This window comes from Ochotona curzoniae, unplaced genomic scaffold, assembly GCF_017591425.1.
Source record: "Ochotona curzoniae isolate NIBS_2020 unplaced genomic scaffold, NIBS_Ocur_1.0 contig_2599, whole genome shotgun sequence".
In the NCBI taxonomy this organism is placed as follows: Eukaryota; Metazoa; Chordata; class Mammalia; order Lagomorpha; family Ochotonidae; genus Ochotona; species Ochotona curzoniae.
In genome coordinates, this window is record NW_024465520.1 from 10,213,064 (window position 1) to 10,501,421 (window position 288,358).

Here is a 288,358-nt window from a genome sequence, read left to right on the forward strand (position 1 = left end):
CATTTTCTATTAATAATTGAAACCTTGTTTTCCTGGTGTGTGTGGGGGTGTATGTATTGAAATGAAACAACCAGAGTCCCTCACTTTGGCAGTCGTAATAATGAATCTTTGAGGCTCAGGCATGTTTCTGTTGTTGAGGAATTGGAGTGTGAAGCTCTACAAATTGCTTGGCTCGTCTCAGGCTGGAGTGGCTGTTGGCAGGGAGACGCAATTCTATCTGCTTGGAAGACGCCTTGAACTGTTATTGTGCCATAAAACTTCCTTTAAAATAGGAGCTTTTTTCTATCCACTAATTTCATGAAGGATTTATTTCTTTCCTTTCTTCTACTCTGCCACTTCTCCATGTTCTTCCCTTTGTTTCCTGTATTCTCTTTCACTCCTTCTCCGCCCCCTGTCTCTTTCTCTCCTTTCCTGCTTTTTTCTCTCTCTTAGTCAAGTGTTTGGCATTTATTTGATCTAGCCTTAAAGAAGATAGAGAATGTTACAAGTTGCTGCACACACACTGACAATTTTGGCTTTTCAGGGTTTATAAGAATATGCAATAGATTTTAAAAATCAGGGATGCAATAGGCACTTAAAAATAAGACTTGCAAAAACTAAGACTTCTAATTATTTGATATTGTAAATTATATAGCCCTTGACAGTTGATAATACAGAAACAGAAATATTCTAAGCACTTTTTCTGAAAATACATTCCACATTGGCCTTCTTTCTTTCCTTTTTTATTTCAAATGCTGTTGATGACATTAGAACTCCTCCCAAGAGTAGGAAAAGTGCCACCTCCATTCCCTGCTGCCTTCTAAAGTTTATGTTGAAAACTCTGTCGTTACTCTCATGTGTTTTCTATTAAGAATGACTTGACATGTTGCTCTGAAACACTTAAATAGTCTTTGTGCAGTTTTGTTGAGAATTTTACTCTGTCTCATGGTAAGGATATTTTTTTGGCCTTATATTTTTTAAGATTTCTTTTTTGAAAATAGAAAAGGTTTAGTATTTTTATTTGAAAGGCAGAGAGTTTGCACTTGCTATTTCACTCCCTAAATGGACACAATAGCTGGAGTTGAGTGGTTCCGAGGTTGGGAGCCAGGAGCTTCATTTGGGTCTCCTATGTGGTAGTAGGGTCGCATTGGGTTTTCAACACTATTTTATTGAGTAGGTTTTCTGTGTCTCTTTTCCTCTCTCTCAGGAATTCCAGCAATTTGGATATTAGCGTAACAGTATCTCAAAGTCTTTTGCAACTGCCTTTTTTCTTTTTAATTCATTTTGATTTTTCTGCTGGATTGTTTTAAAAGATTGTTCATTTTCAGATATTCTTATGTTTGATCTAGTCTGTTGGTAAGGTTTTTAATATTTAAACATAGTTTATTTTGTTTTATGATAGAGTTCCATAGGCTCTGGGGTTACCTGTTCGCTTCCCCAAAGTCCTCCCACCCCATTGATTTCCCCTCTAGTCTTACAATGGATGTCCTTCACGAACAGTCGCAAGTCTATCATGTTACTACTGACGTCTTTCCTGACAATGTAGGCTTTTGATGGTATTTTTATTTGGCTTGATTTCTCTATTACTGTGATTTCTGTTTTGTTCTTTCTCAAGATCTATGACCATTCTTTTGAATTATTTATTAAGCATTGTCAGTCTTTCTTTAGGGACATATTACAATACTCTGTTGTTCCTTCTTGTAGGTTATATTGCCTTGCTTTTTCATGCTTCTCATATTCCTATATTGTTACTTGCGCTTCTGGTGGACAAACTGTCTGTAATTTTTGGATGTCGGCTTTCACAGATTAAAGGCTTTTTCCTTTTTGAGTGTGTAGTAGTCCACTTTGGTAATTTCCCAATAGACACTGTTTAGTTTCTCTATCTCTTGTTCCACTCCTAACAGTCACAATAGAAGTGGGTCTACAAGGAGCCCATCTCAGTCCCATCAGCAGCATTTGAATTGCCATGATGATGGCCAGGGTCACAGAAAGATTATGCCAAAGTCTGGGGTGTGCATTCACAGCTCCCAGTGTTCACCAAATGAGGATGGGTTTGGGAAGGAAGAGGGCATGTGGCTGGGTTTCAGTGCAATAACCAAGTCCAGAGCAAGCTCAGGAGGGAAGTTACAGGGATATGACTAGTCTAGAGTGGCTATGTAGTGGCCTGGTTGGAGAGTGGTTGTACGGCAGATCTTCAGACACAAGGGAGCAGCTCTTTGCCTTCCTCAGCTGTGCTGAGCTACCTCCCTTCTATAATGCAGGCCAATGCTTGTGCAAAGGTGAGAGTCACTGCTGCTGGTTTAGTTGAATACATGATGCTGAGTCTGTGTTTTGTTACTATGGTGGTGTATCTGTTGAGTACCAAGAATGGAGGCATGCAGGTGTCTGTGTCCCTTAGATAAGTCTGGGTTTCTTCAGTGACTCTTATTTTTTTTTTAAAGATTTATTTTATTTTTATTGCAAAGTCAGATATACAGAGAGGAGGAGAGACAGAGAAGAAGATCTTCCATCTGATGATTCACTTCCCAAGTTATCACAATGGCCAATGCTGTGCCGATCCAAAGCCAGGAGCCAGGAGCCTCCTCCAGGTGCAGGGTCCCAAGGCTCTGGCCCATCCTCTACTGCCTTGCCAGGCCACAGGCAGGGAGCTGGATGGGAAGCAGGGCTGCTAGGATTAGAACCGGTGCCCATATGGGATCCTGGTGGATTCAAGGTCATTGCCCCGGGGGCCCGCCTCCATGACTCTTAAGATGGCATCCCAATGCTGCAGATTGTGAATTCTATCTCTAAATGAAAGTTCATTTAGCTGGAACCCAAGCCTGTGATGACTATGGATCCTTTCTATAGCTAAGGTTGTCAAGATCTAATGTTCCTTATGATGGAGTCTTTCTGGGGTCCCCCTATGAAAGGGGGATTCCTCACGGGCATGAAGCCAAGGTTACAGTTGGTGGTTCACTTAGTTCCTCTCTTGACACTGCTAGTCAATTTCTCTGTGTCTAACGGGGCTCCCTTTTCTCCCTTGCACAGTTCCAGTATTCACCTTAATTTGGAGTATTCACCTTAAAATACAACTGTTTACTTGTTATTTTGTTCCAAATATTTGATGGTAGTGAACAGATATTATTATTTATTTTAAGCTTTTATTACAGATTTTGCTTAGTTTTTTTATCTGTACTTTATTTCACAAAGATGGTACTATTCTTAACATTTCAGTTTCTTCTTTTAAGACAAATATTTAATCTTTCAAAGTATACACCTTTTCAGCCATTTCCAGCTTCAAAAAAATTATAGGCAATTCTTGACTCTAGCTCTGCTGCTTGCTTGCTTTGTTCATTCTCACTCATGATAGATTGTTTTTCTGCTGTGTTTTTAAGGTTTCAATGCTAGCTCATTTTTAAAAGGATTACTTTTGGTTGTCTTGTCATTTTGATTGTGGAAATATTTGTCATGATTGATTTGGCAGTGTTTCTGTTGGGAGTTCCAGAGCTATAACTGGGGTAACTATCATGCTGCTTGTTTGGCCTAATGCTCTCTGAACGTCAGTGTAATGCCAGTCTGTCTCTGAAACCACATAACACACAAAATCGGGACATCGATTTCCGAAGATACTTTTGTCTTCCTGTTTGGAAACCCAGAAGAAATAAATGAATTTTGTTGCATTTTCTCTGCTCTGGGGAGTGGATTTTTATAGAGTCTGTGCTTTTACTGAGTAGCTCATGCTTTGTAGGGGAATTCTCAGTTCCAATTTCCTGTTTTTCAAAGGGTCAGAGTCTTTCTTGTTTGTCTCAGGTGGACATTGAAACTCAGCTCCTAGTTTATAGTTAGTTATAAGAGCTGCAGTTGGAATTCATGTTTAATGTTTTTCAGCTCTCAATTGATTTCTGTCATCTGTGGGTTTGAATTTCTTAATCTTAAGTTCAATGATCCATTAAAATCTTTTAAGTAATTAAGGTTTTACTCACAAGTCCACCTGTTTTTGGTGTAGCAGTACAGAAAGCTTGGACACATGAAGACTCTTAACAGGAAAAATGGTTTTATTCTTATACATCTGCAGACCCAGAGGAGACTTCTTTCTCCAAATTCCAGTACCAATTTGAGCATGGGGTTGCCTTACATTCGCCAGTGCATATTTAAGTTTTACATATGTATACAGTTACACATCCTTTAGTCGAATATTTTGGTGCATTGCCCCTGGCCATGCCTCCGCAAATCTGTGTTCACCCAAACTTTTACAGTTGACCAGGGACTTTGACTTCAGATCAGTGAGTTGCACTTGTTTTGTTTCTTGGTAACCCCTTCCCTGTCTCTTTCCAAAGACCGCTACTTAGAAGCCTCTGTAGTTTTTTCCTTTGGCCAATTTTTCCTACTTTGAGGGGAGGGAGACCTCTGGTCCCCTGCCCCACTGGCAGAACACATTTCCAGGTATTTTAGTTTACCCTCGTGATACAGAGTCTGTTTTCTTTGTTGACTTGGTAGTTTCTTATTTTTAAAGATGATTTTCATTATGTAATATGTTTGAATTTGCCTTTAACCTTGTTGTAGTTTCTTTTGACTTTTCATTACATCTTTATATCTCTTTTTATTCTTCCTTTTTAAGGTCAGTTTATAATTACATACCATATTTAAGAACATGCACTATTTTTGCTTTTCTAACAGAAGAAGAAATTTTAGCTGCCACAGAAATATCCCCCTAAGCATTTGGCTCATTTTGCTCTTTCCTCTCATAGTCAATAGTTATTTATTGCATACTTACTGTTCTGACAGTAGCAAGGTTGTTTGTCAAATCAAACCTTTCACCAAAAGCAATGAAAAAAAAAATGGGCTCGGACATAGAACTTTATTTGAAGACAACAGGGAGCTACCCAAAGACTGGAGATTAAGTGGCTAGGATCCTAGAATGAAAACATACCTCCCCACACACAGATAGATGAGCAAAATGCTAAGTGATGCTTTTGTCTTTAAGAATTTTCAAACTGTAAGTGGATGTTAGGAAGTTAAATTGATCAGGAGTCAGAGACCAGGAGATTGAAAAGCTTGAGAGCTTCTCTTGTTTCCTGTTAACTGCACAGTCACTGAATGCTGAGGTGGGTGGGCAGAGCGGGGAATTCTCACATAACTTCTGCTGTGGATGTAAACCAGTACAGCTGTTGTGGGGGAGAGTATGAAGATTTCTCAAAAAAACATGGATGAATCCACTGTCTGATCAAAAAATTCCACTTCTGGGATCTATCTAAAGGAAATGAAATCAGCATGTCAAAGTGATACTGGCTCTCCTGTATTTTTTGTCCCATTATTCATAAGAGCTAAGATATGCAACTTACCTATTTGTCCACCAACAAATAGGTATATAAACATTATGTATAAATATTTATGTTATATTACTTTTACTATCAATTATTCAGCCACAATAAGCACATTATTCTTTCATTTGCAGCAAGATGGATGGAACTAAAAAATACCATAATTAGTAATGTAAACTAGATTCCGAGAGAGAAATGTCACATTTTCTTTCTCATATGTAAAAGGTAAGAAACCAGTTGATCTCAATACAGAATAATCACTTTTAGAATTAGAGTTGGTAGAAAGGGAAAGGGAGATAGAATAAGGATAAAAATGGGTACCAAAATAGGCTTTAAAGAACTGTTCTTATGTTCTATAGCATAATAGAGTCATTATAATTTGGATTAGCTTATTATATATTTTACAAACAGTTAGAGGAGAGAATCTGAAACAATCCAAGCACAGTGAGAAGACAGAGGGGAATAGTGGTTGCTTCAGTGCACACTCGGTGCATTGTTACAGTATCATGTGGCAATTATTGAGTGCTAATAAAAAGTTTAAAGCAATGTTCAAGGAGATGGAAATAGCAAGCATCCTGGTTTGATCATCACTCATTGAAAAAAAAAATATATAAAATGTTGTTACACTTCACACCGTGAGTGAATACATCTGGAATAATTAAAAACAGAAGTAGATTTAGAATGTATAAAGAGGAATCCTAGTAATATATAAACTTTTCAATTTTGACCTTAAATGAATAGTGTTTTAAAAAGGAGACCAATTTTCACTGTCACTGAAGCTCAATATTTCTAGATTTAGCTATTTTTTAAAGATTTATTTGTTTTCATTGGGAAGTAAGATTTATAGAGAGAAGGAGAGACAGAGAGAATTATCCTCCATTTGTCGGCCAACTCCCCAAGTGACCACAATGGCTGGAGTTGAGCTGATCTGAAATGAGCAGCCTGGAGCTTCTTCCAGGAAACTCATGTGGGTGCAGGGTCCCAAGGCTTTGGGTCATCCTCGACTGCTTTCCCAGGCCACCAGAAGGAAACTGAACAGGAAGAGAAGCAGCCTGGACATGAGATGGTGCCCATATGGGATCCTGGCACACACAAGGTGAGGACTTAGCCAGTAGGCTACCATGCCAGGCCCTATACTTATTTTTTTAAGATAAGAATTAAAGTCTGTATTCATATCATATATCATATAACATATATCATATATCACATATCATATATCATGTTATATAAATATTGGCATATACATATAACAAAAGATATGACCATACAGCAAAAATATATGCACACTTGATTACTTTTTACTAATTAACAGCCACTGAATAAAAGGAAGACAACTGTAAGTGCTCAGTGAGAATATCTTCAACCAAGGAATTTAGATGTCTTTCCTTCAGGCAGTTGGATGGCAGCAGATCACCTTAACACATTATGTTTCTCACAGTTTCAGGGCTGAGCTTCACTCACTGTGAAAGTTGGTCTTCTTTTGTCCATGTACATTTAGTGAATTTTGATCATTTAAGAGAATTATGTCTATAATCTTGTTTTTTTTAACTTATTTTATTCTGTGTTCCATTTTAATTTTTTTCTTTACATTTAAAATTTAATCAAATATATCCCTTCTATTACCTTATCAGCTACGTATGCTTTTCCTTTTAGTTAATAGACTCTGTACCATGCATAGTTGCCTTGTTGTAACCTGACACTCTTTTTTTCTACCTTTTTTTTTCCTGTCTGATAGTACTAAGCAGAACTTCTACTCATTTCTGGATTTGATCTTCTTAGTGTGTGGGAGAAAAGCACAAAATAAAACTGACTCAAAAGTCATAATGCATGCTTCACTGGCACGTAGAGATTTTGTTTAGATGCAGCTCCAGGCACATTTCCATTTTCTAAACTTATATTAAGCAGTTGATTCTCCAGTAGTAAAAATGAGTTTGTGATTTCAAAATCTTAAGTAGCAATAAAATCTTTGCATTTAGTGCTCCAAAACATACACAGTTCCACTATGAAGCTAACTTGACTGTTGAAAAGAAGCTTTGTGCAAGCAACTATGTAAGATTCTGTTCCTTTTTTGAAAAAAAAAAACAATAAATGGATTCTGCCCATGCTTTTATTCTGTTTAAGAATTACTCTAAGGTGGTTGATGATCTAATAAGTAGAATGATATTAAAACCTAGAAAAAGTTGTGGAAAATGAAGTCCATCATTTTTATTATTATTAATCATGAAAGCATAAAGTTAACAGTTTAGGAAGTTATTATGAGGCCTTTAACCATAGTCTATAAAAGCAAGAGTTTTGAAAAAATCATGAGTTTAAAGGTTTAAAAGGTTTTTCTAGTGAAATAAAAATCTATTCATTAATGCAGTGATATATCTTATTAATAGATCATATTAATATAGGATAAAATATAGAAAAAATACTGGCATTACTTAATCTCTGTACTACTGATATATTTTCTTTTGCAAAGTCTTGAAAATACTTCCAAGATGACAAATATGCAAATATTATATGCAAGCTCTTACTCTGGAATCTCTGACAGAGAAGGCACTTCAGAGTCACAGCATCTTATATGTAAAGTATAAAGTTGTATATTCATTTAACATACAGATTTTTAAAAGTTTTTTTTATGTATCAATGCAGAACAGTATTTTGTGAAAATGTAAAGAATTCAGAACATTTCATGTCTTCAATTGTTTTGTGGTTGCCATGGCTCTGAAAGAAGCATGAAGTTTTTCAGAATCTCTCAGTGGGCCATGGCTGTCTGGAAAGCTGGCTTTGCTGCTGTAATAGGACCAGGGCCTTGCAGTGGCTGCGAGCATCTCAGCACTAGCACAGCACAAAGCAACTGAAGGTCATGAATTTATATTCAGAGTCCTATGTGTACTGGCTCAACTATTGAATATTTATATGCAGAAAATGTTGGAGACTTGGATAAGATTTCTCTGGGGATAATTTCAGAATTCATGTTTTCTCCAATTCGCTCAGTGATAAAAATCTCCATGTACCATTGCTTCCTCACTTCTAGGCTAATGGTTCTCTTTCTGTCACTAGACAGTAACCCCTAAAACACCTGCATGCATGCCCGTCACCACCGAGCGGTTTCTGAAGGCAAGGAGCCCTGTTGTAGTTATCGCTGAGTCGTACCCTGCTCAGTTCCTGCCATGTAGTCAGGGGAAAGCATGCCTGCAGAATAAAAGTTCACATTCCAGAAGAATAAAAATATCATGTGAAACAGGAAAAGGTCATCTTTGCAGTAATCAGGTGCATGGTGCCGGTGTCTGTAGGTGTGTCATTTGCTATCTTCCATTTGCTCCTAAAACCGTTTTTGCAAGCCTTCTCCTAAAAACTGGAAATGTTGAACAAAGAACTAAGATTCTTCAGGACTAGAATTTTATTCTGAAGAGATTCATTATCACAGTAGTCCAATTGCTTTGCTTGCACATAATAAATTTCTATTATTCATGTTTCTTATAAAATTACACATAACGTTAAATATACTTAAAAGGTTTCTACATATCTTTAATTATAAATGATCTTTCTACACTTTAATTAAATGACCCATGTATATTCATTGTACTTACTCATAAATCTTTATATATTGTGTAACTTGGTTGAACATGGCACTGTGCTATGTCTCTTCAACAGGGCATTTCTAGGATCAAAAATTACTTTTCACTTGTTCATTTCTTGAATGCATCTATAACAAATTAATAGTGTTAGCCTTTTTTGTTATTCAGTCTTAGGTTTTACCAAAGTTTAATTTTTCTGGAAGTATTAGGTTAAAATACAATAAAATTAGAATACCATTACTTGAAAAATTAATAAGAAAACGCAAACAACTGAAAATTTGCATGCCACATGACCCAGCAATAGCACTTCTAGGAATATATCTAAAACACCTGTTACACAAGAAACCAACATGCACCCCTATGTTCATAGTAGCACAATCAATAATTGCAAAAACATGGAAGCAACTGAGATGTCCGTCAACAGAAGACTGGATAAGGAAACTATGGTTCATCCACTCTATGGAATACTACTCAGCTATTAAAAAACAGAAACAAAAACAAAATGCATTTCTTTGTGGCCAAATGGGCCCAACTGGAAACTATTATGCTAAGTGAAATGAGCCAATCTCAAAAGGTCAGATATTGCATCTTTGCCCTAATATAAGATAACATGATATCAAACCTTAAGAAAATGAAATAACAATTATTAATTAAGTAGATTTAAGCTTCTGTGCTGACAACTGAGGTTTAGAAATAATGTTTCACTTGAAGGACACAGAAATGTTAAAAATATAGCACAGTAAATAGAAAAACAGAACTCTTTCTCTTGACGTTTATGGAATCACTCATTGGTTATTTTTCTCATTGATTCATAAATAATACTACCACCCAAAGATTTTATAATTCACTAGGAAAGACAGGCAACACAGCAGTATATCCCAATGTAAGCTGAGCGTGGGTCAGTGCAGAGGGTCACCACCAATGTGGAGTGGCAGCATGGCGGAGCTCTGTCATGGGGAACGGGGAAGGCCTTGGAGGGAGGGCGATACACGAGCGTACTTCCAAAACCTCAAGGAAAATGGAGTTAAAAGATAAGTTCATTTCGGTTCGAATTGTTTCAAGTTTGTGCATTTCTTTGAGTGGTTTGGCGACCTCTGCTAGGCATGGATTTCAAAATGTTTTGCCACCAAAATAAACTTACCTTTTAATTCATGTTTCACGTACTTTCAAAGTACCTTCATACATGCAGTTGGGGTATGTCAGGAATCTGCTAGTGAAAGTCAGTCGAAGTGGCTTATTCTTGCCTGGGTTGATTCAGTAAGCCTTAAGAATTCTTGATTCTGTGATAAATTCAGGAAGAGACCCATCAGAAAGTTGGCAGATTTAGAAAATGTTTTGTTTCCATGAAAACACAACTTGCACAGCAGCCATCCAATCAAAATAAAGGAGAAAACATAGTAGATTATACTTCAGAAGCAGATGTTTTGGTAAATGACTTTAGTATTATACTGAATGAAATTTACAACTGAAACTTCAGCAAGTGAGTAAAATTAGTCTCAAATATCTACGTGTCAAGATAAATTATGCCAGTGTCTTGGTGATATCCCACTATGACCTTTTTGTTTTTATTCCAAATATTGTAATGTGTTTCACATGTACATGTACATATACACATACCTGTATGCACACGTACACACAAACCTATTTTGATTATCAGTACTAAATATTCTGTCATAGATTTATGATTCTATCAAATTTTGAAAAAAAAATATCCTAACCATTTTATCACAATGACAGACATATGGTCTCCTTGTATTAGTTTTTCAGCTTTGCCTTTGCAGGCTTCAACAGCAAGTGGCTTCAAGGGGAGCAGCTCCAAGGACTGTTGGCAGCTGCATTTTGAATGAGTGTAGCATATTGTTAACTCGGCAGCATTGTGGATTTCAAGGACAACACTTCTGTACATCTCACAGTTCACATGGCAACCATTTGAAGGACAGCTTAGTGCAGAGAAGAAAAGGAAAGAGAGATATACACATATGCTTATATGGTAATTTCAACAGTATTAATTATAACATGTTCGTAAATGAGTTTTCTTCCTAGCTTCTCCTTCTTTTTCTGTGTCTCTCCTTATAGGTGCTGTCATGGAATAATTTGTAATCAGTAATATTGGAGGCTGTGAGGCTGTGGAGATGTAATGAAAATGTAATTAAAAATGATTTATTTACTTTTTGTTTTAAATGTAGATTTACATACAGAAGGAAACCAAGGGGTGGGGTGAGAGACAGAAAGAAAGAGATTAATTCCATCTGTTGATTCACTCCCCAAATGGCCTCAATGACAGGAGCTGAGCAGATGCAAGCAGGAGTCAGGAGCATCTTCTGGCTCTCCCACATGGGTGCAGGTTACTAAGGACTTGAATCATCCTTTGCTGTTTTCCTGGGCTGTAAGTAAGGAGTTGAATAGGAAGTGGAAACAAGATTGGCAACGGTAGGTGCCTATATGGGAACCTGGCTCCACAGGCAGATAATTAACACTTACGCCAGTTACTGATTTCTAGTTTTCTCTTTGAATTCTGGTTTGAACTATTCCTGAAGCTATATTTGAAGAGAATGTAAATATTTCCATAAAGTCACCTATTTGGGGAGCTGGCAATGAGAAAAGCTCACATTTGTAAAATCACATATCTTTGCTTCATTCCTAAGACGTTAGGCTCTCTGGAAGTTCACTTTGCCCGTTGTCTGGTCTGACTTTCATCAGAGTGAGTTCCAGTCCTTTCCTCTCTCCCTCCCCATTGCTGTCCCTCTCCACAGTATCCCCTGAGGACTAAATAAAACCTGGATAATGGAGTCCTCAACCTGAAAGCTTCTTCAGAAATCTTCGCAGTGACTATTATGCTGGCAAATGCATCTGTCTGTTTCTAAAGCACTAAATCCAATTTGGGGGCTTCCAAATGAAAATACTCTACTTGTGACCCAGAAAATGCGCTAGACGAAAGCTTTCTCTGCAGGATGCATCACGTTGCCTGCTACGAACCCCTGCTTTTTACCGTATCAAACCATGTCCCTGGTGCACTCACCCAAATTTTCTCTTAAAAATGAGTATGCCTTGGGCCCTGAGCAATTGCCTAGTGGGTAAATCCTTGCCTTCCATGCGCAGGGATCCCATATGGATGCTGGTTAGTGTCCCAGCTGCTCTACCTGCCATACTAATGTGTTATTTGTTCATGGGCAAAACGAAACAAATTTATTCCTGTAGTTTGTTATGCAGTTTTTTCCATGATGCTAGGATGTGGCCGCAGTCTGAAACAGAAAATGATTCTGAGTGCCATTCAGTTCTCAAAGCCCAGCACCGCCTCCCGTTACATGTGCAGGTTATAGTTATAACTACAGAGGAGGATTTGACATACAGAATGGCCGGAGTGAGGCACAGAGTTAGCCTAAAGGGTTATGACTTTCATCTGTCTTATTTCAACTTAGTGGAACAATTGGCCTTTTGGGATTGACCAAAATTCACCTACTTGTTATGAAAATGTTAAAGCTTATTTGCATATTAGGTTGAGTTATAAAGCATTTGGAGTTTTAGGTTAAATTTAACCCTGAATATAACACACTAATACTTGTACGGCTTACTAAAGGAATAGATGTGGAACCCCAAAAGAGGGAATGCATTTCACAGGTTTGAGACTATATCCCAAAGCATGGTTTTTGTTTCCACAGAACTGACTGGGAGGCATTGAGAAGGACTTCTCAGTTGAGGCTTGAAATAATGCAAAAGCCAAGGGCTTGGAAAGTAACTTGGATGGCTCCACTTCTTCCTTTTCTTACCATTGCTGAATACTCGTCCCTGTGTCAGAAAGCACAGAGATGTTTTGCATGATCATCAAGCATGAACTTTCTAGGACTTTACATATATCACATTCAATTTATATGCAATTACATGCAATTTATACATTTACATATCTAGAAATACATATTTATATTCTCTCCACAAACTGTTTTGAGGGTTATTTCTCTCAGTGTCAGCAGCAAAAGCGATATTCTACCCCAAAGAACAATTTGAAAGCATAAGGAAATCTTCCCAAGCGGTGTCAGTTTTCCAAGTCTGGATGGTGCTGAGGAGCCCATGAGGAAGACGGACAACACCGGGAAGGGATAGCCATGGCAGTTCTTGCATAAGGAGAGACAGCAACTACAGGAATCCGATAAAAGCTGCATCCCCCAGTACAGGGGCCAGGCAACAGCGATGCCTTAGGGAAGGGGCAATGTCTTGCAAATGGTGCATTCAAAGTCAGATCTCAGAAAACAGAAACCTTGACATTTGTGACTCCTGTATTCCTGCCTTCTACTGATGTCTTGATTGACTGAGCTAAACCAGAAATCAGAATGTAATGGAGTCCTAACACACAAGGCAGGAGGACTCTGGTGAGCTGACCTGGACAGGCAGAGTAACCAGCCTATGCCTCATGTGTGCTAAGTAAAGCATGAGATGCAGCACCTTATTTTATATTTTGTTGTTACTGTAACTAACAAGGCTGGTTGATAAGGAGACACTCATAAAGAGAATGGATTTTCATTACAGGAGATGAGAGTAAGCTTTTGACATGTCTTAAATTTTAATTACAAAGGTTGGAGGCTGGAGAGGAAAAGTTGCTAAGTTCTTAGTTATAGACTGAAGCAAAAGATGGTTCCACATTCCTGTGTGTGCTAAAATCTTGATTTAAAGACCCTCACTAGCCCAAGTCGAACTTCCTGCCTATACATATGCCTTTTAGATCAATAATCCTAACAATGACAGAAGGAGCAAGCACTTTTCCTTGTGAACTGTCCTTCTATCTCAAAATCTACCCTGCTTTGTGTTAGCTTACTCCTCTGACCTGAAGCTATTGTAAGTTATATGTAAACAGTACATCCTTACCTCCCCCCAGTTTTCATTATTAAAAACGCTCTTGGCCAAGTACTCTTGGTTATTATATTTACTCAGCATTTTTCCAACAACAGCCTAGCATTAAGGAATAGTTCTAAAGCAGTCTCCTGTGAAATGTTGCTTTATTTCAGAATATCTGTTTCTGTTTTGGACACATCTCAGCCTAACGTGCAGGAGTTACATGGAAAAATGAAGAACATCCAAGAGATTGAACTGTACAGTTGGATCTGGAAAAGTCTGTAAAGTGGAACTGATTTTATCATTGGAAACATGCAAGAGAACAGGCTAGCTGTAGGAAAATACGCCAAAGAAAGAATTCCATGTGTTGTAAATTGTGTGTGTGTGTGTGTGTGTGTGTGTGTGTGTGTGTGTGTGTGTGTGCAGATGTTGTGGTGCAGTGGGCTAAATTGCCAATGACAGTGATGTTTGGAGTTCTGAGTTCCCTGACCGTGGCTCAAGTGTTTGAGTTCCTACCACCCATGTGGGAGACCCAGATGGAGTTCCTGGTCCTGCTTTTGACCCGACTCAGTTCCAGTTGTTGTGGGCATTTGGAGTTGAACTAGCAGATGAAGGATCTTTCTATAAGTCTTTCTTTCTCTTTTTCTTTTTCAGGCTCTGCCTTTTTAAGTTAATATAAATAAATTAAAATATAAAATATTATATATCTATATCTCTCTATATATAGCTGAAAGAGTTGTTTTTTATTTGAAAGGAGAGGTTACAGAGAGAATAAAGGAGAGAGAGAAAGCGAGGTCTTTTTTCCATTGGTTTACTCCCCCAAATGATCCCAGTGGCCAGAATCGGGCCAAGCAGAAGCCAGGATCCTGGAATTCTATCCAGGTCTCTGAGCGGCTGCAGGAGCATTTGAGGCCCACACTCCTGCCTTCTGTGGTGTGCCCTGAACTGAGGCTCTCCCAGGATGCCAGTGTTGGATGAAACAGTGTAATGTGCTGATCCACTACTGGATCTTAAAAAAAAAAAAACAAACATTTTTTAAAACTGATTTTCAGAAACTCATCCAAGTGTTTATGATCTGTATTATTCTTAGAGTCTATGCTTTGGTAAAGCCTCACAGCTCCTTTCAACTTCTGAAATATGGCATCGTGTTAATTTCCAAGTTTTCTTCCTATGTATCAATGCAACAGCTTGCTTTTGTTCCTGCTCTCTGCTAGACTAGTTGTATGGTTTTTTGCTCTTGTGCTTTTCTTACCAAATTTGATATTTGTTTATAGATAACCAGGATGCCTAGTAGCTTGGCACACAGTCTCCAGAGCCAGGTTGTGTTTCTAGCTTGCCTTAGTATCTCACGGGTTTTGTGAGTGCATTTAGACTCCGTGCCTAAGTGCTTTCATCTTTGAAATGTAGCAACAGTGGTTACTGTCCGGGAGTTTGTCATGAATGTTAGATTTGATACTTTGAAGACATTAAGATAGTTGAAACACTGATTTAATATGGGTAATTGTTTACTGTTGCAGCTGCCAATTACTACAACAACAGAACCTGTCATCCTATGTCCTTCAATTATATGCTGTTATTCAATTCTAAATCTCTGTATTCCCTTTCACTTCACGTGATTCTGCCACCTTAGCTAGTTCAATTTAGCTATAGACTACTTCCTATTTAGTAAATTTTTAAATGTTGATTGTTTTGTCATAAGCAATAAGTAATGCTGGTAAGAAAAGTAAAGATAAGTGGTGTGGTTTTAAAAAATATTTAAAAATATTAAAGAACACAACGGCTCAGCTAAACCCTCTCCTTTCACATGCCAGATTCTTGGGGGTTTTTCCTGCCAGCAGGCCCTGAGTGGATGAGGTGATAGCATTCTTCAGCCACAAGAATCACCAGGCACAGACTGATGGATTAAGTTCATTTATTGTAATGTCGGCACAACTTACATAGACTAAGAAAAAGGAAGGTAGAATGGTGGTTCCTGAAAGTACAACCACCTAACAATGATGCTATAACTGCCTAGAAGGCATGTCTATCTCTCTGGATCCTCCAGCCAAGTTGTAAGTCATGAGTTGCGTGCATGGCTGGAATCTCTGCCCCAGGTCATGGGCAGGTAGATGGTGAATCACACCCTCCAGGTATCAGGCAGAGATCCATAGGCGATCTCCCACACCGGAATCTCACATTGGCACTGGTTTGTGTCCTGGCTGCTCCACTTCCCATCCAGCTCCTGGCTAGTTGCCTGGGAAAGCAGTAGAGGATGGCCCAAAGCGTTGGGATCCCTGCACCTGCATGAGAGATTAACAAGATGCTCCTGGCTCCTGCCTCAGATAAGCTCAGCTTCAGCCATTGCAGCCACTTGAGGAGTGAACCATCAGAGGGAAGCTGCTTCTCTCTGTAAATCTGCCTTTCCAACAAAAATAAGTAGATCATTACAAAATAATAAAAAATAAAAAAGTGAAAGCTTCTCATTAGCACGTTACTGTATTGCCATATTTTGCATTATATACATATACATATATAATGTGTATGAATTGCTATAAGAATAGCTATCTGTACCTAAATATAAATGGGGAAAATGTGGTAAGAATAAACTGGTTGATCTTTAACCTACATTTCCACCCAGAAGTATGTCTTTTTTCCCGTGATCATCAAGGAATGAATGAGATTGTGAAATATGTTATAGAACACATGTACATATAAAATATATTTTTATTTTAGTATAAAATGCTGTTGAAAAATGTAGAATAATATGTTGTTGTGCAGTGGTGAATCCATTGTTGGTACTGAGAATGATTTCAGATTTATTTATTTTTATTTATATTTATCTATTTTTATGGGAAAGGCAAATTTACAAAAAAGATGACGGAGAGAAAGATCCTCCAACTGATGGTTTACTTTCCAAGTAGATGCAGTTGCTGGAGCAGAGCTGATCTGAGCCAGGAGCTTCCTCCACATCTCCCATGTGGTGCAGGGTCCCAAGGCTTTGGCCATCCTCGAATATTTGCCCAGACTACACGCAGGGAATGGAGGTGCAGCAGCCAGGACATGAAATGGCAACATATGGGATCCCATTGCATGCAAGGTGAGGATTTAGCCACTGAGCCATCATACAGAACCTTAATTTCAGATTTAATCTCTATAATTGAACATGTTTTCGTATTTTAAACAAAATTTAACCTGCATGAAATCCTAGATGTGGATTTTGGTATTCAAAGTATGTAGCATTTAGGACAATATACGGAAATCAGTTTCTCTTCAGAAAAATATTCACGATTTCTAATAGCACTTTTTATTATTCTGTTCTTTTCTTCATTGAGTTTAAAAGTAATTTTTTACTGATCTGATGCTTTATTTAAATCATGAATTCATTTATTATATTCCATGTCAATCCCATGAACCTTCAATCATTTCTCTGGCTTTTTTATTATCTTTTTTTAGGTTCTTGATTCTTCTCTGATAATTATTTATTGCATCTTGCATTTCTTTTAGCACTTTAGAATGCTTGACATTTCACATTTTCCACTCTTAAGAAATAATTTGATTAAAATTATTTTAGCTATCTATAACACTTGAAAAGGAAGAACTTTAAGTTAATTCTTAGAACTCTGACGATCTCTGTCTCTACAGAAATAGCTTCGAGCTATTCTGTATTTGAAAGAATTTATGTCAATAGCCATTTATCACAGAAGTTTGCTCATAATTACACATTATGCTTGTTTTGGCTATTTGTATCTTATTTGAAACATTAAAATGGTACACAAGGTAACTTATGAGAAAATAGAATCCTCTTTCCTTGGCTTTTCTCATACAGCATGTTCAACTGGAATTGTTCTCGAATCATTGTCATATTTATGCCGTTTTTAGCACAAAACCCTAAAAAATTTGTATCTTTTTAAAAGATATTACATGCTTATTTATGAAGCAGAGAGACAAGGTTCGCATCTGTTGGTTCACTCTCCAAATCCTCGTATCAGCTCAGGGTCAAGTGCTGGAGCTCAGAGCAAGGAGCTCGATCCTGGTCTCCCAAATGGGAGACAGAACTCAATTGCACTGTTGCCTGTTGCCTCCTGCTTATTTCTCAATGTTACTGTAACTATTACTGAGATGCTGTATGGAGATCACAGATAGTCACAACTGCAGGCCTTTTTATTCTTTGATACTTATAGATGATAAACTATAAATTACAAGTGTTGAAATTCAGATACATTCTGTTTCTTTCTGTTTCTGGATGGTTAGAGATTTGCTTTGAAAATCCGTGCTAACCTTTGTAATGAAAAAACCATAAAGTAGTAGCTGGATGGAAAAGTTTTACATTTTTTTCCTACTGTTGCTCTGAGCATACCTTATCTTAGATATTTAATATTTTGAATTCTTATACAACAGGAGATAGTAGTGTATGTCAATCATATGTGTATTTATAATACATATACCTATCTAAAGATTTACTGATTTATTTGTTTGAAAGGCAGAGTGATGGCAGTGAGTGTAGGGGTGGGATATAGACAGAGAGAAATCTCCAGTCTACTGTCTCCAGATTTTTCAAAGCAGGTGTGGCCCAGGATTAAGTCGGGCACCGAGAGATCCACCCTTGCATCCCACGTGGTTGCCAGGAACACTGACTCTTGGGCCAGTCTGTGATCAGAAGGTGGTTAGCTGAACAGGATCAGAACTCTGATACCATGATAGCTTAACTTGCTGTACCACAGAACTGAGGCCAATCAAATATAACTCAACGTATCTTTCTACAAAGTAAATAAAAATGTTCTCAATGGAAATTTGCAATTTTGGTTTATTATAATAGTAGATATTTCTCTGTATTTTTCCTTTAACCTTTTTGTTACTCTTAAGTTGTCATTATGCAACTTCTGAACTCATTTGAATTGGTAACAAAAACTAAGTTTCTTTAAGGCACATTTTCAGATAAAAAGTTACTGAATATATTGACAGACTAAACTTTTTAAGACCTTATGAGTAGTTATAATCAGATATGCACTCAGTCAAGATTTGTTGAGTTCTTATATGTTAAACGTAAAGTAGAGGGGCACATAAACAAAATACATTTCTTCCTTTGAATAATTTGAGAGTTAGGGGAGAAAAAATTTATGATAACTTGTAATGAATCCTCTGCTATAGATATATCTAGGTTATAATTGTAGCACAATAACTGCTCAGAAGTAGACCATGAAAAATGCATGAATACTATTTATGCAAGAAAGGCCGTCCAATAGCTGTTGCTAGAGTAAAGAGCATGCCACAGGGTCGTGAGTAGGTGAGGTACAGGTTGTACTGGAAGTGTGTAGAGTGATAATAATGCAAAAAGATAAGATCACATTTTTGAAAGATTTTGTGTAAGGTGTTTTTCCCTCCTGAAGTTGAAAGATAGCTATAAAATATTTTAAGCAGTGGAATGATGTTTTTCTATCATAGTTTAAGTGTCACTTTGGCAAAAAAAGTGAACTCTCAATGAATAGAAAAATACCCTGCAGAGATGTGTGAGGAAGGAGGGATGGTAGAATTCAATGACACGTTGCTAGAGGGATCAGGGAAGAAGAAAGACAAAAGTGATATCCTGTGTTTTCACTTGGGCAACTGGATAAACCATGAACCGTATTCTAAAAGCAGAATCCAGCAACAGAGAAGATTGATGATGACAAGCTCAAGTTCAACATCTCAAGTCGCAAACACTAGTGATAGATTCAGTAGAGGTGTTTGTGGGAGGTTTGGAGTATCAATTTGGAAGTAAAAGGAAAATTTGTGGTGGGAGAAAAGATTCTGTTTGCTTGGTTAATACTAATGGTGATACAGATAATTTTGGAGGTAGTTGAAACCATAGTTAAAAACAACAAGGGCTATGAAGAGAGAGACCCTAGCAAGAAGAGAGTAAAGGAGCCCTGTTGGAGGAAAGTATTAGAAGTTGGACAAATAAGATGTGGTCTGCGTAGTCAGCGGTAAACAATTGTTAAGCAGATGGGGGGAACACAAGAGAAAGCTATGTCATACAATTAAAAGATAAGAATTGATCTATACTTACCACATCGGTTGTATAAATCTTATGACCATCTGAAAGAGGACAATTTCATTGGGTTGAATATTGGATACGCTAAACTTCAGAGGTACCATAGAAAAATTGACAAGTGATGGTCTATTAATGCAAGATACCTGCAATTTTGAAGTTTCTGTGGGGGATGAAGATCATGAATTTATAATGTTACCACACTGCAGGTTTAAAAGATTCCTAAAAAAAAAAATCCTCATTTTCCAGATTTATGAGTAGATTACTGAGTTAGCTAAGAAAGGGTTTTGTCAAAATAACCCATAACAAGATGACTACAAGGAATTTCAAGATAACAATGCTTTAAATACTAATTAAAACAAAAAAGTAATATCTGAGTTAAGTTTCCCTCTCCCCAGGTTGCAGCAGGCTAATCCCACTTCTGTCCTCACACAGAAAAAGCTGTTCTTTAATTCCGTAGGCAGCTGTTTGCGGGCACACACGCATGCCCGGAAAGTAATGAGGAGGTGTTACTCCGGTGTCAGGACCAAGCAGCCACACTGTGCTTGCTGAATGACTTCGCAGGCTCCCCTGTGCTTTCTGCAGTGACTTGACGTTTTCAGTTTTACTGTTAAACAGGAAGCCCAGGCTGCTAATTGTCAAAGCAAGCATGTCAGATCCATGTATGAAAGAGGAGCCACCATCTATAAATTATAATGTGCTCGGGCTTCTGTCAAAACATGAGTCTGAAACTTAGCAGTAGGCACAGGCTTCAACTTACCGGCATTTCCTTATGAAAGGAAGGACAGGACTTTGATTACATACCAGTAATCGAGCTATGCACTCAGAGTGAAAAAATAACAGGAAAACAGAAGCATCCAACAGATAGTTGAAGAATGGGGAAGTAGCCAAGTAAGTGAAGTGTGTGAAAAATGACTAAAGCTGGGAACATTTCATCAGAACTAAATGGATAGGATAGAAAAGATTCTGTCATGTGAGACAGATCCGGGCAACCCTGAATGTGAGCAACTATCTTCCTCATGTTTGCTTCGCAGTGTTCCTTTCCAGTATGAAGAGAATCGTAAATACCTTTCTTTAATAGTCTGTTACGACAAGCTTTATCCTATCCTATTCCACCCTATCCCACCCTATCCTATCCTGTCCTGTCCCATCCCATCGCATCCCATCCCATCCCATCCCATCCCATCCCATCCCATCCCATCCCATCCCATCCCATCAACTCCAGGGCAAAGGAAAAAGGAATATTTCACATTCTAATAGCTTATGACACCCCTATGTGTATGTGACATATATATATATATATATATTTGTGTATATATGCATCAAGAGAGAAAAATGTATAATAAACTGAAAATCAGGCAATTCGAAAGTACTATAACTGTAATATGTGATAATCCATTTTGGTTACATAAATAATTATAAAAGAAATTGGATGCCAGTAATTCTGTTTTGTTTAGGGTCATAGATTATGGGAAATTTTTCTGTTCTTCTTTGCTGATTAAATTACTAGAAAGGTACATATCTCAAAATAGCAATAGTGATTACTTCCAGTAAATCCTGAATGGTTCAAATGATGAAAATTTTTATAGCAATACTAATATGTAAAAAAGAACTATGTGAAGGCAAATTCTGCAGTTTGTTATATTTCCTGGCCAACACAGACCCGACAGAAATCCTCTCAAGGGGAAACCGAGACCGTCCGTGTCTCATCTCCTTTATGGATCGAAGAGCAGAAGAACAGTACTTGCCATTTCATGCAATGCGCTTTTGCCTTTGAGACAGGAATTTAAAACATTTCATTCGAATCTTTGGCTATGATTGTTTGTTTTGAAGGTCTACCTGGGTGAGTGTAAAAATTGTAGGACCCTAAATGTATGTAAGAAATGAAAGAAAATAACATAGGGAAAAGGAAAGACGCAGAGAAAGATCTTCTATCTGCTGCAGTGACTGAGCTGAGCTGATCCAAGGCCAGGAGCCAGGAGCTTTTTCTGGGTCTCCCACATGGGTGCAGGGTTCCAAGGCTTTGGGCTGACCTTGACTGCTTTTCCAGGCAGAGTACTGGATGAACTAGCATTCAGATGGGATCTTAGCACATTCAGAGTGAGGATTCAGCCACTAGGCTATCACGTTAGACCCAAGAAAAACCTCTTAAGAATGTGGAATAAAACTTAGTAGTTCGTTTGTTGAAACCCATGTATTGATCCAGTTAAAAGTGTTGCTGTCTTGTAAACATGATTGTGTACATTTTACCCAGCTAGCAGAAAGATGTAGTATATGTGAAATGAAAATGCTGAAGAGGAGTCTCTTTGGGAGGAAAAGTAGAGATAACCTCTTAGCTGAATTGGAGAAGGGGTAGAACACAGTAATTCACACAGAATTGGTAACGTTTTTGAGATTAAAAGGGTTAATCCCAGACCTGGTACAGTAGCCTAGTGGCTGAAATCCTTGCTTTGCATGTGCCAGGATCCCATATGGGAGCCAGTTATAATCCCACTGGCACCACTTCCCATCCAGCTCCCTGCTTGTGGCCTGGGAGAGCAGTCGAGGACGGCCCGAAGCCTTAGGACCCTGCACCTGCATGTCGAAGATCCAGAAGAAGCTCCTGGCTCCTGGCTTCGGATTGGCTCATCTCTGGCCATTTGGGGAGTGATCTTTGGGGAAGATCTTCCTCTCTGTCTCTGCTCCTTACTGTATATCTGACTTTCCAATTAAAAAAAGGAGGAAAAGGATTAATCCCCAGATTAGGTTTACTAGGTGTGGAGTCTGAAATATGATATTTTATGAGAGCTGAACTTGATCCTAGGTCTGATCGCTTAGTGGCAGAGTGATTTCATGGGTGATAAGAGATTTATGTGCCTTAAGTTCCTATCTATAAAATATTAGCAATAGTGCATTTCATTGATTCCAAGGAGTCCATTTGTCTGCATTTTAATGTCTAATGGAAATGTGTCTCGCCATTCATGGCATCTCTTTACTGTATCAAATCAGGCAGATTTTGTGACACAAAAAGCTGGGCACAACTGTAGCTTCTGCTCTCAGGATGACACATTCTGGCATGTCACTGATCTAATCAGTCACTGAGGAGCCGTTTCAAGAAGTAACAGGCACCGTCGCTGTTGTCTAAAGCTTTTCATCTGAATGAAGCACCATTGTCAAAACTTGCAAACTGGGTGCTAGTGACTTTGAGGAGGCAGAAATTCTTGAGGAGCTTGAGAGCTTTCCTTCACCAACTGTGGCAATGCCTGGGGTCTCGAAGTTGCAGAGAGAGCCTGCAGTGTGCAAGCAGGCAGTTTTGCAATGCTGAGTTGAAAAGTTTTTCAGAACAGATAGGTCAGTTATGAAGATAATCGAAAAATAATGTTAGTCAATTTTTAAAGATTTATTTTATATTTATTGGAAAGAGATATACAGAGAGGAGGAAAGACAGAGAGGAAGAGCTTCTGTTTGTTGATTCACTCCTCAAGTGGCCACAAAAGCCAGAGCTGAACTGATCTGAAGCCAGGAGCCCGGAGCCTCTTCTGGATCTCCCAAGTTGGTGCGGGGTCTCAAGGCTTTGGGCCTTCCTTGACTACTTTCCCAGGTGATAAGCAGGAAGCTGGATGGGAAGTGGGACTTCCAGAATTAGAACCAGCACCCATATGGGATCCCAGTGGTTGCAAAGAAAGAACTTTAGCTGCTAGGCTACTTTGCTGGGGTTTCTATTATACTTTGCTAATATGCACAAGAGTAACATTATATAGATGAAACAAATTTATGCTAAGTAACTCAAAAGAACACTTTGCATAACAATTGCCAGTAATAAATCATTGTGTCAAATTAGTTGTCAATTTTTTGTTGTTTTTCTTAGTGCTACATGAAATGGTGTTGTATTCAGTCAATGGCATCCACCAATACTTCATGAAAAATTGTGTTTGGGAGAGTCGAACAAAAACTGATTTTCAAGACTGGAAAACAAAAAGTACTTTTGGTAGCTAGAGTTGAAAGGGGTAGCTGAAAGCTATTTGTATGGTTCTGTGCTTATTGTCATGTCCTACGCCATGATTCCATGGTGACCATCATTTATGTTGTCACAATGCCTGGCCAAATACCGCTGATATTAAAAATGGAATGAAAATGTCAGCTAATCAATCATGAAAAGGTCACTTTAACATATTTTTTTCAGAATTTCCACTAGAAAGAGAATACAAATAATGGAAATTTAAAATGTTTATAATATATATTCCAACACGGATATGTACTCAATCACAGATGCAATTGGGCTCAATCAAAAATGCAAAAATAGTTAGATTTTTGTCAAAGAAATGTGCTGGAGACTACGCTATTTAGCAAATCACATTTCAGTATTTACATTTACTTCAGATATAATTTTTAAATTCTAAGTGACATTTATAACAGCCACATTATAAATGTATGCTCTTTATGATCTATTTTCATAACAAATGATGCATTTCAGGTATTGTGCCATATCGGCCTGGATAGGACTGTGTAATGCTTTGAATGGCTACTTTGCATTTGCCATAATTATTTATTTACTATATTATTAATACAAAATGTCTAATTGTTTTGATAAACTATACACAGTGAAAAATTCTTGCAGTTTCATTTTAGCATGTGTTTAATTTTTCCTTAGGATATATTTATTTACATGAATACATTCATCAGATGGTCTTTATGCTCATTATATTTGGAAGAAAGCAAACCCTTTTTACCAGGATACGCATATAAAATTTTATTTGCTTAACCATATATTGTAGCAGTGAAAGAATTTTACGTGTGAATTGAAACATTCTGCAGTAATGGACTTCTTGCTGAAAATGTTGTGGATTTAAATATGCAGTTGAACTTATTATCCTTGGTTAGGCAAGCAGGAGGTGGTTGAGTATTTCCTGTTGAACTGTTGCCAACAATTTGGACAGGACACTTGTGTGATTGTGAGGCTAATTTGTGTTCTTCAAGAATTCATCATCCTTATGCCTGATTATGAAGTGCTCTGTAATGACACTGTGACTAGCAAAGGGAAGAAAGAAAACTTTTATCTTCATCTGCAAAGGTCTTTTGGGATGCTATAACACTGTGAAATGAGAACACAGTTTGTTTCAGGACTAGGCAGGTCGATTTAAATAATACAGTCTCTCCTTTTTTTCTTGCTATGTTTACTGGGCAGATACCTTCTGGGAATCTCAACCTGGAACAGTCTGTGTTAAATTACAAAGTTTTTTTTCAACAATGATAATGTAATTTATATTCCATAGCATGAGAATCCTGTGTTTATAAAATATAGTGATGCTTGAAAATCTTTAGAATATAAAATTTATTGCAGGAAATTAATTTGTTCAATTGCAAAAGAATTTTGTCTGCCATGATACAAATAGTTTTGTTGTTTCCCTTTTCTGTTATTTAGAAAATCTTTAATGTTTACATTTGTAAGTTTTAAGCTACATTTTGTAGCCATGTTTAAATAGTGATTCTGGCTAATTTAAATGCAAACATCATTTAAAACCTTTTTCTGCAACATGAATATTCTTTGTCCATGTTCTCATCAAGCCTGCTGGGTTCATAGTGTAAAATGTGTCTGTGTGATCAGATCATCTCAGTTCTGACATTGTTTGGTTTGTATCACTTTCCATATCTGAAAGGCACAAGGATAATCCTAAAGCCAATTCAAAAGATTGCTATCAAAATTTAGAGTCATGCTGGATATAATCAAAAGCACTCAATGAATGTTTTTAAATAATAATTTTTATTATTATTTGTGCTACATTAGCCAAACCAGAAATAGCACTTCCGTTTATCCTCTTCCTTACAGTGTTGGTTAGGGCTAATCACAGGGAAATGTGCATGTCCATTGGGAGAGGAAATAAAGAAGAAACTCCTGTTGAAGTCACACGTTGCTGGGCTCTGCTGACGCAGCCTGGCCCTCATTGCCTTCAGTGCCTGCTCTTGGAACTCCTAGGGCAGGTGGATGCTAATTGTCCTGGGGAAGTGTGACCCATGCTGCTCTGGGTAAACCCAACACTGAGGTCGGAGGATTGGGAGTGGTGAATGACCTGTGAGGTTCTGGTTTTCCAGCGAGAGCTCATCCTCACAGATTTTACCTTTCTTGGTGAAAACATCTGCCTTCCCTTCTCAATGGATGACAGATCCAGCAGGAGTCAGTAGGAATCCACCCAGATTTTTTAATCAACTTGTGCAATTGCATCAATTCTGTAATTACCCCTGTAATAAATTCCATAGAAGTCTCATCGAAGTTCTCTTCCTGTCATCAAACATGACAAGGCCTGCTTTGGTTTAACTTGTACTTGTTTACTATTGGAAACCCTTTTAAAATGTTCATTGGCCATTTGCAATCCTTCTATACTTTGCCTGTGTCTGTTTATACAGTTTTGTCTTTGTTCCTTTTATGTTGCTGTTTAGGAGTACGTTACAAATTAAAGATTTCAGAATTTTGAAATGGGTGGACACTTCAAAAACTTGCTGAAAGTGGAGTTAAGACATTCATTTTGATGAAAAAAATTTTGTAATCGTATATAGTTTTTCACCACACACATTTTCTAAGAACTTTCTAGAAGTCTGTATTTCTGTCACACATACTGCTTTTATCTCAACTTTATCTTTCCCCACACAAGAAGAGTTTGAGACCAGGAATCATAATTCCAAAGAAGTCATTAGACTGCAGAAATAATCCGTGAATTAGGCTATTACTGAAGGGATTTCTCAATTCATTGTATTCTGATTTTATCAATTCTGTGGTCTGTGCATTTATGCAACATAGTAATGCTTGAGATTGTACCTTTTTTATTGAAATAATTCACACAGGTAGAACAGGAGCTCATTCCCTTTTCTATTAAAAACTATAGTGACCATGATTGCGAAATCTAAAATGCAATATGTCTTCATGAAGGGTATGAATGCTGATCAACTAGGTGAATAATGGGGCAATAATAGTAGAAACAAAAATTCTCCTTCCATCTTTCTACTAGGGTGGCAATTACTTGTTGAATTGCACAGTTTCTCCTTTTTTTTTTTCTTCACTTATGACATTGTAAGTGAGTTTTCAAAATGATTAGTTTGGAATGAGTTAAAATGAGAGGGCCATTGGGTCAGAATTTGGATGCATGCTTCCTGTCCCTGAAGAGAAAAATAGAGGGCAGTTACCTATAAATGGCAGTTCAGCGACTTAGTTAGTAGCTTTTGGTAATAAGACATTCCCTGGGAAACAAATGAAAACCCTCACGATCCGATACAGGTTTATGAAACATTGATGGAAACCTGCTCATCTTTCTATGGAGATGACGTGAAACAGAGTAGTCACTGCTTAGAAGTCCACCAAAGGGCTATTTTTTTTTTTTCATGTCTTGAGCCAGTAATTTCTTTATACTTCTTAAAGAGCAAGAGAAAAAAAATCTTTACTCTAAAAAATCAATAGGCAAAGAATTCTCTCAACTACGTAGTTGTGTAAGTATCTTTGCCACGTATATTATATTTTGGATATTCCTATGGTTTGAATATAGTCTCCAACCAAATTCACTTGAAATATTGATCCAGAGGGAGGTGACCGCATGATTGTTCACGGCTGTCTTGTGAAGGGGTCACTGTTAGTCTCCAGCTTGTGATGGATTTCACAGAGTACCAGTGCCCTTAAGCTGAGGTTGTCACTGCACAAGGCACACTTTCTCAACAAAAGTCTGGATGCTTATTGTTTTCAGAAAGAAGTAGTAGAAGAAGATAGGAAAAGCAGCAGGAGGAGAAAGGTGGAGGAAGAGAGGTAGAGGCAGAGCCAGAAGTAGAAGGACCATGCTTGTCCTGCCGCAACTTCTCCCCTTTCGTCCCACCCCGTGGCTCACATTTGATGCTTTCTGCCGTGTTGTAGACAGAGTGAGGTTCTTGTCAGACGCCGACGCCAAGCTGCTCTGACTCTCTGGCACCAAAATCATTAGTCAAATAAACCTCTCTCTTTTGTACATGATGCAGGAACCCGAGATATGTTATTACAGCAACACACAGTGGATCAAGAAGCTAATCTAAAAACTAATTTATTTTACAGGAAGTAAATTATATGTTCTTCTAATGATAGGTTCAAACTGAAAGCTGCTTTTTAATAATCTTTTAAGCCTGTTTAAAACACAGCAGTGCAATGATCATATTAATGTTCCTTGAGAGCTTTGATATCTAAGCTTAAATCGGGGATGTTTTACAGTAGCTTTTCTTGTAAAACACAGCCATCGTATTTATTTACCAGTAACTTATTGAGCAATCAAATGCATAAAATGCTACTAGGGACTAATGGGATTTTCCAGCTAAGGATAAATATAGCAGGATAGAGAAAGTTGGCTGATTGTGGAAAACAGGGGCAGCAGTTGGGTTGGTTGAGATTGGGAACTTGGGAGTTAAGCAAGTGCTTAATCATAAAGATGAGAAATGAAGAGTTATTATTTTATCCCCGAGGAAGTGGGGAGCTCTTAACTGGTTTGACTGACAGGAATATATTTTAAATACTACCTCTGCTGTTGTGCAGAAAGTGGGTTGCAAGGAAACTGAAATTACAGAAGCTTATTAGGAAGCTACTGAACTAAGTCTCGTGGTGGTGATGGTGTTCATAAGAGGGAAGGAGTCTGTTGATAAGATTTCTCATTTGAGAATATACCTAGGACCTGGAGGGAGAATAATCTGAAATTAAATGGAAAAGCATGATGTCCTGAGGAACAAGGATCCATAAAGAAGACTGGAAGAGGTAGCTGGAGAAGCAAGAGTAAAACCAGGAGTCTGAGAAGCCCACTGTCACTCAGGCACATACAAAGGAAGGCTCTGGAAGTTTGTGCTAGGTGACAACAAAGCAGGGGCTCATTTTAAGAAAGATTTGTTTATTTTTATTAGAAAGGCAGATTCACAGAGAGAAGGAAAGACAGAGAGAAAGGTCTTCATTTGCTGTTTCATTCTCCAAATGGTTGCAATGGCAGGCGCTGATTTGAAGAAAGCCAAGAGACAGGAGCTTTCTTTGTGTCTCCCATGGGGATGCAGCATTCCAAGGAGCTGGGCCATTTTCTGCTGCTGTCCCAGGCAATGACCAAGGAACTGGATGGGAAGCAGAGCAGTCAGGACATGAACCGGTACCCATACTGCACGAAGGTGCATGGAAGTGGGGATTAGCTTGTTGAGCCAGAGCACCGGTTCCCAGTGATTCACTCTTCAAAACCAAACCAAATCAAGCCAAAGCAGACCAATACTATTCCTCCAAATAACTGTCAACAGAATTGGAGCAAGCTTTTTGATGTGAAGTTGTCAGAGATCACTTGCAATTTTGAGTCTCTTTGTATCAATCGTGAGGTTAATAGGTCAGTATCACCCTGCCTTTTCAGGGATGCAAGGACGATACATGAGAAGTATGGGGACAGTGCCAGAGATGTCCTGGCATTAATTATCACCTTACTGTTGTCTTCAGGCATTTGTTAACTATGGCCTCTTTTCCCAAGTCTATCATAATATAACCTGGAAGCTTCTAAATCTAAGAAGTTTTGTTCATTAGCTGACAAGTAAAAGGAAGTGTGGCAGTGCACTCCATGCAAGTTAGAAGAGCTAGTCACGTTTCTGTTTTCCCAGGCGTTACAATGCAAAAGGAAAGGACTGCTTTGCATTCAGATATGTTTCAAGTAGTATTTTAATACTGCCTTTATGCTTTTTTTATTAATGGTGTCTAATTGATATGAATAAATTGTGATTTTTATAGCCACTTCTTAGTTCAGGCTGCTGTAACAGGCTACCATCGACTGGGTGACATTTATTTGTTAATCATTAATTTCTTGCAATTTGGAGGGCTGGAATTCTGACAGAATGGCAGCATGACTGAGCTCTCCATGAAGCCCCTCTTCCTGGTTTGACCTCTCCTAGCTGTGTTTAGCTCTAATCTCTTTTTCTTTTTATGTGGATGCTGAGCCCATCCTAGGGCCTTCATCTTCCTCCCTACTGAGACTTCGTTACATCCCTCAAGCCCTCACACCAGATAACACCGTTGGATTGGGGCTTGGATTTTCAGCAGATGCATTTGAGTGGGATGCAGAAATAGTCCAATGTATCACGAAATTAAGCAATTCTTGTAGCAGTATAACTTCCAGTTATCCAATAAGGAACCAAAGGCCCTAAATAGTTCATTTTCATGTGCTCAAGAACAGATCCTCCAACATAGACTTTGAAAGCTCTAGTTCTTGATGTGCTCATATAAGTTTAAATAAATAAATATATCTGTTCTAGGTGTTTGAAAGGAGAAAGAGTAAGGAGAGAGAAATCTTCCATTGACTGGTTCACTCTCTAAATGCCTACAGTGGTCAGCTCTGGACCAGGGCCAGTGCAGGAGGCCAGATCTGAAGTTCAGGTTAACTAGATGGAGAGCAGGAACTCAACAGTTTGAGCCGTCAACCGCACCCTCCCAGGGGTACGTTAACAGAAGCTGCAGCTGGATGCAGAATGGGAACTTAACCCCGGCACTCTCATAGGAGACTCCTTTGTCCCTTGTGGCAGCTTGAACACTGCACAGATCTTTTCAGTAATTTCAAAATGAATTTGGTATTCAATCTAGCACAACATTATAATCTAGGTAGCAGGTGATAAGTCTAGAAATTGCACCCAGGGTGCAATTCCCGGTGCCAGTTCCTGACTTCGCCTGGCTATGAAGATGCTGGGACACAGTGCTGATAGCTCAAGTAATTGAGTTCTTGACGTCAAAGTGAAAGACCTGGATTGAAATCTGTGGCTTGCCCCTGGATCTCTGCCTGCTTAGCCTGTGTGAGAGGTCATAGGCACACTGTGTCTCCAGGGGAATTGGCTGACAGTAGTTTTGGCAAACCAAGCCCTCAACCTGGCCTGTTCAATAGGCATACAGCGAGAGTGGCGGGCTGCACCCCAGTCTCTCTTCTCTGCCCTTGGATGAGATATGCTGGGACTTCCTTGATAAACAACTCGAAGAGGCCAAATGCAACCTACAACCTATCTGCCAGCCACACATGATGAAAATGATTCGAACCAAAGCTTCCAAATTGCAGAAAGTGAACTTTGACTTAGTTGGGGGTCCAGAGTCACAGGCATGCCTTCCAGCCAGTTATAGCATCATCGTTAGCTGGGAGGATTGTCAGGCCTTTCAACCCTCCCCTTTCTTAGTCTGTATGCTTATTCTCACTTTACAATACACAGACATGCTCTGTCAAACTGTACCTAGTGGTTCTTGTGGCCTCAAGGTCTTGGGGGACTTCTTGCAAGAAAAAGCCCCAAGAGAAATCCCATTGCTGGCAGCAGCCTTGGCCTGGTCAGTGCTATTGCATGCACTTGGGAATTGAGCCAGTAGACAGGAACGTTCTGTTTATGTCTCTAAGCATTTCAATAAATAAGCCAATGATTTGAAGAAATATGGGCTGGAATAGCTTCTCCCCTTCTTCCAGAGGCTCTGATGCAGTGTTTAAGGTTGCTTATGGTGCCTCAAAAATCAAACTTGAAAAGGTATACTTTTTTTGTATCCAGGAATAGCAGTCAAATGAAGTTTCTGATAGTACCTAAATTACTATTTGGGATATGTTACCAATTTTTATTTCCAGCAGCTGGAAAATTCAGAGTAAAATTATAAGGTAATAAATAGGAGGCTGTAGTCCTGAGACTGAAGACATGATTGTCCCTGACTCGGTTACTTCAGAATGAAGGAAAACTGGACGGAGTTTTGCATTTAGTATGCAAGGTTAACTTGTTTAGACTTTAAAACCTTTTACAATTGTGATTAATAACCATGCCAGGCAAGCCTTCTATGACTCAGTATAAACTGTCATGTTCCCTTTAAGTAATGGGTTTAGTCTACAGAGTCTACAGGCAGCCCTGTCCTGACTGAGGGAAAGGAGGCTTCATGTGCTGTTTAAAATTTTCTAGTAGCTACATTTAGAAAGTTAATAGAAAGAGTCAAAATTGATTTTAATAATATATTTTATTTAACATCATATCCAAAGTGTGATTACAACATGAGAAGTAATGTGAAGCTATTTTTGACTTTTTGTTGTATCTTAATAAACCTTTCAAATTTTACGTGTAGCATATATGAAGAACAACTTGAATTCGCCGTATTTCAGGTGTTGCACTGCCAAGGTGGCTGTCAGCACAGAAATTCTTCATGTTGTAAAGAAGCATTTACATTACTTTATTAAGTTTTGTTCTGAATCCATTTTTTTCCCTCCAGGTGATCACAATTGATATATTGGTTGTGTAAGACTCAGAGGCTTACACCATCTGTGAAGTTCCTTTTGTCTATGCATTCAGCTCTTGTGTGACAGAGATAAGAAACAAGTCAGACTTGTGACTCTGGCACGTTAGCACTAATGATCGACAGAATACACTCTGCTTATCCAAGTCATCCAGAATTTCAGATATAATTCCACCCAAATTTACAATGGTATTGTAATTATGAAACTCATTATTAGGCAACAGCTGCAAAAAGGAACAGAATAAAGGTTTTCACTAGCTGAAATTAAAAAGTAAAGGGATTTTGAAAAATAATTTTATGCTATCTCCTGGAACTGAAATAATAATACGTAGATAAAGAAGGCCATTACTTCAGACTCCAGTGTGTGGGCCTAAGGCCTTATCTGGACAGGAATATTTCTAAGGACTAAGCTCTAACAGTGCCCTATTTTAGGGTACCATTTTTCCAAACATAAAAATCCTGAGAGAGGAAAATGGAGACTATGATGGGCCCAGCTCACATTAGGAGTCCACAGCCGGAGCAAGCGTCTAAGGGGGAGATGCAGGTGATGGAGTGAAAACAGCTGCAGAAGGCACGGCCAGAAGGCACGGCCAGAAGGCACGGCCTGCTGTGAAGACGGAAGGCCCACAGAAATAAGCGAGGCTCCGCCCCTAAGAGCCAGAACCACATGAGACATTGACATACATGTAATGTTGATGCTGCTGAATTTGTTTTTTAAATTGTATGGGAGTGTAGACCAGTGAGGCATTATGAGATTAAGTAGGGGGAATGCTGAGGCAATTAAAAACCATTCTGTATCCATGACTGATCAAGCTATTCCACTCTCGGGAATATACCCAAAGGAAGTGAAATCTGCATGTGAAAAAGTGACCTGCAACCCTGTATTTACAGCAGTACAATCCACAGTAGTAAAGAAACAACCCAGATGCCCACTGAAAGAGGAATGGATAGAGACACTATGGAAGGGCCTGGCGCGGTGGCCTAGCAGCTAAAGCCCTTGCCCTGAATGCGCCAGGATCGCATATGGTTGCTGGTCTAATCCCGGCAGCCCTGCTTCCCATCCAGCTCCCTGCTTTTGTCCTTGGAAAGCAGTCAAGGACAGTGCAAAACCTGGGACCCTGCACCTGTGTGGAAGGCCTGGAGGAGGTTCCTGGCTCCTGGCTTCAGATTGGTGCAGCACCAGCTGTTGCGGTCACTTGGGGAGTGAATCATCGGATGGAAGATCTTCCTCTCTGTCTCTCATCCTTTCTGTGTATCTCTGTAATAAAAATAAATGAATCTTAGAAAAACACTATGAAAGTCAGTATGGAGAACACTTAGGCAATTAAAAATCCACATACCATATGTGGATTTTCATTAGCAATATCATTCCTAGGAATATATCCAAAAGCCTTTCTACATGGGAAAGCAACATGCATCTCAATGTTCATTGCAGTATAATCAACATCATTGGGAGACACTCCAACAGCAGCATGACAGAGTTGGCAAAAATTCACGGAAAACATGCATGGCGAACCTGGAGGTGAGAACAGAGGAGAGAGGAGGGAACTTCGGGGAGGAAGAAGGGAGATCCAGTGCCAACTAAACTGTATCAAAAAACAATAATAAAAAACAATAATAAAACAATAATAAACAAAAAACAATAATAAAAAAACCTGTAGCACATCTACATGGAATACTACTTGCCATTAAAAAAGATGATTGAAATTCTACCATTTGCAACAAAATGATCCCAATTAGAGATCATTATGCTCAGTGTAATAAGCCAGTGCCAAGAGAACAAATATCATATTCTCTCTGATAAAAGGTAACATTCAAAATAAATAAGTATAAACAAGTATATAAACAAGTATGTAAATAAATGATCATAGATGAAGTTACATGATGGAGATTAGCATACTGAGAAATGATGGTTCATTGCAGTGCACATCTCTACTCCCAGATAAATGGAGGAGTCTCAATGAATCAAACAAACCATCATCATAATTCTCTTACTCATAAGAATCTTGCAAACCTAACAGAATCACCAATATGATGAATATATAATTATAAAATATTTTATGATGTGGAGGGCAGGATAATACTTTTGATTTGTCCTCAAAGTATCCCTGAACAAAATCTCATGAGTGTGTGTGCAGACTTCCGGGTCCTTGCTGCATTTCATCCCTTTTCACTTTGGCTCTCTACAAGTGATCCTCATTTCCAAATTCCGTTTACTTCCGGTGATACTCGGAATAACCTTGCTTAGTTCTTGGTGTCATACTTTTTCTCCTTTACCAAGAACATTCAGAATAAAACAAGTGCTTTTCAATAAGAGAAATGGAAAGAGATTGAAAACAAGAAAACTTAAGGGAAATAGAACAAAATTTATGGAAAATTTATCCATCGCTAAAAATATCAGACTGTTTCTCTGGAAATCATTTCCTTTCTAAAAATGTCTGAGGAGCTGTAAGTAAATTAGAAGACGGAGGGAGCCGTGGAGACCTTGTAAACACTGGCTAGACAGAACGGAGTATTTATGATCCATGCATGCACACTCACCCCCTGTAACTTGTAAATCTTGACTCAAAATATCTAAGAAATGAATGGTTTTAGGGATCCCAAATGTGAAGGCTGAAGAAAAGTTACTATTTCTCCAGTCTCAGTCTTTATATGCATTGTTATCATTAATTTGTACTGCATTAGACATTTAATCTTTCTGACTAATAGATCTTCCTCCAGAAAAAGAAATTACTGTAGGAAATTGCTATAGAACTGGAAGGACTCAGACTTTGAACAAAATTTACTTGAAACCAATGGGACATTTTCAGAGAATTCACCTCAAGCCGGATAGTGTCTTCAAAGAATGCTGTAGAAAGAAAGGAGTGATTCGAGTAGGACAAAGGCATACATTTTGTCAGTTCAGTTCTGATCATTGTGGTTCTTGAATGTTAAAACCAAACTGCAAATATGTTCTTTTCCTCATTGTTTCAGGCCATAATGCTCCACTACCTTTTGTAAATCAACTCTCACAGTAATGACAGCAAAGCTAATAAAATCAGAGCTAATTTGCCACTTGTTGAGACAGTATTAATGAAATGACAAAAACAGGGCTGAAAATAAAAGATAAAAGTGCTTACAAATTGTAGTAATAGAATCCTTCTCACTGATGCAGGAACAACATTTGATAAATCCAACATCTTCTTTGACTCAAAAATAAAATAAAGTAAGAAATAAAATGTAAATTCCTCTGCATCTGGCCTGGCGGCATGACATAGTGGCTAAAGTCCTCACCTTAACGCGCCTGGATTGCATATGGGCGCTGGTTCTAATCCCAGCAGTCCTGCTTCCCATCCAGTTCCCTGCTCGTGGCCTGGGAAAGCAGTCCAGGATGGCCCAATGCTTTGGGACCCTGCACCTGCATGGGAAACTTGGAGGAAGCTCCAGGTTCCTGGCTTTGGATTGGCACAGCACCGGCCATTGTGCTCACTTGGGAAGTGACTCAACAGATGGAAGATCTTCCTCTCTGTCTCTCCTCCTCTCAGTACATCTGACCTTGTAATAAAAATAAAATAAATCTTTAAAAAAATCCTCTACATGAAAGATAACTTTTTTTTTGAAAAAAATCTGATTATGTATTATATTTGATGCTAAAAACTCAGAATGTCTCACTCTTAGGTTAAGAGCCATGTAGGAATGTGCACAGTTGCCACTTTATTTGGCAGTGTCTTGGAAGCCCTGGGTAGTGCAATAAGAAAGAAAAGGAAATTAATGGCATCTAACCTGGAAAGCAAGAAGTAAAATAATTGCTGTTAATAGAAGCTATGCTATCCCAAAGCAGCCATGAGAAAACCTATGAAACCTAATAAAAGAATTCAGCAAAGTTGCAGGGGGGTAAACATAAACACACAAATCTTGTGTTTCTATTTATCTGGAAGGAAGAAAAACCTAAAAGGGAGTTAAGAAACAATGTCACTTATAAAAATATAGAAAAAATAAAATAATGAAGGGTAAGTTTAATCAACAAAGCTGTCTTAGTCTATTTGGTAGTAACTTTGGTATATAAAAAACAGAAATGTATTCTTGCAGTCCCCAGGGCTAGAAAGTCCACATTGGTGTCCTTTTGAGAATCTCAAGAAATTGCACTGAAAAAATAAAAAGGAATCCAGATGGAAAAAGTCACCTATTGTATGAATCCTTTATATCGGTTATAAAGAGGAGGTATCCACAGAGACAGAGAACAAATTAATTTTTGCCAGGGTGTGGAGTAGTGGTTGGAAGAGAAATTGATTCCCTGAACACTTTAGGGTGTTATTATGGGGTGTATTTCCCACAGAAACAGAACAATTAAGGAGTGTATCCACAAAAAAAGGACACTTATTTTAAAGGCATTGGTTCATGCAACTGTGACATCCAAAAAATAAATTCTGCAGGGTGGCTCAACAGGCTAGAGACTCTGGGAAATCTGAACATCCTGCTCAATTCCGAAGACTCTCTGTGATCGGGAAGAACTCTTGTTTGGGAAAAGTCAGGTTTCATTCCATTTGAAATGTGAGCAGATTGGTTTAGATCCATATACATTGTGAGGGACAGTCTGCTTTACTAAATTTAATGTTAATGTCATCCAAAGCACCGAAAAATATCCAGAATTATTTTTGACCAAAAATCTAGGGATTGTGGTATAATCAATCTGAAACAAATAGGATGTTGAAAACATTTTGAAAATATTATGTAGAAGTTCTCCAATATTACGAACATCCTGAACATTACTGAGTTGTACAATGAGATGATTAAATATAGACTATGTGAATTTAATCTGAACTGGAGAAAGTAAGAAAATGTTCCTGTTTCTGTTATCTAAGATTTTGAAGTTTGCACCAGCTTTGTGTTCCTTGTGATCAGGGAACTCCCCTGTGAGTGCCACTGTGTGCTGAAATTGATGTTCTTCATGGGGGTGGCAACTTCCACAAAGAAGCTGAAATATAAGAAAGAAGTAAAGTCATATGCAGAACAAAAAATGTGTATAGATTACCAATTAAATTTGAACTTCCTTCTGATGGGTTATGCTAAACCACGTAGAAACATCTGAACCAATCACTGTATCCCGAGTGATAGAAAATTCTTATTGATTTACACATAGACAGGAGAGCCACTTGGAGATCTGGGACATGGTGGATTCCTTGTTATTCTGTTTTCTGTGTCTTTTATTTTTGTTTTTCATGACATAGTTCTATATAATTTCGTCGAGGACTATTTGCATTCCAGATTCTCTTTCCACACCTTTGGGAAGGCCTGTAACCCTGATATTTGATTTTCTGAGGTTGTCTCTCATTTCCTGTGGTAAATTCTTAAACAACATATCTTCAAGACCAGGATTCTTATGTTTTATATAATCTGGTATTAATGCTGATTATATCTTAAATTTGTCTTAAGGACATTTCAGTTCAAAGATTTCTGTTTTATCTTTTTAAATTACTTCCATCTACCTGTTAAGTATCCCTGTTAGAGTAATGAATTATTTCTCTTTGTCTCCCAGAGTCTCACTAGGGTTCCGGAAAATCATTTTTTCAAAGGCTGCATCCAAGAATTCACATTTATCATTAGCTCTCTTATTGGTTTGTTACATTTAAGTGTTACTGATTAGTAAGGTTCCCTTCAAATTTGTGATGGTTAAATGTCCGATATTGTGATTTGTACATTGAACGATTCAGAAAATTTTCTGCTCTTCTTTTGGCATTGCTGTTACCTGCCGTGATTGAAACTCTAAGTGGTCTGTTCCTGTTGTTGTTTGCCTGTGGACATTTCTGCCGTTTTAGCACTAGGTGGCGCCCCTAGACAATGTCTGTCCAGAGTCGTATTCATGTGTTTTCACTGCTTGAGCACTAGAGAGTGCCCCGAGTCCGCGTTTGCCATCAACCCACAGTTACTGTGTTCAGAAGCTCTGAAGGCTTTGGGGATACAGACAAGTCTTGGGACTGTGATGGGTCCATCACTAAGCTTCAAGAAAAAGTTCTATAACCACCTTTTCATCCGATTTCCAGTAGCTGGGGAGTTGATTGCTGCTATTGATATAGGACAAGTGCTAATTGCAATTCCTTGGCCACTTGACAGAACAAGGTTGAAACATGCGGTTTCCAGGCAGCCTAGAAGCACAGGCTCTGGGGCCTGCTGGGATTGAGGCTTACACTGGCAGGCCTCGTTGCAGATTTCAGGTGGAAGTGTCAGTTGAATTCTCTCCTTCTGTTTCGGGGTGAAGTACGGCTGTGCTGTTTGGCTGGGGAGAGGGGCAGTGACACAGCAACTCCTATTTCCTGAATTCTTTACCGTGTCTTAATTTTTTTCTAAAAATTTTCTCCTGGTTTCCTTTCCCTTAGGTCTTGTGAAAGTTATTTGTGTGTGAATGGCTGTTCAAATTTATTTTCCTGTGAGCAGATGATCCCTGGAGCATCTTACTTGATGGGACTCTTGATCCATTTCTATGATATTGTTCTTCATAGTAAGTGTGCGCTTTGTCATTCTCTGCTAAACGGAAAATCCAACAGAAGACATACACAGACAGGGAACGGATAGCAAAGTAACCAATCCATCGCTCCTCCCTTCCTGCCTTGAATAAGAGGGAGAATACAGAAGCAACGTTTTAAACTGTAGAATGTGTCGTATGACGCTGTAGTCATGCGTCTTATAGAAAAGTAAAAGCAAACAAAAAGCCCAAGCCCTTAGGTCTTCTTAAATAATACCTGTACAGTAATTACTGAGACTCAATGGCATAATGCTCTCTTCCAAAAGTATTATTTTGTCTATTGAAGAATTATCATAAACTTACGGAAAAAAGAAATAAGAACTAAGGTTCTTAATTAAGCTTGAAATTCACATAAATAATGAACATATTTTTAGTATAAGCATGCTGCTAATACTAAATGGGACATGCTTATATTCAAAAATTGTTTGTGCTTTTGCTGAAATTCAAATGTTTCTCTATAGCCTGTATTTTTAGCTCTTAAACCTGGCAACCTTAAACAGAGTGTAAATTCTCTAATGTAAGATTGTAATGTATTGTACTACCCAATGAAGTTCTTGCAAGTTAATGTATGTTGAGTACATATTCTATGGATTTAAGCTTTTCTTATTATTACATTTTTGTTTATTGAATTGTAGTAGTCATCTAGAAGTTTCTAAGGACAGTTATAATGTTAGAGTGAGCAATAAAGATCATCTGTTTGGCCTTCTTAGTTTATAAGTAAAACACAGACCTAGAATGCCACTGTGACTCTAGACATAAAAATGGAAAAAGATGCTCCTTTCCCGCTTCAGAATCCCTCCCCTCATAATCTTACAATGTATTAGGAGTACAAGCAAGTGTTTTGCACTCCGTGACACCATTTCAGGCCCAATCAGTTTGGAGCAAAAGGCAATCGCAAGTATTAGCAGGATTCACAGTGTCTTATTAAGGCACCACATAAACATTTTGGAAAGCAGAAAATAATTAGAAAAAGCAGTAGACATTTGGCCCAACATTTCAGACACAGACTAAGAAACCTGTGTCTCACGTGGGAGCCGCCAGGTGGATGACGTCCAGGCTCTGGGTCCTCATTTCAGTTTCCTGCCAGTGTAGACTCTGGAAACACCCAGCGGTGACTCGGGTAATTGGGTCCTGCTGGCCATGTGACAACCTGGGTTGAGTTTTGTTGTCGCCCTTAGCTCAAACCCAGCTGGTGAGGGCCTTTTTGGTAGCAAACCAAGGGACAGAATCTGGCTAGGTACCTTTAAAATTGAAAATAAGCAAATAAACAAAAATACTAAGCTGAATGAACAGTGTTTTCTCAGAGTAGATATAATTTATCAATATTACTGGTATTTCCAAATAAATAAGGCCTTTCTAGTTAGTTTTCATCTGTTTGTTAAATAAAAACTCATGTCAGTTTAAGCAAAAATCACTCTTCCCCCACAAAAGACTGAATGTTCATAAGCTTTCTGTAGACCAGGGCATCCACGGTGGCCTGTCTAAACCATGACTATTTGCAGGATCTGTATGTTCTAATTCTGCCTTATGCAACATTTGTTTTTTTTTTTTTCTCAAACATTGTTAAAAGTTCCATTTCCCTGACAAAAAAATATTATCAAAAGGCTTCAGACACACACAGCTCTAAGTGGTACATTTATTTAATGTATCTTAAGGTTATTAAGTCTGCCAAGGTTCAATTTATTAAATATTCCCAAAAAATGCATAGATTGAAAGCTGTATAGATAATTAGAGAAAGGATTAACAATATGCAAAAATAATTGTTTGGTGGAATGTAGAACTGTAAAATAAAAGGAAAGGCAGACACAGGGGACTGGGAGATGATAAAAGAAGCAAAGCTGTAAAGGTCAGATCAGACTGTGTGATGAGGTAATGAGAGGTGACTGAGTGTTTGTGAATCTTCCACACAAAGCTCTTGGCTGTCTGGAGTGGATGGAATGTTTTCTGCATCCATCATTGGAAACAAAGAGCAGTGTTTACATCACCACAGTGCTGGGCTCATTTACATCTGTGTGTGCGCCCTCCTCTGTATATTTCTAGTCTCTATCTATCTATCTATCTATCTATCTATCTATCTATCTATCTACCTCCTTCAGGAAGAAAATAAAATGGCTATGTTCTTTTCATACCTTTCAATTTCTTCTACTTCTCCCTTCTCTTTAAAAGAAGATTTTTTTTTTTTTGGCTTTCCCAGTGCATTTTGGAATGTGTGCTGTCCTTAGAGAGCCCTGAGTAAGAGTAATTTGACTTTGGCAGATTAAGGACAAATGAGACGTTCAGCTATCACACTTCTGTCTCCAGGGAGTGGCCACTGTTTTCAATCCATTTGCTTCTGTCTTTGGTTACTCTTTTTTGAGTAAGGATTTAGGATGTGTGCAGAAATCGCATTGTCATATCACTTCTCTGTCCGCTTATTCCAGAGTTAATGTGAATTCATGGACAAAACCATTGTCTTACTTCATTTTCTTTTGCTATAACAAAAGACTAGAGTTTGGGTAATACAAAAGAAGTTTACGTGGCTTTTGTTTGTGAGAGTGGAAGTGCAAAGTCAGTTGGCCTTCTGAATACATCACAATAATCGCATTCATGTGGGAGCATGAGCAAGAAGGCAGCAATCAGGCAGAAAGGAAGTAAGCAAGAGAAATTCATGGGTTCCCTTCTTAAAAAAATTATTTTTGATGATGTTTACATAGCTGATTAGGGTAGAGAGGTCAAGGATTAGGGGAAAGTGGGTGAGGTCATTGTTTTATCCATCTTCTGGTGCTTTCCTAGGCTATTTATTAGTGGGGAGTTGGAGTGTAAGTGGAGCAGATGGGACATGAATCCGTGTCCCTATGAAGTTCCAGCTGACAGGCAGCAGCTTGATTTAAAAAAATGCAGATTGTAAACACACCTGTTGTGTCACTGTAGTGCTGTGCCCTGTCGTTTGCTTTGTTTTATAACAACCTGTTAGTGAGGGAACCAGTCTGGGTTCTGTAAGAGTCAGTCTCTTCCTGTGGACACCCATTTTCAGCGCATGAAACTTGTGAAGCCCCACGTAAGCCAATCATCTTTCATTTTACTGAAAACTTTCTGTGGCAAGCAAGACATGATTGGAACTTTAGAATTTAACCGTGTCATTGTGTTTTCCATAAAGCCACTGTCAAGGTCAGTGCTGAATGTGATCTAAAGAGAAGAATTGCTATTGTTGCGTCTGACTCTCACTGGCAGGGTTGGTATTCTCACCATGGTTAATTTAAGAATGAAGCTCATAGGAGAAAAGAGCGTTATGCAAGTAAAAGTTGTTTTTCTTTAAAATGAGTTTGCATTTAAAAAGTTTTTAAAGCCAAACCACATTAAGCATAATAGAATAATGGTTTAGCAATAGTAATAACTAGCCTACTTGGTTTTCCAAGGTCTACAACACAATATTAAAAATTAAAGTTATACAGAATTATTAAAAATTATATCTGGAGGCAGAATATTATTACTTTGCAAAGATAGTAAATGCTGAATGGCAGGGATCAAGAATTTCTTGAAATATGTTTACATGCATATATTCACTTTAATTGAAATATTAACTCCCAGATGAAATTATAACTGTCATTAATAAGAAAGTAAATGACTCATTATGTGGCTCACCTGGTACTCGAAACACTTGGACCACTTTTGTTATTCTAGATTCCATTCTTCCTATGTTGTGATAGACATCAAGATAAAGGCAAGGAGTACAAATGAATCATGGGCACAAAGGCCTTCCTATGTTCATCTAACATCGTTACATCTTTCTAAAAGTGTTGCCGCAAGTAGAGACCCTGGACAAAGCCAAATATTTACTGAAATGCTGAAACCTTAAAAAAAAATCACACATACAGTTAATTAGCTTTTAACTTTATTTCTATCACCCATCCGGGGACATGAAGGTCTCAGAGCAAAACAGAAAGAGCTTATCACGTGGCAGGAGCAACCCGTCAAAGTCGCTTGTTTGCTTTTTTTGTTTTCTATGTAGCAATTTAACTCTTATTTCTGAGAGATGTGTTGCCTTTAATAGTCACACATATCTTCAGTACATACGAAATTACTCCAAAAAATTTGTGAGAAACAGAATAAAGATGTTTATTTTAGTCTCAAAGGCTTCTAATTTCCTGCATTTAAAAATACATTTTATAGGAACATTTTGCAGACTTCCCTTATGTGTATTACATATGAACACACACAAGAAATAAATCTAAAATATAAAGACACATTGAACATAATGTCTTTATTCTCTGAGATATTTCTAAAGCATATTATCAACTCAGAAGAACATTTAAGGAAATAGAGTCAATCTTACTATTTGTAGATTGTATGTTTGCTAAGTGTTTTGCTGGCTAAAATTTATTTACGAACTATGATCAATATCCACAACACTTTTATAGTCATTTTTAGACATGCTGGGCAGAAAAAAAAGTGTCACCTGTTGTGCATGTTTAACCGGTGGTGCCGCACCTTGCTTCTGCTCCCAGCTGTCACAAGTGTCCTTTGCATGGTCTACTTAGTATAAAGGTTATTGCATGTTTTCATGGTTTTTTTTTTTCTTGGTGAATTTGCTCTTGAAAATGGCCTCTATATGTGTTGCTGTCTAGAATTCTTAAAGGTAAGAATGTTACAATGTGCCTAATGGAGAAAATCTATGTGTTAACTCTTCAGGCTTGGTGAGTGTGTTGCTAATTAATACAACGATATTAAGCAAGCTGTTTTTAAAGAGGAATACCCACAAAACAAGGGCGTTTCGTTGGCAGGTGACAACTGGTGACCAGAAATTCAGGAACCTGGCTCAATATTTCCCTCAGAGACAATGCTTTGGTATTGGCTAATTCAACATCTCGGAAGGTTTTATAGAAAACAAGTGATTGCAAATGATAAAATGATGTGTCTGTAGTACTGATGTCAGCATATTGAATGCACTGAATATTACATTTATTAGTGTTCATAAAGTTAACCATAAGCTCCATCACCTGCACCATGGACCAGATGATTCCATTCTTTAAGTCACTGAAGTCATTTCTGACTAGAGCTCTTTTTTTTTTTCTTAAGATTTATTTTTTATTGGAAAGGCAGATGTACAGAGAGGAGGAGAGACAAAGAGGAGCATCTTCTGTCTAATGTTTCACTCCCCAGTTGGCCGCAATGGCTGGTGCTGCACCAACCCAAAGCCAGGAGCCAGGAACTTCTTTCCGAGCCTCCCATGCGGGTGCAGGGTCCCAAGACGTTGGGCTGTCCTGGACTGCTTTCCCAGGCCACAAGCAGGGAGCTGGATGGGAAGTGGAGCTGTGGGGATTAGAACTGGCTGCCATATGGGATCTTGACGGGCTCAAGGCAAGGACCCTAACCATTACACTATCACGCGAGGCCCTGACTAGGGCTCTTATTTCTACCCCAGTCGTATGTGCCTACTTTCCCCAGAACAGATTCTAAGTCAGATATATTAATACTATGCTCAAAGCCTATGACAATTTTCCCATTTCATTTACAATGTAACCCAGGCTGAATACCTCATTCCTCCTGTTCCATCACTTTTACTTGTCTGACCTGGTTTCCTATCCTTTCTCCTCTTTTGTCTATACTCCTAAATCTCTGGTTTGGATGCTCTTCCTCTGTCTGGAAGGGTATCTCACTCCATCACACTGTGAATTCCTTGTTAAAATTCTTGTCGTTGAGAACTTTGCTAGCTCCCTACTTGAAACAACAACCATTTCGCTCATCATCCCTATCTTCCTTCCTTGGGGGGGGGGTGTGCAGGTAGTATTTATAACTCCTAATATTTTTGAAACTTTATGAATTTATTCATGCTTTATTCATAAAGTTTCAAAAATATTAGGAGTTATTATCTACAGTTGCAATCTGAAAAGACTATATTTCTGAAAGGAACACAACTTACAGTATTATCTTTATAATTATTGAGTTTTGATGACCTTTCAAACATTGTTTTCTTCAGTGGTCATTAAGTTGTAGCTGTAACAGCAACAGCTATGAACAAAACTAACAGTGGAAGGTCACGATTTGGTGTGGCATCCCTCACTGGAATGCTGGGCGCTCCTGATCCCAACTCTCAGCCATTGAGACCATGGGAAGCAACAGTTGATGTCTCAAGAGACCAAGACTGGACTCTTAGACTGGGTTCCTCGCTCTTGGCTTTGGTGTTAGGAGTAGTTGATCCATGTTGAATAAACAAGTGCTTCTTTCCCACTCAACATCCAACTACACATCAGCTCCAATACACATTTTTTCCACCAGTCCTTTTTCCTCCATCTCTATGGTCCAGGGTGCCATTGATCTTCAAATAATTATTAGTCTTTAGCCATTGTTACCTCCCACCTGTAGAGAGTGTTTGAAATATACCAATATATCTGATAATGTCTCTTTATTCTACAGAGTTTCAGTGGTAGTTTATTCTGCTGGGAATGAACCACAAACTTCATGCAAAGTATTCTTTAGTTTTTTTAGGGGGTGGGCTTTAAGAATTTAATTTTCCTTTCCTCTAATTTCTTTCCATTCTTGCAACAAACTTCTTCCAAATCTTGAATGAGTCATACTTTCTCTTGACTTCAGACCTTTACATATATGCTTGCTTTGCTTAGAATATATTCCAGATATCCCTCAGCACACATTGCTAGCTTTCCTATTGACTCTGCAGGTCTTAGCCCAAAGCAGCCTGATTGTACCGCCTGAGTTAAGTGTTCTCATAGCATTCTGCAGCATCCATCAACCTTCACCAAGCTAATTGTCAAATATAGACTCCCCACAAAGGGCAAGAACTCCATGAACTTATACGTTCTTATGTGCAACATACAGTAGGTATTCAATATATATTTGATAAGCTGAAAACAATAGAAAGAATATTTAATGCTGTGGAAATAAGCTTAGGTAAACAAAAAATATATTAAAAGTAGAGGGGTTATATTAATAGAATTTCAATTTTGTAAAATAAAAAACAAGTACCTTTACATTGAAGAAAGATTAAAAGCATAACAAAAATAGTCATAAAAATGCCTCTTTCACAAAAAGTTTTGTGATTATTTTCATTTATTATCTTTCAATTGTTGAGTGATTATATTTGTCCAGAGAATAAATTTTAAAAAACTCAATATTTTTTCCATATTTTGATAAAATACCTGAGTATTAAAGGTATTATAATAAATTATTTTAATGGGAATTTTGCCATTTCTGGTACTGTTTCTTATTCAGAAAGTACTTTTACAATCAAGTCTAGAAATCTTGTTCAAAAACAGCTTCTCCTTGACTTGAGATACCCCAGGGCACTCATGCAGGAAGACTGTTCTATGTGACCTGAGTCTTAGAAAAACTGGTGTGTACTCAAGGAATTACTTCTGGAAATACTGTCATTTTTTTTCTTACCAATTAAAATTTTAAAGGGCTTGGGATTCATTGTATTCAAATTTAAGAAATGGAAAATTTCTTGTACTGTGGTAGAAAAGATGCACTAATATAACAAAACCAGAGATCATCATTAAATATTAATTATTTTGCAGTGGAATAATACAGAAAACATCTTTTTGTTATGTTGGAGCTCAGTCTTTCTGGTTTGTTTATTAACCTTTCAACCTTCTCTTCTCCTTTACCATTAATTACATAGTAAAAGTTTTTCCGAAATGGAAAGCATAAACATTATTGACAAATTCATTTTTGACTGTGTTACCCTACAGATGTTTAAAGAACACCTTTATATGATTAGCATAGTGTAAGCTCAGTGAATACAAAATGAGGAATACATGGTCTCTATTTTGCAGCTGCTCATTTTCTGTGGAAGGTGAGTTATTTTTTTAAATGATACGTAACAGTATATGTAATTATTGATTTATGCAAATAATGTATGATGCAAATAGTTAGCTAGATCAAAGTTGCCAGTGCTCAAAAGACGTGGAAGAGGGTGTCTCAGAAACTTGCACTTTTAATCTCTTCTTTGGTCCAACCTATCAACCTGGGACAAAATAATAGATATCAACTGGCTACTCTGCCTGTCTCCTTTTAGCCACTAGGTTACCTTGCTGGGCCCAACATATTTTTTCCCACTTTTTTCCCATACATAACAGTTCAAAATGGCTGTGTTGTTTAATTCTGCTGTAGCAGGGAGGTGGTGGTATCTGTCACATTGAGCTGTTGTAGGAATCCATGCAAATTGGAAAGGTTCTCAACAGGGTGGTAGGGAGTCTTTGTGCTTAGTGTTTGTATGGCCCTCTGTCCTGATTGGTTTGAAGCAGAGACTAATGCTTAGACTGAAGGAGCGTATGAGTCAACTGGAAAGGACATTCAATTTATGGAGTCCTTCTTCACTGTCTTCCGTGAGGTTTGTGCTCAGTAGAGCATAAAGGAAGATGTTCACAATAGCATGCTAAAGTACATCCCTTCTTTTCTCAAACTCCATTTCACTGCAACTGAAGACTAGCTGCCTTAAGTCTTTCCTCTTGGGATTGACTTATTTCACTGAGTATAATGGTTTCTGGTTGGGGCCATTTGGTTGCAAATGGTAGAATTTCATCCTGTTTTATGGCTGTAATATTCCAAGGAGTAGATGCACCAAAGTTTCTTTAACCACTCCTCTCCTGATGACAATCTGGGTTGTTTCCATGCCTTTCCTACTGCAGATTGTGCTACTTGTAAATATAGAACTACATATTCCTTTCTTAATTGCAGATTTGATTTCCTTTGTGTGTATTCCCAGAAGTGGGATAGCTGGGTCATACAGCAGGTCAGTTTTCAGTTCTCTTGGCACTCTAGTGGTTGTACTAGCCTGCACTCCACCAGTATTAAGGAGGGTGCCTTGCTCCCCCACATCGCCAGCAGTTGTTGTTTTCAGTTCTGAATGTAGGCCAATCTCACTGGAGTTAGATTGAACCTCAACATGGTCTTCATTTGTATTTCTCTGACAGTTAGGCAGTCTGAACATTTTTTGATGTCTGCCATTTGCATTTGTTCTTCTGAAAAATGTCTGATCCTTTCCTTCATGCATTTCTGCACAAGGTTGTTTTGCTGTTGTTGATTTTCTGAAGATCTTTGTAAATCCTGGGTAAATCTATCCCCAAACAACAAATACGTGTTTTCTCTGATATAAGGCAACCTCCTTGCAAAATGCAAGATAAATGGCCCTTTCAATACTGTTTTGCTCTGAGCATCCTGATACAGTTCACCTGTAGAGAAGGGGGTGGGAAACTGTAGCTACATCTATGGCCCTGGACAAGGTGTGATCAGACTGACTTTTTTCTCAGTGACACTTAAAAAGTATTAACTTTGTTCGGGAAGAGAAGACATGATGACAATAGAGGTCTATGTGTTATTTTAAAAGAACTGGAGCTCCTCCCACTCTTCCCAGGAGGAATTACTGATCTACTAATGTACTATGCAGAGGAGCCTTCCAAACTGCCTACTTTCTAATTAGCTTTATTAAAAATGCACATCAAATTTGTTTTGAGTGGTGGCTTTATTGCAGGGAAATTATGCAAGCAGAATATTGCTGAGTGAAAACAAGTAAAGAAATGCTCAATTTATTGTAAAATGTGTAAGGGTTAGATGAGACCACAATGCTATGTCGGCCTTTTTCTTACATTCTTAAGCGGGTGGGAGGTTTGGATTGATGTCTTTTGTAAGTGCTTGGTTTGAAATGAAGAGAGTATGAGCACCGATCCACCCCCGTTTATTTTATGTTCATCTTAATTTTCAGTTCTCAAAGATATTTCAAAGCGAGATGCTGTTTTTTTTTACCCGTCCTCTCTTAAAATTTCATCATCATTTAATGTTTGACATGTACATGAAATGATAAGCATTAGCTAGCATAATAAGGAAGCAGAAAAGCAATTTGCCTTCTAGAACCATGTGTTTGAAAAATCAATCTGTTCTTATATATTCTTCTCAACCTCCTGTTTTTCCCTAGCAAATAAGTTTGTGATCTAAAATTATGATATTTTAAGAGGAACTGGAGTATAAACTGAAAATGATGAATTGGGTTTGGCTGAGTTGATTCTATTCAGTGTTTGCCCACTTGTTTCCATCATTGTTAATTAAATGAACTCAGACTGGGTTCAGGATGGGAGACTGTACAGCAGTGTCGTGAAATGCTGTCTTTAAAATGCTGCAATGTGGAGAGAGCCTGTGTGGCATAATGCTTTACTGTTGAGTACATAGTTATCCCAGCTTTTTTGTGCAGCCTTTGGTAAATAAAATGCATTTTTGAGCTTTAGTTTCTTCATTGGCACCTAGATATAATATCTCAGGAGATACCGATTGTGGAGTGTCCTTGCTTGGCCCCAGAAAGCTACATCTTCATCTTCGCTTCCTCTTTTACATCTGCCTTTGTGTCCAAATCAACATTGACCTTTTGAAAATGAGACCAACTCGCATGACAGCAACTTACTAGTGTACTTGTCAAATGAAGAGTATAAATACTGATGTCATAATGTGGCACAAGTGTTTATGTCGTTGTATCCTGGAATACTTTATTGTTTTGTGTGTGCGTATATGATTATTATTGTGAAAATCAGAATGTACTCGAGGGAGGTCTTGGATACCAACTAACTAATTTGTGAGTGCAAGGAATTCAAAGCTCAGGCTAATTCTGAAACAAACACTTCCTTCCAACACAGAGTATGGTGGGGCAGATGGCTGACATGTTTGTGTGAATATGAGAAATTTTGGAGCAAGCATTTAAGTCGGACTTAAGTGTCCGTATCCCATACTGGATTCTGTTTCAAACTCCAGCTTCCTGTCAGTGAATGTTCTGGAATGTATCTGTGATGCTACAGATAACTAAATCTTTGTCAACTGTCTGGGAGACTTGGGTGAATTTCCACCTCAGAGTTTCAGTCTTCATGGCAGCTAATGACATTTGGGACAGTGAACTAATGAAGTGGAGACAGAACTAGTGGCACAGTGGGCTAATCCCTCCCTTGGGATGCTTGCATCCTTCTCAGGGTCCTAGTTGTATTACTTGCTGCTTTGCTTCTAACCCTACCTCCCACTGACAGTCCTAAGCAGCAGCAGATGATTCCCCCATACCTCCTGTCTGTGTACAATACCTGGATGGAGTGCTTGGCTCCTGGCTTCTGCTTATCCCAACCCAAGCTGCTGTGGCCATTTGGGAAGTGGACAAGCAGACGAAAGATCTTGTTCTTTCTCTTTGTATCACTCTGCCATTCAGAAAAATCTTTAAAATAAACCCAAAATGTCTTGGAAAAAGAAAAACCTTACATATAAACATGGAAACAATAGGATTGTCATACATATAAATAACGGTTTACATATACAGATGATGTACGTACTGTATTTTACTTTTAAAATTTTAGTCCACCCTAGCTTCATAAAAATGGATCCTCTAAACCAGGAAAAAGAACGAAATCAACAAAACCCTTCCATTCTTGCATATTCAGATGTCCTTCATACAACACCAAAGCAAAGCAGAACAGAAGGTAAGCAGGAGGAATGAACACAGAAGTAATCTCTAAAATCACCCAAACTAACAGAAACACATTATTGAAGCAAGATCATAGTTAACACACATTTTGAAGTAGTTGAGGTCATGTTGAGAGCAGAAAGACGTTATAGTTGATGTATGATCAGGAAATAATTGGGAGAAATATGGAATTGTATACATTCTAAACACTAAAGATTCAAGTTCCAATATGCTTCTGTTATGACTTTGATATGCCACTGAAACCTACATTAGCTCTGGCATTTTTCAACTGAACTTTGTTTTTGTTTAAATATTATTTTAGCCCTTTAATGATGTAAAATATACCATAATCTCGAAGAACATAATTGCTATTCTAATAACAACCCATGGAAAAGTATATTTAATTGACTACTGATTAAGAATTTATCTTTGGAACATTATGGCACAGTGGGTTAGGCAGTTATGTGTTGTGCTGGCATCACACATGGATTCAACTCCCAGATATTGCACATGTAACCCAGGTCCCTGCTACTATACCTGGGAAGAAGGCAGAAGATGGTCAAGTGCTTGGCCACTATTACCTATGTGGGAGACCTGAATGAAATTTCATACTTCTGGTTTCTGTCTGGACCAGACCTCGTCATTTGGTCAGTTAGGGAGGGAATCAGCTCCTTTCTTGTTCTCTCCCCTTCTCTCTGTAACTTCATCTTAAAATCGATCAGTAAATAAGTAAATCTTTCAAAAATATAAATTTTGCTTTAGATAGGTTAGCAACATGTTCAAAGATTGAAAGTAGTAAGCAGTGGGACCAAGTATTAAACTCCAGTTTCAAAACTGGTGCTCATTTCATTCCACCATGTATTTCTTTCAAAAATAGCTAATATAAAATAAAACAGTGGCCTTTAAAAAATGAATCTATTAGCCAGAAGACAAATCTTTGGAAATATTGCAGTCAATCCATAAACAAGAAAAAAATTGAGAAAAATAAAGTAATGATTATGGGGTACCATCAAATGAACAAACATACTGTTTTAGGAGTCCGTGAAGCTTTAGAAAGAGAATGTGTTAGATTACTTATTCAGTGAAAAAATAACTGAATGCCTTCGTAATTTGGAGAAAGAAAGGGGCATCCAATACTTCCCTACTGCTACAAAGTGTCATGCCCAAAGTGGCATGACCAGAACAGATCGTAACCATGGAACATTATAGGAAAATGTGAAGCATATACACAAATATAAAGAAAAGATTCTAAACTGTGCACCTTCAGAGGACCTCCATTTGGACTTACAGTTGATTTCTCAACAGAGACCTTTTAATTACGAGAGAACAGAGACATATTCCAGGTCCTATAAGAAAAAAGTCAATGCAGAGTATTATATCCAAAAAAAACCTCTCATTTATATATACAGGTGGAATAGAAACCTTCCCAAACAAACAGAAATTAAAGGCTTCACATACCACTCATCCATTCCTGCAAATGATGTTTAAGGATGTGATACACACAGGAATCAAAAGTGAAAATCACCATAAGGAACAATTGCAAAGGTAGAGGATCTAGAGAAGGTAGCAAGCAAACAACGAGAATGTGTACAAGAATGGCAGGACAAGATTGTTACCTTGCAACAATAATCCTGACCATGAGTAACCTAAACTCTCTGAGTGGCAGTAGCTGCAAAGACTGAAGCCTGCAGTCGAGAGTCTGCAGTTAGGCAACGGTCCAGGGCCACGGAGACAGTCACCTGACCACTGTGCTTGGGTAATGCGGGATTATTATTATTATTATTATTAGGGATCGGCTGGTTAATGTCGATATGGAGCATAACTATCAAAATCTCTACCACATCAGATCTTGGACTTTGACTTCCCAATCAGCTCCGTGAAAGACTGAAGCAGCAAGCCTTCTGGATTGACTTCCTTAGTGAAGGCCACTTCACTCTGGCAGCCCACTTCCACAGTCTGCGGCTTGTGTTCGTCTTGTCTCTCATCTTCTCAGTTGAATGTTGCCCCCTCTCTGTTCATGTTTCACTGAGCACAGCAAGTATGGCATTTCCTGATACCTGAAAATGGATCTACCGTATGACCTAGCCACCCACTGCTGAAACGTCACCCAAATGAAAGGAAATCAGATTAATCCACAGGTACTCATCGCTACCTCCACGTTGATAGCAGTTCATTTCACAGTAGCTAAGATACTGAATCAATCCAGTTATGCACAAATTGGTGACCGGATAAAAAATGGAATATATACATGATGGAATACTACTGAGTCGTAAAAAAGAATGAAACCTTATCTTTTGTGATTAAATTGATTCAATCAGAAATCATTATTTTTGAAGAAATAAGCCAGTTTCCAAAAGGCAACTATATTATTTCCTTGATCTAAAATAACTAATACATAGAATAAAAACGTGTAATCCTCATGACTGAGATTGACAACCCTGGACCTGATTATTTTTCAGCTTTTGCTGATGTTCCTTGGGAGTAGTAGCTTGTTTTTTTTTTTTCTTCTACTTGCTATATGTTGATATCTTTACCTAACTGAGTGTTAAGCCTGTGGTAGAAAAGTGAATGAGAACATTCCATTTTACCAATTAGGGCATAAAAAAGGGAGATAGGGCACGAAGACATTGTATGGGGAATGTGGGCGGAAGGGAGGGTGGGATGGGAAGTGTCAGTACATCCCTAAATTTTATCATGAAGTAACTGAAATCATGTTACAAATAAAAATTAAAACCAAAACATCAGGAAGCAAGTGATTGAGGCTAAAAGAGAATACAAATCTCTTCCCAATTTAATTTTTGTTGGCTCCACATCCTGGATAGGTAGCTTATATGTGATCAATTTACATATAATCACCTAGAAAAAAATTTAGAAAATGTGTTGGGATCTGGAATCATTATACATTTCTCTTTGCCTCTCCCTATTATTCCCAGTATATATGAACTAGATATTCTAACTATGGTTGTTTAGCTGGGAGACAATGAAAGATTCTAAAGGCTTTTTTATTAGAATTGTATTGAAGATCTTAATTGCAATTATGATTGCTGCTGTACAGTGCTAGACGCTGAAGGAGAGTACCTTTTAGTTGCACTTGTTACTTCGTTTTTCATATTTATCTTCACTAAGAGTCTATTTAGAAATGATCACCCACTCCTTGCTACTTCTTTCAATAAGGATTATTTGCATATTATCTTTTTATAAAATGAGAAGGCTTTTGCAATAGTAGCATTGTGTTTAAAACCAATTAAAGAATATGGGATATTTTATTGTGATGCTGTTAAAATAATTGCTGGAATGCTCTTCATGATTGAATTACGAGCATGCCCCAGAAGAACAAAAAAACTGGAAGAAAACTCCATTTATGTAGTTTAATTCAATGTTTGTTATTTTTTGATTTTCACTGTTTAATTATTTTACAATATAAAGTGTTATCAATAAACCTTCCAGAAGAATTCTATTCAATTTTTCTTGTTTTGTGCACCAAAAGTCCTTGAGATGATTATAATAGCATGACATATTTCTGTCTCCATGGAATCTCAGTTTCAACTTGTCTTTGAAGTTTTCTACACTTCCAGACAAAGTTTGCATTAAATATACATATTTTGGGTAATTACAGGTTTTGTATCATGGATAATTAGTATGTTTGGTCCACGTTTGTTTTTCATTTGTTTATTCATTATAAAATCAGCTCCCAAGTAATTGTTGCTCAACATATAAACGGGAATATTGATAATAAATAACATGAAATTACGCACAACATGCTTTAGCCTTTCCAGATGTCTCAGAGTTCTTGCATGGCCAAGGTACCTGTTATTAACGCTAGTGTCCTTCTCTTTGCTATCCTGGCTTTTCGTTTTCTCCATGATACTCTCACATTTAGCATTCTTAAACCAGTCTTAATGAGTTTCAGCAACATAAATTGATTCTAGTTCATCAGAATTAACTAAAATTAAAGCATTTAATATGGTTCAATGGAACTCCACAAAATTAGCTGGAATTACACTTATATAGTTGATCAGAAAGCGTAGAGTAGTCTAATTATGAGAAAGATCAAGCAACGGAAGAAAGTAAGGACCACGCATGTTGAAGGACATCACCTTGAGCAACTACACCCAAATCAGTTGTTTTTCGGGGTGATATGATTCAATTCCAAAGCTGTTAAGTCTGGCTGGAGTAATGTCTCACCCTTAGCCAAGGAAGAAAGCAGGGCTACAGGGTAGACTATCTTGCTACACTACACTCAATAGAAAAAAGATCTCTCTCGTGGCAAATTTCTGTTGTTTTTCTAAAGAAGAGGAATGATTGGGCTAAAGGCAGTATAATTCCATAGCAGAAACAATTCACTTCGAGTTTGGAGCAAAGTTTTAATCTCCTGTTTGGATTTGATATTATATTCCTTGACCCTTTGTAGTTCATGCCACTTATTCTACTCCTATTAGTACTGAATTAGGTGTGGTTACCAGCATATTTTTGTAATGTTAAAAAGCAAAAACAAAAACAAAAAAACGAAACAAAAACACAATGGGTGCCAGGTTGTGGCTCAATGGCTATAGCCTCATTTTGCAAGTGCCGAGATCCCATATGTATGCCAGTTCAGGTCCCGGCTGCTCCATTTCCTGTACAGATCCCTGATTGTGGCCCAGGAAAGCAGTGAAGAGTGGCCTTGGGACCCTGTACCTGCATGGGCAACTTAGAAGGGCTCCTGGCTCCTGGATGTGGAACAGCTCAGCTCTGCCCCCTGTGGCCGATTGGGGAGTGAACCAGCAGATGGAAGATCTTTCTCTCTCTTCTCTCTTTCCAATAAAAATAAATAAATCTTTTTTAAAAATCCATTGATTTTATTTAAAGAAACAAACAAAAAACCATAAAACTGACAATTTCATGCACTTTAACTAGGATTTAAGATTTTTCTCTTTAAAATTTATAATTTAGAAGCACTCTTAAAGAATTAAATTCAGTTAGATAGTGTGAGCCCGCCTTTTCCTACCTGCATGTTAGGGGCTTTGGAAACATATTAAGACATGATCCCTGTTCACGTTGGAAGCTACCATGAACCATGTGAGACAAAGGTAATTGGGCATGAGTAGTAGCTATACTAAATACAACATGAACTCAGAAAAAAACCTGAGACCATTATCAACATGGCCTGGTCAGGAGTCACAAGGATTTGCCTCAAGCAAGGGAGGCAAAAACGTTTCAGAGATTCTTTTGAGAATAGAACAACTATCACTTCACTTTGACGTAGTAAAAATAGATTTGGTTACATAAGCATCATGATGAGTAATACGTGGCCTGATGTTATTCTCCCCTTCCCACCGACCTCCCAGTCTTGCACTGAAATGATGGCTAAATGATATTGTTCATTTGGGGGACAAAGCAAATTGTTATTGAAGTATCTGGGAGTCGCAGGATTTTTCACTCTCAGCATTTGCTTTTTTGTGTGACATAAAAGTATGCAGCACAAGTTATTCTGAAAATCCTTCATTTAATAACACCTTGTAAATGCACTTTTTTTTCCCTCTGAGTTACTGCTAATATCCTTAATAAAGACTAAGTTCACCATCCAAGCAAGCCACTTTGTACAGAAACTGGAGGGAAGCCAAAAGAACAATCACTCCTAATGGTTTTGAAGTGAAGTTTCACAGCCTTATTCCTCCATGACTGATAATGTATTATTTACCTTTGATTCCCTCAATACCAATACCACTTCTGGAAAATAGTAATGATGCACATGTTCCTAAATAAATTCATTAAAGGAAGCCAGCTCTAAGTGCAGAGGGTACGCTGCCTTTCACGATGCTGGCAGCCCATATCGGAGTGCTGGTTTGAGTCTCACCTACATTGCTCTGGTCCAGCTCTTTGCTGACACATGGGAAAGCAGTGGAGGTTGATTTAAGTATATTCTGTCCTGCCCTCTAGCTGGGAGATCCAGATGAAGTTCCCATCTTCTGGATTCAGCCTGTTGTGGGTCTTTGGGGAAGATGGCCATTTGTGAGTGCAACAACTCTGTCACATCTTCTTGTTGTCATGGCATTTTAATCAGAAAAAGACAGATCTTTACAAAATAAATAATCGCAGTTTTTGGCGCCCAAGCCAGAAAATTTGAACATCTATTCTTTTCCTTATTAAGTAAATAATTTATTGACATTTTTCCCTCATGACTTTGAAACGGAGTTGATGGTTAGTATCAACATTGAATTGCTTCCAGGACCCCTGTAGATATCAAAACCCAGATGTGCTCAATTCCCTTATGTAAGATGTCGTAATGTTTGTACACAACCCAAACACATTATAGTATACACTTCAAATGCTGTGCAGAGCACTTACAATGTTTAGTAAGAGGTAAATTCTACACAAGTCATTGTTATACTCTATGCTTTAAGGAAAATAATGTCTTTCCTTTAGGATCAGTGGCTGTGCTTTGCCACAGGTGTTATGTTTCTCTCACGCAATCCTTTCTGCTTTGAATTTGCCCTTTGCAATTATCTGCAGATAGATGAGAACCAGATACTCGTAATTAGACTTGGTGTTCAATATCTGAAAGCAGGCTTAAATGCAAAATCATAGGGACAGTCAATGAAACATTTACTGAAAATTTAGTATTCTGAATTCTGTGCTCACCAACTCATGATTACTTTTGTTTCTGTTTTTCATGCCTATTATTTAATTTTTTGAAACATAGTATTGAATCATATATTCTTCATATAAAATATTATTTTTTCTGATGGAAAGAAAATCGGGTTTGTTAATCAGTAAGAATGTGGTCCAGCTAAAATCCATTTCTTTTTCTGTAATAACCTATCCTCTCATTGAAGTTTTCTTGCGTCTGAGGCAGGGAAGAATGAGTCATTTTATCAATGTGGAACCAAAGAAGAATCAAGAAAGGAGACAAGGTGACATTCAAGCTGGATCTACAAAACTGAAGTCAAGGCCCTGAGTGGTAGACCTGAGAACCACAGCTGAAACTTTTCTCATTCATTAATTATTATAGGTAGCATTTCTTTCAGCTTTAAAAACAGTATGAAAAGAGAGACCAAGTGAAACCCCAGAAAAATCAGTTTGATACTTTTACTGAATACATACGCATCAAACACAAACATGTCAGCATCAGACACTTAAGCCCAACCATATCAACCTGACACCATCTATCCTGGTTTATTTTCTTATAAGCGGCTTTAAAATGCCTAGAATTATGCTTATGTAAGCATGCAAAAGCTGCTAGTTTGAGTCCTGAAAACACGAACTTTACTTTTTAAAAAAAGATTTATTTATTTTATTTATTTATTTTTTATTTATTTATTTTTTATTGGAAAGACAGGACAGATTTATAGTGAGAAGGGGAGACCGAGAGAAAGCTCTTCCATCTTTTGCTTTACTTCCCAAATTGCTGCAATGGCTGGAGATGAGCCAATCTGAAGCCAGGAGCCAGGAGCTTCTTCTGGTTCATTCGCTACCACCATTCCAGGCCACAGGCAGGGAGCTGGATGGGAAGTGGAGCAGCCAGGATACAAACTAGAGCCCAAATGGAATCCCAGGGACTGCAAGGTAAGGATTTAGCCACTGAGCCATTATGCCAGGCACAAAAACATGAACTTTTAAATGTGAATAGCTTAGGATTCAGCTAGTTACAATTCCTGTAATTCTTTCATGCCTATTATTTAATATTGTCTTTCAGACCTAACTTTAAATTCAGCCACACTCCATGTTTTGAGTTCAGGCTTAACTAATTTTGAAAATGAATGTTAGTGCTGTGTTTCTCAAAAATATTTGCACATTAGAATTATCCAAAAAGCTTTGAAATGTATAATGTTCAGGTCACTTACCAGTTCCATCAAATCAGCTTTTGCGGCTATGGCCCAGGCAGAAGTCATTGCTAAAGCTCCCATGCGATCGACCTTAATATTCAGTGAACCATTGCACAGTAATCAAGTCCGATATGGTTAACCCCATCTAAAGGCCTGACAGGTGCCATTACCAGCGAATATCCCCAACCCCAGCTGAACCATAATGCTTCAGCATGATTTTAACTTGTTCTTAATACCCTTTCACATACCGTGATGTAAATCAGTTCTTACATTTTGTAAATTGTTTTCATTACTTTACTATATTCTTGTTTAGCAAATTTTATCTGACCAGAAGAGACAGGCAGCCATTGCTAAGAAACTTCTCAAATATCTGTACTTCTCTTTGTCACCTGCAGCCCCCAGAGCCACCTTGCTTGACTTGGCTGATCCTCTGCCCTTCTCTCATCTTTCCTATCCAGGACTTTGCTCAGGTCAGCCCCCTTCTCCTGTCTCCTCTGCTGCTGCTTTCCTTGACCCAGGCTTCCTGCCAAACTGCCTTCTTAGCTCTCCCATGCCTCATGTCTAGTCACTGTCTCAACTTCTGCAACAGTGCTGTAATTTGGTTTTCATACACACTACCAATGTCTGCTCAGCTCCCACTCACATTTCATTGGGCAGATCCAACAACCCTGCTGACTCTCCACCCGCTCTGCACTTCCTCTGCAGACACCCTTGACTTCGAATCCTCTAATCCTTAGACAACCGCTGTGTGAGTATTTTATGTCATGACATTTCTTAGACTTTTATATATATGAAATAATACAGTAGGTAGCTTTTTTCTGTCTTTTACTACTGAAAATAATTGAGACTCATCCTTTGGTGCAATTTCAGTGTGAACTGACAAACTATATTGCAATGAACAAATATATGATTATATGTGTATGCATTACACTATAATGGGGCATTTTGGTTATTTGAAGCTTTGGGTGGTCCTGAATAAGGCTGCTGCAAGCATGTCTATACAAACCTTCACATAAATGTGTGCTTTCATTTCCGTGAGGGTGTCATGGCATGGTTATATGTCCCATATAACCCCATATAACTCTAACTTATAACTTATAACTTATAACTGTTTATAAGTGCTTCATGTAGATTTTACATGTTTTAGTTTTGTTTAAAAACACTTTTGAAAGATTATTTACTTATATTGGAAAGACAAAATTAGAGAGAGAGAAGGGGAAAAAGAGAGATCTTGTGTCTGCTGGTTCACTCCTCAAATGGTCATGATGGCCAGAGAAGGCAGGATGAGAAAGGCGACAGAAATTTGGGTGATGTGTCTGTGAGTCAAGGAATGCCAGTAGAGACCAGAAAGAAATGGATTTTCCTCTAGAAAAATTTCAACTTCATTTTAGCCCTATAGAACGGATTTTGGATTACTGGCCTCCAGTACTAGGAGAGAATGTTTCCGTTATGATAATCAGCCAAGTTTGCTCAAATTTGTTTTAATAATAATAGGAAACTACATGCTTATGAATTTTGTGATGTTGTATTTCCATTTTATCAATAAGGAAAAAGGGTCAATTGACTTCCAAAGGACCAAACATCTGCCTGGTCAAAATGGAAGTCACACTTGATCAATTAGTAGTATTGTAGAGGTCTTTTCAATTAGGCAAGCAAGAATTTAGCTCAGTGTTTGAAGGCTGGATGGAAGTCAGTAAATAAAAATATGAAAGAAGGGAGTGTCGATGATGGGAAACATAGCTGCTGTTGGACAGTCATCTTTGTAGGAAAACATTGACGCGGATGACTGGAAATCTTTGCACAGGTTACCAAAGTGGATATTATCTTAGTGCAATGTAGACAGGGAAAAATTAAAGGCTTTCATATAGTGCAATTGTACAAACAAAATTTTATTTCAGTGGCCAGTATAACTTCTATCAGATGATAAAATAATCAAATAAATGTAAGAACAAGATGGAGAATATTTTTCCTGAGTTGTCACAGCACCCCAACAAGGAGGGAGACAGTTTACACTTGCATTGGGATGATCAGCGTGGAGGAGGTAGAACTGAATGTGTATTTGCAGGGAAAAACATGAAGCTATTTTGGATGTGGGAAATGTTTAGAACAACTCCTAGGTTCTTAATTTGAACATTATGTAAATAGAACCGGCAGTTTAAGAGACGGGATTTGTGGAATCAATTTCATGATTAGAGAAAAATCAAGAGCTCAGTTGTGGACCTGCTAGCTTTGGGATGCTTTTGAGGTGAATAGAAATGATACATACGCAGTTGGCTAAGTGGATGTAAAATAAAAGGAAAAATACTACACATCAGAGTCACATACTTGGAAGCTCAAAAATCTAAGGAGAATTTAATTATAGCAGAGGAGTAAAACGATAGATACTTTCATAGGATATTCTACATATGTACTTAGAGAAATCAATAACAATTTAATTTTCTCTATCAAGTTAGATAACACGTTGTCTGCTAGATTAGCCAGTGTGAGCTGCTAGTTTTAAGGAAGTTGTATTTTTTGAAACTGTAATTGTAGACAGTTGGTTGTATTAATGTGCCAAAATTTTCATCCATTCCTGTATGTAATTGTATAGTAATTACAGCAGAGGAGGCAGAAAATATCTCTACTTTTATGGCCAGTACAATGATGTGCCTTTCTGTCAGCTCTGACCTTAGACCCAAAGCACATGGACTACATGCCTTGCCGGTGTCTTGGTGCTTTCCTGCCTTAACAGCACGCCTGGTGCAGCTGTGTGGGACTGTGGCTAAGACCCGAGTGCCTCTTCCAAGTACTAACTCCATTTGTGATCTCGATTTCTGCTATGTCAGTCAGTGTGCAGTCAGTCCCTTAGGTGTTACCTCATTGCCACCCTTGTGGGAGACCTAGCATTGGTCTTAGGCTCTTGGTTTCATCCGGACCACATGGGCATTTGGGAAGTGAACCTGCAGGGGGTTTCTCTCTCTCTCTCTCTCTCTCTCCCTCCCTTTCTGTCTCTTCCTTTCTCCCCTTAATTACCCCCTCATTGTCTCTCTTATTAACCAAGGAAAATATCTTGGAGAGTATGCTGACCCAAGAGAGTAGAGCTAAGTTGTCATACATTGTCTTTTCTGGCTGGAAGTGACCTTTATTCACACGGCATCTAAACAGATCTGTAGACTATTTTCTCTCAGGTACTAATAGCTAACTGATACATTATGGAAACAAACTTTTGAGGGAAACCTAATTCTCTCATTATTTGAATGAAGGCTGAAGATTAATTGGAGATTAATAGCCTTGTTAGTTTGCAGAGTTTATCCTGCAGAATTGAGCTGCTGGGTACAAGTAAGCAGAATGTCAATGAATGACTGACAACTAAAAATGTGATTAGTTCTTAATAAACTCAATGTGATTTGTAGATACAGTTCTAAGAACATAATGCTATTTCCTTCCAATACCTTTCTCCCTCTCTCGTTTCCCCTTTTTTCTTGTATTGTTAAAATATTTCATATTCTTGTCTTCTTTCAGCATTTCGGAAGACCTTGGTTCTACTCTGAGGACTCTAACTTTGAACAACATGTTTCCAATTCATTTTTACATCATGTTTACCTCATTTTTTCTTTCAACATTTTTATTATGTTGAATCGAATAAATGTATGTATTCTTTTTTTTTTTTTTATTATTTTTTATTGGAAAGGCGGATATACAGAGAGGAGAGACAGAGAGGAAGATCTTCCGTCCGATGATTCACTCCCCAAGTGAGCTGCAACGGGCCGATACTATGCCGATCCGAAGCCAGGAGCCTCTTCCGGGTCTCCCACGCGGGTGCAGGGTCCCAAAGCTTTGGGCCGTCCTCGACTGCTTTCCCAGGCCACAGGCAGGGAGCTGGAAGGGAAGCGGGGCTGCCGGGATTAGAACCGGCGCCCATATGGGATCCCGGGCGTGCAAGGCGAGGACTTAACCACTTGCGCCACCGCGCCGGGCCCAATGTATGTATTCTTATAGTGACAAATCTATTCACTGAAAAAGTAATAAAATGAGCAATATTAGAAATGCTTCACATAGAAACAATTGGGCTATAAGAACATAACACCTGGAACCATGTACGCAAATGATTAGGAAGAAAAGTGTGATAACTCTTACATTCTAAGCCTACCCAAATTTATGTATACTAGATTCAAAATATCACATTTATGCATTCTAAATGTGAAATATTTAAAAATAAAACACAGCCATCATCTTTTCTATCCTCTGAATTAGATCTGTCAAAAAAAGTGGACAACTTCCCCCTAATTACATGCAGAGTTGGTTTCTCCTAAACGTAAGCGGTTTTAAGTGATGAGGGATAACAAATAAATGTTACTAAAGTCAATGCCACACACACCAAAAGATCCGGCTGAAACATGTGTTTCCTCCCATTTACACAGAAAGCCTATTAAATTCAGAATAATGGAAGCTTGCATTTCATGGTGCATAATTACTAAACCGATTATGTATCTATTAGAATTTTCCAAATTCCTGCTCTCAAAAATAATTTTAGTATCTCATGTATTCCAGATCATTTACAAAAACCAAACGTACATCCAAACATTTCAGTTATGCAATCTCCATTACATGCTGTTCAGAGACATGTACTGGGTTCAGATGTAAAGTGTGAACTAAAAAGAATTCGTCCAAAGAGAAATTTGGGAATCAAGACTTTATTAAACAAGATTGAGAATATGTGTTCGAGCTTTACAAATTTTTTTTAAAGATTTATTTTTATTATTTTTTCATTGGAAAGGCAGATATACAGAGAGGAGAGACAGAGAGGAAGATCTTCCGTCCGATGATTCACTCCCCAAGTGAGCGCAACGGGCCGATACTATGCCAATCCGAAGCCAGGAGCCTCTTCCGGGTCTCCCACACGGGTGCAGGTTCCCAAAGCTTTGGGCCGTCCTCGACTGTTTTCCTAGGCCACAGGCAGGGAGCTGGAAGGGAAGCGGGGCTGCTGGGATTAGAACCGGCGCCCATATGGGATCCCAGGCGTGCAAGGTGAGGACCTTTAACCACTTGCGCCACTGCGCCGGGCCCGAGCTTTACAAATTTTTACATCTATTCCAAGTAAACATTTTTTCTACCATGAAATGACAATGTAGTTATTTTTCTCAGTGATGTTGTATGTAAGGGTTTAGAGTACAAACACTTAGATGGCAACTCACTTGGGGAAAACGAATTTATTTAAAATACATAGCAGGCCTGGCACAATAGTGTAGTGGTTAAGGTCTTCATCTTCAATGCACCTGGATCCCATATGGGAGCCAGTTCTAACCCCGGCAGCCCTGCTTCCCATCCAGCTCCATGCCTGTGGCCTGGGAAAGCAGTCGAGGATGGCCAAAAGTTTTGGGACTCTGCACCCACGTTGGAGACTCGGAGGAAGCTCCTGGCTCCTGGCTTCAGATTGGCTCAGCTCCAGCCATTGAGGCTGCTTGGGGAGTGAATCATTGGATAGATGGTCTTCCTCTCTGTCACTCCTCTCTATATATTTGCCTTTCCAATAAAAATTTAAAAATTTTGAAAAAAATGTGTATCATAGTATAATGGAACCCATTAAATTACAAACAAGAATGCGTGTGCTTTCTGCATTTCTATGACAAACCCAGGCTTAAGTAAAAATGGCATCAAACATCTAAACTCACCAAATTATTAAGTCACTGCTTTTATCATAAACCAATAGTGCTTTACAAGATGATAATAAGTCAGAAAACAGACACAATATTCATAAGTGGACTTCTCCCATTATGTTCTGGTGGAGGAGCTCTGTGGCCTTGGCAAACTGCAGTATTGAATAGATTGTGTAAGTGAATCTCTCATACACAGACTTATTGTTTTCTCCTTGAAGTGTTATACTCAGAAAGCAAAAAAAAAAAAAAAAAGAAAAAAATCACAGATAGAGTTAAGGATGCCATGCTAGTCACAGAAGCAAATTAACATACCACGCCTGGTAACTGGACAGATACTTCTGAAAAATATGGTGATGGGTGGCTATTTTAATACTTGTAAGTGCTTTAGCCAAGGCTAAAGTACTAACAGGCAAACAAAGTGGCATTAAAAATAATAACAAATTCAGTCATGGGAAGTTATTAACTACCCTGTGCCCCGTATGATGTGTTGATGGACCAACACAGAGCAGATCGGTGAGGGTGTTATAAAGTACGATTGTAAGACAAGGTTGTGAGGAAGAATAACTTCCCATAAGTATGTGGCTTTTCAATTCATGTTACACATGTATACAGCAGGAGTTGACTGTATCAATGCCTGTTTCAACCTGAATGGATAGCTGAAATTAGCTATGGAGTTTGTACTATTAGTAAGTTTAGGAGGATGATTCACTTGAATTTCTGTTTTGCCCTCAACATATCCACAGATGGCAACACCAAGGATTGCAGTAATGCATTAAATGAAGTCAGTAGTCTCCTTGAGGGCATAAAGGTTGATTTGAATGGTGAAGATCTAGGAAAGAAAGAAGTGAATCAGGAGAGTGTGGTAGGGGAGTTGGAGGACAGATACCTTCTCGTTTTTAACTGGAAAATAACTTCTGATTCTACCTCTGTAATTATTTAATAACATTATGATCTATGTGAAAATATTTTGAATTGTGCAAATAGATTCACAGATAGGAAACTAAAGTGTGGTCTAATTAAAATATTTCTCACAAGTTCACTCAATCAGCTGGGCTAGAGTTGAACTTAGCACCAAACTTCTTGAGTGTTTCATTGGAAAACTGTTATTTTGTGTTCAATTGCTGTTGTTCTTCTCTCTTTTTAAAATATTTATTTGTTTTTATTTGAAAGGCATATTTTACAGAAAGATAAGGAGGGAGAGGTCTTCCATTAGCTGGTTCACTTCCCAAATGGTCACAAAAGCTGAAGCAGAGCTGATTGGAAGCCAGGAACCAGAAACTTCTTCGAGATTTCCCCTGGGTGCAGAGGCCCAAGAACTTGAGCCATCCTACGCTACTATCACAGAACAAAGCAGGGAGCTGGATTGTAAATGGAGCAACTGTAACTCTGACCGGTTCCCATATGGGATGCTGGTGCCACAGATAGAAGGTCAGCTTATGCACTACCACATCAGGCTCTGTTGCTCCTCTCTTGATTATCAGGTGCATAAAAAATTATTGCATTGATTTGAAAAGCAAAGGGACAGAGAGGAAGGGAAAGAACCATTGTACATGTGCGTGGTGGTGAGAATGAAAGAGAGAAGGAGAGAGAGAAGGAGAGAAAGAGAGAGATCTTTTTTATTATTGTTAATAACATTGTATTATGTGATACAGTTTTATAGGTACTGGGATTCCCCCCACCTTTCCTACAACCCTCCCACCATAGTAGATTCCTCCACCTTGTTGTATAACCACAGTTCAAGTTCAGTTGAGATTTTTTCATTGCAAGCATATACCAAGCATAGAGTCCAGCATCTTATTGTCCAGATAAGTTCAACGGCTTGTTGGTGAGACCATCTCCTGAGCTTATTAAACTCATTATTTATGTGTTAGAGATCCTTGGAGAAACAGGATGTTCCAGAAAAATTTGTTATGTGCACATAAAGAAAGAGATTTATTTTAGGGAATTGGCTTACCTGATTATGGAGGCTTAGGAAGTCAAAATTTGACAGGTGAGACTGGCAACCTTCAACTCCGAGAAGGAGTTGCCATGGGAGTCCAAAGGTAGGCTCTGCTACCAACTTAAGAAGAGGTGAGACTTTGGATGAAGTCCCAACGTGGGGGCTATGACACACATTCAGCTGGGTGGATAGGTTCACCCACGTTGAGGAGTGCAAGTTGCTTTACTGAAACTTCACAGATTTTTAATTTAAATCACACCTGGAAACACTCTCAGGGAGCACCCAGAGCAATGTCTGACCCAGTATCTTGGAACACAGGCTAAGAGGACACGTACAAATTGACCACCATAGTCAATACTGGCTAACAGATGTGTAGAATGTAATTTGTAGCCTCCTCTCAAACCCCAATTTTATTTTCACCATCAAACCATTTTTCTTACCTAGGAAATATTCTGAATAGATTATTTGTAATGTATTGTGTAGCACTCTATTCTGCAAATCTTGGGACCTAAATTAAGACTAATTAGAGTTTGATTTAGAAACAGTTGTGAAAATGAGATATTCATATGTTTTATTAACTCAGCCAATTTTCATTTACAGATTAAAATAGCATAATTTTCATTTTCTTATGTATATTTTCTGGTGTTATTCCAAAATTAATACAAATTAAACTCTTAATTTTCATTTCTATGAAAGTTGCAAAACAAGGGGTTCTGCCTCTGCTCATTTGCTGCTTTATGTTTTATTTGGTGGACATTAGTATTTCATTTCATCAGTCTTACATAGATGATAGAATTTTCAAATCAACAAAATAATGTATTCACATAGAAGTATATTCGATTCATGTAGCAATCCATTATAAGGTTATTAATGAATCAGCCAATCAACAAATATCTCATTTTGTCCAAAATTTGTCCAAAAATAACTTTAAGTTTTACATGTGCCCCTGCTACAGACCTCTATCTGAGAGAAAAATGAGTCTTCAATTCTCGAAGGGATACTTCTCATTACCTTAGTTCAAACAATCTTTTGCTAAAAAGAAAGGGCAGAAAAATGCCATGGCGCTTAGACAAATAACTCCAAGGGAAACTTTAAAATTTCCAAAAGAGCAAAGCTGTGAAGAGTGATGCATAATAAATGCTCATTTGTATGATGCAATATTAATAAGGCATAAGCATTTCCATGATTGAAAGCAAGCCAAATTCTAGGACAGCTTTGAAAAATGATAAATTTAGTGTTTACTTTTCAGTCAGTTTAATTTTATTCAAAGCCATAATGGAATGGATATAATGGCAATGCTTGGCAATGGACTCATGAACTGCATGACTTCATATTTTAAATTTTATTCTAAATTGGTGATAAATGTGGGGGCAATAGTGATACACTGAATGCTAAGGAATATGTCTTAAAATTGAGGCTGCCTTACCAATCACAGGGACTGATATTCATGCTAACACAGGGCTATTGTAAAGTGTTTCTACAGGAAATGAGAATCCTAACTGCGAATTTGTGTTGAAGAATTGCTTTGAATGCAGCGCTAAAACTCTGCATCAATTAGAAATCCAGCAGTCTCATGGCCATTAGCTTCAAATTTTCACAAATTCAAGTAAAAGGGTTGTTAAGAAAATTAAACTTGGCCTACATAATTTTAATGTTTTTTCAATACATTACTTGCAGAGTCATAAAAGTACTCCATAGCAACACTGAGACATAAAGGAGGACAGAATCAGCTTTTCTAGCTGATTTATACTTTATAAAAAGGTTATTTTTTAGAATGGGCATTCTAGTGCAACAAGTTAAGCTGCATAGTGTGGTGCCAGCATCCTACATGACTGTTATTTCCTGCCCTGGAGGCCTTGCTTCTGATTCAGCTCCCTGTTCATGCACTTGGAAAAGGAGTAAAAGCTGCTCCAAGCACCCACTGAGAGACCTGGGGAAAGTTCCAGGCTCCCGACTTTGATCCCAACAAGGGAGTTCCTACAGAACCCCCTGCCAGGCTCACTCCTCTCCCACCAGGGTCTTATGTGAGGGTGGATGCTGCAGCCCAGTTTGGCATGGCCCACCTCACCTCGGTATTTGACAGTGGGTGCTGCAATCTGGCTCAGCCCAATCTGCCCCAGTTCCAGCTCATGCTAGTGGGTACTGAAGGCCAGCTCAGCCCAGCTCAGCCCAGCCCTAATATGAGCTCAGCCGTGTTGTAGCCTAACCTGACCTATCCTGTCCTGTACTCTGTCCTTGTTCTCGTATTTGCCAGTAGGTGGTGTGAACTGGTCCAGCCTGACCTGCCCCAGACCTGAGTCACCTGTGTGCTGGCAAATATTGTAACCTGCCTTGTCTGGGCTGCTGTCAGAAGACCTGCTCCCCACCACACACCTTGTGTGTGCACATTCTTATTCTTACCCAGCCTGGGATAGCTCATCCCCCAGCTTGGGCTTTGCCACTGGCTGCTGACACCTGCCCTGGCCCAGCTTTCCCCAAGTCCCAACTCTTGCTGGTCTAATAAAGACAGTGCTCCTATAAATGTATTCATAATGATGATGATAAAACATTTCAGAAACAATTTTTTAAAACTTAACTTTTCAGGCCTGGCACAAGGGCTCATTGGCTAAATCCGCTTTTTGCATCCACTAGGATCCCTTATCAGCACTGGTTTGTCTCCTACCTGCTCCACTTCCCATCCAGTCCCTGCTTGTGGCCTGGGAAGGCAGAAGAGGACAGCCCAAAGCCTTGGCACCCTGCACCCACATGGGAGACCCAGAAGAAGCTCCTGGTTCCTGGCTTTGAATTGCCTCAGCTCCAATAGTTGTGGCCACTTGGGAAGTGAATCAGTGGATAGAAGATCTTTCTCTCTGTCTCTCCTTCTCTTTTTAAATCTGATCTGCCTTTTCAGTAAAAATAAATGAACCAAAAAAACCCTAATTTTCAGCTGTGATTAGAGATACTGAGCTGAGGTATTGTTTTTAAATGATCGTTTTTTGAGTAAGTATTGCATACACTAACCTATCCTTGCTTCTTTCTTTTCTATCAAGATGAGTCTAGATCTCTTACAGTTTTTTGACGATTTTCAGGTATCAAGCAACCTGTAGGTGCTCGACTGGGCAGCTTTATTTTTCCTAAAGCAAACTCACTGTGATCGACACTGTACACACAGAGTCAGGCCGGGTGACATTTGGCTAGAGTCAAGGCCCCGCGACTATCTTAGCCAAGGTACAGATTCTGGGTGGAAGTTTCAGGATTATAAGGGGTAGCAGCAAGATCAAGTGTGGAAGTGCAGTCACCGGCTGGGTCAGGGCTGGAGCAGAAGCAGAAGTACAGAGCTGTTGCCAGGCAGATATTTGGAAAGCTACAAACTTAGGCCATCAGAGTGATATGGATTAAATCTTGACATTGTGTAGATCCGTCCATTTGATAGAACTCTTTGAATACCAAGTAGCTGAATCCATCAACGTGGGGAGGATTGTAACCTTTTATAGCTCACTGACGTAGATACAGGTACAACAGCTGTCATTTTAAATTTCATTTTTTTTTTCCTACCAACGCCACTTAGAATCTAAAGCGAATAAAATGATTTCTTGCTGGGGAAATCAGACCCTACTTGAGGGATTCCATCTCCTAGCTCCTTGGCTCTGCCGTCCCATTGTGCATGTGCACAGTCACATCCTCTCCACAAAATGAGAATTCAAAAATGATAGCGCTATTACCTACCAAAATTTGGGGGTAAGTAGGATCCACCATGCTTATTATTTTTAAAGCAGTATTTTCAGTAGATCCATATGACAGTGAAAGCAGCAAAATGCTTATCAAATGGATTTATCAATTTGGCATGAATTTATTGATTTTCCTGTCTTCAGTGGGGGAGAAAATAGGAACTGGAGATTTATGAAGCATCTGCTCCAGAAAACCCAGCATGAGTGAATTAGGATCCTGTCTGTCTAATGGATGTTCTGTGGAGGCTAATTGGAAGTTGAAGGGCAAGAAGAGGCAGAGGCGCTGCTAAATTAGATGGGAAATGGAGAGAGCAGCTTGTGGGATGGGTGATGAATGGGGTGATGCATTTGTCTTTAGGTGTACCAGCTTGTGGTAACACCAGTCTTTCTACGTGAAGATGTTGCACAGGAGCAGGAGCTGGGGAATTCAACGCCAGGAGAGGGATGTAAAGAAAAAGTGGAGGGTTTTAAATACAGGGCTGTTAGTAAGTCATCTTGTTCAGCTCAGGGCATCCCTAACTTGTTTTGATGCTTACCTTCCCTTTCATCATCGTTTAAATAGTGCTTGAAACTCTCGTCATGCTGACAGTGACTATTCCTTGCCTAGACTATCATAGCGCCCTGGGATTTGTCTCCTCATTTTAGTTTCCCTTGCTCCAATATGTCATCTGTGACTCTGCAGCTGGCTTTGCCAAGGACAAAATTTAATTAATAATGCTTTTGACTTCTTGTTGTTTTCGTATATAAACTAGATTTTTCTTAGGCTTTTCACCTTCAATGAATTATTTGAAAATGGCTCGTCATTGCTACCTCCCATGAACAGAGCAAAAATAGGATGGCTGATCATCACACATATGTGCTTCTGCTGACCCAGCCCACACTTTATAAACCAGCTTGCCCCAATTTTAGGCTTAAGCCAAATATTTGTTCCACTATAATCACCCTGATTGAAAACAGATGGTTTCTCAATTTATTTGACATTTCACCAGCATATTATATGCTGCTAATTATATTTTATCTTGGATTACAGTTATTTGATAACATGCCTTAAGTCTGTAAAGCAAACTAGGTTGTTTAAAGATAAAGGCTTTCTGATATAATTTTAAAATTACTTGTCACCCACAGCTATCTTTTGTATGTAGCTATATTTAACAGCTTTTAAGATATATATGTTTTATCTTAATTGTGTTAGATTTCCACTATTTTAGTTAGGGTTTTATGATTATAATCAAGAGAAAACTTAAACAAAAGTAACTTACTAGATGTTTATACTGCAACTCACGATGGTAGAAGTTGAGAAACCAGTTCTGAAAAAGGAGAGGAAGAAGGCCTTGTGTTTTGGTATAGGTTGAACTTCTACCTGTAGTCCGGGCATCCCACATCTCCCCTGCCAATGGCCTGGGAAAGCCAAAGAATGACTCAGGTCCTTGGGACTCTGCACCTATGTGGGAGACCCAGAAAAAGCTGCTCCTGGCTCCTGGCTTCTGATTGACTCAGCTCCTGCTATGGCAGTCATTTGGAGAGTGAACCAGGAAATGGAAGATCCCCGTCACCTCTCCTTCTCTCTGTGTAACTCTGCCTTCCAAATAAAAGTGAAATAAATCTCTCTCTTTTTTATAAAGGAGAGGACAAATGGTGTTTTGAGGCTACAAAGAACAGGAATAACCCGAGGATTTCCATCAGTTTTCCTGCCTCCCCTTCCTTGTAGCGCAGAATGAGATTCTGGGGAGCAAACCTCCAGTGCAATAAGCACTGCAGGAAATAGAGACCAGGTTATCTCCCAAAGCAAAATTGGAGGGAGACAGGCTCGGCTGGTACCAATTCTGATAGATCCACTTATACAAAATCTCTGAGTTCCTTCATTGATTTTTTTTTTAACCAATCAAACTTTATCAAGTACTTATTCTTACCAGGCAATATGTTAAGTGCTGGGGATATAAATATGAAACAATTTAGTCCGTGGCTAAATCCTCACCTTTCAACCATCAGGATCCCATATTGGCACTGTTTTGGTCCCGGCTGTTCCACTTCCCATCCAGCTCCCTGCTTGTGGCCTGGGAAGGCAGTCGAGGATGGCCCAAAGCCTTGGGACCCTGCACCCATGTGAAAGACCTGGGAGAAGCTCCTAGCGCCTGGCTTTGGATCAGCTCATCTCTGGATAGTGCAGCCAATTGGGGAGTGAACACGTGGATGGAAGGTCTTTCTCTCTGTCTTTCCTTCTCTCTTTAAATCTAATATGCCTTTCCAATAAAAGTAAATCAATCTAAAAAAATTAAAGGTTAGCAGTATAGTTCCTTTATATGCTTTCCCAATTCATTTTATAATTTTATTAAAGTGAATAGTAAAGCAGACAAAATCCCAGGTTTGTAGGACCTTTTCATTGCGTTGTCCATCTGGATTATCCCTCCTTGATGTTCTCTGTGTCTTCCACATGGTGTGAATGTCCAAACCAGCAGCCAGTTCTCAGCTCCATTGTCTCCTCTTAGGGGTGAGGATGGTGAAAGAAGGGAAGTCTGGTGCAGATTCCCTAGGATCTAAGAGGCCTGGATAAGAAGTTTACATGTTATCTCTAGTATAATTTGGAAGCGATTGAGCGAGTACTGAATGTAGGGCAGGCCACATTGCTGTCGTTTAGGGAGAACAAGGGAGCACGGGGGAGGAGGGGTGGAAGGGTAGGATAAATAACAGTGCCAAGGTGTTACCAGTGCCTGGTGGGACATTAGACTAGGATGTTAGTGGAATGCCGAAGAAAAGATGGCAGGTTCAGGATACAGTTTAGTTGTGAAGTGGATTTGAGATAAGATTAATCAAGGATGAGGCCCCGATGTACAGAGACAGCATTTTCCAAGGTCCTTATTGTCTATTCGGTTTACTGCCCCGAGCCACTTCTTCTGTGTTATTCTGGCCACTGAGCCAGTGAAGCTTTGGGCATTTTCTTGTCAGTTCCATCTTGCATTTACTTTCTTCTCTCTGAAACCAGAATGAATGAGGTGTTACTTCTATTCTTACTAACCTCAGAGACCTGTCGCCTAAATCTGAGCCCATTGTACCAGTTTAGTGACGCATTCGGTGAATTGCCCACCTTTCCCCATCCTTTGAGTGGACTACTGAAATATCATACATAGAAACGTATCTAGGACAGGCTAAACTCAGCTTCTGGTCTCAGCTCTTAACACAGCCCCCCTTCGTTACCCTGTTCCTTCTCTTTTCCAGTCATTGTATTCTGAATACTCCCACTCTTTCTGCTCTCTATTCCTGTTCTCAGCTCATGAACCAAACACTCCCAGAGAACACAGAAAGTGGATGAGATGATCTTTGCTTCCTGCAAACCCCCCTGCCGTTCAAGCAGATGGCAGGGTGGTGCTCTCATACGCATTCTCACGCCTATGTCCTGGTCTGTCTCCGTATCGACCTGCCCTTGTTAGTTACTCCATCTCCCTTGCTTCCTGTGAACTTCTTTTCCCTGCTTCTACCAGCTTAGATTTAGATACACTCATCTTTATAGACTAAAGTGGAAAATTAAACAACTCACTGCAACTCCCCACCCCTTCCAGCTCTTTCCCTAGGATTCTGTTTTCTTCATAAAGATTTTCAGAGTGACATTGCATCTCTGAACATTTTCAGTCTGAATCTGCTCTAGATACAATGCTCTCTTAAAGGCTGCAAACGGAACAACAGACCGGAGATGGTGACAATCATCAGGCATGCGTCAAGTCTCCTTTCACTTAGCCTTCCCTTGGGACTGCGCGCTTCACCTCGTTTGTGCTTCTACTTCTCTCTGGATTGGTTCCTCCTTCCTTGCTTTCTAGTTTCATTTCTTTTCTGTAAGCATTGTAAGTGTGGCTTTCTTCTTGAAAGTCTCTTTTTCTCTCAGTAATAGACACACACACACAATCACACAAACACACACTTACTGGACTCACGCTGCTGGTCTGGAATTGAATCTTCTAATGATCCTCCAGTGTGTGTGTGTGTGTGTGTGTGTGCGCGCACTCTGGCAATAGTTATCTGCTTATGTACTTGCAACCAAGAAAGGAAGGATGCGTTGAGGAGAGGGAGTGGGGTATGAGGCTTGCTGTTTTGCCTACAACTATTCAATCAAATCTTTGATTTTCCGGTCTGGCTTCTCAAGCATGCCATCCAACCGTCCCGGTATGTATGGATCCACATCCTCTTCAGTTCCATTTGTTCCAGGGATAATTCTTTCAGGAAAGAGGGAAAGGATCTTGGCTGACTGCTTGCTTAGAGTGTGCTCCCTAATAACCTTTAAAAAGAGAGTGCCTGAGTACAATTTCTAAAATGACATCAACTCTACACTCTACATTCATTACAGTGAGAAATTAAATTTTAAAGATTTAAAAAAACAAACGAATCAACTCACGAACCAATTAGTGACCATGTAAAGCAAAGGCTTGGAGTCTGTAATCACTTTACATCTGCAAGTAGTTGCCAAAGACATTGCTATGTGATTGTTAAGCTGTTTTAGATTAGCAGTAGAAGTTTCTCTGACAGCATGTGATATTAAATTTAATGGATTATTTACTAGCCTCAGCAAAATTGACTCTTAAAAACATCCATGATTTCAAACTATGGCTCAAAACACTCTATTTCCACAGTATTTATGTGTATTAACGATCATTTTCTCAAATTCTGCTTTCATTTTTGTATTCTTCACTGAACACCTGCTCTCTCAAACACACGTTACACAACCATATAACCCCTTCCGTAGTCTATGATGAGTTGACTCTTTTGCTATTACCTACAAAAATTCAAATCACATGACAAAATTTCTCTTTTCAGAAGGTTATCCAGTTGGAAAGCATTAGTAATGCCACGTTATAAGATCTTAAGTTTGTTTCTGTATATGTGCTTTGGAGTTGGGGGGGCTCTCCTTGCAAAAGTTGGTTTCTGAGCTTTACACGAAAGGACATTTTCAGTGTGAAAAACACGACTGTGACAATACAAAATAGAAAGGAAAGAGCAGCTTCAACTCCATGAATATGGAGTTTCACTGAGATATTCCATAAATCGGGATTCCATTGATAGGAGAATTGTTGTTGAGATTAAATGTGAATTTTTTTTTCTTGTGAAAGCTGAGGTTTCAGCAAAATGTGAAATGTCTCTGCCATCATTTTATCTTCATTCGCTTTTCTCCTTGTTAAACTTGGCATGAGAGATGGTTGCTGTTTCAGTGTCAGGTGAAAGCCATAGTTTTTTTTTTTTTAGTTTTAATTTTATTTCATTTTTGAGTTATGCTTTGTTTTATTTTATTTTATTTCATTTTAGCTGGAAAATCAGATATACAGAGAGGAAGAAAGACAGAGAGGAAGATCTTCCTTCCACTGGTTCACTCCCCAAGTGGTCTCAACAGCTGGTGCTGTGCCAGTCTGAAGCCAGGAGCCAGGAGCTTCTTCCTGGTCTCCCATGCGGGTGCAGAGTCCCAAGGCTTTGAGCCATCATTGACTGCTTTCTCAGGCTACAAGCAGGGAGCTGGATGGGAACTGGAGGCGCCAGGATTAGAGTCAGTGCTCATTTGGGATCCAGGCGCGTTCAAAGCGAGGACTTTAAACATTACGCTATTGCGCTGGGCCTGGAAACAATAGTCTTTTGAGCAGTGGTGCTTGTGTCAATTCAGTGTCTTAACTTTGTCCTCTGCCTCAGACACATGGTGCCAGGTGTTGTAGTACAGTGAATGGTAGTCAGAGCAAGAACTTGAATGCTGTTAAAAATTTAACCAAGCCAAGAACTGGGAAAGGCAGGAAAATAACAAATGCATGGAGAGGGCAAGAGCTCATAACAGCTAGAAAGAAAAAACAAGTATCTATACAACAGAAATACACAAGCAAGGCAGGAGAGGAGGTGGGATTGGAGAAAAAAAAGGGAGCCACCCTGTAAGAACCCAGAGGCCTTGAGGAGTAAAGGAAAGGGTTTTGGAACTTATTTTAGGAGCAATGGTTATCATTGCCTGCCAACAGTTTAGAGAAAGCTAATATAAACAAAATTCTAGTCTTGAAGCAAAATAGGTAATTAGTATTCACAAATAACAAAATTTGTATTTTTTGAAAGATTGGCAACTATATTCTACCAATAAAGCAGGAGGAAAAGTGGAATACAGTTGTCGAAAGCGCAGGTCTGGAACTCTGTGCTCTCGGGATGAGGTATCTGACTCTAGGGTGTGGGGACTATTAAGAGATCTATTACACTTAAAACAGTTAAAATACACCTGAAGCACAATACGGCCTATATAATTTTAATATTATAAGATTTCCTTGTAAAACCTTGAAACGGATAAGAAACACATTAAAATTTCAAACACGATTGCTAAAATGAAAAGGAAGGAGTTGAGTAAAACAGTGTTCATATCTGACAACTGTATATAGGGGATAATAATCAGACTACTTCAAAAACTTCAAAAAGTTTATTTTGATGCAAAAGTTTGGAACCAGGTACAATTTTCTAAAGTATAGCTTTTTTTTTACATGAATTATTTGAAGGCCTTCTTGCTTGCATAAGTATAAAACATTTTTTTTTTTCATCAAAATGCTCATCTCTGTCTCCAATTGCCATGGACTTCTTGAAATATACTTGTAGAGAAAACTTTCCACATTGTAGAGACAAAACAAAGACTAAAATGTATAAATATGAAGCTATATGACATAAGGGGATTAGCTCAAATGATCCACCATCTGCTTAAAGGAAGTGAAAGCCTGATGGCAAAGTACATGATGCAGTAGTGTTGTAAATTTAAAAAGGAAGGAGAAGAAGTTAGTGTACAGAGAGAAACAGGTCAGCAAGTGTCAGACAAGACGAATGACGGATGCTCAAACATAGGAGGGAATTTTAGAGCATCACGAATAAACAGAAAAAAAAAAGATCCAGGGACAAAATTGAGATTCTTCCTGAAAAGGAATAAATCAGAGGACACCAGGCCTCGACTCTCAATACTCTAATTCAGACTTAATCAAATATGTTGGTAAAGTAATATTCTGGAAAAGCATGATATCATTAATTAATTACACAAGTCTGTATGCCTGGCAAGGCAAACGTTTAAATTGAAATGGTAAAGTAAGCTTAAATAGAATATACTATCCTAAATAAAGTCAACCAAAAATAAAAATTCAGGTTGATAGTATAGAAAATAAAAATTTTATTTTTTCAAAGATTTTATTTATTTTTTATTGGGCATGCAGATCAGATTTATGGATCAAAGGAGAGACAGAGAGAAAGATATTCCTTCTGCTGGCTCACTCCCTTAGTGCCCGCAATGGTCTGAGTTAACTGATCCAAAGCTGGAAGCCAGGAGCTTCTTCAGTGTCTCCCACATGGATGCAGTGTCCCAAGGCTTTGAGTCATCACCTACTATTCCAACGCCATAAGCAGGGAGCTGGAAGCAGTGGAGCAGCTGGAACACAAACCAGTGCACATCTAGGATGCTGGAGCTTGCAAGATGAAGAACTTAGCCCTTGCATTGGGTCCAGAAAATACAAATTTTGAAATGGGTAAAAAGTACATTAAATGGACCACTCCACTCTAAAATACTTGCAAGAGTCACTTTTGTCAGCAAGGGTGCTTGAACATAAGGGAACTGGTTTTTCTTTTATCTGATTCTTATTGCAGTTCTTGTAGAAAAGAGTTTTCCTTAATGCTGTCATCTTATATGGTCAATAAGAAGACATCTGTGATGCCTAAAGATGGAGGGACTATGACTTGGTCTGCTGAGGGACCAGAGCCATGTGGAAGCCACTGAAACAGTAATAGCATTCACTTAAGGAGTTCATCAGTAGTTTAGGATTTCTGTACCCTGGAAGCAGATACAAAAGCCAAGTATGTTTTCTCATATCACAGTTCTTGAGTGAGTGAAGTTATTGTCGCTATAGATCTAAAATACTCTTATATGTGTTTACGATATTAGAACCAAAATGTCAGGAAAATATGGGAGAGTAATTGTTGTGAAACAGAAGCTAAAGATGCTTATCATGTTAAAATAACAAGACAATCAAAATGTCATTTTGGAGGATGAAATAGGAAGGAGGTGGAAATACTACATTTGCAAAAATACTGCATAATGCAAAAACACTACATTTCTCATTTGTCACAGCAAAGAATCAAATGGTATTTGTAAACTTGATAAATTAGTGCTGGGAACGCTAAAGAATACTTAAAGAACAGTCTTATTACAATATCAACCTATTCTGTAAAAAAAAAAAACATATGTGTTGCTATATTTTAGTGATGGAAGTTAGGGTTGGAAATTAAGAAATATCTTTCAATTTAGACATTTGTTTTTATTTAAAATACATGTTTACCATGTAAATCCTAAACATTATTTATTCATTTACTTATTTGACTTCAGAGACAGAGAAATAGAAAACTTGCATCTTCCAGTGTGCTTCCTAAAAGGCCCAAAACAGTTGAGGATAGACCAGGCCGAAACTGAGAACTGGAAGTCCATTTCATGTCTCTCCTGTGGGTAGCAGAGACCCAACAACTGGAGCCATCACCCATTGCCCCACAGGTGTGCACTGCTCTGCCAGGAGGATGGAGCTTGAGACACAGCTGGGACTTGAGGCCAGGTACTCCCCCATAGTCACAGGCCTCCCAATGGGTGGCTTACTTCAGCAGCTGTATCAAACATTCACCCCTATCTGGTTACCATTTTGCAGCTGTTTGTTAAGCATAGTTTTAATTTATGAAACTCTCTTAATACTGAATGTGTGTGGTTATAAACGAAGGATTGAGTGTGTTCTATTCATGAAGAATCCGCACCCATAGGAAAGGAACAGGGGCATTCTCGTGGACATTTAGGGAAGCTTTTCTGGGATATAATTCTGAAAGGAAAAATAAAGACAAAGTAAAAAAGAGCTATATATTGGGCCCAGCAGCGTGGCCTAGCGCTAAAGTCCTCACCTTGAATGCACCGCAATCCTATATGGGCGCCGGTTCTAATCCTGGCAGCTCCACTTCCCATCCAGCGCCCTGCTTGTGGCCTGGGAAAACAGTAGAGGACGGCCCAAAGCCTTGGGACCCTGCACCCACGTGGGAGACTTGGAAGAGGTTCCTGGTTCCTGGCTTTGGATCGGCATAGCATCAGCTGTTGCGTTCACTTGGGGAGTGAGTCATTGGACAGAAGATCATTCTCTGTCTCTCCTCCTCTCTGTATATTTGACTTTCCAATAAATAAATAAATAAATCTTTAAAAAAAAGAGCTGCATACTACAATCCTTTTGGGTATAATTGTTATATACATAAATAAAAATATGTAGTAATGTTCGACAGTAAGAAGGTCTTTAAAAAACCGGGGTATCCACACAAAATGGAAGCTACTTGGTTAAGGAAAAGGGAGTGTCGTCTTGACACATTTGGCAACATGGTGGAAATCAGGAAGCTCAGGCACATAAAGCTTAAGAAAAGGTAAAGCCAATCCATGACATTTGAAGTCAGAGCCGAGATGGTCTCGTGGAGGTTGACCTGTTGGAGTCAACAAGAAGGACTTAGAGGGAGCTTCCTGTATGGTGGGCAGGTTCTGTATCTCCGTTGAGACAAATTGGACACTTGAACTCTGTAAATTTTTTAAAAAATTATATATTTTTATTGAAAAGTCAAATTTTCAAAGAGAAAAGAACTTTCATCTTTTCGTTCACTCCCCTAGTAGACCTAACAGCTGAAACTGAGTCAATCCAAAGCCAAAAGCCAGGCGCTAGGAGCTTCTTCCAGGTCTCCCCCACTGGTGCAGGGTCCCAAGGCTTTGGACTGTCGTTGACTGCTCTCTCAGGCCACAAGCAGGGAGCTGGATGGGAAGTGGAGCAGCCAGGACATGAACTGGTGTTCATATGGGATTCTGGCTGATACAATGCGAGGATATTAGTCACTAAGATGTGCTGGGCCCTGAACTGTGTTGATTTTATTGTATGTAAATGATATCTCAGTTTACAGAGGTAAGGGCTTTTAGATCTCTGGAGATATGTGTACATACGCACATATATACATGCACAGTAAAGGAAAAGACCACGTGAAATAAAATCTTAAGATTTGGAACAGGAAGGCTGGGTAGAATTTGCATTCTGTTTTTCATTCATATGACCACATTATCACAAAATTAGTACATGCATTTCAAATGCAGTTTGAATTCTAAAAGGCAACGGTATAAAATGCTTTATTGAACACAGAGGAGCTCCGCACTCATACTGCCCTTTTGCTTCCCAGCTCCTTAACAAGGATGCCGTTTCCAGGGTGTTTGTCACTTGGCTTTGTTCCCTCCTGGTCCTGAGGATACCGTGAAGGGTAGAACAGCGGCTGGTCTGGCTCCAGACTGTTTGTTCAGAAATTGAACACTCTGGAGAAAAGAAACCTGCAAAGAAGAGGGGGGTGGGTAAAAAGAGCAGGAATGAATTTCAGGAAAATTAAGGAAAGGGTGAAGTACAGAAGGCAAAACACACTCCCGGTTATAGCATTGCACCTATGTCCGCAACAACAAGCTTGCATGCATAACGAGGTCGTTTGGAAAACTGCATATGGCATATTCGTATGCGAGGTCAGCATGAGTCACTGCCTCCACACAAAAATCAAAAGCCTGAGTAACTGTATGCAGCCATGAAGCCTGTTGTCAGGAAAACTTGTGAGCTGCTTTAAAATCAGCTCCAAAGGACTTTTAGCGATTGCTTTGCTCTAAGCCCTCTGGCTGCCATCAGCTTTTAGCTTACTGTTCCCTTGTGTGTGTTTTTTGTTTTGTTTTGTTTTGTTTTGTCTTTTGATCCTTTTTATCCTTTCATGTACTATGGAATATCTGCAGCAATTGCTACTTCATGCTAACAAGCCTTCACTTACCTGTACTGTGTTCTGACCTCTGACACTGACAAATCCCACAAGTTTCTAAATTCAAGCAATTAGTCTTTCGAAAATCTAACACAGATATTTCTTGCAGAGGGCAGAAAATTGGTTTTGGTAGGAGGATTAACTTTTTCAATGACTTCTGCTATTAAATTGTTGTTTTGACAGGAAGTGGGTCTTATTTTCATTGATTGTGTTGTGTGGTTTTTTTTTTTTTTTTGTAATTTAACCACAGAGATTATACCCTTGCTCTCTCAAATTGAAGCTGACCCAAATTGTCTATAACTCCCTGAAGAAGTGTTTATATACATGTACATATTTAAAACTTAACAGGAAAATTACTTTAAAATATAGCATTTATAATTTACTGTTGAAAAACAGTACATTATTTTTTGAGCATATAGTGGATCCTTTTATACATTTGGCAAGCTTTCGGTTGTTTTTGAAAATAGACTAAATATATTTCCAGGGAAGGGAACGACTTTTAAGAATTGAGGTTGTGATGTATATTTACACTAGAGATGAAATAAATCATGCATTATTTATTGATACTTACTAGATATAGGAGTACATAGTCAACCTATTAATAACAGTGACATCTCATACTCTGTCTCCTATGCTATTGGTATAAATTGCTTCTTTTGTATGGAAATCAGTTGGTAGAGTGCTAAGAGAACTGAAAATAAACCTGCCGTACGAGCCAGCCTTCACTTCTGGGAATATATTCAAAGGAAATGGAATCTGCATGCGAGAAAGGGATTGTAATTCTGTATTTACAGCAGCACAAACTATAATAGCAAAGACATGAAACAAGCCAGATGCCCATCAAAATACGAATGGATGAAGAAACATCTACCCCATGTTATACTCTCAGCCATTTAAAAAAATGAAATTCTACTACTTAAAACGAAATGGTCCCAACTAGAGACCTTTATACTCAGTGAAATAGGTCAATCCCATAGGGAAAAAAAATATCATGTTTCTCTGATATAAAGTAATATTCATACAAAATATAAGATCAATAGCTCATTCAATGCTGTTTTGGCTATAACTCATGGATTTTTGGTATTTTTGTTTTTATTTTCATTTATTCAAAATAGTTTCTTTGACTAAATTCTTGATTCATAGGTCATACAGTAGCATCGTTTTCTTCAAGAAGGTTTTTGATATTCTTTTTCATTTCTTCATTGACACATTGGTCATTCAGTAGCAGGTTGTTTAAGTCCATGGTGTTTAAATTGCAGTTTTTTTCAACTTTATTCCTGTTTGATTTTGTTATATGAATTTTCATTTAAGGGAATTTATAGTAATAGTGTAATAGAGACTTTCATATCCAGATGTGCAGATACAGTGCGATATACATCTCTACTTCCAAATCAATATGGATTCCCAATGAAACTGTTTACTATATCTTGACAATAGGATGCTGGACTCTCTGCCATTGTTCATACATACAGTGTCAGGATACACTTAAATGGCAGAATGATGGACTTATGTCTGCTTATGGAGGACTCTAGTATTATAACAATATCAGGGAAATCATTGAGTGGAGGGGAAGGACTTCGGGGAGGCAGTAAGGAAAATCCCAAAGCCTACATAATTGTATTATAAAGTAGGAAAAAAAATGAAATTAAGAAAAAGAATAGATGTTTTCATTTGTGAGGTTTTTAATATTGATTTATATTGCCTGTTAGCTATTTGAATATGAATTTTCAGCTTGTGGCACCAAAAAACCTACATGGCCACCAAACCATTTTCTATTTTTCTTGGGAACACAGGAAGGTACCTACCAGATTGTTCACACTTAAACAGGAGGGCACAGGGTCAGCTCTGGGTAGTGGCATGCCAGTGGAAGAGGTGAACACTGCCCAGTAACTAGGATCTCACTCTCACATCCACGTGATCAGGAGCAGGGGCTCCAAGATGGCTGATGACAGTAGAAAAAGCCTCCACGTTTGTTTCTTCAGTACTGAGTCACAATTAAAGAGAAGGGGAGAGACAGAAGGGTATCTTCCAACTGCTGATTCACTCCCCACAGAGTCACATCAACCATGGCTGAATTCAGGAGCCTGGAGCTCCACCAGAGTTGCTCAATCAGGGTGACAGGAACTCAAGTATTTCCCACTGCTTTCCAGGTGCTTTTGCAGGGAGTTGGACGGGCATGGAGCTGCCAGAACTCAAACCAGTGCACATATGGGTACTGGCATTGAAGGTTGCAGCTTGACTTACTGAGCCACAGACTGGGCTCAAGATGTTGACTCACATGATGCTGTAGGAGAGCAGCAGATAAATGTTTCCATAGAGATAGAAACAAAGGTATAGATATTCTAACCATATGGATATAGATTGTTGTGGACAGAGATAACTGTGTCTGTTTACTGTATCTAGCATTGTGTGATGCAGCTTTCTGCATATATCAATGAGGTCAGCTTTAATTATGCTTTGTCACTTCTTTATTTTTTAAAAGTTCTACATAGTTCTATTCTTTCATAATTCATGTTTTAGAATTATTGCACATGTCCTTGATATAATCACTAACACAAATTAGTAGAGTTTTTGTTGTTGTTGTTTTTGGTAAACATTTATCTACCTGAAAAGCAGAGTAAAAATAGAGAGAGATTTCAAGAGATGTCTTTCATCCACTGGTTCTCTTCCCAAATGGCCACATAGCTGGGTCTGAGTCAAAAAGTTTTTACAGATATTCCATGGAGGAGTGTAGGTATCCTCCACGGCTTTTCCAGGTACATCAGCGTGGAGCTGGATCAGAAGTAGAACAGCCTGGACAAAATTAGTGTTCACATGAGAAAAAAAATGCCCCACAAATTATTATTTCTACCACTTCTACACTAATCCTAGTATCTTAGAAAGTAACCTCATATGCCAATGCCTACTCTTGATCGATCATTGTTAAATTTAATTCTACAGATACTCTAAACTTTCTGGGACATTATTAAGTCTGTTTGTATAACAAACATTCATTTATGTTTTTCTTCATAGTCCTTATTTGATATTTTGAATACTGTTCTGTTTCCATTTTTTTTTCATTTTCCTACTTTCAAAATAACTTACTGTAATACTTCTCTTTAAGTGGGCTTCCTGTGCATTAATTATCATTGTTTCTAATGAAAACATATCTGTCACCCTAAGTTTGAAGGGCATGATTATTGCGTTTGGAACTTCAGCTCTGCAGGTATTTTTCTTCCAACATTCCAAATATGACATTCTATTGTCCTCAGTAAATCTTTTCTTGATAAGTCAGATGAAAGTCTAATTACTCTTCTTTTTAAAATTAATGTGTCATTTCCCTTTGACTTCTTTTTAAAATTTTCTTGTATTTAGGTTTGACAGAATTTGTGATGATGTGCTAGAAAGCATTATGTACTTACACTGAGCTGTGGGTTCCCTTAGCTTTGTAAGTCTGTGGGTTGATAACTTTTCCTGAGAGTAGAGCCATTATATCTTAACAACGTTGGTTATGATGGAAGCTCAGTTCTTTCCTTCTAGGACTCAGAATTCATGAGTATTTTCCTTCTGGAAGTTTAACTGTATAGGTGGCGTGACTTTTACGGTGTTAAACTATGAATGTTTCATGTATGCTGTAGACTTTTCTCATTTATACTCTCAGTAATGCTTGGAGCATTTTCTATTAATTAATGTTACAATTTGCCAAATCTGTTATCTCCTGTGTTTAACCTGTTCATAAATCTAGTTTTTGAATATTCCCCCTGCACATTTTAGTGTTAAATTGTATACTTTCACTTTACCTTTTTGAAGATTTGAACTACGTGCTGTTATTTGCAAGAATTTGCCATATGTGTCTGTATTTGACTGTATTTGCTTGAGCTGATTTCCGTTTGTTGATCCCAGTGTCTATAAAACTTTTACATCTGTATGTATTTTCTGACTTTATTCTCTTATTTAGTTGATTCTGTATGTTAGCATTGCCTCTCTTGTTAGTTATTAGTTCTATGCTTCAACATATCTATTGTATGATTGAATGCCACGTATGAGGAAGAAAAAAGAAGCTATGCACTCATGTACAGCATGAGGACTATTAGAATTTTCAGAGTGGACTTAACTCTTGTAAACATCCTCAGAATACAGCAAACTCTTCAGGAGATTGTATTTGCAATCCCTTTGGTCTCCAGTTTGGTCACTCGCCCACATAACTGCCAAAACGGTGAGTCTTTATTTATGTTCCAACAGCAGCTCTCTGTCTTACCCAGGCTCATATCCTCAGCCTTTAATACAGACACAGGATCAACAAACATCTCCAGAGGAAAAGCAAGCTGCAGATCCTCAGCGTCTTTCTAAACTTGCTTCTGTTTTCTCTGCGATTTCTCATCCTTTTGGCATCAACAGCTCATGGAGCCTCCCACAACTGTTTGTTATCTGTCTGGCTTTTCTAAGTGCTGTGACCATTTTGTCTGTCCTGAAGCCAAAGGGCTGACAGCCATACAGTCTAATCAGCAGACTCCTAAAGGCACATAGTTCAAATTTATATCTTTCCTTCAGCTTTTTCAATTCTATAGAGAACTTTGATTGCATCTTGATGGTGTAACTTGCTGAACGCAAACAACTGAATTTAATATAGGTGTAGTATTATTTTGTTCAAAAATGAACTCATAATTCTCAGCTTGAGATACTGAACGGCAGTCTCCGGCTTCATCTAAACCCTGTGACTATGCATTTTTGCCCACAAAATTTGTTGTTTCAACAAGAAACCATCCTTCTGAAAAACAAGGATAAAGATTGAACAGGTACACACAGATCTCACTGTGCAATTGAAGTTCAGTGCAGCACCCATGATCATGCTCTGTGCTGGAGGAAAGACAGTGCAAATGGCAACTTGGTATTTCTCCACCGTTTGTCCATCTAGAGACTCTTCTCACCAGACCTAATGCTACTATGCCATAAGGAAGTACTTGTGTGAAATCCTCTGGGCCTTTTCCAATCACTATTCATCCTTGATGTTACTGTTGACATTTTTAGAACATATGTGGTCTGATAGGGGAAAATGCTCCTTACTCCATGGTTGAGGCAGCAAAAACCATTACGGATCTCTTTTTCAGAGTGCCTTTAGAAAATACGCATTTTGAATATACAAAACTTGTATATGAACTTGTGTGCCTCCATTCTGTCATCTGTAATGGTTCCATTAGACTCCCTTTGATTGCAGTATGTGGGATTAGGGGATGAAAGCATTTTTAAGAAGGGATATCCTGAGACTTCTAAGCTTACCATGAAGCAAACACTTAGCAGAGAAAAGGAGTGAGCTTTCTCTTCCAATGGCTGCAAGAAGAGTGGCAGCAATATCAAGTTCAAAGGCCTTGATACAGAGATATGCCTGGTTTTGTATAATACCAAGGAGATCAATAGAATTGGTGCTGAATGGGGCCCGGCACGGTGGCGCTGTGGTTAAGGTCCTCGCCTTGCACGCCCGGGATCCCATATGGGCACCGGTTCTATCCCAGCAGCCCCACTTCCCTTCCAGCTCCCTGCCTGTGGCCCGGGAGGGCAGTCGAGGACGGCCCAGAGCTTTGGGACCCTGTGCCCTCGTTGGAGACCTGAAAGAGGCTCCTGGCTTCGGATCGGCATAGCATCCGCCATTGCGCTCACTTGGGGAGTGAATCATCGGATGGAAGATCTTCCTCTCTGTCTCTCCTCTCTGTATATCTGCCTTCCCAATAAAAAAATAATAAAAATAAATCTTAAAAAAAAAAAAGAATTGGTGCTGAATGAACACAGGAAAAACAATGGAAGATGAGTTTAGACCAGTCTAATCTAAGCATTGCTGTTTCTCTTCCATTCTCTTTTAGCATTTCACGGTTTCAAACATACCATGTGTTACAGATTTTGTTAAAGAAATAGTTTGCATATATACACATCATTTATAAGCCACTTTCATTTTATACTGCCAATACATAGCTACAAATCAGAAACTGATTCTTTCAGTCTTCTAAAACCCCACTCCAAATCAGTTTCACATTACTCATAGTCAGGGAAGGGATTTTGCATAGTGATTATGGAACACCCACGTCCCGTAGTAGACAGTATAGTTAAAGTCCCAACCACTGGGCCCAGTGCAGTAGCCTAGTGGCTAAAGTTCTTGCCTTACATTCCCTGGGATCCTGTGTGGGCACTGGTTCTAATCCCAGCAGCCCTGTTTCCCATCCAGCTCCCTGCTTGTGGCCTGTGAAGGCAGTTGAGGACGGCCCAAAGCCCTGGGACCCTGCACCCATGTGGGAGACTTGGAGGAAGCTCCTGACTCCTGACTTTGGATCAATGCAGCTCTGGCTGTTGTGGCCACTGGGCCAGTGAATCAACAGACAGAAGATCCTCTCTGTCTCTCCTCCTCTCTGTATATATGACTTTTGCATAAAAATGAAATAAAATAAGATGTTAAAAAGTCCCAGCCCCTCTAGTCCTTTTTTATTTATATGAGATGAATAAAATTTGTATTTTTCATGGTAAGGATTTAGGGGTAGAGAGCTGCTCCTTGCACTGCCCCGCCTCCTGCCCACGTCCCCAGCCACCCTGTCCCTTTCTTATTTTCCTGTATTTTTTTACAATGACGTGTTTTTCTTTTACTTCTCAGTCACAGGCTTGACTCTCCACTAGGTAAAGTTCTCAAAACGTGAACAAGCAGAAGGAAAAACTGCTATTTTTAGGAGTGTAGGCAAAGGGTGTAAACAATAATCAAATCCCGGGGAATTGATCTTACAAAGATCGCATTTTTTTAAACGATGTGTATTAGTTATCACAGACCAGGGAAAACACGTATTTGTGTTTTGGGGAGTGGTCTATTTTACTAAGCATAATGGTTTCCAGTTGGATCCACCTGCTAACAAAAGTCAAGATTTCATTAATTTTTATGATTTAATAGTGTAGTGCATGGTGTATATACATCACATTTTCTTTATCCATCATCAGTTGATTAGCATGTTGGTAAATTTCATATCTCCACTATTACCAATTGAGTTGCTATAAAATAGAGTACAGGTAATTCTCTCACATGCTGATTTTACTTTGGATAAATTTCTAGACCGAAGATAGCTGGGTCCTATATAGAACTTTTTTCAGATCTCTTGAAAAACTCCATACTGTCTTCCCTAACGGTTGCTATCAACAGTGAGTTTAGGCACCATTTTTTCCCCACATCCTCGCCAGTATTGAGTGTTTTTTGATTTCTGTATGATGATAGCCATTCTAACCAGGCTGAGGTGGAACCCCACTTGTGCACAGTTATGGAAGTCTTACCATCTCTGTGGGAGACTCCCATAGTCACAGCCTATGGAAACTGTTTTTAGTGCTTCGGTGACTGTGGACAGCGGGAGTGTTCCCAGTACTAATGACCTCTGACGGCTCTTAGCAGCTTGTGCTGTTGTGCTACCTCCTGGGCAGGAAGACTTGCCTTAGGGTCGCAGGTGTGTGAGCCAACCCCTGACAGTCCACCAGCCCTGACTCAAAGTCCTATCAACAGAATCACCTAAGCATGTGTGCCCATACACAGCCAGGCATGTGACACAGTCAGTACAGCCAGTATAGCCAGTACAGCCACCATAGCCACAACAGCCATCGCAGTCACAGCTACCATAGCCGCCAGAGCCGCCAGAGCTGGCACAGCCACCACACCATCACGACTGCCACAACCACATTTGCTACAACCACTGCCAGCACAGTCACCACAGCTGCCACAACATGTGACCTTCATTAATCTCATATCAGCTATTGTTCTTGGCAAGCCCTGGCTACCCGCAAAATGGGCTGCTTTGTCATTGCTGCTCCAGGTGCTTTGTAGGAGACCTGAAGAAAGGGAGTGTACTCCCCCACAGCGATCCGCCAAAGCCCTTCCTTTTCTTTGTCTCCTCTCAGGACCCAGAATCAGTGTGGGCTGTGAGATTCTGTGCCGGTGATTGTGGCCACTTGGTCTGCTCCAACCTCTTTCTCTGGATCTGCTGCCTTTCCAAATTCCCAGCGCTGTGTTTACTTGAGAATCTGGTGTGCTGTGGCTCACTGCCAGCCACTGACTGCCCCACGTGGTTGGCTACAAGCATCATTTCTGAGCTCTGTCCTCCATTCAACTGAGCTTCTAGTTTTCTTTCACTTCTTCACCAAAAGTTTCTGTCAGTCAGACATCTGGAAACAGCCCTTCCCTTTATTCTTTTCATATGCCAGAACAGAGTAAGTCGCAGCCTCTGTGGATTAGGAAAGGTTGACCTGCACAGAGAGATGTCTTCCATTCACTGGTTTACTCCGCAGGTGGCAGCAAAGGCACAAGATGGACTGATCTGAAGCCAGGATCCTGGGGCTTCTTCTGGGTTTCCCACACGGAGGCACTTGGGCCGTGTATTACTGCCTCCCGAGGCACATTTGCAGGCAGTTGATTAGTAGTGGAGTGGCCACTTAAACTATGTCTCCTATGGGATACCAGCACTTATAGGCAGAAGCTTAACCTTGTACAACATGGCACCAGCCCAGGGCTCCTCCATCTCTCCAACCTTTTACACACTGTTGGACATCACTTGATGGTCATCCTGTGTGAGGGACCTGAAATGAAGCTTTTGACTTAAGCCTAGTTTGACCATTGCAGGGATTTGAGGAGAGAACTTAAAAATGGAAGATTTCTCTCTGTGTGTGTGTCTGCCTAACAAAAATTATTAATTTTTCTCTTTTTCCAGTAGTGCTATCAATCATAGGACATGACTTTAAAAATTTATAATTCTAGCTTTTTCTGTTATTGTTCATGAAGAGGGCATCTGAGGAAAATAGTTGCCATGTAAAAGATGTTCCTGCATCCAAAGTAATGGCTTATACACAGACGTTCCCTCCGAGGCCAATTCATTTGAATCAGTGGAATTGAATATGGCTGTCTACATAACCTTAAGCAGATGTCAGCCGTGTCATATTTTCATTTCCATGCTAAAAATCACTCTCACTGGTGCCATGACAGTTGATGACCATCATGAGAACAATCAAAAGGCATAACAGGGGAGAAAAATAAAGGCAGTTTCCTGATTCCAAGAATTGCGACATCCTTTCAGAGAATAACCATGTGAATTCTTTTACTTATGATCCTCTTCCTCATTCCCGTTTCACATTTATGGCTCCTTAGCCTGCAGCAGTTTGGCAAGCTGATCTGTATGCTATGCTTCCATTTCTCCATTCTTGGGTCACTGAAGACACCTCATGTCACTGATGCTCAGTTTTGCTTTTGTAATTGGCTTTGCAAAGTTGGATGGACCAAGGACCATGTGTTGGGTTCCACTCCGAGGGAGGAGTCATAGATCCAGTCAGAGGACAAATAGAGTGTGATAGCAAGTAAAGTGGTCAGCTTTCTATTGTTGGGAAAGTTTGAAATAACTACTTTTACAAGCTAATGGGGAAATTTCATGCACATATACTCGTACAACGCACACAATGCTTTGCTCCTTCAACAGTTGCTATGTAGAGAATAATTTGTGCTTTTCATTGTTATCATTTTGCCCAATATATATCATGCTGGCACATAGCATTTTTTTCACAATAATCAAGCATGGTTATTGCTTTTCTCCTCCTTTGGTGAAGAATTGATTTTTAAGACATGCAAGAATATATGTAAAACTGTATATTGTCCATCTAGCTATCAACTTCCTAATTCTTTTCCTAACACATTAAAAATGAGTCCCACAAGCTCTCTCTATATCTTTTGGGAAAACATCTGTTGTTTTCTGCTAAAGGAAGTATCATCAGCATGCCTTCCAAGGCATTCCCTTGAATTATCTGCCTCTAATTTGGCATATTTGAGAATCTTCTTATCCTGTTTCCAAAACAAATTTAGTTTTAAATTACTATTAAATAAGATTAAATTATTCATCACAAACATATCAGAGAAATAGAAAATATGTATGGAAACAATAATGCAAACTTAATCTCTGAAGAAAATTGTAGAAATTGGATTAGAAAGTGCAGGAGAGTGGAGTCCAGAGAATGCTTAAAAACTTCGCTGAACATAAATGGCTCACACCATAATAAACAAGGACCCCCCTAAAAAAAAGGAAAAAAATCTGAAACCCAGAAGACTGTGAAGGCTGAAGTTGATAGCTCATCTAGTGGCAAAACTTAACTTAGTCTGGATTATCATTAAACTACTTACAATTTTTCTGTATCCCATGTGGTGAGACTATCTGTGTGACTGTCTGCAGGTCTCTTAAAGTGTTTTGTTGGAGTCCTGCTCCAAACCCGTATGGAAAGATTGGAAGATGGGATTGGCTTATATGCATATGGAATGTACAGATCAGATTTCAAAAATTTAAAGCAATCATACGCTTGAATCCTAGGGTTTCTTTTAAAGTTTGGGGACCTTTTAGAATCAGTTTCCATCCCCTTCCCCAGGGGGATTGTTTCTTTACATCGCTGCTTTATATTCCCGCTAAATATTTTTTTGTTGAATTCTTTAATTATTTTCCATGATACATTCTTATAGTTACAGGCATTCTGCCCTTGTCCTCCTCTTTCTCCCTCCCTATTTTACCCTCCCGCCAAATTAGCTCAGGAGGATTGCACTTTAGTAATAGTTACAAGTTTTACATTCTGCTATCCAAGTGCATCATGGTATTACAGGTATAGACAAAGATAGAAAATCTACTACTTATTGTCAAGGTATATTTATCTGTTTCACCGGAAGTTCTCCTGTTATTCAGGAATAGAGATTCATACTGCAAACATATATTTTCACTTCTTGCTTGCTGGTCTGCATGATAAAGTTCATCTATGAGAACACACATATATACATATTTAACTATGTATCTATTTGTTTTGGATTTTGCATCAGTGTTGCCTTGGATCAGAGAGAATGTGATTCTTGTCCTTTTGGGAAGGGCTTATTTCATTGAGTTTCTTCTGAATGTTATTGGACCCATTTATGACTTTAAAAGAGACAGTCTACATTTGGTTGGAAAATTGAAATGAGTTTCTGACCAATCTTATTACATGACCGCATTAGTAACCTTTTCATTGCTAGAATTAAAAACCTGACATGCATGGCCTACTGATGAAGGAATGATGTTTATTTCAGTGCATGAATTGAGAATTCACAATCCATTGGTTAGGCTAAATCTGGCGCAGTCTGAGAATGGCAATGGTGGAGTGTGTGGAGGCATGGTCATATAGTCAGCCATAAAACAGAAACAGAAATTGGGTCCAACTCAGTTCTTAGAATCCATCTTCTCATGAGAACTGCCTTTTAGCAGAATATTTCCCAAGACCCAAGAACCTGTCAGTAGACATAATTCTTTAATTCCACCTGTGGATCAGGTGTCCACCCTCCTAGCACCACCAACAGTAGACTCTATGGCTCACATCTTAAGTATCTATATGAGTTTTCGGAATCATATCCTATTCAAGCTATAGCACTTATTTATACATATTTTAAAGACTCTGTCATTCTCCATTTACAGTAAGCAGTCACAATTTGTCCTCAATATCAACTCATATATATGCTTAACATGAAATTAGTGCTTTGAATAGAGGATGTTTTCAATCCAAGTTTGGTAAATTAATCAAGGCTCAATTCATTTTTAAGTCCTGTTTTTGTTCACACAAAGGTAGAGCTACAGAGACAGATCCACTGGTTCACTTCCCAAGCTCATCTGAAGTTTGGATCCAGGAACTTCTTCTGGGTCTCCCACATGGGTTCAGGGCCCAGGCACTTGAGCCATAATGGATTAGAGGTGGAGCAGCCGGGTCTTGAACCAGGACCTATGTGGTATGCCAGCAATGAAGGTTGCGGGTTTGTGTACTATGCCACAGTGCCAGACACCTCATGCAAAAACTATCTTATGTTACTTTTTAAGGTTTTAGTTCAGGACTTCATTGTAACACTGCATTTAAAATTTCTATCTGAGACTTTGGCATACCATATGGTCACTGGTTCATGTCCTGACCATTCCGCCTTTTTATTCAGCTTCCTGTTAGTGAATTTCCTGGGAAAAGTAGCAGATGATAACCCAACTGGGATTCTTGCCGCCCACATGGAAGAGTCTGTTGAATCTCCTAGCTGCTAGCTTCTTGGACCAGTCTGAACTGTTGAAATCATTTAGAGAGTGAAACAGCGATGGAACACTTCTCTCATTTCATGATTCCTCTTTTCTTCGTTCTACTTGTGCAATTTCTTTTGTATTATTATCATTATTCCAAAGTATGGCAAGATAAACAGCCTGGCTAAACTTTGTTTCTGATGACTCTCCTTAATTAAGGTGGTTTTGAATGGTGAGCATAAGTCCAAGGATGATAACAATTGTTGTTAGCTTATGGTCATGTTAAACTACTGTAAGTTTTTAGACACACACACACATTTACTTATCTATTAAAGGGAAATCTAAAAAAAAAAAAAAAGAAGGACAGAGGACAGAAGATACAGATTGGTAAAATTTGAAGTATCCTGAAAAAAGATGCTAACACTGATCACAGTGACAAAAATATGGCAAAAATATTGGATTCTGTACTGGTTTAGCGTACTGCTCTTGAATTCATCGCTTGTTGCTGTAAGACTCTTGACAGACAACAAGCAAGCGTACGGCGTCGCATTCCATTACGCAGACTGTCTAGCATCCTGAGGAGACCAGAGGTGCTCCTTCCCCATTTGTAATCCATAGATGACTGCATCTGTTCATTTTTTGCCTGGATGATGGTGGTAAACTATTCTGACAAACGCAGACTTTCTGAGTTCCAAAAGAAATCACTTAGGCGGTAGCTGGGATGTTGAATAGTCATGCTAAGTGCATCATCCCTTGAAATCAGCATTAGAGTTACAGATTAGGAAGCTGTGCACACAATGCATAAGTTGGCCTTCGCATCATCTTTCCTTGCTTATTCTGTTGGAATGCTGCTAGGTGTAACTTATGTTGAACAACAGAACAATGTGTTTCATAAATAAGATTTAGAACAGTATGTCAGTTGTGGTAAAGATGCACAATACTGTTCTAATGGTTTTATAAGAAGTGATAATTTAGGTATTTTTATCTTATTCAGTGGCTTTAACCAATGTCAAACTGAAATGTTTTTAAATATTTTATATTCAGGTTATGTTTTAAAAGTATCCGCACAGATTTATATAAAATCCCCAGCAATTAAATAGAATGTGTATATTGGGAATTTGTTGTTTCTGTGTTCACTTAAACTTAAATGAGAGGTCTTCTACAAATTCATGGAAAAGGCATATCATAAAAACACCATACATTCAAAATGTATTCAACATCAACTCACATTTGAGGTCATTTCCCTTCAGCTTTTTTGCAATGTCCTTGTATATTTCTGCTGTCTTAAGGTTAGTCAGATTTCCAAGTTTGAAATGAATTTCATGTGAGACTAAGTGGTCGACTACACCTCCAAAGAACTTCAAGAAACCATTTTGATGTTGTCGACTCATACAAAATGTGCGATATTTACGTATATGCATAAATTTGGGCATATAAGTGTGTATGCTGAGAAAACAAATAGTACGCATTGACGCTGGCTAGTTGAACACAGAATTTCAAGTGTAGTATTCACATTACAGCAATGCTTGCCAGAAAATCGCATGAATCTGCTTAGTCCTACAAGATTTCTGATTCTACTTGATAATTTGCAGTGATCAACACTGCTTTACATTTTTTGATATTAAGCATAACACTTCTGGTATAACACTATAGGCAATATCTTTGTTTATGTATTTTCTTGAGGTCTTTTATATTAATGGAATAAATTTCTAGACAGGTAATATTGGATTAAAACAAGTGGAATACTAAGGTTGATAAATAGAACAAAACCCCTTGTGAACAGTTTTTGCCTCTACTGTCTGTGTGTTGTTTTACTATATTTATTTTGATAAATTATTATATAGTTGTCAAAGTTATCTCCATAGTTTAATTATTTTTTTAAAAGATTTATTTTTATTATTATTTTTGTATGGGAAAGGCAGATATACAGAGAGGAGGAGGAGAGAGAGAGAGAGAGAAAGATCTTCCGTCCGATGATTCACTCCCCAAGTGAGTGCAACGGTCGATACTATGCCGATCTGAAGCCAGGAGCCTCTTCCGGGTCTCCCACGTGGGTGCAGGGTCCCAAAGCTTTGGGCCGTCCTCGACTGCCTTCCTGGGCCACAGGCAGGGAGCTGGAAGGGAAGTGGGGCTGCTGGGATAGAACCAGTGCCCATATGGGATTCGGGGCGTGCAAGGCAAGGACCCCAACCACTTGCGCCACCGTGCTGGGCCCCATAGTTTAATTATTAAAAAGGTAAATAACCTTTTATATACACTTAGTGAATTTTTTCTAAGCTATCGTTTGCTCATTTTTTTTTCTATTGGCTTGGCTCTTTTTTCATTAATTTCTCTCTGTATTATTAAAAATACTTGTTTATTGCTAATAATGTAATAGGTGCAGTTGGAGATACTGGAAATAAAATGATCAAGCAATACTTCTCACCATCAAATCCAGGTTCCAGAGGAGGCAGAAATCTATGTGGCCGCCTGGGCAAGATATCACAGGAGTTGATGGGAAAACATATCAGTATTCCAGGGGGGCTAAGCCTGAGCCAGCACAGAAGGAAAGCTTTGCACACAAGTCAGTTTGATTGCAAGTGCTGAAATCTAGGAGAGTGGCTTAGAATGTTGTAGTTTAGCATAAAGAACATCGCTTCACCGCAGTATAAAGCTTTTGTTTTATTTATTTATTTATTTAGCTTTGAGAAGTTATCTATAACTTCGGTTTTCACCAAAATGTTTCCAATTGCTATATTGAAATGCAAGCGGGGAGGAAGGGATAGAAAGGCAGGTAGGCAGACAAGGGAAAGGATTTCTATGCGAAGTCAGGATGGAGACTGCATGCCCTGCACTGGAGTGGCTGGTGTGCAGGTGGTGACACGTGCTTACTTTCTGAAAATAACCACGGACTGAATATGGTGAGAGAGGTGGTAATAAGGAAACATCTAGAATTTATGATGTTTGTGTTTATGAACAAACGAGCTTTTTGTTTTCTGTATTTCAGATAGTTCCCCAATTTTTCAGTTGTGTTTAAGAAATCATCTCAAAATCTGCATACCATATGACCCAGCAATAGCACTCCTAGGAATATATCCAAAACACCTGTTTTACGACAAACCAACATGCATCCCTATGTTCATTGCAGCACAATCAGTAATTGCAAAAACATGGAAGCAACCAAAATGCCCATCAGCAGAAGATTGGATAAGAAAGCTTTGGTTCATCTACTCCATGGAATACTACTCAGCTATTAAAAAAAACAAAATGCAGTTCTTTGTGGCTAAATGGGCACAACTGGAAACTATAATGCTAAGGGAAATGAGGGAATCCCAAAAGATTAGATACCACATGTTTGCCTTGATTTAACCTGTAATTTTTTGTTTGGTTGTTTGTTATTTTTTGAACCTGTCATTGATACTGTCTCAACCCAGATGTTTCGAAGAAGGGAACTTGCATTATTTTTAACATATTGTTTACCCAATACTATGTCAATTAATTCCATAATGTTGTATATTGATACTGAGGCCTTGTTGGGGCTTTTAACTGACCGGATCTTTACTCTGTTAGACCTATCTTCAGACCATAGAAGGTCTCCCCAAGAGGCCACTGAACTTATCTGGACAATAAGACGCTGAACTTTATGCTAGGCAAGTGTTTGCAAGCAATGAATCTCAACTGAACTTGAACTATGGTTATGCAACAAGGTGGAGGAATCCACCATGGGGGGAGGGGTATGGGAGAGGTGGGGGGAATCCCCAGCGCCTATAAAACTGTACTACATAATACAATGTAAGCAACAATAAAAAAAAAAAAGAAAAGAAATCATCCCCAGGAAGAATATTTTGATGTTTAAACCAAACTTTTTTATTTCTTTTTCATTATAATTTCTTGGTTTTGTATTATGCTTAGAGAGACTGTCCTCATTCCTCTAAGTTAAAATTTCATATATGTTTCTAGCATTTTTATAATTTGATTTAAACTCTTCAGACATCTGAAATTACGTTTGGTGCCTTCTTGATATTTAAGTGTTTGTTGCTCTGGCTTCTAGACAGTCTTCATTGCTTTGTTGTTACTCAGTCTAATTTCTTTATTGGCTTATTGGTCTGCCATGACAACATCATGCAGTGGCAGTTACTGTCTCATATCAGTGAAGTTTTCATCCATTTGTTCGCATCTCAGTGCCTTTGTGTTCTCGTCCTCCAGTGACTGCCTACTCATTCCTAAAGTGTTCTAAACTTTCTTTTTGTCTCCATGGCACTGCACCTTTATACAATTTGGGCAATATTTTGTTTTACAAGTCTTTTTTTTAAATCACCCTCTAAATAGGCTAATTATATTGATAACAGTGATGTAGAAATTGTGATACGGTAATAGTCAAAATGCTTTGTTAAATGACTTCCACTTACACTAGAACATTGGTAGTTATTCTTTTTTTCAGTACTAACATTAGCATATTGCTTTCCTCGTCAGGCCTTTGAATTTATTGATGACTAAACATAGATGTCTTAATAACAAATGTTCTAATAGGCACTTTCTGTTGATAAAATCCGATCATTTTGCTGAGGCCGCTGTAACTTGTACACCATACTGTGTGGAATGAAAGAGTGTCTGTGGAGTAGAAAATAAAGCTAATTAAGATGTTTAGACTACTATAGTTTCATCCTTTGACAGATCCAAACAATAATTTACTCTTTGAATGCTTAATGTGCATGCTTCCATACAATATCAATTAAGCAAATCATTTTATTCTTCAGTAAAATATAATTGCTTAGCTATGACATAGTTAATAGATTTTCCAAAAATATGAGTAAAATTGCATGAAAACACTAAAATAAAATATGTAACTGGATGTTTTTGTCATTTAGAATGATCTTATTGTCAGTTAAAATGAGACATCTCAAATGTCACTGACAGTAATTGGGTTTTCTATTTCACATAAAAAGAAGCCATGAGGCGATTTGAGTTTAGTACTTCATTTTTAATCATCAAGGATTCAGGGTTTTTCAGTCTTTCTGCTCTGCCATTTTTGGTCTCTTACCTGCTCCCCTCAGACTTCTGTTTCCATGGTCATAAAGATATGATAGAGCACCAAGCACATATGTCTCCATAGCTATACTATTATTTTCATATAATAGGATGTTAACAGAGAAATTAATTTTATTGTGCCTCTTTCAAAGAGGATGAAAATGTCTACCATAAATTTTAAAAGAAGGGTTTCTTCTGGTTTCTTCAGCTAACTAACTAAGCCTATTCATAAACCAGTGGCTTTAAAGGAATATGATACATGATTATTCTAGGTTAATGGTTCTCAAGCTTTCAGTCTCCAACACTCTTCATTACACTCTTAAAATTTACCAAGGATCTCCAAAAATCTTGGTTAATGTGATCTGTCAATATTTATCATATTAGAACTTGAAAATGGCCAACTATTTAAACTCTCTCTCTGTCTATATATATATATATATATATATATACATATACATATATATATATAAATGTCTGTGTCTTAGATTTATTAATTTTTATTGGAAAGACCAATTTAAAGAGAAAAGGAGATACAGAAAGAAAGATCTTCCATCTGCTGGTTCACTCCCCAAGTTGCCTTAACAGTCAGAGCTCAGCCGATCTGAAGCCAGGAGTCAGGAGTTTCTTCCAAGTCACCCATGTGGGTGCATGGTCCCAAGGTTTTGGGCTGTCCTCAACTGCTTTCTCAGGCAACAAGCAGGAAGCTGGATGGGAAGTAGAGCAGCTGGGATGCAAACTGGTACCCATACGGGATCGTTCTGCATGTAAGGTTAGGATTTAGGCACGAAAGCATTTTGGGCCAGGCCCCAAATACCTAATTCTTTTTAAAAACTATTTTGAAAAAAATACCTAAATGGGTGGCTATCATGATTTAAATAGGAGGTGACTCTAATTTTGGATACAAAAATCTTACTTGGTGGTTAATATTTTAACAATGGGGAGGTAAAGGAAAAGGATGGGGTTCTAAGGTCATTGAGCACATGCTGTCAGAGGATGCTTCTCAAAGAATTGGTTATGTAAGCCATTTTCAATCCACTGTTCCCTCTTCCTGTCTTGGCATGTGAGTCCCCCTTTCATCTTCCAGGCTCACCAGGTGCCTGAACCAATGAGACCACACACTGTCTTTTTAATTTTTAGTTTTGATGATTTTTACAGACATGACTAGGGTGCAAAGGGTCAAGGGCTACAGGAAAGTGGATGAGAGCATTGTTTCCACTTTCTCACTCTTTTTTTTCCCTCCTGCCTCTGGAGGATGGGGGCAGACAAGCAGAGAAGCCACACTGAGCCTCCCAAACACCTCTGTGCCCTGGGATGGAGGACAGCCATCCAGTGTCCTCCCAGAGTCCCCGATGTGGGTGAGCCCCAAGGGTGCTGCCCAAGAGGTTTTAATAGTTCCAAATTCAGAATTATGGCCAATCTTACCACTCTATGCACAATGAAACCTCTCTAGACTCTACTGGTTGACATAGTTCACCTTAGATCTCTGCCCATATATTTACTGGCCACATTTGCTTTGTTGTAGTTGATCAATTTCTGTCCTCTGTCCTCTGTCCTCTGTTATGGTACCAGATATCCTCTGCAGGCTCCAATTTACTGCCATATCCTCTATGTGCACCTGGATATGTTGTCCACTGCTCTACTTAAGCCACTCGAGAGGCCCAGTCTGACACGTGCACTCCATGGTCAGACATGGAACCTGAGATTCTCCCCATGGTTGAGTTCTGAGTCCAGAGATTCAGTTGGGGGTACCTCCACAAAAACTTCCTCTGAGTTGATCTCAGACCTGATTTTTGCATGTGCCTTCCAATACAGGGTCTGGCAGTCTGTTGCACACACTGGTAGTTGCAATTGCTGGGTCACTTCTGTCTCCACACCTGTCTTCTATACACATCAATGAATGTTGGAGCCCATCCCAATCCTGCGCACTGCACACTTGGCACTCATGCAAATCAATGGGAGCTGCAGCCTAGTCAGAGTGACCTATAAAACCTTCCAGCAGGCCTGTACCCTGCCCTGGTTGCCTTACTTATCAGTATGTACAGTAGACTGATCTAGTCTGTGTCATATCCCATTCAGCTCTCACACATGTCAGTAGGCACTTAGGCCCAGTTCAATCCAACCAGCCCCACTATCCAGCACACATACCTGTTGGCTGGTGCCACTTTCTCTCTAGCCATACCTACCCCAGTCCTGGTTCTCATGCTCACTTGTGGCAACCCAAGAGGGAGGCGCCACTATTTCCTTAAAGAGTCCACTCCTACTCCTGGACTTTGCACACTCTGGGTCGTTCTGTAGTTAAATGTGACAGAATTCACCCCCTGTGCCAGCATTGGCCAGCCGATACCGTGACAAAGCCCAACCAACCCACACCCACTCCGGCTTATGTATGCACCAGTAGCAACAGTAATCGAAGCCTGACTTTCCTGTGATCCAGCTCACATGCAGGCCAACAGGTGTTGTGTCCCTGCCCGGTCTTGTCTGCCCTCATTCCAGTTTCCATGCTCTCCAGTAGGAATGGTGGTCCAGCAGGGGAGCCCCATGCAGCCCCCTACCAGGTTCACCCCATCTCCCAGACCACACAATCTTTGATGTAAACTTCTAAAATAGTAATCTCCATATTTTGGTTGAAGAAATAGAAAGCCAAGCAACACACTGACATTGTTTTCTGTATTTCAAAATGTCGTTATCATCTCACTTAATGTTTTTTAACATTGTAATTCTTTTATGTGTTTCTATAGTCATGCTTCATAAAGTGCTGTTTTGTTTGAAAAAAATAAAGAAAATGTAGCCTCTTGGAGATATGTCATTGGAAAGGAACCATTTTGTTAATAGTGTCTTCAGGTAATTTTAACTATTCTTTTATATTGCATATAAACTTTGTAAATTTTAGTTTCGTAGAGGTTGGTTGTAGCATTGCATCTACAATGGAAGTATTGCCTATGTTTTGATTCATCTTCCAAGAACTAGGTCTGGACCAGGCTGAAGTCAGCAGTCCAGAACTTTAGCTAGGTCTCTAAAGTAGGAAGTGCTATCGAGCAACACCCCAATTTGATTGGAGGCGTTGTTATAGAGCCCTCAGACTGAATCTACTTGTCCCATGGGCAGAAAGCCAATAACTGACATTGGGGTGGTTGAAGAAATTAAGTACTTAGTACAAAACGCAGAGGAAGGAGCTGGAGAGGTAGTGCTTGCTTCAGGTTCTTATACCTTGGAATTGGAGCTGAGATGTATATGATCAGCTTGGATCAAAAATTGCTAGCTGATCAGTGGAGCTTGTTGTCTCCCTTCAATTGGTCGGTGACACTGTGTCCTTTAAGGAATTAAAGAGGACCAGGCAGGCTCCAGCTAGTCTGCGGGTTATGTGATTCCTGCCGCTGCAGTTCCCCCACCCAAATAGCTTAGGACAACACTGACCAGTGAAATTCCTATTTCTTGGTAAAGCAATCATAAAATAAATAAAATAAAATAAATAAAATAAAATGGCATCCAGTCCTGTCTGGTGGGTGGCATGCTGCTGTTTGTATCCAGGCATTCTGGCAGGTGGCAAGCTCACAGGGGTCTGGGGCTGCTGGTTTACAGGGGGCCTGGTGCATGGCACTGGTAGAGGCATGTGGGGACTTTTGGGGGCTCATGTCCAGGCAGGTGGAGCAAGCCTGGGGTTTTCCCCACTTGCTTGGTTCAGGTGTGGTGAGGCGTAGGGGAGAGCCCTGGGTTGATGTGCTGGCCTGGTATGATTGTGGACTGAACTTTGGGATCTTTGGGTGGGCTTGGATTTTGGGGGTGTGGAGAAATAGTTCCTGGGTCAGCACACGTGCCAGAAAGTTGGGACACTAGTGGGCGGGCAGAGCTCCAAGTTGGAACACTAGTGGGCGGGCAGAGCTCCAAGTTGGGACACTAGTGGGCCGGCAGAGCTGCAAGCCAACACCTCACCCCACTGAAAGACTGGGCTTTGGAAGGCTGGCCTGGGGACTTCTGGCACAGGGACTTTGAATTTAGTATGTTATAGGTGGGGAATGACTTCTGAGGGACTTCCTTTAACAAGACCACTGTACTTGCAGGTAAGCAAGAGGGTTAGACTGAGCTGGTTGGAGGTGGAAACTGGACAATTTTTCTTGGTGAGACTGATCCACCAGCTCATGTGTGTGACCTGAGCTGGGATAGTTAGCATGGATCACCACTGACCACCACTTACTGGCACACTAAAATTAGGGCTGGGGGTCTACTTGGCAGGGCTAAATCCTGGTATCCACCATGAGAGTCAGAACAGGGGACAGGTAATGTTAGACTAGGACACAATGCTAACCAGCACACAAGAGAACCAAATCTGGTGGCAGATTCTGTGGGGAATATGTGGGTCCACCCTTGTGGAACTGCACTTGCTGCTGGTTTGCTTAAGAGCTGGGGTGGTGACAGGTTGAGCTAGGCATGACCTTGGAACCCTGTGATACTTACGGGTACTGGGGTTGAGAATAGGATGGGCTGGTCCATGCTGCAGCACCTGTAGGGGCACCCAAGAATAAATAGGGTGTGAGGCAGGCCAGGCTGCAACACCCACCAGCTTACACAATAGCTATGACATAATGAGCAGACTTCTGTGTGAGTGCCTAGTACCTGCTGGTGCATGTGAAAACTGGGTCTGGGAGTGGGTCTGGTAGCTAAGGAAAGAGTCAGCCAAATATCACAATTTTATGGTTTTATGTTATATGAATATCCTGAAAGGACCAATCTAAAGAGCCAGGAAATAAACATATCCTGAAGAAATAAATAAAATATCCTTTGAAATTTATCAACATGTATTACACAATCAAATAGTAGATCCATGTATATATTCTTTAGGAAGAATCAAAACTCAAATTTACCATTTCACCCTTTAGCTTTTTCTATTACCAAAATGTTTTTTAAAGCTTAGTAGTATTGTTCTCTGCGTTATTGACAATGATATTTTGCTGTAGCTGTACATGATTTCCTAAAGTACGCCTTTCATTTCATGTTTTCTTTAGTTTTTTTGCTATGAATAATAACACTAACAGATTGCATGCTGCAAGCAACTCACATAAATAATGAATTAAAAGCTGACTTACATGAATACCAAAAAGGGCAGTACGTTATGTACACATCATCCATATGCATGTTAACCCTGTGGGATTTGAGTTAGAACAAAGTGCTTTGAACACACAGTTTTTTTTATCCATTTGACTTGTTCAAGAGTAAGGTCATGTTTGTTATTAAATAGGAAGCTTTCTGAAATAAATGAATAAATAAAAGAAACAATGTTGAAGCACATTTCTTTTTTCTTTTTTTTTAAAAAAAAGATTTATTTGTATTGGAAAAACAGGTCAGACTTACCTAGAGAGGGTCTACAGTAGAAGGACATGAAATTGCCTCATGAAACAGATACTTACATGTTCATGTTCATTGCGTGTGTGTGTGTGTGTATTTAATGAAATGAAATTCTGACCTGTGTAGCTACATGAATGAAATTGGAGATCATTGTGTGACATAAAGTCAGCCAGACAGAGAACATATTTCATTTGTTCTCCCTCTCTCTCTCTCTCTCTCACACACACGTGCACTTATGTGCGCATAAATTTAAAAAAAAATTCTGTTTGAGCTCAGAACAGTGATTACATGATTACAGAGCCTGGACTGGATAGAAGGAGGTTGGATGACAGGTATCCAAGAGCAGCCAGATAGAAGTAACAAGTTCCAATGTTTCAATGGATAGTGGGACACCTATAATGCAGCATAATATATCATATTCTGCTCAAAGAACTGAAATAGAAGGACTGGTTGACTCCACACACAGAGAAGAGGAAATGAAAGGAGTAATTTCCTAGTACAACTGGAATATGTGTGCTGAAACTTCCTAAAAAATTTCTAAGTATCTGATTTGTTGTTTTTCCTGGTTCTTGAGTTGCCTTGACTGCTCCTTTATTTGATGCCTTTCTTTTTATGTAAAATCAAAAGGAATAGAAAACATTTGAGAAGAGACAGTTTTGAACCAACACACTTATGCCAGCATCTGTGCTTGAACACTTTGGCCCACAGCAATCCATATATACATGGAACTAAACCAAGCTTGCTGTGCACACAAAGTTATAACCTGGGGTTACATTCCTGTGAACAAGCAACTGGTTTTCTGTCAACCACAGCACTTAAGTTTAAGCCAATTTCAGATTGCCAACTGGTAGCAACATTCTGATATGAGCAAATGGGAGTGTGACAAATGATATTGTTTTCATATTTCAAGTTCCTTTCTATGGCTGTGAATGCAATCTGTACATTTGATGGGATGGAATATTCTGAGCCATCTTAAGTTTGCAATGCTGTAGTGTTCTAGAACCTTTCTCTTATTCAACCAAAGCTTTCTAATGTAGCTAGATCAGCTTTCCTCTTAGCCGTAAGTTCTGACAGATCAGTGTTTTTTTTTTTCCTTTTATGTACAAAAAAGTCCTTTGAGGCAGGAAGAGGAGAAAGTTGTAAGGGAAAGGGTTTTCTGGCACATATTTGTGTATTGGGGAAGACTAGAGTGCCATTCTCCTCAAAATGGAAAACAACAGAATAAAAAGGGACGCTTGCTCTGCTTGTGTTTTGTTTCCCTTGTTAAAAAAAAAAAAAAAGGAATCTCAGAGAGACTTCCACTGTCCTCTAGGGTCAAAGAACAGACTAGGGTTAGTGGAATCTTTGGGATAGACCTGTGTGCAGCCTCATCCTGCCCAGACCGCTGTACACCTGACTAACCATTACATATATTTGAGATCCCCAGTGGAAGTGAACAGAGTTGCCCAAGGTGACTGATGGGCAGCATGGACTGTGATCTGCGGGCTGGAGGATGCCACCTCCCCATTGAGCACAGAGAGGAGAAGGTTTCGAACTGTGGGAAGTTCTGAAAACCTCTCTGACTCATTATTTGGGACTGAGTCTTACTTTTGAGGAGTGGACCTATAGCTTACCAGATTAATTTTCAATACAAAGCAAAGTCCTACTCCACGGAATAAACACCTGCTCCTTGAAAACAGCGGAACATATCCTGCATGCGGATGCTCATTGTTTTGTGCTTCAGCTTTGCTAAGGAGCTCCCTCTTGTTTTACTGAGAAATGGCAGACACTTTTGTTTTCTGTGATTGCAAAGTTTATACCAGAGACAAGATGGGTGCTGAATATTCTGCACCGAGCCTCTCCAAATGCTGAGAAAACATGAAGTTGTTATAAGAAAGCCAAGTGTTATACAAATTTTCTAATTGACCTTTAGTACCACTTCATATATCTTTAAACATATATATTACTCAACATCAAATGTTTGCTTCACAATTAACTAACCTCAATTCTTCAATTTTTCTAATAACGTGTTTATTAAAAAGCTTAACAACTATATAGCTATATAGCCTAATTTTTCATAAGAAGCTATCTTTTCCTTTTAGAAATCATGTATCATCAATATTATTAATATTATACATGTTTTTGTGATTATTTCATTTTGGAAGAGCACAAGTGAATTGAGAGTCACATTTTATTCTTTGTAAATGACCTTTTACGTGAGCCAGTGTGATGGCTAATCCTGCGCTGCAAACACTAGTGGCCCAAATGGGTGCCGTTCTGTGTTCCAGCCACTCTGCTTCTGATTCAGCTCTCTGCTTTATGGGCTGGGAAGGCAGCTCAAGATTTGGGTCTCTGCACCCACAGGGGAGACCTGGAAGAAACTTTTGGCTCCAAGCTTAGGATCAGCTCAGCTCTGGCTATTGTAACCATATATGGAATGAACCAGTGGATGGCACTTTTCCTTGTGTGTCTCCCCTTCTGTAAATTTGCCTTTCAAATAAAAATAATACATATTTTTTTAAAAAGGAAAAGTAACTTTTTATGAGCAAATATACGTTGAGTTTGGTAAAACAATGTAATGTTTCTAACTGATTTGTGGGGCAGAATTTTTGTTTCTGTTAGTTTCCACAGGTGACTGAAAAGTAGTTGAGTTTCTTTTAACTTTTACTTTATGTTTACAGGAATGATGTGAAGGTTTTATTACATTAATTTTACTCATTTATTCACTGTAAGACTATCTTTATAGAGTGCCCTCCTTAATAGAATATGTAATTTATGGAGTCAATTCAGAGTCTAAAGAGACTCTGAATCATTTATTATTATCTGCATGAAACTGCTAATTGAAAAGGAATTTCTTGTAGAAAATGCTAACAGTAACTTCCCTGTGTGATGAAAATTTGTCCAGAAAGCAACTTACAAAAGGTATCAGAAACCACATCTAAATATAGTATGTGCATTCAGTTTTGTCATCCAAACATTGTGGCCTGTTGATGTCATAATTTAAAAGGGAATTTTTTTTTCTTGCTTTAACTCACATTAAATCCTCATTTGATGACAGAAAGACTTACAGCAAAGAGCAACATCTTCTATCTAGCCCTTGCTTGTTGAAACTACGTAACCACACGCACCACTTGTTTAGTCTGTTCTTAGATGTGCTTCTTTGTCATTTGTCCATCATTTAGAGACATAAATTGCTCATAACAGAACAGAGGAAGAGACCAGCCATGTTAGATCAATTTTTAGCACAAATGAAGGTTATTTATAAAATGGTGCCTCAGGAGGGAGAATAAATAAATGGTCCTTATTAAAATGAAGGAAATTACATGTTTCTCAAAAAATCTGAAATAATTCCAATAATGAAGGAAGTGAAACTTCCCCTTAGGAAATTCTGATATTTTTTGCCTTTGGAGTAGAGTCATTCAGGCTTGTGGCCATCCTTGATCATTAATGAATGTGGATCCAAGGTGATTATAGCACTGTGTTGTGTTACAAAACCAGCCCTAATCACTTGGAATAGAAGCAGCAAATGTGATTAATTTGTAATCAGAACAGATCAGCAAATCATGGCTCACCAGAGGAATGTGTTTAATGTAACCAAATGGCACCAAGACTATAAATTAGCCTTATATGATAAAACATAAAATGCAGGAAATTCACATTTTATTCAGTGGTTCAGCAGTAACAGTTTTCATCTGCCCCAAGAAGTGACCATGGGCTTACTAGCGGGGTATGGGGCAGAGACGCAAGGGAGGGAAGCAGGGCATCAACAGAATGGGAGTGTGAGCTGAGACTCTGGATGTAGGTTGGGCTCCATCATGCTTCTCTCTGTTGCCCTGAGGAATGCTGCCTCTTTTCATAAATGGTTATTGCATAGGGCATATTAAACTGGCCTTGGAGTTTAGACATGGGTTTCTCTCCTCCGATCACCATAAATACTGATATAGTGTGCAATCAACAGAGATATTTCTGTAATCTTGTATCATCTGCAGGGTCTTTGTGCCTGAGGTATGTTCAAATAATTAAAAATAGAGTCGTTGACGTTCATTGTATTTACACGTCTTGGCCAGTAACCTTGTGGGATCTGTGTCACAGATGTGGGTATAGTACAGAAGGGTGGTGTGAAAAAACTGTCAATGTGTACAACAGTCAGTTCATATTAGTGGGCAATATGTTCTTTGGGAAGACACTTAAGGAAAAAGAAAATGTATAGGATTTTAGGAAAATGTAGAATTTAGTTGAAATGCCCCAGTGACAAGTATGGTTGGAGGTTAATAATGGCATGTAATAGAGAAAAACTGGAAAGGGCCTTTGAAAGTTGTTTGACAAATTATCATCATTGAAGTCACTTCCTGTGAGCTTGTCGTGAGGCATTGCATGAGCTTCCATGTCCAAATCTCTAATTGTGAAAGTGTTTTGTGTCTTTTCCAACTTAAATTCTAACTTTATGATATGTCCTTGATAATGAGAATTCTGTAGTATATGGAGTACAACAGTTATTTTATTTGTGACATATTTAAAGGAGCTTGAAGTATATTTGATGTAAAGAGAAAATACAATTTTATTTTTTATGCCTAGGATAAAGTTTTGAAGAAAAATTGTAAATAAATCAAAAAGAAAGCTCTGCCAATGGATTACTGAATTCTGATACATTATAACACAATTGATCTGTACAGTGTTGTATCACATGGTGGTCAAAATATCTGTTAGTCTATTTGTAATATATTTGTGTGGTTTATACCCACGTAATGTTTTAGAAAACATTCTGCTATGTTTTAAATCTTTAGCATGTTGTGGTATTAGTGTATATAAGATCAAACTAACTGGTAAATTTACGTTATCCACTCTTTCATGTTTGAAAAAGAAAAACTTCCAAAAAAGTCAATCAAAAGATTATTATTCTTTAGGATGTAAACCACTTTCAGAAAGCAAGACAAAGAGACTGAAACTGTAGCTTGCAGAGGATGGAGCTGTTCAAATAACAGGGGAATTTAGTGTCGGGAGAGGGTAAGGAAAGAGTCACCGATTAAGAAAATGATGCTGCTGTATGATCTGTGAGTCAGTGAAAAATTTAATGAGAATGTAATTTGAAGAGATGGAATTTAAAAAATCAAAACCCATGAGATAAAGTTTCTGCTGATTTTTGTTGGTGAGATATGTCTCCCATAGGAAACAATTTGATTTTTTAAAAATTTTTTATTTTTCATGATAGTTTCCTAGGCTCAAGATTTCCCCTCTCCACCCTCCCCAGCCCTTATCCCCATCCCCCCACTGTTTTGTTCTATATTATTATAATAGCATTGTCCTTCACCGCCAGTCACAATTCCACTGTTCTGCTATGCATGACCGGTAGGGATAGACAATGGTAGAGTCTAACATCCTATTACCAGAATATATTAGTAGTTTCATTGGGAGTCCATCTTTGATTTTGGAGTGGGGATGCATACTGCCCTCATAGCTTTACATCTAGTATGTTAGTTGCCATTATAACAGTTCTTCTAGATGAATTTATGCATGTACATTTTTACCTATAGATCTGTCGATCTTATAATTTGCGTGAAGGTTGCCTTACATCAGAAAGAACATATGATATTTGTCCTTTTAGGATTGACTTGTTTCTCTAAGTATAGTGGTCTCTCATTGGGAACATTTGATTACAAGTGGTAGAATGTCATTGTTTTTAATTGCTGAGTAGTACTCCATGGAGTAGATGCACCACTATTTGTTTACGATTCCTCTATCAACGGGCATCTAGGTTGTTCCTATGTCTTTGCTATTGTAGATTGTGCTACTGTAAACATAGGATCTTCAGTCACTTTTGCGTGTACAGATTTCATTTCCTTTGTTTATATTCGCAGAATTGGGATCGCTGGGTCTTACGGCAGGTTTATCTGGAGTTCTCTACACTCCCTATACAGACTTCCCCAGTGGTTGTACTACCCTGCACTCCCATCAACAATGGCTAGGGGTCCATCATCCACTCATCCACTCCAGCAGGTGTTATTAGTAGTGTTACGCATGTGGGTCAGTCTCACTGGATTCACTGGAACCACAATGTGGGTTTTGTTAGTATATTCCCGATAGTGAGGACGAGCATGAAAAGTTTTCATATGTCTGTTAGACATTTGAAAAATGTCTGTTCATTTCGTTGACCTATTTCTTCAGAGTTGTTTGTTTTGCTATTGTTCAGCCTCTGAAGCTCTTTGTAAATCCTAGCTATTCGCCCCATATATTATTTGTTTTAATGACATGTGAATAATACTATATGAGGTAATGCTCTTTGTGTCTTCAGTAATTTTTCATATACTAGAATTCACATGTCATTGTAACAAATTATACAACTATGGCATATGTATGTGCACACACCTTTATTCTTGCAGCCATTGTTTGAAAAATCAAATTCCAGCATATAAAAGGGATTTTCGCCTCCCTTCTCCAATCAACTGCTTTTTACCTTTTATTTCCATAGAATAGCTCAATTAATTATCAGGGAAAAAAAGTAAGTTCATTAGGCTAGACTGCAAGGTGTTGTTTTCTTGTATCATGCTAAGAGTACATTTTGCTCTTGTAGACAATCAAAAGGTACTGGATGTTTAAAACAGGAAATCAATATTGTTGCACATGTCTTTTAGAAATATACTTTTTATGTGTTCAGTATTATAATTACTAGTGCATTAAGACTGTGATTGTTAGGTGAACAGAAGTTAACGGTGTTGCAGAAATTACAGGAAAAAGGAAGTAAAGAGGCTTGAGGGAAATGTACAGTTATTTCTTCAGATTTTGTCTATTAAATGTATGAAATATATTCTCTTTGTACTAATAAAAGCTGTTAAAAATGTAAGCATATGTATATAAACACACATACATATATACATAATACCTGTGTCCGTATTTCTATATCTGTTGCTACGTATTTATAAACTAAACATGTAAAAGGCTGGGAGCAGGAAAACCACATGAATGAGAGCCCCAGTCAGGCCCTGCTGTTGTTCACAGAGAAGAGAAACTGTGAGGTTTGTTGGTGACCAGCTGAAAGTAGTTGGAAAGACACAAAGCTAATCATGGGTGACTGACTTCCACTACCAGAGAGATTCAAAGGTTTCTGCAACTTCAGCCTGTCATTTTTGATTAAAAATGATATGTGGGTAAAGGAAAAAATTGTGGACTCATAAAATTTTGTGTGGGATGGAAATGGTTCAAGCAGTGTTATGTAGATTCTTGTTCAAACCAAGATTTCATTAGGCTGAAATCCTTCTTCAAGCATGTAACACAAAACACCATCCTTGTTAGAGTCCCAGATTTCCAGTTAACATCATGGCTGAGTCTGGAACGGTGATGATGTTGCTGATATTAGAGATGGATATTTGGATAATTCTGGTGGAAGCAGAAATAAATGTCCAGAAATACTGCCAAACATCCGAGGTTATGCGAGACTCTCTGAAACAGTGGGAAGTGGAAACTAGACAGGAGGTATGTTTGCAAATCGAGAAGCATAAACCAGAAAGGGCAGATGTGGCAAAACATAACCATTACAAGTTAGAATGCACAAGATGATTCATTTTGGACAGAAGTTTTATGAGTGCTATAACATAATAAATTCAGAGTTAAAACTTTAATAGCTTCAGTCCATACTCAAGGGAAATTGTTGGAATGCAGTATCGCTCCCGAAACTAAAGCAATACCCATGTTTCTGTTTCAATGACTCTTCAATCCAACCATCTCTCTATCAGCGCTAAATCTTCACTGTGGAGATTTCTGTGATGAGCCAACCACGCATGAGATATTCTTATCCAACCAGTCTGCTCTTCTCACACATGATGAGATTTGGTACAAACTATGGTTTATAGCCAAGTTGTTAGCTCAACTTTCTCAGAGCTGAGCATCTGGCTTGCACTAGGGAGGATTCAGGACAGGAGTCACGTGATGTGGGCATGTCTACCTGTGTTGCTCTTTGAATCACAACCTGAACTCATAGTTGCTCTTGTCTGGTTCCTGTGTGTGTGTGTGTGTGTGTGTGTCTGCATTTTGTTAACTTTACTTAACTTTTATTATTATCAATTTATGATACAGTTCCATAGGCCCTGGGATTTCCCTAATCACTGAGTTCCCCTATATTATTACTATAGTAAAATTCTTCATACATAGTCCTACGTTCATCATGCGGGCATGGACAATGGTAGAGAGTTCAGCATCCTATTGTCAACATATAATAAACAGTTTCATTGGGAGTCCATCTTTTTTGACTGGAAGTAGAGATGCATACTGCATTGTATCCTCACACCTGGATATGATAGTCTCCATTACATAGTTACTATACATTCCCTTAAAAAAAAAAAAACCCACACTACAAATTCAACAACAGAAGAAAAGTAGAAATTTACAATGCCGTAAAGTTAAATAACATGTGGCTAGATATGATAGTCTCCGTCACAGAGTTACTATACACTCCCTTAAATGACAAGCCACAGAACAAAATCAACGACAGGTAGAAAAAAACCAAATTAACAACACCATGAAGTTAAATAAGATGCTACTGAATGGCTAATGTGTTGCTGAAGAAATAAAAAAGAAAATCAAGAATCTTCTTGAAGAAAATGATGCTACTGTATGATCTGTGAGTCACTGAAGAATTCAGTGAGAAGAAATTGTTCTAAAGAGGTGACACTAACAAAAAAAGTCAAAATCCATGTGATACGGTTTCCGCTGATCTTTGTTGGTGAAATGTATCTCCAATAGGCAACAAGTAGATGGGTTTTGTTTTCGAATCCAGTGTATTTGATGAGTTTAAGCCATTTACATTCAGTGTTAATATGAATGGGTGTTAATTTGGTCTTGTCATTTTAGCAATGAGTTGTTCATTGCTTTGGTCTTCTGTTATTAATTTACTGGGATGTTCTTTGCATTTGCCTTTGGTTTTGGTGGGTCTGTTCCTTTTCTCTGTAAAGAGAACATCTTTAAGTATCATTTGTAGGGCAGGTTTGGAAGAGGCATATTCTTTTAACTTTGCTTTACTGTGGAAGAATTTTATTTCATTTTCAAAGACAAAGGAAAGTTTTCCTGGGTACGTTATCCTGGGCCGATGATTGTTTGCTTTTAGAATCTGGAGTATGTTGCTCCATTCTCTCCTTGCCTGTAGAGTTTCCTGTGAGAGGTCTCCTGTGAGTTTAATTGGCATTCCTTTATATCTCAGGTTTTTTTTTTCCACATGCACATTTAAGGATCTTTTCCTTATGTTCAATTGAAGAGAGCTTGATGATCATGTGTCATGGTGAAGATTGCCTTTGGTCAAGCCTGTTGGGAGTTCTGTGCCCCTCCTGGGTGTTGTTTCCCAATTCTTTCTCTAGATTAGGAAAAATTTCCCTTATTATTTCATTAAATTCATTTGTAAATACAGCTTCTCTTTCTGCACCTTCTGGGACTCCCATAAGTCTTATATTTGGCCTTGTGTTATTGTCCTTCAATTCTTGAATAAGTTTAACATAAAATACATATATAAAATTTAAATTCGGGCCCGGCGCGGTGGTGCAGTGGTTAAGGTCCTCGCCTTGCATGCCCGGGATCCCATATGGGTGCTGGTTCTATCCCAGCAGCCCCGCTTCCCTTCCAACTCCCTGCCTGTGGCCCGGGAAGGCAGTTGAGGATGGCCCAAAGCTTTGTGACCCTGCACCCGCGTGGGAGACCCGGAAGAGGCTCCTGGCTTCGGATTGGCATAGTATCGTCCCGTTGTGCTCACTTGGGGAGTGAATCATTGGATGGAAGATCTTCCTCTCTGTCTCTCCTCTCTGTATATCTGCCTTTCCAATAAAAAAAATAATAATAATAATAAATCTTTTAAAAAATTTAAATTCATCAAATATATGAATATAAAATCAAATGTATCAATGAAAATGGAGAAGGATAAAGAGAAGGGTGAGGCACTGTTACATGATTTTAAAGAAGTTTAAGCATATTCAGGTAATTCACTCAAGTCCTACCCCATAACTCCAAGCAACAGTGACAGGAACTCTTCAATCCCACCTTTAAATTTTATCCAGGACTCAGTAAGAATGACATACCTGCTCCGGAGCTGTTGGGAACCAGGATAACCTCTTACCAGACGTGTCGCTTGCCTATGATAGGATGAGGGCTGTGGACAGAAGGAGCTTCATGGAAATACACTGGTAAGCTCTTTGATCAATATCATCTTGATTCTGCTTCTTAGGAATAGGTTTCTTTAATCACAATCTGTTTGTACAACTTTGAATGTTGTTTCAACTCCAGCACAATTAAGGATCAGCATGAATTGATGATAAGAATAATGAAGGTTGTGTGAGTCACAAATAAGAAGACAAATACTGAGCCATCAAAATCGACACACATTGGTAACAAGAAGCTAAGTTACAGAGCTTGGATATTTCACTAAATAGATGAGGACAACCTGGGCCCTTGGATTACATGTTGAATTCTCCCATTTTAATGAGCAGATAATTCTATGTGACTAAGCTAGTAATAGCTTGTTCTCTTGGATTAACTCTTATCTAAATGGGAAAAAATGTAATTATCAATGAAGCTGAAACCCCTTTTGCTCCTTTAATATAACTTTTTAATGATACAATGAAGCATGAATATATCATCTGTGCGAAAATAGCATGTTATAGTTAAGGATAAGGTATCATGTGATCATCTGTCATTTTTATCCTACTTTTGAACCTGCAAACTTAGTTCTTTGACGTTAAATATGCATCATCTTCATAGTTACTGTATTATGTATTTGGTATGTTATACAAAATGTTCCTCGAATATCTCTGGAGAATTAAATGCTTCTTTCAGGAAGAATTTAAGATTGCCTAAGGAAACCCACATTTTTATTTGCTTGCTTGTTACTTTGCCAGTTTTTCTGATCATTACTTGCTTGCAGCTCTGCAAGCAAAACGTCAACTTTGCAGAGTGGACAAGACAACACTTATGTTTGTATGCCTAAGGTAATCTATGAAGCTTTCCTCTGTTATGCAGGAATATTTTATTAGTCCGTGCAAATCTGAATCTCACCAGTGTGTTAGTTTCCAAAGGACTGCTGGAACAAGGCACCACCTTCTGAGAGCCTTAAAGGAGGAGTTAGCTCCTCGCATTGCCTGGCACCTGAAAGTTCAGAACTAACACGTTGGCAGGATCATTCTCCCTGTGAAATCTGAAGGAAATATTTCCCCATGTCGTCCTAGCTTTTAATGGTTGCCTGCAACCTTGGCCCTATTAGGTTCATAGATGCAGCGCTTCATTCTTTCGCCTTGACATTTTTATAGGAATTTTCACGTTGTCTTCCTCCTCTGCGTTGAATTGCTGTTTTCATTTTCTCAAGGATGCACATGGTGTCAGAATAGGATTCACTGCAGTGACCTCATCGTGTTGATTTGACCACACCGTTCCATTATCATGAGCCTTTTCTCCAGGACACTCTTTCTACTGAGTCATTCTGAGGTACATGAAGTTAAGACATTGATATATTTTCCAAAATGGATGCACAGTGTTAACACACAGCAATTGGAAAAAAAAAACAGATAACTCATTTAGGCTGTGACAATCAAAATACTCTTTATTGATGTGAAGTTTTGTACTCAATTACATTTCTCTGAGGAATGAAGCTATAGCTTCTCTCAGTATCTCAAAATTCATATAGGAGCTCTACATGGCATCCTTCTAAGTGTTTGCAGTTTAGTGAATTATCATGCCTGACCACACTACTAAGTGTTTTCCAGCGAAAATTGGTGATTGAACAATGATCTTTATAAAACAGATGATTAAATTGGTAGAGAAGCATTATCTCCTTTAGCAGAATCTGGCAGGTCTTGAAGTCACTGTTAGGAAATGTTGGATTCTGAGATGATTTCATGGTTTTGTTAACAAAACAGTAATCATACATTATTCATCTCGTTGAGTCATAAAAGTTAATTGTGATGCGTTAAGTTATTGAAATCATTTGAAATAAATGTGTAATTACAGAGCATCCCTCTTATCAAGCAATCAGAATTACATCTCTGGTTTATTTTTTTTTATTTCAAGGAATGACAAAATTGTTAAATTGAGTCCTGTCCATGTATTATATTCTCACCAATTCAAGAGTTTGATGCCTACAAAGAATACAAAGCAATTTAGTAGAAACATTAAGAGCCGGCTGAAAGAAAACTTTGAAATGTGGAGGGTAATTTGACAAAATTGAAATCTTTTGTAAAGCACTGAAAAGATTAAAGCAATTATAGCACCAGATAGTTATGTCACACTTTGTCATTCTGCTTTTAGCATCTGGAGGCATTATGAGGTAGATTTTATATTCCAGTATAATTTCTATCACAATGTGCTGCTATTTCTTTCGCAAAGCTCGCTGAAGCACATTAAGTCATTCTCATTCTCCTGAGTATGAGTTTTTAAGTTATTTTAGAGTAGGTGATTTAATGGCATTCTAGCACTCTCCTGTGACCAGCTGAGCCTAACACCTGCAAGCGGTACATATCAATTCTTGGAAGTAGACTTAATAACAATAGTTTAAAAGGGAATTTACAGTTCTCCATAATCTATCCTTTTCTTTATTCCTGTTTACATAGGTCTACACACCCTCATCTGACTGAATTATAAGGTGCTTTTAATTAAACACAAAATATTTGCCTTCCAAATGATACTAGAGTGTTGCTGAATTATTGCATTGTTGATCACATTAGCAGTGAGTCTGTAGAGAAACACTGGTATAGATGAAAGAAATATTTCCAAGACATTTAATCAAAATATGTTAAAACATTATTATGAATATTAGTTATTGAATTGGGTGTGTGTATTTACAGAAATCCACTACACTTTTGAGTGGATATGGGATACAGTGACTCATTACCTAAATTCTTAGTGTTAACTGCTCAGCTCCAGATTAAAAGTTAATCAACATTATCAGGTAGTTCATAATACTCAGTGAGCTTATACTGCTGTTGATACCTTCCAAACCTCAATATTTTCTTACTTTTTTATTGAACAGCAGTGCCTTAGATCACTGTGGGAATCAACATTTTGTCTGCTTTCTATGCAGAAAATAAAAGTATAACATAGGAAACACACACATTTGATTTTAAACATTTTCCATTTCTTGTTTTTTCATGTGTGGGAACACAAAAGCCATAAAAAACAATGGTTGAATGTATGTTTTTGGAATATGGTCCTTTTAAAATGAATAATTTAAATATTATCGTGTGCCCTGTATGTATCAAATAAGTCTGCTGGATGATTTCTTGGTAAAATAATCAGTGTGGCATGGAAAGAATAAGAACGCCGAAGCTATTCAGTTATTTTCATACGCATATCACATGCCAGTCTTTTATTATCTTATGTTTAAAGACAGATTCTCTAGATTTTAGCATATCACCCTCCCATCTATGCCCTCTTTGATTCTCTTATCATGTTACCCCCATTGTGTTATTTGGCAACAATACATTTGAAATATCTACCTGTGCCACGAAAGGTAGACATAGAGATGATTTAGGTATACATGGTGTATAGCTAACTTTTCCATAGTGTCTACTAAGACCGCCTTCCCCAAACTATTAGAAACTATTGTCTTCTCATCTCTAATTCATCTGGAACTCATGTACTGCTATTCACAAACTCGTCTCCCCTGCATTGGGATGGTCTGTGCTGATCCCAATTAGTCCATTCTTCTCTCATCAGATTCTTTTCTCAAAACAAAGTCTTGTCTGGACATTTCAACCCACAATGATATTTCAGCAGTGTCTTTCACAACACTACTGTTTTGTTTTCAAATTTTTCAAAATTTAAATTATCATTCACAGTCCACATTATGATGTTTAATTGAAGAAAAATACTTTCTATAGTAAGCAAGTAGAGCATGGAACTAAAGGAATGTCCTTTGGAGCTCTATCAGGGAGAAAGGGCCATAAATTATGAGAATAAAAAGTAAAGGAAGCTGAAAAAGAGGAGAAGATGAAGAAAAATGTGATAGTGATGGATTTTATGAACAGAAAAGGATCAGCTGTTACAGTGCAATCCTGGAAGGAACGTAAGATGGCAACATATGTTTGGAAATTCTGTTGAATGGTGCTCTGTTTTCTTGTTGATGGTATTTATATAAAACACCTGTTGAAATAATGGAACTATTTAGCAGAGCTAGAACCATGAAATGTGTACTTTTTTTTCTTTTTCAGTGCATTGAAACAAGGTGCAGAAGATGAAGGCTTATATGATTTATATCGTTTATTTGTAAATTTTAATTTTAATTGACATAAATATTTTTGAAAAATGGTAGTGTAGTATTTTGCTGGCTTATCCAGTGTGTCTATAGAACAGAACTAATTATGTGATAAACACCTGTTGAGTGTCTTTGTAAAGAATCCAGAAAGAAGCGTTGAATGCAGTATTTCATGAGGTTGAAGTCACTGTAAAAAATAGAGGTATATTATACGAACTTTAAAAACACAGTTAATCATTTAACTTTCTTTTAATGATTTCTGTGCTTTTAAGTAAGCGTTTCCCCCGGCCTTGAAAGCTCACAAGACTTCTTAGTTAGAACATACAGAGCAATCTTTTATTCATGACACAGAAGATCTAAGCACGTAAGAAGTACTTAAGCTATTATTTCATAAGAAGCACTACTTGATATCTGACATAAATTCCTTTCAGTTACTGATGGCAATTTTAGCTCAATTGCTTTACGCAAACAGCAGTGTTACTCGGATCTCCTCTGAGCACATCGTGCCTAGTATGAAAAAGACAAAGTGATTCTAAAGGCTGGCATGATGGCTCAAGAAGCAGATCTTCTGCCTACAAGTGCTGTCATCCCATGTGGGCGTTGGTTCATGTTCTGGCTGCTCCACTTTCGATCCAACCCCATGCTTGTGGTCTGGGAAGGCAGCAGAGAGTGGCCAAAAACACTGGGACCCTACTTGCCTCCTAGCTTTCAATTAGCTCAGCTCAAGCCATGTTGTCATTTGGGGAGTGATCCCAAAGAAGGAGAATATCTCTGTCTATCCTCTGTATAAATCTGCCTTTCCAAGAAAAATAAATAACTCTTCAACAGTGATTCTCAAGAGTATTATTGCAACAGTAAGTTACTTGTTGTCACAAAGCATCAGACACTGGTGTATTGTGAATCGCTTTCTATGGTAGATAATTTTAGGTAAAGCATTTAATGTGTTTCCGTCTTGTCTTAGTGAAGAAGTGAATCACGGTCTGGGAGTCTGAGAAATTGAAAAGAGTGGGAGGCACCAGAATCTATTCCTGGACCTGATTCATGTAATAAATTTGGGCAAATCTCTAAATACCTCTCTGTTTCAGCACCATTGGAACACTGCTGCACTGATCCATTCATTCATGAAACATTAGTGAAAAACTGTAACACGGCTGAATATGGAGAAGGAAAACACAATAAAAATAAAACTGATATGAAAATAAGTCCTTTCAGTTCCCTAGGAAAAGTAGCACATGTGCTCAAGTGTACTGGCATGACCAAGAGTGTGTAGGAAAGGGTGTGAAGAGGGATCCCAAGAGGAGTCACTACTTAGAATGACTCGGGAAGTACAGAAAACAGTCTTAGATGCACTTAAAATTTTGTGGTATTGTAGATGCTTTAATATGAAAGCATGGATTTGTAGGAAGGAAACAGAATGGAGGACGGGATTGGATTAGAGAGAAAACAGCCAAATAGTGGAGGATAAAAAGCAAAGGGCTTGGCTGGATGCTTCAATCATGATAATACTGTGATCTAGTTCTTTTCCAGGACATTTAGTGTGATGCCCATGTGACAGAGTGCAACGCATGGAGACTAAATTCAGGCAAGATGTTCAAAGGAGATTACCGTAAGAGAGATGGGTAGAGTTGAGAAGCTGAACCAAAACAGTGGGATGAAAGAGATTAGTACATCTATTAACTACATGGGAAATAAAGTACGTGGACTAATACAGAGCCACAGTGACAGGAACAGTAAGAAGGGAGGGTTAGTCTGAACTGTCCCCAATCGTACTGCTCATTCATAGATTAACGGCTCATTCCTTTAACTCGCATGTTACCAAGATAGAAAGAGTGCATTAATTTGTATGTGATACATTTTAGAATATAAGTGAAATATCTTGTGAATTTTCCTTTTTTTCCTCAATCAGCATTTTGAAAAATTAATGCACACCATTTATTGAGTCTGGAGTGAATCCAAGAAACTTTATATTTCCAGAATTTTCTCAAGATAAGTTTAACCAGCCTCCTTTTCTAAAGTTTTCCTGTTGATATCTGCAATTTTCTTTTTTTTAAAAAAAAGATGTATTTTACTTTTATTGGAAAGGCAGATATACAGAGAGGAAGAGAGACAGAGAGGAATATCTTCTGTCTGATGGTTCACACCCCAAGTGACCACAATGGCTGGAGCCTGGCCAATCTGAAGCCAGGAGCCAGGAGCCTCTTCTGGGTCTCCCACGCCAGTACAGGGTCGCAAGGCTTTGGGCCATCCTCAACTGCCTTCCCACGCCACAAGCAGGGAACTGGATGGAAAGCAGAGCCTCCAGGATTAGAATCGGTGACCATATGGTATCCTGGTGCGTTCAATGCAAGGACTTAAACCACTAAAAAATATGGCCCTCTGCCATTTTTTTTTATTATTGCTGATTAACGATAAATGAATATGTGAAAATTGAGAAATGTTTTTAGGAAATTTTAAGGGTGATAGCTACAAAAAAAAAACTTCGTAAGAATCACTCTAGATGTTCACACCGACACTAACCATTTAAGTCTTTTTCGTTGTACTAAAGTGAGTATTTTTCTATATCAAAATGAGCACCAAGTACTATTGCTTATAAGCTTTCTAACCTTTATAATAATCCCCACAAATTGTGAGTGGGCTCACTTTTCTTTCAGAACACAAAGAAGTGTGATTGCTTAAGTTTTTTTTATGTAATACAAAAAGAAAAAAAGGAAGATGAAAATAAGTAAAACATTTCTTAGCCAGATAGGAATGGAATGGGGGGTTCATATTCCTGTTGCCTGGGTGCCCTCTTCTTATCTATCCTGTGGAATGAACATTAACCCTTGATATTCCATCATTGAGCACCACTCGTCGGTAATGAAGCTGATCTGAGTTGCTTGCACCTAAAAGCATTTCTTGAACTTAGAATTACTTGTTACAAGGTGCTACATGCCATGAAACAACCAACGTTTTAATGGAACTAGAAGAAAGATAATCTCAAAAGTTCAAGCCAACCAGATAGCCTTAAAGGTCAATATATGTATGTACTGTAGTGTGTGTTGCACATTAAACCAAAAATAGCTGTGCTTTTAGGCAAAAATAAATCTAAAAAATAAATATCTTTGTAAGAACTTCCAGATAAAACATGCCTCTTAGTAATTTTCAATTCTTAAAAAAAATTCAGCTTTGCAGTTCCTGCATCATTACGTCAGCTTTCAAATGTAATTGAGCCTCCATGATTTCAGCCTGAATAACAGATTTTACTGCTTTTTTTTCCCTCTGTGCCTCCCACTGCTCCTGGATATTACTGCAGTTTGATTGAAAGTGGAGACAAGATCAAACCAACAGCTATCAATCTGCTCTTCAGTTTTACCCGCCCTGACAAAATATTTGGTGTGAAAAATTTTGCAACTAATGATTAAGGTAAAAACAGAGGAGTGGAGGACCATAGCTGCCTTAGATGTTTGTGTCAACTTTTTGTTCATCATTTGCCGTCAACAGAAATGACTGAGTCGGTTGTGGAGACAGTACTGAGGGGAATCCACCTTGTCAATACAGTCTTTTTTTTAATTAAAAAATGTTTTATTTTTAAAACTTTAAGAAAGATCTGAGGCGAATTAGTACAATTCTATTTTGTCTTTTTTTTATGCATGAGACCGCTTTGGGCAATGTGGAATCTTGTGGTTCCTTACAAATTTTAGGGATTTTTCCCCAATTCTCTGTGAAATACTATTGGGATTTTGAAAAAGATTGTCTTGAATTTTCTGAGTAGTCTGCACATTTAAGCTTCATTTATGACGATGATCCTTGAGAGTGAGATGCTTTTCTAGTTCTTTGTGGACTCATCAAGTTCGTTCATCCATGATTTACAATTTCCATTGCAAAGATCTCTTTCCTCCTTGGTCAAGTTTATTTCTGGGTGTCACTTTTGGTAGCTATTGCAAATGGGGTTGCGTTTGCAGTTACACTTCAGCTGTTTGTCACTGCTCGTGTGTAACGATGCTACATAAATATTTCCATTGAATGTATCTCCTGTAGCTTGCTGAATGTTCACTAAAAGCTTCTTGAAGCTCTGGAGTTTTCTGCATATAAAACCATGTAACCCTCAATCAATGACAATTTTCCTTCCTTTTTTAAAATTGAATACCTTTATTTCTTCCTTTGCCTAATTTCTCTAGTTTGGGCTTCCGCACTATGTCAAATAAAAGTAGTGGATAACACATCTTGTTCAGACCTTAGAGAAAAAGATTTCGGCTCTATCCTGTTCAATACAGTGGTGGTTGTTTGTATATTTTTGGATAACACCAATCCTAATTGCAGCGAAGTGAAACCTCGCTGTGGTTGCATTTCTCTGATAGCTAGCAATCCTGAGTATCTTTTCGTGCCTCTAGGGCCATTTGTATTTTATCTCGTGAAAACTTACCTGTTACACCCTTAGCCCTTTCTTAGCTACGTTATTTATTTTGTTGTGCTTCGGTTTCTTGTGCTCTTTATGTATTATTGATAACAGTCCTTTAGCAGGTTCATGCTTTCCAACTATTTTCTCCTACTCTGTCATTTGCTTTTTCTGCAGCGAGTGTTTCCTTTGCTTTGAACAATCTTATCTTGGTGTAATCTTATTTCTCTGATTTTGCTTTTATTTCCTCTGCTTCTAGGGTCTTATCTGAGAAGTCTTTGCCTATCCAGTGTCTTATAGTGTTTTATCTATGTTTTCCTTGGTGATTTGAAGGTTTGGGGTCTTAGGTTTACATCCTCTTTTTTTTTTTTTTGATTTGGCTTTTGTGTTGGGCGTAAGGTAGGGTCCCCTTCTGCATGAGGAGATAAAATTTTCTCAATAAAATTGTTGCAGAAACTGTCCTTCCTCTAGGAAGTGGTTTCATCGCAGTTTTTATGTTGGTTGGTTGCGCATGCACAGATCGATTTCAGGGGTTTCTAACCTGTGCCATGGGTTTACATGTCTGTTGTTAGTACCAGGCTGTCTGTACAACAGCTGGTACAATGCTGTGAGATACGGAATTGTGACCCTTCCACATTTATTTTTGTTGTGTAAGATTAGTTCATGCATTCAGGCTCTTTTGTGCTTCCATGTGAATTTTTGCATGATGTTTTCTAGACCCGAGAATGTCTCTTAGTTGGAATTGGGATCAAACTGCATTTGTGAATGTCGAATGTCTCTGTGTAGTATAGATATATTCCTTCCATCAATTCTGCCAATCTGTGAAGTGGAGTATTTTGGTTCTCCTACATACAGGATCAAGTCATCTGCACATAGAGATACTTGTTATAACATATATGTCTTTTTTTAAAAATTGCTGAATGAATAGCTTTGGCTAAAATTTTAAGAGCTGCATTAAATAGTGATGGTAAGGTTGGGCATTCTTTCTGGCTCCTGCTCTTATTGGAAATGTTTCCATGTTTTCTCAGTCATTGTGATGGTGGCTATAGATTCATCACATATTGTCTTGGTTGTGTTGAGATATACTCCCTCTAGAACCAATTTATTTAAAGTTTTTGTTATTATTGTCATCAAATGCTGTTGTATTTTATCAGATTCTTCTGTCTGTTGGCATAGCCATACAGTATTTATGCTTCAACTTGCTATTATGATGTGCCACATTTCTTGATTTGTGTATATTGAAACATTTCTGAATTCTAGGGACAAATATCACTTTATCTGAATCAAATAATGCAATGATATTAATTAGTAAAATTTGAATGATTCACATTTGTGTGTTCCATCCTCTATCCCTCGTCCTCCGTTGTTTTCCTTTTTACTGTTTACCTGTTTTCTTTCTTTAAAAAAATGTAAACAAGACTATTTAAAAAAAATTTTTACTCCAAAATGAAAAGGTTTAATCAGTTTTTTTAAAATATTAAAGTTAAGAGAATTACAGAGAAAAAGAAAGACATACAGAGACAGAGAGAGAGAGAGAAAGAGAGAGGAAGAGAGACAGAGAGAGAGAGAAAGAGAGAGGGAGAGAGAGAGAGATCCATCTTCCGTTTCCATTTGCTGGTTCACACCCCAAATGGCTACAGTGGCTGGGGCTGGCTGGGCCAGGTAGAAGCCAGAAGTCAGGAGTCCCATTAAGATCTCCTGTGTTGGTATTGGGGTCCATGGGGACTTCATCAGAAATGCAGTAGCCTGGACTCCAGTTGATGCCCATATCAGATACCTGTGTCACAAATAGCGGCTTAATTTGCTAAGCCATAATATTAATCTCTGGCTTATTCAGTTTTTCAAAATGTAATGAACTACTCCTTGATAATTGTGTGCACAAAAAGCAGCTGAAGAGAATTCCCAAATGTATATAATCCAGGCCTATGATATTTTGGTTGCTTTAAGTGAATGTAAATGTTTTGAGATTCAATTTATAGTAATAGAGTATTATATTTAATAGATTAAATTATAATATCTCATTTAATTTCATCATTCTTTTTTATTCAAGATAGCCAAAAAAACATCTTATGAGCTTATAACAGAGGTTCTCCTGGACTTCTCTTAGTTATAAGAATATTTTATATTATACTACCTAAAATGTACTTTCTTATGCCTACATATTATTTAAAATGATATTACTACATGCTAAAGTGTAATATATGAATAAATACTTCCATCACTAAGTGTCAAAACCAAATGCTATCAATGAATTCAGCATTATCAAATGAAGAACACATAGCAATGTTTTCAGAAACGATGAATGGGAAAATGAAGTTACCCAAATAAAAAAATTCAGACTTTTTTTTTTGCACCTTTAAAAAATCCGTGCCTATCATCATTTAAAAATCTGAATTTGTGTAATTTATAAAAAGAAGTTCATTACATTATCAATACAGAATTTCTGATGCTTCATGCTCTTTTCCTATAATTGAAGCTGTATGAATGTGTTTGAAATCTAGCTGTTATTATCAAAGATTTAAACACTGCTGTGATAAAATCGTGTTTGGACTTATTAGCCAGCGAACAAATACACGTTGAGAAAATAATTATTTGTAGGACAGTTTAAAGAAAATATTTGGGTCTTTTTTCCTATAACTTGAAGAAAAGCAGGTAATATTTCTGAAAGGAAAACTCAACATTCCACAGAACACTGCGTCGTATGGATGAGTGCGTTTCTCCAACCTCCTCATCCTTTTCATTCTGTCGCCAGGCTATTAACTGGCTCCTTCAGTGCTCCTCTCTATTAACTAGTTATTGTTCTTCCTTCAGGTTTTATGTGTGCACAAGTCAAAAGGTTTGAGCATATTCTCTTAATTCGGACTCTTTCTTACACAAAGCTACCAAGGATGGAGATCTTTTGTACTTGGTGCTGTCTTACTTAATATTTCTAGCAATCATCCTAAATCAATCAAGGGAGGTCCTGAGCATTTCTGATAGCCATTTGATATGCATGGCTTTGTCTTCTTTTTAGTGGGAGCCATAGTCTCAGAATACATCGCAGAAGTGAAATTTCGGAGCCGGAATAAACATTTGTATAGTTTTGTTTAGCATTATGAAATTTCTTCCCCAAAGCTTGTACCTCCTTAATTACTGACAGCAGTAAAGTAGTGGGTGGCCTAACACACTGCATCTTACTATTTCATTCTTTCTCATGTGATGTGTAACATTAATAAATAAGACATGATGGGTAAAAGACAATAAACAAAATAAAATATGGTGCATTTTATTTTTTTATTTTACTTTTTCTAATTATGAGAAATGTTAATCATTTTTTAAGTCATTTTTTGTATTTGTGTGAATTTTCTTCTTGTGGTTCTCATTTTCTCTTGGAATTCTACTTATTTTATAAGAAGCATGCATAAATTCAGAAAGACTATGTTACACAATATGTTTTAACTGTACTAAATTTAAATCCTACACACCAATTTGAAATAATTTTACCTAAATTACAGCTATACAAATTTGTCTGTCTTCCTCATTGCTGTTCTAAAAGATCAGTTTTGTAAATGTGCCATTTAATAAAACATCTATTACTCAAGATTTTAACACACACATCTCTCTCTATGTATATACATCCAGAATAAGTATGCCAAGCGAAATTTTCATCATTATCACTTCTTTTTTAAACTTCCCATAAAGACTAACCTTGTGTAATTAGGAAGAACATGGTTCAATACGAATTTCTCTTATGGTTTTCTAATGTAATTTATGATCAGAGAACATTTTCTACATGAATCCTTGAAATATTTTTGGTATGACTTAGTATATGTCTCATCTGGGCCAATGTTTTAAGGACCCCTGGAAGGAATGTATTTGGTTCCATTTGAGTTCGTCACTGCTCAGCTTTTTTAAATCCTTGCAGATTTTCCTGTTACTGGAGTTTGCAGTACAGTTTTGTTGATTACCTTACCTGTTGGGACGCAGGAGTTTCCTGCATTTGTAATTCAATTTCTTGACTTCCTTATAACTTGATACTTGCTGATTTTTCCTTTGAACAAGCATTTCCCTCATGAAGCATATTCTGTCATAAATTTAAAAAAAAATCCATAGTATGTTTTGTATTTGTAAAAAAGTTATGAGCACAGCTTTTTCTGACGTGATCTTTCCTGAAGACTTGCTTATTTTTTTTTATTGGAAAATTAGATTTACAGAGAGAATGAGAGACAGAATGAAAGAGCTTTGCAACAGTCAGGACTGGGTGGATCTGAGAAGAGCTAGGAGCTTCTTCCAGGTCTTGTACAAGGGCACAAGATGCCAAGTCTTTGGGCTGTCCTCGACTGCTTTCCCAGACTAAAGCAGGGAGCTGGGTGGGAAGTGGAGGATCCGGAACATGAACTGGTGCCTGTATGATGGGATCCTGGCACATGCAAGGTGAAGATTTAGCCACTAGCTTATCATGCCAAGCCTGAAAATGGTCTTTAAACAGAACAGAGTGACTTTCACTCACTCAGTACACCTTTCTGTTTTCAAGCTATTCTAGTAGAGTTCAATAGTTGAATCAGAAGATGTGACTGATATATCAGAGTAAAATATTTACTGGGCACGGCTTTAGAGAAAAAAGATCGTCAGCTGCGAGTCTGTAGTTGAACCTCAGGAGGTCCCGTGGTCGATCTGTTTTTTTCACTGATGTCTGATGCTTTGCATTGCTAAAGCTCCACATTCAAGTTCTCATCTCAGTGATAACACAGAAAGCAATTGGATATTTAAAATTCTTCCTAAATGATGGCATTTGTGGCAGATATTTTTTGTAGTGGTAGCACCATTGTTTGGGACATGAATCCACTTCCCGTGTTCGCCTGCCTGCTGCTCTGCTGGTAGAGCATCGCCCTGGCGTGCATCCTGGCAGGCACTGGGGGATGGTGCAATGACTGGGGTTGCTGTTATCCACTGGGAGAGCCAGTTTAAGTTCCAGACTCCTGGCTTCAGTCTGTCGTAGCTCTGCCTTTTGTTGGCATCTGGGGATTGAAAAGACAGATGTAAAATTTCCTTGTCTGTCCCCCTGTCTTCACTCTCTCATTGTCTCTGTGCTTTTCAAGGAAAAAGTAGTAAATGTGTGTGTATTTATGTATATATATGTATGTATATATATATGAAATAATTATTTATTTTTATTGGAAAGGCAGATATACAGAGGGGAGGAGAGACAGAAAGGTCCTCTGTCCACTGGATCCTCTCGCCAATTGAGTGGCAAGACCTGAACTGATCCGAAACCAGGAGCCAGGAGCTTCTTCTGGGTCTCCCATGTATGTGCAGGATCCCTAGGCCTTTGGGCCGTCCTCGACTGCTTTCCCAGGCCACAAACAGGGAGCTGGAAGGGAAGTGGAGCATTAAGAACACGAACTAGCACCCATATAGGATCCTGGTGCGTGCAAGGCGAGGATTTAGACACTGAACCATCACATTGGGCCCAGTAATACAGATTTTTAAGAAAGTGAGATTTCTCCTTGTAGAAATTAACATGTTAAAATTAGTATTTTCCATAGTTTAGACACTTTTTAATTTTTAAAAATTTATATGGATGTATACATTTCATACATTTGGTATCTTCAGTTTTAAAATTGTAATGATATTACTACTCTACCAGCCATCCCATCCTCACTTATAAACTGCTTCCTCCTGAATGTACCGGAGTCCGTTCCATCGCCTGGACCAGGATTGCAGAAGATCAAAGAGACAGGTTGAATCCTGGAGTATCCAGGTCAGAGCCGATGTTGCTTTGTTTCGAAATATTATTAAACTAAGAAAAAACTGTTCAATAATGACTCTGAAAGTCATTAGATTTTTATCTTCTCTGTAATAAAAGTTGACCTCCTCAGGCATACATTTGAGTGTTCAATTTCGAAGGATTTTAGATGTATAGTCTAGAAAGCTTCAAGGTTCCTTGATGAAAAGCGTGATTGTCGCCACTAGAGGGAGCCAGCTTTACATAAGATTAGAATTGTAGAAAAAGGAAGAGCTCATTTTAGTTCATGTAAAAACAATCATTTCAAAATATTCTCAGTTTATGCTAATGAATACACATGAGTAGTAATTTTTTGCTTTATAAATTAAAAGTTTTCCTCAGAGTTCTCTAACTTTTGATTCTAAGATAAGTTTTCATATCCTGAGTCTGATAATGAAATTTTAAGTGATGATATTTAATTTCTCATAACATTGTTATTTAATTCTCTTACTTATTTTAAAGTTTATCTTTTATTTTCTCTAAAATAGAATTCTTTTATTCATTTTAAATAACATGCAAATTCTTTTTATTTATTCTGTTTGTTATTTTTGTTTAATTTTCTTTAAAACAGAATTGTTATTCATTTAAATAATATGCTAGGTAGAGCTTTAGACTACAGAATAAAATTTTGTTTTAATAATTTATTTAATACAGAAAGTGTTACCATTCTTGTGTTGCTTGGAGATGTGTAATTTTCAATAAGTTTAGCATTGAAAATAGAAACACTTAAATCAGGCAGTCATTATTGTATAAAACAGGCAGAAATGGGATTGAGCCCTTGGTTTCTATCAAGAAAGTGTGAATTTCTTGGCCAGAAATAACATGCCTTATACAACTTAGCATTACATGCCAGAATCTGTGCAACTACTTATTTAAAACAAGGTTTTTTTTTTTTAAAAAGATTTATTTATTTTTACGGGAAAGGCAGATTTACAGTGAGAGTGAGAGGCCGTGAGAAAATCTTCTATCTGCTGGTTCGCTCCCCAAGCAACCACAATGTCCAGAGCTTAGCTGATCTGAAGCCAGGAGCCAGGAACTTCCTCCAGGTATTCCATGTAGTGCAAGGCTTTGGGCCGTCCTTGATTACTGTCCCAGGGCATAAAAAGGTAGCTGGATGGGAAGTAGAGTAGCCGGGACATGAACTGGTGCCCATATGGGATCCTGGCGCATGCAGGACAAAGACTTAAGCTGCTAGGCTACTGCCCCAGGCCCTAAACCAAGGGTTCTGATGGCCACCGTTTTGTCAGGTTTCATTGAAACACAGTAATATCCGGTAATTTAAGAATTACTTGAGGTTACCTTCATATTACAACTGTAAAACTGAGTATTTATAATGGAGACCTTGCGCTCTGCGAAGCCTAATATGTTTACTGCTTATTTTTCTTTAAAGAAACTTTTCCAAATGTTATTTAAAGGCATCATAATTAGTCAATATGTGTTGAGTGACTAAGTGATTTGGTGAATGAATGAATAAGCATACTGAGTTGCTCCCAAAAGTGTGCAAAGAGATGGAAATCATTTGTTACAGAATCTGATACTCTTTTGGTAAGATTTGGGGATATCTCCCAAAATTTTAAGTATTGAAAATTGAATTCTTCAGTATGACAGGGTTGTCAGGTGGGGCCGTGGGAATGTTGAGGCCGTGGGGACAGTCTTCAGGCATGGGTAGTGACGCTCTCCCATGCATGGCTTACATGTTACAGGGGCTTGGCCTCTCTTTTCCCCATCCTCTCACACACATTTGTCCTCCCATGTTTCAGTGTTAGTAAGAAGCAGCACAGAGTCCTCACCCATGTAGGCAGGTGTTGGGATCATGCATGAGGACCTGCTTGTCTCCACAGCTCCCAACAAGCAGTAACAGCAAACACTTGGTTTCTTTGTATTTTATCCAGTCTCTGATACTGTTACAGCAGCACACAAGACAGACTTTGATCCAAGCAAATGACTTTTACGCATTTCATAATTCTTGTTTTTATCATTCAGAGACACATGAAAAGCAATGACTTTTGAATAGATAGAATCCTACCAGCATGTCAGTGAGATTACATAGTGGCTTCTCTGTCAAAGGATAGCAGCACTGCTGACTGTATTACTCTCCAGCATTTGGCCACTGGTTTTGTTGGACTGGCAAATATGACATGGAATTTTTCTGTATGTAAGTACTTGCTTAAGGATTTGCAGGTTGGAAAAGGCTACTAAATTCGTTTAGTTCGGCTAACTTGTTTCTTTAGACTTTGATGCATAGATGTTGAAACCGAACCCTCATGCTGATGCCTTTGCCGTAGCCTTTATCAGGATAGCTCCTCTTAGCTCACAGTTCCTCTCTCTTTCACTTAATATTGCAAATCAATTCCTTATTGACAATGAACTCATTAATTAAGGAAGAGCCTCAGGGGTCAGGACAGCCCCACAGGACCCTACATCATAAGACTCTGAATTTGCTTTTCACCGCTAGAGCTAACATCTTCACGCTGTATCCATTCTGAGACACCTGGACACCTCAGGCCCGGACTAAGCAAAGTTATAGCTGTGTCTCCACAGACCCCAACCCATAGCCCAGAGTACACTGTGTCATCACATTCTCAGGGGAAGTTGATGACCATCGTGTCACTGACCGAAGGGAAGCCGTGAAGCGCTGCAGACCCGCGAGAGACCCACACATCGCTCTTCTCGACTTCAGTATCTAAGGATTACCATCTTTATTTCCCTGGGGAGTTTCGGGATCTAGCAATAACTTCCCATACTTCCTGGAGTGTGCCTTGTCAAACAGACACCTGCTTTGGCCCATTACTCAGGTGTGAGTAATTGACATGCTATGCAACTTATCAGTAAAACATTTAATCAGGAAAGTGGAGGTTTAATGGTTAGATACTCTTGGTGTAGAACTGCCTTGCTAATACAATGATCAGTTTAAATACACACATATATGAAGTCAAGATTTAAGCCTATAATCTTTGCTCAATAACTGTGCAGCTGCTCTTGAATAAATGAAGTGAAAAACCTTGCTGAACTACACAATTCTGCCTCCGTTCCTCATTAATTATAATTAAACTGATTAATCATAGAATAGAGAAAGAGGGTAAGGATTTGATTGTAAAAGCAATTGTTTCTTTTTTAAAGGGTCAGCTGGAAAGCAAAGCAAAGCAGCCAAGGCCCTTTCTTGCCCGCTGTGGTTCTAGCCAGCAATGGTGAAGGACATAAGCTTGCTCGTGTGTCTTCTAGGAAGAGATTGAACACTTACAATGACCTCTAGTAAATTGTTTGGAGTTTTCCTCTATTGAGATTTTTGATTTGAATCATGATAGTCTCCAACAACTTCATACAACCTTTGTCAAAAATTTTAAATGAAAAAAAAAACGGAGTGAAATGTTCGGCTTTTAGAAATGGTCTTCCTTGAATTAAACTGCCTTTGAACTCTACCAATGTGTTGCAGTGCAAAAGAAACGTGGAGATAATAAACCAAAACTGAATCTGAAAAAGCCAAAAACACATACGGTTCTTGGCACTGCAGACAGCTCAGTGCTACACACCCATCCAGAATACATTTCAAATAGTTTGGATTCCATAGAGGCCAAAGATTTTGACCAAGTTTTCCTCATTCTGTTTTTAATTCTGAATATATACTTAAGTAAATTTGAATCAGGACATTGAAATTACACAAGTTATGCAAACCCATGTGGTGTGGAATTCATTCCAAGTTATATATTGGCTTCTCAGATGCTGGCACTAGCAGTTGAGAAATGGGTAAAAGTGTGTGTGTGTGCTATTTTGGGTGGAAATGACTAAGGTTTAAAAAATGCAAATTATTGGAAGTCAGATTTACAGAGAGAAAAAAAGACAAAGAGAAAGATCTTCCAATCAGCTGGTTCGCACTCCCCCCCCAAGTAGCCACTGATACTCATCTTTTGAACAGCTGAGGATTTTGAATCTTAACATGATGTATAAATATTTATAGTATGTGTAGTTGTGTGTTGTTGGCACAGAGAATGATTTTACAGGGTTCCCAAAGGGGTCCATGAAATTAAAGATATTGAAAGTTACAGATAAGTTTATTAAAAATTTTTATAAGCTTTTTTTTCTAAAGAAGGTAAATTGCTCCTCTTAGCCATCACAGATTAACATATGTATTTGGAAACCTCCTTCCAGGGTTCAAATCCCAGCTCTTCCACTCATCAATGATAGTACCCAACTTTCTCCACCTTTGCTTTCCTATGTGCAAAGTGAAATGTTAACAGTACTAATTTCACAGGGTTTTTGTTCAGTACAAACTAAAGAGCTAGGTGAAGTTTCTAGGTCCTGTGGGAGATCCTTTTAAAAGATTTCTGAGGAATCTCCAAACTTTCCCCATAATTTTACTAGTTTGCTTTCTGAACAGGAGTGAATTCAGGTACTTTTATTTCCACATGTTTGCCAGCATTTGATAAGTTTTTTAAAAAATTTCTATTTCAGGGAGGTGAAACTTCACTCTGATTTTTATTGGCATTTCCCTGATTGCTGGGAGACTTCAGCGTTGTTTTCTTATGTCTGTCAATCTTTGTATGTCATTCCTTTAAAAATACCTGTTCATTTCATTTGCCTATTTCTTAACAGGACTGTTAATTCCATTTTTCCATGATCTCCATGTGTGTATGTTTCTGTGTATGTATTCGTGTGTTTGGGTCTATGTGTCTGTGTGCATGTGACAAAAGAAGAGAGAGAGTGAAAGAGAATGAGAGAGAGAGAGAGAGAGAGAGAATCGTCAGATTGAAGATGATTATATAAAATAAGAATTTTTGCCTGAAGTCGTATGGCATGAAGTAGGTGTAAAATTTGTGGAAAGATTTTTATTGCTTTATTTTTGCTAATTATTAGCCTCATGCATTCTATGTTGCTGGACTGTTAGCTTCCATTTCCCCTCAAAGAATCATTCCCTTTCCCAATATTGTATTTTAAAATTGCTTCAATCACATTCTTGATATTCCCATAACTTCCTTATGGTTCATTTTAAATCAAACTTTAATTTCCTGGCAAGAACTAAACATGCTTGAGACATAACCTGTGAGATGTGGTGAATTTCACAGGAATATGAAATTACTCTCCTGCAGAGCACTTTAAAATTGAGAAGCTGGCAAAGCATCATTCATTCCTTCACTCCTGCTGCATGTATTTGCACACACACAGACACACACACACACACATACCCCTAAAACAAGCTCAAGCCAAACTGCTCTAGCTAATCCCATTGTCTTTCTTTTGATAAATGGTGCACATGAACAGTCTGTGTGACATCATCTATGGTCTTCTTTTCCCCCTCTGTACAAACTGGCAAAGACTCTAAACGTGCTGCCAAAGTACATGAAGAATAAGTATTTGTAGAAATGCTAATTAGTAAACCACAAAAGCCATCAGTTTACCATCTTTCTTGAATGTCCTCAGTTCTTTCTATAGCCTGCTTCTGATCATGAGTTACAAAGCCTTTGCTGCACAATTCTGCTTGCCTGCTGGGTTTAAAGCAAGCATAGAACCCATCTCAGTATTTCAGTCCATTAGGCTCCCCTATTCTCATTCCTTAGTCATTGTCAACCAAGCTACTGTAGTTGGGATTTACAGCTTTATTTTCCATGGCCAACAAAACACCATGTAATAGGGAAAAGTGCATTGATAACATAATTAATAGCAGGTGCAGTTTTGAATCCAGTACCCTGGCTGGCTTACTATGTTGCCCAGAGGAGGTCATTTACTTTCTGAATTTCATTGTTTTTCATCTATAAACTGGGAAAATAGTGTCTACTCCAGTGATTTATGAAAGGGAAAAATTAGAGTTAAATAGCATACAAAAAGTAAAATGTCATTGCCTGGCACAGTAACCTAGTCCTCACCTTTCATGCTCTGGGTTCTCAGATGGGCACTGGTTCATATTCCCATCCAGCTCCCTGCTTGTGGCCTGGGAAAGAAGTAGAGGATGGACCAAAGCCCTGGGACCCTGCACTTGTGTGGGAGACCGGGGAAAAGCTCCTGGCTCCTGAGGTCAAATAAGCTCAACTCTTGCCACCATGGCCACTTGGAGGATGAACCTGCAGATGCAGGATCTTTCTGTCTCTCCTTTTCTCTGTAAATCTGACTTTTCAATAAAAACAATTGAAGCTTAAAAAAAAAGACAATATAAAGAAGCTGTTCAGTACGTGCTATTTATTTTGATGTAGCTGGAGATTTACTCTGTGTATCCCTTCCTCTTTTGAGTCTGACCGTTTAGACAGTTGTGGCGAATATCATTGCATTTGTTTCTACTGGTGATCTTGTGAAACCAAGAAATATGACCGCACCTTACAAATAATCAAATCAGATATCATATTATTAAATGGTTTCCATGATGTTAGAACTGACACTGAGATGTTCTGTTGATTTGAAACACTTTCCCTTTGAACTGTACGCATGATTATTTGTGTAAGTTTCCCTAGAATAGACAGCGGTTTTAAATTCAGTTTTACTGATGTCTGTGTCACTTAACAGCTATGATTCTATTTTCTCACCCATTAAAACTGAGCAATTTTTTTTTACTTCTTTATGTATTTCAAACGTAATTCTAATGCCATGGAAAAACTAAACTGAAACTCCCAACTTTCATAATATCTGAAAGAGTACAGCTGTTACACTGTTCCTGTCTTGCATGAAGAATTACTCATGGTTGGATACTTTTGGAATCATAGCTAATTACCTTAATTTCCCTTCCATAAATGAACTGGAATGAAGAGTAAAGTAATAGCATAAGAATATATAATTGTGTGATGCAATGATATTAAAGTAATTCGTTCAGTTTTCTCAAAAAAGCCGATGTTCACAAGATCACCAGTAGAAACAAATGCAATGATATTCGCCACAACTGTCTAAACGGTCAGACTCAAAAGAGGAAGGAATACACAGAGTAAATCTCCAGCTACATCAAAATAAATAGCACGTACTGAACAGCTTCTTTATATTGTCTTTTTTTTTAAGCTTCAATTGTTTTTATTGAAAAGTCAGATTTACAGAGAAAAGGAGAGACAGAAAGATCCTCCATCTGCCTTAATTAAAAACGGAGAGCTGGAGATTGGAACTGCCAGAATGTAGTGTTATAAATTATTGTATTTACTAGGTTACTGTCATAAAACTTTTATGCTTAGATACATTCTCTCTAACTCAAAATTGCTTCCCATTTTTTCCCAAGAATTAAGGTAACTAGAACATGGAGGATCACTTTTCCTCCTGTGTAACTTTGCTTCTCTTTTTAATGTGTACACCCTTTTAAAGGAAGTTGGATAGAACCATCTCATGAGACAAACCCTAGACTAGGCATGCTGTCTGATCCTCCTTAGTCAGTGGCATCATTTGCGGAAAATCTGTAGCATTATGAGTTGTCCCAGTGTTTCACCTACTGCCATCATAGCCTTAAGTTTGACTAGTCTCTAGAGTATCTCTTCCATCGGATTGCTTCCTTATAGCCCAGTCTTTGGGGATAGCCGAATTGATTTCCATCAGACTTTCATATTACCAGGATCACTCACACTTTTTTTTTTCCTCCAGGTGAACTACAAATTAAACACTTTTCCTCCACTATGGAAGATGATTCATTGCTTTCTTTAAATCATTTCCTTCAAGATAGTGTACAAACTTGCTCATGATCTAGTTTAGAATTTTCCTCTTAAATTTTCCATCAGAACTCCACCACTACTACAGTGTGTATGTAAGATCCATTCAATTATCTCAAAGATCCATGCCTGTTATTTCCAGAAGCTCACAGGCTGTTTCTTGTTTTGGACATCCTGTGTAATCCTTTTGTGAGTAGGATTAAGCAGGATTTACCCTGAGAGTATTCCTCTGTTCTTCATTTGTGCCCAAGAAGAAACAACACACTCCATTTTCAACAGGTTTTGCGCAGAGACAGAGAGGAAGACTCTCCGTCTGTTGACTCACTCCCCAAGTGGTCACAAAGGCCGGTGCTGCTTAAATGTTTGTAACAAAATCGAGGAGAAGAAGAAAGAGGTTTTTTTTTGTGTGTGTGGAAATTATAGTTTTGCTTAATTTAGAAATCTGCAAAGAAGCACCTGAAACTGATGGCCCATATAATTGCATTCCAATACATTTGGATATTCTGCCAAATGAAGAAGAGCTATAATTGTGAAAAATCTAATTTTATTTACACACATAATATGCACACCTAAACATTTTCATAATAGTCGCTATCCATCTTTGCATTCTGTCAGCATTCAGGTTTGGATAGGTTTTAATCTTTGAAGAACTGTTTAGTGAATATGAGGAGTCTGTGTTTCTTCATAAATTAATACTCTAGTTCTTTATCGCTTTTGTTCAAAATCAATTGAACAACTTTAATCATAGCTTCACAATTCATTATTGAAATCCTCCACCAGAGCTGTACATCTTAGTGATTCAAAGTTCATAGTGTACAGTTAAGCCTGCTCTCAATGTTGTACATCTCAGGTGTTTGCATAAAAGGATGCTTCCCTAACAGCGTAGTTTCATCCAGTGATTTTTCACTATCTAGAAGCCCTTTGAGTTCCCTCTACTCATGGCCTGCTTCCCCAATGCCTGGCAACCACCTATCCTTTTACTATCTTCATGATTTTAACTTTTCCAAGGTGTTAAATACATGAAATTTCATAGTATTTAACCTTTTCAGATTGGCTTCTGTAACATAGTAATACAGACTTGGGTCTCTGTCTCGTTAGTGTGTGTGGGAGGCCTTAGGCACACAGCACACCATGTCCCCAGGGCAACCCCTGAGCATGGTCTTGGCTAACCCAGACCCCAGCTTGGCCAGTTCACTAGTCTTGCAGCGAGATGGGTGGGATGCTCCCCAGTCTCTCTTCTCTGTCCTTGGATGAGCTGGGCTCATAACTCTGAAATGGGACCCTCACTCCGTTCATCGGACGTGTGTGATAAATACGCCCTGAGGTACAGTTTTCATTTGTGTGCACGTGGACTTGGCTTACCTGCCCATGGCTTGAGGCACAGTTTCCACCTCCAGTCTGCGACTGGAGGGTCCAGACAGCCTTGCCTATCAGCCAGTCGCAAGGATTGCTGGGTGGCATATTGTTGGGACCACCTTTCTGCCGTCCCCTTTTTTTCACTCTGTGTAAGCTTGTGAGCTCTCCCTAATAAACGAACAGGCTTTACTAGTTTGTTTCAGGTTGAAGGACACTGTCGCCTCACCCCTTGATGGTCCTGGGGGTCTGCAGGTCAGGAAAACTCTGAGAATACTTAGGTTACAAAATGTTTTTCTTAGTCTGATAACATTTATTTTCACCACTGAACACTATTCCAGTCTCTGAGCTCACCATAATATTTTCCATCCATTTATCTACCTCAGAACATGTTAGTTGCTTTATAAGTTTGCTAGTTACAAATCATGGGTAAAGAATCATAAAAATAAATATACATGTGTGTGGTGTTCTGTGTACATCGATCTATTCAAAAACATGGAGTACCTTTCCATGTGTTTGTCTATTCCGTGATATTTCAAATCAGTTCTATACTTGTACAGATTTTTTAGATTGCTCCTTAAGTATTTTATTGTGGAAGATGCCAATATAAATGGTGGTAGTTATTTCGTTTTTTACCTTTTTTTTTTTCCCAGCTTCAAGGTCTGTTTATTCACTGCTTGCCCACTGATGTTTTTATAGTAACCTTACACCCTCATTCTTGCTGTAATTTCCTAGTTCTTCTATTGTAAGTTTGGGAAGTTTTATATTTCAAAATATTGTACAATTCCATTTAAGTTGAAAAATTTATGTGAGAATTATATGTGAAGTATTTTTCTTATCCTTTAAAATTCATTGGATCTGTATTGATATCTTGTCTTACCATCCTAATGTTCATAATTTACATTAGCTACTTTTTTTATTAAGCCTGGCTAAAGTTTACCAGTTTTTACTGATCTTTTTAAATAAGTCACTTTCCTGTTTTCTCCAATTGATTTTCTGTTTTCAATTTCAAAGCCTTCAGTTATGATTTGGTTTATTTTGTCTTTTCTTTATTTTCGTTGTATTTAATTTGCTTGCCTCTGCCTAAGATGCACATTCAGATAATTTGAGTGTCTTTTTTTTCTTTTTTTTTTAAGATCTGCAATAAATGTGTGTTTCCCTGTATATGTTTTTTGACATATACCCTATTTTTGAGAAGTTGGTTTCCCTTTTATTTACTTCAAAAAATTTTAAAATTTTCTCATCAGATTTCTTTGGTCATGTGTTATTGAAGTATGTTGTTTAGTTCCTTATTTCCAACCGTGGTTCAGTTATTGCTTTCTGCTTTAATGTCTTTGTTGTATAAAAGTGTATATTACATGATTTTTAGTGTTTTAAAATTCTTAAGGTGTGCCTTATTGCCCAGAATGTGGTCTCTTTTAGTAACTATTTCATGTAAACTTGAAATGAATAGGGAAAGTGGTTTATAGATTTAAATTAGACATAGTTGGTTGATGTTGTTGCTGAGTTAACTCTATTTTTACTGGTTATATGCCACCTGGACATACCAATTTCTATTGAAGTCTCCAAATGTAAGCCGTTGTGTTTAAGATTTCTGCATTTATGCCATAAACAGACTCAAGGTTAGTCAATTTTTAAAACACGACTATCTACTTGCTGATTCGTAAAGCATCCGTTTTGTCTTCATTTTCCTACACTCCCGTGTGATCGATGAAGCTGTCACTCCCTAAAATAGGGCTTGTTAAATGAGCTCCTGGCTCAGATGATGAGAGAGGTAAAGCCAGGGATTAACCTTTCTGTCTTTTGAGATAGCATTGAATTCTGGTGTTCGTATTCACTCTACTCGGTTTGATAGTATTGAAAGCAATCTCAAAGTTTAAGCCTTAGCTGGAATATAACTCGACTCTACTCGACCATGATTTAGCCAACTGGAAAAAAATTAGAAAGAAAAGTTTAAAAGAGATTATTTTCTTTTGCAACATTATTAAGCTACAGGAGAAATAAGGAGACTAAGAAAAATGGCTGGAGAATGAACCCTTAGCTTATTATGCCCCAATCATATCTCATTTGTGAAAGGGAAGAAAAATGAGGAGAGGTGTCACATATTTAAATCTTAATGGCCCTCTACAACAAGTTCTGACACAAATAATACTTGATGAATGTCCATAGTACATATTTACCATGATGGGAGTTCCCCTCCCATTTTGAGTGACTATGACACCTGGCAGAAATAGGTCCCAAACCTCTAACCTCAATGATTCCTCATCATTCTATATAAATCCCACCAACTTTGTTCCCCTCCCAACAGAACCCCTCCCACACCTATACCCTTTGGCTGAACTCAAGTACCAAGAACTCCAGTTTTCCTTGATACTGTACAATATTCCTTTTTTAATTAATTACATTTATTTTTGATGATAGTCAATTAGGGTGATAAGGCTCAAGGGCTGCAGGAATGTGGGTGAGATCACCAATTTCACATTCTTTCTTTTGTCCTTCCTGTATCTGGGGGAAGTCGGTAGGAGGGGGCGGCAAGCAGAGAAGCCACATCCAGACTCCCAAACACCTCCGCACTGTGGGATGGAGGACAGCCACCTGACATTATCCCACGCTCCCTGACGTGGGGCATGCTCTGAGGGTCCTGCTCAAGAGGTTTTGATAGTTCAATGGTTCTAAATTACTTCCAATCTTGCCACTCCAAGCATGACAAAATTGCTCCAGAATCCACTGGTTGATATAGTCCATCTTAGAGTTTCCGTTTGCTCAGATATTCAAGCTTTTTCCAGGAATCACCAGCGCTTTCTTGGAAATAAGATGACTATTCCACTTAAGTTTAATATGTTTCCCAAATAGCACATGACTCATCTTTGTAAAGGTGGGGACTATTTTTTCTTGTAAAGATTTATTTCAATGTTAGAGTTACAGAGAAATGGAGAAAGAGATGAAGAGAGATCTTCCATCTGCTGGCTCATTCCCCAAATAGTCACAACAGCTGGCATGGGTCACACTGAAACAGAGAATTAAGAGCTTCTTCCTGGTCTCCTATGTGAACGGAGGAGCCCAAGACTTGATCTGTCTTCCACTGCTTTCCCAGGCACATTAGCATGGAGCTGGTTCCAAAGTGGAGCAACTGAAACCCAAACCAATGACCCTGGGAGATTCCAGTCCCACAGCAAAACATAAAAAGCCAGCTCTGCGGTCTACTGCTTGATGCTTTTCTTTAGTAAAAATACCTTTGCTCCTGATCCACATGGCATGTGACTGATTTGTATTTTTCACTGAAGTCTAGGACCTTCCACAGCCTGTGGTAGCCTCCTCTGACTGTTCAGTATCGAATGTGGTAACAATGGACAGATACGCTTGAGAAAAAATATGCAAAACTACTTCACATGCACAGGAGCATGGGAAATGCAAAACATGATGCTTGAGAAAGGGCCACAGGATTGATATGTAGCACCTGGTTATATGAGATAGGGAACTGGCAGGGGTGGTGAAAACAGAGTGATAGTTTATGTTGTTAGGAAAAAAAATGAATGGGCCAATCATGGCTGAATAATAGCTTTGAAACCAAAGAACCATCAGATCTGGTGTAGGCAGTGACAAGCTACTACGGTGAAAGCTCAAAATCAATTGTTTTAGTATGGTATATAAAGCTTCTCATTTCTAGAAGAATGGGCAGATTAGTCAGTTTATATTAATATGTAATATTTTCTATTATTACCTATGGGTAGGAGAAATGAGGGAGAGTCAGAAAGACTGATTCTAAAACACTTCTGAAGGTCTCAGATGTTCTTGATTCAAAATACTCATGTCAAGGAATCAGAAACCGTAGTACTCTTTTTTTTTAAGATTTATTTATTTTTATTACAAAGTCAGATATACAGAGAGGAGGAGAGACAGAGAGAAAGATCTTCCGTCCGATGATTCACTCCCCAAGTGAGTGCAACCGACTGTGCTGCGCCAATCCAAAGCTGGGAACCAGGAACCTCTTCCAGGTCTCCCACGCGGGTGCAGGGTCCCAAAGCTTTGGGCCGTCCTCGACTGCTTTCCCGGGCCACAGGCAGGGAGCTGGAAGGGAAGAGGAGGAGCTGGGATTAGAACTGGTGCCCATATAGGATCTCGGCGCGTTTAAGGTGAGGACGTTAGCAGCTAAGCCACGTTGCGGGGCCCAATATGGTACTCTTTCTAAAACAGCAACAGTATATTCAAGGTGATTGAAGTTAAGTAAGTCCCCTTTTCAATGATATTTTTTCATTAGTAAAAACCACTTCAAATTTATTTTTATTTTCCCCAATCCTGAGACGAGAAAGCAACAAAGTGGTGTTAAAATTGCATGTTGGTTTCTCGTGTAACAGGTGTTTTGGATACATTTCTAGAAGTGCCTTTGCTGAGTCACATGGTATGCGGATTTGAAGTTGTTTGAGTGTTGTCCATACTGATTTCCATAGAGGCTGTACCAGCCTGCAGCCCCACCCACAGTGGAGTAGGGTTCCCTTTCCCTGCATCCTTGCCAGCAAGTGGTTTTGGTGGTTTTTCGTATGTGAGCCATTCTTGCTGGTGTTAAGTGGTACCTCAGTGATGTCTTAATTTAAATTTCCATTATGATCAGAGCTTGAGCATTTTTTCATATGTTTGTTGGCCATTTGGATTTGTTCCTTTGTAAAGTGTCTGCTCATTTCTTGAGTGATTTGTTTGTTTTGTTGTTTTGATTGTTCTGGAGATCTTTGTATATTTTTGAGATTAGCCCCTTATCTCCTGTGTAGTGCGTGAAGATCTTCCATTCTGTGGGTTGCTTTTTTACTTTGTTGAGTGTCTCTTTTGCTGTGCAGAAGCTTCTTAGTTTGATGTAGTCCCATTTGTTTATTTTGTTCTTGATTGCTATTGCATTTGGTGATATTTTTTTGGGGGGGTAGTCTGGGCCTACACCTAAATCTTGCAGGGTGTTTCCAACATTTTCTTCCAAAAGTTTGAAGGTTTCTGGATAAAAGTTTAGGTCTTTTATCCATTTAGATTTGATCTTAGTGTATGGTGTTTGTAACTTCTTGTTTCTTCAGGCTATCAACCAGTTGTCCCAACAGCGTTTATTGAAGAGACCTTCCATTTTCCCTGGATTGTCGTCTTTCTTGTGTGTGTGTGTGTCAAATATTATTTGGTTGAACCAGTGTGGGTTCCCTTCTGCTGCTTCTATTCTACTCCATTGATCCTCCTCTTTGTCTTTGTGCCAATACCAGGCTGTTTTAATAACCACCGTCCTATAGTATGTGCAGAGGTCTGGGACTGTGACCCCCCCCGTTAGATTCCTATTCTTCAGGATAGTTCTAGCTATTCATGGTGTTTTTGTGCTTCCAGATGAATTCTTTTATCATTTTTTCCAGCTCTGTGAAGTATGTTCTTGGTATTTTAATTGGAATCATGTTGTCATGAAAATTAAATAATTGAAAAAAAAATGAATAAATAAAATGAAAGGGGAGACTTCCAGTGAAACAGTTAAATATGCCTTGAAAATCCGATACTAAATTTTCTGTCTTTATCTATACCTATAATGCCATGATGTGCTTAAATAGCAGAATGTTAAACTTGTATCTGTTGCTGAAGGACTAACCTACTGTAATGATAGTAGGAGGCAGAAATGAAGAGGGAGAAAGGGATGGAAAATGAGGACACTTTATATCTACAAAACTGTATCAAAGAAAATAACAAAAATTATCTTGAAAATTAAATACATTACTGATTTTAAAATATAGTGTTTGTAATGAAATGTTTGTCTTCCATCCCATCTTTTGTTTTAGTAAAAAAAAAAGTATTCAGTGGTGATGTGGAAAAAATTTTTCTTTTGCACTTTTCATTAAGTTCTTAGCTGGGGCTCCTTATAGCAAAAAGACTTACAAAAAACACACACAGCACACACATACACACCACACACACAAAGTTTAATAGCATCTATTCATCCTATGTGCATGGGACATAACAGAGTAAAACCTTGGGGTGTTTCTCAACCCAAATCTAAATATCTTCATTCTCTAAAACAAAAAGAAAAGTGCAGGGGAAAGGAAAAGTGAAGGTAAGATCAAAAGGTTGTGACTCTTACACAAAAGTCATCATTGCCACCATTAAGATTAGCCTATTGATTTAGTCACCTTTATTTTTTTAGTGGAAAGAACCACACCATTGCAATGGTGGCTTACCTGGTAGATATCTTACTGAAGAGTACATTTTCGGAGCTTCTCCTTGTTCCAGAAAGGCATACATTTAAGGTGGCATATTTTTTTGACAGTTATATTTTGGTGTGCTATGTAGTGAACCCCATCAATAGCTCTCATATCTGACATTACCAGAGGCTTCAGGACTCAGAGCCTGATGAGAAGAGAAACAGGAGTATCCGTGAAGGCACTGGTATCTGGGGTAGGAAGAATAAAAGGAAGCTTTGCAGAATGGATTACAATAAAATGTACTGTATCTGATTGTTTCAAAAGTGCTGATATTATTGTTAAAATATAAAGAAACAAGTATATGCAAAGCAGTCAGCTACTAGAGTTTTTTGGGGTAAGCCCTGCTCCTAGTGGGCATTGTGGCAGAAGCAAGAAAAAGAGTAATGGTAATTGGAAGCCAACACCAAGCTGAGACCCTGATGGCCATCTCTGGTAGCTCAATAATTCAACTCCTTGTGGTCTTTCAACTTCAAATATGCAAAGCAGAAGCACCTAGAAAGAAATTGGGGGAGACTGATGGCACGGAAGAATGATTAAAAAATAAATCTGAGACTTTGGGAGTCTCCCAGGTACCAATGTTCTTGACCAAAAAACTAGATTCTGAATATTTTCGAAAGCAACTTATCAAAAATTGACAGAAGATGTGTGAGTTTTAATCATACCGGTATTTAGTATTTCTATTCATATTGCATGGAATTATAAATGACTGTGTAAGCAAGAGAATCCCAGCTAGCATCATTTTCAAAAACGAGTCTGAAAGTAAACAAATGGTTTACAAAGCTGGCAGTCCATAGTCAGAGAAACTTGTTACAGAAACACCAGCAGAGTATTATGGTTTTATGATTAAAAAAAAGAATAATATGTGTGAAAAGTCTAAAATAGAGGTGGGCATTTGATGTATTTATTAAGATGCTGTTTGGGTATATTAATTGGAGTTCCTGGAATCAAGGCTTAGCTTCCCTTCTGACGCTGGCTTTGTATTAATGTGCACTTTGGAACATAGCAGGTGAAGTCCAAAGTAGTTGGATCCCTGTCATGTATGTGAGAGACACAGTATTTCTAATATTTCTCAGACTGTATAAACGTGTCCTTACCCTATTCCGCCATCTTGATTCCTCTTAATGTTTGACTCTTAAGGTACTGAACAAATAATTGAATGAAATGAATGAATAAGTGAACAAAATCAGACAATGATTTGTGCTCCCAGTATACTTAATCGATATTATAACACAGCCCATTTTTATATAACTCATCCTGAATAACCTCATTCTTTGACACAAAGTAATATGAGACTTATTCCACCCCTCTGGAGGAAGTGGATGGCTGTTTTTATTCTCAGGTTGATCCTATTTCTAAACCATTGATTCAGATAGACACTATCTTTTAAATTTAATTTTCAAAAGAAAACACTACATAAGATTAAAGAGCAGCTGCCATTTCCCTACATCCGCACCTCTCCCCATTTCAGCACGCCTGTGTTATTACTTTGACATGCTCTTGAAGAATTTGCAATGAGGTTCACGTACCAAGGCCAGACTATAGCTCCCCCACCCTGCTGATGTCTGGACAGCTTCCAGACTTGTCACTGAGGAGAACAAGACCTTGGAGGCAGAGCAGACAAAGCTGGCCAGTGATGTTTCTAAGAAGGAATAATATGAGACTTTGCCATAGACTTTGGATATTTGCTTGGGTTTGAGAATTGATTTGTGACTAGTCAAATATGAAACAAAAGAGTAAATAGTGTCTGCTAGTGATTCCACATCTTACTGAAGAGAAATTGATTCAGAAGAACAATCCTGGACAAAAGTTGCTCTCCATTTGAAATATCTTAAAATAATGTAAGATAAAGTAATGCATTTCTAAGAGTCTCTGTATGTGAGTATTATAAATTACTAACCAGAAGGTATCTAAAAAGCATTTATTTTATGTATTTTAAAGCATTTATTTTCTTTATTTGAAGGGCAAAGTTACAGATAGAGAAGCAGAATGAGATAGATCTTGCATTGGCTGGTTCATTCCCCAAATGTCTGGACAATAAGGGCTTGGTGAGAAGGAAGGCAGAAGTCAGGAGCTTTTTCTAGGATTCCCATATGGGTGAATGGCCCCAAGTGCTTGATTGTGCTCCATTGCTTTCCCAGGTACTTTGGCAGAAAGTTGGGTTGGAAATTGAGCAGGCTGGATTTGACTCAGTGCACAGATAGGATGAGGGGGATGCTGGCACTGCAGGCAATGGTCTAATGACTATGCCAAAACAAAACAACAACAACAACGAAAACTGAAAAGCACTTTTTAAATTATTTATTCATTTATTTTATTATTCCATGATAAAGTTCCATAGGCTCTGAGATTTCCTTTAACATCTTCCCCAAATCTTTGTACCTCCCCCTCCGAATCCCCCCATATAGTTAGACAGTAAAGTCCTTCACAAAACACTCCTGAGTCCATCATTGTGCTGTTTAAGTATATCCTAACATTGTAGGCATAGACAATGGCAGAGTCTAGAAACATATTATCAAGATAGATTTAATAGTTAGATTAGTAGTTCATCTTTGATTTGGAAGTAGAGTGCACAGCACATTGTATCCTCACATCTATATGATAGTCTCTACAATACATGTACTATACACCCCCTTAAATGAAAAGCCGTAAAACAAAATCACCAGGAGAGGGTAAATAGAAAAGCTGCAACACGATGTTAAAATAACATACTACCGATAGACCAATGTGTCACTAAAGAAATGAAAAGAAAATCAAAGACCTACGTGAAGAAATGATGCTATTGAGTGACCTATGAGTCAGTGAGGAAATCATTAGGAAAAATAAAAACTTATTTTGAATGAATGAAAATAAGAACAAAAACATCAACCCCCCTGAGATGTAGCAAAAACACTGTTGAAACACTGTTGAACGGGCTGTTGATATTGTGTTTTGCATCAAGGTTGCCTTACATCATAGATAATATATGGTATTTGTCCTTTTGGGACTTACTTCACTGAGCATAATGGTCTCTAGTTGGGACCATTTGGTTGCAGATGGTTGACTTTCATTCTTTTTAACGGATGAGTAGGATTCCATGGAGTAGATGTATCACAGCTTCCTTAGTCAATCCTCTTTTGACAGTCATCTGGGTTGTTTCCATGTCTTTGCTATTGTAGATTGTGCAGCCGTAATATAGGATTACAGTTCCATTCCTCATATGCAGATTTTATTTCTTTTGAATGTATTTGCAGAAGTGGGATAGCTGTGTCATATGGCAGGTCAATTTTCAGTGTATTAGCACTCTCCATGCTGATTTTCATTGTGGCTGTAATAGCCTGCACTCCCACCAGCAGTGAAGGAGGGTACCCGTCTCCTCCCATCTATGCCAGCAGGTGTTAGTAAAGTTCTGAATGTAGGCCAGTCTCATTGAACTTAAGCAGAATCTCAGTGTGGTTTACATTTCCCTGGCAGCTAGGGAGCCTGAGCATTTTTTTTTTCAAATGTCTATTATTCATTTGAATTAGTTGTTTTTAAAAAAAGTCTGATCATTTCCCTCACCCATTTCTTCATAGGCTTGTTTGTTTTGCTGTTGTTGAGTTTCTGAAGCTCTTTGTAAATCTTGGATATTAGTCCCCCGTCAGTTGTGTAGTCTGCACCTTATTTTCCCTTTATATTGGTTGCTTCTTCACTTTGTTGATCAATTCTTTGCTGTAAAATAGCCATTTAGTTTAATGTAGTTCCATTTATCTATTTTGCCTTTGAGTGCCTGTGACTTTTCTACAAGATATTTCCCAATTCCTGTATCTTGTAGAGAGCTTGCTATGTTTTCCTCTAATAGTTTGATTGCTTTTGTGGGTACAGATTTTTGTTCTTGATCCATTTACAGCTGAAAGTTTTAAAGTAGAATTTTTTAAAGAAATTTTTTTAGAGTTAAAATGCGTAATTTTTTTTTCTTTCATAGGATGTATTTTGAGATAACAGGAAACCTAATGACCACCTTGTCTTCTTTCTTTGTACACTCCATGCTTTCACGGAAACTCATTCCCGGTGGCACAGCTGAATTCTGATTTCCTAGCTAGTGAGGCTGATCAAGACAGTATGGAGATACGTTCAGTCTTGAGCCGGCATGCATACTGAGCCCTAACAGATACATTCTTGGCAAACCATTCTCACTCCCATTCCTCCCCTAGGCAGAATGGGCCTGCCAGCAGCACCAGCCCAGGCAGACTGCTTTCTCATGTCTGGTGCTTGATCCTTTTTGAAGAGTTGATAAATGTTCAGCTTAGTGTTGTTCATGTCATTTGGATCATTAAATATCTTGAATATTTGTTCCTCACCATGGCCCAAGTTTCCTGTGAGCTGTAAATGATTCAGGAGATGCTTAAGGCTGAAGATCTGATTTTGGCTGCAGAGACTGACTTAATTGTAATGAGCAACTTTTGTCCAGTCCCATCAGAGGAATAACAGATCACAGATGTTTTTGTTGTTGTTGTTGTTGTTCTAGGTCATGTAAGGTACAAGCGTGAAATCTGTGATCACTGTGTCAATGAGGAAAGCCAGTATTGAGAAGACACAGAGAGAAGGACAAAGCTGGGAATATAAAAGAATATTAAGAGCAGAGTCCTATACAAATTATATCTGAAGTTCACTCTGCTTGTGAACTTTTCCAGCTACATAAGGCACATTCCACTTAATGAATGTTTCTTTTAATCAGTAACTTGTGGGCTCTTAAAAACATGAGGCACAAACAACCACTAGCTATAAATGGAGGATTTATCACCAGGGAGCATGATGGTACTTTACAAAAAATTATATTTTGACATACAGGGGCTTAATTATATTAAAATTCTGTGATTCCCTGAATGTCTATTTTTCCCAGTCACATTTGAATGTTACTAAATTTAGTACTCAAAAGAGACTTGTAATAATATGAATGTTGCCCTTTTATAGACCAGGGAGAAAAAAGCCAGCATTTTGATTTGACCAGCAATCAGAAAATCAAACCTAAATTGACCCTTATGATTTATGATAATGTCAGCATCCCCTAAGATTTACTCCACCTTGAACTATGCTACTGTGGTGGACTTGCTCAGAAAGATCCTTGCCTGCTGCAATGATCGGTTTGGAAATTTTGTATTTGGTGGAGCAAGAGTGGAACATGTTTAGTGCAGACTCCATGGAGAATGTTGAAATCTACTGATACCATTCTTACAGGAAAAACATACCCAATGTTCAAAAATGAGCCTTTTAATGTAATTTCAGATGGTTCACTGAGCTCCCATTCACCATTCTTGATTATTACTTTGCTCCAAGTTGTATGTATCAGTTGTATTCTTTTCCAACTCATTAACAATTTTAAATTAAGGCTATAACATTCTATGATTTCCATTCTGTAGACATGATTCTGGTGGCCTCCAGAGGAGAGACCAGAAGGAGAATGGTTTCTGGCCTCTGAGCAGTGGTGAGGGCCTGAGAGTTGATTCCATTCCAGCTAGAGGATGGATGAAATGTGTGTTACAGGGTATGCTAAACGTGCAGGAGCTGGAGGAGGCCTGGATGACACTAAAGTCCTTGCATTACGTGACTTGGCAGAGAAATTAAACAGGAAAAGAAACACAAATAAGGGTTAGCCCCAGATGGAATGAATTCCCACTGTCAACATTATAGTAGGACTGGGGCTTAGCATCAGGTTTTATAGGAACATTCTCGTATGTGAATAAACAGAGAAGGAAGAAGCAAAAAGATGTATCAGGTATAAGAAATATTAAAAAGATGGAAAATTACAATAGAAAATGGGTCAGGGGAAAATGGGAGAGCATTTTATTTTTTTCCAAGAGGGTGCTTCAATTCTTAGGCAATCTGCATTTCTCAGATCATAAAGGTCTGGGAGTAAAACCCGGAACAGAAAATCAGAAACAAACAGGCTTTCCAGGGGTTGACATTTCCTACCATGCACCAGATCCTTATAAGCATGAGAGAGCGAACATCTTGACCCGTCTTGTCCTAGCTACAGTTGTTGTGACTTTCCATGGGTGACTCATGGTCTTACATTCTACCCAGATCCCTAAGGGTCCCTCCCTCCCTCCCTCCCCCTTCCCTCCCTCCCTCCCTTCCTCCCTCCTCCCTCCCTCCCTTCCTTCTTTCCTTCCTCCCTCCCTCCCTTCCTTCCTTCCTTCCTTCCTTCCTTCCTTCCTTCCTTCCTTCCTTCCTTCCCTCCCTCCCTCCCTCCCTCCCTCCTGCTGCTGCTTCTTTACTTCTACAGTTGCATAATTTCAGTTCAGTCTGCAATCACAGGCTTAACAAGCTGTCAACAAAGTCTTACACATGGCACTGGTGCTGTGGCATAGTGGATAAAGTTGTTGTCTGTGGAGCCAGAATCCCATGTGGGAGCTTGTTTATGTGCAGCTGCTCTGCTTCCAATCCAGCTCTCTGCTAGTGGCCTGAGAAGACAATGGAGGATGGTTCCTGGACTGGACTCCTGCACCTGCCTGGGAGACCTGGAGGACATGCTCCTGGCTCCTGGCTTCAGACTGGAGCTGCCATTGTGGTCACTTGGAGAATGAATTAGTACATGGGAGATTTCTCTCTCTGTATGTCTCCTTCTCTCTCCTTATGTAACTCTGCCTTTGAAGTAAAAATAAATAAACCTTTTAAAAAAGAGTTAAATAGCTCCTAGAAACAAGCAAACAACAACAAAAACTCCACCATTCCTGACAAGTATAGGCAAAGGTGGTAATTTTTTAAAGTTGCTTTTAACTATACAGCTGACAACCTTTGTCACTGGCTTCTTTCACCCTTGCCTTCACATTGCCAATCCATTCCACCTAGAAAACCTAGAGACATTCCACCATATTCAAAATTGCCACAATCCACCAGCTCTGATATAGCAACTGGCTTTGCTCCAGATTCCCTCTGGGCTCTCCCACAGGTAAACAAATATGTGTTCTCAATGGACACCTTTGCAATGACCAGCAGTAATGCATCTTGAGAGGTCAAATACTGTAGTTGGATACTGTTACTTGGTTACTGATATAGAATTACATTTTTGCAAATTCTGGTTTATAACATTTTTGCTTCACTAATAATCAGTGGCAGCAACCACCAAAAGCTTCGTTGATTTAATGCTTACCTAATTGTTATATAAATGTTCCATTACCAAATTGACCGAATTATATGCTGAAGACAGAAACTACAAATCATCCTAGTTCTTGAGTGATGCTCTACATGAAACTGAGTGCATGGATTTTTTGACACTTTGAAGCCAAACATCCAGCCTCTGTTATTAACAGTCTCTCTTCTTCTGTGGACTCACATGCCACATTTAATGTCACCGGATTATACACTGTGCAGTGTACTTCATTCCTGAGAAGATATGGCAACATCACTTGTTTAATTTGAGTAAGAAAATAAACTGAAAATATAAGACTGAAATGAATAAAGTTTCAAAAATGAACACAAAAGTGTGTCATTTGCTAACTAAAATTGAATTCAAAACTCATACTTGTTACTGTCCCAGTCATATACAAATATAATCCCTGTTATAAGAATCTTCATGATTATTGAACATCTCTAAATTTCCAAGGACTTAGTAACTTTTCCCAAGAGCAATGACAACATCAGAAATCAGTTCATAGTAATGCTGAATCACCTTAAGCAAAGATGTAGACAAAATTATGAAACAATGGTGTCACCAAGACAGCCTGATATGGCTGAAATCAATCTACAGAGGAGAAGAACTTTCTGGAACAGACTGCTGTAGATTGTCTGTGAGTGTAAAGACAGGGATCCAGACTTGTGTGGCAGCTAGCAAAAGAATGAAATGCTCAAGTGACCTGGGCACCTTCAAGGGATGCTGCTCGAGCCTTGGGCTGGTTCAATCCACTAGACACTCATTTACGTTCACCATCACTGTGAGTAAGCACATTTCCTAGTAAGTAGTATCCGTGTCCACACAATTCCCATCTGTAAGGACTGAACTTGCAAATCTGGGGTAGATGATCATTTCAGATGTGTGAGGGGAAAATCTTATCACTATTTAAAAGTGAAATTGGTATAAAGAATCCTAATTTTCTGCAGTCCAAGAAACTTGTGCCCTATGTTGCTTCTCTCTTTTCCAAAAATGTCTTGACTCCTCCTGGAATTTTGGATTTCTTTATAAATCATCCTGTCAGTTTGCATATACAGCCTCTTTGCACTTTTACTGGAGGCACATAAAATCTGTTGATCACTAGAGGGAGAAGTGAACTCTTTTTTTACAGCATCTGATCTTTCAGTTGATTTATCTTGAACTTCTTGAAATACTTCAGTCTTGACAGTGGTTCCTGATTATAGGTTTTACCCCTCAATTATGACATTAATTCCTAAGGACTGATGTTTTTATGCTATTGTATAAATAATACTTCAAAATCTTATATTTCATAGGCATTTATTTGTGGTATTAAGAATACAACTTATATTGCCAACATTAATAATTCAGCTTTAGAATTTTTTTAGATTTTTCTGAGTTAAAAATCATGACATCTGATTTTCCTAATATGATATTATTGTTTCTTTTACTTACCATGTCATGTTTACGAGGACTTCTAATTCAACATTCAATAATCCCATCATAATTTAATAGGTCTTTGGTTAACTTCTGTAAACTTATATTTTAGCCCATTTCAAAATTATGCCATTTAAAACTATCTTTTTTTCTAAAAGTAATGAATGAATTCTAATTGTTTTGTTATTTCAGATTAGCTGGGTCATATGGTAGCTGGATGTTTAGTTCTCTGAGCACTGTCCATGCTGACTTTTATCATGGCAGCACTAGCTTACACTCCCACCAACCCAGCAGGTATTATCAGTAGATTTCTGAATGTAGACTGTCTCACTGGAGGTTCACTGGTGGAACCTCAATGTGGTCTTTATTTGCATTTTATATTAACTAGGTAGCCTGAGCATTTAAAAGAAAAAACACGTCTATTGGTCACTTGAATTTGTTCTTTGCAAAAAAAAAAAAAAAAAAAAGCCCATTCATTTCCTCATTTCCTTCATCCATTTCTTCACAGGCTTATTAGTTGTGCTGTTCCTGGGCTTCTGAAGCTCTTTGTAAACCCCGAGTATGAGTCCTCTGCTGGTTCTGTATTGTGCAGGGATTTTCTCCCATTCTGCTGGTTGCTTCTTTGCTTTGTTGATTGTGTCCTTTGTTGTACAGAAGCTTCTCAGCTTGCTGCAGTCCCATTTGTTTTGGTTTGCCTGCGTGTATGCTTTTGGTGACTTTTCTAAGATGTCTTTACCAATGCATATAACTTGTAGAGTGCCCTGTATGTTTTCCCCTAGTAGTTTGTTGGTTTCTAGTTGCAGAATTAGGTTCTTGGGACACTTAGAGCACTAGGTGACAGGTGGGGGGGTCATGATTCTTGTTTCTGCATTCTGGTATCCAATTTCTGAACATTTGTTGAGAAGACCAGTCTTTTCCTTTGCATTATTTTCTGTTCTCTTGTCAAAGATTAATTAGTATGCAAAGCTTTGAAATTGAATTTATTTTGTTACATTCTTGAAGTGGTCATGCATTCATTGACATAATGACCCCCTATTTGATTTTTTTTAAAAGTCAGCACAGACCTTAACAATTCCAGATCTTTGGAGATCAAAGCACTTTTTTTTACAACTTTTCTTCTCACACCAGTTTCACACTTTGATTTGAAAAATTTAAATTATTGGCTTTGCCTAGAAATCTGCATAGTCAAAACTTCATTCTGTTCTTGTTTGTTTTCACAATTCATTCATTTGTTTCAAAGGCAATGTGAGAGAGGCAAAGAAGGAGGAGACGTATGCCACACATAGTATCACATCTCAAACGCCCACCGCAACAACCCAGACAGGACAAGGCCCAACCCAGAATTCAGGAAATCCACCTGTCTGTGTGGCAGGAATTTGACCGCTTGGGTCATCTGCTCAGGCACCGTCTCAGGAAGCTGAATTAAAGACAAGCGATTATCACTTGACTCATTGCTCTGGATGTGTTTATTACAAGTGGCAGCCTAGTATGTTGAGTTACAACACAAGCAACTTTTTATCCTAATTAATGATGTAGAATTGTGGAAGTCTAGAAGAAGTATAGAAATCAGGCTCTCTCTCAAGCTTAGCATTCGCCTGGGAGCCTAGTCCATATTTGAGCACAGTAAGTTGAATGAGGAAGTGAAGGAGTCGAAGAGATTCCTGAGGGATTCTTCAATATTTCAGCTTTCTTGCTTCTCCTCGGACTCTCCTCTTTCCCAGTCAAGAGATTATAAGGAAAATGTGTGCCTCTTGACCAGTCATAGATCCTTTTAAATCGATTTTTATGTTCTTAATTTTCTCTAAACTAGTTTAAAATACAGACTTTTGAGATCTAGAAGCTGCAAGATTTACTGCAGCTTTCCATTACATCACACTTTTCCAGAGATAATTGATTATTTTGAATGAAAATGTGGATAAAAAATAATAAAGAAATGTTGAAAACCTTAAAATGTATCTCAGAATATTTACCCTATCTAAATTATCTAGAACTCAGAAATGCAAAATGAGAAAGATAAACACTGGGAAGACATGAATAGAAGAGTTAAAGCAAAATGGAGGAGAACGCTTGTTAAACGTGACATGTTAAATTAAGCAAATTACCTTATCTGATTGCTCCATTAGCCTATGAAAATTTTCAGTCTGGCTAAGTTAGAATAACTGTCAAGACTTAACTTCTCAAATTCATTATTTCATGAGCTACATACATACGTTTTTGTAGAGAAAGACATGCAGAATCAAGAAGAGATGGAAAATAGACTCACACTCAAACTGGATTTTAATTTCAATGAAATAAACTCAAAGAGGTGAACAGCTACCAAGATGCAGACAGAAACACATGGCAGAGGTCAGGATCCTCAGGAAGCTGAGTCTTTAATAGCACGGGGGACATGCAATGTTCTACGGGGTTGGATAGTTCAGAGACTTGGGGACGTGAGTGGGAGCTTTTTAGGGTGCTTCCAAATTTAGGAAAAATAAACAAACCCAATGCCTATGGTATATACTTCTATAATTTTTAGGTTAACAGTAAACTGAACAAATAACCTGCATTTTGCATAACCACCTCTTGGGAAGTTACATAATGATTTTTTAAAAATTAGTGTTGAAATATGTTGTCATCAAATGGGTAGGTAACCATTCTTTGGATAGCCATGATCTCTAAGAATCAGAATTTAAACTCAATCATTTCTATATTAAAACATAGATAATGAATGTTTCTAAAAGACAATTATTGAATAGCTCTTTCTTACTATTAATGAAATGACCCAATTGTTGAATGGAGTTCAATATATGTTTTCCTAAGATTTTACATTTTCTTATTTCCATAATGCTTCATTTACTAAGACAGTCAGTTATCAAACAACAGTTAGCTTGGCAAGGGCAATCTGACATAGCCAGTTTTACTAACATGTACTGCTTACTCTTGCCCCAACTCCACTCCAACTCCACTCCAAACGCAGCCATTTGTCCCCCCAAGACTGACAAGATGTATCAGCTACGTGGTGCATCTACTCAGCGACGACATTGTATTGGCACATTCTGTTCTCTGAGCACTAGGCAACATGTCTGAGCTACTCCAGAGCAATATAGGGACAAACATTTTGGCATAGTGTTTAGGACTCTGCTTGGGACACTTATATCCCCCTCTGGGTGCCTGTGTTCAAATGCAGACTCTGCTTCCAGTTTCAGCTTCTTGCTTACGTACATCTGAAGACAGTATGGGAAAGACAGTATGAGAATGTGACTATCTGCCATTCACATAGTAGACCCAGGTTAAGTTCCAACTCCACATTGAGCCTGGTCTAGTCCTCGCTGTTGAGGCAGTGCATCATCTTAAGCTATGTGTTTCTGCCTTTCACATAAACATGAAGAATTAAGTATTTAAAAACGAAAAATAAGTCTCTATCTCCCAGAACAAAGAAAACAGAAGCAGCAAGCAACCATGACAAAGTAAATGAGCAAAATGTGAAGATGCTTCTATTAGATAAGAAAGCACAGAATTGTAATTAGGGAGCCCTGTCTGGAGGAAGGGTGTCTGAGAAGGAACCAGCAGAAGTAGTAGAAGAAATTCATGAGAGCAAGTGCTCTTCTAGCTCTTCATCTGAACTGCTTCCACCCCTTTCCCACTTTGCATTCTGCTCTCTGGTTTCTATTTAATTAATTAATTCAGTTAATTCTTTTAATTAGAATGTTCATTTTGCATCTATGTCTTTGTTAACATCCACGCATCCTCTGACGGTGCTTTGATTTGGCCTTGCAGCATTTCTTGAGGTATAAGTCCCATTGTTTGGATTCTTACTGCCAGGGAGGCCAAACATTAACCAAGCATTTGCCTCCTTGTCTCCCACAGCGCCTTAGCCTGCTTATGGTTCTGTCTGGGAGGACTGGCTAGAATGATGACACTGAGCTGTAATTACTCCCCAAATGTGTAATGATTCCTTACTCATTCCACAGCATAGAAAATAATTTTAAAATTAAATCATAAAATACAGCAAATCCTTTTCTATAGAATTAACTTACGTGAGAGCACTAAGACATTAGCAAATCTTAATGCAATTGAATGCTTCTCCTCGAATGTTGATAAAGCATTGCTACTAATTTTCCATTTAATTGGCTTTGGAGATGCTTGTTACTCTATGTCTAGTTTATAATTGTTTGCTCTGTGTCTATCTGTGTGCTTGTCTCTCCTTCATATTTAATCAGCTAACTTCAAGGAAAAAAATTCTTATCTTCAAATATGAAAAAAGAAAGCAATGAATAACCATTTGGATGACAGCTGCTTAATTACAGTAAAGCACCCAGTTACCCCGGTGAATAATGAGCATAGAAACGCTTCTGTTTATAGTATTTGAAATGACAGGTTTCCTTCTTGTCATGCTGCCTTGGATCTCATGATTGTATTCCTTTTTAGAATTAAGCATTTTCACAGTAAGATCCATCTGCGATCCACCTTGTTAATTCGTAATTTTTATCTGGTACACCACAAGGCTCGGTGAACAATTAAAATTTGTTGAATGGATATACATTTTACCAAATAAAAGAAACATCAGATTGATGGAATTGAAGCCTGCTAACCTATCCATATTAAAAGATTGCTTCAATGTGTAGTATGTAGTCTAGAATAATTTTTCACAAATGGAACGATTTGCAAGTTGAGAGCCTTAGGTAAAAATCTCCCTTAGAATGAGTGAGTATGCAATTGATTTTCCTCCACTTACTAAAACGACAGATCTGCAATGAAGAATGCTGAGCTGCCAGTTCATTATATTTTGAGGAATCTGAAAAGGTTATACTAACTTTCTGCTCAGGAGTATTAAAAGTCATTTGGAGCAGTTCCTCCTTAGGAATGCATGCTTGGGAATCATATTGGATTTATACTTGGGATATTTATATATTGTTTTGTTATAGGTGCAAAGAAGCAAAACAGAAATAGTAAACCATTATTGTAGATGATTGATGATACTGCCCAAGACCAAATGGTCCAAGAGACTCAATGATAAATGGTCTGGAGCCTTATTCATACTACACAGCAAAATCATATTCTCTAACTATGAGCACCCTGCTAATATAAAGCAAACACTATTGCTTAGACCTTGGAAAATTCAGTCAATGTTTTGGGGCCACTTAGGGAGTGAATCAGTGGTCAGATCTTTCTCTCTGTCTCTCCTCCTTTATATATATAGCTGAATTTCCAATTTAAAAAGTTTTTAAAAATAATTGTACTTTTTAAGCCACCGAGGTAAGAAACGTTCACCCCAGGTGTCACGTAAGACAAGCAAAATCATTTGGTCAGTGCATGCCACTAGCAATAGCAGGTGGGACTTGAAAGTCAATAAATCTATAGCAGGTAGATTTTGCCCATAATTTTTTGTGACCCACAATTGATGTTATAATATCCCAATGGCATCTACAAAGTAAAGGCTCCCCCTCTCTTGCTTCAAAGAATATAATAAAATATTTCAACACATGCACAAACATAAACTGATCATACCAGACAATTAGTTGCTTCATCTCTTTATCCTTTTTAAAAATATTATTTATTTATTTATTTGAAAGTCAGTGTTAAAGGGAGAGTCAGGGAGATACAAAGAGAGAAAGATACATGGAAAGACTGGACAATTTTTCATGCACTGATTCACTCTCCAAATGGCCAAAACAGTTTGTGCTGGACTCATCTGTCACCAGAAGCCAGAATCCTCTTTAAGTTTCTCCAGGGGTGCAAGGGTCCAAGACTTGAGTCATCATCCACTGATTTCTCAGGCATATCACCAGGAAATTTGATCAAAAGTAGAGCAGTTAGAATTTGAATCTATGTCCATTCATACACACACAATCACAAAAGATGGTTAAGGCTTTGAATGTGAGGGCATGTTGAATTTCATTGAACACTTTTTCTGCATCTATTGCCATCGTAGTATCTGCTCACTGCAGTGCTTTTCCGTTGTCTGTGCTGCTTCTCCATGTCCACAGGTCCCTAGCTCAGCTACTAGCCTGCCCGTTCCCATTCTCTCAGATTATGTGTTCTATGCTAAATTTTCTCTGACCACTTTAACATGCTCTCACCTTATTCTGCAATGTGTACTTTCTAAGCAGTTGATTTGAAGTAGGGGAAAGTTTAGAATTCAGATTTAAAAAATGATCTTTAAAAGGCACAATGAAGGCAAAACGAGGAAAAGACAAGGAAGGAGGGAAAGGAAAGAGAGAGATAGAAATCTTCCCTGCACTGATTTACAGGCAATGACATCTAGGTCTGGGCTAGGCTGAAGCCAGGAGCTTGGACCTTCATCTTGATCTCTTTAAAAGTCATTCTGTTTTGGAAAATAATGTTTAACAGTAAAAACATGTAGCAAATCATTAAACTGAATGACAGTCTACTCAATGAATAAATGATTCTTTAAGTTTTCAGTTATTTGAGAAACCCAGAGATCTAGGGACAGAGAAAGAGAGAGAGATCTTCCATGCCTGGACTCAAAGGTCCACAATTGGGGCACACTAAAGTAAGGGGCCTGGAAGCAAGGAGCAAGGACCCACTGTATTCCAGGGTGTGCACTAATAGGAATCTTGAATTGGAAACAATATTAGGATTAACCCAAGCATGTGATTCATGTAGTCTCTTAACTAGCACACCAGATAGTTGCCCTAAAATAAGTAGAGAAAACTGACAATTTAGACAATAAGGAAAAGTAAATTTATTTTTTAAATTAAAAAATTTAGAGGCACAGAATTTTATGTTCATTTAAAATTTTAATTGATAAATAAATATTTGTGCAATAAAATGTGATGTCTTAATATAGGTATACACTGTGGAAAGATTCAGTTAATCAATATGTTCATGATGTAAATAACTGATAAGAATGTTTCAATTCTGTTCTTTTTAGCAATTTTGGAATATGCATTATTATTACCTATGTTCACTCTATTGTGAAATGCATCACTAAATCTTATTTCTCCTAGCCAGAAGTTTCTCAGTCAAACATTTTTCTCAGTCAGTCTCTCACTCCCTGCAAGTTGTAAGCCAACATTCTACCTCTGCTTTTATGAGATTTTTTTAATATTTACATATGAGATCATGCAACACTTGTCTGTTTGAGCCTGGTTTATATCACATAGCATAGTATTCCCCCAGGTTGTTCCACACTACAAATAACAGAGTCTTCTTGTTTTCCAAAACTTTGTATCATTCCAACATGTATGTTGTGTGTGCGGGAGTGTCTAGAGGTGAAAAATTAATTCTTTATCATTTCTGTTGATAGACAGTTACCATTGATTTCATATTTTGGAAATATGTTTTGGATATAGTGCATTCTTCAGAAGTTGTACCTACAGTATAAAGATATTGAGGTAGTGGAGGCTTCAAGACAGTAATCAGCTCGTTGAGTCATCACCCTAAAAAGAAATGTCTGTCTTGTGGGAATGAATTGGGTAATGCAGGTCAGAACTGGTTACCTTTAGTGTCAATGGTGAAAATGCAAAAGCTCAGGTTCCTTGCAATGATGTGCTCCTTCTCTTCTCTCATGCTCCTGCCAAGCTTGATGCTGACTGGACGAGAACCCAGAGCATCATAAGAATGGTGAACTGAATAAACCTCATTTCCTTTTCAATTGTTCAATCCCAGGTCCTTTATACTAACAATACAAGTGGGCCATGACTTCTGGCTAGTTTAAGTAATGTTGAAATGAACATGAGGGCGTGATTATGGCTTCAACACACTGGCGATCATTTTCTTGAGTATGTACCCACACGTGAGCTTGCTAGGCCATATGACACCCACGTTTTCCATTTCTGTCTTAAAGCACTTCCATTCTATTTCCCACAACATTTATATTAATTTCTTCTCTCATCACTAATGCACAGAGTTCCGTTTTCTCTATATAATCAACATTTTTTTTGATGATGGCCATTTTAACAGGTGTGAGATGAATGCTCACTGTGATTTAATTTACATCTCTTAATGATTAGTGAAATTGAGCATATTCTCATACAGCTGTTAGCCATTTATGTTTCTTCTAATAAATTTGAGTCATTTTTCTTTTTTAATTGGAATTTTTCATTATCGAGTTGTTGCTTGAATTTCTTATACATTTTTCTTTAGTTTCTTATCACATGTGGTTTGCAGATGTATTACACTATCCCACAGATTATCATTCATTCTGCTTTTTCTTTGGCTGTTCTATTAATTTTTCCTTAATTGCACTGACTTTATTTTTTATTTGATTCAGTATTGTTTGCCTATTTTCAGTTTCACTGCTTGTGTTTGTTGGGTGCATCAGAAGAACTCATAGCTCAGACCAGTGTAATGGAGTTGTTCCTCTTATTACTATTATCATTGGTTTTAATTTCACTTCTGGCATTTAAGTCTTTAACATGTTTAGTTGATGCCTATGCATGTATAAAGCAAGATAAGCATCAAATTTAATTTTTCTGCATGTGGATGTTTAGTTTTCCCAATAAGGTTTTTTGAAGATCAGCACATTTTCCAACGTGTATTCGTTTTCAAATTTCTATAAGTTTATGGGGCCCGGCACGATGGCCTAGTGGCTATAGTCCTCGCCTTGAACACACCGGGATCCCATATGGGCGCTGGTTCTAATCCCGGCAGCTCTACTTCCCATCCAGCTGCCTGCTTGTGGCCCGGGAAAGCGGTCAAGGGTGGCCCAAAACCTTAGGACCCTGCACCTGCATGGGAGAACTAGAAGCTCCTGGCTCCTGGCTTTGGATCGGGGCAGCACTGGCCATTGCAGTCACTTGGGGAGTGAATCATCAGATGGAAGATCTTTCTCTCTGTCTCTCATCCTCTCTGTACATCTGGCTTTGTAATAAAAATAAATAAAATCTTAAAAAAAATTTTTTTAAATTTATTTGAAAGGCATAGTTACAGAGAAGAGTCTCTTTCATCTACTGGTACTGTCCTCAAATGGCCACAGCAGTCTGGGTGGGCCAGGCCAAAGCCAGAAGGACAGGGCTTCTTTCAGGAATTCCAGGTGAGTGTTGAGGCCTCTATACTTAGCTAATTTTCTGTTGCTTCCCCAAACACGTTAACTGGGATCTGAATGGGAAGTTGGGATACAGGACTCAAACTGGTGCCAGAATAGGGTGTTGTTGCAGACCCAGTGCTTACTTGACACATCACAATGTTGGCTTCACCCACTTTCTATTTTTGGTTTGTTTGTTGGAAATCAATCAACCATAGACATGTTGATGTATATCTCAGCTTTTTATCTTGTTCCTTTTATAGATGTGTCTGTTTTTATTCCAGTACAATGCTGGTTTGATTGCCACAGCTTTACAATCTATTTTGAAATGAGGGAGTGTAGCAATTCCTACTTTATTATTTTTAAAAGGTTGTTTTAACTGTTTAGCAATCCTCACAAATTCTTTCTGATGCCAACAAAACCTTCATCCCTAAACCAGAAAATGGTACATCACAGAAGGAAAAGTATGCACCAATATCCCTTATGAACACAGATTCAAAGATTTTTTAAATTTCATTTTATTTATTTATTTTTTATTACATTGCATTATGTAACACAGTTTTTTAGGCACTGGGATTCCTCCTACCCCTACCCCTGCCCCAACCCTCCCCCCATGGTGGATTCCGCTACCTTGCTACATTGCCACAGTTCAAGTTCAGTGGAGGTTCTTTCATTGCAAGCATATACCAAGCATAGAGTCCAGCATCTTATTGTCCAGAAAAGTTCAATGGCTTCTTGTGGTGACCATCTCTGGTCTGAACGTACAGCCAGCAGAGTGTCATCCCAACCAATCAAAAGCCCCAGCATAACATCCACAACAATCCAAAACGTCATGGAATTAGTGGACATAGTATTGAGATTCAAAGATTTTTAAGAAAATACTAACCAATGGAATCCAACCACATGTCAGGTTAGATATATCCTTTCTATTCAAGGATGGCTCAACAAACCACATAAAGAATAAAACCACAAATAAAACTTTCTCTACTCAATCATCGGACAGTATAAAGACAGGGGAGAGCACTGGGGTTGCAGGAAGTGAATCAAGCCATAACTTTTTGGATCCCACTGATGTTTAACATCTGATCAGGGATGAAGCAGAGCTACTGTGGGCAGGCAAACAGACGGAGATGCTGTTTTCAACCCAGCCTCCCGCCTCTGCCATGGGTGGCACATCAAGCACCATTTTGAGAATGGCAGAAAACCGTTGTGGGACAATGGTAAGTTGTGCATGCAGTAAGTCCAAGGAGAAACCACAGCTGTCTCTAAGAGTTTCTACACAAGCTAATACCATGAATGAATTTCATTGGTCCTGTCAGGGAAATAATACCAACTTGGAATCTCATGGGTTCCATACAACATAGGTCTGGATTTCCCCCTTACTACCTTATATAGGGTTCCAGGAAGAAGAAAAATTAATCTGTGTGCTGCATGGAATGAATCCTGAACAAAGAGCCAGCAGGGAATAGGGTGGTTCCAATAGCCCTGTTGTCTACACAGTTTACACAGCTGATGTCCCCCCGCTTCTGTGCGCCAGGAGAACGACAGATAGGAGAAAGGCCGAGTAGAAGATGGAGCTGCCTTACAGGAGCACATGGAGCAGAGACACCACATGGTACTTGCTGTGGTGTCTGAAGCAGGAGCTGCTGAATTAGAAGAAAAAAAAGGCTTTCTGACATGAATGAAGGCATCAACACAAGATATCAAAACTTGTTGCACACAATCAAAGCAGAACTAAGAAGAAAATGTATTGAAAGTAGTGCCCATCTCCAGAAACTAGAGAGGCACCAGGAAAATACACTAAACATACATGTAAAAAGCTAGAAAAAACAACAGCAAACTCATCCAAGGTTAGCAGGAAAAACAGAAATTATCAAAAGAAGGAAATAATAAACCAAATAGAGACCAAAAGGCAATACATAACATCAACAGATAAAGAGCTGGTTCTTTGAGAAATTCAACAAAATAGAGACCTCACTAGCCCAACCAATCAAAAAAAGTAAAGACAAGATACAAATCAGCAGAATCGGAGATTGAAGGCAAAATATATTAAGAATCCCACAGACATACATAGAATAAGCAGCTATGTGCCAACATTTCAGAAGACAAGAAATACGTACAGACTGGGCACATACAATATCAAAAAAAAAAAAAGAACCATGAGGCAGTGAATAATCTAAATAAGCCTATAGTCAAGATAGAACATTATTCAGTAATTAAACACTTTTCAGAACCACATGGCCTCGCTGCAGATTTCTACCAAACATTTCAAGAACTTACTCCAATCCTCCACAAGCAATTAAAAACAATTGAAAAGAAGACAATCCTTCCAAACTCTTCCTATGACGTCAACATCGACTAAAGACCAAAGCCAGATAGAGAAAGAAAACAGCAGACAGATATCCCTGTTGAACATAGATGTAAAAAAATAGACAAAATACCTAGCCAAGAGAATCCAATATTACATCAGATTATTCACCCAGAACAGGTGGCATTGGTTCCTGGCACACAGGGATGATTCAGTAAGTGCAAAAACACACATTCTACACCAAATCAATGAAATGAAAGCCCATATGATCATCACAATAGATGCAGAGAAGACATTTGATAAAAATCCAACACTACTTAATGCTATAAAACCAAAGCAAGATAGATCTCAAATGTTCCAATCAAGAGTTGTCAATGAATACTGGGGCAAACAGAGACTCTAAGGTGGACTACATCAGCTAGTGGAGTCCGGAGAGATTTCATTGTGATTTGAGTGACAAGATTGGCAGCAATACAAAACTGCTGCACTATCAAAATCACTTGAGCAGCACCCTTGGAGCATGCCCCACATCGGGGACCCTGGGATGGTTGGGAGGCTGTTTGTGGCTTTTCCCCTTATCCCTCCCCTCACCCCAGATACAGAAATTAAAAAAAGAGAATGCAGAAACAATAGTCTCACCCACTTTACTCTAGTCCTTGACACTCTGCACCCTAGTCAAATATGTAAAAATTCTCAAAAATGAAATGTATGCAATTAGAAAAAGATTGAATATTTTACAACACAACTGGAACAACATAATAAAAAGGAAACATTAGAATCACACTAAAGAGGAGAAAACTGGAAGCTTTCCTACTAAGATCTGGAACTGGGCAAGGATGTCCACTTTCACCAGTGCTGTTCAACAAAGTATTGGAAGTCCTCACTGGAGTTATTAAGCAAGAAAAAGAAATTAAAGGAATACAGATTGACAGTGAGGTAGTCAAATTATATCCCTGTTCACAGTCAAAAGGATTCTATATATGGGAAAGCCAAAAGACTCAATCAAGAGACTATTAGAACTCATAAGAGCATTTGACAATATAGCATGATAAAAAGTTAGTGATCATAAAGCAATGGCCCTAAGTGGACACAAACAACTCCATGACTGAGGAAAAGTTTGCAAGTACAGTAGAGAAGTACAGCAGGAAAGAACCGTACATACCCTGGAATAAACCCAACCAAAGTGGTAGATAACTTCTTTAATAAAAATGAAAAATCATTGAAAAAAAAAATAGAGATGATAACACCAGCAAAATGTTCATATTATGAAGAGAAAAGTACAGATTCAAAGTGATTCCAGTGAAAATCCAAGCAACATTATTCTCAGAGCTGGAAAGATGATAGAAAAATTCATAAGGAAATATGGGCCCCGGCGCAGTGGCGCAAGTGGTTAAGGTCCTCGCCTTGCACGCCCAGGATCCCATATGGGCGCCAGTTCTAATCCCGGCGGCCCCACTTCCCTTCCAGCTCCCTGCCTGTGGCCCGGGAAGGCAGTCGAGGACGGCCCAAAGCTTTGGGACCCTGCACCTGTATGGGAGACCCAGAAGAGGCTCCTGGCTTCAGATCGGCATAGCATCGGCCGTTGCACTCACTTGGGGAGTGAATCATCGGACGGAAGATCTTCCTCTCTGTCTCTCCTCTCTGTATATCTGCCTTTCCAATAAAAAAATAATAAAAATAAATCTTTAAAAAAAAAAGAAAAATCCATAAGGAAATAGAAGTGTCCATGAATAGACAAAACTATCTTGATGAACAAAAATAAAGCTGCAAAAATCACAATTCTAGATCTAAAGACACATTTCATGGCAGTACTAATCAAAATATTCTGGTAATTGTGCAGAAACAAAGAAGATGGTCCAAGGAACAGAATAGAAATCCAAGAACTGAGCCCACACATGCACAGGCAACTAAATCAACAAGAGAACTGAAAATAATCCAGGGTAAAACTTGGGCTCTTCAACAAATGCTGTTGGGACAAATGGATAGCAACCTAAAGAAGAAAGAAACAAGGCCCAACCTGTCACCTTGTAAAAAATCAGCTCTACACTGATAAAGGGCCTAAAATTGTCACCCAGAAACCATCAAACTATTAAAGGAAAACATAAGAAGCAATCTGCACAATATATATATCAGCGAAGACATCTTAGAAAACTCAAAGCACCAGCAGTGTAAACCAAAATAAACAAGTGGGACTACATCAAGCTAAGAAGCTTCTGTAGAGCTAAGGCAACAAAGTGAAGAAGCAACAACAGGAAGGAAGGAAATCTTTGCACAATACAAAGGAGATAGAGAACTAATATCCAGGATTTGCACTGAGCTTCAGGAACTCAACAACAGCAAAAAAACAACTACTTGTGAAGGAATGAGCAAAGGAAATGAACAGACATTTTTCAAAGAACGAATTCAAATGGCTAATAGGCATATGAATAAAATACTCCCTGTTATCACAGTTATTGTGGTTGCCCATAAGTAACTAGGACCTAGTCCTCATTGTACCTTCAATAGTGCTTGGGCACATGTTGACATTTATTCCTATGCGAAGATGCTGGACATTTTTTTAAGCACCCTAGTGTCACATTGATTCTTTTGTTACATGTTCATTAGTGTAGTGTTAATGAAGGTTTGCTATCTTTTTTTTTCCCTTTCCCCCATAGTGGACTGTACTCAAGGAGATACATCAGGGAAATGTAGCAGAAATTAAGATGCTCCTAGGTGGAAACAGAGAGAAGTAAGTCCCCATGCATGCACTGCAAGGTTGGACTCACTGCAAAATGACTGACAATCTCCTACATTGATGGGAGACACCCAAGGGGTGGCATGGTGGACTTGCGAAAATTCATGAAAAACACCCATTTTAAGACTGGAGGGGAAAACAGAGGGAAGAGGAGGGAACTTGAAAAACACATGTGCTTGGAGTGGAGTAAGTGGAGTAAGGAGGATAAAGTTACCAAACAGAAAAAAAAAAAAAAAGAAATGGAATACGTAGTCAGATAGCCATCCTTTTTAAGTTTATATCTGGCAGCAGTAAATGGTTGCTGCTAGATTTATGAATAGATATTGGATTTCAAATACTGCATGTTCTACTTACTATCCGAACATTATTTATGCTCGTTTAGTCACCAATGGTTAGTATTTAAAATGGAAACAACAACCTTCTTTTTGTAAGTTATCGTGAATCAAATAAAAATTAAATGTAAAGTTTTTGATGTATGTATGTCATATAGTAATTATTAACATTTCTATTTTGATAAAGCAAACTATCAAAAAGCTGTGTCCTGCTTTTCCCAGGTTTTTTGCATGTTAAACATCTCTGACTTTGGCACTAATGTTGGGGTGCTCTGTGGATTTGAGGGTAGTGAAGGGACGTGGGTTAGGCTGGAGTGCAGAGCGTGTTGCCTTCCTAGTAAAATCCAGTCCCTAAGAAGCTGCTCTGTGCATTGATCCTCATTCTCAACAGATGTACAATCCTTTTCAACCTAACATCAATTCCTACCATAAGTTAAAAACTATGATCAGCTTAATTTGCCTTTCCATGATTTTTTCATCCATGAAATAGACAATAGCATCATAGTAATGGTTGGGTTAGATGCCAAGCATTTAGCCAAAGTCAGTCCTAACGAACAGGAGTTCCTCTCTGCTCCCTTTCCCATCACAGAACCCAGGACTATTCTAACCGATATTGCTTTAATCTTCCTAAATCGACCTTCATCAGCAAAGTCACACATCCTTGCAAGGGAACAAATGTTCCTAGATTTTCTCCAGGAAAATAGATTCCCAAGGAAAGTTGCCAGTTAACGGAGAGTCAAGGGAAATACAACTTCCCCTTTGGTGTAAAAACATAGCAAGGTGCAGGAAATCAAATTTTAAATCTATCCTGCCTGGATTTATTTGTGCCTAATTTTAAATTCTTGCTTATTTTTGGGGAAACTCTACTTGCAATGTGCAGACTGAAAAGGATTTTCAGGACGACTGAGACACTCAGATGCATTTAATTTAACTTTCTGTAGCTTTTAAAAATCTTCTAGTTTAGCTTGTGTTTTAGGTATTCCATAATGAAATACATTTTACAGCTAGTGTTCCACAAAAACAGTTTATAACATCATCACAGTAAGAGATGTTTGATATTTGTTTATGCTGCCGATTAAAATATAAATTTAAGAAATTTTCAGGTCACTATCTAAACACATTTTCACTGAGTACCAATAATCTGCCCGGTATCATGCTTAGACTTCCTGACGCTCTCTGTACCAGCAATGTCGGGGTACACTTAAACAACAGACTGATGGACATATGACAGCTTGTGAAGGACTATGCTTTTGTAATACTATGGAGAAAATCTGTCAGGTCATGGGAAACTGTAGGAGGGGAATCCCTGGCCATATGGAATTGTACCATAAAATTCAAAATTTTTAAAATGTTAATAAAGTAAATAAATAAATAGTACAATCAAGGGTAACCAAAAAATATCCATTTTTGGAAACAAAAAACATTACAGGCACTGAATGATGTTAGTTTATCATATGCCAAGGAGTTTGCTAACAGGGCCTATGATTGAGAAGTGGCTGAGGTATGCAAACTTGCAAGTCTTTTTTCCTCCAGTGCTATATATTCCTTGCAGGCTCTTTAATGTTTACATATTTGTGATTTTGAATATAGAAATCAAGTTGTATTTGTTTGATTTATTATATTTAAACGTGGTGCTCTCACATCACCCAGAATGACTTTGAAGTTATAACCAACTTTGTTTAAAATGTTTGGATAATTCAAATGAAAGTAGGTTATTCATTTAAAGTTATATGAATCTCTCATCTAATGCTTTAACGATAAAGTCTTGCAGTAGTTATTTGTTACTCCACATGTCTCTTGGTTCTTAGAAGATTTGGAGCACAGAACGCTTGGGAAAGATGCTCTCCTGAGCAAAAGGAAAGCGTCAGAGAAGGAAAGGCACACCAAGCCTTCTTTCTTTGCAAGCGGACTCAAACCAGAGAAAGGTTTAAGGCAGCCTACAAAACAGCACCTTATACCCCTCCTGCAGCGCTCATGTGCGAAAGTGAAAAATTTTTGAGCAAGAGCCTATCAACTTCTTTAAGGAAAAAGAATAATTGTTTATGCTTTGGTACCATTCACCTTCTCGTTGACATCCTCATCGGCCACTTGATTCATGAGCAACTCCCCAAGAGACAGATATGATTCATCTGTAAGGTACAAGGGAACACTTGGTTTTCAGTCAATCAATGAAATAGGTGCAGATGGGGTAGGCGAAACGTTTAGTCACTGCTGGACTCACCCTGACCTCGGGTGGGAAGACATGCCGGCAGGGAGGAAGGCATTAGATTAGATAAGTCACCACGTGGGAACAGGGAAACTCATCCTGCAGCATCTTTTTACTTTGCCTAATTCCAGCTTGGATTCCCATGTGACGGTCTGTTTTGCAAATGATCAAGAGCCGAGATAGATGCCTTATGAAAATAACAAGAGCCAATATTGCTTAGCGTCTATGACCTCACATCTTGTGAGTCAATGTTTGTGCAGACTTCTGCGTTCAAATGTTGACAGTAAATAGAAATAATTACCAGTAAATACCACGCTGAGCTGTCCATCCTGAAAGCAGTATTTATAGAAACAGTATGAAACGTTTCTCTAAAGAACTGTTAGCCAAACTGACCCAAGAGGAGAATTCTCTCTTAAGGGACTATAGTTTATCCATCATTATTTTTGTTCTTGCAAAGAAAATGAGGATGCACCAGAGTAATACATACCAGATTCCAAGTGCAAATTCTAATCTCTGTCATTGAAGATAAGGTGATTTATTTCTCTTTATTAAACCATAATTTCCATTTTGATAAAATGAGGACAATGCCTACATTCTAACTACTTTGAATTCTCTTTTTAAATTTTTATTTATGTAAGATAAACATGTTTCATGTGTTTCATATATACAGATTTAATATCATAATGGCATTTCACACTCTGTGCTTCCCACCAATACTTCCATGCCAGCTCTTCCTTTCTTACGATCTTTGGTTTTGACAATGACATACTTTTTTTTTTTTACTTAATAGTTATTGAATTATTAAAAGAATCCCTGTTCTGTAAGGGCAATAAATAATAGTAAAATTTTAAAATGTCAATTTCACTCAGAAATACTATGTCCAGTGCCAAAAAAATTATGGAAAAATGGATATTAGAATTGGATCATTACATTACAATATTTTTGGTTGCATCCATTTTTCTATTGCCTTAATTATTGTATGGTATATGTAAATACCACATTTTCATCATCCAGTCAACATTGTTGGGTTAATTTATATCTTAGCTATTGTTAATTGAGCTGCAATAACAAGGGAGGGTGCAGATATTATACATATGCTGATTTAATATCATTTGTATAAATTCTGAGGAGTGGAGTGGCTGGGTAATATAGTAATTTGTTTTCAGAGTTCTGGGGAAATCTCTATAGTTGCTTCCACATGTACTACCTTATATTCGTAATAGTAGTGTATTAGGACACGTTTCTTCCCACATACTCACCAGCATTCATTGATTTTTAAAACATTTTTCATTTTATTTATTTTTTTGTATGAACCAAGATTTATTTATTTATTTATTTTTATAATACAGTTACATAGGCTCCTGGTATTTCCCTTATTCCAGCCACAATTCCAACCCCTCCACCTAGTTCTTCTACATCATTACTAAAGTATAGTTCTTCATACACAGTCTTATGTCCATCCTTGCAGCCATGGACAATGGCAGAGAGTCCAGCATCCTATTGTCAACATATAGTAAACAGTTTCATTGTAAGTCCATCTTTGTCTGGAAGTAGAGATGCATACTACATTGTATCCTCACATCTGAATATGTTAGTCTCCATTTCACACCTACTGTACATCCCCTCAAATGAAAAATCATAATTCAAAATCAACAATAGGAAGAAAAATAGAAATTTACAATGCCATGAAGTTAAATAACATCTTACTAGATGTGACAGTCTCCATTACACAGCTACTATAATCCCCTTAAATAAAGAGCCACAAACCAAAATCAACATCAGAAAGAAAAAAGAAATTAACAGCACCAAGAAGTTAAATAACATGCTACTAAATGACTAACGTGTAGCTGAAGAAATGAAAATCAAGAACCTTCTTGAAGAAAATGATGCTACTGTATGATCTATGAGTCATTGAAGAATTATTGAGAAGAAAGTGTTTTGAAGAGATGAAAATAAACGAAAACTTCAAAACCCATGCAATATAGTTTCCGCTGATTTTTGTTGGTGAAGTGTGTCTCTTCTAGACAACAAATAGATGGATTTTGTTTTTTAATCCAGTGTACTAATCTATGACATTTGAATTAGCTTAAGCCATTTGCATTCAGGGTTAATATGTATGGGTGGTACTAAGGTCTGACCATTTTAGGTTGGGTTGTTCATTGGTTTAGTCTTCTGTTGTCATTTCACTGGGATGTTCTTCCCATTTGCCTTTGGTTTGGTTGGGTGCTATTTGTCTATCTGTGGAAAGGAAACATCTTGAAGTATCATTTGTAGGGCAGGTTTAGAAGAGGCAAATTCTTTCAACTTTAATTTACTGTGGAAGAATTTTATTTCATTTTCAAAGGCAAAAGAAAGCTTTGCTGGATATACTATCCTGGGCTGACAATTTTTTTCTTTTAGAATCTGGAATATGTCACTCCATTCTCTTCTTGCCTGTTGGGTTTCCTGTGAGAGATCTCCTGTGAGTTTAATTGGCATTCCTTTATATGTCAATTGATTATTTTTTCACGTGCACATTTAAGGATCTTTTCCTTATGTTCGATTGAAGAGAGCTTGATGATCATGTGTCATGGTGAAGATCACTTTTGATCAGGCCTGCTGGGAGTTCTGTGCCCCTCCTGGATCTTGTTTCCTGGTTCTTTCTCCAGATTAGGAAATTTTTTTTTTATTATTTCATTAAATATATTTGTAAAACTAATTTCTCTTTCTGCACCTTCTGGGACTCCCATAACTCTTATATTTGGCCTCTTAATAGTGTCTTTCAATTCTTGAATACTTTTTTTGGTCTGATCCAGCTCTGCTTCCAGCTTTTTGTTTGTTACTCCTGACGACTGGAAGTATCTTCCAATTCTGAAATTCTTTCTTCTGCTTGCTTCATTCTACTTTGGAGACTCTCCACTGTACTTAGATTCTCCTCTGTACTTTTAATTTGCTCTACTGTATTCTTAATTTCTGATATATCAGGTTTGATTTGATTTATTGCTTCTATTGCTTGTGTAAAATATTCTTTAAATTCTTTAAATTCTTGTATGTGCTTTTCATTATTGATCAAAAGCTTTAAAATGAGTTTTCTGAATTTTGTGTCTCCCATTTTCTCAACATCTTCCTCAGTGAACTCTGAGGTTGGCAAAGGGTTTTGCTCCTTTGCAGGGGAGTTTTCAGTAATATTCATTGTGCCTTTGTCTTCTTTTGACCTTGGTCATTGCACTTCTGGTTAGCAGAGTCTTCTCCTTGGGGCAGGTTTCTAAGCTATGTCACCCACAGATCTATAATGCGATTTTACTTATTGCAGTTGGTACACAACTCTTTGCTTGCAGCCAATTGTGTCACCCCTTCCAGTGAGTTTCAGGTCTGGGTTCTTATGTCAGATTTCCACTAAGAACTCTGTAGCCCCAACTGCTGGCTTACCAATCTCCACCACCTGTGCTACCATGCTGAGGTTGCACTGTTGTCTCTGCAACCTTTCTCCCACTTCCAGTTGGAGCAGGTGCCAGGATTAGGGAGACACCAGGAGTCCTATAAAGCTATGTTGTTGGTGGTGCTGATCTTGCCTGAACCTGTTGGAAGTTAGGTCTGGGTGCCACATGGACCTATTTTGGCCTGTATGATGCCACAGTCAGTATTATTTTCCTGCGGGACCAGTGCAGTCCATGGGACTCATTGAGTTCTCACGAGCTCAGCACATGTGCAGTTCCCTTTTGTCCCCTGCAGTCCTAAAGCTTTTGCCACAGTATAAAAAATGGCGCATGCCATGCCCCTTTTAGAATTCTTGATCTGCTGGCCATCAGGTCTGAGGGTTACCCAGTTCTGTCCTGGGTGGAACCTGTAGAATGCCACGTTCCTGCAGTTCACTGAGTCAGAAATGAGTTAACTCTCAGCTTGCTTATGCTCAGTCCTTTCCCTTGCCTTTGCCTCTTTATGCAAAATGGCACCCAATACTGCTCGAGGGGGCTGACTGTGCTGTGAAATCCACCCTGTTCGTCTGGGATCTGCTGCTCTGTCTCTGCTCTTGGTTAAATCAAACAGACCAGCATGACAGACGGGTTTTTTTGTGTGTGTGGGTTCACCTCCAAGCTCCCAGTGCAAGTCCCTTCCCACCTTGTTGCTGGTGGAGTTCTGGCTGCTGGTGGAGTTCAGATCGCTATTACCTGAATGCTGCTAGGGTATCAGTCACTGCACCACCACACCGCTGTGTCTGCTGCTTTCCTGTGTCTGTCAGTCTCCAGGTACCCCTCTGCTGTTGTTCTGTCCTATTTCCTGAAATGTGTCTTCTCTGCTTCATCCTGATTAAATGTTTTTCCATCCTTCTAAACGTGTCCTTATCCTATTCCACCATCGTGATTATCTCCCATTTTTTTCACCGTTGTTATTGTTTTGTGATATTTTTGGATGAGAGCCATTCAAACCTGTTTGGTCCGTTGATCATATGTTCAGTTTTTCTTTTGCTTTGGGCTTGATTTTTCACCTCTGTTTGTATCTACAAGATAATCAAGCACCGTATGCTGCCTAGTGTTTCCTTTGGGATTGGCCTTCCATACTACATACTTTCTCTGCATAGGTCCATGATCTGCAGGAACTAGATCAGTAACCCTCAATTCCTGCATCATTTTTTTTTTTCAATTCCTACATCTAGTATACAAGTGGAATATCACAAGTGTCAACGAATACTGTGTGGACTAACTAGGGTAGATCCTGTACCTTGACAAGCAGACATACCTGAAATTGGAAACTGAACATCCACTTTTTCACATTCCATATAGACCTTCATTTTTTTCTTGTTGCTGTTATTTTCATTTGTTGTTACAATTCCATTATTCCTGACTTCCATGTTTCCAAAGAAAATTTCAGCATTCCACGGATGCATGGAATCACTTTCAGAAACAAAATCAGCTGGCATTGGCGTTATTAATAACCTCCTGGGTGATTATTTCTGATGATGTGACAGTGCCTTGATCTTCCTTTTAGAATCAGATATCTCAAAGTGATCAAAAACTTCAGCTGTTTTCAAATGGTGCTTTATGAGCCCTGGGATTCCAGCGACGTACGCCAGAACTCTTCAAAGAATGCCTGGAACGAGAGATCAAGTCAGGACCTGGACCATTCTGCTTCAGTCAGAGAATTCTACTCCTGTCTCATTCATACTGGCTGCAAGATAACATTTTGGAAAATAAAAAGGAATTACACAGCTTGGGAAAATATTGGAAAACATTTATTTCACATATGAAGAACCACAAGCTAGTCTACTAAAATACCAGGTATTTCACCTCTTTTATCTTTAAGCAGGTTTCAGATCAGTAAGTATTGACTCAGTGGGACATGCTGTGCATCTGCCATTGAAGAGAAGACACGCTGGGGAGCAGTGATCTCTGGCTGTCCACTCATTAAATCACATCTCTTTCTTCTAGCAAATCATCTGTGAATTTTCATTACATAAAATAAAATTGGGCCACCGATGTGCTTAAGCCACTGTTGAAGTCATGTTTTAAACATTAGGCTAAGTCTAATCCTAACAGATAGTAGGCAGATAAAAGAGCGTGGTAACTCAGGAAAGCAATAGGATTTTTAAAAGACTATGAGGCTCACAGGCAACCCAGGTCATTGGGTTTGGGAAAGGCATCTTAAAAGATGTATCTCAGAGAGGACAGAGTAGAATGTACATGAGGGTTGATGAGAAGGCACAAAAAGAATTGCAATGCATCCTTCCCAATGGAAAATGAAAGGATCTGTGATAGTTTCAAACAAAGAAGTATAATGGTGATATTTGAAACTTGACAGGGTCAAGATTGAAGTGTTAGAAGAAAAAAGATGGAAAATGAATTGAAAGACTTTTAATAATACTAAGAAAAATAATAGATAAGTACGGGCAAAAGGTTTTGAAGCTTTGTTATTGATTAAATTGGTTGGTGCAAAATGATTCCTTGGGGGAGAAGAAAAAGTCCAAGTTGATGTCTAGATTCCTGGGTAAATACTTTGGTTTACTTTACAAGAAACTCAAAAGGAGGAAAAGTTGTCCTGTTTCCAAACATCGTTAAAAACAGTTGAATATTTGTATGACCTACTTGGAAATGCCAATTATTAAAAATATCTTAAAGTTGAGTAGCTCATGCTTTCCATGATTTAGATGCCATGCTTCCTAGTGAATTACCTTTTTGTGCTAAGTTTTGCTGTTGATTTTCTTCATAATGAATGGAACACATTGGAAATTCCTGATTACAACTATACCTTCTGCTTTAGCATCAAAGTTCTATGTTCAATATAAAAAGGTTTGTGACTTAACTGAGGAGAACACGTGATACAATAATTCCATTTTCCCTCCCTTGTCTTTTTTCTTCTAATTGAATATAGCAAAATTCAAATAAGACTTCATATGACTACAACACAATAATCTAATATTATAAAACTATGACACATATTCTTTAATATCCAAGACTGAGTACTGGGGAAATCTAGCTTAGTTCATAGTAATGAATCCAGGTGTAAGAGGAAACATTTGTCTTGCTAAGGTGAAATAACACAAGATTAATTTGAAAGGATGAAAGATTCATAATAAGAAAGCTCATTCATAGCAACTGAATACAATCATCTATTACATTTGTAGCTTTGGGGCCTAAGAAAAGCAGGTAGTTAGGTAAGTAGTAAACAGTAATCTTGGTGTTTTGCTTTTTAATCATTTCTTCTATAAATTTGCAGTAAATACTTTCTAAATTCTTACATGGAACCTAATGACAGTGGATAATCACATGAATAAATAATTACACATAGACCACAAACTCTAAAAGTATATCAGCTGTATTTTCAAACTAGAACTGATAGGTCTGCTTAGATTGAAGAGGGGCTACATTTCAAGGTAAGCGACATACATATTATTGTGGCAGGCAGGCTAAATAGAAAGGGATTTATGTCTGAGCACTAAACCACTTTCAGAATAAGCAATGAATCCACTAACCGTAGAATGAGCTATCATTAATGTCCTCAAAGCCACACAGCACACCATGATGGGAGCCCCTGCCTGCCAGGATTAGAAAGCTGGTACCTTTCCTGTTGACCCCTCAATTGCATCTCCTATGCAATGCGGCCAAACTTGCTTTTCTCACAACTCAGTCTTTTTTTTTTTTTCAATTTTAATTACATCCCATTTTTTTTTATAAAGATTTATTTTTATTATTTTTTCATTGGAGAGGCGGATATACAGAGAGGGGAGACAGAGAATCACTCCCCAAGTGAGCGCAACGGGCCAATACTATGCCGATCCGAAGCCAGGAGCCTCTTCCGGGTCTCCCACGCAGGTGCAGGGTCCTAAAGCTTTGGGCCGTCCTCGACTGCTTTCCCTGGCCACGGGCAGGGAGCTGGAAGGGAAGCGGGGCTGCCGGGATTAGAACCAGCGCCCATATGGGATCCCGGGCATGCAAGGTGAGGACCTTTAACCACTTGCGCCACTGCGCCAGGCCCAATTACATCCCATTTTATGACACAGGTTCATAGGCTCTGGGATTCCCCCAACCCTTCACTATACCCTCCCCCATGGTGGATTCCTCCACCTTGTTATAGTATTACAGTTCAAATCCAGTCATGATTCTTTCATTGCAAGCATATACCATGCATAGAGTCCAGCATCTTATTGTCCAGATAAATTCAACAGTTTCTCAGGAGCTGGCAGAATATCATCCTGACCAATTAAAAGCCACAACATAATATCAACAGCAATTTACAACATTATGGAGTTAATTGACATGGTATTGAGTGACCGATATGTTAGAAAATGCAAGTTCTTAACCACATCCTGTGGCTACTTCATTGACATTTCAATTTTAGTTTATACACAGAACCGGCTGCTATGCACCTTAAAATGGCTACAGAGTACTATTCAGCTGTCTCATGTCTATTTTCATTTTAGTATTTAGCAGTTTATAGTGTTGAAGCATGATTTTTACTGAACTTGGAGGATTTTTAGGGTAGTCACCAAAGTACCTGGATAGGAGACAACTTAGTCTTAAATCAAACTGTCTTTTAGAGCTTCTGTTTAGAAAATATAATTCACTTTCAGAACCTTAGCAGCAGAAGTGTGTGGGACATGCAAGTTTGAGCTATTTTTTGTTCCTCAGTTCAGTGGAGCTCAACAAAAATAACTGGAAGTAGTGTATCAAGACACTACTTCCAAAGAGACCAAAGTCTCTCACACAACTGCAAAAGAAGTCCTTCCTAAATAAGCATCTTAAACTGGAGGAAAGGGTGTTTGGCCAGGAGTTGAGTGGGGGCAGGAGACTTGTGTGATGTGATCAGAACTTCTATAGGCCATGATGCATAAAATGCTTGACCCATTTCACCGTTATAAAAAGGCCCCTGAGTCTAAAGGCCAGACAATAAGAGACAGTGTTGAGGTGAAGCCGTGGAAGTCAGCAGAGCCTGGATAGTACAGAGCTTCACAACTATGCTATTTAAAAATGTTAATAATAATATTGGAAACAACCACTAAAGATATTAAGCAGAATCCCTCTGGTTATATTACTATTTTTAGCATAATTCTGGCTCTTATAAGGGGTCCAACTAAAATGGCAGAAGTTGTTAGGAAGCTTCTGTTATAGAGCTGTTGAGTGGTGATAACAGAGATCAAATGCAGGGTATTGATTAAAATAATCACCTGTGGAAAAAAATTAGTAGGATTGGGAGAAAATAGATAACATGATAAGACATACTAAAAGTAAGAACTATACCATATGTATTCAGTCTTCTCCCCAGAAAAAAAATTTTAAGATAAAAATATGACCAGAGTTCATTTGTTATTTGGCCAGATTCCCAGAACATGTCATTCATGAAAGGATCAACTCTGCAGTCTGTTTTCAGCTCACCTTGTTGAGATTTATTTATTTTTATTTGAAAGGCAGATTTTGGAAAGAAAAAAAGAAAAAGAGAGAGTGTTTCCATATGCTTCTATTCCCCAAAGGGCAACAACAACCAGAGTTGAATCTAGTCAAAGGCAGGAGGCAGGAGCCAGAGATTCAGGTCTTTCACATAGCTGTAAGGGCCAAGGCCTTGAACCACGTTGTCTTCTTTTCCCAGGCCATAAACAAGTACGTGGAGCAGCCAGCACTACTGATGCCCCAGATGCACTGCTGGCACTGCAGCCAGCCTGCAACAACACTGCACTGGGCCAGGCTGTGCTTATGACATAATAGGATTAACTGCTGTATCCTATCAAACACCTTTTGTGTACGCAAGAACAACTGTAAACATCTGACTTTACTATGTTATCAAGGCTGTAAAAAAGAAACCATGATAGAAAGCAAGAGCAAGAAGACTAGCATACTGGGAAGAAATATAGCAAAGAGTATATAGTCTGCTCTTGTCAAAGAAACTCATGAAAACACCTTTATATCACAATACTAGGCTTTCGACCTTTGCGGTACTTATCACGTCTTGATACATTTAAAGGCCAGAAAGCTAAACTCTTAACTGGCACTTAGAGACTATGCCATTGTGATAAGATGGGGGTGGGGTGGGGAGTAGGAGGTGAAAATGGGAGGGGAGGGAATGAACCCGTGTGTCTATAAAAATGTATTGTGGGGGAAAAAAGATACTAATATACCATAGTAGTACATACAGTGTTATAGGAAAATGGTGTCCTTTCTTACTTAAGTGTGTTCACCCCTAGAAGAAAAGGCGATTAAATTGACCTACTGCATTTCTGCCTTTAGGCCATTGAGTGTTTAGCTGTTTCTTTGATGAAATCAGCTTCATAGTTGCACTTTGTGCAGATCTGATACTTCTCAATTTGCAAGCTACACAGCTTAGAGACATGTGATGTCTGACTGACTAACCGGTGAAAATTCAGGATGGAGTGTTTTATTCTTTCCCATAGATCATTCCTGCTCACAGCTCATGCCTTTCTAGCTGGTGCATATCAGGCGGGACCGTCATATCTGTTGTTTCTGTAGATCTTTAGTTCCTCCCCTTAACAATGATAATTTAGTTAACTTGAAAAAATTGATGTGCTGTATCACTTAAGGCTTGTGGCACTGAAACTTGTGTCTTGACCATAACTGTTGAATTTATGTCATAAAATTAAGACCTCTCTAAAGTTCAGCATAGACAGGGCCTGGCACGATGATCTAATGGGTAATTCTTCACCTTGTATATGTTGGAATCATACATGGCCACCAGCTTGTGTCCCAGATTCTCTACTTACCATCCAGCTCCTTGCTTTTGGCCTGGGAAAGCAGTCGAGGATGGCCCAAAAGCCTGGGGATTCTGCACCTGTGTGGGAGATCCAAAAGAAGCTCCTGGAATCTGGTTTTGGATCAGGTCAGCTCTAGCCATTATGGCAAAACAGCAGACAGATCTTTCTCTCTGTTTCTTCTTCTCTCTGTAGATCTGCCTTTCCAATAAATATAAATAGCTATTATTTTAAAAACATTCAACATACATAGTTTTGAACACTTCACATTCTAGAATATCAAAAAAAATGATTATTTCTAAACATGCCTTTATGCCTACAAATTTCCAGCATGTTACTTACAGCAAATAAAGAATAATGAAAAAAAAAACTTGAAAGATAATTAAATTGAAAGCAAGCTAATGGAAGTAGGTAAAAGAGTTAATTTAAGGTGAATAGGTTCAGATTTTCCTGTTCTTGAGTTCAAGATGAAAATAGAAGGTTAGATAATTTTTTTCATGTATACAACTGCAAATATGGGATTGTACTCAAACTCCAAGATGTGCTTCAGAAAGAAATGCACACAAAACATACTGAGAGGGGAGTAGGAGGCTTTTGGAGGCGAAGTGATGACCAGGGAAGGATCCAGAAAGAGAGCTGGCAGAGTACTGCACAATCATGTGTTTCCTATGAAGTGTTTTTTACTGTAGTTAATACCGAGGAATCCTCTGTTGGAGTTACAGGTCTTTTGTCACTAATGCCTTTTCATTCTCCATTTTGTATGTGCTTCCTTTTTCCTGCTTCAGTTACATATATTTTTATCATGAACATGGAACATCAATAAGGTGGCAGCCATATCTAGACTTCTCTCCCTGAGCAAACTTCAAATGTTGTGCCAACTGAAACATGCATCCTGGAGTTAATGCTAACTGATCATTTCCATAGTAAATGTTCATTTCTTACACATTAATTTTTGCTACAATTAGCATGAAATTCCAAGTACCAAATTTAAAAGCATTTATGCTTCTCTTCACTTGATGACAAATCATCCTTCATGCAATTAATTCTCTTTTGGTAGTGAGATTTACAAGCAAGGTTGGCTGGTCACAACTATATTCCCCCACCATGAGACCTTGATTCCATTATCTAGCAGTTTTAATTAGGTGTCTGTAAAATACCTATTCCAGATGCTGAGAGCAATTCAAAGACAACGTGTGTGACTATCTTCAAGGGTACTCTGCTGTGGGATTAATAGTCATCAGCTTCAATTTTAAAAGTTATTTTATTTGTGCCAGTCTTTTATTGCCTCTAGTGTCTGCGTAACAATATAGGAATAACGATCATTTGCAAATAAGAAAATCTAACTTATTTTTTAAATGAAGTGTGAATCTAGGGATAAGGAAAATGGAATTCTATATTGCAAAGGAATTATTCCCTTAGCTCTCTGTCTTTAATGGAGTCAATTTTGATGAGGATTAACTTGGAATACAGTATACGTGCCGATGAATCATAGTTTTCAAACACAATAATTAAGCATTGATTATTTGGTAGGTCAACAATGCATATCTTTCTCTTCCCCAGCACAGGGGAAATTATTTTAAAATAATTGTGACATAAATTAAAAAAAAAAAGAAGCAATGTATAAAATACATTTAGACACATCACATCAACCAGATTCAAGAGCATTCCTTAGGCGCTTCTAGCCTCTGAAAACTGGCAGGAGCCCAAAGAAGTGGCAATCAGGACTAGCACAGGCTTGAGAAACCCTGATGCCATGGAGAACCAAGAAGGGTGAAATCCATTTGGATCAGAGCAATGAGAAGTTTCTTGCATTGCAATTAATTTTACCTATTTACTTATCATTTAAAAATTCTGTCTTCCCCATTGTGTCCCCTAGCAACCTCAATATTCATTTTCTGACTCAGTTGCAGCATAGATTCAAATCAATAATTAAGAAAGGAGAAGGTATTATTGCAGGCTGGGGAATGTGAAACCAAAGAAAATCCCATAAAGATCAACACTGAAAGGACTGTAAAGCAGAGGCGACACTTGCTCATTTTCACCAACTCCTCTGCCTGGATTCTTTTCAGCAGTGAGTGTGGGCCAAGGATAATTTATCACGGCTGTTGTGTTCTCGTCCTAACTCCAGCCAGACATCCAAGGAAGTGCTGTTCAGATCCACCAGACAACAATTATGTGCTCCGTGCACATGTTTGACTAAGCTGGTGATCAGAAATGACACTTTGCTTCAAAACAGCAAATTTGGATAGAGTTAGTGGACATCCCCTTGGTTGTTTTAATCTTCTTGGAGCCAAAAACGTGACCAAACACACATGCACAGGCAGCTGAAGTGATTTGCAATACTTCAGTTTGGGGGCTTGCTTCTCCTTTCCTTTTCCTGAGGTAGTTGTAACAAAAGCTTGCAAAAAATGGAGCTACGGATGGCTCATAAAGCCTGGAGGACCACTGCCAAGTGTCTCCTGCTATTACTCAAGTCTCAGGCCTCAGGTGTGTACGCCACCAGTAGGCCAAAGGGGATCACCATGAGGAAATAAAAAGATAAAGAGAACCCTATAATTTCTCTGCTCCTCTGTATGTTAAGACTTCACTTTTTCACTAAAAGGCCAGTGCCCTGTTAGATAAATTTACCCTGCCAGGTGATTCAAACAAATAGGAAATAAAATTTGTTTGAGTAGATATATGACCTGTTTTTTTGCTTTATTTTCCTAAAGAAAAGCACATATATGACACCACTGTGTGGGATTTTGCCCCTGGATCTCTGCCTGCTTGCCCTACATGAAGTCATAAGGACATGGCACACTGTGTCCCTGGGGAAAACCCTGGCAATGGTCTTGGCACACTGAGACCTCAACCTGACCTGATCACTGGCTGTGCAGGTGAGAGCAGTGAGCTGCACCCCATTTTCTCTTCTCTGTCCTAGGACTAGCTGTGCTGGGACTTCCTTGATAAGCAACTTGGAGCTTACATGTTCCATGTGACCCTTGGCCTATGTGACCCGCCAGCTTCCATGCTCCATGTGGTGAACATGACCTGTGGCATACCTTCCAGCCATTAATGTTGTAATTGATGTGTTCCATGTTTGGAAGGTTTGGAAAGACAGAGAGAGACACCATTTTGCCTTCCCCTTTCTTAGTCTATATAAGTTTGTGCTTACTTTACAAAAAATGGACATGCTCAGTCAGACTGTTGATTCATGCTGCTGAGAAATGCTGTCGCCTGACCTCCTTGGTGATTGGCAAGGCCTGCTGGCCAGGAAACTCCTAAGATCAGTGCATTTAAAACTTAAAATTATTACCCAAACAAGCCACCACACTTCCCTATTTTACTCCATTGGGAAAAAAATGTAGCTGAGATTGCATGGTGTTGCTAAATTGTGAACTAAGAGTAATAAATCAATAGTATGTTTATTTTCAGTCATATTTAAGCACACACTTAAAAAAAATTTGTAATAGCTATGCTAGTCTTATCTTTTGATATCACTGTCTTCCAAAATAAAAACCAGCTAAGCTGCAGCATCCAGGATTCAGCTGAAGCAATTGCACCACTTAAGAAAAAAAAAAAGGGGTAGTTCAACCTCAAGATAACATACTTAACGAACAAAGATCTCTTATTGCTGACTTCTGGTTGTGGTTTTAGCTGATTTTATTTGGACAGTTGGTATCCAGCATCTGTTTTTTCTAAGCTTTATTTATTTTTATTGCAAAGTCAGATATATAGAGACAGGAGAAAGAGATAGAGAAGATCTTCTGTCCAATGATTCACTCTCCAAGTTACCACAATGGCCGGATTTGAGCTGATACCAAGTCAGGAGCAAGGAGCCTCTTCTGGATCTCCCACGCAGGTGCAGGATCCCAAGGTGTTAGACCATCCTCCACTGCTTTTCCAGGCTACAAGCAGGGAGCTGGATGTGAAGCGGGTCTGCTGGAATTAGAATTGGCACCCATATAGGATCTCAGCGCATGTAAGGCGAGAACTTTAGTCACTAGGCTATTGTGCTGGGCCCCAGCATCTTAATATTTCTAAACCACTGTCAGACAGTCTGAATGTACAGAAAATGGGTGAGGTGATTTGAGAAAATTCAAATAATTAAAGTCAAAAAATTCTGCAGAAGTTATAAGCATCAAGAAAAAAGCAACAAGAACAAAAAAGAGACTAAGAAAATGAACAAGATAAATTTGTAGAAAAATAATAAATGATGTGATAATTCCAATAAAAGTGAAACAAAATCTATGTCACAAGGGAATAAAAGGTCAAAAAGACATTCCAGGATGGGGCATTGCGGGTGCCAAGGGGTGCTGCACAGAGCCGGAAGAAACTGGGTGCAGCGTTACTTGTTGCCAACCACTCAGGTGGAGTCCCTAGAATCTCACTTTTTTTTTTTTTTGGCATCACTGGCACTTTCCTATCCTTTTGGCTTCTTCAACATAAGCTCAGTTCACATTCTCTCCAATAAAATCTTTTGCTTTTCTTTGTTTCTTACTTGCTTTTATTTATTCGTGAAACATGAGTAGTAATGAGCTGACAGATCTGAGAAAAATCCAGCTGGATGATGCCAGCAAGAGTACGAGGGGGAGTGGCTGGCTTGTGCAGTTCTTCTTGCTTTTCTTGGGCTTTTTTTTTTTTTTCATAAAAGTTCAGGATTTCTCAGTGTACATGGAACATTGATACATTGAAAATGTTTTGGTAATCCCAAATATTATCTGTTTTTGTATCATTCCTTCTTATTATTTATTCTCTAAAATGAAAACAAGGCAAGCGAGAAGGAGATGATTTGTTGTTTAGAAGTAAGCATTAAATCAGATTGCAGGCTGTGCTATTGTAACAACGCAATGGCTTAGAGATTCTGTGCTTCCAAGTGCAGCATTCTCATTTGCTTTTTAACTATTTCATTTGCAGGTCCATATTATTATAATGCTTAGTAAAATGAAGTAATTCTTCTAAAATGTTTACTAAACTTCCCATTACATAGGTGCTCAATATATATTAGCTTAAGGGTAACTTGTGTGTTAATTTTTCATAGCTTTTATTTTTGGGGTAAAAATTTGTTTTAGCAAGGATGCAAGTATTCATTAGCAGTAAAGGTAGACCCCACTGACATAGTCAGTAAATAAGATTAGGAAGAGAAAAAAGTTAGGGACATGTAAATTGCCATTTAATAGGATTTTCTATTTCTTTTTAAACCAAATTTGCAGTAATATCTCTGCACGTAATTGGTGTTTCTCTTTCTCTCTCTTGCTCTGTTTCTCTTTTCTTCTTCTCTCCCTCCCTTTAATCACACATACAAGAACAAAAGTTTTCTAAAGTAATTAACTAATATGTCTATTTATTTTCACATTTTACAAAGACAAAAAGAGATCTTCCACTGGTTTGTTCCTCAGATCCCCGCAACTAGAACCGGATCAAGCTGAGGCGAGGAGTCAGGAATTCCATCAGGGTAGTTCATGTGAGTGACAGGGATCCGAGGTGTTAGTCATCACCTCCTGCCCCTTATGGTGCACGTTAACAGCGGTCTGACACTGAGGAGGGATTTGAATCCAGTTGCTGTCATATGGGATACAGGCTCCCAAGCAGCATCATATACACTGTGCCAAATCCATGCCTCAGTGAACATTTCGCTTTAATTCACAAACCAGAGTTTGACTTGCCACAAAAGGAAATATATTTGGGATATATGAAGCATTTGTTTTTTTAATAAAGCACTTCTAAAAAGTAAAGTCTTTTTTTTTTCTTTATTCTGGAAGAATCTTTTTGCCCACAGTTACACTCAGCATAGACTTGGGCTAGGCTGAACTCAGAAGTCAGGAATACAATCTGGGCTCTCATATGGATACCAAGGTTCAATGATTTGGCCCATCATCTGTTGCTTCCCACAGGCAGTGACACATGAATGAATTGGAAGCAGTGCCCAGATTTGAGCCCTGCCATCCTGGTATGAAATGCAGGCTTCCCAAGCAGCATCTTAACCACTAGAACAAAGACTTGCCTCTAATTACTAACTTTCAACCCCAAAAGAATGAATATGTAAAAACCCATAGTAAAAGTGAATGAGATTCAAAGTTATCTCTTAGACTAATTAAAACATAGAGTAACTTCTACCTTTAAAATGGCTCAGGAGAGGATTGCACCGCTAGGGCACTCTAGAGCTATGGACATTTAAAGTAGTCCACACTACTCCACTGATGGGTCTATTTTAAAGAAAGGCTATTCAATTTGTGTTTAAAATTTTTTTTAAAGATTTGCTTATTTGCAGAGTTATGGAAAGAGACAGATGACAAAAGGAGAAAAGTCTTTCAGCTGCTTGTTCACTCTCCAGAGAGCTGTAATGTGCAGTGAGGTCGGGCCGGAGTTGGCAGCTAGGAGCTTCTTGCCGAACTTCCATATCAGAAGCAGCAGCCATGCATTTGGGCCAGTTTCTGCTGCTTGTCCAGGCCATTATCAGGGTGTGAAATCAGAAGTGGAACAATTGGGACAACATCGCAAGGCATAAAGGATGATGTAATTGGTGGTGGCAGTCTTACCTACTATGCTACAATGTCGGCCCTCAGGTGTTTATGATATTAAGACATCAATCATAGATTATATGAAGCTTATATATAGAGTTTATATCAAGTTCTATTATCAAGGACTTACAGCATGACTAACCAATACATCTAAGGAATATACACATCAGATTTAAAGAACAAGAAAGAAAAAAGAGTTGACCAATCAAGAATGGATACAGTGGACTGTAGCATGATAAAAGAATTCCTCTAAATATTACTGTAAGGTTTATTTATTCAGTTCAGAGTTGGGAGAGCCTACTATATTTTCAGCACTGTTTTGGGTAATGGGAAAAATGTTATATGATTTGACATTTCCTGTCTAAAGGAAGAGCAAAGTTTTGTGGATAAAAGAGAAATGCATATTATGGTACCGAGTGATTCAAGTTATGTGCATTCAAGGTGGTGGAGAACTAAAACCAGAAGCATGATACGTAGGGCAGGCCCCACTGAACGGATAAAGCGACATTTAAAGTAAGGCATTGCCAGCACGGGCCCTGACAGTCGAGGGGGCTGAGGGTGTGACATTATAAAACAATGGCTTATGTAGTAACTTGCCACACTAGCATCACAAATGAACTACTTGACTTGCTGTTCAGCTGCTTATCTGGAAAAATGCAGCAACAAGTTTAGATTTCTGGTAAACACTAATGTTTCCAAGTTCAATATCAGATAAGAAAACCACACAAGTAACAGTAATCAAAGAAGGTGGAAGAAGACTAAGAGTTGTTTTGGCTAAAGCATTGTGTAAGAAATTGTGACATCTTCTATTGCATTATCAAATAGGGGCGTACTCAGTCTGTGAGGCCACAGTCATAATCAGAAACCTTATTCTCCTTGTGGGAATATACAAATTCACAGCTTTGCAACTATAAGAAAGTCAAAGTTATTTCAGAATTAGCTAAGCAATGCACAATAAATCTGAAAGTAATGCCTAGTCTGTATTACAGAGTACATGAAGCTAAGTCAGATAGAGTCCCGACCTGCAGGACACGGCGCTCAAACCCTGAGGGTGGCCTGGGAACGCCGGGCTGCTGGCCCAAGTAACACATGGACACATGTACTTGGTGGAAAAGAGTGCCTGCTGCTCTTTATTTTACTCCTCATATATACCTTCTTCTCTAGGGGAGGAGGGGGAAAGGAGGTTTCCTGAGAGTAATTATCTTCATTGAAGCAGGGAAGGAACTAATCATCTATGTTGAAACAGGAGAGGAACTAATGATCTGAACAGGAACAAGGATGGAGGTTCTATTCCTTTTTGCTCTACCCAGGATGTTCTGGCCTAATACCCTACTTGCTGTGGCCCTGCTTGCCCAAGGCAGGCTTTGCAATGCAACAGGCTGTCAGGCCAAGTCTATAAGGCCCGTAAGTCTGTGGCTCCTAACAAGATAGTTTTTTTTTTTAAGATTTTTTTTTAATTGGAAAGGCCGATATACAGAGAGGAGGAGAGACAGAGAAGAAGATCTTCCATCTGATGATTCACTCCCCAAGCGGCCTCAATGGCTGGAGCTGAGCCAATCTGAAGCTAGGAGCCAGGAGCTCTTCCAGGTCTCTCACGCAGGTGCAGGGTCCCAAGGTTTTGGGCCATCCTAGACTGCTTCCCCAGGCCACAAGCAGGGAGCTGGATGGGAAGCGGGGCTGCTGCGATTAGAACATGAGATCCTGGCTCGTTCAAGGCAAAGACTCTAGCAACTATGCCATTGCGCCGGGCCCTAGTCAGATAGGTTTTTAAAAGCATAAATACATGCTAAGGATTATTAGAAGTTTAAACCCTTAGTTAAAATGAATTGCATCCAAATTAGTGATGTACTTTTCTTTACAGAAATACAAGGTCATATTTTAGAGTTCTACCCTATCCACCCCATCTCTACCAATGAGAACGAACATGCATGTATAAACACAAAGAGGGACAGTACAAAATGTACTACTTTGGACTCACATAAAACATCACGGTAATGATGTAGCTAGTAAAAGTAAAATGAGGTCTCTTGTCTCTTTTGCCAGTGGAAAAATATTGCACCACACTCACTCACGAACCAAATGTGTTTTCTCCATCAGTAAATACATGTCTTACGTCAAAATGAACTGGCCAAGAAAGTGTAAATAAATGATTCACTAGAACCCACTACCAGTACTGGAAAATCTCAGTATAAAACTTAGAGTATAATTGCCATGGATTATGTGTCAGGAAAACCAGGTTTCCATGTGATGGTTGATAGGTGCTGTAATGAGAAAGAGGGTCATGGAGAAAGATGTACCCTGAACTAGTGCCCAAGCATTCTAGGAGCTCAAACTTACCAAAACATATTGAGATATCCTTCCTGGGGCCTGGCTGTTTTATAAAACTCTAAGTTCCCTCAAAGGAAAGAATAGAATCACCTTCAACACTTCACCTTACTCCCTGGTACATAGTAAGTAATAAACAAATCCCTCAGTCTAAAGTATCTTACAGAATCAAAAGGAAATGTCAAGACCCATCACAACTGAAAAGAAAAATGTGGCATCATCATAACCTACTTGGAAACAATCACATGAAAAGAAGTGGGGCCCTAGGTCTGTCTGTGGGAAACCTAAGATGGAAAAGAACTGCATAGCTTGCTTTATCCACAGAGAAGAGGATGGAGAGTGAATGCTGTCTGTGAGATGGGTTCAAGCTCAGCCCAGGCTTCAGCTATGGCAGACAGGCAGATCTTATGCATTCCAATGACCAACAGCATATTTCTAGGCAAGCTGGAAAGAAAAGAAAAGAAAAAGAGAAAGAAAGGAAGGAAGGAAGGAAGAAATGAAAGAAAAAGAAAGAAAAAGAAAGGAGAGAGGGGGAAGGGAGGGAGAGAGAGAGAGAAAGAAAGGAAAGAAAGAAAGAGAAAGAAAGAAAGAGGAAGGAAGGAAGGAAGGAAGGAAGGAAGGAAGGAAGGAAGAAAGAAAGAAAGAAAGAAAGAAAGAAAGAAAGAAAGAAAGAAAGAAAGAAAGAAGGAAAGAAAGAAGGAAGGAAGGAAAATTTAGATGTTGTTTACATAGTAGATCATGGTGGGGAGGATTGGGGGTTGGGGAAAATTGGTAATGATGATTGTCTCCTAATTTTCCATTTTCTTCCTGTATCTTGGGGAGAGGGGAGACAAGGGGCTCCAAACTGCCCCAGGACTCTGGGATAGGGAACAGCCACCAGTATCAACCCAGGGACCCAAAGTGGCACACTCTCCAAGGGTTCTGCCCAGGTGGTTTTGATGGTTTTGAAATGTTGTCAGTCTCACAGATCCAAGGATGAGGGAACACTTTCAATGTCCATTGGTTAAAACAATCAACCTTAGAGTCTCCATTTGCCCAGATATTTACGATCATCATTTGGTAAGGGTTGTTGTCCAATTTGTTCTGTACTCCTTCCTCTGCTGTGGTAACAGATGTCCTCTGCAGGCCCCAGTGGGCTGCCGTATCCTCCGTGTGGATGTAAGCCAGCCAACGACTACCCCAACTTTTTCCACTTGAGAGGACAGGGCTCTTACAGATGGGCTTAAGGGCCAAGGCCAGGCGACCTGGGTCCCCCCAGACCCTCCATCCCCAGGTCTCACAGACTGGGCACCCACCGCTCAGGCACGGCAAGGATCTAGGCCAGGAAACCCAGACCTCAACTAGACATGTTTTTAATGAACTCTGAATTTAACTTTGTTACACTTTATGGTTATTGGTTGAATATAGCTCTGTTAGACTATGGGAAGTTGTCAGTAACAATATGCCTTGCACTTAATATATATCAAAAATAAAGATACTTAAATTTTAATTTTCCACCTGGCTAGCATAGACTGTACACCACAGTTGCTTGGCAGAGAATGAGCCACATATCATTCCTAAAATGCCTAAGCTCAAGTTAAGGCAGTAAAATATTACCAATATTGCTAATCACCACCATTACAGTGCCAATAACTTTTCCAGGTTCTTCACGTTAAATTTCCACTAATAACCCTTTGAGGTATTCTCCTGTTTTCAGATGGGGAGACTAAAGCACAAAGAGACATCCAGGAATGAGAGAAACATAAGGGTATAAATTAATGGGCATCCATGCTAATTGTAAACTTGCTGATGAACACCTGGCTGTTACAGAAACCAAGTCACAGAGAGAATCAATCCATGAGCAGTTAGAGAATCATCCAAGGAGGGTGTGGAAGAAAGAAGAGCAGCATTCCGGATGCTGATTCAGTTTGTACCCCCCAGGATACAAACAGAAAAAACAGAACATGCCTGGTTCCCAAGGATATCAGAGAGCACAATGGCAGAAATGTAGAAAGATCTTGGTTTCTGGGACAGATCCGTGGTATCGCTGGTAAAGCTACTATAGGTGATACTGCTATCATAGATGTGGGTGTGTGTTCCACCTGCTGCATTCCAGATCTAGCTCCCTGGAAGAGGGTGAGGATGGCCCAAGTTCTTGGGGCCTGATCCCATGTGGGAGACCTGAAAGAAGTTCCTGGTCCAGCCTGTCCCAGCCCCAGCCATGCAGTCATATGGGGAGTGAATCAGAACATGGACTCTCTCTTTCTCTCTCTCTCTCTCTTTCTGTTTCACCCCCTCTTTCAAGTAAATAAAATAAATATACATATTTCAAAAAGAAATATCTTTGTTCTATGTTAGAAGTCAGGCTTAGATACCATGACCCCAATTGTTACTGCCCTTGGGAGCTACATTCCACATAAGGAAGAAAGAAAATTTCCATTATCTTTTCAAGTTGAGAACTAGCAATTCTGAGACTTAGGATCACATTCTAGGGAATAGTGCAGAAATATAAAACTCAGTAGGACAAGACTGGAGACAGCAAGGACTGATACAAGGTCAATTCCAATTTCCTCAAGACATGTAATTTAATTTAGGAGATCTTGACTCAGTTAGTGGCACCCATATACTTATGTGGCAAAGTCTCTAATGTTTAATTGAAATCAGGACAACATTTCAGGAATGTACAAAACTATACAGTTCAATGCCAACATCTTTCATCCAAAATAAATAACACAAGCTGATGAGGAAAGAACAAGTGTACTTAAGCACTAGTTTTAAGTAAAATACCGAAAGAATGCAAGAAATTTATGATACCAGAAAGATGATTCTTCAATCTCGGTAACAAGTATTTAACTTTTTTCTTTACAAAGGTGATGCTACAGAAAGAAGAGAAGAGGAAGGGATATTTAGCATTGTATGTTGCACGGAAACTGTGACTCTCCTGCATCTGCAGCAAACACTGTACATATATGTGCTTTCTTATATTACAAGCATGTTGAGCTTTTGTTGGAATGCTGAAGAAGTCTGAGTCACACAAAGAAAAGACTACAAATCCCAGGTATAAACATAACTTAGAATCAAGGACATTCTCATTTTCTCCGTGTATTACACATTGTGCACTAAATTGGAAGTCTACCACAAAGTTTTCATCAGAGAGGTTAAAATGATCATTATGATTCATGCTTTTGCCTTGGACAATTTGAGAGGGAATGCAGCCTAGGAAGTGGGTGAGAGCCGGTGTCTGATGTGCTCTCCTGGGGTTCAGATTTTAGACCCACCTCTCTCTAGCTTTATAAACTGGTGCAAGTTACTTGACATCTCTCTTCCTCATTTTTCTCATTGTTGGGGTGATTCGAACAATGGGAACTCCCTTCTGCTGCTGCTGTGGAGAGGGTTAAATTTCATTAAGATTACCAAGCACCTGGCACTCCGAGGGCACTCACAAGCACACACAGTTGTAACGGTTGTTGTAAAGTGTAATGAACCATTGCACGTCTTTCTCCTACTTCTCAGGTTCTTTGCAGAGCTTCACAAAGACGCCTTTTTATTCCATCATGTGCATTCACTCTACCATCCTTTCGGTTATTTTATTGGGTACTAAGACATTCATCATTTTGTTTTCTAGTGATGATACGTTGTTAGGAGGTTCTTGCCAAGTTTCCCCCAAATACGAGTTGTAATTTAATTTTAAGTATAATTTGATACTCTTGGCACCTACATTCACTTGCACTTGGCAGAGCAAAACTTCCCATTCTTAAGACAAAAGACTCAAAGAATTCCTTTGAGCTTTTTCAAAACAACATGTGTGTGAATAGGGAATTAGGTAATCCAAAAATATATAATTAAATTTCCCTTCAAATAAACATTCTTTCAGTTCCTTCTTTTCTAATTAGAAAATTTTTCTAAACAAATTCTCTGAAATAATTTAAAACATTTTTGAAAGTGCATTGTGGTTTCTCTGGCAGATCTTCCTATAAACAGAAGTTTGTCCACATGTAGGTTTAATTTTTTAAAGGCCTGTGAGCAGAATCCCTTATCATCACTGTTGCCTCACGGACACAGAAAATGCCCTGTGAACAGGGAAGCAGCGAGATTAGAGCTTCAGACAAACGCACAAATTATTGTGCCAGTTTTGGTGAATTGGCACGTTTTGTACTATTGCTAATTGTGCTTCACAAAGGTTAATACCCGTTTGTGTTTTTGCGTCATATTTCTAAGTTAAGCTGAGCTCATGAAGATGAGAAAACAGTCATTATACCGTCCAATGCTTGTTATTTTTCTCCAAATCACTACTAACAACTACAAAATCACACTTGTCTTGGTAAGAAACTGAGAGGGCAAAGAAGACTCAAAAGGACGACTCTGGTTCTCCTGGCAGAGATGCAATAGCTTTAATTTCTGACCGCATCTGGCATTAAAAGTCCTGGATTGTCCCCAAATAAACCTCATGGGTCCCCGGACTGGAGGAATTCATTCCATACAAACTGTAGCTCAACTTCCTGATACTTCCAGTAAAACATACAGGCACTTTAAAGTCTCATCTGCTAACACATCCTAAGACATAAAATGCACAGAGAGACATTATATTTCTCTTATTCTTTTCACCTGTGAAAGAAAATATTCATGTAAACTGTTTTCAATGGGCTTACATAGTAAGAGTAACTGCTATATTTTTATGAATGACATCAAGACACAACAAAGGAGGTGTAAGCTCCTGTGAGAACTTCCATGAGTCTAAATACCATTCTGAGTTTTTCTTTAAATATTCTTCATTCCAAACGCTAATGCAAAGTATATAAAAACAGTCTTGGACATTTATCATGATGACGAGTAACGTTCATGAATAATGAATTTTTAGAACACTCTTCAAAGTTCTGTAGCCAGTCTGATAGAGGTTCAGTGAGTAGACCGAATGGCCAGCACACAAAATATCACAATGTATTTCAACAATGCCAAAGCACGGAAGACCAAATAAATCATGTCTGTAATTAAGAGTGCCATTCAGAGAAATCCCCTCAGATTTTATGGAGTTTTGAAGCTGAAAAAAATAAAGGTTGAGAGTGAGTGTGTTAGTTGTGTAAAGGCCCTGGCACCAAGCTCATCCGTTAGAAAGCAGTCACATGTTCTGCACAATAAATTTTGCAGTTGAAAAGTGAAAATTCAAGTAGTTTTTCAGATAGCTTAGGAATCTAACAAATCCATCTTTGGCCACGTGCCCTGATGGTAAGTCATCAGTCTTAGGGACTGTCTTCTCTCTTGCACTTGTTAGACTTGTACCACCACCTCTGTGGAACTCCCAGATCAATAGCCCTATTCTGGTATCTCCCCAGCAGGAATATCCAAAAATCTGTCTTATGCTTTCTCTGGATATACTTTCCACACTTCAAGCTAAACTTGGATCAAATTAAATATATTCTTGTGCTTTAATTAGATTCTCTTTCACATGTACATGCACATTTGATTTGCAGTACCATGAAAATCATCAATACTTACATTGACATTGCGTGGGAAGTGGTATTGATTGTACCACACACACATGAAGTCTTTGTTATCCTCTCCTGCCTTTACGTAATATTGCCTTGCTGCCTGTCTACTGTCAATCCTTCATAGGACATTCATAGTTTCGTCAACCTTTATTGTTTTACTTCTTGGTCTGTTGTTTGATGGACACCAACCCAATGATGCAATTCCTTTTTCACATTCTAAGGCAAGCACCTCATCCTTCTCCCCTTCCAGGTCTTACTAAAAATGCCAATCATAGGGTGGAAATAGAAAGCAAGCTGTTATAATGAATGTGTCTTGTCCCTCTCCCCAAGGTCCTATTTTAAGTTTTAAAAAGTGTTTCAGGCATTTTTGCAATAAGAAAAAAGAAAAAACTTTGCTACATAGCCTAAATTCCAGCTAGTATAAAAACATTTGCTTTTTAAAACTCAACTCAAGGCATGTCATAGCTAAGACATACTGGTATCTCCCAACTACGTGTAAACCATCCAAATAGGCATTACAGTTTGTTTAAGTCGTTTATGTGGCACGTTCTAATTTCTTTCTAACATCTGTAACAATGGTAGATGTACATAAATTTTCTCCACCTTTAAACTCTACCTTTTGGAAATAGGACCACCTCTATAATAAACACCAAGCAAATATTTGTTGAACGAATGAAGAATAGAAGGGATGAAAAGAAGAGTTTAGAAGGAATCTAAGAGTTTTGTGTCTTTCGTGCAGATGTCTGGCATCGCAGAAACAGTTCCAAAAAGAAATACATTAATTAGTAATAAACGATGTTTTCTCTTAGCTCTCATTCAAATCATTGTGAACCAGTCACATAACCACAACGTTCTAACTTCCCTTTCACAGCCAAACACCTGCAGTTAACCAGCCACACATACCAAAGTATTTTTAACATAACTCAAATTGATTTGGGGAGTTGACAGCCTCTCAAGGTCCAGCTAAATACCAGATTAAAGGGCAGTGTTTTCACCAAGATTCCTTTAATGGCCTTGGAAGGCCTGAAATGTACTGATGTACTATCCTGATTCTCTCCACCCCGTCGCTTGTACTGGAGTAATCACATGGTTATTTCTTTGGTTGACCAACTAAAACTAAAATAATCTGGATATTCCAAATACTGCACATGCTGATTTTGACCTCCTGTTATTTTTCCCAGACAACTAGAATGAGATTAAAATTATACGTCTAAATTTATACAGATATGCATATGAATATATGAATAAATACAAATAACTTATCCGTTACTAGCACAGTTAGTGAAAACAGGCATGTTTCATCAGATTCTAGAGAAAAATTTTCATCACTGAAGTATTTCAAACAGTTAAGTAATATGTAAAAATGGAAGCAAAAGACAAATGTATCTTTACATAAAAATAGTGTTGAAAATAAGTCTTCTCACAATGTTTGTTCCCCATGAACTTTGGTTGACAGCCTTGTACATAGGCTCTCAGCATTTTAATCCAAAATAAATGTCTCTTTTAATTCCACTGCCTATAATTTTTAAATACCTTGAGTTAGTTATCTATTTTTTGTTCAACAGCCATAAAAGTTAATGACTTCAGATAAAAATAAAACCTTATGAGCCCCACGCCTACCCCGGCAAGAAAAGCAATGCCAGTGTTTGTGTGTTCACTGTCACACCTTTCATCTCAATCCGTGCATTGCAAGTGGAAAGTACTGCTGAAGTCCCTTCCCCTTTAGAGACGCAGCCACACAAGGTACTTCGTAACCTGTCACCTTTGACCTAGTCTCCGAGACTTCCAAAATCCAGGCCTAGGAGTTCTCTGCTCAAAATATCCAAACTATTTATCAACTAACTTTGTGTTTCGGACATTCTAAATTAAAGATCCACTTCAGAATTCCCTTTGTACAGCAAACATGATAAGGCCACATTTTTGTCTTGGTAACTAACATCGTGTTACAAAGATTTGCAGCTTTGTTTTTCCTAAGTGAATAAACAGAATGTATTTTATTTCTGGTTTCAGTCTCGCAGGAGTCTGTTAGGAAATAACTATGATAAAAGTTTATTATTCATGTTATACCTAGTATATAAATAAGTGTATTTTAACTGTGGTAAAATTATTAATGACCACCAAATAAAAAGGAGAAAGGATAATTTATTTTGATCTGGAAAAAATACATGTATCTCCAGACTGAGTAAAATCGCAGAATGTGTATCATACAGTTGTTATACAGACTGCACATGGGCATAATTAATTTCAAAGCCTAATTTAAAAAAATACTGAATGCTTGGGATGCACATAAATATCCTGCTAAATTTGTAGCAGCAACACATGATCGATTTCAGTTTTCTAGATGCTAGCTATATACTTCTGTGATTTCTGCAAAAGTAATCATTGTAATATTTCTTTTTTTAAAAGATTTATTTATTTATTGGAAAGTCAGATATACAGAGAGGAGGAGAGACAGAGAGGAAGATCTTCCGTCCAATGATTCACTCCCCAAGTGAGCGCCACGGCCGATGCTATGCCGATCCGAAGCCAGGATCCAGGAACTTCTTCCAAGTATCCCACACAGGTGCAAGGTCCCAAGGCTTTGGGCCGTCCTTGACTGCTCTCTCAGGCCACGAGCAGGGAGCTGGATGGGAAGTGGGGCTGCCGGAATTAGAACCGGCGCCCATATGGGATCCTGGCTTGTTCAAGGCGAGGACTTTAGCCACTAGGCCACGCCGCCAGGCCTGTAATATTTCTTTAGTCATCTTTCCTTGTGCTGCTCTTCATATTCAAAGATGGTTTCACTGTATAAAAACATGGTACATTGCCTAACCAATACATTATTTCCTTGACTGGTTTCCAAAGCTATATGCATTTGAATTGATTATTCATGTAGTATGCCTTGCATGATACCAGGAGTCTTCCATCCTATGTAAGGCTTACCAATCTAATAGACTAACCGAAATTCAAATCATTTTATTTTATATTTTTCTTAGACAATGCTAGTTTTATGCATGGCAAAATCAGGACAAAAAGAGAAATATCAGAAACTCAGAATACATTTGCGAGAGATCCTCAGTTGACCTGAATGATGGCTGCCTTCATGCCTTACAGTCATGGAAACTACATTTCAACTGTGACCTATCCTCTATTACTGAATTTTTATGGGATATATGAGTTTTCATTTCTCTCCAATTTTGACATTGAAAATGAGCCTCGCCAGGTGTAAAAGAGGAACTCGGGCTACTTTGAAAACAGCTAAGCAGACAACACGGTTGATTTGCCTGGAAATCCTTTGAACACCTCCCAAGTATGCCACACAGCATGGTGCAAGGAGCTTTCTGGAGACCTGGCTCTCCCCAGGTCCTTCTGATGGTCTCTATATAAAACACTGTAAAGCTCCAGGCTGAAATTAGTCAAACACATGCAGGTCACCACATCCTGAAACCTAGAAAATCAATAAAGCAAGCATTGCATGCCTAGATATTGTTTAAGAGCTAGATATCATACAGAACTACGACTGACCTTGGTATTCTAAAATGTTGATAAGAAAATCAAATGTTTAACTCCTAGGCCACCACGAAGTAACTAGCAATTCTAATTTGAAGCTAGTTCTTACAACATTAAACACACTCAACTTGACATCTAAGGATAATTGCTGGTGAATTCTGATTTTTAGACTTTTCTGCAGCTGTAAATATAACATTATTAAAACAGATAGAATCATGTTGAAGCCTGAGACTATAGAAAAAATATAGTGTAGCGTGACAGAAACAACAAAATATCATGCCTTATTTTGAACCAAGTGGAAAAAGTGAATAAAAAGTTGTACAATTTACACAGTGTTCACACACCACTGTCAACCTTCACAGACCCTCCTGGAAGAGGCCAGAAGGCTTGATGAGAAACAACTGTCTCCGTTGCACAATAAGACAAGGTCATAAGACAAAGAACAGCCTGGCTTTATTTAAATCTTTCTTATTCTGTTCAGCGTGAATTTTTTGCATTGTTTCTTATTTTTCATATTATCTTAAAACATTATTTTAATTATGTTTGTGGGTTCCCCTTCTATTTTGGCCTGATGCAAACCACAGCCATGTTCAATGTTCCTCCTGGGACCTTCCTTAGGCAACACTCAGGTCCTCACAGTGTGAGACAATGGATGGAGCAGTAGCTAAGAAAAGAATCCCAGGTAATGCAAAACAAAACTCACGTACTGAGAGTTAAAGTTAAGTATATTTCCTTAGCACTCTTTAAGTTGAGGCATTTTGCACAAGTGTTAGTTTAATAAACATTTAAGAGGTTACTTTTTAATGATTTTGTAATACTTTTCACATGTTCAGATATATATATATATATTTATATTTATATATACTACTATTTTGTCTAGAGCCTAGCTAAATACATTAGATCCCTGGTGTATATTTCAAGGAAATAAACTTATTTCAATTTTTGTGGTTGACCAATATAGATCCTACTGTGGACCAGGCCCTTGCTAGAAGTCTCTATTCTAGTTTATTTGGACTCAAACATGGCATATCTTCCATGACTTTCTGAAGAGATTCTCCTCAACAAAGTGGTCTGTGTCAGATAGTAAAAGTTCTCCTATCAGTAAATGTTGCCTAGAAGGAAGGGGAGAAATAAAGGAGGAAGGGGGTGAAGAGAGAAGAAGGGTGGAGGGAGGGAAAAAGAGCAGAAGCAAGGAGGAGAGATAAGAGAGGAAGGCAGAAGGAGGACGTGCAAAAAGGGAGCAGAGAGAGAGAGAGAGACTGCTCATATTGGTTGTAGAGTCATAGTCTCATCACTGAAAGGCAAAGACAGCAGAAAAACTTTATCCAATGATCTGGCCTAAATCTCAGAACGAAGGAACTATCCATAATAAACAAACTAGCTTAATGAATCCCTCAACGTTTTGTTAGAGAGCAGAACAAACACGTGGAGCTACGAAATTTATCCACAGAGTGTACCTGCATGTGGATAAACAAACCCCCCAAAATCATGACATGCATTCATTTCCAATAATTGCACAAAAGTCTTAATGATAATTTGGATATGATTTGTTGGACACTATGAAAAGCTGGTAATACTGCTTTTTAAGATAGAGTCCCAAGATCCTCATTTTTAAATTATCAGTCTATGCTCTCCTGAATTCCTATATTTCTTTTTATATTCTAATTGCCACTGCATTTATATGTACCACGGGTGCTATTTTTCTTTAAGAGGCAAATTATTACGTTGACATTCTCCCAGCCCTGGGGAACATTGTATATGATCAAGTCTGGTCTTCATTGCAGTAATGTTTTTCCAAATTTGTTCTTCTATGTCCAAGTTTCCCTTCCTTTACCCTCCACCCTTTTTTTCTTTCGAAGAAAGAAAACTCTCTCTTCACCTTAACACACTTACTGATTTGCAATTTTGGTTCTCAGAGGAAACATCTCAGGAATGTCCTTACAATTTTTGTTTTCTTTTAACCCAATCAGTGGCTTTTGGCTAAGATCTTGTTTCATGCCTACTCTAATACCGACAAGCCACAGCGCCTCATTTAGACAAATAGCTGCACCCTTCTGACTTTCTTTCTCATTGGCTTTAAATGAACATTATGTTTTACCTCAAGGCAGGATTGTAGAGATTAAGGCAGTAACACGTAAAAGTGCCTATAATCAATTTTCAGTAGTAGGAACTAAACAAATGCAGGTTTATATCGTCTTTCTGGGACAAGACTGGTGGGCCGGTGGCTTCCAGGGCAATCCACCTGCTCAAGATGAAGTGCAGTGTGCACATGCGCATTTGCACGTTGCCCGTAGAAAACAATATGGACACTGCACAGAGGCTACTAACTTTGTGGTCATGTAGGACGCAGATATGGAGATAAAATAGAATCTCATGGGTTTCTGTCCTATTGTTTATAAAACTTTGATAAAAAGTTTGTATAATTGGGCCCGGCGCGGTGGCGCAAGTGGTTAAAAGTCCTCGCCTTGCATGGCCGGGATCCCATATGGGCGCCGGTTCTAATCCCGGCAGCCCCGCTTCCCTTCCAGCTCCCTGCCTGTGGCCTGGGAAAGCAGTCGAGGACGGCCCAAAGCTTTGGGAACCTGCACCCGCGTGGGAGACCCGGAAGAGGCTCCTGGCTTCGGATCAGCATAGTATCGGCCCGTTGCGCTCACTTGGGGAGTGAATCATCAGATGGAAGATCTTCCTCTCTGTCTCTCCTCTCTGTATATCCGCCTCTCCAATGAAAAAATAATAAAAATAAATCTTTAAAAAAAAAGTTTGTATAATTATTTTCTTTCCGTTCTTTGGCCAATTTCAGAATTCTGAAGCTGTGTATTTGCTGAAGGATCCTAAAATTACTTTTCTCTTCCTCTTAGGAAAGCCCAAGATAGTCTTACTTTCCTAAACAGAGTGCATTACTAACTTCCTAGCACAAGTTGGCATGAGCTGTGATAGACAGTTAAGGACAGACATTTCAGAGAGGACCTCAGTGCCCACAAGATCCTGTGGCTTACGGATAGCACCATTCCTGGCATGAAAACAGCTATATTTACAATGTTCACATATCCTTGGTTTCTGTAGAGCTTTCTGCTTGCTTTCATAAGTGCTAACTTCCCTTTCTTTTACTCATTGTCAGGGACACTTTGGTTCACCATCTGAAGACAGACTTTAATGTAAATGGACACTCCATGTCTGGCACAACATATAGGGATACAAGACTATATACCAGGCCATGCAATTTAGTTTCTGTGATGCTCAAATGGAAAAATGAAAACATAACCACATTTCTACAAAACATTTGCTATTCTTGCAAGCTTTATTACTAATTTATTTGGAAAGATGGTTGGCAAGGATGGAAAGAGCTGTAGAAATTTGAGCTAGGGTTATAGATTCAGTCCTGCTTTTCTCAAGGACTTAGTCTAATGCTCAGCACATGTTTTGTTTTCATGATGTTTTTGTTTTTACTATCAGGTTACATCTCTGTGTATATCATGGTTCCATCAACCCAAAACATGATTCTAACACTTGGAAAACTAATGTTTTGAAACAAAACAAACTTTGCTTGGGATGTTATTGGCTGGCATGTTATATCTTTCTTACAAATACTTTTTAAAAATCATTAATTATTATTATTTTTGAGGATTTTTACATAGTTGGTTAGGTGATAAGAGTCAAGAACTACGGAAAGGTGGGTGAGATCACCATTACCACATTCTCTCTCTCTTTTTTTTTCCTTCCTGTATCTTGGGTGGGGAGACACAAGGAGAGAAGCCACACCCAGCCTCCCAAATGCCTCTGCACCCTGGTATGGAGGCAGCCACCCTACACCACCCCAAGGTGGTGCTCTGAGGGTCCTACTCATGAGGTGTAATAGTTCAACGGTTTTGAATAACTGCCAGTCTCACCATCCTGAACATGCTAAAATTTCTCCAGAATCTGACAGTCCACCATAGTCCAAGATGACCATTTCCTGTCTGGTTCTAAGCTTTCCTTATTGTTCTCTATCTGTCTACTCTAATAATTTTTGAGGGGGGGGGGCGCTCCAAAGTGACCCTGATGGTCATTGCAAGAAAGGGTGGGGATCCAAAGTTGCAACTAAGTAAGGACCAGAGAAAGCTCCCCTCCCGGCTATTGCTCCAGTGACATTAGATCCTGTGAGGAAGGATCTGGGCATCTTCCATCCCTTGTGGGAGATCCGAGAGGGAGTGGATGACCTCAGAGTTCTCGGCCTACAAGGGCGGTCCAGTCCCCGTGGTCTCCTTGGCAGTTGGGATGTAGTCCTTGGAGCCCATACTGATAGTCCTTGGTGAGAATCCAGGAGTCTCCAGGGTTGGAATACAAGCCTCCTCCTGTCCACCTGCTCTGTTCTGGGGGTCCCCGCTGCTCTGTGCATTTGACCTCCTGTTAAGAGGTTGTCAGGATCGCTCCTGATTCCCCCTGCATGTCTTTATGGTTGTGCTAATGTCTACTGCTGATTTGATTCTGTTATCTAGATTACTTGTTATATTCTTGATAGGTTATAATTAATGTCTTCCTCACACATTCTAAGGAGGTGGAAGATTTCTCAGCTCTCCCGCCCATTACAGAATAACATAGGGTCTTGAAAGTATATTAGGTTTTATAGTTTTTTGATGTAGATCGTAAACAAACTGACTCCTATTGATTTTTGGTTCATTAATTACATCTCAATATCTTTTTGCATGTGAAACAGGCTGTTTGAGGTTGAAATAATGTTACAATTTACAGGTACGATTTTTCGGATTGGTACCATTTCATCTTAAATTAAGGCAAACATGTGGCATCTAACCTTTTGGGAGTACATAGATATTTATACCACCTTTATTCTTCATTGCCAAAATGTGCAAGTAACCACAATTTATTCTTCAGTATATAGACAGATTTAGAACTGGTGATATATACAAACATTGAAATCTTCAGTGATAAAAAAAAAAAGAACTCTTAAACCATGAATAGATGTGGAAGAAGTCTAAATAGACATTATTAAGTGAAAGAAGCCAGCGTGAAAAGCTTAATGTTTATGAGTCCCGCTTTATGGCTTTCTAGAAAAAGCAAAATGAAAGTGAGTGGTTTCCAGGGATAGTAATCATGAAAGGATGAACATACGGAGTACAGAGGGCTATATCAATATATTTATAGCCATAATGATGATAAGCATTTGTCTAAATTGTAGAGCATGCAACGCCAAGAGCAAACTCTGCCTTAAACCATGGGATTTGAAAGATTGTTTGGATGTGTCAATGTAGGCCCATCATCTCCACATATGGACTGCTGTGCTCTAATGGAGGGTGTTGATAATGGGGGAAGCTCTGCATGTGCAGGAATCAAGAATATGAAAATGTGTGCCTTCTTCACATTGCAGGAACCAAAAGCATGCCAAACATTAACTTTAAAAAGTAGGATTTCAATGGCTATTATTAATATCGCTCCTAAAACTGGTTTATCATTGTTCATGATTATGAATACAGCATTCGTTTTTGGTCTTGCTAAATCTGCTAAAACTTTTGCATATTCACAGGAAATGGTTTAATATAGATGCTATGTGCCCAAGTATTGAAATGAGCACTTTTCAAAACTTCCCAATCATCATTTTTTAAAAAGTAGAGATATTTATTCATGATGTTATCAGCTGCCAGAGATTATATAATCCCAACCTAGAGCAACTCTGTTCTTCTGCAAAGGTTTCCCAGAGCTCACCTGGAAGGATGACTTTATTCTGGATTTTGAAGCTCTTGGTATCATGTAGAGAAACACAGGAGCTACTGCAGTGACAAGGAGAAAAGGAGCAGGGTGCTCCAAGCATTCAGCAACAGTGATTTGATGTCTTTTTCAAGTCAGAGAGACAAAAAAACAAAACAAAACAAAACAGAAAATGTCTACGAACAACCAGAACACATTAAGGAATTTAAAAAAAAAATCTGTATTTTAATATTTCCATGAGTCATAAAAAGTGAATCTAACACTGTGTAATCTGAATTAAAAAGAAAAACATGACAGAGGACACAGCCACATGTACTCTGTGCTACACAATGCTGGCAAGCAGCGTTAAAGCCTCCTGAGGAATGAATGACTGAATCTTCAGGATTAGGAACGTTCTGAGATGTTCAGATTGATTGTCCTTGCTGGCTGGAGCCATTCTCTTCTCACAGTCAAAAGCCTGTCCACCATCTGCCAGTCTCTGGAAAACAAGGCTATCTGCAATGCAAGGAGAGCCATGGACATGAGAAGAGGACTGCGTCTGTATTTTCTAGAGCTGCCATACCCCAAGAGTTCATGCTACTGTTACACTGCTCAGCTCCCAGGAGAGGATGGAGGAAGAGTGAACATAAATGGGGAAAAGATTCTGAAGAAACAGGAAAATAAGCAGTATTGTGGTGCAGCAAGATAAGATGCCTCTCTTTGTATAAACGCACCAATTTGATATCTGACTTCCATAAGTTTCTGGGCACTTGGCAACACACACTGGTGGCTGAAATGAGTTCCATGCTCCTGCCTTCAGTTTGATCCAGCCCTGGCGGTGTGATGGTTTGGGGAATGAACCAACAGATAAACATCTCTATCTGAGCATTTTGGCCCAGGCAGTGGCATAGTACACTAATCTTCTGCCTGTGGTGCCAGCTTCCCACACAAGCAATGGTGTGTTCCACTTCTGATTCAGCTCCTTGCTAATGGCCCAAGAAAGCAGAGCATAACAGCTCAAGTGCTTGAGCTCCTGTGTCCATGTGGGAGATCTGCAAGAAGCTCCTGGCTTCCAACTGGCACAACTCTGGCCATTGTGGCCATTTGTGAAGGGAATCAGCAAATGGAAGATCTTTCTGTCCCTCCCTGCATAAATAAATTAATCTTCAAAACACTCTCTCTCTTTCTCTCTCTCTCCCTGTGTGTGCCTTTTTCTCTGTCACTCTATTTTCCGAAAAATATACAAATGAAAAAAAAATCATAGAAGTAAAAGTATGAGTTAAGCTTAAAAAAAAAAAGAAAAAAGGAGTTGTCAAATCTGACCTTTCTTAAATAGTTTCCCTCTGGGCATATCTGACTGAAATTTAAGATATCTGAAGGAAAAACAAGGATTTTTCTCCTTATGCCTGAAAACCGTGTACATGTAGATCCACTGGGGGCATTCACAGTGATTATCCAGCTCATTTCATCATTGAGAAAATTGAGACTGAGACATTAAATAATATAGCCCTCCGAAGGCCTGAGAGAATAAACACTCACTTTAACTACAAAAACAAACAAAATGCTCGTACTTTAAAAAAAAAAACCATCATTCAGAACAAGTGAGAAGCAGCTGAGCTCTCAGTAAGAGCAGAACGGAAGTGTTAGTGGCTGTTCAAATGGACAGTGGGTTACCTGTTCTTACTCTACCCATTCATGCTCTACAGGTGTTTGTGGACATGTATCGCCAGTTCCTCCTGAAGACTGGTGAAAGGTGACAGAAAAGAGGAATCCTTCAGTAGAAAACCAGGGATAAAGGGGATTTTGTATGATGCTGTCACACAGAGCGTACATTGATGGGTTTTGGTGTCCACACATGATGCATCCTTTCCTTTGAGTGAATTTCCTCTTCACTGCTCCGGGTCAGCGTAAGGAATCAAGGGTCTCAGTGTCTGTATCCTCCCTTCACTAACCTCAAAGAAGTGGTCAAGACTCCAAGGTGTGTGACCTTTACAGAAGCTTCGTATGAAACGCGAGAGACTGCTCAGCATTTATGCCCATCATTACTCCTAGTCCTTGACATCCCCAGTCTTCTTTCGTTCTGAGAACCAACCAAGATCATTTCAATTCATGCATTTTCCATTTTAACACTTAGCTCTGGAGTTGTTTATGCATTAGTGTGGTAGCTATTACATCTGAAGATGTTATATATTACTTGCTATTTTGAATGTCTTCAACAACCGTGTCTTAATGACAGTTAAAATCAAGCTAAATGTTGACTACCATTGAGACATATAAGAAGCATCACTTTACGTGGTCTTAGAGTTGGGGTAGGGAACACTTACCAGAAGAATCTAATTAAAAAAAAAAACTATCATTGTTATGGTTTGGCACCATCGCCTCCGATGCCAGCTTCCCATGTTAATATCAGTTTATGTCCTGGCTGCACCAGCTCCTTGCTATCAGACTAAGAGAAGCAGTGGAGGACAGATCAGGTGCTCGAGCTCCCGTAACACACATGAGACCTGGAGGAAGCATCCGGCACTGGTTCTGACCTATCCCAGCCTGGTTGTTGTGGCGATCTGCGGAATGGACACAATACGGAAAATATCTCTTCCTCTGTCACTCCCTCTCTCTCCCAGTAAAGCTAATTTTCAAGTAAATGTTTTCTTTTTAATAAGTTTCTACAATTTCTCACACAAAATGGATGTTAAATAAATACTTTAATTGAAACCATAAAAATCCTACAAAATTATGTTTTAGTGCAATCGATACAATTTTATTAGTCAACTTTTTCAACTATCATGGCTTGAATTATGATATCCCCCAGAATTCCAGTTAGGAAAGCTAGTCCCTCATGTGGCAGTAGTGAGAGGTGAGGCCCGTAGGTGGTAAGGAAGTCACCGAGAAAAGAGGCCAAAAAAGCTTGTTTTTGCTTTTGGCTGCATGATGATGCAATACCAAGGTCCATGTTTGAAACGGAGAACAAGCCCTCACCAGACACTGAGTCTGCTAATGCTATCATCTTGGGATTTCCAACCTCCAGGACTGAGAGTGATAAGCTTATGCCGTCTAAATATTTTCTGATGAAATTTGTTATGTGATAGAAACCCCAATGAACTAAGAGAGCAACTTGTAAGATCTGTCAAGTTGTACTGAACGGGTCAACAATGGGGAGAAAAACTTAATTCTGCCAAAATTGGAAATGTTCATCTCTTCTGCCATTGAGTAATAACACCATCCCCAGAGAACAGCAGAGCTGAGATTCTCCTCATCCCGGCCTCAGGAATAACAGACAGCCCCGATTTTTCTGCGCGTCAAAGCTGGTAACAGGCATAGCCGGCCCACATTCTCAGGAGGATGTGCTCCTCTGACTTCTGCAGCAAATGTTGACACTTGGCAGCGCTGTGTTTTCAGAATCTGACACTGAGGGTGTTATCAGGATAACGGAGCTCTTTCGGAGTTAAAAACAGGGTTTGGAGTTCTTTGATGAGAGTCAACATGGGCTCTGGGAACTGGAAATCTTTACTGGGGTTGTGCTAGATTTGGAGGACTGTAACAATACATTTTTCTTTCCACATAGCCTTTATAGTCTTTGCTTCTAGGCCTAAAATAACATTTCTTTTACCACCAAAGATGAAGCATCGGGAAGACTGTATATTCATGGAAAACACATCAAGAATGATTTCCAAGTCGAATATTGCCGCGTCTGCCACTTTAGGGTAGTGTAAATAGACAAAAATAGTATACTTAACCAAAACAATTTAACTGAAGTTGTCAGAATTCTTCTATTTTACTTAGGCTTGTGAGCAGTGTGCTGGTTACTAACTCTAGTTCCTAAGCATGCCCAAAGAAAGGTATAAGGATTTATACTCGCTCTAATGTGAATACAGTCAAATCCAAGGCTTGTCATTTGTGAAAATGACATGAGAGTACACGTCAGCTCTAAGGTCAGACAGATGGGCAACAGCCACAGCACGTGAATGGAATCACTGCTAAGCACTTTTTCTGTACATGTACATTTTAGACTTCACCGCGTATTTTACGTGTAATTTGTGTTTGGTACAGTGGTTAAGGCGTTACCCTGAGGTCTAAGGAAAAGATATGTAGGTAGAAATGTAATTGCTTACGCTCTGTGCAAATGTAATGTAATATTATGGATAATTTTGCATGTTTTTATCACTTGGTCTGTTACATGCTGTTCTTAATCATAGACGGCAACATGAAGAGAAACTTTCTTAATTTTCAGTTGTGACTGATAAAAATGGCAAAATAGTAATGAATGTTTTTTCAAGCTTATCAACCGGCCTCCCAACAAATCCTACGTTAGTGTGTAAACACTTCACAGTATTGTTTTAAATGTCTTAAAATCAAAGTTTAGATAAGCATAGATATTTTGAGGTGCAGTACTAATGTATGGTTGTGACTATATTCTTTAAAACCTAGATTCTAGTCCTAACTCTGGCACTCACCAGCTGTCCAGTTAACACAGTCAACCCCAGGGTTCTTACAATCAAATGAGGATAATAATATTTATGTAGTAGAAATCTTACAAGATATAAATGGCATAATATAGATAAGGTGCTTATCACTGTGACTGACACTTTGAGAAAAACAAACAAACAAACAAACAAACAAAAAGGATAGCTATTGCTGACCTTGACTGAACTCTTCAGAGTTCACAAGATGGACTAGAACTATTGCAAGGGCAGGATTCCTCAGGAGATGCCCATAACTTCCTGAATATGGGTAGGTCAGAAATTCTCTGGGAATTATTGAAACATTGTCTTCCGTATCAGATTAATTCCAGGGCTTGTGAAAAATGCAGAAGAGAAAAGCATTAATTAGCATCTGCAAAAACTCATTATATATAAATGGGTGAAAATTTGGGGTTAATTCTCATTGGACCCCAATAGTATTTCCATTCTCAGCATGTAGTTTCCACACTTGCTTTGTACTTCTGGCTTTGTTTTGATTCTTCAGTTAGCCTCAGTGAGCTTCCCCGTGGCTTCCTGTACAAACTTGAACTCTATAAATGTATGTGATGGTTGAAGGCTTGTTTATAAAAGAAGAAAGACAATCCCAATTATAGAAGACTGTCATTTGATGTTACAATCAGAAGAAACGTGTTATTCAGTAGAATTCCTCTTTTTTTTTTGTTTGTTTGTTGTTTATTGAAGACCTGAGAAGATGCCCTCTATTTTTTTCTGGATTCTATCCCTGTGCATTATTCTTTTAACTCTAAAATAAATAAAGTAAAATTTTAATATATTGAACATGTTCAAACAAGCCCTCCATACAGATTTATTCAAGTGCAAGGGCAGAATTCATAAACAGATAAATAATTGCTGTTAATAACATCAGAAGTAACTTCTAAATCCACAAGAAGGTGATAATTTGAAGCCAAGTACTAAGTTTGCTATTTAACTGGAGCACATGGTTTTAATAATGAATTAATTTACAAATATCTATCTTGCAGATTTAAACTAGAGAGCAGATTGATTGCATATAAAGTTTGTCCACCAGCCTGCCTTCTTAGGATATGAGGTGACTGTATTAAACCCCTCGGCAGCCCGGGCGGTGATTCCTGCCTGCGACCGAGTCAGCCTGTAAGGTAACAAGATCATTTTCAATGAGAGAGAGAGAGATAATGCATTAGCTAGTAATTAAGAAAATGAACCAAACTGAAAATAGCTATTGGTAGAGTAAAAAATAAATGGGGAACTAGAAGGAAAACAAGATGAATTCAGTAAAAAATTGGAATAAAATTACACTGCATCAATAAGAAAAAAATAGATCAGAGCAAATACAGAAGCTGAGATTGAGATGTGAAAGGTTAAGCCACTTGTTGGGTCATCTGACCCCCTCATATTTAGTGCCAGCGATCAAGTTTCGCCTTCGTAGCCGATCCAGCTTCCTGTGAATGTACCTAGTAGGCAGCGGATGCTGGTGCGAGTTATACCAATGGTTTGTTTGTTTTTTTTTTTTCAAAATTATTTTTCAAGTGCAGATATACAGAGAGAAGGAGTTGCAAACAGAAATACCTTCTGTCTGCTGGTTTAGTCCCCAGAGCAGCCACAATGGTCTGGAGCTGATATGATGTGATCTGAAGTCGGGAGCCAGGAGCCAGGAGCCAGGAGCTTCTTCCTAGGTCTCGGCTGCATATGCAGGGTTCCAAGGCTTTGTGCCATCCTCACTGCTCTCCTAGGCCACAAGTAGGGAACTGGATGAGAAGTGGAGCAACCGGGACATGAACCAGCATCCATACAGGATTGCTGCAGATGCAAAGCAAGGATTTAGCCACTAGGCTATTGCACCAGGCCCAATACCAATCTTTTAAACAGTAGGGAATAACTGATTGTAAACCAAGCAGGGCTAGCTGTATGTGTGTGTGTGTGCACACATTATGTTTGCAATGTCAAGATCGTTATATAAATTCTGAAGTGTCACAGTATCCTGTGAGGCCAATTAATGTTCTCAAAGAGAGAAAACCAGAAGGGTCAGCATCCTGTCAGCTTTGTCTTCTGTGTGTGCTGCTGCTTGGAGCCGGTCAACTGAGAGCTGGGCAGCTGATGAAACTCAAGGCTCCTTCTCCCTGTTGTCCATACGGGTTTCTTATCAAGACCCCAGCCAGTGGGAAACAGCAGTATCAGGCAGGAGATACTCTTAGGGAGCCTGGATCCAGGAACTGCATTTATTAGACACAACCAGCACTGTTTTTGCAATAACAGAACCCAATTTTTAGAGGTATAGACTGATTCATTGTTCAGATCCCATTTTATAAGCAATCTTTCAGTTTGTTCATAGTCTGAGCTGTCGTCTCTTCCCTTAAGTTACACGGATACAAAACTTTTGGAAAATATTTAAGTATGATTTATGATGATAAGATTCCAAGTGTTCAAAAGTGAGTTTGATATGGTTCTTTAAAGCAGGCCCTGGAAGAGGGAATTAGCAAGAAATAGGCCAAGCTTTCAAGTTAATGAGTATCATTGTTGTCTTCGATAGTAACAGTTCTAATGCTTAAACTTGTATTGTGATTATATTTAATGCTATTTTTAAAATCAACCACACATATTCCTCATCTTGAAAAAGTGTCCTTACGTTCTAACTCATCCTAGGTTGTTATGTTGAGTCAGTGCTGTTATCATCACTTTGGGATGCTTCTTAATGCTAACAAAATGAACATAAGAAGATACACGCAATTTTAAAACTAATTTTGTAATAGTTTTCATGTGTTTCCCTTATCAGAGACTTCAACATCGCTTCCATATCTGAACCATCTAACCTTTAATTGCTTATCTGAAAAATGCTCAGCTGTGTAGTGTCGGGAGTGCAACCAGATACTGGAGAGGATGCCTCCCAACTTTTATTTTCTTCTAGATATTGCAGTATTACTAAGCCTTGCATTAAAAATACTACAGAGTTCGAATACAGAGAAAGTTATATTGCTTGCACCTATTACTGGAAAATTTTGTTGCCAGCTCTGTAATATGCCTGCTGGTTATTTCATATTTTGGCAGTGCTATGCCCTTCAGAAAACAGTTAAGTAATGGAATTGAACTCTACCCAGATATTCCTTGAGAATCTATTTTAGTCCTTGAAACTTTCTCCCTTATATTTTGTTCTCAATTCAAAGACTGTTATTGTTATATTGTGTCACAGAGTTGCATAAAACATTTTTCATGTTCAAAAATAAATGAAAATGTTCATTATTGTGACAAAAAATATTTGAGGGACTCAGTGAATCAGTGATTTATCTTAACAAAATGACCCTGTAGAAACCACTGGAGGACAAAGTATGAAAGAAAATTATAGCCAGGGTAGCAAGAAGGCTGGTTGAATGCTTGGCCTTGCACTAGGAACATCTTCTTAGACTGGTAAAATCAGTCTCATAAAAATATCCATATTGTTGAAAGTAATCTACAGATTCAGTGTAAGGTCAACCAAAAATTCCAATGACATTCTTTTCAGAACTAGAAAAAGTGATGCTAAAATTACATGAAAATACAGGAGACCCAGAATAACAAATGCAATCTGAAACAGTAAAAACAAAATTGTGGACTGGCATAGCAGCCTAGTGGTTAACGTCCTCACCTTGTTATGCGCCAGGATCCCATTTGGACGTTGGCTCATATCCCAGCTGCTCCACTTTCCTTCTAGCTCCCTGCTTGTGCCCTAGGGAAGCAGTAGAGGACAGCCAAAGGCTTTGAGACCCTGCAGCTGCACTTGTATGGGAGTCCTGAAGAAATTCCTGGCTCCTGGCTTTGTATCAGCTCAACTCCAGCTGTTGCAGCCACTTGGGGAGTGAATCAGCCAATGAAAGATCTTCCTCTCTTTCTCTTCTTTTCTCTGTAAAATCTGCCTTTCCAATGGCAAATCTTCTTATAGCTTGCTTCTATTTATATGAAACAACATATTTAGTTACAATTTTGTTTCGATTTAATGCAGAATTAGCTAACTATTTTAAATCAACTATTAAGAAACAAGCTATTTTGCTCTTTTGGAGCAGATGAAACATCACACAATCCATGGAAAAGCAAGATGCTTTGGTGTCATGAATTGAGCTCCTAGAAAGACATGTGTGGCCTGCACAGTGGCTGTTTAACCAATATTTCTTGCGTGAGTGAAGAAATGTAGGTGGCCAATAATCAAACAAGAAGGGAACATGTGTTTTCCATGAAGAGGATGACATGCATGAACTCAGGTTACTAACCCTCCTATTAAAGTGAAACATAAAAGATGAGTTGAGGAGGAGGGAACACTGTGTTTCCGATATGACATGGGGAGGGAGCTTAGAAGTTAACATTCTGCCCTAAAATGAAAGGAAAAGTAGACCGAGAACTAAGTAACTTTCTTTATCTAGCAAAGAAGCTCATTCGGCGGTATCCTGTCTCTCTCATCATGTTGGACATTGCATCCACCTTTGTCTAGTTGGAGCTTGGACCAAAGGGAACATCCATAAACCTAGAATTCCAACTCGAAAAACAATCAGTCTGACCCAACAGAGCAATGAGACCAAGCCTGAAAAGCAACCTTGCCAGCCTTGTGTCCTTTCTCCAGGAAACTGTGCCCAAGCCAGCAAAGCAGAAAAGCAGCAACACCTCCAAGTTTCCAAACCAACTCTCAGACCCTGACTGCTCTTCAGGGCTTGTATTGCTGGAGCACATGTCATTCCCATAACTGTCAATGTTATGTCCACACTCCATCATCTGAGTCACAACTGCAGCCCTGCCCCTGGACCTAAGATACTACGGAGTGTTTCAGAGTGACCGACGTAGCATTTACCTATGTTTTAGACAGTGTATCTGTACCAGCACAAAATGCACATCGTTCAAGCCACTGAGACCAGACTCCATATTCAGAGCCATACCCAGTACTTGGGTCCTGGAACACAGAACTACAATGGCATCCTGTGGATGTTACATATCAGACGCAATGCAAAAAGCGTCCCTCAACTAAGTCTCCTCATCAAAGGGAAAATGAAAACTGGAGGATCTTAAACATTTTTGCTACTGACAACTTCCACCAATCCGCCCTGAAAATTCCCAAGTTTTCTGTTTTCTGTTTTTGTAGTGACCTCCACTGTCACTACAAACTTCTCTAACTCAGGCCAATAAAGCACCCACAGATATTTCTGATATTAATTACAATTCAAAAGCTCATTGAAGTCTATACTAACAAGAACCAACCAAGGATGTTTCTGGAGCGAAAACCTATTTCTACAAAAGTCATCCTATAGAATTCAGAGGAGAAACTTTTTCAGCAGATGCAGTCAAGACTGAAACACATTAAAATGCAAACGAAAATGACACCACAAAAGGCAGACACTCATTCTTCATGAACTGACAACCAAGATAAATCTTCATTTAAAATATAACGTTTATTGCCCTTTAATACTGTTTTTGCTGCAATCCATGAGTTTTGATATATTTTACTTTCATTTCTTCAGCATAGTATCGTTTCTCTTATTTAATTCTTCAGTGACTCATGGATCATACAGTAGCGCCATTGGCCATCCCGTACCATGTTACTTAACTCTATGGTGCTGTAACTTTTTTTTTTAAGTTTCTTTCTGTTGTTGGCTTTGTTTTATGACTTTTCATTTAAGTGGATTTGTAACAGCTTCATAATAGGGGCTTTCAAATCCAAATGCGAAGATCTGTGCAGTGTGCTTCTCTGCTTTCAAACCAAAGGACTCCCAGTGAGACAGTTGGGACTGCATCTTGACAATAGGATGCTGGCCTGTCTGCCATTGTCTACACTTAGATAACAGAATGATGAACTTACGACTGCTTATGGAGGATGATACTATTGTAATAGCATGGGGGTTCAGTTGGCGGAGGGAATTTGGGGAAGGGATAACGAAAATCCTAGAGTCTATGGAGTTGTATCATAAAATTAAAAATAAAATAAAAAAGAGTGCTATGTGTAAGACACAGACACAACAAAAATATTTTTATTTAATATTATTGTAAAAAGATAAAAAAGGGGGACATCCACCGGCTCACTCCCCAAGTGGCTGTAACTGCCAAAGATGAGCCCATCGGAAGCCAGGAGGCAAGAGCTTCTTCCAGATGTTCCTCACAGGTGCAGAGTCCCAAGGCTTTGGGCCATCCTCTTCTGCTTTCCCAGGCCACAAGCAGGGAGTTGGATGGAAGTGGAACAGCTCGGACATGAACCGGGATCCAGTTATATGGGATCCTGGCAGTTGCAAGGCTAGGATTTAGCCACCAGGCTAAGGTGCTGGTCCCCAGAATATACATTCTTTTATAATGTGCATGAAATACTCCCTAGGTTTTTTTTAAGATTTATTTATTTATTATTATTATTATTATTATTATTATTTGGAAAGGCGGATATACAGAGAGGAGGAGAGACAGAGAGAAAGATCTTTCATCTGATAATTCACTACCCAAGTGACTGCAACGGCTGGTACTGCACTGATCTGAAGTCAGGAGCCAGGAGCTCTTCTGGGTCTCCCATGTGGGTTCAGGGTCCCAGGTTTTGGGCTGTCCTCAACTGCTTTCCCAGGCCACAAGCAGGGAGCTGGATTGGAAAGCAGGGCTGCCGGGATTAGAACTGGCACCCGTATGGGATTCTGACCCATGCAAAGTGAGGACTTTAACCACTACGCTATCGCACTGGGCCCTAGAATTTAACTAAATGACACAGGGTCATTTTTTTTTTCTTTTTAGCAAAAAGCAATACTAGTAAATGCGGATTAGTTATTTTTTGATTTAAACAATTTGCTAAAATAAAGCTCTTCTTATTGATTTATAACTTTTTTAAAAAAAATAGCTTTTTTAAAAAATTATTTCATTCATCTTTGCATGGCCAATTAAACTCGATTTTCTTGAAACCCAAAGCTTCATCAGACAATGATCTGGGAAGCCACCTAATTCTTGGGAAACTCAGCTACATGACACTTAAGTACGCTTATTTACATTCTTTACAACACTCTGCTGGTTCAGTATTTTCTTTGTTGCAGTTCTCAAATGAAATTATCTGTGGCGTTTTCAGATTAATTCTCACTTGAGCAATTGACACTTTTTGACCATATGTTGTGTAAGACACGCTTTCTTATTTAAATTCTGAGCAAGAGGAAACGCATGTATTTCAAACAAATGGGTTCATTGTTACTAGAATTTAATTCCGAGAAATATCTGGTATCATTATTTGCTTTGTGCTTCTTGGAGATTCAGTTTCACCTTTGTGTATAGGACCGTGGAAAAATGCCTGGGCCACAGTTTTGCTTTACATTTGGTCTCCGAAAATTTCTTGTAATAGTTTTCTTTGGCATCCAAAGTCTGTGTAAGTCACAGTTTATGTTCCTGCTCAACGAATAATTATATGTCACCACATTTCCATAGTCCTTGCCAACATTTTTCCTTTCAGTGGTCCTGGAAAGTACTTTTGTACTGATTGTGTTTGTTTGCCAAAGGCATTTATTACCAAGGCTTGGTAAAGGCTCTCATTGGTTCACATTTTCTTCAGCTGGTTCCACTCAGACTAAAGACCTTGACTAGCCCACTTAGTTTGTTTTCTTAAATTCAGACTTCTTGTTTTTCCTCCATTATGTGCTTTCATGATCTGGAAAGCTTTAAGATTTTTTTTTTAATCAACCATGAGATCTTCTGAAAAATAGAAGTATAGCCAAAATAACTTCACTTGTTGGAAAACAGAGTAGCAAACATTAAAAGCTCATACTTTCAACTCTTGAACCATACATAAGGGTTTGATTCCTGGCCCCACAATGTACTGACTTTTCCATGGTCTTGTTACCTGGCCATTAAAAGGAAGAAGCCAGCAATGAACTAATTTAAATGGATGCTCTAACTGAATTAGTCCTTTTATACCAAAAGTGAACCATTCCAAGATACCCAACGGGCGCCTAAAGTCACAATTTACTCAACTGGACAAAAAAAATGTTTTTGTTATACATTCATACCCATTATAAAGTTGTGTTAATGTGTCAGTTAAGCACAGTAAGGGGATTAATTTTCTGAAGATTTTACCAACCTCAGCATATTTTGCTTTCCTTTCCATCAGAAAAACAGGTTAGAACCTCATGCTTTCACTGAGGCACACGCCATGGCTGCCTTCCGTATGTCTGAGCTGCCAGCACTCTGCTCTTGCCCTTTGGGATGATGATTATATGGAAGAAGAAGCAGGGAGGCAGGGAGAGCTGCTGTTCAGCCATAAACACTGGAACACCATGACAGTGGGTCTGATGAGAGGACGGCTATTAAATGACTAATCAGAGGATGGTGCATAAACTGTGGGTTAATTGAACAAAAGAAGAATTCACACTACAGGAAGGCATGAGCGGAACAGTGGAATATTTCACCATGTTACTCAGAACAGAATGAAATCTAAAACTTAGGCTGGTCTTCCTTCTGGAATTTCCCATTTAAAAATTTTAGACTATAACTGTGCAGATAACTGAAACTTTATCAGTAAAACCACGGATAAGGAGAACTATTCTAATATATTACACACAATAAGTGCTGTCTGTTGTTGAGTGCTAGATACACTCCATCATTGGTTAACTGCTTAGTACATTAACTCACTCCTAATGCAGTAAGTTTTTTAGTATATTGGCTGAAGGAGGCAATGGGATGCTGCAATTTGCATAATTTCTTTACATTTAAAGGATTTGAGTTTAGATCATTATTTGGGGCTTTTACAAATAAGTATTAATTATGTATTTAGATGTCTAAAGTATTCAGGTGTATTATTTAAGTACACTGATGCTTAAAATGATTAATTTCAGAATAATATATTTCATCAATTCAGAGTCACATATTCCCTGACATTTTACAATCTGCAGTTTCAATCACAGTCACAAGCTCTATCACAGATTTCATATTCACATCACTTAAACTGAGTTAAATTTCTTAATACTGTATGTATTCAATTCGATTGCCTTAAAAAAAACTTTTGAAAGATTATAACATAACAACTTTAAAACAAAGTTGCATCTGCAGGAAACCATGGAAACAGAGAAATTGGCTTCACAGTTAATACTTCAGATCCTCATCTCTGAGGATGTAAATCCTGTTTTGTTTTCTTGCAAAGCAAGAAAAATGTTCTCTGGGACCTAAGACATGGCGATTAGTACCTGCGAGCATAAAACGTTATCATGCGCTTTGTTCCTCAAACACATATGACCATCCATAGGTGCTTTCTAGTAAGATCTGTCACATGAGGAAAAATATTTTGGATAATATTACAGACATGCCATGCTTTCAAACTCCTTTGTTTGATACCAGAGGGCAAATAGTGTGTAGAAAACACAAATATAAACAGCTCTAAGCTGAAAAAAAAGTGTTAACCAACAAACTTCTACCATGAAAAAAGTTTAATGGCTCAACTAATTTATTGCATCAATATTTTCCATTTCTAGCAATATGAAAGAAATTACTGAATTTTTAGAAATTACCTAAGTCTAAAAGAATTTGTCACTATAGAATTGAAAAACTAAGTGGCATGTATGTGTTTGAGGGAACTCAGTATTTAAAAACCAGCAGTCAAAAAGGAAGGTGTCAAGAGACTAACCACATAGATGAATAACTTCAGGAAATTACACAGTGTGCAATTTCTTAGGCACTCACACGGCGAGGCATGTGCTGGCAGCAGGAAACAAGAGGACGCCCCCACCGAGAGATGTGATACAAAAGATTCAGTGTGCTAAGCTAGCTGAGCGGTCCCCTGGCAAACCGGAATGTACCTGGACGTTTTCAAGAAATATGAACATTTGTTAAGAGATGTTCCAGGCATCAGATAAGAGTGGCAGATTAGCTTAACTTTGTCCCACAAGGTTATCAATGATGGCCAGGTTCGCCCAGAAGACCAGAGAGCAGTCGTTGCCAAAGTGGCTGCAGACATAGGCAGCTGAATTCCCACACAAATGAGTGTAATCGGTCACAGTGTTTTTGTGTGTGTGTGACATAAAAATAAAACTATGTATGATATTGAGGGAATCGTATATAAGCCATAATTATTAGGACATAGTTCTTTTAAACATTGATCAATCACATACATTTTGTAAAGTCTAAAAAAATTATATTTAAAAAGTAATCTACTTCCTTAAATTGTTATAAATAAGACACATAAAATCACTCTGGCAAATTGTTTTGGTTTCTTAATATTTACTGTCACTTTTGTGGCTCGCGTTGAGGCATATCGGTAACAGTTTATCCACCAGCCCAGCTACTGGATCACGCCTGGAACATCACTGATCGTGGCTACAGAGGAAGCAGCTTAGTCCTTGAAAGATCCGATATTCACAGAGAAGGCTGAGAAATTTACAGAAAAAAAAGAACATTTCTTCTTTACAAACAACAACAACATGTGCTCTTCTGTGACACAAGAGTACTTCGCCAAAACTGCTGAAAACATAATGCAAGAAAAGTTTGTTTTTGAAGTCCATGCCTCATTTGTTAGAACATATATATTTTCATGGATTCCAGAAGTATTCCCAGCAAAATGAACTTATATTTGAATCCCGTTTTCCATGCACTATTTAAAGTATCTTGTATGCGTATTATACTTCATAATACATAAAATCACTCATTCTAATAAACCCTGGCCGTCTGCATGACTGAATAAACTCAGGCTTTGACGTGCACTGTGCTCTGGAGATAGACGCGTTGACAGTGGTGAGACCGAAAGTACAGTCTAGCTCAAAAACAAGAACAGCATCTTTTATTGTGAAAACAATCGAACACAAAGAGCAAGAACACACCCGGACAGCAGGCAGCACATTAACCATTTTGTAGTTAAAGGTGCCAGGCTGTAATCCTTGCAAGAAGGCCCCGGAAATATTCACTCACTGAATCCAGAGGCTGAGAAGAGGCTGCGATCTTCTTGAAATAAGGTGGTCAAAAACTATTTCTGACTTGTAATCTAGAAAAAGCCATGAGTGTGAGGAGGCAGAGTGCAAAATAATGTTTTATGACCAAGTACTAGACCTTGAGCCTTCCTCCCGGTGGTCTGGAGTAGCCAGTATTTCCAGCTGTTATAGTGTTTCCATGCACATTAGCTCAAGAGGTCCTCTCAAGTGACTTAAACAAAGCATGGTGGGCAATGTTATCCCAACAATATAAGTAACGGGTCCTCAGGCTTGAAGAAGTCACTCTACTGTGGCAGACAGTTAAGTTTTAAGATCAGGGGAGGGCACCTAACCTGGAGCTATAATCACTGTATGGTACTGTCTCAAAATTACAATCTGGATGGTATAATAAAGCTTAAATTAGTAGGATCACTAATGGAAAACTTCATTTCTTGCAAATTTGAGTATTTTTAATTTTAAAATTAAAGAAAATAGTTATACTTTTTAAATTTATAAAGTACTATCCATAGTCAACTTTTCTTTGTAAGTTAGGTACTGTATTGAATAATGGAAACAGATGGGTAGATATTCCACCCACTGATTCACTCTGGGGAACACCTATGATGGCCTGCTTGCTCCAGGTCAAAGCCAGAAGCCATGAACTCAAACCATGTTTCCCAAGCTGGTAGCAGAAACCCGCATACCGAACTATCATCTGTGGCCTCCCACAATATGCATTAGTGAGAAACCCTCCTAACAAGGCATACTATCATATTCAACTGCCAGATATCAAGTGTGCTTTTGCGTGCATGCTTACTGAATCAAGGTGCTGTTTTGCACAGGCTTCTACACTACGTGATATGTAACTCTTCATTTATGTTTTGAGGATAAGTTATATGATCGTTCCAGTGTATACAGTGGAAGTATTGGCAATGAGCAAATCTTGATTTCTCATACTGTGGGTTAGACACTTAGAAATGCTTTTTCTGTCTCTTTCAGAAGCAATTGAAAGAATTCCCATAACCCTCAAGTTCATTAGCAAAAGATTCCACAGATATTAATTGAAATAAAATAATTCTTACTTCCAGAGCATTTATTTCAAGATTAAAAGACTAGATAAATAACAAAGAGTATTGAAATGAGTTTATATCTTAATAATTTAAAATATCAAAAATAAATCATAAAACTCCTGTGATTTAGTTGTTTGGCTAAGCATTTTTTGGATTTCTAAAATAAGAATTTCCCAACATTTGAGAAGTAGAAAACTGAGCTTTCTTTGTGGTGTTTTTCTTCATCCCGTCTGTGTAACTTCATGGAGTTTTTGTGTGTGGAACTCATTTTCAAATTCCATTTGGCAAGTGTCCTCATATAACCAATGAACTAACGCAGCCATACACAAGCTTATAACCAAAATAATGGCCAGAACGAATGGGTTTCTACTTAAACATTTAAATGATGCCTATCCTTTCCATATGAAAGAGAAACATGCTAGAACTCACCCAGTGCTAGTCCGTAGTGGTTCAACGTGAAATCTCCATGTTTGCAGGGATCATCCAGCTCTGAAGAGGCTATGACTGCCCTGAGCAGATGCGTATCTAAGACTGCTGGTTGGCATGTGTGTCTAGATTCAGCACTCCCACTGGTTGGATAAATGTTCAGCAGTGAGTATCAACTGACATTTAAGGATATATCAATATTATTTCGTAAGTTTGTAAAAGAAACTTTAAAAAATCTCTTTTGTCAGATTTCCTGAGTTTTTTATTTGTAAGCTCTAGGCTTAGGCTACATTTGAAGGACGGCTTTAGCATCATTTGGGAATCTTGTAAACTAAGGCATTTATTTCACAAGCACTTATTGAATACCTGATATGTCACACACTGATAAAATTGACAATACATAATTCATATTCCTAACGTGAACACACAGTTTAAAAGGCAAAGAGGAGCACATAGACAAAGGTAGAAGAGCTCAACAGGGCTACAGTAGAAGTATAGATGGAGACCAGTGAACTCATGATAGGGTTAGTAGTTGACAACTGAGTGGGACCATGAGGAGTAAGGAGGTTGGTCAACAGAGAAAGCAAGAATTGAATGAGGTCTAGTGATTGTCAGGAAGGGAAGTGTTGGGAACACTGCTGTTCAGTGTTTTGAAGAACTCTGGATATTTGCAACCTGAGAATAAGAGCTGGGTTTAGCAGGATGTGAAACAGAAGAGGAAAATGCAAGCTAGAGTAGAGAGAACTCTGTATCCCAGAAGCAAAGTTCAGGTCAACCGTTGATAAAATTTAAAATGGTAGAGACACCACCAGATGTAAATTTTAGAGCTAAAATCCTGATAACAGTATGAGAAGCAATGGAGTGAGTTATGTATGAGACAGAAACGATCTATCAAAGTTTTAGTGAGACAGTATGTATCTGAATTAAGTTATTGACAGGGTGAAGTGAGAGACCCAGTGGAAGGTATTATGAAGGTGAAAGCCAAGTAACTTAATCACAAATCAAACACGTCATTGGATACGTGGAAGATGGAGTGATGGCTAGATCAATATTTTGCTGATCTGTTTTCTCTTATTATTTTTAACACATTTAATTTGTAGAACATCTGAATTTGAAAGTAAATGGCAGTTAGGAAGGATAGCATTTAACAGTCAGCTAAGCAATGGCCCAGAGCCTCACTCTGACTCATGGAACTGAGGCAAAGCCGTGGCAATCTCAGGTGTTAACCTCTCAGCTGTTGGGAGGCTTGGGGGCTCATGGGAAAGAGTTGGGCTGCGAGCAGCTGTAGAATTAAGAATTTGAGCATTCAAAAATGCAATGTCTACGGAAACAAGAGGCACTTTAGCACAGTTACAAGCACCATTGAACTGTAGTTCCAGCATTGGTGGAGAACAAAACTAGAAAATCAGTGTATCCAGTTAAACAAGCCAATAACCTCACAAATACAATAGTCCTCTTCTATGCCTCACCTACCATTATCTACCAGCTCAAGTAAAGATGAAAAAGAAAAAAAAATTGTTCAGAGCTAAGATCTGAGTTGATATTCTGCCTGTGTCCTTTAATAATGTATTACCTCAGGCAAATATTTAATATTCCTTAACTTCATTATTTTCCTTTGTAAAATGGAACTAATAGCATTTACTACCTCCCAGGGATGAAGTCTGGATCAAGTAGCGCAATATATACAAGAGAGCTTTGTAATTTGTGAAGCTCTCTATAAAAGTTGGTTATTGTTGCAGTATCAATGCTGTAACCCAAGTTTCCCTAAGCGTCCTCAGTCAGTGGCAGGCTTAATGACATAGGAATGGCATTCAATTAAGGTGCAATAGATAGTCCTTGTTCTCACCTGCTCCCCCAGGGTCTCAGCCCCTGCAATTTTTTCCCTGTGGACTTCACAGAGCTCTTATAGGAGCTCTGCCTCCATTCTCAGCCACGTGACTTCTCCAGCAACCAGTGCTGTGGAGCACATACGTGCATGTGTTGTGTCCCTTAACTCAAATAGCACATTGCCAAGGTTCTACAGTCATCTTCGTGAAGGTTCCTAAAACACTGCGCCATCCCATAAAACACACAGGGCGTTAGGAACGCTTGCTAAGAGGAGCCTGCTGAAGCTGAACGGAGAGTCTGAAGGAGCGGTCCTCAGCCCACAGTGAGCTGTCCTACGAGGATCCTCTAACAATGGCGATGCCTACACCCTCCTGCCACCAGATTATGTGAAAACAAAGTCCTAGGCCAGAGCCCTGGAAATCTGTTCCTTTTTGTAAGGTTTATTCATTTTTATTGGAAAGGCAGATAAAAAGAGAAAGAGAGACAGAAAGATGTCCCATGCACTGATTTATTCCCCAAGTGGCCACAACTGCCAGAGCTGGGCTGATCCAAAGAACTGGGAGCCAAGAACTTTCTCCAGGTCTTCTGTGTGGGTGCAGGATCCCAAGGCTTTGGGCATCCTCGACTGCTTTCCCAGACCACAAGCAGGGAGCTGTATGGAAAGCAGGGCTGTCAGGATTAGAACTGGCGCACATATGGGATCCTGGCACATGCAAGGTGAGAATTTAGCCACTCAGGCTATTGCATCAGGCACTTTTAAAAAAATGTATTTATTTATTTTTATTGGAAAGCTAGAAATACAGAAGGAGATACTGATAAAATGATCATTCTTTCTAATTAGGACTTGTAACACAAGGATACAGGTAACTCTCATTTGCTGATTTCCTTTTGTCGAATAGATTTCCAGGAATGGAAGGGCTGGGTCATGTGGCATATCTATTTTCAGTCACTTTAGTAATCTTCATATAGGCCTCCAAACGGTTGTAGTAGTTTACATTCCCACCAACAGTGGATTAAGATGCTTTTTTCCCCCACATCCTCACCAGCATTTATTGTTTCCTAATTTCTGTGTGATATACATGGTAACTCAGCCAAATCTATTCTGCTTAGAAAATTATCCCTCAGTCCCAAAACATAAAACTATCTATTAGTGGCCTAATAAATAGATAGCTGATGTGCTTGATCCTATCTGAAAGAATTAATAGCTGTTTAATGCAGTGATTTGCCATCAGGGAAAACCAAGCAGATGAATCCTCCCCAAAATGGCACCTGTTTTTGATGCAATAATCTAGGGCATCAAACTAACAATGCATGACAGATTTGCTTTCAAGGAAGCCCTGTCCATTCCACCATGATACCATGGTCAGTGAGAGTGTGCCAGGAGTCAAAGGACCACGGCATCAGAATCACAAATACTGTTGGTCCTTTTCGGAAAGGAAACCAATAGTCTGGCATTGCTATTTCAAAGACTGCTCAGGATCCTTGTGGGTGTTTTAGAAAGAACTACAGATTTCCGTAACCTCTTTCTACTAATTAGATTTTTATTAACCCATGTGCACAAGCATGGGAATTCTGAACTGCTAAATGATTAAAAGTCTTGTTTTGGTTCATAAACTTGTCAAAGTAGGTTCCGGTTCCCTTCCTGGGGGCAGCCCAAAGGAATCTCCCTCATCCTGCACCAGTGAGGCTATTAAGTTTACTATAAAGTCCTGGGAGACACTTCAGGAATTTTACATCCAGGAAGCCCTCAACTCAGCAATCTCTCCCATTGGAGAGGAGAGAAAAATGAAAGGCCCACACCCCAACCTATACTCCTCTTATGGATTCTGTGACAGCCCAGACAATAGAAAATGGTGACAGTAAGGCTAGGTCTTCTGAGATATTTCTGAGACATGTCCATAACCTGTCTTTTGCTAAACCTTAGGTTCTTGGAATGTCCAAAAAGAGGGGTAAGTGTGCTATCGCACGATGAGATCTCATTCCAGGATGAGATCTTGCTTTTCTTTCGCAGCTCAGGTATTAAGCTGATTGTGACACATTGGTTTCTGTAGATGGAAATGAAAGGACCTGTTTGCCGGGCTCTGTTGTTTGCTACAAGGCGGGATGTGGCTCTTACTGATTGGTTGGTTTAAAGTGCACGATGCTGAAACTGGGTATCTGTGCTCCGTGCCACTGTAGTTACTTAGGTCATTTGTACTGTGCACTGATGTAGCTTTGGTTGACTGGATGATTCGTACCGTGAGCCAGTGCTCTCTTAGCTGATTAAATGATCATTGCTTAGGAACGTTGCTGATCGGGGTTGCTCCCCTCTTCCACATGAAATGGAATGGAGGAATCCACAGGTCTGTGCTGGTCATTGAATAAAGACTCCTGAGCTTCTAAGAGTCTGCATCCGACTCCTTTCTGGGATAGATTTGGTCAACTCACAACAATCCCTCCCCATTCCAACCTCAATCTAAAAATCCCACCAATCCAGTTGCAGGGGACCTTACAGGGCCCCTCTAGCAATCACAGTGGCTAAACAGTCAGATTTTTGCACCTAGATTTATTCTTTCCATGTCAAAAAGTGCTCTGACCTCGGAAGAAAACAAAGGTAAACAAAGCCCTGACAAGGTGACTGTTGTTAACCATGATACCCTCATTTCCACACTCCACTGCTATTACAAAAGACCCTGAAGAGTTTGTGAGGTCCCTCCTTCCCATGTCTGATCTTAGGAAGTCCCATGATCTTTTGCTGACCACTAAAGACCCCATCCACGGGCCCACCATTGGCCCAGTTATTACTCACACACAGCTCCTAGCCAAGCCCCTTTTGCGTTGCAAGGAGTCCCTGTCAGGGCAACATCATCCTGGGAGATATCTCTCCCGAGCTCTGTGGAATAGTAATAAAGATCACTGGCCTTTTCAACCTGTAGGCTGTCCAGCTTAATTATCCCCAGATCAATAGGAAATTGACACAATTTGTGTGTTCTCGAACTCTCTACCCTCTGTGCCAGACTCTACTTAACTCTCAGTTTTTCGTAGGCTGTCCTATAAATCATTAGAACCTTATTCACCTTTCAGAGGCACCGCACTGGCAGGCACCCACGGTGCTTGGGAGGACAAACTAAAATCCATCCAGCCTTTGCATGGCACTGCTCACAAGCTGACACAGCACCCAGAGATCAACAATGGACCCCTGACATTTACAACAGCCATCTTGATGCAAAACCTTCCTGGTCATCTTGGCTTCTGTTCCTTCTCACCTCTCACAGCGATTTTTTTATCTTGTTTATCTAGGGCTGTGCACCCTTGACTATTGAAATGGTTCATTAATTCAGTGACTCAGAGCGTTATTCCAGCCGCTGCACCATTGAAGCTGGCATTGGGAAAGGCAGACACCAATCACCTTGCGTGCCCTCGCAGCAGAAAGTAGCAACGGAGACTCTCAGAGGCCCCATTCCCGGCTTCTTCCTCCCCCAGGGATTTTGTCTATGTAACTCCAACGTTTGTTTTGTTTCTGTGTATGCACTAAAATGCTGGATTTGTTGGAATACTGGGCCCAGGTCCCCAGGTCTGATGAAACTCAGTGCAGGTAGTTAATCTAAAGGTTAGTGGAATGTTCATTGTTCCAGAAAGCACAGCACTTGGGGACATTCCAAACTGCTAAGACAAGGTAATGTGAGCTTCACAAAGAAGCCTTTCACCATATCACCACCGACCACGTCAGGCTCCTTCGGTGCTTTGTACCTCCTCCAGTTAGCTGCTGAAGAATAAACTGCACTGGGGCGGGGAGGTGGCGTGTAGCTTAGTGGCTGAATCCTCTTCTTGAATCCAATGGGATTCCACATGGTTGCCCGACAGCTCTGCTTCCTTCCAGCTCCCTGCTTGTGACCTGGGAAAGCAGTTGAGGATGTCTCAAAGCCTAAGGATCCTGCACCCACATGGGAGACCTAGAAGAAGCTCCTGGCTCTTGGCTTCGAATGGACTCATCTCCTGCAGTTGTGGCCATTTGGAGAGTAAACCAGAAGACTGAAGATCTTTTTCTCTCTCTCTCCTTCTCTCTGTAGATCTGACTTTCCAATAAAAATAAAATAAACCCTTTAAGAGGAGAGAGAGAATAGATTGCACCAGTGCCTCGAAGGGAGTGAGACCTGCTTTCAAATCCCCTGCCCTTGATCGGTGCAGGCTCCACCAGCTCTCTCTAGCACCACTCCTCCTTATTCTGTTCCATAAAATAAAGTCTTCTCTACTTAAGAAAAAAAGAAAAAATATGTAACTTTAAAGTTGCCTTTATCTTTCATTAAAAGGAATACAAATTTCATTTAGACCAAATTTCACTGAAGACTTTTGTCTTTTTTTATACCTTTTTGTTATCTATTATTTTTTAATCTAGAATTCTCAAATTTTTTAAATTTATAAAACAACCCACAACCCATTTATTAATAATCTCATATGTAGACTGTTAAACTCTGTGTTTGAAATTCCTAACACGGTAAGCATTAGGAAAAATCACAAAGCTTAAGAGAGATATTTTTTCCTTTTGGTCATACCAATCTGTTTTTAACACCAAAGGCTTTTAGAAATCATATTCCAGTGTTACATGCGTAAATACTACATATGCTGCATGTATATACAAAGCAAATATAATTTGTATGTGAAATAAAAATAATTTTGAAGTATGACCTCAAATATCACAAATTTGATAGTAATACTTTACTATTTCAACCTTTTAGGATGCAATTTGTTTTTTAAAAATGTATTTGTTATTTGAAAGAGTTACAAGACGGGAGAATAGGCAGAGGGGGAGAGAGGATCTTCTATTTCACTCCCCAAGTATGACAGCCAGGGAAAGGCCAGGCCAGAGCGAAGTACCAGCAGCTTCATCTGATTCTCCTGCGTGGTGCTTGGTCATTCTTCTTCTTCTTCTTCTTTTTTTTATAGGAAAGTGGGTAAGACTATTATTTCCATCCTCCCCAGGTCCCGGATGTAGGGTATGCTCTGAGGTTCCTGCTCAAGTGGTTTTGATAGTTCAACAGTTATGAATCGCTGTCAATCTTGCCACTCCAAGCACTATGAGGTCTTTGAAGAATCCACTGATTGACATAGTCCATCATAGAGTCTCTGTTTGCCCCGTATTTCGCTGCCAACCTATAACTGAGATGGATGATTGACTTGTTCTGTCTTCTCTCTTTTCTTGGTTAGGGTTCTGAGTCCAGCATTTCAATTGGGGAGATCCCCAAAGAAACTTTGTCTGAGGTGTTCTCAAACCAGATTCTTGTATGTGCTAGCAAGTACAGGGCCCGGCACAGTCCATCGCCCTGATCAGCTCGTGGATGCGATTGCTGGGTTGGTTCTGTTTTCAGCCCTGACTTCCACTGGAAACAATGGGTGTTGCAGTCCAGCCTGGTTCTGCCCAGCACATATTCGGCCCTCACATAAACCAGTGGGAGCTGCAGCCTAGTTGGAGCGACCCACAATAACCCACATCAGGCCTGCCCCCTACCCTGCTTTGCCAGTATCTGTAGTAGTAATCCAGTCTGTCCCACACCCCATTCCACCCCAACTGCTGTCTTAGTTTTATGTCCTCCTGTGGAAGTGGTAACCCAAGAGGGATGAGTCCACTATTTCCCTCCCAGGCCTCTCCCACTCCCAGATTATGCACTCTCTAGATAGTTCTGTGTTTGACTTGACAGAACTAGCCCCCAGTGCCAGCTTCTGCCAGCTGATGCTGTGGCTAAGGGGCCTTCTTCAATAGCTTTCCCAGGGTTTTGGCAAGGAGCTAGGCCAGAAGCAAAGCAGCCAGGACATTAACCACATCCATGTGGGATGCCATTCGTTCATGCAGCAGCTTTCCCTGATGTGCCACAACCTTGGTTCCAGGATCATTTTATAAAAAGCATGACCCTTAATTAAGCAACATCAATAAACACATTAAATTGGCCTGGTGCCATGTCCTAGCAGCTAAAGACCTTGCCTTGAGTGCCAAGATCCCATATGGGTGCTGGTTCTAATTCCAGCAGCTCCATTTTTCATCCAGCTCCCTGCTTGTGGCCTGAGAAAGCAGTTGAAGATGGCCCAAAGCTTTGGGACTCTGCACCCACATGGGAGACCTGGAAGAAGTTCTGGGCTCCTGGTTCCAGATTGTCTCAGCTCCAGCCATTGCAGCAGCTTGGGGAGTGAATGTTCAGACAGAAGATCTTCCTCTCTTTGTCTCCTCCTCTCTGTATATCTGACTTTGCAATAAAAATAAATAAATCTTCAGAAAAATACACATTGAATAATTCATCCGTACCACTACATGTATGAAGAATTAAAACAAGTTCCCTGCAAAAAGCTTTCTACACGCTCTCTCTCAAAAATACTTTCTGTGATAAACCACTGCAAATTATTTACCCTGCTGGACAGTATAAGTTACGAAATCAAAGCAGTCACAGAGAACCTTAGTCATCACTTCATAAAAACTTTAACTTTTATTGCAAGGTAGAAAAATCATTTCCTGTGATTCTGAGATCAAAATTTCCTGGGGCCCCATAACAGGGACTTTCAAAAGCACCCCTCAGCATGGAGACCAGGAAATTTTGCTCACATAAGAATCTCCGCTCTGCTCTGTTTGGAGAGTGATGACTGAAGAACGGTTCATTGGATGACACAGCCCGGAAATGCTGTGCCAACTTGGATCAACTTTGGGTTTCCTTAATAAACTTGGTGTGTTTTAGATCAAAGGTGTAGAGACTTTCTGGCAACTCTGGCAGCATTGAGCAAACTACATTAAAGCTAACTTCAGGTACTTCATTTTTTACCCATAAGACTGCTGGTTATTTTCCCTTGAGTCTGTTTTTCTCGAGAAAACTTTTCTTTCACTCAAATGTATATGAGAGAAAATGTTTTTCTGTAAAACAGATTCTAATTTTCTTTTGCCTAAATATCTACTCAGAGCAAGTTGCCTAAATCCTTCAAACTTCTGTTTGCCTTGGAAAGCCAAGTCCCTTCAAGATTCAGCTAGCAGGACAGGAGCAGAGAGCTGATTTTGGTTGCTGAAAAATATTCATCTTCAGGTTTTTCTAATCCTCGAATTCATTTTAAGATAAATATTTCTTTTCTCCTTCTAAGCTCCCAGGTCATCTAGGTTTTTGTTACCCACCTTCCACCTGTGCATTTTGGAATGGAGTTTCCTCATTTCACTCTGTAGTCACCATTGCTGATGAAAACCACTCCAGTTCCTCACTTGTGCCCCTGGTGATGGAGAGCATCGACACGGGTGCCTTCAGGAAGGAGCAACTTCAAATTACATCGTTTGAATTTATGGTAAATAATTCATCTCTTTCCAATTATAAAAAGATGAAATTCTGAAGGTATTTGTCCAGAAAATACCTTATTTACTATTATACTATACTATTTCCATCTATGGAATAAGCAGTATAGTGAATTTTTTAAAGCCAATCTAAAAAAATTGTAACTTTTCTCACTGAATCTTTTTTTATAAATTGTTTTAATGTTTAAACAATGAGTCTGTTAGGAAACAGAGTATAGATATGAAGCCAAAATTAATATTGACAAGACATAATAAAGCCCAGTATTAAATGACATAGAATACTTAACAGAAACATGAAAAAAAAAAGAAGATATCTTTTAAACATTTTAGTCCAAGATACAGAGGAAAACATGAAGTGACAGATTTTGCATATGGCACCAAATGTTCAATGGGAAAGTTTTCTATAGAGAAAATAATTCAAAGTTATGGTTTCTCATACTTTCACTGAGTTTTATCTCATGCCACACACATGTGTACACATGTTCTAACAATGAAATACTAACAGGGCAAAGACGGGCAGCTAGTTTAGCAACTGTTGAGTTGGAAGTACCTGCAAGATGTTACCTTCTGTCCCGTGTGTAATTCTATTCTATTTGTCAATCAAAAAGCTCCCTTTCCGCAGGTGTGTTTGCATCCTCGGCAGCCTGTGGGGACAGATTCCATGGAAGGGTGGATATTGCGCTCCATGATGAACTTTGCCCCCACCCACATAAAATGTAGGTGTTGGGGGTACATTCTCTCTCTTTCTCTCTCCCCATCTCTCTCTCTCTCCCCACCCCTTTCCAGCTGCAGACCATGAAAAGGTACCGCAGTGCTCTGTCTCCCATCCCCTGTTGCTTTCTTTCTAGGCCCCAGTGCCTACTCATGAAGCGTATCTTTGTATGTGGGGCAATCGGTGCTCACCTGCCTGTGTGTGAATTCATTTTCTCATGCTTTGAACAAAAGTTATCTTATGCATGTGAACACTTAGAATTTTATCTTTATGCATGGCAAGAGCCTGGGACAAAAATGAGTAATCCACTCCCTCACTTAATAACCTTGGAAACTTCATGGAAGTATTGTATATATGGAAAAGGGGTTCTAAGCCAATGATTTAGGAAAATAAATGTTTCCAAAGAACACATTAGGCAATTGTGGAAGGAACACTTGAATACCATTAACTAAACAAACTAGCAAGGTAAATGATGCCCAACAGCGTACTTCTAAAACTGTGCTGGTAGTTATTTGAACTTTTTACCTTTATTGATGAAAGTATTATGATACTGTTTAGCAGAATTTAAAACAAAGGAGAAAGTATTTCAGCCATTGTTTCATCAGAAGAATGAATAATAGAGATGATTTAAAAATAAAATTAGAGCTGTTGTAGACAACAACAACAAAAAAAAAAACAGATCCAAAGAAATCCACAAATATTTCAAGTATGATGGCAACAAGTGACTTGTATTCAGTGTTACAAAACCTGTGTGTGCCACTTTGGATTTAGATTCAAGAGGTGGAGATGTGGATAGCCTGCAAGGCAATGCTCACAGCTTCGCCTTATAACAACAGTAACCCAAAGGCTGTTGTCTCCATTTAACAATAAAGAAACCAGGGATTTGACCGTGAACAGTTGTCCAACCTTACAGCTAGGACGCAGTGAGGACAAGCCTCAAACCCAAAGTCTGTCTGGCTCAAACGTTGTGGAGTTTTCAGCAGCATGCTAAGGGAAGTGCTGTGCAGCCTCAAAAATCTGAAAGCGGAGAGGGAAGAGTCTAAGGAATTTGGCTTGGGAATACGCTTCATTTGAACAAAACAGATCCACCCATTACTAGTTCTGCACCAGGATCTGTGTGAGAGAGTTCACTGAAAACAAACAACAACAATGGAAACTGTTCCTGCAAGGCCTTTTAAAATGGTTTTCGACACAGTGTCGCTGCCTTAAAAATCACCTGGAAGAATAGCGTCTAGTTGAGACAATTACGCTAGGGAAAGCAAAAGAGAAAAAATTCATCCACTGTATGTATTTGAGAATGAAGTATACTTCTTCGAAGTATAAGACTTTCTAGAATAAGGATGACAAATCAGAGCACCCAGCTCCTTGGCCATAAAGACTACTTAACCACCACTGGGCAGAAGAAAGGCCTTCCAATGCTTCTCAACAAGCATTCGCAGCGGTTCAACCAGTCCATGAGAGATAACCACATGAGCACGTTTTATTTATACACCGTGCTGTTCCAGAAAAAACACAACAAAGCAAAACAGCCTTAGACCACAAAGGAAAGAACAACATATCCTCAAGAAATTTACTTCTCCTTGGAATTATAAAAACAAAAATGAAAACAGTCTCTACCCTTGAGTCTTCAAAATCAAAACATCCCGGGGCTGCCACTGGGGCAGTGGAAACTATTAAGCTGCAAACCATGGCTTTGCTGTTCCTTTTCCATATACCACCTGTGACCCAACGCCTGGCCTGCCTCCCTTCTGCTCACTGCTTTCGTTGGTCTCTGTTGGACGCACATGGAGAGAGAAGAAGAAAGAGGCTTTGTTCCGTTTTGCTGTGAAATTACAGACTTATATCCCCTCTGGAATCACAAAATCTGCAGGTTAAGGCACCAAAACTCTCATAAATGCTATCAGTACAGTGTGCATGTGAGTGCAAATTCCAAGAGCGTTTTCAAAATCAGGGTGTGATTTACGCCAGCAACAGAAAATGTTAGGAAAGCGTGTGTTCTGCCTCTCCCGCACTTGCCATTTCTGGTTTACTTCCACGTTCTCCAGGAGGAGACGAGCAGGGACAGAGAGCTAGCTGAGCTGTAAAAGCAGAGGCCGAAGGATGGAGGAAGAGTGTGCACTAAGTCTGGAGATGAAGGCAAGTGGCACAGGTTACTCTTCCCCACCCGCTGAAATGTGGAACAGACTGGAATGTTGGGAGCAGTTAGGTGAAGGGCAAGGGTTCCCAAAGCGCACAGCAGTTTGGTGGATGGTGAAGCGGGATGACTTCCTTGTCTCCCTTCAGGAGTGGGGTTATGTGATAGGGATTCGTTCACAACCTTTTTTAGGCTTTCAAGAGAATTCCTTGTGGAAGTGCGTGAAGTGAAGGCAGGGAGGTTGCGTGAGCTTTGAAATACATTGTAAAAGGTCTCGATGGAGACTAGGCTACCCATAAGAGAGTCCAGGGGAGCCTTCAGATTTACTGCTTGTCTGAGAGGAAAGGTGTTGACATCTTGTTGACTTCAAACAACAAAAGTCTTTCTCTTCTTCAGTCTACATTATCTACTGACTTTGGTTACAATATTCATTCATAGAACACGCCTTACCCTGAACTTGAAGATGAGGGATCACATCTCATATCAGAAAACCTGATTCGAGCCCCAGTTATGCCACATCTGATGTAACTTCCCGCTGAGGCACACCCTGGGAGACAGCAGGTGTCGGCATGAACCCTTGAGTCACTGCTGCTTCAGGTAGATTCCCAGGTTGACCTGACTTGGGCCTAGCCCAGTCCTTGCTGTTGCAGCCATTTGGAGTATGTCAACAGACAGAAAATATCTCTCTCTCTCTCTCTCTCTCTCTCTCTCTCTCTCTCTCCTGCCTCTATCTCTACCTTTTAAGTAATAAGAAAATAAATAAATAAGATGAGAGAAAAAACACTTATGAAGATTCTCGCACTGGACACTAAGTGATGACCACTCTGCAAGTAGCACCCTCAGTTTCTGCTCATAACTTACCAACAATGGAAACCAAAAAAATAAACAAATAAAAGCTCAGTAGGTGAACGGTACTAATACTCGAAGTGCCTAGATAAGTCTAGAGGAGTCTCATAATCGGCCAAGGAATACAAATGCGCACAGCTGCTTTGGCTTTTGTGTGAAGGGGTAAAGCAGAACGAATGCCGAACCTGACTCCTGAACCGGCTGGTGCCTCTCCTCTGGCATGCATTGTTCAAGCCCGTGAGACTTGCAACACCCAGACAGTTTCATATATTTGATAGATAAGAGACCAGACAAAATTTAAAGAAAAATTTATTTTTTTTCTTTCCTTTCAGATAGACATAAAAAGTAATAAGATTTCATTGGTATAAATTGGCTTAAGGTAATCTACACTGACTTAGTGAAATGTATGTATTATAAAATATCTAAAACGAATTCAATGCTGAGACTTTCATTTTTATTTAGCTCATTTTTACAGAGAGAGAGAGGATTCTCTCAAAAGATGCCTGCAACAACAAAGCCAAAGAAAGAAGCCAAGCAAGCCATCTAGGTTTGCCAGCTGGGCTTCAGGAATTCAAGTCTCAAGCCATCATTTGTTTCCATCAAGGATGCATATTGGGGCCCAGTGCTGAAGCCTAGCTGCCAAAGTCCTCGTCTTGCATGCACTGGGGTCCCAAATGGGCGCTGGTTTTAATCCCGGTGCCCCGCTTCCCATCCAGCTCTCTGCTTGTGACCTGGGAAAGCAGTCAAGGATAGCCCAAAACCAAGGGAGCCTACACTCATGCGGGAGCTGTGGAAGAGCTCCTTGCTCAGCTCTGGATGTTGCAGCCACTTTGGGAGAGAATCAACGGAAGAAAGATCTTCCTTTCTGTCTCTCCTTCTCTCTGTATATCTGACTTTCCAATAAAAATAAATAAATATTTTATAAAAAAGTGAAGGGTGCACATTAGCTGGAAACGAAGCAGAGGTGGAGCAGGTAGGAATCAAGCCACTCACTCTGACATGGAAATTGAGCCTCCCAGCTGGCATGCTGAGCACTGCGCTGAATGCCTGCCCCGTGCGACTGGGTTTACATGAATATGAGAACTCATCCAAGCAACTGCACATCACTGGGAAATGACTTCCAAGGAGTTCCCATTAGTAGGAAAAATAAGTCATTTATTAAAGACAATATTCATGTATTAAAAAGATGAATGAGTTGCTATTTTCTCTTTGAAAGAGTCACAGAAAAACTATCAACTATATTATAAAAGCTGTCAAAAAAAAACCCCTAGTACTTGGTCTTCACTACTTGGAATGAATGTCAGTAGCCATTTCAAGCCCTTAAGAAAGTAATACTGCTATCGTCATTCCAAGATATTCAAGGAAAATGTTACATACAAAATCCCGCATAGTCAGATTCAGCGTATGCACGCTGACCTACATACTAAGGAGTGGAATAAACACCCAGACTCTGGCATCCTGCACAGGACGTTTGGAATCACTGCGGTCTGCACTACGCAATTCCTGGCTTCATGGCTTTCTAACGTTTGTTGGGGCCAAACATGCATTCCGTTGGCTGATCATACAACTTCATGATGAGTTCACGCCTGGAAGCCACTTCAAAGAGATAAAACCCAACTTTACTTTGAAAAATAATAGATAATGTTGAAAGCTGCTAAGGTTATGAGAGACTCGTTGGCTATTGTAACTCATTCTGGCCTTAGATGTGTGAACTTGTTTTGTTTGTTGTCAAGATTAAAAACTTGAACAGGCTGCTAAATTAGGAATGTTCTGTTGCAAGTAATAGTAAAATATTCCAAATACTGCAAGCAAAATGCACTGCACTGAGAGCATCACAGAGAGTTCCAATGGAGAAGCCTGCACTAGCCTTGGAAAACTCAAAATTAGAGCATAGGAAAGTGCAGCAGGGTCTAGGCGCTAACTAGCCAATGTGGAATGAAGAAGGTTTGACCATTTTATCAAGGTTTTTGTGTCCTTTCGCTCAAGGGGCACTTGAGCAGATGTCCAATGGCTTAGCTGACATCATGTTTCTATCTCTTAGCTGAAGAAGGCCAAATAAATTGATTAATAATCCCACCTATCTCACACACAGTGGAAAAGAGGTAATATTTTAAAAGCAAATGGGTTTTTTTGTTTTGGCCAAATTCAGTTAAAACAGCATAATGAATGTCCAACAAGAAACAGTTACCTCCTGTAATAGTTTCCTTTCTTAAGAACCTTAAAAAATAACAAGATTATTTTTAGAGGGACACACACACTTCTTCATAAGGCTTATACTGCAAACTAGATAATAAAGGACCGTTTATATCAGCAGTTTGGAATTTTGTTAAATAGGCATAGAGACACCATAAAAGTTTACTTAAGCATCATATGATAAGATGTGATTTGTGTTTATGTGTTTATGTCTTTAACCACTGCTGGAACTGTGTGGGATGGATTACAAGAGTAGGACACAGGAAGCAGACATCCAAGTTAGGAAACTGGCAACAGTTTAGTCAAAACAATGTTAAAGTGACCTTGCCCGAGACATTAGCAGGAGAGCTAGCAGTAAGAGAATATTTTTTTCTTCCTCAACACAAACTACCTCAAATGCTGCAGCTTTAATGCAGGTGTCATTCATTCAGGTCATCAGTACTCCACCAGGGATTGGGAGGGAGGGACATTTAATAAGATCCGAAGACATTTTGGTTACTGCTGCACCATGAGTAGCTGGGGATGATGCTGGACGTGATGTCAGATATGCTGCTTGGGATGCCAAACCTCCCACTATGCACAAAACATCCGCAGTGATAAAGTCGAGAAACCCTGACTTAGCGCCTGAGTCTGCAAGCAAGCAGGAGAGCTTATCTGGGCCAGGCTCAGCTTATCTCCACTTGTTGATTCATGCATCTTTGGTCAGAAGGTAAACGGGGAGCTGTCTTATCTACTGGCTCAGCTAGAACAGCTGATTCCTGAGCTATCTTATTAGTTGCTTATTAGACTGAATAGGGATTTCTTTTTCCATATGTTGGAGACAGGGATAAAAAAGATCAAGAAGAAACACACAAAGTGTTTTAGGGCCCAAACTCAGTATGCACACATTTCTGCGTCAGCCTCAGTAAGCCCAAGCACGTTACAAGACACTCAAATCAAAAGGGAGGCAATTAGACTATATTTTCTTACGGTTAAAAAAAAAATACTTGTTTGCATTTGAAAGGCAGAGTTAGAGAGATTGAGAGGGAGAGAGAGAGAGAGAGAGAGAAAGAGAGAGAGAGAGAATCTCCCATTCACTGATTGAATACCCCAAATGGCCAGAGCTGGATCAGTTTGAAGCCAGAAGGCAGGAATTTCTGGATCTCCCATGTAGATGCAAGGGTACAAGGACTAACTTGAACCATCCTCTGCTTCTTTTCCCAAGCTCTTAGCAGGGAGTTGGATCAGAAGAGGAACATCCAGACCAGAACAGCCACCCAAATGGGATGTGCCAAGGCAGCGGCTTAGCCTGCACACCTGATGTAGGTCTCTAGACTTCATATTTTGACGCACACACATTTGACTAGCAACTTTTATAGCCCGCCATGGAGATAAACTGTTGAAATAACTAGAACAGAGACATTAAATCAAAACATTTGATTTCTGGCAAAAGAATAGGATATCAATATTAAAATTATAATGACAAGAAATCTGTGATTACTTGAATCTGGCTTTTTGCTACTTAATTCTCCAAATAATCCTTGGAGAAATACAAACTCTCACAGAATAAAACAAGATAAAAAAGTATTCATTACATTTGTACCAAAATTTTCATTGATAAACCAAGAGAGGTTTATCAATGCGAACTGTATGTTTTCAAGATAATATCCATTTTCCAAACAGATTTAGCCTTTAAGAATAGTCTAGACAAAAAAGAAAAATCAGAATCTTCCCTGTGCTGGCCTTTTAGGAAGGTCACATTTTCTCCAACATGTAGAAATTCCATACCGCAAAGTGTATGACAGCACAAGGATGGGAAGCAAGGAAAAGGAACAAGAATAGGCAGTAGAGGAGTGGAAAGGAGAGAAGAGGTGATGTGTTACTGATAGCCGGGAGGATCCCAGAAAGCCTTCAGTGGGCAACTGAAGGAAGAACACCCTCTCTGAAGACAGACCCAGATACGCTCTCCTCTGACCTGTCCCATGAGCAAGTGAATAAGAGACCACTATTCTAACTGATCCGTTCCTTTAGGAAGGAGAGCAAAGAAACTGTTCAGCCTCAGCTTCCATCTCCAAATCAGTTGTTAAGTATTGGATATGGGAAATGACAGAAAAAAAAAAAACTCATCTTTTTCTAAATTTCATTTAATTGGCAAGCACTTAAATGGAAAATTGCGGGGAGCCGTGCAGTTGGGTTGGATGGCATGGGCGTGTGAGGAGCATTGCTCCTTGGTTAGCAAGGCTGCGAGGAGTTTCTGGCTGTGTGACAAGGCCGGGCAGAATGTCTCTGGTCACCTCATTGCTGCCTCACCCCATTGTATGGACATTCAATCACCTCTCTGATGTTTCATAGAATTCTCCTGAGGGTGGTGGTGTTGTTTTTCTGCTAACGTGAAGTGATTCCTGTAACTGGTATGACACCTCAAACTGATCAATCATGTCATGATAAAAACATCTTTAGTGACCTAAGGCAATGACACACAGCTAAAAGTATATAGTAGTACAGTTGAGCCCACAATGTCTCCAAACATCCTGTTATGTGTCCACCTTTGTCCTGAAAGTTTGCCCTAATATAAGTAATGCCTTCCTTAAGAAACAGCTTGATAATATCTTGGAACAGATGGCAATCATGGAGGTACAAAGAGTTTGTTTACCATGCGCCTCGAATTGTTACAACACATGATATGATGCATTTTTTTCTCACCATGGAAAGCAGAAAGTATATGGGGCATCTTCTAAAGGGAGACAAATGTGAACCCCCCCAAAAATGGCTTAACATTTCTGCCTTATACTGGCACATATATTTAGGGAAAGAAAACAGTTTATAAAAACTTCTACCTTTATATTGGCACTCATATTTAGGGAAAGAAACAGTTTATAAAGATAAAAGGAAATTTCTTGTAAAGGCCCTCTGTTTGTAGAATGGCTGAGTTGCCCTGATGCCTTTCACCACCCTTTAACAAAATGATAAAAAAAAACCAATTAAATCCACACTAGAAAAAAAAATTGAATCAGCACTAGGCGAAGTTGATGGTAATTAATGCATGCTCTATTATAAGATTTAATAAAGAATCTATGTCACATGCTTTTATAAACTCCTTTCATTTATGATCTTTTAACTCTGTACTCTTGAGGTTTTAAGCAATATTAGTTTGTGTTTAGGTGAAAATTGAGTTTGAATATAAGTAAACCACCTGTCACTATGCAACTGCCTGTGCTGCCAACCGTGGAGTTCCGGGCTTCAGCCAGGTCATCGTAGGTTTGAATGAGTAACAGCTTGCGAAAATATTTTCTCTGAAGTAAAATAATAATAATGTTTTGTAGGATTGATTTTGTAATCATTCTTTTATAATGAAGTAAAAACAAAACATTTGGATGTTGTGCAAAAACTTGTGATGATTTGTGTATAAATAAAGAAGGCAACTTTTCTGAATTGTCCATCATGAGCATCGCGCCATAGTGGTCCTTGCCTCCTCTGCCTCTCCTTTTTATCTGCTTCTTCTTATTGTCTCGCTGATCCCACGCATCCTTTGCAAGCTCTGAGTCAGCTGGAGCTGGACTCAAGTAGAAGATGATCTAGTACTCTTTCACTTCAAAACTAGGAGGTGAACAAGTAGAGAAACATTGGGAGCAGGAGTGCAATTCATTTATTCTCAAAAGTTATGACTGACCCTCCACAGAAGATAAAAAGGGTCCCTTAATCCCAGTCACTGAGGATGCCCCAACTGACATGGAGAACCAAGCACATGTTTCTCAGAAGAGTTAATCACAGTGGAGATGTGTGGGGCCCGCTGGACATGGATGGGGAAACGCTCACCTGATTTAGAGGGGATGGCGTCAGGGTCAGAGACATCAGGAACCTTTGTGCTCATTCTGGAGGATAGGGAGGATTTCGTTTGGACTCTGGGAAATGGGTCAGAAAGGGCGATATGAGAAATGGAACAAATGTGCAGAGGTGCAGAGAGAAGATTAGGAGGAATCAAGAGAGACAGACAGGTCAGGAACCCATGTCTCTTTGCCAGTTACTGAAATAGAACTCTCAAGTTCCATTGACTGGGCCAGTCAGATACTTAAATCATCCCTTTTTGCACATGCACATACAGTCTAAAAATATTATGGCAAGGAAACCAGGACTTTCTCTCCCTCCACCTGTTTTTGTTGCCCATGACCCCAAAGTTCTTGCTAGGGAATCTGATACATAAGATTCCAAGGGGACCTGAGGGAGTGAGGGATCTGGGGTCTTGCGTTTATTCAGCAAGCACGGGAACCAGTGCAGGGGGGTAAGTCTGGTGGGAGTTATTGCAGGTTACTCCAACTAGGCTGCAGCTCCTTCTCAGTTGCGTGAAGGCCAAGTGTGTTGGACAGGATTAGGCTGGCCTGCAACACTCCCTGGTTTGTGTGGAAGACAGGGCTGGAGGCAGAACTGATCCAGCAATTTCAACTTATATATAAGCTGATTGGGACTACAAACTGTGCTGGACCCTGTATTGGCAAGCACACACAAGTTCTGAGATCACCTCAGATGAAATTTCACTGGGGATCCCCTCAGCTGAATTGCTGGGCTCAGAACCACAGTCATGGAGAGAATTTCAGGTTTCCATGTTCTGACGGTGGAGTGTACCTCGTAGGTCACTTAGAGCAGTGGACAGTATATCCAGGTGCCCATGGAGGATATGGTAGTATATTGGAGTCTGCAGAGGACAGCTGGTGCCGCAACAGAGAACACAGGACAGAACAAATTGATCAAATACCCCGGCCAAGTGTCAGCAGTAACTGGGCAAAAGAAGACTCTAAGCTAGACTATGTCAGCCAGTGGATCTTGGAGAAATTTCCTCATGCTTGGAGGGCCAAGATTGGCAGCAATTCAGAACTGTTAAACGGTCAAAACGTTTTGAGTAGGACCTTGGAGTGTGCACCACATTGGGGACCCTGGAAGAGTTGGGAGGCTGTGTGTGGCTTCTCCCTTTTATCCCACCTTCCCCCAGATACAGGAAGGAAATAAAGAGAATGTGAAAATGGTGATTTCACCCACTTTCCTGTAGCCCTTGACTCTTATCATCCCAATCAACTATGTATAAATCATATAAATAAAATAATTAAGGATAATTAATTAAGTAAGTATATATGAAATTGAGCAACCAAATTATCTGTGGACCTTTTCACCCTCAGAAATACATAAAACTTTAAAATGTTTTTCAACAATGTTCTCTCCACTCCTATTCTCCCACCCTTTAAGTCTCTGCATTCTTTTAGTGTTTGTTTGTTTGTTTCATCTCCTTAGAAGCAACCTGAAGGAAAGCAACAGCACATTGCTTCTCACAAGCAATGCAAGGGGAAGTAGAACACTTGCGTGGGCTTGGCCTTAGGTAAGTTACTTATCTACTCAAAACCTACTTTGACGTAGATGATCTGAACATTCAAAAACGTTCTAATTGTTGATGTGTTCCTGATTTTAAAGAGTCTGCAAAAGCAGTATAATCCCATGACACTGACACATGCCTCACCTTTTCCATAGGTATGTGTGTACAGATTTCCAAAGTAGTCTATATTTGCATCTCTTGTTTATCTCATCTTATTGCCATAATGTCATTCCTATCTAACCCCTTGACCTTTGCCTACCTTGAGTACGTGATATTTCTTCTGAACTTCTGCACATTCTTACCACCACTTCTTTCTTCTTGGAATGTTTTTCTTGTAAATCATCATATGACTTGGCTGTTATCAGCTCTGTGGCTCTGTTGTCACTCTGTAAGAAATAAGAAATGCCTTTACTGCTCTATTCTTCCTATTCTCATTTTATATTGATGTTGTCTCTGTTATCTCTATCTGCCTTGCCATCCATCCCATCTCCCCACTACCACCATTATGAAACACAAGCCCCTAAATTCTTAGAATAGCATCTAGACAGCGATAAGCATGCAATAGACATTCTAGGAAAAAATGAAAGATGAATGCTTAATTCCACTAGATGATGAATTCCTGCAGATCCTGGGTCACACTTCTATTATATTTGCATCTCTCGTATCTGACGTTACATCGGAAATTTGGGAAATGGACATGGATTTTTTTAAAAGATTCATTTATTTTTATTGGAAAGGCAGATATACAGAGAGGACAGACAGAGAGGAAGATCTTCCATCTGACGGTCCACTCACCAAGCAGCCACAGTAACTGGAGCTGAGCCAATCCGAAGCCAGGAGCTCGGAGCCTCTTCTGGGTCTCCCACATGGGTGCAGGGTCCCAAGGCTTTGGGCCATCCTTGGTTGTTTTCCCAGGCCACAAGCAGGGAGCTAGCCAGGAAGCAGGGCTGCCAGGATTAGAACTGGTGCCCATATGGGATCCTGGGAGTGTTCAAGACTTTAACTGCTATGCTGTCGCGCCAGGCACTGAACATGGATCTTTTAAACCTTATTAATCCATAGCACATTGAAAGAGTTCAAGTGTTCTATCCAAGCTGCTTAAAACCAATGAAACTGTATGTATTTAAAACAAAGTCTATTAGATAGATGACAACACTGGAAACGAACCTTCCTTTCATTATTGTATGAGGGTCATAAAGATTACACAGGTCTTAGACTGTAAACCTCAGGGTCCTCAAAGAGAATGAGGCTGTCATCACTGAGACCAGTGTTAGGAGAACTGAGTGGATAGAATCCATCATGGCCCTGCCACATTTGCGGGGAAAAGACTCTAGGAACAGAGATGCGCCACTGGAACATGAACTCTGTACTTATGCCATCCCTGTTTTCCAAAACTAAAGTTGTTACATGAAGTCTGAGAAGAAGATCTGAATGTGATGGATATAATGTTAGGTCTGACTCAACTCAGAAAACTTAGGCAAACCTATCAATATGTTGGGGCGGGTGGCGTGGCCTAGTAGCTAAAGTCCTTACCTTGAACGCGCCCAGGATCCCATATGGGCGCCGGTTCTAATCCTGGCAGCTCCACTTCCCATCCAGCTCCCTGCTTGTGGCCTGGGAAAGCAATTGAGGACGGCCCAATGCTTTGGGATCCTGCACCCGTGTGGGAGACGTGGAGGAAGTTCCTGGCTCCTGACTCCGGTTCAGCACAGCACCAGCCATTGTACTCAGCTGGGGAGTGAATCATCGGACGGAAGATCTTCCTCTCTATCTCTCCTCTTCTCTGTATATCTGACTTTGTAATAAAAATAAACAAATCTTTTTTTAAAAAGCCTATCAATATGTTTTATGGGAGATTATACCAGTTTACAAATTCTTTCACAGGTTCGCTCAGCTCCCCCACCTCTGACTGAGTCCATTGATTCCAAATTTTTATTCTGTTGTGAGAAGTCTTGGTACTGGTCTGAGAATACGCTTGTTGATAGCAACATTCTAACACCCAACAAATATTAACCTAGAAGTGGATTATTATACATCTAGCAATTCTGAGTTTAATTAGGGTTGAGACACAGTCTTGGAGTAATAAAGTTCTTTGATAAATTGCTAAGGTTTTTGGCTTCGAGATTCTGTGTCCAGTAACTCAATCTCTCAGAACCTGATGGCTCCAACATGAACTGACGTAAACTTTGTAGAGAACATGGTGACACACAGGAATAGATGCTGGGATCTGATGACTGAAGTCTGAAGTCTTCTTGCAAGGCTTTGGCTCATGAAATCATTTTCTTAGTCCAAGGGACTGAGCTGCCAGGCCTGAAGTTCTAGCACGCTCTATTTCTAGAACACTAGATAATCAAGGTCTCACCTTCCCTCCCTCACAGTTTTTGTAATCCCATCCCTACCACATTGCTTCTCTTAAGCAATGGAAGAGAAAGTAGAGCACTCCCTGGGCCTTGCCTTAGGAAAACGACTCATCTGCTCTAAACCTCATGCTTGGCATCCATGGCCTGAGCCACAGAAAATGTTCTGTGTCCAGTTGCTATTTGCTCGCCAGAAGTAAATATTCTTTCAAACAAGGCCTCAACAAAACTAATAATATAGAAAGTGTGCATCAAATCTATTAGGTTTCCTTAAGTGGGAGGACAATATGCCAAGTAAATTAATAGCCCTGGCAATCGATTTCAAAGCATTCCATCAAGATACAGAACAGAGAGTGCAACAAAAGCCATATTTGCAATCACCTTTGTCTTCTAATCATGCAATCCTTACAATTGACAGTCATCTATAATGTGATCTTTGTTCGTGTGCACTTAACACCAGTACTGCAGGCTACAGTAGCAAAATGCCACCAACTGGGTATGTTAAATAACAGGAAATGAGCTGCTCACCATTTCAGAGGTTGGAAGTCTAGGATTAAGGTGGCAACGTGATGGATCTCAGATCTGCCTCCTTGGCTTGCAGGCAACTACCGCCCTTGTGTGTCCTTCCATGGCCTTTCCTCTGAAGATGCGTGTCTATGTATCTCTTCACAGTGGATTAAGATGCCACTCCGATGGCCTCACTTTAATTTAATTACTTTTCTAAAGATATTATGTTCAATTATGGTCACATACTGAGATCTTGAGAGCTGAGATTTCAGCATAGGATTTCTGAGCAACAATTTTGGTTCTGACAACCAGTGTGTCAGAGAGTGACTGAGGCTCACAGGGCTATTTTCCAAAGGGTTCAGAAGCTTTGTAATATTTTCACAATCCACATAGTTATATCAATGAATGGTGAGTAACCCCAGCATGTGACCTGTGATGATTTTATAAGCTGTAAGTGTATGATGTGGCACAGTAACTGAAGCTACAGCCTGTGACATTGACATTGCATCCTGCGTCTGAGCAGCACTTTGGTTCTGCCTGTTGTGTTTCTCAGGCAACACACTCTTGAAGTGCCTGGGAAAGCAGTGGAAAATGGACCAAGGACTTGGATTCCTGCCACACCCACGGGAGACTTCGATGAAGTTTCAGGTTCCTGGAATGGGTCTGGCCCAACCTTAGCCATTGTAGCTATTTGTGGAGCAAACCAACAGATGGAAGATTTCTTTCTCTCTGTTTTTCCCTCTCTATTGCTTCCCTTTTCAAATAAATAAATAAATAAATAAGCCTTGTTTTGAAAATATTTGAAAAACTCTAAATGTTTGGAGAAACCCATACAGGGACTTGTGAGTTTACACTGAAACTAAAGGATGTGAGGACTGAGGCTATTTCAGAATTTAGTTATTTTACATGCAGTAGATCATAAAATGCACAAATGTTTTAAGATTTAGAATCACATGTAATTTGCATTTCTGTTTCCTATGTATAATGTAAGTATGCTAATAATGTCTATCCCTAATATTTTGTAAGTTGTGAGATAATGACATCCAAACCCAAAGTTCGTGTTTGTTTAACAGGACATTATCATGTTTTTACATAAGCTTACTTTTCAAGATAAACTTACACACATACACACACAATCTCCTTAAGACTATCACACAAAGTAATGTCTACAGTCACTCTTAGCTCTAAAACTGTTATTCCAAGTGATAGCTGAACACTGCTGACTCACAATAAAAGGGAAAACATGTCAATAGATTTATTAATTCTAATTTAAAAAATAAACTTGACTTTCAGACTCCATAGGACATCAATCTACCTTTCAGTCACATTTTACTTGAAATGTCAAAATGTCATTTAGCCCCATACTTCCCAGGAAAGCATTGTAATTTTTTATATTATTATTCCTAAAGTTACCATGTTATTAAACTTGCCAATCAAGGTGATATTCAATTGCTAAAATAATGAAATGGATAGATAGATAGATAGGTAGATAAAGAGATAGATATAACAACATGAAATATCTTGAAGATATTTCAAAGTATATTTGAGGATCAATTCAAAAGTAAAATGTACAATGATACTCATAGATCAGTACCATATGTTAAAAAAAGAAATGTCTTTTTGCATTGTTTAAAATTTTGTCATGTCCGTGCTCTATCTTCTGCAAAAGAACAGGTTTTGTTTCTACTGCAAAATGTAGCCAGGAAGAACAGATGCCAAAGATTTCATTTTCTAACAGAAATCTCAATCAACAGCTGCTGTTTGTCTTTTATTTAATAAGAGCAAAGCAGCAGATAAAAATGAAAAATAAACTAAATGAAAAAACATCCACAAAGATCAAATTCCAAATCAAGCTGCTCTTATCCTACTTGCCTTTGCTGTATATTCCAGAATAATTTTTTCAGTACTCAGAAATGTTATCCTTTTACTAACAGAAAGAATAAAAGATTGGGCATCAAGCAGATCTGGGTTCCAATTCCGTTCTTCCGATTTATAGGCAGTACAAACACAGACAAACGACTTTATCCTCTCAAAAACATTCTCATCAGCACATGAAAACCGAAACATCTGTCCTGCTACCACTTGGAGTGGTCATGAGACCTAAGCGAAGTTATGTCTGCGTTAGACCAAATGTGCTCCCTTCTCCTTTCCTTCAAGAAAACAAGCAGGTCTTGTAGGACCTGTTGAGCAGGTCTTGCAGGACACAGGAACACATTTCACTTATCTATCCAACAGTGATAAATGGATTGTTCTGGACAGTGAAGTTTACAAATGTAGTTAAAAGTAGAACATTGGGGTTAGAAGTGGAGCAGACTCATTCTCTCCGGTTTGGAAGCAGAAGCCCTGGGAGGGAGATAGACAAGAATAAACAGCCACCATAGTTAATGATTGCTGTGATAGAAGCCGTGCAGCACACAATAGAAGTACAGAGCAGGGTAATGACGGTCAGGGGCAGGGGAACCTTCTGAAGACGCATGTAGAGGGTAAACATAAGAGAAGTCATTCTCAAAGTGGCTACCGAGCAGAATGCCCTGGGCTGCTCACCAGCTTGGCTAAACCCTGCAACACAAAGGTTGCGTGATGAGCGGTGTGCAGCCAGGGCTCCCAGGTCAGCTCCTCCTCCACACAGCCTGTGCAACTTGCCCAGCCTTTTTGTTGTTGTCTTTCCCATTATTCTGGAAAGTAATGTTGAACACAGCTGAGGTACAGGAACACTGCAGTATGGGGAAAGGAGGTCTGTCCAGGATCACAGAGCTGCCGAGTGACAAATCCAAGGTCAGATCGCCTCGGACACTTTTGAAAAGACCAATGAAAGTTTTAGAAATTATTATATATGGATCAGTAGAATGTGTCTCCTAGCATTGAAATTCTGCCTCAGTATTGGATTTCAGCCATATCACAAGATTTAAAATCATATGTTGTAGAGAACAAACATTAAATAAATATTTGTAATGGATTAATAACCCCAAGCTTAAAGGACCACTTGGAGACATTTTCAGTCTTTTGGATAATTTGTCAGTTATGCCATAAACAAAATGTCCTCTTGGATTTTGATCTTTAAAATATGCTGTATAGTCAAGGATTGTAAGAACTCAGAACTTCATGTAGAACATTTTTTAAGCATGATGTCAATTTGACTCATTTATTTGAGTTTGCCAAAAAATTAGATATATTTTCAAAAGATCACTTGCTTTTCCTTTTACAACATGAACTTGATTCTTATACTAGACAAATCAGTCTAACACATTGAAGTATATGTCTGATGATGATAAGAGGAAGGAACTTTTTTTTCTGAAAGCAAGCTGTTAAGTTCCTGTAAATTAAACTCCGGTACTTTGAGCAAATTCTAGTTCTTCCTGGAAGACTCTGGTCTGTCTGAATTGCACAGACTGTACTTTTGAAGTTGTAAACATGGCATCTACAATCTCATCGCCCTATTCTAGCTGTGGGTAATCTGACTCCGGAACCTAAATCAGGTTCTTGCAGCAGTCTATAAACTTTCTCCTACCCCTAAGGGGAAATTGTTAAATTCCCTTTATGAGTTCCAAGAATGAAAGCTTTAGAACTGGTCAGTAAGTTTGTGACAGCCGGATGATGACCATTGAGTGAGTTTCCACCAGTTTTTAATGCTAGCTTCGTTCTTCCTTAATGCAGACTTAAGCCATTGCCATGTGAATCCTCTAGTTAGTGCGAGTATAAACACAGCCCACGGTATCACTTTATCTCAACACACAAGAGCTTGGATAATTCCGTTTTTTATTTCCCAGTTACCTCTTGTTCTTTGAAACCTTCAAGTTTAGTTTCATGCAATGCATTCTTACTGCTGTTTCTTAGTTGACCTCCTAACTAGTCTGAAGACAATAGGGCAGCAGGGATCATCTGTATAGCCAGCCGCTGTATTTCCTGGCTTCTGCCAAGTAGTCAGGTATAAGGCCAATATTTTATACTTAAAGGCAAACAAACTAACTCAATCACTTCTTGATTATCTTCTATCAAGCAAGTAAACACTAACTTTCCCAGATTTAAGAAAAATTAACAATAATCCCCAAGACATTAAAATATACTTCTTAGAACCTTTGAACAATTTTAGAATCAAATGAAAATGCCTACAGTAGAGCCAGTTCTGTTTGACAACATCATTTCCATCCATATTAAAAAAACAATTCATGAGTAATCAGCTATCATCTTGGCAAGAATTAGATAAATGATAACACTACTTTTATATCTCAACTGTTATATTTTCAATATATACTCATTTCACAGAATAAAAGTAAGATGAAGATACTGATTTTCATTTTAATGAATTTTCAATACAACAAAATAACCTTTTGTTATCCACTTGTTAACAGAAGTGTATTTGAAAGAGCCCAAAAAAAAAAAAATTCAAAATTTAAAATTAGTGCAAAGATACTGCCTTTTTGTAAGTAAGGAAATAACAGGAGTCGGCCTCTGTAGAAATGTACAAATGCCAAAAAAATGCAGAAAAAAATATCACACATCATGATTTAGTTCCTACTACCAATTTTGAAAAGGGAAATTTCATCTTATATCTCTACATTCCACAAGATTACACTCCAAGGAATACATGAGGCCACCAATTGTTAGGAGCTAAATTAGTCTGTGGTTTACCTCCCAAGGTTTCTTCCTGGTTTCTGTTATCACTGGCAACAGAACCAGTGTTGGAAGGCCACTGTGAAATACAGAATTCACATCATCTGAAACTGCTTATGTCAGGCCTTTCCTCGGGGTGAAAATAATATTCCACAACTTTCTGCATATGCTTATCACATCTGCACCCATTTTGGGTCAATCAGAATCAAAAGAACTGCTGGAAAGAAATAAGCTACCCATTCAAAGTAAAAGCAGGGAAAGCCAGCTGCGTACCAACCCAGCAGAATGTGCTGATGCGATCCATGGAGCAGCAGAAAGAGCTGCTTCAGGAAAACCAAACCCAGCTTCTGAGCAGAAAGGGCTCAGAACACAGATGAGACCACAGTACTTGCTGTGTATTGGAAGCAAGTCTTCAGGATTCATTAGCAATGATTCTAATCCATCCCCAGGATACTTGCAAAATATAATTTATTTCCAAGGAGAACTGATTGATTAATCAACTTCTCTCCATCTCATCACATCGTTTATTGAAGAAAACACAGAAGACCAAGAGGGGGGAAAAATCGCTCACAAACCCACCACTGAGCAATACCACTGTGTCATTTCCACTGATGATAAGACTTCACCCAGAACTCCACATAGTCATTTGTTAATTATAGGAAAGGATTTTTCTATTAAACTTTCTTCCAAGAAATCTCTGTCAATTTTTTTCTCCAGTCAAACATTTCCCTCTGCACAGTTTTAGACAGCAATTTTATTCTCAAAATAGAATCCAGGGTGTTCCCTGGTTATTGAAATTGCTTAATAGCTGAAGGTTGTCCCATTTGTGCTGAAAAAAAAATAGAATGAAGCACAATTATGCTGGAACAGGGTATATCTGAATGCTTGTGTGGGTCTCAGAATGCTACAGTTTCTCAGAGATGTGAGCATGCCAGAAAAGCTGTAAGACTTCCTTCAGGAGTGCAAAGACTGAGGTGCTCCAGCTCTGTGATTGCTCACTCCTTCTCACTGTTCACTCATGAGGCCAAAATCGCAGGTCTGATTTTTGCCGTAGAACAGTTACTTCCATTTTTCCCAAAAGCCACAGAAAGCATTATTAATTAATGATCCCTCTACAGGAGTCATCTTCAGTGAGAAAATTGGAAGAGAATATCTAAATGCATTGGTACCAAGTAACCCTGATAGATGGTTGATTTTCTCATGATTATTACATCTCAGAAATGTATCTGTATCATTTCATGGGATCTTAACACTAAGTCTCAAAAATAATTGCTGTAATCCGAGGAAAATGATTCATGGTTGCAAATTCTAACTGTCCCATGCAAAACAGCAAAAATTTCCAGAGAGATTTTGGGAAAACACACAAAATTCCTACCTATGTATGTTTTATATGAAAATACCAGCAACTCATCTACTATTAACAAACAACAAAATTAGTGGAAATGGATATATAAACTAAAGCTCTGTGAATATATAAAATCTGTATTCAAAGAGTCTTCACAAAAGTAGTAAACAAAAGCAACTCTGGACCAAAACATACTGAGAACATACTGAGACCAAAGTTAAAAACATTCACACTTCTTCAAAACTGTGCAACGAATTTAAATTCCTGTTCCAATCAGTATCTCCTGACTTCATTTGTCACTTGAGTGCATACAGATACAAATCTATGTTTCCCTTCTGTGAGATTTCCATTGAGCCATCTGTCTCTGAATCTCTCTATCAACAGAAGTTGAACACATCCTGAACAACGGGTCACGTTGTCCTTGGTCAGTGCTAAGCCACGCGGAATAACACTCCTACCAAACTCTCTGCCACCTCAAGAGGAAACTGCTTTCTACATTCTCCTCAGCAGATCTGTGCATACAGAGAGGGGGATGGAACTGATCTAGCCAACAAGATCGTTACATGTCTGATACTCTGAAGTAACCAAACGAATTGAAAATTGGCCACATTAACTGTTTTCTATCAAAAACACTAATAAAACTCTTGGATCAAAATCTTAATATTGAGGACTGATCTTGTAAGGATAGGCTAACATTCTTAAAAACTGTTTATTTTAAAAATAGAAATGCATATCTAAAGAAAGAAGTATGAAAATATAGGAGGAAAACTACAAGAGGAGGGGAATGAGAAAGGATACAAGGTGGGAAACAGGAATGGATCCCACAGCATTTAATTCACCCACTGCTGAGATAACTACACATGAGCACATAAGGTGCTCAACAGACTACTCCACTAAGGAAAATGCATCATTCAACAGGTTGAAAAGCTTATTAAGCTGGAAGCGGTCACTTGTCCTGATAAGTCCACACCAACTGAAAATAAATCTAAAACCACATAAATCAGCAATAAATTGGAAGTGCATTTCAAAGGTAACCTGTTTATTTAAGCAATTGTTACAGGATTGTATTTTATTAAAGAAACCATCTTGATGTTTTCCTGAAATATAACTGGGTGATGACTATGACATGTAACTAACTAGAATGGAGAGCATTCATTCCTTGACATGGTGACATCACTAGACAGGTTAGTAGGGAGAGCAATTTTACAGAGGTTTTTCTAATTGTAGCATGATGGGACAAATGAGCTTGTCATTTCTGACCTTTCGGTTCTAAATTAAGCTATGTCACTAATTACTCTTGAGATAATTAAAGCATAAGATCCAACATTTATTATCTAACTCATCAGGATTTTGGCTTAATATGCATACACAATAATTTTGACAAAAATCCTAAATAATCACGTTTGGAAATAATACAAAATTTCATTCCTAAAATCTTTCTAGTTTAAACAAGCAACTCTTAATGGAATTCAATTAAAAGGCATGATTTTTCAATGAGTCAAAAATCAATATCATGAATGTGAAGCACTAATTCTCATCCTAAATTTCATTAATGTGTTCAGTGACCCAGAACTAGAGAGTTCCCAGTTACGTCTTAAAACTGAAGTAGATTTATTATTTAAAGAATCGCTACTATAGAACCAAGAGAACAGTATAAAAAAGAATGAAGCTGTTCTTATGCAGTAGTTTCCAAATGAAGTGTGCAGCTCTGTTTTGACTGAACTAAATTCAAGTATTTATGCCTGCTTCCTGCCAAGATTTATTCTGGGCCTGTTCCCTGAGCCACTGGGAATGAAATTTTATCTGGAAAAAGACAATACTTGTCATTTTAATAATGAACAAATGAGCACAAATTGCCAGGAAATACCTCAACAAATTTTCTATAAATCAAAATGAAACAAAGCTGAATTCATGACATGTATATTTAACTTGCTTCAAGAAAAAGTTGGTTTTCTCAAGAAATGCCTTATACAGTCTTAGTGGCATCTTTAATGTTACTTGCATAAAGCAGTTCCATGATATGGTTTAAGCGTTTCTAAATATCAGAAAGATTAGCAAGCTATCTCAAGTGTTAAACAATAGCAAGGCTCTCAAAATACATATTATGCTCTTTATGCATGAAGAGCATGTTAAGGCTAACTCTTGCGGGAACTAATGCTGTCCATCAAATGCTAATTTTTGAAACAGAATAAGCAGAACGCTAATTTTTGAAACAGATACTTTTATGGGAAGCTACATGGAAGGTCCTAAATATTACAGAGCAGATAAATCTTGGAGGAATGAGGAGTAAAGAGACTATTTGTGTGCCTTGCTCAAATTTTTCACATGTGGTTGGCCATAGCCACATGAAAGAACTCATTTTTCACTTACTGTAAAATGCCACCTTCCCAAAAAGATCATGATGTGGAGGCAGATGATGGACCCTCTCCCATTGGCTTATTCTCTAGAAATCTGAGCAGTATTCCTAGCTTCCCAGTGGGTTTTGTCCAGAAGAAAAAGAAAAAATATAAAAATAAAAAGTAACATGTGCAGATAGATATTTATCAGTTTTTATTCACTTTGAATGATGAATTGTCAATGCCTTCAGATGATGGTTGTGACGATAGCAATAAGAATGATGGCAATAGCACAATATGTTGAGTGTGTGTTGAGTTTTTTTTTTAAACAAGTATCTTATAATTTGAGTTTTGTCTAACTAGCTCAAAATATGTATAGCATCTCTTTTATTTCAGGTGTTATGAAAATATATGGCCATATATATTCAAACAGAAAACGGTGAGATCAAAATCTCAGAACCTATCCTCTCCATGCCAAGGCTGCTACAAGGCTACAAAATGACTCCCATGAGAAACAGATGCTACTACAGACAAAGAGAATAATAGAAAGTGAAGAGGAATTAAACCTAGTGCAATAACTAGGATGAGAAGCCACAAGGTATCAAAGCAGACCAATGTGAAAGTTCAGGTGTGTCGATACATTGGCAAGCCTAAAGGCTTTAAATTAAAAATAGAGTTGTAGGCCATATTACACAAAATCCTTGAAAGCCTTACTAAGGAATTCAGACTTCATCCTCCCCAGGGTTAGTAGCTCAGGAGTGGACAGAAGTACAAGAAACACTGTAATTTAGTTATCCCAAGAGACACATTTTTCACTTTTGACAATTCTGACACCACAATGCGTCTTTCAATGGATACAGTGACATGATTGCTATTGTGCCCACACTTCATATGCACAAACAAGAGAGATACATAATTGTGACTCTGGTGAAAATATCTAAGAGATTATAAATACGAAAAGAAAATCTGTTAAGAAATTATTTCACAGCTTAATTGTTAACATGTTTTCTTGTTTTGATAATAGTTACATAGTAAAGACAACGTGAGCTACTTTACCAGGAAACTGATCCAATTTGTTCCCTATTCCTCTGGACAGGCATGTCTCACAGTTATTAGTAGCTGCCCGAGATGACCACATTCCATTACACTTCTAGCCAAAGGCACCAAGTAATGACTCAAGTATGCAAGACCCTGCAAACTACGTGCAAGATCTGGATTGGGTTCTGGTCTCCTGGATTTACTTTGGTCCAGAGTTAGCTATTACAGGATTTGGGGGAATGAGTTAACAGATTAGATGGAATCTCTCTCTCTCCCCCCCACCCCCGTTTCTCTCACACACACAAATCAAATGAAATAAATCATTCTTTTTTTCCAAACAATTAAAAATTTGCTTCCTGTGCAATGCTCCTGGATGTCCTGGGAGGAGCAGAAATGGAGCCTAGTGACAGATGTTTGGGAGCAAATCTAATCAATAATCTACACAATAAGAGTGGGTATGAGCTGAATCCCTGGCAATGGGAAGTCGAAAAGAGTGAAGAAGTATTTGAATGAGGCATAGGATAAGAATAAGTATGCATATGGAAATGATCCCTTAAAGAAGAATGACTTAGAGGTAATTTGCATCGAATATGTGTTGTCATTTGCTTTTTTTTTCATATAATTTTATTTCTGGTGATTTTATGCATTTCTTTGTCCAAGTTTTGGTGTAGAGACATAGTATTGCACATCCATGCTGTTAAGAAGGGTAAAGAAGTGTCCTTGGCTGACTGTAGCTATGTGAATAGATCTCCTGAACCTCCAGTTCATAAGAGAAGCCATTTTGATTCAGCTTAACATTGTCCAGGCTTTGGGGGTTATCAGTGAAAACGGTTGGTGACATGAGCCGAATGAGCTTCTTGTCTCTGTTTTCTCACTAACCGTCGAATCCTCCCTCCACATGCATGCCACCTGTTATTGCCCTCATCAGATGCCAAGCTGTAGCCCACCTGAATAAAAACTGTCTTGAGAATAAAAAAGGCCAATATCTCACTTTCATGTAAGTTCACATCCACAAATCAGGCGGGGATATATTGTGTTTATATGAACATATTTTGAAGTATTCTGACAAACATATAGCCCCAGAGACAAGTTTTTCCTTGCCCCTCCCATTTTGTGGGTTACTCAATCAACAAACTTTTTATCTAAATTTTGACATATTTTACTGGACTATCTCCTGACTGTGTACTGCTCTTGACAATGTCTGTAATCAAGTAGCATCCTCAGTAATTATGCTACAAATTTTCTGCGGTCCTAACATTTTAAACTAATTCTTACCCCTAGATTCACTGGACTTTCCTCCCCCACTAGGAAAGAATACCAGAAGCTGGTGTAATAAGAGTTTTATTTATTTGACTACTTCCTTTTCCTTTTACTTAGAATGAAGATGTACAGGTTGAGGCAGGAAGGAATGATTAGATGAAATAGAGAGAAAGACACAAACTAGAAGACATTAAAAGATGGAGAAACTTACCCTGGTCCTGGATCAGCAGGATCAACAGCATCAAAATGCCTGAAGAATGTATAGATTCTATGTGATCCTAATCAAAATTCCAATGATTTCACAGAAATAGAAAAAAAAAGATACCAAAGTTAATCTGGAAACACAGGAGTTTGTGTGTAGCCAAAACTATCCTGAAAAATAAATATCAAGCTGAAGGAATCATAATTCCAGACCTCAAAAAATATTATACGGCAGAAGTCATCAAAATACCCTGGTACTAGTACAGAAACAGAGAAGAAGATCAAGGGAACAGAATAGAAACTCCAGAAGGGAGCCCACACATGTACAGTCAACTAATCTTTGACGAGAAAATTAAAAACAATCCAGGGGAAAATTCTGGACTCTTCAAAAAATGTTGTTGAGACAATTAGATAGCAGCCTATAGAGATAAGAAGCAATACCTCCACCTGTCTCTTTATACAAATATCAGTCCTAACTGAATCAAAGCCTTAAATCCGCATCCACAAGCTGTAAAAAATTAAGAGAAAAACATAGGAAGCACTCTCCAAGATATAGGACTGCGGAAAGACTTCCTAGAAAAGTCACCAAAAGTACAGGCAGAAAAACAAACTAAATAAATAGGATTACATCAAGCTAAGAAGCTTCTGTACAGCCAAAGAAATGATCAACAAAGTGAAGAAGCAACCAACAGAATTGGAAAAACTTTTTCACACTACGCAACCGATAGAGGACTAATATCTAGGATTTACAAGCCCCTTTACTCCTCTAGTGTTCATATATATTGTGGGGGAGGGTGGAAGCTACAGAGGAGAAAGCTACAGAGGAGAAAAGGATGGAAGATGTCTCCAACGTTCAAATAATACCTGCGTATTTGTTTCTTGAACTCTTGCAAAACGGACTTCAAAATATGTATTGGAAATTGAAAGCAAAACATGATTCTGCAGCTGCTTTGTTTTCCACTCTCAGTCCATACATTATGTTCTAACACCTATCACATAGACCGCATGGCTCTAATAAAAACAGTCATCTATCATAGTGCTGGAAGCTGGGAGTCCAAGAGCAGTGTCAGCCTGAACGTCCTTGAAAGAACCCTCCTCTGCCTTACAGACTACTGACTTTCTGCTCTGTCCTTACATGGAAGAATAAGAGAGCTAGCTTGTTCTTTGCCTCTCATAAAACTTAAATTCATTTAAAGTAAGATCAACCCTTATGGTCTAATAATCTCTCCAAGGTCCATCTCACTATATCACCACCTTAGGATTATGGATGCAACGTAGGAATGCTGGTATGACACAAATATTCAGTCCATTGCACCTCCTAATAAACTCATGGAACATTTATAAACCTTCTCTGTCACAGCATCTATTACATCATACTTTGCAATATTTTGTGGTTTGTATTTTTCAAATTTCTTTATGAAATTACAAGTGTCTTGAAAACTCTTTGTTGTACTGTTCCTCAGAGTAATTAACAGGGTTACTTAGAAAGCCATTTTTGTTGATTTAGTATAATTTAGTTCAGTGCCTACCATATGCTTGACTAAGATTAGCTAACAAATATGTGGAAGAATGCATAAATGGACTCATTAAAGGAGACTGAAAATTGTAATACTATGTTGACCCTATGTGCAAAGTGTACCTATTTATAACCACTCCTATCATAAAGGTGTTCACTAACCTATTTATTTATTTAGTTTTTTGGAGAGACAAAGCTACAGAGAAATACAGAATAAAAGACACAGAAAGAGGGATGTTCCATCTGCTGGTTTACTTCCCAAATGGTACAGTTTGTGGCTGAACCAGGCCAAAGACAGGAAACACAAGTTTCTTCCAGGTCTCTTGTGCTGGTGCAGTGGCAAAAGCATTTGGACCATCTGCTGCTGCTTTCTCAGGTAGCTTAGTAGGGAACAGAATTGGAAATGGGATCATCTGAGAATGAAAACATAACCCATAGAGCATGTTGGCACTGCAGCCTGCAGCTTAACCCCTGCTCCACAACACTGTTCTCTGGAAATATGTTCTTCTGGCTTGCATTACACATAATTTTTTTTGTGAATAAAAATTCTTAATACTGATTTCTATAATGAAGAATTAAATTCAAAATTATTGGCATTATGCCAAATATTTGGTAAATATTACTTCTGTATGTATTCATGAAGGTGCTCTTGTAAGAATTTAACATTGACCATTTGGATCTCATAAAGAATATTACTCCTCCCAGTGTGGTCAGGCATCATCCCACCTGGTGAGCAACTGAACAGAAATTTAGATGAAGGGAAAACTGAGTGTCTGTGGCCTGGGACATCCGCTCTCTGCTTCCTCAGATGTCCGGTCTCTAGATTCTGGTGGAGCCTTTTAGCCCCACTTGTGGTTACACCAACGGTTCCCATGGTTCTTATTTGGAGTTTGGACTGGAAGTTGGCCGTGGCTGTCAGAGGCCTTCAGCTGGCAGGCAGCACACACTGGGATTCTCAACCTCTATAGTTATGTAAGATAACCCCTTTTAATAAATCTCTTCAATACGGTAGTCCCAGAAAGTTGTCTTGGATTTAGCAGTTGTTCCAGAACCATTTACAGGATAGAATGAAACTGGACAGCAAGCATTAGAAATATTGTCTAACATAGATATGCAATATGTAACTATATGCACTTCCTCTTAACAGTTTTCTTTCACTGTTAATATAATCTCAATGTCTAACACATTAGCAGCATTAGTCTTTGAAAAAGGAAAGGTATGTAACAGATTAAAACACCCACTAGAAGTGCCCACACACGTGTTAGAGTAACTGGTGTACTCTGGGAGGTAGGAGGTGATGAGTGAAGCAGTGGAGTCACTAATACTCATGTGCAAAACTACACTGAGTTCTAGGCCCATGGCCTTGGCCTCACCCAAAGCAGTTGAGGACAGCCCAAAGCACTGGGACTCTGCACCTGTGTGGGAGACCCAGAAGAAGTTCCCAGCTCCTGGCCTCGGATCGGCTCAGCTCCGGCTGTTGTGACCACTTGTGGAGTGAAATGGCAGACCGAAGATCTTTCTATCTCTCCTCCTCTCTGTATATCTGACTTTCCAATAAAAATAAAATAAATCTGTTAAAAATACTGTTTGCATGTTAAAATGATAGTATTTTGTGCATACCTTTTTTGGGTCTTGTTAAATTTTTATGTTAGATGAAGTTTACTTGGTCAATCAGGGTGGGAAGAATCTAGGGTTAGGGAGAAGTGTGAGTGATGATTGATTCCAAGCTTTCAATATCTTCTTCCCCTTTCTGGGGGCAGGGAGAGATGAGGATAGGCCACACCCAGCCTTCCTACAGCCCCGTACCTGAGGATGGGGAAAGACCATTCAATATCAACCCAGGGTCGCAACAGTGCGTGTTTCCAAGGTTCTGCCCAGATGGAGTGCATTCCTGTTTAAATAAAATACTATTTAAGTTGTTTTGATATTTCCTTTCCCTTTTTAGTGCAGGATGAGAACATTTGAAATCTAATGGGTGGATGACCCAATACTTCATTTTCCTGCACGCCGTATGCTTACCACTGTGCAGGTTAGGTGATTGTGCTGCAATCATGTTATACTAGCACATTGCAAATTATCATGATCTCTTAAATTTTCTAGGTTTTAATTTTGCAGAAAATCTCGGCCTCTTAAGAGCTTGTTCATATAGAAAAGCGATGAGAATGTCCAATATGGTTCAAATAATGTATTTATTTTTAGTATCTACTTAAACAATTTAAAACATTTTGGAAATTCACACTGTGAGATTAAATAGCCCAATTATTATCTTGTGGCTTCTTGACAATTAGTTCCTTAAACAGTTCCTAACTATTGTTCAGAAAAGTTATAAATTACTGTGGTTTGGTGGCCTTTGCATAGCATGCATAAATGAGAAACTGCATGTTTTATAACAACTGTCTCTAGAGAAAATGAAATTCTGGCTTCTGCAGCCACAGTGTTTTTGAAGTATATAGAACAAATAATGCCACAAATAAAGATTTTGACTTAGTAAATGTATTTTTAATGTTTTAGTAAACTGATGGCCGTATCAATGATGACATCGAGGTTGATGTTGACACTTGGGGGAGGAATAAAATAGAATCTTTTGTATTTTTTCATAGACAGTATACCCTTCAAAACTCTCTTTTGTTATGAAATATATTTCTAAATATCTGATTTCAGTGCTCTGAAAACCGCTGAGATTAGTTAACCCCCATTGTTAGATAAGATCATCTAAATTAAGCTGTTTACACAGTGCATTTTGTTGTTGAATGCAGAAGTCCTTTTATTCCAGCACAGTGCTAACAGGTCACTCATTCCAATTAAATTCCAGAATGTTGGAGCATCTCAGAAGCACAGGACATAATGGTATTTCTTTTGTGGCATCTAGATAGAATAAGATATTCTGTGACAATAAAGATGAAAGTTAATTCTGAGATGAGTAAAAGTGGGGGTGTCAGTGACAGAGAACAGCAAATACAGGGGCCATCTCAAGATAGAGCAGTTATTAATTGTGCCTAAGAGAAGAGGGCAACGTTTTACTTCAAAACTGGAATGAAAGTGTCAGTTGTGTAAAATGGGGTCTTTAACCCTGGACAGCTGTGAGCAATTTGTCACCTGCTCTGAAGCGTGGCAGAGCAAGCCCTAGGTTCCTAGCCGTGTGAACTGGGGACTGATTTCCTTGAGGCTGAAGGAACAACAGGATACTTCTGCCTCAAGGACATGCTGTTGTCATTGCAGTGCACAGCTTATCAAAGTTAGGCAAAAATAAGTCTTACAAATTAAATGAATGGGAGTAATACAACCCTAGCTAAAATATTGCGAAAACAGTAGTTCACCTAAAACTACCGAATAAAATTGCCCATATGACAGGGTGGAAAAAAAAAATGAAAAACCATAACCATTAGCCACGGCTCTGAATCCTGACTGTATCATGCGATTTGTTTTCTTATGTGATGCATTTAACCTCTATGATCCTCAGTTTCTTCTAGAAAATGAAAATAACATACCCAGGATTTAAAGAAATCATTCTACCTAAAGGTTCCTTGCCATAGTAAGTCCTTAATACGTGTTATCATCTCTCTACAAAACTAACATACAGGAATGTTTTTATTTTGTTGTAGTATATACATAGGATTAAAATGCATTGACATAATAAAAAGTGGATTGTGTTGTGTTCAGTCTTACCATCTTTGACATTTGATAGTGGAGCACTTGCTTTGCACCTCCTGTCTCCTTCAATGTCAGCATCTATCCAAGGGAGTGCGTGTCTTTTGCAATGTCCCTCTCCCCACATCTTGACAATTCCATAGATTTTTATTCTACCATGGTTCCTACTCTTTTTCGTTCTAACATGCATTTCTGAGATAATTCTTTGCTACAATTCACAGTGACCTGAGAGGTACTACCCATTTTCTCTGCCATCTGTCTTTTCTGAAAGTTTTATCATTCTGTGTACCCACACAAAGACTGACCAAGAGGACCAGGTGATCAAACATGACAAGAGCGTGTGTTTATCTGTGGACTTGAACCTTCTGGTGGAAGCTCCTGAGTGTGGCTTTGATTAAAGATAAGCTGCCACATCCTCAGAAGGGCCACTAACCTCAGACCTGCTTGTGGGGTAAATCTGTGGTTCAGTGGTTGATCCATGCTCTTCACCCTCGGTGTTCATCCAACACTGTCAAGAAAAACCACCCTTTATAAATAGAGTCCAGAATGTATGCTGTTATATAGACTCCAGTTTTATTCTAATTGTAAGCTTACAGTTGCCTGATTTACAGAATTGGAATGAGAATTTATAAACATCCTAGATTTTGCACAGCCAGGGAGGAAAAAGGGTAATGATAGGAAAGTGAAACACTTAGGCACAGTAACTGAGAAATCTTATTTTTAATTAATAACTGAAGTGTAGAATTATTTCCAAATATTATTCTGACTGCCCAATTCCCGACTATGTCCTTAACTCTCTTTGGATCAACCTGCAGTGTTCACTTGGATCTGCTCCCTGTTGCCTAAGGTGAAACAGTGGGTTTTCATTCTCTTAAGCATAGCTCATAGCAACGGGGGTGGGGGGGATGTCTCCCTTATAACTCTGAATTACAGGTCTAATAAATTTGGCAGCTGTGAGGAATGAACCTGGAAGGGAGTGACAATGACACACATCTGATGGAATCTCCCGAGAGAGCACAGAGGGGTAATTGTTGTTAATGGGTGAGTTCAGTGTCTTTTCTCTTGTCAGCCAGGAAAAACAGTCTCACCATTTTCTGGGCTTCTCCCATGCAGATGTTATTCTCCTGTTGAGAATGGCAGCAAGATGCTGTAAACTCTCTGCTGTTTGGAACTGCAAGGAAATTGGATATGCTGACTAACCCAACAACATTAAGCGTTTCTTGCGTGTGTGTGTGTGTAGAAAATAAGGAAGAACTACTTGAAATAGCTTGTATTTCTTTAACGTTAGTTGTCTCCATAATTTCTGTGATATTGGTAGGCGCGTGCGCCAGACGATCAAGAGTTCTCATGGCAAAATGTCAAGGAACAACAGCTCACTTGCAGTTTGGCTGCTGCATATTTTAAAGCGAGAATGTCACCATCTTTACAAGGCATATGGTAATTTTTCTAAGGGCAGCTAAGGACAGCAAACCCCGATTGTGATTAGATGTTAAAACTCTTGTAACTCATGCTCAAGTAGAGTATGGACAAGTGATATTTGTGTGTGTGTGTACATCAGATTAGATAAATATCTAGACAAATAGATGGATAGAAGATTAATAGTCTGTGCATGTATATAGAACTTATCAAATAGATATAGCATAAGTACCTATTGAATATGTGCGGCATGTGTTACGTAAACAAAAGTAACAATTTAAGATGTTGCTTTTCAAAATTTGTGATATTCGTCCCACGGGATACATTCTTTCTGGACATGATTTCTTTAGGATATGGATGAATAAGTGCCTTGTTTAAGAACTGGACTGGGGAGATCAAAAAGAAAGCAAAGCAAGCTACAGTGACTGTTTTTATTTGAAATTTGTTATCTGAAACCTCAAAGGGTAATCAACTGGTCCCAAAATTTTCTTCCTTGCTCCTTTAGAATGCAGTCCCCCACACCTCTGGGGCCTTTTTTGTATCTTTGCACTGTCATCCAGCTCTCACCAGCAGTGCTGACATGTCACACATCAGCCCCAGGTACCTCTGGGGCAAGCTTCCCTGCTCTCACCACACCTCACCTTGCCTGGATTCCCAGCCTCTCCTCCCAGAGTCTGCCATATCCCAGAAAAGGCTAATCCATCCTCTGCACCCCGGGTCCCGTTCCCTGTCATTCACAAGGAGTCTGCTCCTTTAGGGTCTACATTTTCCTTCCATCACAGGTGTCTTTATGTTCATCAGCATAGGAATCGGTGCTATTATCTCCCATTTGAAAGAAAGAAAGAAAGAAAGAAAGAAAGAAAGAAAGAAAGAAAGAAAGAAAGAAAGAAAGAAAGAAAGAAAGGAATGAAGGAAGGAAGGAAGGAAGGAAGGAAGGAAGGAAGGAAGGAAGGAAGGAAGGAAGAAAGAAAGAAAGAAAGAAAGAAAGAAAGAAAGAAAGAAAGAAAGAAAGGAAGGAAGGAAGGAAGGAAGGAAGGAAGGAAGGAAGGAAGGAAGAAAGAAAGAAAGAAAGAAAGAAAGAAAGAAAGAAAGAAAGAAAGAAAGAAAGAAAGAAAGAAAGAAAGAAGGAAGGAAGGAAGGAAGGAAGGAAGGAAGGAAGGAAGGAAGGAAGGAAGGAAAGAAAGAAATAAGCAGAACAAATCAAAGCTACTTGTCTGGTCTTAAATTATCCCCATCCCTGCTCCCCTCTCCCCTAAGATGTTGATATAAGAAATTAGAAGGTATTAATGGAGAGGGAGGGCACGGTGTTGTAGTGGTTTGGGATGACTGTATGCTCTGTCGCATGGCTCTGCTCCCCACCCAGCTACCTGCTATGATGCACAGATGGAGGTTAAGTACATAAGCCCTGCCATCCGCTTGTGAAACGTGGGTGCAACTGCGGCTCCTGACGTCAGCCTGGCACGGTGCTGGCTGCTGTGGGCACCTGGGGGAGTGGACCGTAGCTGGAAGAGCTCTGTCATCCTCATCTGTATGATCTCTCTCCCTTTACCTCTGATTCCATATTCGAGTTTGCTCTCTGCAGCTCTGCTTTTAAAGTAGAAAACACTGCTATTGCGAATAAAAATACTGATTAATAAAATGTTGGAAAACTGGTTAGCAAAGTCTTGTGGAAATATTAACAGACTATCGTGTGTTTATTTTATATAAATGATATTTTATATATCAGCATTTTATGTATGTTTTATATATATATATATATATATATAGTCACGACTTATATTTTTATTGGAAAGTCAGAATTACAGAGCAAAGAAAAGACAGAGATCTTCCATCTGCTGTTTACTCCCAAGTGGCTGCAATTGCCAGAGCCAAGCCGATCCTAAGCCCGGCGCCAGGAGCTGCTTCTAGGTCCAAAAGGCTTTGGGCCATCCTCTACTGCTTTCCCAGGCCTCAAGCAGGGAGCTGTATATGAAATAGATCAGCCAGGACACAAATAGGTAACCATATGGGATCCTGGCATGTATAAGGCAAGGACTTTAGCCACTTGGCTACTGTGCTGGGCCCATGATATATATTTCATATATGTGATAGCAAAGAAAATCAATAAAGACCTATTAGGACCAAATTAATTGTAAATATCCACAAAACAATGTAGGAAAAATAAATACTAATGTATTTGTTTATGTGTACACATACATATAAAAATAAGCATAATTTTTATTTGAATTTAATTCAATTAAAAAAATATGTTAACAGACCTAGGGCCAGCACTATGGCATAGTAGGTTAAGCCTCTATCCTTGCTGCCAGTTCCAGACCCAGCTGCTCCACTGTCAATCCACTTCCCTGCTGAAATCCCTAGGAAGGTAGCAGAAGATGATTCAAGTCCTTGGGCTCCTTCACCCACATGGGAGACACCAAAAAAGCTCTATTTTCCTGACTTCAAAATGGGCCACTTCCAGGGGTTGCGGCCATTTAGGGAGTGAATCAGCAGATGGAAGCCCTCTCTGTGCGTCTCTCCTTCTCTGCATATCTGCATCTCAAATTAATACACCTTGTTGCTGTATTACATTTCAAATTCAGCCAAGATTCTTTCATTGCAAGTGTATACCAAGCTCTCCAATTCTACTTTTTAAATGAAGAAATATATATTTCTGTGTATGCAGAAGTTTATGAATATCCCCAGAAAGAAGTGACACACTGCAGTGTATTCCCAAGCTCTTGTCCATTCCTTACACACCTGAAAAACAAATATGTCAACAGTTACTTTATTCACTTATAAACCAGCATGAAGAATGCTTCACATTGCCTCTGCAACAGCACCATCACCTATTCCCAATAAATGCCTATTAGCTCATTGTTATTTAATTTCATTTGGCTTGTAGGAAGCTAAAAGCCAGTAAGGATGAGATTATGGTAGCGGAGTCAAACTGCTATTTGCTACAAGTATTTGCAAGCACACAGTAAGAACTTGTTAAAATCTGGCAGCAGAGGGTCAGGAGCAGGCTTAAAATCCTGTGTCAGGTGCATCGCCAGTCTTATGAGGCTGTTCTCCACGGGCCGCCGTCCCCCTGCCCTGTACTGGATTGGCAAACAGGATGCCCTGAGAAGCCTGACACCTCAGTAGGAAGGAAAACTTGCAGTCTGTCAGGAAGGCCACCATTTGTCCCTCACCAGGAGGCTAGGAAATTACACAGTGTGAAGTGGGCAGACAGAAACTGCTCAAACATTTTCTAATTGATTGGAAGACACCAAGAGAGAATGTCTTCCTCACAGGTTAGTCTCTCTCTCTCTCTGACTTTCACACTGTCTCGTTCTCCATAGGAATATCTCCTGGTTCTCTCCCGGTGGGAGCCTTGCCCTCCGTCCTCTTCACATTCACCTGTTCACTTCTCAAATAAAACGTCTCTGTGAGCAATTCATTCACGGCTTCCCGGCTTTTTATTGCTGTGCTAAGGTATAAAGGCCCCAGAGAGAATCGTCGCTAACATTCTAGTCCAGCCGTGCTCAGCTAAAGCCCTCGCTCTCTTAATGTGAAGCTATGTACACATTTGTACCATGTTCCCAGCACAGAAAATCAGAAGAATGGAACTTGACAGCAGTTTTTATGGTAGCTGGGGACCTGTTAACACACTTTAGTGTCTCTCTCCGGCGTCAATGGGCCTTTCAGGGAATCTGTGGACTTCAGTCAGAATAGTCTGACCTGTGGCTCCACGGACCCATTCAACCACATCACCATTGGAAACCTGAGTAAATTCTCTTACCAGTTTCAGAATGTAATGGGGCCGATACTCTGGAATCTTAATACAGGAAGACATTTAAGAAAACTACGGCACAAGCTCCGCCAAGGAGCAGGCAGTCCAACCGCCCAAGTCCGTACAGCAAGCCCTGGACCTGTGTGGGACCGTGGGCCACATGCTCAGCTTCACGGCAGCCAGGGGCGAGCTGGACTTCACCCTGGAACAGGCATGGATTACCCTGTGCTTGCAGGAGCTCCAACTTTTTGTCACAGAGCCTTGTCCAGGGCAAAGGTGATCTGCTCAGCGACTTCAGCTTTCTGCTCATGCTCTGCTCAAGTGCCACCTGACCCCGGGAAGATCACCTGGCAGCGGTCAAAGGTCTTGTGACCTGGGGCAGCACAGACCAGGGCATCCAGACAATGCTGGCCCACCTGGAGGTCCGCATGAGGACACAGCACAGAGAGGCCCATTCCATGCCAAAGCAAAGATCAAGCTGCAGGATGGACCATGAGCCCCTGGAGATGTTCAGTACATGAGCTACAGATGCGCCTCCTCTGGGGTAGCTATAGCCAGGGTGTGATGAGAAGTCCACCGGGGTCCCCCAAGCTGTAGCTCGCTGTCGGTCCTTGCCCGCAAGATGTGATCCCTGGGACCTTGTCCTTGTGTAGCTGTGGGTGGCTATGAGAGCGGAGCGGCTCATATCTTTATCATCACCAGGACATTCCAGGGATATGACAATCAGCCCCAAAAAGTTATGAGTTCACTGCCAGGATCCCCTTTGCATTTGCAAAGGCCTGCCTGTAGTTAGCACCCTCCACCCGGCACACAGATGCCCTCCCCATATCCCCTGAGAAAAACACCTTTTCCTTCTTCTTTGGGGAATAACAAGAACCCTATTCTCTGACACCAGCGTCTGCTGCTCCCCTAGCTGCCCAGTTTTGAGCCACCTCCTTCCACTGCTCCAGGCCTATTTCCTCTGCTGCTGCAAATAAGTCTGCCTGCTATTACATGCCCAGAAAACATTCTTTCTTTAACAGAACAAACTTTTATGACTCTTTAAAAAGAGAGAAGAAAAGAAACAAGAGCGAGAAAGAAAAGAAAGAAAACAATCAAAAAACTAAGTGTGAGCACAAAATGCTCAAGAAGTTGAGATTCTGAAGAAGTTGCGCTCGGTGTTTGGGGAGGCTGCCAGCCATTCCGTGCAGAGTATAGACACGCCGTGCTTCGGCTCATATGACTTCCTGAAGCAGCAGAGCCAGGTTCTGTCCATATCCATTTGATGACAGACATGACCAAAGCTCAGACACCAAGGGATGCTTGTAGCTAACCCACAGTCGTATGAATCATTAAATAGTTGGTGAGGTTGCCAGCCTGTCTGAGGGTCCCACACGTTGTAGTTCTTCCTTGAGTCACACCTCTTTCTAGGACCATGAAGGTAGACCAAAGTAGAAATGTGAGGGATTACACTAGGTACCCAACAGCTGCCTTGCAACAACGCATGAGGTAACTGGATATCTTCCTGAGATGGTGCTGCCTAAACTGTTAGAGTAGCTAACCGGTTTAGTTTTATTCAGCTGTCACAGTCAGAACTATTGATACTATTGATTGCCCAAGAAATACAGAAACGTTTATAGAACAAATGAGTTGATTCAACTATGTTTTCATTAAAATATGTGTTACAACATGCAATACTCTATTTTTCCCTGGAAGTGGGAACAACAGGAAAGAAGAATTAGTTTCTGGATGTATGCTGGAAAGCTTCTTCTTTTTTTTTTTTTACTTGGCCTGATAAACTATCAGAAGGTCTTGGTGTGGACATAGACTAGCCAAAATATATTTGAGTCATGCCCCTCACAGTTGAGAGACCAGCTATATTGCTTGATATCAGCTTAACAGGTGAAGATTTTTTTTGCATAGTAGGCTCTTTGCTGGCTTCCTTGCTATAAGCTCCCACACCCTGCAGCCAGGGAATCCTTTAACCCTACGAATGATGCAGGTGAGCAGCAGAATTCTCTGAAGTCTCCCAGTCTCTCTCCCAGCAGCTGACAAGGTCCTTCTCAGCGTTGATAAGCCCTGAGCTCGCCTCCAACGTTTGGCTCCATCTCTGTGTCCCCTTCTGCCTGTCGTGACAGGTGCGGCCACTTGGGGCCTGTTGCTGACGCCCTTCTACGGCTCACTGCTCACCTCCGTCATGAGTACTGCTTACACTGCTCACAACTTCCCCTCACACCCTCTTTAAGCTACTTTCATAATATTTATCACTGTATAGCAAGTTATGTAAATTGCTGTCTATTTTGCCCCAGATGGGAGCTTTATGAGAAATTTCTCTTTGACAGTTTTTTTCCAGTTTATTTGAATGTAAGTGTTCAGTAAACAGTCTACAGAAATCTTGTAGAAAATGTCTATTATGACAAAAAATGTGCATAGACTTCAAGTATTTTTACACCACGATAAGCATTTCTTATTCCCTTTTAATGTGTGTGTGTGTGTGTGTGTGTGTGTTGGATTCAGTAAAATCAGGACTTTTGTCAAATGTCAAAGAATATTTTAAAGGATCATTAATGAAGAAGAGAAAGACAAAAGTATTTTGAAAAATTGGGGAAATAGTTTTAGAACCTTAAAGTAAAAGTGAGCTATAAGGAAAAGAAAAAGAGGAAAGAGAGAGTGGAAAGAACTGGCGGAGGTAAAGAATGGGGAAAGACATTGTATATTATTTTAACAGGACACTTACTAAGCTATCCTTCTTGGCAAAATGTTGTTTAAGGTGTCTTAGCCAATTTAGCCTGTTATGACTGTGTACCATAGGCTGGGTGACTTTGATAACCAAGTTTCATTTCTCACATTGCTGGGAGATTGAAAGGTCAAGATCGGGCCTGGCGTGGTGGCGCAAGTGGTTAGGTCCTCGCCTTGCACGCCAGGGATCCCATATGGGCGCTGGTTCTAATCCCGGCAGCCCCGCTTCCCTTCCAGCTCCCTGCCTGTGGCCTGGGAAAGCAGTCGAGGACAGCCCAAAGCTTTGGGAACCTGCACCCGCGTGGGAGACCCGGAAGAGGCTCCTGGCTTCGGATCGGCATAGTATTGGCCCGTTGCGCTCACTTGGGGAGTGAATCATCGGACGGAAGATCTTCCTCTCTGTCTCTCCTCTCTGTATATCCGCCTTTCCAATGAAAAAATAATAAAAATAAATCTTTAAAAAAAAAAAAAAAAAAAAAAGAAAGGTCAAGATCAAGACCATTGCAGCCCCGGCATCTGATAAGGCCCCTCTTTCAGGCCTGCAGACCTGATGTTCCCGCGTTGTATGCTCCCAGGGTGCAGAGTAAACGCAGGGAAAGTAAGCTGTTTTGTTTCTTAGTCCCATTCTGGCTGTTACAGCAAAATGCCACAAACTGGGTGGCTTATAAAGAGTAGAAATCATTTTTTTATCATCTTCACAGAGACTTGAAAGTCCAAGATCAGAGTAACAGCATATTCAGTGTCTGGCAAAGGTCAGCCTCCTGGTTTATAGATGATGTTTTCTCATCCTGTCCTTGCATGGTGGAAAGGGCAAGCTACCTTTCTGGATGCCCTTTTACAAGGCCACCAATTTCAATCAATAAGGATCTTCCCTCGTGTCCCATTTACCTCCCAATGGCTTCACCTTGCAGGCTTGTTTCAACATGGAGTTCAAAAAGGATGCAAAAATTAAGGCCACTGTGCTAGGTCTCTTCTGGGGAACAATAATGACCAGAGAAAAATTCAGATGTGGATTTCAGCCCCAAGCATCCACACTGCCCTCCAATATATATCTTTAATATTTTGCATTCCAAGGTAAGATTTTATTTTTTAAGTACTTCAGATCAAAAATTATAGAATGTAAAACTACTTAGACTGGAAAGTTGTTGAGAGCTATTCACTGAAGATTGCTGATAGAAAAGGTTAAGTTCTTTACAGCACCATGAAGTTAAATAATATGCTACTGGATATGATAGTCTCCATTACACAGTTACTGTACATCCCCTTAAATGAAAAGCCACAAAACAAAATCAACAACAGGAAGAAAATAGAAATTTACAATACCATGAAGTTAAATAATGTGCTACTGAATGAATAGTGTCGCTGAAGAAATAAAGAAAATCAACTTTCTTGAAGAGAATGATGCTACTGTATGATCTATGAGTCAGTGAAGAATTTTTTTCTTTTTTTTTAAATTAATTACATTGCATTATGTGACACAGTTTTATAGACACTGGGATTCCCCCCACCCCTCCCTAAACTCTTCCCCCCATGGCGGATCCCTCCACCTTGGTGCATTACCACACTTCAAGTTCAGTTGAGATTCTTTCATTGCAAGCATATACCAAGCATAGAGTCCAGCATCTTATTGTCCAGATAAATTCAACGGCTTGTTGGGGAGACCATCTCTGATCTGAAGGTAGAGCCGGCAGAGTATCATCCCAATCAATTAAAAGCCCCAACATAACATCAGCCACAATTTATAACGTTATGGAATTGATTGACATAGTATTGAGTAACAATATGTTAAAAGAAGAAAAAAGAAGAGTCAATGAAGAATTTAATGAGAAGAAAGTGTTTTGAAGAGATAAAACTAAGAGAAAACATCAAAACCCATATGATGTAGTTTCCGCTGATTTTTGTTGGTGAGCTATGTCTCTGAAGGCAACAAATAGATGGGTTTCATGGCATTGTAAATTTCTATTTTTCTTCCTATTGTTGATTTTGTAGTGTGGCTTTTCATTTAAAGGGATGTACAGTAACTGTGTAATGGAGACTATCATATCCAGATGTGAGGATATAATGCAGTATGAATCTCTACTTCCAGTCAAAGATGGACTCCAATGAAACTGTTTACTATATCTTGACAATAGGATGCTGGACTCTCTGCCATTGTCCATGCCTGCAATGATGGACATATGACTGTCTATGAAAAACTATACTACAATAATAATATAGGGGAATTCAGTTAAGGGAAATCCCTGTGGAACTGTATCATAAAATGATAATAATAAGAAGAAGTAAAATTTTAAAAAGAAAGAAAAGAAAAGAAAAAAAAGGAGAGAAAAGAAAAGAAAAGAAGAGAAAAGACAAGACCAGGATAATAGGCAGTGGACTGCTCTCTACCTTCTTTCAACAACCAGGGTTGAAGTCTGAAAACGTCTTGGAATGAAAGCAGAACTAAGAGCCCGGCATGGTGAAGTCCTAAGAAGAACCCAGGGCTTAGTGGCTGAAGTCCCCTCCTTGCACTCACTGTGATCCAATGTGGGCACCGGTTCTAATCCTGGCTGCCCCACTTTCCATCCAGCTCCCTGCTGGTGGCCTGGGAAAGCAGTTAAGGATGGCCCAAAGCTTTGAGACACTGCATCCACAAGGGGGGCCCAGTAGAAGCTCCTGACTCCTGGCTTCAGCTCAGCTCAGCTCAGCTCAGAAAATTGTGGAGATTTAGGGAGTGAATCTTCAGATGAAAGATCTTCCTCTCTATCTCTCCTGCTCTCTGTATACCTGACTTTCCAATAAAAAATAAATAAAGTTTTGAAAAGGAAAATACACACACACACACACACACAGAGTGTGAGAGAGAGAAAGGTAGAGAGAAAGAAAATGAGCAGAACTAAGGCAAAGACAAAAGACTGTGCTGATCATCAGGGAAAACCCTAGTTGAACTTGGACTTGAAGTGGTCTAAGTGATGGGCAGGGGCTGAGGACACTCATTGCAGCCTTTGACTTAGGGAAGACTGAGCTGGCTGGGTGGGGTTTTATGAACTTACAGGATGTTGAGTTAAGAGAACAAAGGCGCTCTTGGAAGCAGTGCAGAGGGCTAGAGCTGGGGCTTTGTGGAATGTGGTGGGAATATAAAAGCTTTGTGGTTGCTCCTGTTGGGAACAATGGTGTGGCTTCTCATAGCACTTGAATGTGGTTGTTGATTGTCCTATCTGGGAACCGAGGAACAGGAATGCTTGTTCAACAGGCATTTGTGCCTGCTGTGGGCAGACAGATTGTGATATGGATTTGTAATCCATTCCTGTACAAGCCAGCCCATGGGTGTGCAGTGTACGTCTGGTTGTAAATAGCTCAATTTCACCCTTTGTTTAAAAAAGTTATGAACTGCTTAAATATAGTTGAAGCTTTAGAATTACACTGATATAATCTATGATGTTAGATCTCACATTATGATCTTTGTAACTATTCCCCCCACCATTTGTTGCTTAATTTGGCGCACATAATGATTGATGCTGTTTGTAAAGAAATAAAGAGGACCATAAAGTTATAAATAGAGATATTGAAACCATCCACCCTTATCCATACTATTGGTATTATTTTTTCTGTTGCATTGTGATTTATATATATGTGTGTTGCTCTTTTGATAATGATTTTGCACTGGTATTGCTCTAGATTGGCAATTTTTGCTTAAGGAGTTTAGAAATTTGAGCATAACTTAGAAAAAAAAAAGAGAGAGTATTTGTCAAAAGGATAAACTTTCTATAAAGTTGTATATTGCCATGTCCCAAACCATAAATGCAGAAAATTTCATATAATGATGCATGAAAGTGGTTCAACCTAGTGTAGAATTACTGAAGCAGGAAATGTGGAAAACTGAAGCAGATATCTTTGAAAACAAAAGATGGACCATCAAACTACTCAAAATTATTCCATATGAAAAATAGTCGAAACATGAGATTTTTATACTTGAGAAAAATAAACCTTTGGGTATAATAGCTATCTGCAATATTTGAAAGCTGTCTTCCAGAACAAAATCATTCTTGAAAGATAAGGTACCAGAGGCAAATGATGAGACACAAAACTGCCTAAAGATTGCAGGATGATCTCTGTGACACATCTTTTCCCTGGCTTTGCGAGAAGTGGCATCACCCAATGTGGCCCGCACATAGCTGCCATATTTCTGCTAACAGAGAGACATGCAAAACGCCTGCTCGGCTGATTGCCTCAGCACATGGACCAGAGATAAATCTGACAGATTTGTTAGGTGTTCTTCGGAGAGCAGTGACTGGGTACACACTAAATGAATTCTGGAGAATTAAGGAAAACGTGGAAGCCAAAGCAGAGACCAATTAGATGTTGAGAGGTATTACATTTTTACAGAGATATTAGGTAGCAGGTTTTGAAACCGTACAGTGCCAACCCCCAGGAAAAAAGCTCATGAGCAGAAAAGATGTGCAGGTGCCACCTTTTTCGCTTAGTGTGTCCCTGGGTGCTGCAGCCACTGATCTACGCTGCTCATGCAAGGCACAGTCAGTTGTCTGGGGAAACGATAGCTACAGCTACAAGGATTTGAACCTAGAATTTGTTTTGATTGGGAGAGTCATGCTTCTTAACACAATCGTGTTAATACTTATCCTATTAGTTCATCTGTCAGTGGATGCAAACTGTTAAAAGAAGGAACTCTGCCATTAGAGTGCAGAATGTACATGCTTCTTCCAGCGCTGATAGAATGATGTATGCAAATTCCTTAGCCTTTCTGTCTCAGTTTCCTCTTAGGTGAAAAGGACACAATGACAATAGCATTTACTTCTTTAATGAAGATTATATAAGTTAACGTATGGAAAGAGCTTATCCAGTGCCTGATCACAAGTAATTAATGAATGATTCTTAATTGAGTCTCAAACTCTTGCTGCCACCAATGGTCCTCAAGAAAAAAAAAGCAGAGCCATAAGAAAATCAAGAGGTCCTCTTCATGGTTATATCAAAGAGGAGACACAAAACACCAAGAGATTAGATCAAGAATCCAGACAAGAAACTAAGAAGCTCAGAGCTATGAAAGTTATAGGAAGAGTTGTGATAAATTTATATGTGCAATAAATTTATACGTCTCCTATGCTTAGTGAAAGGAATAATTATTTTAAATTAATTCTGACTTTCTCAAAGTTCAGGATCAAACACTAAAAATGATTTTAGATATTGGGTTCTCTATTGTCTGTTGATATCTTAAATATTCCTGATGTCAGCATAGCTAATAATACTCACTTTCAAAGCTAAGCCTGTCATGTTAAGCTTTTTATTATTTGCAAGTGTCTCTCAAAATTATGTTTTATCCATTCAAAACTATGGCGGAAACAGGATAACAACATCTCACTAAACGAAGTGTTAATAGACCAAATTAAAATTATCTGCTAACTAAATAAGTAGGAAAGAGCAACCAAAACCAATGGAGGAAACTTCAAAAAGAGAATTAACTATGTAGTTAATAAACTGAACACGTACTTTTTTTTTTTGCTCTATTTTAAAAGAATTAATCCATCAGGGTCAATCATCACCAACAGGTTAATTAAAAGGTTGACACATATCCTGTATAACTTACTTCCTTTGAGCCAGAATAAATTTGAAGTGATACAAACAAAATTACACCTACACGCAGAAGTGTTTCTTAAGCATTAAGATACCAACAGATGCAAACTTTGAGTGTTGTCTACATGTATGTAGCAATCTTCACCAATTCCCTTGAAAAATTCATGCTGCAGAATTTTTTTCTATGCACTGCAGAAAGTAACTACCTCCAATGTCCCATATAAAAGTATGATTTCTTTTCAGCTTAATAGTAACACTTAAGTTCTGGAGGACTCACCTTGTAACGGTATTAAAGCAGAAACACTTTACCTGTCTAGGAAGCATCAGAGTGCTGGTCAGTGATGATAAAGCTTTGAGTGAGTTTGTTCTCTGTTAAAGAAGAAACTGGAAGTGAGTAAATCCTCGATTCCAAGCACATGACAGAAAGCACGTTGGATTTTCCTGAGATTTATCTCCCTTACCATGTGTGTTTTTTCCTTCCCACACAACAACCCCTGAGAGTAATAAATTTTGTACTTTATGTTTAAAAACCTTGTTAGAAACACACTCCATAGTGATCAGTTTGAGCAAGGGATTGGAAGCGAGGTTTCCCTGGCCGGTGGAGTCTCCAGATGAGGTGCAGGGCCTGTTTCACAAAAGGCTCTTGTTTTTAACAAGGAAGTAAACAATTTGTAGAATTTTTGGTACACGCCTTTGAGATCTGGGAGTGATTAAATTCCAGGAGGCAAAAGAGAAGTATAATTCAATTAAGTTGAGATTTTTTTTTTTTTACAAAGCACAGATGAGGGAGAACTGGGAATTCCATTTCCAAACCAACCTCCTAGGGTCCTAATAAAATATGCAGCAGTCATTACTTGACATATTCTTTGCCTTTTCTGCCCCTTGCTAACAAACCTGGAAGAACTTTAAAGAGCGTATTATTTCTGCTTTGCCCCATGGGTCTATGTCTGTTATTCCCCTAAATTCCAACCCCCCCCACCCCCACACCCCCCCCCCTCACTCACCCCCAACCCAACCCATCCCCCCCCCCTCAACCACAAACAAATCCCCCCAACACCCCAATACTATTATCCAATCTCCACAACATTCATCTCCTTATCCCCCCTCCCTATACCCCTCCCACTCCCTCCTCACACCTTTAACATACCCAACCCCCTACTTTAACCTCCATTTCACCCATCTCCCCCCCACCCTCCATCCCATTATCCAATACTCCCCACCCCCCCCCCCCTCCTATTCCTATAACATCTACAAATTCACTAATAACCCCTTTCAACACTAAATTTCCCCCCCCACCAATAACTATACACACGTAATCTACAATTACCCCCACCCCAACCATCCCACCATACAATATATACATCTCTTCATCCTTATCCAATAAAACCATCACCCCCCCATCAAACTACCCCATAACCCCCCATATCCCCTCCCCCCTACATATATATAATTCAATCAAAATTCCTATCCCTAACCCTCCATATACCTAATTTCCTAACCACCCATTTCTCCCACATCCAACCCAAAACACCCAACCCCCATCAACCCCCCCCCCAATAAAAACAAAACAATCCCCCCCCCCTACCTCACACCCTCTCTTCTTGTCCCTCCCTCCCTCTCATATATAATGTCATCAAACCACCCCACATATTACCCCCACTACCCTATCATATCCCCACCCCCTCCCATTCTCCCTTCCCTAAACAATACACCCCATATTTATCCTTTACCCCCCATTCAAAACTTCCCCCATCCTCGACTGCTTTCCCAGACTACAAGCAGGGCGCTGGATAGAAAGCAGGGTTCCCGAGATTAGAACCAGCACTCATATGGGATCTTAGCACGTTTAAGGCGAGGACCTTAGCCTCTAGGCCACTGTGTAGGGTCCCAAAAGATTTTGTTTTAAAGAAAACATCTTGCTTTAAAAAAATGGATAAAAATGGTCAATCTGGAGAATCAAGAAGGAAAAAAAACAAAACATCTATAGTGTAATGGAGAAAATTTAAATTGTGTGTTATATATAATGTGTTTCACAATTTAAACTATTCACTTATAAATTTAAAAAGCATTCATTGATTGCATATTTGTAAAGATTTACTTATTTGTTTCAAAGGCAGAGCATAAGAAACAGACAGAAAGAGAAAAGAGAGAGAATTGGAGAAATTTTCCAATCCAAGATTCAAGACAAACATTATCCAGTGTGAAGCAGAGAGAGGGCACATTCTAAGAAATAGGAGAGGACAGAATGACAGCAGAGAGGTACCTGGAGACTGACAGATGCAGGGAAGCAGCGGACACAACAGTACAGTGTTGCAATCGTCCATACCCCAGTGGCATTCAGCGAGAAGCAATCGGAATTGCATCTGCAGCCAGAACTATACCTGCAACCACGTGAACCCAAAGTGCTGTCCGACCTACTGTTCTGTTTGATTTGACCAGGAGCAGAGACAGAGCTGCAGGTCCCAGATGGACAATGCTGGAACAGAGTGAATTTCACAGCTCAGTCCAGCCCCTAGAGCTGAATAGGGCGCCATTTTGTCTAGAGAGACAAAGGCTATAGGACAGTACTGAGCATGCACGGAGCTGGGTGTGAACTCATTTCTGACTTAGTGAACTGCAAAAGGATGGCATCCTACAGGTTCCACCCAAGATAGATCCAGGTATTCCTCAGACCTGATGGCCTGCAGATCAAGAACTCTACTAGTGGCATATCAGGTACCATTTTGTGCAGTGTGGCAAAAGCATTAAGACTGCAAGGACAACAGTGAGCTGCCCATGCACTGAGCGGGGAGTGAACTCAATGAGCTTAGTACTTTGCACTGGTCCCACAGGGAAAATAATATCTATTTTGGCATTGTGCAAGTCCAAATAGGTCCATGTGGTGCCCAGAACAAGCAATCAAAAGGTTTTGTCACCAACATAAAATTATCTTGTAATACTATTTATACCTGCCCTTTCTGAATTATCCTTCCATATGCAACTCTCTAGCAGTGCTTGAGTTGGAAAAATGGATGGTAGCTGGTTATACAAAGCAGGAAGATGAAGTAATACTTAGGACAAAGCGGGTGTTCTTTTAAACAAACTTCACAATAATGCAAAAAGTCTTGATGGATCTCTACAGCTTTATATAATTTGCTGCATGAGGAACTTCTGTTTTTCTGAAATAATAACTTGGAATATACGCCTCATCTTAAAGCTGTTAAGTCACATCTTACCATATTACATATATGAATTATTATCCTTAATACTAGAATTTGAAACGTATATAAACCTAAGATTTTGGACCCAGTGAAGGCTCAATCTAAGCCAGGGTTACCCCCTGCCAGTCCGGCTATTGTCTGAAATCTCATGGTCCACTTTATCGTCCTTTACTGGCTTCAAGGCTCCACCCTGACGGTGTACAGCTAAGCTGTGTTAGTTCAGTCCTCTCTTCTGGGAATCTCTGCTGGAATTGGGTGTCTCACATTTCAATTAGACTTCACATCCATAGAGTTCTGCTTCCGTCCTGATGGAACAACAAGATTTAAACAAATTGACACTAAATGAAATTGGAACTCACGTACTATGTGGTTAATGTACCTCATCTGTCAAATATACTCTCCATAAGTTTGCTCTTTTATTCTCTTTCTTTTTAGCAAGTATGAGAGGTAAGAAAGGATCTCTTTTAATGATGGTAAGCAGTGTAATTCATCAAATGAGATTTAGATCATCTCCTTATCCTAACCACGCAAGACACCATCATCAGACCCAAGTTATTGAGGAGGCAAAATTGTATAATTTCAAATCCTGTACCAGAAGAAAATGTTGTGCCCAAGCAGAGGGAAGGCAAACTCTTTATAAGAATAGAAGAGGGTGCAGGGGCAAGGAGATCTGATACATGTTATGGTGGAATTCTGCCCAAGTCCTAACGGCTAAGAGCAAGGAGAGATAAGAAAGTTGTAGAGGTTTAACTAAACTGAAAAAAACAAAGCATGAATTAGCAAAGTGGGAATTAAACAGTGTAATTGCCTAGTGATAGGCTTAGGTACTTGGCTTAAAGTAAGTATTTGCAGATTGAAAATGAGATTCAGTCAATTGATGCTGAATAAGTATTCTCATTTTTAAAATGACCACTTTTATTCTAGTAAAATATTTGCCAACAGAGAATGGGACAGATATTTAAATATTTGAGACCAAGTCAAAGCAATCTCCATAAAAACATTGAATATGGCATTCTATTCAAATATTTTGAATAAATTTACATCAGCTAAGTAAAATAATTGTCTTCCTTTTAGAATTTCTACTATGAAGTATTTCAGAAGGAATAGAAAATCATGTTTGTGAGATATTTGTAACTTACTGTTAAGTAGTTAAGAACTTTTTAAAATATTTTGTAAGTTTGTTCAATTTTGTTCCAGGCATTAGTTTGGTTTTCTTTATTATTACTATTTTTATTATTTTCCATGGCACAGTTATGCAATAATAGGCATTCTCACCTTTTCATCCCTTTCTTGCCTCCCCAGAGAATTATTTTTTAAAATAATTAAAATCAAATATGTATTTTAAATGGGCTTTGTTAATATTTAAAAGTAGATGATTTATAATGTACAGCATAAATTTAAAGATTTATTTATTTAAAAAAGACAAAATCACAGGAAGAGAGACAAAGATATATTCCATTTGTTTGTTCCCACTCTGAATGCCTGCAATCACCAGACCAACAGCAAACCGAAGCCAAGAGCCGGAACTACATCTGGATCTCCCATGCAGTTTATAGGAAGCCAAGTGTGTGAGCCAGTCTCTGGTTCTTCCCCAGGTTCATCAGCAGGCAGCGAGGTCTGGAAAGCAGAAGCTGGGATTGCAACCAGCTAGCACTTGTATGAAACGTTGGTGACATCGGAACTAGCTTAATCTGCTATGCCACAATGATATATGTGTGCTTTGTGGAATAAGTCAAAATAACAAAATTTAAATCAAAAGCATGTGTGCATATGTGTGGGGGGACCTGCATATGTCCTATTTGGCACTAGAAACTTCAAATTCTGTCAAACTGAGGATACAAAGTCACAAAAACCATGCAGGAGGTTGGACAAAGTGGGTTAAGCCCAAAGCCACTTGGTCAACTTCTCATCTAGATGAATCAGTGTTGCGGGTGTTGATGTGGGGATCATAGCTTAACTTAATACAAAATCTTCTCAACTTTTAACACCATTTCTATTTTGAAGTCGGTAATTCTCTGTTGTACCAGTCTGTGTATTATAGAATGTTCAGTGTCATATTTAGCCTTTTCCTACTCAATGTGCATGGCATTCACCTTTTGTGACAACAGAACATATGCCCAGATGTTTTCAAATGTTCATTGCTACAATACTATAATGATGCAATCCATTCCTTTAATGAGCATTTGTCTGCAATTCCTATACACGGAGTTTTAGAAATTAGGATTTAACCAGCAGACATGCATATATGCAATATTATGCATTCTTGTGCATATAATTTATACTATAAATATTTGTTATGTATGCATATTATGCATATAGAGAGAAAAACTGAGAATATGAAAGGAGACAGTCAATACAGTAAATATTAACATTGGCGAGAACTTGGCTTAAAAGTATTCAGAATTTGCTACACTATTCTTTCGAACTTTCTGTTGTAAAATTTTGTCACTCCAAAAAATGTCATGCCATTATCTGTAATGAAATGTATTTTAAGAAATACTAATTTACATTGATCCTCCTATATAATTTTTCAGTGCTTTCACTCATAATTTTTTATAGATTTGCTTTATTGGAAAGTAAAGTAGAAGAGAGAGAGCTCTTCCATCAGCTGATTCACTCACCACACTGTCACAACAGCCAGGGCTGGGCCAGCTGGGAGCCAGGAGGCTGGGATTCCATCCAGGTCTCCCACATGTATCACAGAGCTCCAAATACTTAGGTTATTTCTTATTGTCTTCCCGGGTGCATTAGCAGGAACCTGGATTAGAAATAGAGCAATGGAGAATTTAACCTCGGACTGCAATCTGGGATTTCTGTGTTGAAAGTGGCAGCCTCACTTACTATCCCATAACACCAGCTGCTCAATATTCATAAATGTTAAGGATTCATTTGTTTAAAATCATCGTTGAGAAGCAAGTCATGGTGTTACCACTTCACCCCACTCAGGACCCATTTCCACTTTTTCTACTCGGCATCCTGCCATCTAGTTATCATGAAAGTTACGATGCTCACCCTTCATACAACGTTCAGGTGCAATAGAATTTTCTGGACCTGCTTATGTCTCTAAACAGCATTCTTTTTCTTTGTCATCTCACATACTCCAGCCACACTGACCCTATGGTTCCTGGAACAAGCAATGCCAATTCCCATTTCAGCAGTTTGGACTGGGATACCAGTGTTCTTGATCATCCATGAAGCATTGCCTGGAGCCCAGGAGTGATTCCATGATCTGAGATTATAAACCGTGAAAACAGCAAACACATACTTCCTAGGGCTTACCTCCCAGTTGTAACATTCAGAATTCATAGATGTTGAACTGAACAAAACTTGGAGGATTCTTTTCAAGGAGAAAAAAAAAGAAAAAGAGGCAAAAGTAGATTTTAGAAGTGAAGATATATTTAGAGTAAAAGAAGAAAAACACTCTTTCCTCTGAGATGCCCTTAAGAGACTTAAGAAAATCTTGCAAAAAGGCTTTGGGATTGCAGCCTGCCAGCCCCTGGTTACCTTGAAGCCTCGCGAACAGGCACAATCCCAAGCATTTTCAGGAGCTTTGGTCAAGGAGGGGAACATGAAGCTTAGATTGCATGGGTTGCATGAAAAATTTCATGTTGTGGATAGCACACAATTAAAACAAAACAACAAAAGGTCTCGAGGCTTGAACCAAAAAACACATCTATAACAGCAATGTGATATTATGCCCTTGGCAGGCTAGATTAAGTGCAACGGAAGTAAACATCTAAGAACAGATTCCCGGGTAGAGACCACACAGCTGACAGAGCTCCAGAACATCAGAAGTTCTTTGCTTTCTTGATGACTGCAGTAAATTCTGAATATAGACCACCAGGAAGATTAATGAAAGACTCTGCTTGGGAGGATTTCACAGACACTGATAACCCATGGCCCTTTAAGCGGCCCCACCCAGACCTCAAATGCCAAACTCTTGGTACATTTCCCTACTCATTTTTTTTTTAAGTTTCCTTGTTTTATGCCTTAACAATGGATATGATAATATTTTTAAGCCCCTGCTTTTTAGAACACTGTCATACAGGAGCAAAGAAGAAAAAAAATCTTGCCAAGGGACGCACAGACACTGCAGCAGCGATGAAGCAGCACCAGAATTTAGAGAACCCTTGAATGTGGTACTCCTGACTCAAGAGTCCATTTCCTCATGCAAGCTGATTCTGAGCCCTCAAATGAAAGTTGCCTCACTGGGTGTTTCTTCATACAGGTTTTCTCCTACATAATCCATAAAGCTTTTTCAGAATTCCCAATTTATGAGGGAGATTTGAGTCATTCTCCTGCCTCCTTGTCGGACTGCAAAACAGCCTTTCTCTCCTCAAAAACTCAACATGTCAGAGTGTGATGGAGAGGAACAGATCCGTCCCCTACCTCATTCTGTAAATATGACACCAAAAGCAAAAAGACAAGCATGATTAGATCAATCCATGAAGCCTCTACACAGCAAAGGAAACAGCAACAGAGAAAGACATCCCAAGGAGAGAAAATATTTGTAGACCATACAGCCCATCTGAGTTTATCTCTAAAACATTTAAGAAACTCCTGCAACTCTGTAACAGAAAGCTAATAATTAGATAAAAAAAGAATTTGAGCAGGCATTTCCCCAAAGACGAGTGAATGATCGGCATGTTTATGAAAAACATATGTTTTATGAAAACTAACATTAGAGAAGTACAAATTAGGGCCACAGTAAGATAACTATATATACAAAACATAATCTTTGGATGAAGAAATAGAGAAATTGAAATATTTGCGCACTTTGGATTCAAATGCAAAAATGCTACATTTTCTATGTGTTTTGTTCCACATGGGTCTCTCCGGTCGGTGGCAAAGGCTCACACCCTTAGGCATCTTCTGTTGCTTCCAGGTGTGATGGCAAGAAGCTGCATTGAAAGCAGAGTAGCCAGAACTGTAATCAGCACTCTAGTATGGAATTTGGGTATCTCACAGACAGCTTAACCTATTCTGCCACAACACCCATCCCTATGTTGTAACTTCTTTCCACCATGAAAGTTTTCAATTGCCCAACAGCATGATGTAGTGCAATTATATTAATTCAGACATTAAGAGAGGGAAAAAAAACCTCTGTCTTGTCAAAGGACACGGAAGCCCTTCACACTGTCTTCTTAAAGACCATGGCAATGTCTTATATGCTGCCTGCTTTTCTACCTTAGGACCTTGAAAAAATCCAGTTCTAAGTAAATATTTGTGGACGGATAAATGAATGCATGAATGAGAATGATAACAAGTAAAAGATAAAACATAGCATGCATATGTTAGAAAAAGGAGAAATGAAAGAAACATCCCCTTAACATCTTATCCCAATTTAATCTGCTGGACAGCATCACGCCAAAGAATAAAAATTTAACATGTTATAACAAAAAAAAATCTTTAGAAACAATAAAAATGGCATCAGAATTGAGAGACAAACAGGATGATAAAAAAAAAAAAACCTTAACCCTTCTCTTTGAAGATGACACAAAAATTTTTAAAAGGTTTATTTTTCTCTGTGTAAAAGCTCCATGTTGACACATTTGAAAACTCTCCATGTTTTGGCAATAGTGAATGAGGTTTTTAGTGAAACACCCACTTCCGAAACTACCTGAAGAAGCAGAACGTGAGACACTGTCAAAGCAAGGTCCCATTTTAAAAAAATCGATTTTATAACTGAGATCAAGCCCTTAAGAACTAAGTAATTCTACCTCGTAAACATTTCCAGATCACAGAAACAGAAGACCCACTTCCAAGCGTATTTTTGAAGAGAACATACTGTTGCTAAAATCTAGCTGAAATGACATTATACAAACTTTCTGTGTACCAAGAAATATTGTGAGGGTTCTAGTAATAAAAATTCATACAATTTTTGCATAATGCATATTAAAGATTAAAAACTTATAATAGGAAGGCTAAGTAGCTTCTCCAGGATCTCTTATTTAATAGTAGTAGAACTGAGATAAAACCCCCAGTAATTCCAAAAAACAAGTTATTATCCACCATTGTATGTCCCACGGCAAGCAGAAACTACAGACATCTCTCAATTGGGAATGATGCATATAAAATAATTGACAGCAAGTTTAAGTGACAAAAAGGAAAAATACATATGATGAGCTAAGTAGTGTTTACTCAAGCAAGTAGGAAATTATATAATTCTTAGTTCTTATGTGAATTAAAAATGGTATATATTCTTTTCTATTGAAAAAGAGAAATATATCCTAGACATGTTCAAGCAGTTCATTAAATATGTATTTTGAAAAAAACATGCATGGATTTCAAATATTTTTACACCAAAGTAAACTTATCTTTTAATTTCTTTATTTCTCAATTTTTTGGAAGCACCTGTGAGTGCGTCTAGATATAATACTCATGGTATGCTAAATACATCTGTTATGTGTGCATTATTCTCTTTTATGTGTACATGCAAGACTCCCAGCGAACTTCTGAATATTCTTACAGATCTTTCCAGTCCTTTTCGCCACAAATCCCTAAGAACTTTCACCTGCACACTTAGAGGAAGCACTGCGTGGTTTCTCTGTAGCGTACTGGAATCGCTGACATTACTACTTTGCACTGTGCCATGATTTAAAAGAAAGGGGGTTCCTGGAATACAGCACTGTGAAAACAAGATAGTAGCTGTCTGTTATCAGGTGAACTAAGTAAATACCTGGGATACACTGGGCAGAGGACAACTTCCTTTCAGGATTTGTTGGAACAAGATGATGTGAGATCTGCAATGTGACCCAGAATAATTTGCAACTTCCAGCATGACTTTTCTTTTAATTTTCCAACTTGTACATTAAAAATCACAGCTGAATGCTTGATACCAAATGAAGAGAAACTACAGACTCAGGGCATGGGGGTGGGGTAGCTTGAAGGATTATTGCATATGCATAGAGCAAAAATCATCATAACTCAAACATTCACAAATAATACAATAAATACAGATGTGAATGAAATGGAAAGAATGTGAGCACTCTGAGCATTCAGTATGAGGGGTTTTGAATATTTTAGTAGCCAGGCAATTAGATGTGAATTTCCATTGCAGAAGTTGTCCAACAGTTGATTATTCTTCCTGAGCAATATGATAATGATAATAGTAGAGGGTAACCACAAACACTTTAATTATTACTTAAAACCACTTTAGCCTGCTAGCTCATACATCAATAAACCCAGGAATAACTTTTCTTTATCTATCCTTCAAGAGACTGAGAACAAGGATAATTTGAGGATCCAGCACTGTAGTAACATTGTGGGTAAACCTACCTCCTGCAGTGCCGGCATCCAAAACAGGCTGTGTGCATAGACTGCAGGGCTAGGTTGGGAGTGGGGAGGGAGGAAGGAGAAACTATGTGAATAAAGAATATACTTCTTCATCTGCTCTGTCCTGGAATAAGAAGTTATGAATGTGGAAAGCAATGCTACAATTTATCACAAATATGTGTGCGTGTATGTTTACAATGCAGTTGGAAATTTTGTATTCATCACGCACTTAGTATTTTCTATTTTACTAATTCCAATAATTTATTTTTAGTTTCCTCAGATTTTCTGAGTACACATCATGTCATTTCCAAACACTCTCATTTTCTCATTTCCAGTACTGCAATGTTTCATTACTTTGTAAATTCTTAATCCTCTTGCTAAGATTTCTTGTTCAATGTTAAGTAGAAATGGTGCTAGATTCATTCCTCATAATACACTGTAACTATTTTGTTTTATATCATCAGTTGTCATTATCTATAACCTTTAATTTCATTCTTTGCTTTGTGAGCTCTCATCTATATCCTTACATGCAAGAACACGCTTCGACTTTCCTTTTTCTAAAGATGTATTTATTTGAAATAGAGAATGAAAGAGAAGAGACAGACATGTCTTCCGTCTGCTGGTTTACTCTCGTGGCCAGGGCTGGGGTAGGCCAAAGTCAAGACGCAGGAACTATATTTAGGTTTCCTGTATGAGTGACAGGATCTCATCTACTTGAACCATCAACAATTAGCTGCTTCAGAAGTGGAGACGGTCTAGGTTCTGAGCTGGCACGCTAACATGGCATGTGTCCCACGTGGTCATCTAACTTGCTCTACCATAATGCCCACCTCTTGTATTTCTTTAAATACGAATCTATCAGTGACAAATTTCCTTTACTCTTCACTTTTGAAGAACACATTCTATTAAAACCTTTAAAGCTATTTTTTCCGTTGTCTTTGAGCATCCATTCTTCCTACCAAAAGCTTAGATTTTAGTCTGATTCAGAACACGTTTTACTCAAGATTTGCATCTTTTACCACCAGCAAGAATGAAATGAGATCCTCTATGGGGATAGCATCACCATAGGCTTGAAACTATTTTACAATAATTGTACATTTTCAAACACTCAATCAAAAACAAGTAAACACATGAGGATAAATGAAAACAGAAACAAAATGTATTGGAATAACAGCTAATACCAAAAATATTCCTACCACCACTCCCTTGCCTTTATGCTTTTAAGGTTTTTCTCTGACTTTGCTTTTCAGCATTCTTGTCCTGATATATCCAAATATGATTTTATTATTTTTTATAGTCTGTCCTTGGATATTTGATTATTATATTTTACCAATTGTGGAAAATTTTCAATTTAATTCCAAACAAATCTTGCAAGAAGAAAGCAAAAAAAAAAAATCATAAGGCCTTTTTCTTGCCTATTTCTTTTGTCTCCATGTATCATTCTGGCTTTATATATTTTTTCCCAGAGTTAGCCTCAAGGTCATTCATTCCATATTCAACACCAATTTATGTTCTTTTTCTTTTCAAACTTGCCAATTGTATGTCGGAATACTCAAGCTGTCTTTTATGTCTTGGAACATAATGAGCATAATTATTTTTCAAATCTATTTCTGATAACCCCATCGTTCATCGCTACTTTGACTGTTTCTACTGTCTCTCTAGTGCCGCCAGTTTTATTCTGTTGCGGGGTGTGAGCCAGATCACGCTAGATATGTCTAAGGTTTATTAAAGAGTCTTTATTAATCAAGATTGCAGATAACAGGGCCCACTAGAAACAGCAAACCATTAGTCCATGTAGTAATCCAGTCAATAGAAACCCCAAGAGGAATAAATGGTTAATACCCTGAAGTCCATCCGTTAAGCTGAACTATGTTCCAGCTTCCCCAACAATATAAGTCATCCTAAGAGACATGCAACTAATAACCTGGGCATATTTTCAAAGCTGAAGACATTCACTTTTCCTTGGCTTCTCTGCTCACATTCCATTCTTGCTAGACCTCACCTCTCCTGGAACTCTCGAAAGTACACATATTAGAAATACAAAGCATCTTAGCATTAACATCTTCACTGTCCCACCCAAGCAGTGAACATAGGGTGAGAAATACAGACACACAGGGCCCATTCTCAGAGGATATCTGTCCTCAGAGTCTGTCCACAGGAAGCCAGAGAGCAAGCAGATACTGGGGAGGCCAGGAGTCAGAGTGCAAGAGTGACAGAAGCTCACGGCCAAGAGAGTGCTCCCCTCCTTATGATGGGTGAGCATCACAGGTGGGCAGGAAGGAACATCTAGGTGGTGGGAGGAGACTGACATTGAAGCTCATGACCTTGAACTAGCTGCCTACCTTACCACAATTCTTACTTATGAACCTGACTATTTTTATCAAGTCCAAGAAATTACATAGAACATTATAAGATAATTCTAAACCTAATATGATACCATATCCCTTCACAGAAAATTTATGTTTGTGTCTTGCTAGTGGCAAAGAACTAACAATCTTAGATCTGTTTAATCCACTTTGTGCATGCAAAATTAAATTGACATTCAAATTCTAGAAAAGACAGATTGCTTACATATAATCCTTGAAGGGCAATCCTTTGAGGTCTCAGTGCAGAGCATCTGCCCCCAGCAAAGCACCTGGTGGCTGGCAATGGGAAGTGTCACCTCTGCGGAGCAAGGCAGCAGTGGGCATGGCAATGCAGGTTTTGTTGGAATGAGACCTTTGTGATGCCTACTGATCTGTGTCTATTCTGGAAAGCCGTGGAAGGACAGAGCGCTCATTAACTGATTCCTTGAAAGGAGGGAATGTTGCATCAGTTCCAGCTTGCCCAAGGGGGGCACCAGTTAGTTGACTTCTGTTGGGCAAGTGTCTGGCTCCAGGATAAAGGAAGCTGACTCCATAGGTAAGAAGGCTCCCACAGTAGAGATTATATCCCCTTGCACCCTCTTGTTGTAGGAAGTATGGGACTGTGTGACTTCTACACAGGCCAAGAAATTAAGACAAGCATGGGGTGTGACTGTCTGGCTCCACAAGCTCAAAACTAGTAAAAATTTGGAAAAACTACAAGAAATGGTTAAATTTCAGAACACACACACACCCGGTTTACTAAAATCAGCAATGAAGACCCTACCAACGTAGATAAATCAGGATTGGATAATTTCATTGCTGAATTCTATCATTTAAATAGGAACTAATCTCAATTCCTCTTAAACTATTTAATACAATTTAAAGGGAGGAAATCCTCTCAAACTCCTTCTATGGGACCAGAAACACTTTAAATTACAAAATAAAAAAAAGAAGATACATCAAGGAAAGGGACTCACAAATCAGTATTACTGATAAACATAGATACCCAAATCCTCAAAAACTACTTATTAATTGAATCTAGCAATCTGTCAAAAAGAGTATCTGCTGGAAACCAAGTGGGATTTATCCCAGGGATACAAAGATAAACAGGATCATAAACACGCTCTCATCATTAAAACATTAAGAAAGTTGGCTATCGAAAGTATACACTCAAGGCAGTACATCACAAATCCACATCCAACCTCACATAGAATGTGGAAAAGCTGGAAACATCTTCACTAAGATCTGAAATGAGACAAGGATGTCCACTTTCAGCATAATAAGCGCAGCTCTGTAAATGAAATAAAAGAGATACAAATTGAAAAGAGGAAGTCAAAATATCCCCATTTATAATACCATGATCCCACCTATAGGAAAACCAAAAGATTTCACTAAGGGACTAGTGAAACTCACAAGAGAATTTGGAAAAGTTGCAAGATTTAAAACCAACACACAATGATCAGTAGCATTTGCATATACAAAAGTTGAGCAAAAAAAAATACTAGAAAGATCAGTCTCATTCGCAAAAGCTACCAAAAATGTAAATATCTTGGGATAAATTTAATCAATTATGTAAAAGATCTCTCAATGAAAGCTGTAAAACATTAAGAAATACGTAGAAAAACACACATAAAAGGGACAATCAAGCATGTTTCTGGATTAGAAGAGTTGATATCAGCACAATGTAATTTTTCCCAGAGCAATTTGCAGATTTAATGATATGAAGCAGAATATCAAGGACAATCTCAGACCTAGAAGAAAGAATCTAAAATTCACATGGATATTCAAGAAACGCTCAATATTTAAAGCAATCTTTTTAAGACACAAACAAAGCCAAAGGCAGCACAATACCAGATTTCAAGACATATCACACTACAGGATGGTTATAATCAAAACAGCTTGGTAATGACACAAAAATAGCATGTGAACCAATGAAACATAACTGAAACCACAGAAATTAAACCACAGATTCACAACTAACTGATCTTTGGCAAATGAACTAAAACCACTCGCTAGAGAAAGAACAGTCTCTTCAAGAAATGGTGTCAGAAAAATAAGATCTCTATATGCACAATTATGAAACAAGAGCCAATGCACAACAAATCAATTCACAGTGGATCAAGGAGCTAAACCTATTACCTGATAAAATCAAATTACTGCAGGAAAACGTGCTAAAAACCCTGCAGGACATTGGCATAGGTGAGGCTTCTTGACAGTGATCTCGGCAGCACAGGCAATTAAAGCAAAAAACAAGTGGCATTGCATTCAGCTAAGATGTCCTTGTGCAGCAAAGAACACACTCAACAAAGTGAAGAGGCATGTGACAAAATGGGAGAAAATCACTGAATTTATATACAAATTATGTAAGGAATCCAAGTAACTCAACAAGAAAACAATCAATCCAGTTAAGAAATGGGCTATGTATGACAGTCCAGACACACTAAAAAACAAAAATTATTGCTCAGGATCATTAGCCATCAGAGAAATGCAAATAAAGCCACAATGAGATTTCACATGGACCCATTTATAATGGCTATCATACTGTTACAGGGTGCGAGCGAGATCACACCAGACATGTGCAAGCTTTTATTAAAGAGTCTTTATTAATCAAGCTTGGTGATAACAGAACATCCTAAAATAACAAATCACAAGTCCAATCAAAGCAATATTCAGGGACCATGCTAACAGAACATACTAAAGTAACAGATCACAAGGCCAATCAAAGCAGTATTCAGGGACCATGCTCACGGGATTACCTGTCCTGCATCAGCCAAGGGTCAAGGTGCCAGAGTAACGGAAACTCCTGACCAGAAAGAGAGAGAGAGAGTGAGCCCCCACTTCATGGGCCTTTTAAAGCGGCAATACCCTCTCCTCTCAGGTGATTCACAGGTGGGCAGGAGCCAATACCTAAGTGTTGTGAGTTAAGGAGTTAATTGGCGCTCATTGGGATGGGCAGGAACAGGAACTGGGCTTGTAGCTAAAAAGACTAATTGGACTCATCTGCATCCAACATCCTGGCTGAATTAGGACATGGAGGGAAGAGTATACAAGCTGAGCTGAAGGAGCAATCACTGGCTGCACTCCAAAACAATACAGAAATCAAAAAATGAAAAAATGCTGGCAAGAATGTGAAGCAAAGATACCCTAACACAATTGGTGAGAATGTAAAGCAATATGACCAATGTGAAAGACAGTAAACAGATTCATCGGATATCCAAAAACAGATCTACTGTAACACCCAGGAATCCCACTCCGGGAATAGACCCAAAGGAAATGAAACCAGCATGTGAAAGAGTTATCTGTGCCATACGTTTATAACATCTCAATACATTATGGCCAAGATATAAAATCAACCCAGGTATCCATTAACTGATGACTGCATTTAGAAAATGTGATCTTTATACATGATGGAGTACTCTCTTGCCATCAGGAGATTGAAACCCTATCTTTTAGAGCAAGGATAGAGACCATACTTGGTAAAATAAGTCAGACCCAACAGTACAAAGATTATGTAACTTTTTTCTGATTTGTGGTAGTTAATATATAAAGTACCAAAAAAATTAATGTATATGAGCAAATTTGTTTTTAAAATGTGAGCACATATACATACATACACATAAATACATACACATACACCTAGTTCCATGAGGCCATTCTCTTTATGTTTAAAAGGGTCACACATTCAGAAATTTAAAAAAAATATATCTCTACAAATCTCCTAAAATTTCATTGTCCTGGTAAGAAGAAAATGGAAAGGTTTCTTGCGGTGACCTCTGCTCCATCCTCCAATTAGAGACTTATTAGCCATGAAATTTACCATCACATAACCTTAAGCCATGAAGTTGAATCTCGCTAAAATGGTTTTCAGGTCAGTGAGTAGACAAAAATCACGCAGAACCAAATCACCCTTGAAATCTCATCAGAAAATTGCTAAGTTAGAAGCACATAGGTGACATCTCACTAATTAAAATGCATCCTGTGTTTTGTTTCAGATTAGAATAGATAGCATCAGATTAAAACATTTGGATCAAGTTTGACAACATTTTTTTATCCTTGCATTTTTTCTCAAAAAAAAAAAATTCTGTTTATTTAAGAGGCAGAGAAAATGCTACACAGCACAGAGAGAAAAATTTTCCATCTGCTGGTTCACTTCCCAGGTGCCTGCAACTGTCAGGGCTGGGCCATCCCAAAGCCAGGAGCCAGGATTGTTAGACTAATTTCCTGCACGCAGGGCCAGGACGTCTGTGCTTGACTGCGTCTGCTGTCCTCCAGGCTGTTTATGCAGAACGAAACTGGCAGCAGAGACTCAATTCCAGGCACGCCATCACCGCAGGCATCCGCAGGGCAGGCTTACCTTGCTGCCCCGGATGCTTGCCCCTAGAAATCACTATTTAAAGACATATGTCTACGGATTGCACTGGTTCACTGGCTGGCGAAATACTAAATAATGAAAGGCACAAGAAAGGATGATCATTCCATGATGGAGACTGAATGTCACACTGAGTAAGGGTAAGAAAGCACAATCTTGTATATCATTTCTGCTTATTTTGAGGCATGCACTCAGTACACTGTGGAACCAAGAGAAACTGTGTGTGTGTGTGTGTAGTTTATTGTGCTGTACATTGAACCACAAGCACTATTGTTTTAAGTTTTTTTTTTTAAAAAAAAGATTTATTTTTATTATTATTTTTTTATTGGAAAGGCGGATATACAGAGCAGGAGAGACAAAGATCCATCCACTGATTCACTCCCCAAGTGGCCACAACAGCCAGAGCTGAGCCCATCCGAAGTCAAGAAGCAGGAGCCTCCTCTGGGTCTCTCAGGGGGTGCAGGAGCCCAAGGCCTTAGGCCTTCCTCGACCATCCTCCCGGGCCACAGACAGGGAACTGGATGGGAAGCAGGACCTCAGGGATTAGAATTAGTGCCCATATGGGATCCTGGTGCATCCAAGGTGAGGGCTTAATTGCTAGGCTACAGCACCAGGCCTGAACCGCATATACTTTTTACATAACTCGGTTGGGAGTTTGCTCTGAGAACTCATTTAGTTGCCCCTGCTTTTGAACACACAGTTATCTTCACTCTCAAGATCTTTCCCCTTAAACATCTTGAATGAACTTCTAGGTGCCTGTGTTTATATCCTAGCGTTGCTTGAAGAAATGGCAATGCATTGATGGCTTTAAATAGCAAAAGTATGATGTAACACAATTTTAGAGGCTAAAAACCTGAAATTAAGTGTCGACAGGGAGGCAGTCCTTCCCTGACTCAGCTAGCCTCTGGATGTGTCAGCAAGCCTTGATTGTCATCTGGCTTCTAGGTAGCCCTGTCGTTGCTCACTTTATCTTGAGGATACCAGTCATGATGTAGGATAGGCCCAAGCTACTTCATCATGCCCTGTCCTAATCACATCCATAGCAAAGCTCTCACATGTCTAGGTTAAAGGAAGGGCATACGACCATTCAGTAGGGCATTCAGTAGGGCATCCCTCAACAGTTTCCTCAGTGTCTTTTTCTTGAAGGGTCGTGTTCACTTTATTTTGTTTTATTTTTAATCAACACTTTGGACATTCTTCCATTATAATGCCAGCAAGCATATGACTATAGCTGCAGTCCATCTCTCCTCTACTAGGTTAAGGCTCTTAAGAAAGAGAGAGAGAGATTAATTTTATTTTTCTTGCAAAGGCAGATTTACAGAGAGGAGAAACAGAAAGATCTTCTGTATGCTGGTTCACTCTTCAAGTGGCTGTAATGGCCGGAGCTAAGCTGATTGGAAGCCAGGAGCCAGGAGCTTCTTTCGGGTCCCCCATGGGAGT